Raw genomic sequence first — 283,270 nt, 5'->3', positions numbered from 1 at the left:
AGAAGAAAGGCCTGCTTCAGTGCTGTGGTTTGCCTTGAAACCCAGTCAAGCCCCAAATTCTCAGCACAAAGCAGCCGTTTGCCCAGAATCTGAGCCGGGATGCTTCGTATCGATGGCTCTTCCCACCTCCCCCCCCCCCGCCCCCTTCTCTTTCTTCTTCTCTCTTTTTTCATGCCTAAGTGCCAAAAAAGCTCGACGTGAATGAAAATGGGGGTGGGTGCGAATTCAAGCCCGAGTTATCTGCCACAGACGATCACGGATTCTGGGGCGGGCCTGCGGGCAAGCCATCCTGCCCCAGCGCCACTGTTTACAGAAGAAAGGAAAAAATAGAAATTGATCTATGGCATTGGTACAGGGCCTGGGTCAGGAGGGGCAGAGTATTCAGTTGCCACTCTTTCAGCCACTCGAAATGCCAGCTGATCGGTATCGGGCCCCGGTCCGGGTATCTCCGAGATGAATCTCCCGTTCCACGCTCAGACCCGGGTCTCTACTTTCCGATGCCCGGGCAGAGCGGTCCACCACCGAATCCACCCCGATCGTGTGACAGCTCGGGTACGGTGGCGAGGCGCGCATTCTGACACCCCGCCCTCCTCCCCTGGCTGGTCTTCTGGCCCTCTCCGGCGGAAGGTTCTGTCTCCAGGAAGCCGTGTCGCATTCCGGATGACAAAGTCGCTTGGAGTCTGGCCTCCAGTGACATGCCCAGTTCTCGAATTTGTTAAACATCCATAACAGAGGACAAGGGACAGACGTCAATCTGACACCTAGAGCCAGACAGACCCAGAGAGGGGTCCGTTTGTCGAGCGCCCCCACCTTGCCAGGGCACCGGCTACGGTGGTTGTTATACAGCGTCGTCATTCCGCGATAGGCACGCGAGTCCCCGTTTTACAGGCGAGAAGGCTGAGGGTTCGTCATTTTCCCAAGGTCATGCCGCCGAAGTGACCTGACCGAGTGAGGATTCTAACAAAAAGACAGCTGGTTCTACAGCTCCTCCCCACAGCGACCGCCTCCTGCCAAGATCTATGTCTTTGCTTCAACCCACAGTGTATTTCTAGACGCCTGCGCTTGAGTCTGGGCACCGCCTTGGGCCTCGGTTTCTCCATCGGTAACTCAGGCCGCTGCAGTAAGGCAAGGCGACTGTGGCCGTCTCCTTCCCGGCTCAGGCATTCTGAAACCCGGTCCATGGATACAGTCAGAGGCTTTCAGGCAATAAATCAAGGTGTTTGAAAATTACAAATAAGCGAGGGGAGCCAGGACTCGCAGTGGCTGGGGCCTTTACGCCGTGGTCTGTAAAAATAAAGACTGACTTGAGAGCTTGGCTGTTGGCAGGCGAGGTGCCCGGCTCAGCTCGCTAGCCTTTCACTGGCGTCCTTGGGGAGAGGGTCCCTCGCTCGGCCAGACGGATGGAGCCCACTCTACACTTCGGACCCCTGGTTCCACGTGTGCCCTCAGCCGGCCATGGGCCGGGGTGAAATGTGACTTCCTGAGGGGTGGTGGGAGGGGGTTTGGGGAGCCCCGTGGGGTGGTGTCGGACGGAGTGGCAGGCGGAGTTGGCAGGCCCCATGGTGTTTTCTTTGCACAGAGCGCTGTTGGGAACTCGTTTCCAACCCTCCTTGCTCCCGGCTCTGACCTTTACCTTCCCTCTCCTGCCCGCCCCCCTTCCCGCTCACAACGAGTGTGGCGGGAACCTAGCCAAGGACTGCGAGAAAATGAAGACATTTCTCAAATGGCATGTCCCGGTGGTGAGTGCTGGCAGGCAGAGCCCGGGGGCAGCGGGGCCAGATCCCTGTCTATCCCCTAAATATCCTAAGTATGTTCCCTCCTTGGCCGCAAAACCACAGCAATGTCCTCCTTCCCCCCCCCCCTCCGCCCTCGGACCCAGGGTCTGCACGGAGACCGGCCTGCCGCAAGGGCCTGGAGGCGCCAGCGCTGCCAAGGGAGGGGCCTTGGCCAGCTTGGCGCTCGCCCGGCGGGCCCCGGGCTGGCGCTGGCCGTCGGCGGCACGTCCCGCCCAGGCTCCCGACTGCGCGGGCCCAGCCCGCCATTCCCAGAGCCGCTTTGCCAGGCGCGTGTGTCCGCTCGCGGGGGAGGGCCGGCCAGCCCCCGCCTCTTCCCGCCGGGGCTCAGCCAGGACGCTGGGCGCCCTCACTCCCAGGCCCGCTTCCCGCGCTGACCCTCCGTGCGGCCTCCTGGAGAGTCACTTCCTCCCTAGGCCGCTGTCGCGCCATGAGAACTTGGAGGAAGCGGTTTGGGGACCTTCCGTTGGCAGCTGGGTGCAGGGGAGGGACGCCAACCGGAAGCGCCAGGCCCTGGACTCGGGCGGGCCGCGTCCGTGCGCATCTCGGCCGTCCCCGCGCTCAGCGCGCTACGCATGCGCTTAGCGACGCGCGTGGAGACCTCCGTGACGTCACGGGCGCCTGTGACGTGGCGCCCAACGTGCCCAGGGGCCGAATTTACACCGACAGACACGATCAACGGTCGGCTCTAACGAGAAGAGGGCTGGCGGGGGTCGCGCCGGAGACCCGAAGCGGACGGGTCCTGGGCTGGGGGACCCGAAGCGGAAGGGTCCTGGGCTGGGGGACTGCCCGCCCCTGCCCTTCCACGTAGCGCTTCCCTAGCGTCTGGGGGTCAGAAGGCCGTCTGAGGCCTTTCCTCTGGGCTGGTCACTCCGGCTGTCTTTCTCGTCGCCACCCTGCAAACACCGGAGCGCCCGGTGTTCGTTCGCTCCGGCTTCGGTGGGCCCAGCCACGCCCACGGCGCCCCTGAAATCCGCATTGTCGGCCCCGCCCGCTGCCCTCGGCCTAGACCTACAGTTGTACCCACCTCCGGGCACTTTTCCAACCCGCCTTCCTCATCCTTTTCACTCAACATGGCGCCAGAGTCAACCGGCCCACAGCGGCTCTCCTCACGGGTCCCCTCTTCGGTTCTTGGCACCGACTCGCGCCAGGGTTCTCGAGCCGCAGATCTTGGACAGCACTTGGGATGCGCCCCGTCTCTCCCCTGCGCTCCCGCCTGGCTCCTGTAGCGCTCCCCTCCCTTTCCTCCTCCCTAGTTCACGCGTGTCCGCCCCTCCCACCTGGCCACCGCGACTTCCCCTCGCTTCCCCGGGAGAAGCTCCGTTGCCGCTCAGTGGGACACTGGCCCCACTGCCCGGGTCGGGCACCGTTTTCGCTCGCTCGCTCCTGGGCTCTCGTTCACCGGCATCAGGGAACCCAGATGTGGCCAAAAGGAGTGAGAACGCTACTTCCCGTCCCACACGCGCTTCTGGGACCTTGTCAGTCCCCCATGGAGATGTGAAGGCTAACGCGCCCCCTCCCCCGTCACGTGGAGAAGGGGGGTGACTTTGTGACTGCCTCTGCTGAAACGGCACAGGAGAAGTGGCACCGCACGATGTCGGAGGCCGGATCACGCAGGGCAACGTCGTTGTGTGGGACACACGACTTCAGAGTCCCGGGCCACCATGCCGAAGCCACCACGAGGGAGCGAGGCACGCCTCGGGGGTCCGCACTGTCCCAACCTTCAGCCACCGTCTCGTGTGATGACTCTGGTCCCCCCACCGTCTGGCAGAAACTGCTTGAGACACGCAAGTGACGACCAACTAGGGGAACCCGGTTGACCCCGAATCGTGGGAGAATGACGAATGGCTGTGGTTATTTGAGCCGTTAACTTCAGAGCGGCTTGTTACACGCCGGTGGGTTACAGAAACACCCGCCTCTGGAGCTAGGACGCCCTTGTTTCCAAGCCTCGCCCCAAGATAAGCTGCCTTGGCCAGGTCATTCACCTTTTGGACCAGAGTTGCTTCACCTGTAAAACAGAAGCAATGATACTTGCTCAGCAGGCTCGCTACGAGGCTCACAGATGACATGGGAAACCGTCAGGCACAGCATCCTCACCAGCCGGCTCTTGATAAATGGCAGCCGGTATCATCACCCCCTCTAACTAGAACATGCCCTGCACCCCCAGCCTCAGCCTCAGTTTGGCCAAATTCTGCCCTGCTCGAACCCCACCCCTCCCCCGGTAGCTTTCCTGCCTTCCCCGCTGGAAGAAAAGCCTCTCGTCTCGGCACCTGGCACCAGCTGCCCGGCACGTCACACATTTCCTCCTCCTGTGGGCGTGTGGCATATCGGTATAAAAAGACTTAAACGGACTTTCCCAGCCAGGGAACCACTGTGGGGTCTGGGGCCGTCTGCGCTCCCCTGTCTGCATCCTCAGACTTGATGGGCCGAGATAAATATTCCTTGATCAGGATAAATGGACTTTAGAGCATTTTATTTTTTAGAAGTCCTGATTTACTGCTGTCATGAAATCCGGGTGCTGCTTCAGCTTGGTCCTCCCAAGGCGGTATCTGGGTCTCGAGGCCTCACCTGCCCATCCTCTCTGATTTACCTAATGTGGTGCACACGACCCACCCAGAATCAGCAGCACCCAGCCAGTCGGCGCCTGCCGCCGCCAGCACATGGAAGGTGAGTAAGGAGCGAGAAGCGGATGTTCCCCAAAGTGACCGACACGTGAGGCCGGGGAGCTGCAGAGTGAGCAGATCTGCCCAGAAAGCGGGAGGACCTTGCCAAGAAAGAGGGGCAGCTCCGAGGATGAGACCTGCCTGCGTCATTCTGCTACGTGCGTGCACCTGTAGGGGCGTACCCCGGTGTACCCCGTACGCACACACACACCTGTCTGTGTACACACTTGTGGTTGCCCCCAAAAGCGGCTGCAGGAAGCTGTGTGAGTGCACATGGGTGTGCCTCTGTGTGTGCATGCACATGTGTGCGTGTGGACGCACCTGGGTGTTCATGCGTGTGTATAGATACGCACATAGTGTGCATGCATGATTGCTCAAGAAAGCGGCCGCAGAATCACGTGTGTGAGCACGCCAGCGTGCCCCCCAGGTGCCTGCCCGTGCATGTGCAGGTGTACAAACACGTGTGCCACTGTCCCGCGAGCGGGCACACACAGGAAGGAGCCTGTGCGTAGACGCCCACCCTGGGTCTGCCTCTGCGTGTGTATGCACTCGTGTGGCTCGCAAAGGACCAGAGCCTCGCCTAGGTCGCGGGCCTGGATCTGGACTTCGTTCTAGAGCTTTCCACAGGTGGCTAAGCTAATGAAGACCTTGTTGTCCCCAGTTCATACCCACTGCCCAGCAGCCCCCTCCCTCACCCTTCCTGTTGGAAATGTCAGCTCACATCCCCCCTCCTCCAGGAAGCGTTCCCAGGCGGAACCACGTGGGTGTCCTAGGGCCCCCCCAAACCCTCGTCAGAGCTGCTGGTCGCATGAGCACTGACCGCTGTCCACCAGGCACCCTCGCTGTCCGTGCAGGTGTCTTGTCTCCCCCTTTCGCTCAAGGGCCCCCCAAAAAACAGCCTCCCCTCTTCTCCCACACAATGCCACGTATACAGTAGGTGCTCAGTCCACACCGGTTGGATTGAAAGAGCTGCAGTCCACTGTTCCTCTGGAGGCAGGGCCAAGGACACCGTCAGCCTCTCTCCTGGCCGAGATCACTCCTCCCCCAGGACCCCAAGTCCCACCGCCGCCCGCCCCTTCCCTTCCGTGGGTCCTGCTTCCCGCCCAGCAGCCAGATTCTGCGCGCACAGCCGGCTCCCGTGTGCCGTTAAAACAGCAGTGATCCCCCACGCGCGATGACCGTAATGAACACTCATCACCCAATCTCACCAACCCCAAGGTGGCTCCCCCCCGCCCCGCCCTTTTCACATTCTAAAATTGGGCCCCATCTCACCAATGACGATGGCCCAAACCATCGCCACCTGGCTGTGTGATGCAGTTGCCGTCGGCCGGCGAGAGTGGCCGTCGCCGCTCCCACGGCTGTCACTTGGGCGGAGCGCTCCGCATTGTCACGCTGCCCGTGCTAAGTGTAACTGCCATCTTATGCGTCTTCGGAAAGACCAGACTGTGATTCGGCAACGGGATGCAAAGTTGCCATGACACAGGAAAGACCCAGAGAAGAACAGCTGGGATTGGTGAGCGAAGGCGTGTCTCCGGGCTGGCCGCAACGCACGGCTTTCTTGCAAAGCCACGCAGCATGCATTATGGGCCGTCTGACGAGAAGACATCCCAAGGAGATCAAACTATGTTGCTTTCTATCCTGAGGCCCTTTGGAGTGAATTGTCTAGCACCTGCCAAAAAAATGAGCCCAAGGAGGAAGAAAGTGCCAAATCCCTGGGAATCCATTAAACAAAAGCAACGAGAGACAGACTGGTCTGACTAGGCGTCGCCTCAAGGGCACGGCATCCGCATTTACCGGGCATTTCTCGTTCTTTCTGGTCCCTCCACCTTTTAAATAAGCCGCCTCCCCGTAAACGCACCAGCCTGTTAGCGCAAAGGCGGCGTTTGCTTCCCAGGCGTCAGTCGTGTGCGGACTCCTTTTTCCTGTTCCTGCGCCCGCTGCTGTTGCTTCCTTAATCGCTCTCGTTTCCAAATCAGTCTTGTTTCCTGCACCTGCGTCAGTCAGGGTCGGCAGTAACACACAACTGCACAGATCTTCGCGGTTTATCCAGGCGTCCAGCCCGAGGTAAACAACCTGCCAGCGAAGAAAGAGGTTACGTGGAGGAGGTGTCCCGTGAGCAGAGGGGACACCCTGAAGCCAGCAGGCAAAGATGAAAACCTTCCAGGCAAGGGGAAGCCAGTCTCCCTTTTGAAACCACAATGGCCTCATCTGTCAGATGGGGATGATCAATTATTTCTCCCTTGCCTCCTTCAAAGGGGCTTTTGAAGAATCCGCTGAGATCGTGCGGTCACTGGAAAAGGTTGAGTTTTAACTCATGAGTAACGCCATCGGCGTCCTGCCCATACCCCGTGGGCCGTATCAGTTCTTCTTGCCCCGACCAGCTTCCAACTGCCCCCGTCTGGACTGCGTGGCTCGAGAGCTGTTCTCCGGAAGCCGGCAGGGCCACTCTGGCTGTGGGAGGGGCAGACATAAGCACCCCGCGGGAGCCCCCATCATCCGCGGCAGGTGAGAGCCGTTGAATTCCCCGCTCCCCCAGCCCTCGGTATGATAAGGCTGAGGCAGAGTTTTGCCTCGTTTTCTGGAGCGCCCAGGGGATTACTCTGCTGGCGCCCGCTGTGGCCACGAGCTACGTAACGCCCTCTGCATCTGCGGCCTCCCCCACCTCACGGTCGATCTCCGTGTCGGCATCTGGGCTCCACTCAGTGCCCGGAAGGACAGTCCCCGCTCTTCACACCTGGGCCTCGGCACTTACCGATCCCGCCCCACGCCCCTCCGTCCCCTGCCCCTGCCCCGCCTCGCCCGCCAACTCCTGCTCCTCCTCCACTCCTCGGCCCAGTGCCACTTCCTCCGAGAGGCCCCCCGCTTGGCCCTCTCAGCCCCTGCCATGGCTCTTTGACGGCTCTCGTCAGCCACGCAGCACGTGTCTGCCAGATCGCGGCTCCTTGCCAGTGGGCTGTGCCCTGTGCATTGCAGGCACCTGTCCCGCACTTGTGGAGTGAATGGGGGGTTGGTCGGGCCATGCAGTGCCACGGGGAGAGGGGACGGGGGTTGAGTGTATTGAGAGGGGCCGGGGAGAGAAAACAAGATCTTTTGATGGAGCCGGTGAAGTCACTGGTGAGAGAGTGAACCCGAGCAGTTATAAATAGCCTTGGAAATCATGCATATTACATTAGGGGTGTTGGTGACAGCTTAAGTATATTTCCATAAGGTTCCATTATATTTACGTATTAGTTAATGGACACCTAAAATATTATGTTACTGTAATGCTCATGTTTTATTAGCAAACTATCACATCAGATGGAGCTGCTAAGTGTGATGGAAAATTGGCCCTGCGGTTAGATTTCTGTATTTTCACACCGAATTTCTGATTTCCAATTTTCCGCCCACCCACCCACCTCTGGCAAAGAGCTGACTTTCTTTAGAACAGTTGTGATCTCTGCCCTCCACCTGACGGAGGGGCTTGCAGGTGAAGAGAGGGATCCTTAGCCCCTCACTGTGGGGCAAGAGTCTTGGCCTGGGGGGCTTTGTGAATGATCCCAGCTCCGTTGCGAATGTGCTTTGTGATATCCGGTAAATTCCTTGCCCTCTCTGAGGTTTGGGTGCCGTCTCTGTGAAATCAAGAGTTAAGCTTCAGTATTAGTATAGGTCAGGATTTTCCAGAGAAACAAAGCCAGTAGGATGGATGGATAGATGGATGATAGATAGATAGGTAGGTAGGTAGATAGATAGATAGATAGATAGATGGTAGGCAGATATATAGATATAGATACGTAGAGAGATTGATTTTTAAATCTGGCTCACGAGATTGTGGGAGCTGGCATGTTGACATCGCAGGGCTGGCTGGCAACCCAGAGGAGAGTCGGAGTTTGATGAACCACTTGGTTATCATGGCCTAGCCGAGTTGACACATGAAGTCAATCATCACAGTCTCTAAGTTTCGTAGGGTTCTGTGCGTTGAATTCTGGCTTTTCTCCAAGGGAGCTTCGAAGCCTGGTGTGCTCTGGTTAGGAAGGGGGCTGGAGGCGGCCATATGTCCTCAGGCATCTCCGGGCTTCCTGGGGACAGTGGTGGGACAGGACTGAGGGGTCTCCATTCTCTTCGCTCTTCCTGGAGTGGCAGAGCCCCAGAGGAGGAGGGTTTTGAGATTTGCTTCCCATGACCAAAAGGCAGCCCCCGATGACACCCGCTGAAGGACTGTGTTTTCTCAGCCCTGGTTCAAGCATGTGAAGGATGCAAACGGGAGGAGCGGGGAAAAGTGCTCCCGGTGGAGGAAGGTGCGGGCAGAGGTGGGCGGGGAGCCCTCTGGTGCGGGGGGCCAAGCGAGACCGGGTCCGGAGCACCGGCGTGGGAGGACACTAAGTCACACATCAGTGAGAGGAGCTCAGGGCTCTCCACCTCCTGGCCAGGTATCCCCAGGCCCCAGGTTCTCAGTCATGCCCACAAATTACGACCACAAGGATGTCAGGGGGGAAAGGCAATACATTATGATAATAGAATTCAGATTCTAACTTTGACACCTGCTGGGTACCTAACCTCCGGAACGAGCTACTCCTCTGAGCCAGTTTCTTCACCTCTACACTGAGTCGCCCTAAAGCGTTGTGGAAAAGAGTTGAGAAATGGATACACGGAAAACAGTAAAGAAATACAGCCTTAGTGGACTCGGGGCTGAAGAACACTTCCCAGCTGGATGACCTTGGACAATCCTATGCTTTTCTGATCCTCAGTCTCTTCATCTGAAAGCCGGGCCGGCTGTTAATAGCTCTTACTTCGCGGGCTGGCGCTTCTGTAGGTGCCAAGCACGGGAAGGACAAGCCGTGAACGCAGCGGGTGAAGTCCCTGTCCTCGTGGAGCCAACACTCCAGTGGCAGGTGTAGGTGGCGGCAGTGCTATCGGCAACATAGCGAAGCAAAAAAGTATCGACAAGTATATGGTCGGCGTTATGGAGAAAAACAAAGCAAGAAAGGGCTCGGGCGGTGCCCGGAGTTTCATTTTAAATGGTCGGCGAAGACCTCGCTGAGCCGGAGACATCTGAGCAAACGCCTGGGAAGAAGATTAACTGGGACAGTAGCAGAGAGAGAACAAAGTGAGGCAGGGGCCGGACTGGCCACGCCCGCTCCCTCGCTTGCTGATCAACCATCGCGATGGAGTGGGGGAGCAGCGACCTTGCTCCCCCCAAAGCCTGAAACGGTTCCCACCTGGCCGATTCCAGGAGAGGCTCGCCAGCCACCAGCCGCCGTATAGATTATCGGAACCCTACGTGGACTTAGTTGTTAATATTTTATTATTATTATTATTATTATTATTATTATTAGGTGACAGCTGAATGCTGCTGCTGCTGCACGTGCTAGGGGGTCAGACGTGGCCCCTCTCTCTGCACCAGGCCACGGATATATGTCCCAAATCCCGTATTTAGAAAGTATGGCATCTTGACCCACAGAGCAGGGGAGGAAGAAGGAATTCTGGCCTCAGACACCTATGAGCAAAGCCTGGCACTGGAAATGACAGATTGTGTTTGGAGAACGGTACGTGGCACGAGAAAACGGGCCTCCTGTTTCCACCTCCGAAAATAAGCCCCCCCTCCCGCCCCCCGCACGTGACCGGCAGCGGGGCCGGCCTGGGGACCACCAGCCGTCAGGGGGCTGCCGGTGGCTGGCGGCTGTGAGCCAGAGGTGGCCGAGCCACAGTAGTCGCCTGATTGAGTTATGACAGCTCCTCGCGCCCAACGGGAAGCCGGGCGAGGCGGTCCTAGCGGGGGCCCGCAGACAAATGATGATGAAGTGCTCACTTTAAGGAACCATCTCCACGATATTTCATGCCGGCGGCGGGGGAGGGGCGGGCCGGCTGCCCTGGCGACACCGCTAACTACTCCGTCGATAGATTTGATTCACGGCGACAGCGACTCCCAGTCATAATATTTCAAATAAATGGGGCCTTGGATAGAAATAATATCTGCATCAATATTAACCCTGAAAGGACTAATGGACGTAAGCTCTAATTTCCTGGACACCCTCGTAACGCATGGTGACCGCCGCTGGTGTGGGACGATTTTTCTTTCTTTTCTTTCCTCTGCCTCTGTCTCTCTCTCTCCTTCTCAACTGCTGTCAGCTCTGTTTCGTTTACCTCCGGCCTACGGTTTGGGGGCCTTGGGGGGGCCTCGTCCCCACCTCCCACCAACCATATCATTCTGCCTGACAGGGAGGAGAGGGGCCCAGGGCTACTTGGCACATTTATTCCGAGCTGCCTGTGAAATGCCCGTCGGGGGGTCGGGGAGTCGGGGGGTCGGGGAGTCTGGCAGAGAGCTCGCCTGGCAAAGCCGTTGGAGAGGAGGCCCGGCGGGCTCTCTTCTACCATCCATTCATCCGCCAGGTACTTGCTGTGCCCCTACTGTGTGCTGGGCACTAGTTACTCAGTGCTTGGGTTAAATCGGAAACAATAGAGAAAGACGGAAGCAAGGCCTGTCTCGCGGAGCTTCGCGGCGGCTGGGACGGGGGACGGCCGGCGACCTGAACACACACGTGACAAACGACGCACTGTGACAGCGAGGCCGAGGTCCCCGCAGTCCGGGAGCCGCCCCGCCCACGGACCAAGAGGGCTGGGCTTCGCGGAGGGCAGAGTGCGGCCGACCTTGGAAGCGGGAGCCTCACGGCCCGTTCTTTCTCACGTGGCCAAGCCCCAGCCGTCAGAGCTCACGCTCCTCTTGGGGGTGTCTCGTTCGGCCCGTGTTATATATTTTTTTTAACTTCGGATAAAATTTAAAAAGTGGGAGGTTTTGCTTGAAAATCTGATTTCCGCCTTCCCTTCAGACATGGAAAGATCCAGCATCACCCACGTTCTCGCAAGGTAACACCGGCCGGCGCCTGCCCCTGCCCCGCGAGACGAGGCCCGTGCTGGGCAGGGGGCCGCAGTCCCCACTGCTCCCCGCTGCTCCGAGCCCGGCCTGCCGCCCGGCACCGTGGCCAGGCCCTGCGGGCACCTGCGCTCGTGGCCTCTGGCTCTGACCTTGAACCTGATGTCTAAACTTCCCTGCCACGCCCAAGCCCCCTCCCCCGACCCTACTCCCGGCCGCACCGCCCGCGCTGTGGCCTCTTCCAGACCCCTCCTCCGTCCACTGCCTCGATTCCCACCACCTTGTGGCTCCAGAATCAGAACCACAACGCTCGGGGAATCACATCGCTTCGCGGAAACCGACATGCTTAGCGGTGAGCTTAGAGCCTCGAAATCTCGTTCCCTAACCTAAAACCTAAAGGGCCACCGATAGGGATACGTGAGTGAATAAAACGATGGGTAGGGATAGACGCCCACGTACATATTGATGACACACGTACGTATGTGCATACGGATTTACAGTGCGTTACGTGCATCGCTCCAGGCGCTATTCTTGGACGCGTTTTATACACACCATTGAAGCATGTCACAGTCTACAGAACTGAAGGACACAGAGTCGGTGAGCGTGTAAGAGTCGTCCCCGGAACCGTTGCTGGCCGGGGGACCTGGTGCCTTTGCTTCCTTGTCTGTCAAGAGAGCACGTCAGCAGGACCTGTGGCTTAGGCTTGTTTTGTGTGGGAATAAAACGTGGCAAAGTATTTACATCTCGAGCGTCCAGTAGGAACGGCGACCCCCGTTATTTTTCCTGTTATTCTTGCTCTTCCCATTGTATCACACACTACTCGGCTCCCCAGGGGGACAAGGTGGGATGCCCTGGGTGGGGGAGGTGGTGACAATCTCTGCAGGTGACCAGGAAGTCACACTCTTGCCAGCGCTAAGGCCCGGGTGGAGTTTCGAGGTGGTTTCCCAGCTGAGCTGCCCACACTTGAACGTCCAGCCCCCCTTCCGCTGGAGAGGGACTTCCGCTCCAGCCTGGGGCGGGGCGGGGGGTGGGTTTGGGGGCTCCCGCCAGGGCTGCTGCAGACACACGCTGGGCAAGTAACCACAGGATGCCATTCGCGGGGCCTGAGAATCTGCATCGCACATTCCCGGGCGATGCCGATGCCTCTGGGACCTGTGCAGGAGACACCTGGAGGCACCGATGAGGACCAGAACGTGACAGGGAGGTCATGCTGAGTGGCGGCGGGCAGAGGATGGACCCACAGGAGAGCAGGGACCAGCGAGGGTGCACGGAGGGGCGAAGGAGCACGTGACCCCGACTCCTCTCAGGACCCCAAGCTCTTAACGTTCCTCCAGCCAGTTCCCCCGAAGCAGAGGGGGGAGGGGGAGGGGGAGTCGGGGCTGCACGTGTTCCGAGGACGTGAGGCAAGGTGGGGGCGGGGCCGGAATGGTGACCCCAGGTGTGATCTTCTCCCCTGCACGGTGGGGGCTCGCAGTGGGCACCCGCCCCGCACACAGGGGAGCTCCCTGCGCCCCCACCCCCACGCCCGGCCCTGCAGGAAGAGGCTGGCAGACCACTCCCCCGCTCCCCTCTGGGTCCGGGTGCTCCCCAGCCCCTCCTCGGTTAGCAGGGAGAAGGCGCGAGTGTCAGACGCCGCCCGTGCACCGCCCCCGCCGCCCCGGCGCACTCAGGCTGCAGAGCCCACACAGGTGTAGCCCAGCAGGCCGCACCTGTCGTCTCCCTGCCGAAGCTCCTCCGACGCCGCCCCACGGATGCGCGGGGCCCACACGCACGCACGGCCTGGACTCGACCGCCTTCGTCCGCAGGGGACAGACGCTGACGAGCTATTGCTCCCCTTTCAACCCCTGAGAGGCAGTTCTGACAGGCACGTCCTAAGGCCAGCCCCCCCCCCCCCCCGCCGAAGGCCCCAGGGGATCGGCTCAGTCATCCCCCTCGGTGGCCGGCAGCATAGAGCATCCCAGCACTGACCGCCTGCCCTGCCCTGCTCCCCGCGCCCTGCCCCACAAGCCCCGTGCCCCGGCCTCTTTCCCTAATGAACTTCCTGAGCGTGAACCTTGTCTCAGGCTGTGCTTTGGGGTGAAACTCCAGTCAAAGCGCTTCCTAAATAGAGATGCGAGATTCCCGGCCTGACAGAGACCATTCGGCAGACGCTCTGACCCCGCGGCCGGCACGTGCTGGGTCCCAGCGATGCAGCAAGGAGCGAGGCGGTGAGCGGCTCGCAGGCCCCCAGGCACCCTGGGGAAGGGTCGCCAAGCCGCCGGGAGCCTGGAAGGGGGAACGAAAGCCGTCACCGTGAAAAAGAGTGGGCGCCCGAGCCGCTCTGTCCAGACGAGGTGACATCTGAGCTGAGACCCGTCGCTGGACCAGGACGGAAGCTTCCCAGAGTCCACCCTGGGGGCGGGCAGGGGCTGGATACGCACGATGAACGTAACGCCCTGTGCCGTGCTTTCCAGAATAAACTAGAACCTGCTGACCGGCCCTGGCAGTCCCGTGAGTCTCGCCAGGGCCCGGCTGCCCCCGTTTGCCCATTTTCTCCTGCTCTGCTCTTTGAGGAGACGAAGAGAAAGGTTCCCGTGCCCGAGAGAGCAAAATGCGATGAGTCTGAAGACCGCCCTTCGCGCCGGGAGGCGCCGCGCGGATGCTGAGCCTCCGGCCTCTCTCCGCCGCCTTCCCCGCGTCTCCGGCTTCCGCCTGGGTCCGTGCCCCTCGCGGGCCCAGACTTGGCAGATATTGGAGGGGGACCTGGTCCTGGGGGCATCGGGATGTGTCCCTTATGAACAGACGCCTCGGCCGCCACCACGGAGGTCACAGGCCCACTCATCTCCCTCGCCGGCCATCCTCCGCCCAAGACGAAACCACACACGACAGCTCGGGAGACGCCGCGGGGGGCTCGGGGCATGTTCTGCTGTCGGTAGGGATTCGCCCTCGTTCTCAAAGCACTTCTGGCTTAAATTTGCTTTCATTTCTGAATAGAGCCATGAGCATTAAAATGAGCCGAACCAACCTTCTCAGATGAAGGGGCAGGGGCAGCCCAACTCAAACGTCGCCTCTGCCAGCTGCGCAAAGGTTGGGGAGGGTCCAGCTCAGACTCACCTGACCTGGCCACGGGGTGACGTGGACGCTCCTCTAAGCGGCTCACCGCAGCCCCAGACCTGGTGACGTCTTCCTGTGCTCAGGCTTCTCCTGCAGTCCGTGGGCCATCGTGCCTCGGTCCCTGCCGGGGTGGGGCTGGGGGAGGGGGGGGGGTCCCTGCTTTACTGGCTGAACTCTCGTTCTTACTCATTCTGGGTAACGTGGGTGCCAGCCCTTGGAGGGAATGTGGGATTTGGCTCTCGGTTTCTGCTGACAGCCAGCATTTCCTGGGACTAAAACCGGGCCAAGTCCTTTGTGTGGCACAGCGAATCCTCCTTCCTGTCCAGCTCTCAGACCCCCCAGGTGGCGGGGTCAGCAAGGTCAGCTTCCTCCGTCCCCGACACCAGGGACGCATGGCTGATTGGCTGAGGCCAAACCAAGGTTCCGTGGCAGCCGGCCCAGCCAGAGTCAACCTGCTCCGCGGTGCGAACACCATGAAGAAGCCAATTAGCTGAGCAGAGGGGCGGGGGAAGCCTGAGCACCGGCCGGCAGGTCAGAGATCGGTGTTCTGGTCCCCGCTCTGCCACTACCTTGCTGCGTGACCTTGGGCAAGTCACTTCCTCTCTCTGGGTCTCGACAGCTCCATCCGTAAAATGAGCAAGCCGGGACAGCTCTTACATTCCGAGATATTAACTTTGATTCCAGGGGCTCACGAGAAAAGGCGTAACCTTCGAGGAAGGCTCCTTTGCAACCTGGCAGCCCACAGCATCCTTCTGAGCAAAGTAATGGATCTGGAATTCAAAGATCACGAAGGTTCTTTATTGCTGAAGGGGGAAAGGTTCGAATATTGCTTAGCAAATTACCATCTGCTAGGGGCGCCATTATGCCTTGACACAACCATTGGTCAGCAAATTGGTCACATTATTGGTTAGTAAATTTGAGGCTGCAGAATTATTTATTGGCAAATTAGAGATGGCAGAATTATTGGTTGGAGAGGCCAGAATTACAGCGATTGGTTAGCAAATTAGAGATGCCTGTTTTGGTCTGTGAATAAATCACGGCTGGGCAGGGTATCGGAGGCCAAATTAGAGGTGGCCGGGTTATTTATGGCCCAGCCAGGGAAGCAGAAAGCACGTTTTCCAGGCAGAGAGGGGGTCAGCCCTCAACGCGTGGGGCTTCTCCTCGAGAGGGCCTCCAGGTTGGCACTTCTTAAAGGAGCAATAATTATTTTGCAAGCGCGAATGACGACGTGGCCCGAGCCTGTTCTCGTCCGTACCTTCTGGTCCCCGTCTCCCACTCCTCGCTTCCCAAGGGAGCCGAGAAGATGCTGGCAGTGCCAGGGCTGGTCAGTGGAGCAGACACTGGAACTCCCGGTCCAGAAGACGTGTGAACAGAGTTCCGGCCTGGAGAGGAGCCGAAATGTGATCGAGGAGCGCGCTCTCCGCGGACGAGGCTTCTCCTGGGTCCTCGGGCCCAGCCCGGGGTGAGGAGCCACGGGGTGTGAGAAGTCCCTGAGCTCAGGACCAAGTCGAAACTTCTCTTTTCCAAGGCCCAGGACAGACCCCAGTTCCGTGGGGAAGCCGGCTCTTCCCTGTGGCCTCCAGGGGCCTCCCATCTGAACCTTTTCTGTCTGGGCCGCTTACTGCTTAGTTACATTTGTCCCACTTTTGAACAGCCTTGTACTCTCATTGAGATTTTCATAGCGTCTCTGCTAGATGAGAAGATTTTTGTGGGCAGGATTCCTCGCTCCACTCACAGAGCCTGGCACAGGATACATAGTATGTAGGTACATGTTGATGCCGACATGGACACGTGTAGGGATGGATGGATGGATGGAGGATGAATAGATGAATGAGAAATGGCTGGATGAGTGGTTAGATGGATAGATGAATGAGTAAATAGCATGGATGGATGGATGGATGGATGGATGGATGGACGGATGGAAAACCAATGGATGGACAGATGGATGGATGATGGATGGATGATGGATAGATGGATGAATGGATGGATGGATGGATGGATGGATGGATGGATGGAAGGAATTAGTTGGATGGATGGATGGATGGATGGATGGATGATGGATAGATGGATGGATGGATAATGGATGGATGGATGGATGGATGATGGATAGATGGATGGATGGATAATGGATGGATGGATGGATGGATGGAAGGAATTAGTTGGATGGATGGGTGGATGGATGGAAAACCAATGGATGGACAGATGGATGGATGATGGATAATGATGGATAGATGGATGGATGGATGGATGGATCGATGGATGATGGATGGACGGATGGAAAACCAATGGATGGACAGATGGATGGAAGATAGATGGATGGATAGATGAATGGATGAATGCGTGAACAAATGGATGATGGATGGATGGGGGATGGATGGATGATGAACAAACGAATGATAAATGGCCGCCTGAGTGTGTGGATGGGTAGATGGGTGAGTAGTGTTTGGACGGTTAGCTAGAAGAATGGGTAACGTTGCTTACACTGTATATAGAAGCCAGGGATCCCAAAGTGGGGACAGGTGGAGCTTCAGATTTCCAGAGTTAGAAGGGATTTGAAGCTGCTCAGTCTACCCCATCCCTTGCCTATCCCAAGTTTTACATTTAAAAAAAAAAAAAAGGTATACTATCTCTGCTGCTACATCTGGGACCATAAGGGAAGGTCAACCAGGGTCTTCTAGTTACCCCGAGGGCGGTGACCCCACCATCCTCACCTGCAGAAGAGAAAAGCTCCAGGGAACAGCCAGGAAGAACCGTGCAGCTGAGAGAGGACAGTGGGGTCGCAGGGAGCTTTGGGCTTCACGGTCGTCATGAAGTTCTGGATGAAACAGGGAGTCTCATCACCCGCGCAATGACAAGCTGCGTTCCAACTTTCCGAAGTGGCCGTAGGCTTTCCCGGTCACTCATCCCTGCCTCGTTTGCTCAAGGGGAAAACGTCTTTCCATTTTGCAGGCGAGTTCAAAGGGAACGGTGCTTTCCTCAGGGGCCCGCAGTGAGCTGGGACCGGAGTCCCGTCTCCTGGCAACGGCTGCTGCTCCGCCACCACATCCAGACAACGGACCGCCCCTCCTTCCCTCCACCTGCCGATGCCCACGCTGCACCCGCAAGCCTCGCCATCAGTGGCTGTCGCTAATGCCGAAATTTATTTTATTTGTTTCGTTCTCTCTCTCCCCAACTAGACCGTGAACGCCTGAGGGCAGAGGCTGCTGGAGGATCTGTCCCCAGTCAGCAGCCCAAGGCCAGCACCATGCTGGTGGACGTCGATCTCTCGGCATTAAGCCCTCGCCGTTTGCGGGCTCCACCTCACGAAGTCGTCCGGCTGCCTCGTTTGTTCCCGGGGAAGGCGGCTCTGGTATCACCCAGAGCTGGGTGTTCTGTGTGCTCCCCTCCGCTCGGGCCTCTGCCCCGGGAGGCCGACCCTGGTGAACTGCGTCGTCCGAACGCCCCTGCCCTCTGCTAGGAAGGCGCCGGCCGGACGTCAGGAGTGGGACTAGGGGAAATCTGGGTTTTCTCTTCCCCAGGCCCTCCGTCCTTCGTTGCCGCTTCTCTGCTGGGACTCATGTCCCTTCGTGACGGCCACTCCCGCCAGGTGGCCCTGCTTCGACTTCAGATCTCGCCGGGCTCCAGAAACACGGCTTCCTGGGGACCGTGGGGCAAGCCATGCAGCTGGAAGGATCAGGCAGGCCTCATGGAGGAGGCGTCTGAGCCAGGCGTTTGGCGATGGTTACAAGGTCAACGGCTGGAGAAGGGGCGCGGGTCCCCCGGAAGCCAGCGGCATGGATGCTATGAGGGCAAGGCCTTTCAGGGGGTGGGGTGCAGGGCCAGTGGACAGGCCGTGGCCAGCTGCGCGAGGCCGGGCGCCTCGCCGGGGCCCTGCGGCTCGGTAAGTCCTGACGCTGCGGAGGACATCGTGCTTTGAGTCAGACGACCTGAGTTCCAACCCCAAGGCTGCTCCTTCCTACTTGGGCCAGTCTCCCAGACCCTTTGCTTCCGTTTTCCATCCACACGATGATCGTAACACACGAACCACCTGAGCTAGTGTGCGGGGTTTGCCCCAACGCGGTCCCCCAGATGGGTGGTTTAAACAGAGATCGACTTTCTCAAGGTCCTGGAGGCTGGACGTCCAAGATCAAGGTCCTGACCAGGCTTCATTCCGAGGCCTCTTCCCCTGGCCCGTAGGCAGCTGCCACCTCACTGTGCACTTTGGCCTCTTCTTATAAAGCCACCAATCCTATTGGGCTAGGGCCCACCTTTATGACCCCATTGAACTTTAATTACCTCCTCATAGGCTGTTTGAATACAGTCACGTTGGGGTTAGGGCTTCAACGTGTGAATTTGGGGGAGAGAGGGAGATGACACGATTCAGTCCATAACAATAAATGATGATGAGGATTCGACTAGATCAATATGTGAAGCACCCGGAGCATGTTAGGGGAGGAGCGTTGGGGTAATAGGGAGTGGTGGGCAGTGTGGCAAAGTGGAGATCACGTGGCCGGTCTAAAGGCTGGCCTCCATCACCCCGGCCGCTGGTGCCAGGGAAGGATGCAGTCCCAGTGTGGCTAAGCCACGTTTTTAAGCAGACTGGAAAGTCTGACGTTCACATGAAATTCCTAAAATCGAAATAGTGACTCAAATACTTTTAAGCACTAAACGGTTCAGAAAAGCACGTGCCAGCTGTCCACGGCCTAGCGTTCCTCGCTGTCCATCATCACGCTCAGGAGGTGAGAGACGGCCCGTAAACACTCCCCGTTTCCCTAACGCGGGGAGGACCATGACATGTCACGTGCTCTCCTCTGCTTCGCTTTCTGCAACGAGGCTGCCCCTCTGTGAGGAAAGCAGAAAGCACGTTTGCCAGGCAGAGAGGGGGTCGGCCCTCAGCGCGTGGGGCTTCTCCTCGAGAGGGCCTCCAGGTTGGCACTTCTTAAAGGAGCAGTAATTATTTTGTAAGCGCTGGTCACTAAAAGAAAGGTCCTGCCAGCCAGCGGCCGGCCCCGTGAACGCTAACAGCCTTCCGAAGAGGCCCACTGATCTCTGGGGATCTCGTTACCCAAGCCTCCCCCCTCAAACTCTCCGCCTCCCTGGGTGCCCTCAGCCTTCGCCACCAAGTACCATGGCTTCCCCTTCCGGTTCTGATCAGCCCTTATCAGCCACGCGGGCACCAATCGATGGCAGATCACTGGACGATCGAGCCCCCTGATACCTCATGCGCCCTTGTCCCCAGCCGTCCCCAGTCACTGGCTGCGAGCAGAGCAGACCTGGCTTTGGGTGATATCATTCCATGTCCTCAACCAGAGACATAGAGATAATAACTTTCCAAATATTGTCTTACGAGATGCTTATCGCTGTAAAACAATATTTTGTCACCAGGCAGTGACCGGGGGGCAGTATCATCTTGCAGAAACACTCAGGTTGGTGAGGGGAGGGGAGGTCATCGCGCGGTGAGGGGAGTCACAGGGAGGAGCCCGTAGGGCGAGAAGGTGGGCTTCCGAGCGACGCCGAGGTCTCTGGGGCAAGGGAGGGGGCTTGGCCGCAGGAGCTGGTTTTAAACCATGAATGTGAAGTCAGAGGGGAACGCAGTCACTCTTAGGTGGGGTGCAGTGGGGGTACAGATACAAAAGCCCCCACCCTGCCCTGCAGGCAGTTTACAGGCTAAAAGGGTAGACACAGAGCAAGGCAGGTGAGGTGATGGCTAAGTTCAGCTTATCACATACCCTCTTCTCTCAGATCATTTATTTAAGTGTCTCCTCAAAAAATAAGATAAATAACAATAAGATAAGTAGCAAAAAAAGAGAGAGAGAGAGGAATTGTTGGACAGTGGTTGATTTTCATTGGCCCAGGAAACCACATGAGTCAGAAATTTGTTATGTCAGACGGTTCTGGAAATGCCTCCAGACCTACAGACCTGCCCCTTCTTCTTTCTGGCCTGTCCTGGAGGCATCTTGCAGTACTACAGAGTATTCCAAATCTGGGTCCCTGGGGATGACCACATACACACCGGTCATGAGGAGCATTGTCCCTTGGGCTCTGAGTTCCTGTGGGCGATGAGCCTCGGCTCCATCCTTCCAGGATTCCAAGTCTGAAGATGGGGGGAAAGGTGGGGGACGGAAATGGAGCTGCGGGGTCGAGCCTCACTTCCTGGGTCGAGCCTCACTTCCTTCACAGCGCGGCCACAAAGCCACCCCAGGGCGGAAGCGGTCACAGGGAGCCGGGGCAGCAAGCACAGACCCCTCGGGCAGGAAGCCGCCGGCAAGCAGCGGCCAGTCCCCGTGCAGTCTCAGGAGCCACCGGTCTCTTAGGGGCCTGGGGCTGCTCTAGCCAAGTGCCACCAACGGCCCGGCTTGAAACGACGGAACCCCGCTCTCTCTCAGCTCTGCAGACGGAAGTCAGGCGTCAGCTGGACCCCGCTCCCGCCCACCATCCACATCGAGCATGTCTGTCATGTGCCTGGCCGACCACAGTGCCCCCCCCACCATCTCCCTGCCCCAGGTCTTGCTCCCTCCTGACCTGCTGCCCACCCTGCAGCCGGGCGGGGGGGGGGGAGGGCGGGGGTTGGTCGCCCGAGATTAAAGGGGGACATTTAGGGTACATCCCTTCAGCCGATGGTGTCCCAACGGCTCACTCAGGGGCGATCAGGCGGTATTTCAGCATCTTACAAACTCAGGAGGAGGCTTCAGTGACCACATCTGTAGTACGAAAGCTCTAGACCTTGAAACACAAGGTCCCAAGTTCGAGCCCTGACTCCCAGCCTTCCTGGCCGAGGACTGTGGTTGGCCGACCATCGAATAGACTGTCCCGGTTGGTCAAAGGGACGCTACTGGCGATGGTCACAGGACAACAGGCGTCCACTGCACTGTCGCGGGCTGACCACAAAGCGCGGTTACCCAGGCGTTGGGGAAGTTACTGAATCTCTCTGAACCTCAGTGTCCTCGAAGGCAGCAGAAGACAGCTATGCCGAGCAGCAGCGATGCCCGAGGATGAAGTGGGCTCCAGGCGCCCGCGAGGCGTCCGACGGAACGGGAAGCCTCCGGCGCGCCTCGCCGAAGAGCCCCTCGGAAGCTGGTTGTCACGCCCAGCCCTGCCGCCCGCTCGCGGCACGTCTCTCGAGCGGAAGAAGAGCGATTCTGAGAAACTACAGTCGTTTGAAGTCCTCTTTCATTATTAATTTTATAGAGAGTTATTTTGTGGGTCTGGCTTTTTTTTTTTTTTTTGCTTTTTTTTTTGGTAATTAGATGCTGTAAAAAATTTTTAGTGATTTTCTCTTCTTTGTAATTAGAAATAGCGATTAGAGTATCTTTTATATTACATGGCATTTTTCCTTTAAACAATTGTATACATTTTGTATTCTTTGCTTTTCTCCGTACAGACTTTAATGAGAATGGATTCATTGTGTACCATAATTTGCTATTATTATAGCGTGTCATGAAAATGAGTTATTTCCGTCACAGAAATATAATGCCCAGTGTAATGTATTTTTTGCTGGTGGGTTTTTATCTTTTCCCTCTAGGGACAGGGGAAATGTGCTTGCCAAGTTTAGAACCCACTTGAACCTGAAAGGCTGAGGGACGTCAAAGTGAACTCGGGCTTTCGAATCTCTGCGTAGTCACCATGCAGAATTAGTGTGAGGCTGTGGAGGGGGGGTTTGCTATGTTTAAAAAGCGCCCGGGACTCGAAACAGGTGCTTCCCGGCCAATGACATCTGTTCCAACTAGGCATGGGGAAACCAGGAGCTCGAACGAGCTGTGTAATCGCTGAGGTTTGTCAGGGAACCAAAAATACCTCTGGAAATTTGCCCGTGTTTCTCTCTGCTGCCGAATGCAAACCAGCCGCACGGGGGACACCCCGCGCTCCATGGCAGCCTGGACGCCACACGAAGCGTGCCCGCGAGCGTGGGGACTGTGGGCTGTCTGCCCCAGCCTCCCAGCTGCACGTGGGAGCCGCGGCGGGAAGTCGGGGGAGGACGGTGTGCGTGCAGCTCACCCCGACGGGGGCCACCTCCACACTCCTGCCCACCAAGCAGAGCTGCTCACCTGGAGGCGGCTCCCAGGGGCAAAGATGTCGCTTGGACATCAGGGCCAGATAGGAAGGGGGGTAGACAGGAAGAGACCAGCCCTGGCCCTGGGCCGGGCCCTCTCACAGCCCTGGTTCGAGTTTTTGAGCAGGAGGGACATGTCACAGGTGAGAACGGGGGCGGGGGGGGGCAGTCCTGGGAGGAAACTGATGGCACACCCCGAAAGGGTGACGGAGGGTGTGGCAGCGGCAGTGTGGGGGGCACCCTACCTCCAGGGTGCTGGGGAAGTCCTGGGCCCACGGTGGCCGGAAGCGGGGAGGCCGGGAGCTCGCCTGCCCCTGGAGCGGAAGCGGGGTGCCAGCACGCTGACGGCAGCCCTCCCTCCGCCCCCCAGTTTCTGGCTGGCAAAGCCTCACTGTCATCTCACACCCTTCAACCCTCCCAGCAGCCCTAGAGGCAGTTTGGAGAAAATGATTCTCATTTTACAGACAGGAAGCTTCCAAGACTGGCCAGAAGCCACACCCGCCCACCTGGGGAGAGTCTCGGGGCTGCCTGGGGCAGAGAGTATGCTGAGGGAGGCAGGGCAGGGGCGCGTGCGGTCAGGGGCTGCAGCAGGCCCAGGGGGACCCTCGAAGCTGCCTCCTTAACAGCCGGCCCTGACCCAGTGCATCCTGGTGAAGAGACCAGTACATTTCCAGAGTTGAAATCCCGGCTCTACGGCTAACTAGGCATGACTTTGGGTGACTTAACCTAACTGTGTGGTGCCTCGGTTCCCCCATCTGGAAATCGGGGTTAGTGACAGCACCAGCCTCATGGGACTTTAACGAGGACGAAGTGGGCTCATCAGGGAGAGCCCCACAGACCAGTGCGGACAGATGAGGTGCACAGCTGCCCCGTGTGTGTAGTTCACAAGGTGCTCATTGGGGGGTGAGGGGGAAAGACACCCCTAACGCTTGGCTGGCCAAGCCTTGCAGCTGTGAGCGCGCGTCTGCCTGGAGAGGGTACCTTTCCTCGTCCGTCCATCCATGCAGTCGGGCGCCTTTTTCTAATCCCCAGCGAGACTTGCGCTAGCGAGCGGTGGCCTGGCTCTAGGCCAACTCACCCAACGCGGCCAGGTCACGGTCAGCATGGCGTGCAGTCCCTCAGAAACCCCTCTTCCTCCTGCTCCCACTGTCCCAAGCCCCACGACTGAACCCAGAGGGAGAGGACCTCAGACGGCCTCCACGGGCATGTCCCCCTGGAGACCCCGGGGTAGCCCAGGGCTTGGACCTGGGGTCCCCGACCCTCGGCAGCCTCAGCCACATCAAGGAGCGTGGCGAGTCCCCAGGCCCAGGCCCAGCCCCTGCCGGTCCCTGCAGGACCTGAGAGCCGGTGAGCAGGGCACAGCTCTCGGCTGAGGACGAGTCCCTTAGATCTTAGAACAATTCCCTCTCGCTTTCTGCGTTCAACGCTCTTCCCAGCCGAGGACTCAGGTTTAAGCGGGCGGAGTGACATTCTGTCGTTAACACCTAACCGGTTGTGCCTCGCACCCCCGCTACGCCCCCTCCCCGGTACGTGTTTTCTGTCCCCTAAATTCAGATGTAATTCAGGTCGGAGAAACCAGGCGGATTACATCTGCAGCCAGGCAATTATTAGTATGACTTTTTGGTGGTGTGACAGTGATGTTTCGACAATCTATACATATTGATTTAGGTCGATGATAAACAATTTGATTAGCCTCCCCATCCGTGGGCTGTCATTTCAATCACTGACAGGGGCCCGGCCGAGTGGAAGGGAGGTTGCACACACAAGGGGCGAGAATTCTCAGAATAAGAAGCTCCTTCTGGAATTAGAGGCCCGGCTTCAGTGAATTGGACAAGACAGCTCAGCTGCCCCGTTATTAACTCCCTGGGAAAATACTCGGCCGGTCCCCGGGGCCAGCCGCATATTCTGATGTGGATCGATAAGCAATCTCCGGTGTATATGGAATTCAGACTCGAATCATTTGTCTCCGGCTTCTCCCTCCAAAGGGAGCCCCGTGAGGGCACCGGGCCTGCCGGCCAAGCCCCCGCCCCCACCCCGCGCGCACGCCCCTCTTAACTAATGACCCGCCGTGGCGGAGGCCAGAGAGCCGACACGTCTTCCATCATCACGAGAGGCTCTCTCAGGTGGGCCTAATGATGGTGATGGCCTCCTTTCCATTTTTTTTTTTAAAAACAATGCCCACCCTGACATCTTGGGGGTGAATTTGTGTAAGTGACGGGCACGCCCCTCAAAGACAGATAGCCAGATATCCCGGCTATGAACGCCTCCCCCCAACACACACACACACACACACACACACACACACACACACACACAGTGTCCACACCTGATGGGGATGCTTTAACAGAGCAGGGAAGTCTCTGTCGGTGAGACAGAGCGGGCGGGCGTCGCCCTCGGGTGCTGGCGGCCTGGCCTGGGGCTGGCTCAGGAGGGGAGAGGCGACATCAGGCAGGCTCCAGGCTTCCCCGTAAGCTGGCCTCTTTGGTCTCTGGTCACCAGTGGATGGAGGTCCCTGGGCTGCAGCAGCAACTCTTAGTGGCTACCAGATGCCACACCCTTGGGTTACAGTCGGAGACTCGGAAGGGCACATGGCAAGCCAGCCGCAGGCAGGGACCCCGGCTCTCCTCGCCGCCCCCAGGCAGGAAGGTGGCGTGGTTTAGCAGTGGTTAGGACAGGCGCTGGGCCAGGCAAGTCTGGGGGTGGCCTCTGGTGAGCGGCCTCGTCTCTTTGAGCTTCCGTTTCTCCATGTGTGAAACGAGGTTGCGAACACGTACCTTGCTTACCTGCGGTGAGAATTCAATCAAACGATGCCGGGAGAGAGCCTAGTGCAGTGCTGGTGGCCTAACAGATGCTTGATAAATAGTTATTATTTTTAGCATCGACAGATAAGAAAGTTTACACATTTTTTTTACACATTATTATTTTTACCACGAGACCCATCTTTTAAAAAAACGAAATCTTAGAAGTCCAGTACGTGACAGAGACAAAGGCAGATGCTGCGACTTCGGTGAGGCTTTGCCCACCAGGACGCGCCCACCTGGCCACACCCATGACCACGCCCGCTGGCCAAGCCTCATGGCCACGCCCACCAGGCCACGCCCCCTCCAACCCCACCCCACCTTCTCCGCAGAGCTCTCAGGGCTCTGCCGAACCAGTCCAGAAACTACTAGTGCAGTGGAAAGACGTTCATGCTCCAGCCCCTTCGCCCCCAAAACGAGCGCCTCGCGAAGCATGAGAACAGGCTCCTGGCCCCAGCAGTAAGAGTCTGTGCGTCCTTGGAGGACAAAATCTCTATAATCTGCAAAGTCCCATGACTATCCCATGACCGGATCGTCATGACAGCAACGCACAAGCAGGGATCCCCGCACCGTGCTCCAAGTGAGGACCTCACGGTGGGGAGGACTTCAGAGCATGTTACTAAAGGGCAGGTGCCAATCTGAAAAGGCCGCAGGCCATGAGTCCAGCTGCATGACATTCTGAAAAGGGGAGAACTACAGAGTCGGTAAAAAGATGAGTGGTTGCCAGGGAGTCGGGGAGGGAGGCGTGGATCATTGGAACACAGAGGGTTTTCGGGGCAGTGACGATATTCTGTATGATACTCTCTAATGGTGGATCGATCGGTCCTTACAAATTCGCCCAAACCTATAGCATGTACAATAGCAAGACTGAGCCCTGATGCAAATCACGGACGTGGCGATGACGGCGTGCCAGTGCGGGGTCATCGGCGGTAACGGATGTGCCATTCGGGTGAGGGATGTGGATAACGGGAGTGTGTACGCATACGCCAGGGCAGAGGGCGAATGAGGCTTTGTTTATCATGTTCCTCTCAATTTTGCTGTGAACCTTTAAAGATGTGTTAAGCATTTCAGGGGACAAAATGAGAATGGCCCATGGCTCTCCTGAGGTTTGCGGGCCACTGGTAAGAGTCTAACAATGTTTTGGGTGAGAAAAGATGCCGCGATGCTCCGAGCTGTCTAACAGTCCAGGGGGACAGGGCGGGAGGAGCCTGCCGAGGTTTCTACCGGTTCGCAGATCCATGAGTTGTCCTATCGCTTTGCTCAGATTTTTAATTGCCAAGTAGCTGCTTCTCTTAACGACCACGCAGGGCAGCTCTTGGTTTGTGAGGTGGCCACTGGTATCTAATTTTCCTGCGTAGGAAGCCGTGTCCTTGGGCCTGAAAACCCCATGTTCAGCTTTGTTGGGGGGCGGCTCTCACGAACGCGGACGCTTCGCCAATTCTCTGAGGACTTCCAAGAACTTTCCTGGGGAATGCATCAGATGCCAATGCCAAGGCAGATGGGGGTCCCCCGGAATGGCCTCTAGGTATGGACAGAGCTTTACTTCGGTGGAATGAAGCACTTTGTGTTAATTTTTAAAGCCTTCCAGGGACACCAAGCGGAGGTTCTCAATTAAGGAATGGGCAAGTTCAAGTCTTCCTCAACTTCCATCCTCAGAATCTCTCTGAAGTTTCTCCGGAAGTCCAGGGCTGGGGCTCAGGTGCTGACCCACGCAAAGAGCAGGTGGCACACAGGACTTCGGGTCACTTAGGGCTGACGAGCACATGGCGGGGGAAACCCAGTAGCCGAAAAGAGTTGGGGGTTCCGCCATGTCGCATAGCAACACAAATAAATACCTGCAGAGGTTTTATCTATTCTGCGCTTGCTGGGGAAGCTGAAATATTTCCCCAGACACACCTCCACTGGGCCCAAGCATCTCCAGACAGTCCAAAAACAACACGATACGATATTTCCAACACTTCAGACCCTAAGTTAAAATGTATTCTCTCTGCCTCCTTTGTGGCCCATAATAACTCGTGGCTCACAGGATGACAATAGCACTTACCTCATCCTGCTTTGTCTTCTGGTGAATTGTACACAGGACGGGCTCCCAACTAGACATGAGCTGGTCCAGGGTCTCGGATAGGGTCCCCTCTGCCTTCTCCAGGGTGCCCTGCATTTAGCCCCTGGCTGTGCTGTGCCCCCCAAATACCCAGCCGTCCTACTTATCAGAGGCCGCGTGATCTGGAAGCAGCTACAAAATCCACCTGAGCCTCAGGCCCTCGTCTGTACAGTGGTGCCGACGCCCTCCGGGGATCTGTGTCCCTCCCAAACGGTACAACGGATCAGTGTGTCATCGTGCGCCATGACTGGCCCGCAGCAAATGTCCAGAGAGCATTGGATGAAAATAAAAACAGACATACGTGAGCGTCAGAGGGATGAATTCACGGGTGCCCGGATGTCGCTCTCCGGGAGAGTGCAGGCGGTTAACAAGAAAAGGCTGGCGTTATGTTAATTCCAATTAATATTCTCAGAAAGTGTGGGGAAGGAAGATGGACCGGCGAGCCTTGAAACGCCATCACACCCCATCTTTATCTCCTGGGCTACAGCTTTATTGTCGTGAAATATGTCCGTTCTGGCAAGGGGCAATCGCCCTAAACAGACGACGCGGGAGGCGTGAGATGCCAGCGGGAATTTCCAGAGCGTCCGCCCCGGCGGCCCCGCTCCAGGCCGTTATGGTTTTATGTATGAAAACGGCCCGCGGATGCGATCGCGCAGAGACCGCTGATGGATATTTGCTGCGGTTAGGCCGCATTAGACTCAATTTATCCCCCAGCACTCATTGTTGCTATTGATTGATTTTTAAATTAGATGAAGGCAATCAGTAAATACCACCCAATCAAGTTCTAAAAACATACAGGAGATTACACAATTTAGGGTAATCAATGGGAATATTCTTTGATTTGCTACCACTCAATTCTGACCATAAATTACAACTATAACTTGCAAGTTAGTAAGCTATAAAGCAAGTGGATGTGACAAGAAAAACTATAAGAAATGAATTAAGGGGCTGAAGAAGAGCCACTGATGTTGTCCTATAATGAGGTGAAATCACTCTTCCTTCATGGCTTGCATTTCTTACTGAGCCTCGCCATCTCTATTAGGCCAAGACGTACAGGAGATGTTAAGATTTGACTGGCTTTAAAAAAAATTGGGGAGGGGCGTGAGGGGAAAATGTGTGTGTGGGGGGGGGTGGATGAAACCTAAAGGTCGTTCTTCTCTCTAACAGATGAGTTTGAACAATAACTGATCAACCTAATTTTGTAGATGCAAATAAATGTCATGTAATTTTAGGTTCAAAACCCCACGGTTTGTTAAAACCCTCACCTACCTCACAGACACTTTCAAATGCTAATTTGAAAGTCACACTTCTATACTGTTATTTCCTACAAAGTCTAAAATGTAACAATAATTAAAATGTAATTTTAGACCAAAACTTCATAGTCTTAAAAAGCTATATTTGTCTGATTGTACAGTCTGCCCATCTTCCATATTTTTAAGAGAACATCCAGGTAATGGATTTTATTTTTGTCTTCATCCAACGGGCATATGATTTAGAGACAAGAAACTTGGTTTCGGAGCAAAGGCAAAGATCCCATAGCGGCCTGCATTCATTCATTCATCCATTCATTCATTCATCGCGTGGACATTGAAAGAGAGACGAGCTGTTTCAGGTTTTCTCAGCTCCTTTTCTTTCATTGATGCTCTCAGGAGCTTCGCAAAAATGGAAAACGAATAATCGAGCTGGAGGGGGTCTGACCGCACCAGCGGACACACAGGCCAGTTCTCCTGCCTCGGCCCAGGCGGTGGGCAGGGTGGGCCTGAGATGGGTCTCTTTTCTCTTCCTCCTTGGGGACCTGGGGTGGCTTATTGTGACAGGCTCCTGCCCTGGTGGGACCCAATGGCAGGCAAGGGAGGTGGGGCTTGGGGACCAGGTCAGGAATTCACAGGACCCTGCTGCTCAGTGATCCCAGAGAGGCTGGTACCCAGGGGCCTACCGCTGGAACAGCCTCGAGAACTCAGGACAAGAGGACACTTCTGAGGACAGGGGCTTCTCCGGAAAGCAGCTGGCCGGGTGGGGACGACAAGTTCAAACCTAAATTTTTTTTTTTCTGGAAGACTAGGAGCTTTATTTATTTATTTTTAAAATTAATTATCCTACTCCGATTTTTAAATTAATACAGGCTGACTACGGAAAATTTAGAAAATTCAAAAAATTATAAGGTAGAAAATTAGAATCACCTATAATCCTAGAACCCAAATTACTACTGTCCTGATGCACTTCCCCTGACACACACCTCGTTTCTTTCCGGCCTTCGGTCACTTTATTCAAAAAGAAATGAGCCTGTCTGGCGCCTGGCTTTTCATTGACATTGCGTCATAGACACCGACTCGTACCATTCCATCTTCCAAACAACAGTCTCCACAGACGCAGAGTTCTGTGGCCGAGGACCGGTGGACGTCCTCGTGGCGCATCCTGGGGACGGCCGCGTGACGCAGGGACGTTCGTGGCCACCACCACTTGGCGGGTGCAGGGACCCCGGCTGGCGGAATTCCGAAGGAGCTGCGAAGGCAGGATTCGAACCTGGCCGGGGGTCAGGCTCTGGAGCCCTGGACTCCAACCAGCCACCACGGGAGTGACGTTCAGGGCCTCGAGATGGAGAGAGGGACGCTTTTCGCTTCCAGGAGGACTCTGAGTTCCGGTCCCCGCTCTTCCCTCACCGTTGGGAGTGCGTTTGTTGAGCCACTTGACCTTGATCTCTTCGTTTGCCAAACGCGCCCTTGGCCTAGGAGGATGGCTGCCACGTGGCCTGTCCCAGATGCCACTCACTGAGGTGACACCCAGTGACAGCCCTCCTCCCGCGGAGGTCTTGTCCCTCTCTGGGAACGTGTTGTACACACTGTGGAGTGCTGTGCACACGCAGAGGGTCCAGTCCACCCGCTAACGCAGGTGCACACTAACCCTCTAAGGTGGGGATGTTGACTGCCTGGCCATGGTCCTGAGCGGGCCAGCAGGTGGGCTCCGTTGGACTTGCGTGGTGCTGAAACTTTTTTGAATGCGTGGCTCATGTTTAAAAATCAGGAAATGTCAATGAAAAGAAAACTGCAGATTTCCCCAGTCCCTAGGAAAATCAGAAGATATGACCACGGGGCCATACGCCCCCGCAGCAGCAATGGTTGGAGCCCACGGGAGCGGTCCCCACCGCACCCGGCCTCCTTCCCTCACTGATGACCCGACTCGCCTGCCTCTCGGGCGACTCTGAATTCACCGCCCTCACCCAGGATCTGCCGGGGAGATAGAAGTCTGCTCCTGTCTTCCCTCGGTAAACCCTGTAAGAACAGCTGTCTGAGATGTCAGCTCCACGAGGGCCAGAGCCCGTTCGGTCGTCTTCAGGCTGCGTCCCAGCTGCCCGAGCAGGAGGAGGCCCCCAGGAGGCGTCTGTTGAATGGATGGATGAAGAAGAAGGACGCTACAGAGGTCTGCGAGATGCAGGTGTTTTCCTGGGTGACATAAGTAGGAAGTCTGGTGAGCCAGCGAACCCCGAGTCGCAGCAAGTGAAGGTCCCTGCACGTGGGTGCCGGCCAGGCACACTGGGAAGGCCCCGGGGGAGGCGGAGTGGGCCAGATGCTTGCTGCTCCCCGTGGCCTCCGCCGCCCAGGAGCGGATTTCCCTCAGCCCTTCTGCAGCAGAGGGGAGGGTGGCCCGACTGCGGACTCCCCTGAGGCCTGCCGCGGTGGGCGGTGGGCGGGGTGATTAATCCTACCTTGAATCTGTTCTTTGCTTCGCAGCCTCCAAAGCATCCTCTTGCTCTGTCTTTTTATGTCTCACCTCATCACCTTGAGGGATGAGGAATCGTGAGAGGGGCAAGAGGGCCGCTGGCCCCCGTGTCTCAGAGTGAGTAAGTAAACAAAGGGCTGGGCCGAGCCTCCCTCCGGAGTCTCCCATCTCGGCTCCTCTGGCCTGGCCCTCTCTGTGACCGACGGCGACACAGCCGCCTCTGAGGTGGGGGTCTGCGATGGTGGGGAGCCGGCGTCCTAAGACCTCTGAAGATCGACAGCAGCATCCAGCAAGGACACGGCCGCGTGCAGGCCCAGAGCGCTTCCCGCCTCAGGCTCTGGAGTTCCTGTCATTTCTAAACCATACCAGCACAGCCACTTCCTCCCCAGAAGATGGAGGCGGAGGGGAATGGGGGTGCAGGGTTCGGGGATCCCACTGGTTACAGGTCAGAGGCCAGCCTGTCTCTGTCTAACCCTGGCCCTGCCCTTTCATAGGAGCTTCAGCAATTTGCTTATTACTCTGTGCCTCAGCTTCTCCTACCTGTGACATGGGGCCACTGATAGTGCCGGCCCCTCGGGGCTGCAGGGCGATCCCTGCACGGCCAGCACACCAAGAGCTAACGCTCGCTGAGCACGTACTATGGGGCAGGGGCTGCCCTAAGCCCTGGACGAGCGTCACAGGCCCCAGGGCTTAGCAAACACCACATGAGCCCTCGCTAAGCAAATCGCCGACCTGTGTCTCTGTGACTGCGCGAATGAGACAGGATCCCTCTTATCCCCAACTCGTAAATGAGGAAACCGAGGTATGAAGAGGTTACCTAACTTGGCCAAGGTTGTGCAGCTATCAAGCAGAGGGGCTGAGATCCACACCAGACGGCACTCACCCCCAGCTCCACCAGCCCCTTGCTCCCAAAGGCATCCGACCGTCGTATCAGGCCGAACTCCGTGAAATTACAATCTCCGACAAAACTCAGATCTTTGGATATTAGCAGTGTCCTGCAGATCGACGCCCCAAGGGCTCAGTACCCTCTCCAGATGAAGGTGCCCAGGATGATGGGGGGGGCGGGGCTGGGGTCCCAGGAGGATGGCGTGAGCCTGTCCCAGGCTGCAGGTGTGGCCCTGGCCCCAGGCCAACCCCCTCCCCGGGGGAGGCGGGGGGGCTCCTCAGAGACAGGGAGTTTTAGAGGAATTGCCTGGGAGGTGACCAGGAGAAGTGCGCTTTACTTCATCATGGTACGGAACTAAAAGGGCAGACCGATCAATCACGGGAGTTTCTAAAAGTGCTTTTATTTTGCCGTTTAGCCCGCCGGCGAGATCACTCCCACTAATGTATACCCCTGATATTAACACGCCTTAATCCATCACGCACCGCGTTATGAAATTGCTGGGTTTTACGCCGGGTCCCGACGACGATCATTAACCCGACTCTTCCGGGCGCCATACATTATCGGGCGGATTACCTCATGGGTCCGGCGACCCCTCTCCCCGGCCTGCACGGCGGGGCTGCCCGCTCATTTGTTCTCGCCCGGCCTGACAGACGGAGCTGTTTGCATTAGTGAGCAGATGGCTCCTGGGCGAGAGGCAGACGTCACCTCCCACTCGCCACCTCTCCTTCCAGTGACCCAGGTTCCGAGGGACACAGAGCCACGTGGTGCTCACGGGTGAGGCCTCTCCCCATTTCGCCCGGCGTCCTAGCCAGGGGCGGAGTTCTCATGCCCATGAGCTCGCTCAGTGGGGACCTTCGCCGTCGGATCTCACCATCCTCCTGGAGGTTCTGCTCAGGAGTCTGGGGGAGGCAGGGGGCGGCCAGAAGCATCCGGCTTTAACCAGCTCAAGGGCTCCCCCTACCCCACTCCCCAACAGGCCCCAACACCTTCCCCCGCCCACTGCTCCATGGCCCACAATCCTCCCCATTCTTGAAGCCGAAAAATCAGAGACATTTCTCGATTTGTTCTTACTCCGATTCATTCCAGCCTCTCCATCAGCAACTCTCTTCGGCTCTTCCAACAAAAAGCATCACACGTCTACCCGGTTCCTCCGTTTCCACGGGATCTACTGTCATCTGAGCCTGGATGCCCACGCTAGCCTCGAAGTGGCCTCCTTGTTTTAAGTCTTGTCCTCCCCTACCCTCCAGGCATCACCACGGAGCAGCCAGAGGGATCCCTTTAGGCTCACGTCACCTTCCTGGGCTGCTCACACCGTCCCGTGTTTTAACCTGAGTGCGATGCACGTATGAAAATTCACCGAGACGTTCGCTGGGATGTGTACGTCGGAATACACCCCGAAAGCATTTTCTATCTCACTTGTTAAGAATGAAGAAAATAAAAGGAAGATAAAGAAAATCCGATCACATCGTTTTTCCCCCACCGAAACTCCTCCCGTGACACCTGTCCTTACATGAGAGCTCCGCCTCTCGGCCCCCAGGTGACCCTTTGCTCCCACTCACGTGTGCACGAGGCTGAGCGCACGGGGCTGGGCCCGTGTCTTCAGTTCTTGCCCTTCGCCAGGAGAGGGCAGGAGACATGCCGGGCACCCGGGCATCTGCAGATGTGGGCCACCCCGGGGCACTCCGCTGGGTCACTCATGCTGGGGGGTGCGCCGTAGAGCCTCACCCCACCGCGGCTCGCACACCGCAGTGCGCGCCCCGGGACGTGCCGGCGTGCACCCTAGCCAGTTCCCTCGATGCCCGAGACAGAGAGCAAAGAGGCAGATACAGTGGGGTGCGATGCTGCCAACCGACCCAGCGCTACGTGCAACTGGAGGCCACCCAGGTGGGCCCAGGGGAGACAGGATGCGGCAGGGGGGATGCGCCACAGACTCACGTGGTCACGGACGCAGGGCGGCCGTGTCGTACCTCACACTACGGCGCGACAGCTACGGACTCAGCCCCGTGTGTCCCGCAGGTGGCTCTATGTCACCAGGCCATGGGCTGCCAGACAGCAGCAAGGCTGAGCGCCCCCCACATACCCACGCCAGGCCTCGTCGCCCCCTTCGAGGCCGAGGCTCAGGGCCCCGGCGTCGGGGGACCCATCCTTAAGTCATAGTCTTCCTTGGGATTTGCTTGCTACTTACCGTCCCTGCTGAAGGGGACGTCCTCCCACCTCACCCTCACAGAAGCCCCGAGCAGCAGATGCCACCAGTTTCCCGCGTCGTGGGCGAGGCGCCAGGAGGGACAGCGAGCCCTCGCCTGGTCCGCCGGGCCTGAGGTGCCCGCTCTGGGCAGCTGTGGGGGACGTCGTCCCGCCCCGCGGCCTTACGGCCCACGGCGAGCGGCCAGGCCTGGGGCCCGAGGCCTTCGCCTCCCGACCCCGAGTTTAATCACGGCAGCACCTCAGCTCCCCGGGGGCCACGCTCACTACCTGCAGGACGCAGCGCCGGCGTCATGCCGCCCCTGTGCTTTCTGGAACGGGAGCCCCGGCTCAGAGGGAGGCGGGGAGGACCTCGGGCCTGCGGCCATGTGCCCTGGGCGGCCGCTCCGACAGCGGGCGACAGCCAGGCGACAGCCTGCCAGGCCGCGAGGCAGGACCTCGGAGGCCCCCGGCCTGGACCTCGCTGGGCATGTCGGAGGCGCACGAGGCGTGGCCTTCGCCCTGCTCCCAGGGCCGAACGTGACGGAGACAGATGGGGTCGTCCGCCTGGCTCCCCCCTCTGTGTCTTTGCCCCACGGGCTTCATTCTGAGGAGCAACGGGGTCTAGGAAACGCTGCGAGAAGTGACAATGAGGAGCCGACATCCCCACGCAGGCCAGGAAAGTGACACAGTGATGGGTGGCCTCCTCGTTAGCCCCTCGCCCAGCCAGGAGGTTCGTCCCAAATCAGCGACGAAACGCTTGGTTACAGATTGAAGGTCAAGGCCTGAGTTGTTCTGGACAAATTTGGTGGAAAGGCAGAAACCTCATGGTCGTCAGCAGGCCACCGGCCTTATCAATAACCCCAGATCGCACCGTCCTTGAGAGAGAGGACATGAATGTGGGCGACTGGACTTCGCGACGCTAACACCAACACGGGCCGGTCAGTCAGGGCTGGAGAAACCAAGCAAAGGGCAGCGCCGTCGGGGACGGCGGGCGGCGTGGGCGGGCCACCCGGGAGTCCCGGGAAGGGCACTGAGCCGTGGCAGGGGCAGTGAAGCGAGTGGTCCCAGCAGCATGGCCGAGAGGCCGAGCATCGGTCGGACCCCTGCCCGAGCCCTCCACGCTTCCCCGCCTCTCCCGGCGTCTGCCTCCGCCACATGAGCAGGGAACTGTGCAGCAAGCGTCACCGGCAGGGCGGGGCCGGGCAGAGAGGCCTTCATTCCCCTCAGGTGACATTCCCGACAGTGACCCTTTTACCCCCAAGTGGTGCCCCAACTCCTCCTTTCCTGGCCAAAGTCATGGAACTCTTACGGCGTCGCATCTCGGAGCCATGGAGGCCACGCCGTATCTCCTGGCGGTGGCCTCCTCGGCAGCAGAGACCAAAGCCAGATAACGCAGTGGGTCACTGCCTGGCCTGGGACCCGGAACTTACATTCACCCCTTTGCATTCCTCAGATGCAAAAGGAAGGCAAAACCTCGCAGAGCGTCTCTGCCTCCACGGGGTCCCCGCAAACAGATGATGGATGAACGCAATCATGGGCGCTGTCCCCACAGCAGGGCCTCGGGGCGTGTGCCCCCCCCGCCTGAAACACTCTGCTCCAGGGTCCTCCCACGACTCCCCTTCCTCGCCCTCCCCTCAAACGTTATCCCCGCAGGGAGGCTGCCTCGGACCACTCTCCATAACTAGAGCGTCTCCATTGCTCTCTCAGCATCCTGTCTGTTTCTGTCGCGAAGCCCTTTACCAGAGTCACCTGGGTGGCTGCGCGTCTCTCCCGCAGTCTCCAAGCTCTCAACAGCGGGAAATTTTTATATGTTCTCCCACCGCTATGTAAGTAGCTGATGCCAATCACGGGATGGATGGATGGATGGATGGATGGATGGATGGATGGATGGATGGATGGATGGATGATGGATAGATGGATGAGAAAAAGTAGACACGAATAAGCCACAAAGAAAAAGCCTTGTTAAGGAGACCCGAAACGAGAAGGTCACGCCGCACGTGACCAGCTGCGCCGATCTGGGGGTAAGACGGTTTAGAGAGCAGGTGGATCAGCACACATAGACTCCATGAATAAGGACGGAGCCTCCGCAGTTGAGACGAAGCCCTACTGGGTGAGGGGGGACCCCAAATCCAATACGACTGGTACCCTTATAAGAAGACACACAGACAGGCACACAGGGAAGAGGCCATGTGCCCGCGGGGGCCGAGATTGGACCCAGGCACACTGAGGACTGCCGGCGGCCACCTCAAGATGGAGGAGATGGGGGAGGGCTCTTCCCGAGACCCTCGGGGAGGCCTGGCCCTGCCGGCACCTTCGTTTCAGGCTTCCGGCCTCAGAACCGGCAGAGAATAAACGTCCACTGTTTGAAGCCGCTGCGTTCCAGCAGCCCTAGGAATCTAATACAGGGTCCGAACACACTGGTGCCGGCCTGGTTCTGGGAATGACGTGCCAGGTGGTGCTGGGGAGTCTCTTCCCTCGGGGGACCATCCCAGCTCCCGACCCCATAGCCTCGCCTTCAAGATCGAATGAGAGAACTCCTGGGAAGCATTCAGAAAACTGGAATATGTCATATCAGATCAGCAAATTATTATTCAAGTCCTCGGGGCCTCAGTCACCCACTAGTGACCTCGCAGCGACCTTTCCAAATGCCCTAGTTTCCAGCGGGACCGATCGCTTTGCCCCTCCAGGAAAACATGGGGCCCAGGGCCACCTCCACGCATTTGTTCAGGCCATTCCCGATGCCAGGAACTTGTCCCTCAAATGCCACATCCTTGGTCTGCCAAGAAGATGGAGTTTGTCTCTTCTCTGAAACCTCACGACCTGTAGAATGCCTCTCCCTGGGTCATATAGACTTTCCCTTTGTTGATAATAACTGTGTCCATTATGCGATTTTAATCCTTCAAGGCTGGAAGTGAACGGTGCAGTATCTTTCACGTGCCAGGAACATGGTAGGTGCTTAATAAATAAGCACAAGTTCCCACTTAGAGGGGACGCTGTGGGGGTCTTCAAGGGTAAGAGCATCTTGGCCAAAGGACCTTCAGGGCCCCTCCTACCCTGGCGCTGGGCCTCTGGGACTGGTGGATGAATGGATGAGTGGTTAGTCCTAAGCCCCTCCTACAGCATGTGGGACACAGAGGCTCTGAGGCTCCCACTGGACCAAACAGCTCCTCGGCCCTGGAGCCGGATGGAAGGGCCACGCTCTGGTCCCGCTTCCAGAGGCTTGTTCCAACCCCGCTGCACGGCCGCATGAGGGCCCTGGCATCCCTGCATGCTGGGGCTGCCAGTTTGAGGGCCCATTAGAACGGTAAGGGCGACTGCACACCGTTCATTCTGAACCTGGATTTCTTCCATGTCCCCTGGCTGTGCAAGCTTTCAGAGCAGGCTGCAGGGAGCTGAGCAAAGCGTCTGGGAGCTGCCGAGCACCTCTGGGTTTCGGAGGGTCAGAGACCACATGCAGGAGGATCCGAGAACTACAGAGGTGCTCAGAAGGTCGGGGGTTGCATTAGTCGGGGTCCTCCAGGACTGATAGGATGTGCATAAATACGATCAATAGCATTTAGATAGATAGAAAGAGAGAGAGAGAGAAGGTGGGAGGAGGGAGGGAGGGGGGAGGATGGGAGGGAGAGAGGGAAGAGGGAGGAAGAAAGGAAGGGAGGGAGGGAGGAAGGCAGGCAGGCAGGCAGGCGGGCAGGCGCGGTAAGTCCCATTTGAAGGCAGAAGACTGACGACTCGGCTCCAAGCCGTCAGGCAGAGAGGGCGAATTCCCTCTTCCTCCCCCTTTCTGTTCTTTTCAGGTGCTCGAGGGCCTGGACGATGCCCACCCACATGGAGAGGGCTTTGTTCAGCCCACTGATCTAACGCTGATGCTGATCAGCACTAATCTCATCTGCGAACACCCTCAGGGACACGCCCAGAGGTACAGTGTAATCTGGGCACCTCGCGTCCCTCAGGTTGATACATACAGTTAACCGTCACAGAGCCATTCCCAGGAGTCCAGGTCTCCACTCCAGCAGGGAAGGCCCTGCCAGGTCCACACCCCTCCCTCCCCTGTCCTAGATCTGCCAAATGTCAGGGCAGGGAGGACGCAGAGAGACGGCTGTTTGGGGATCACACACTCACGACCAGACAGGTAACCACTGGACCAGGTACGTGTCTCTAGGGAGTGCTCGGCCTATAGACCCACCTGGAGAGAGGACACTTTGCCCAAAAATATCTGGTCCGCATCACCTTTATTTGCTGCACCGAATACGAAGCATCTGGTGGGCTGGACTCAGCCTTAGGCCCACCGAACCCAGATCTCTGGTCGTCCTCATGGGAACTCTGACCCTGAGAGAGAGGCCGGGCCCATTGGGGCCCAGCGGTGAGCCACGTGGGGGGCCTCAGGACGAGAACCAGCTCTGCCTACACTAGGACCACCGTCCTTCGTTCATTCACTGATCTGACCGGGGAACTCGCCACGAGCCAGGCAGAAATGAGACACAGTCTCTGTTTCCAAGATCCCCGGACACCGGGACGCGGCGGAGCTGGGGGTCGGCCGAGAGCACCGAGAGCACCCGAGGTCCGCAGGCGGGAGGGCACCTGACAGGCGCACTCAGCAAAAGGGGGTGTCAGGCAGAACGAGGGCTCCCGCTGACGCGGGGCTCACTGGCGCATGCGCGTCAGGCGACAGGGCTCAGTCCCCTCCAGCGTCCGCGAGGGCCGAGCACAGCAGCATAGAGCAGGCGCAGATACTGTCAGAGCGAGAGGGCCCACTCGGGGACCTCGAAGGCTGCCATCCGCTTACCCCTGAAGACTTCTGACCTAAGAACGTTCCGGTTTTTCCCCCTCCCCTGAGCGTTTCCTCCGGGTGCCAAGTTCGCCACGCCCTCTTCAAATTCATAACATGTGCGGGGGGGGGGGGGGGGGGGGGGGGGGGGGGACCAGAAAGCGGCTCAAGGTGAGTCATTGATTAATCAAAAACAAAACAGGCCCCAATCAAGGTCACATCGGCACAACCGTAAACAGGGAAAGGGGGGGAAAGGGTTGCCCAATCTTTTTTATTTAATATTAACTATGTTATGTTTTTTTTTTTTTTCATTTGAGTTCTGAGAAAGAGCGCTCCCTGATTTTGTATGAACTCAATCCAAAGTCAATTTTCCTTGGATATGTGGGTGCCCGCCGCACGGGTGCCGACTGAGGTGAGGGACTTTGGAGCCACGGCCACTTGCCCTGGATGGATGCCCGGACCGCAGGACCACCTGCACGGGGCACAAAAGGGCCCTGTCCCGGGTCACATTTCCAGCACCGCCTGATGTATACGCAGGGAACGCGGGTGATCAACAGGAGGCCCGGGCCTCAGGAGGCGCACACTCCGCTGGGGTAGCAATGGCAAGTGCCCGAGCAACCTTGCAAAGAGCCATCTGCGGACACCGCTGGGCCGCGGGCCGTGGGGGAGCACAGCCTCGCTTGGGGGGCCGCGGTGAGGGAGCGTGAGGCTCGAGCCGTTGTGGGCCGCTCGGGTACGGTTTCCTTGTTTTCTCCCGTGCTCCTCACCAGTGTGCCATGATGGAGACAGGACAAGGGGTGCAATCAGCTTTATAAATGGGCCAACTGAGGCCCAGAGCTCAGACGGGCGCCCAGCGCTGGGCTCTCTCCATTCCCCATACCACCTGCAAAGCAGGGGACCCCGTGCTCCTGAAGGGTGACCGGCATTTTATGGCTGGGCTTCTGCCCCTCCCGGGAGACTCTGGGCCTGGCAAGCACTGGTCTCTCGGCTGGCTGGACCCCCGAGCATGCTCCCCATCCCCGGACACTCAGCTACACAGTCCACCGCGCCTTCCTCCCGCTCCATCCAGCTGGGGAAATAGCCGAGCTCCACCTGATGTGAGCAGCAGCCCCTGCGAAGGTGGGCAAAGGTAGCAGGCTCCACGGGTGGGGGCTCGCCCCGCCCCATGTAATTTGCACAGCATGGGGGCACTGCGATCCAAAGGTAAAGTCCAGGAGTTTGCCCCAGAAGCAGCCCAGGGGTGGAGGGGGCAGGGTAAGGGGTTGAGAATGAGATTTGACACATTTTCCTGGAGCAGAACGAGGCGGCGGGGGCTGCCGGGGCAAGTCAGGCCGGTGCCATCTCCGTGCAACAGAGAGGTCGGCCTGGCGGGTGCAGGCGGGGGAGAGGCGGGGGCGGGGAGCTGACGGCACGTGGTGTCGGCCTTGCTTAGCAACCCCAAGACGTCAGAACCGAACGGGTCCCGAAGGGTTTCCTTGCCTGGGACTTCCAAAGGTCAGCCGCTAGCGGCCTTCCGTACACGATGCAGACGACAGGCCCCCACCCACGGAGACTGGAATCGGAAAACGTGGGGCGCGGCCCGGGGGGCCATATCGTGGCTCAGGGCCAGGTCTGGTCCTGACGCAAAGCTTGCTGGGAAATCGTGTTCCTTGACAGACCCCTCGTCTGACAGAGGGCGTAACTCAGCCCAGAGAGGAAAGGGGTCTTGGCCAAGGTCGCACAGAGAGAAGCAGGTCTTTCAACGACCTGTTGAAACGCCCCCCCCCTCGCTTCCTTCCCTCCATCATTCATGCATTCATTCAACAAACATTTGTTGAGTGCCTGCTATGTGCCAGGCGCTGTGTTGGGTACAGAAACAGCCACCCCCACTGCTGGAGCAAAACCCCTCGTGGGAAAGATCAGCATTAATCAAATAATCACACGCGGGAATGTAAGATTACAACCAGAACGAGAAGGGGCGCACGAGAGGCTGCATCGGGGGGCTCGGCGTGGCACGCTGTCCTCGTTTGTGAAGTGGGGTCTCCTAGCTTGCCCGCCTCCCTCCCCACCTGGACGGCACGCAGGGTCTTAGCGGGCAGCCGATTTCGCGAACATAAAAGGGATTCTCCACATGCCGGGCTTATCCTGACTCTGATAGGCACTCAATAAATATTTGTAGAATCGAATTGTTGGATTGAATTATTCTACGAAAATAAAGCAAGGATTAGCAGGAACCCGTAGCACCAACCCAAGTGTTCATTCAGTTTTCCCGTTAGTGCTGACAAGACACAGGCCGGGTTTGTCTTGTCAGAGACCAGCAGACAGTCTGCCTTCTGTCGACCCCGGGCCTGTCAGAGCTGAGGGACTCGGATGTCATCCAGGCCATACCTGTACCTCGACATCACAAAATGGGGCACCGAGCCTCAGGGAGGAGAGAAATCACTCGAGGCCATACACAGGAAGAGCGCGAGGACCCAGGCCTCCCAGGCTCCAGGATAGTTGGATAGATGACGGATCGACAGGAAAATGGACATGTCTTGGGTCCCCAGATGCTAGGGGCTGTGACTCCATGTGGAAACACCCTAACGTTAGAAACATCCTCCATTAAGGCACTACCGTGGGACCGACCATCCCACATTCCCAGGACCCTTTCCCTCCACGGGCCACAGCTGGGAGTAAATACCTACACGTGCCCGACAGACGTCGACCGCGTTCACTGTTCCCTGTTCTGGTAGAGGCACCCACTTTCTCTTTGGGGAGCCACCTTCTCCCTTGCCACTCTCGGTCTATGAGGCTCGCGTAGGGCTGAGCCCATCTGTTTCCAGGGGAGGCCGGTACATGTCTCAGGCTCGGCAGGTCGCTTATTCCATCTCCCTGGCCATAGTGACTGGTTCAGGAAAGGACGATGAGAGTCAGCCCCGGGATTTGGCTGGAACCCCTGGGAAGGAGACCATGTCCTTCCACTGTCGTCGTGAAGCTGGTAAGACGTTACCCCGGAGCTCTTGGCCGCCATTCTGCATCAGAGCTGGGGAGACGTTTTGGGAAGGGGTAAACACACTGGGAGGAGAAGCCAAGAGGCGAGGAAAACCTGAGTCCCCGTGATAGGTAATTCCCAAGGAGCCTTACGAGTGCCACGCAACCGAGTTCTGGGTGACGAAATCGGAGGCAGGAGTGAAGTACGCCACTGCCGAACACCTTCCGCGCATCTTTCACACTCTCTTGGGGGAGCCGTACGTTGAACATGGCATCAGGTACGGTCCCTGAATGACGTCCAGAGGAGGGTGCTGCCTCCCCCACTGCCAACTGGACCGAGGTGAATGACAAGTAATCGTGCTGAGCCGCCAGACTTCCTGAGCTTCTTTGCGGTAACAGCCACCGTTATCCTAATTCACTCACCTAGCATCTCAACAAGCGTTCTCAGCCGCAAACGGAAATCAACTCTGGCAAACTTAAACTGAGAAGGATCGGAGTAAAAGCGTGGTAAGCCGCTCACAGACGCTCCGTGAGAGCGCAGGAACCAGTGTGGGGCCACGCCGCCCAAAACGATGCCCATGTTCATGCCACAGACCTGGAGCCAAGGGACACCTCGGGGTGCCAGTCTCTCACCTTGCCTGTTGACACTCCCGGTGTGGACCCCGATGCTGCCCCCAGAACGACCGGCCACTCCTGCTGCCTCTGAGAAGTGGGCACAGCTGCTGCCACAGCCACCATCTTTTTTTCAGCACGGATTCTGAAAAATCCCTGCTTCTCCTTGTCCGAGGCAAAGCCTAGGGTGGGTATGTCTCATTGGTGGAACCTAGGTCACGTGACCGTACTCTGGCTGCAAAGGAGGCTGGGAAAGTGATCAGATGGTGTTGGTTCAGTATAAGAGTGGAAGGTGATCTCTGCTTCAGAAAGCTTAAAGTTCTCCAAACACAGGAAGGGCGTTCCGATATAGACAGCCTAAGGGATCAATAAACGTGTGCTATGCCAGCTAGAGATGGGTTTCCGCCACTGAAATAGCCTGCTGACCAATAGCATGTCCTCTTATTATGCTCCAAACTTTGTACAAAATAGAACATCGGGATGTTCCAGGGGTTGCGTTAAGCACTTGATGTATATTATCTTACATAACCCTCATAATGACCCATTGAGGGCAGAAAGTATTATCCTTATTTTGCGGATTTCCTGAAGAAGGACGCTACCTGCCCAAGGTCGCATAGCGAGGATGCGATGGACTCTTCTAATTCAAACACCAGTACCATGTGCCATTTCCCGAGGCAGCACGCCTCTCAGCAGGAAGCCACGATGGGATTCAGATGCACCTGGAAAACGGGTGGCGGGTCCATAGGCAGGTGCAAACGAAAGAGCTTCCTGAGAGCCCCTGTCCTGAGGAAGAAGGCCAGGTGTGGCCTTGGTTATAGGGTGTTAGAAAAGGAATGGGACCTCGAAGGCCTTTTCGATTTGAGTCGCGGCCTCAGAAAAGAGGCCAGGGCTCCAGGATGGGGTCTGAACTCCCACCTGCTCACAGATGCTTATCCGCCCGTTGCGTCAGCTGAGCGCAGGTGAGGGTTAGACCTGAGGCGGAAATGACCTGAGAGAAGGGGAGCGCTTCATCCTGACTCGCGGACCTCTCTCCCACGGTGCCGGCACCCCAAGCTGCATGGTCATCCTCGCTTGGCGCCGCTGTGTGGCTGCTTCCTGTGGACAGTAAGTGACCTGAGGAAGGGACGCCTGTCCCTAACTTACCCATTTCAGCTCGACCTTGGCCACCGCCCGAAAGACCAGGCCGGAAAGGCTGTTAGAGGCTCAGCAGTGGAACACATTGCCTTCTTCATTCTTTGAAAGGATGAGCCTCATCCCCTGGGACACCTACGCCACCCTGGGTCCTTTGATGTGGCCTTCTCCTTCTCCACGTATCCCTACAGAGCAGCCTAGGAACCAGTGAGGCCTCAGGACACCACTCCATAAATTCTCTTTTCATTGGAGGCCTACCAGATAATAATTTAAAGAACTAGTCACCGCTTGCAATTAAGCACAGAGAAAATAGATCAGGCCCATAATTTATGTCTGTGCAAGGTTAGGCTGGATTCGTAATTAATGTTTGCTCCCTTTAATGAAATACTCCAAAGGTCTGCACTTCTGTCATTCATGAAGGTAATTTTTCAATTGATTAGTAAAATAATACTTGAAAAGTAAATGCACCTGCTTCTTCCCCGAAATGTCTCAGTCAACCGGACACTGGCTGAGACGCTAAAAAAATACCACTCCAGCCCAGTGGAGACCGGGCCCCGCACCACCGGCATGCAGAGTGCCCGAGAAGGCAGCAGGACGGAAAAGTAATTAGAGCAGCCACAGTGACCGGAATCCCTGGGTGGCCCAGGCTGCTGAGCGGCCGCGGCCGCCCTGCCCACTTCCGCCCGCTGTGGGGGGTCGGGCAGGATACGAGGCAGAGGGAGCTGGGGACTCAAGCCTTCCGGTTTTTAGAGCCCAAGGCCACATGGGGCAGCAAGCCCGCCGGGATGGCCTTGGGGAAGACCCGTTAGAGGCCATACAGGACGCGACACCCAGGTGGAGGGCATCGTGGCCAGTGGGGATGCAGGCTGGCCAGGGGACCTGGCAGAGGGCCGGGCACGGACTAAGGGATATTCCTAAATATTTTCGTTGGCCCAGGATAACTGGTTCCAATAACGGCCACTTAAAATGGGAACCAATGTATCTTAGTAGTCAGCAGATAACAGGTTTGACTGGGGCCTTATCTCGCAAACTAAAACCAAAAGTTGTAAACATGACTTTGCTTTATGTTTCATGAGGTAAAATATAGGCAACAAATGTTATAGAGTGTTAAATCTTAAAATAAAAAAAAATTTAAAAAAAGGACTCTGATTCGGGGGGTTAGTTTCTAGTCAAAATTGTTTAATAGGATGACATAACATCCTTCCTTTGTGATAGATATTCTCAGCACAGGTATAAAAAAAAGGTGATTTGGCCAAAACTATTCAAAGGCAGCATCAATTTTCCAAAGTCCGTTCTTCATCGTCGACATTGAAAGGACTTGACTATCAATTGTCGGACATCAGACATTGAAGCACTCAGCCCGTGGCCATCCCTGGCGGCTGCGTTCTCCTTCCGGCGGGTCACTGGCCGGCGTCATGGAGAGGGAGGCCAGCGGCCGTCCGATACCACTTCTGCAGATGTTTGTGAAATCCTGCATCTTTGGGAAGATCGGCTGTTTCCGTTTGCAACCAAGTGACATTTTAACATTGCATGTTTGCAGGGACAAATGGAGGCGTCACCAGTGCAGGGAGGAGGGGCCTGTTCCAGGGGGCGCTGATTTACCAAAGGGGCGAGCTCATCGCAGAATGTGCCCCCGTGTCCCGGCCACGCCGGCACCTCCACGCGGCCTCAGTGCAGCGGGCCCAGGGCGGGAAAGTCAAACAACAAGGCCCTCCCCCCGCCCCATGCACCCGTTTTCCAGACTTTCTAGACAGAGTCGCTTAGACTGCACCTTGAAGGAAAGAGTGTCACGTCAGACCTCAGGGGCAATCGACAGAAACAGCCTGGCTGATCTAAGCAGAGAGTGAAAGCAGAGAAGTCACTCCCTGGGAGAGCCCTGCAGGGCCCCCAGAAACCAGAGCTCGTCTGCTTTCTCTCAAAAATGAGAAAACCAGAGAGGGCCAAGAGGGTAGCAGGCAGCAAAAACAAAACAAAACAAACAAACAAAAAAACGCAAGACGGGCCTTTTGTTTACGGACCCAGCCACCTCCCTGAATTGCATGTCACCTGCCCAGACCCCAGAGGGGGCTGATCCTGACACTCTCTGCCTCAGGACTGTCTGGGATGGGACGCCTAGCCGGGCGGGGCCATCTGAATTGAAATTTGAATAAATGAAAAGTAAACACAACTAAAACACCAGTTCCTCGGTCACCCCAGCCTAACACTGCGAGGGCTCCGGAGCCACTGGCGGCGAGCGGCTACCGTCCGGCGGGCCCGGTGTCACAGGTCATGCCCGTCATCACGCAAACACGTCCCGCACGGCACTGCCCCCCAGGGTCCCTCTGGCTCCGCCACAGCGCCTGACGGCCCCTCTCTGGCGAGCGGCTGGCCCGCTGCAGGCGTCGGAGCTGCCGGGGCACAGTGACCCAGTGCCGGGCCCTCCTTCTCGGCTCCGCCGGGGCCTTCCGCCTCCTTTCACAGAGGGGACTAATCTATATTTCCTTTTCTTCATGAACAATGAGGCGCAGTCCTGGGAAAGCGCTGGATCACTTTCTCCAGCACCTCCTGTGCGACTCCCCTAATAGGTGGAAATGCCTGATTATTTCAAATGAATATAATTACAAAATCCTCTACTTAGAGTAATGTTCCTCCTTTGTGGGAGCAGACATCTCCTTTCTCTCGTTTTCTCCTCTTTGAGAGGCACTTTGCGGCTTTGAAAAGTGAAATTCAATGGTCCCAGCAGGACGGTTGCTCCCCGCCCCCCCCGGGGGAGGGGCAGAGCAGCCTTGGAAGGGCGCTGGCGGCCCAGATCACCGTCCCGGACTCTTCCTCTGCGTGGGTGTGATGCGGCAAGTAGACACACACTTGGACAATCAGCCAGAGGCACCATGGCGCCCCAGGGCATCCTCACGTTCCTCTGACCCCCAGGCTTGCGGCTCGCCCCGCCCTATCTGGGCACAGACGTGCCAGGCCTCTGCCCGCGCCAACCTCACCTGGCGCTCCCGATCCCCGCCCTCCGCACCTGCTACCGCGGGAGCCGCCCCTGATCACTCCCCGAGGGTCCCCGCCTGCCGGCCCCGAGGCCGTGCCCTCCGCGGCCTCGTGGCATCTAACGCCCTGCACTAGGTCAACATGGAGACGGCGCAGGCGGTGCGGTCGGGCCTGAGTTCAAACCCCAACTTTCCGGCTCGCTAGCTCTGTGCTCTTGGGGAAATGAATCGCCGCCTCGGAGCCTTCGCGGCTCCACCTCTAAGAAGGAGGTGCTGACCGCGTGTGCGGGGAAGCCTCCGCGGTCCTGCAGCGGGACGCCGCCTCGGTCCTACGTGACCGGTCCAGAAGCGGGCACGTGACCCCCTTCCCGCGCACGTTTGCACTTGGAACAAGAGAGCCGTGAGCGGCTGTGAGATGTCCCGGGGTCTGCATTGTGCTTTCCCAGGTAGAAGATGAGCGAGAAGCAAGTTGGGGCGTCTACACAGACCCTCGCAGGGAGCCCAGCTAGGGGTACCAGGGTGGGTACTAGGCGCCCAGCAAGTTCAGGATCTGTTGTTGGAATAATGGGAGACAGAGAGCCCGAGCCCCGGGCCCCACTGTCCTGAGGCTCAGACGTATTTCTGTTCTTCCATGTGCTTGACTGTCCGGCCTTTCTCAGACTCAGCCCTTCTGGAATTATACCTGCTTAACTGGCCAACCAAGGAGCTAATGAACTATCCCTCGTTGTTTCATTCATTCATTCATTCATTCATTCACTCACCGACTCACTCATCCACTCAGTCAACTCATAATTATTGAGCCTGGTGAAATGGAACTTGAGACGATTAAAAGAGAAAACCGTATCCAGAACCATTTTGTTCTTGGTATGAGGAGACAGAGGTGTGGAATCAGATGGTGTCCTTGCCCCTGAAAGAAGAAGGAAGCGGATGAGAAAGCAAACAAGGACACCAAACGGGAATTCCTACGGGGGTGTCTGGAAGATGGGCCGGGGTGGCCAGAGGAGGCCTCTCTGAGGTCGGGGCATTCGAGCCAAAATCGGAAATTTGAGAAGCAACCAGCCACCCAAGAGGGTGCCTGGGAGAGAATATTCTAGGCAGTAGGACCACCAAGAACGAAGGCTGAGAAGGGGACCGGAGCAGCAGAGGCCCAAGTGGCTGGAGCACAGTGGGTAGCGAGGGCAATATGGGGGTGGAGGCCGGCGGGGCAGGTCGCAGGTTACGGGCCTCTTGGGCCAGACCAAGAGTCTGTAGATTTTATCCTTTGCCTCTGCCCTGACAACCAGCTGTTATGAAAGTTACGTAAAAACAGGCTTCCACTAGAAAAGGAGTCAGCAGACAAATGGCCGCCTCCTGCTCCATGCGGCCCGCCCCTGAGAACGGCTTTTCCATTTCTAACAGAAGTGTCTACGTAACATCCTTGATCTTCCTCCTTGACCTGCAAGGCCCAAAATGTGTGCTCTTTACAGAAGAATGGTGCTGATCCCTGGCTTAGGATGACACCAGATAAGCAATTCTCTCTGGGAACAGGCAAACATGTTCGCTGTCACCAAGGGGAAAACATTCTTCTCTTTTAGGAGGAAAACAATAAAATAACCACACGATATTTGCTTTAAAAAAAAAGACACCCTCATCAACTTTTCAACATGTCTTATAGGTGTCGAGAAGACTCGAGGGCCCCTTCCCACGTCACCCCACGGGCCCCCACAACTCCTCCCTCCCGTCTCCCGGCTCCTAGACGTCCAATTTCCTCGTGATCGCTGTGCTTATTAAAAGCATGACTGTGCCGACTGTTTACTCCAAGATCTATTTTTGTCATAACTGCTTGTAATGCTTAAACCACAACAACTTAAACACTCCACACAAAATAATGTGTCTTCAATAAACTGAAATATTAACCAATCATATGTAATGGTTCATTTCTAACAAATGCCCAGCTCACGGTCCTCGGGGCATCATAGAAATTGAAAACCGTATTGATGGACTGGCCGGCCTTCAAATTACACTGCGCGGGATGAAAAAGCATAGGAAAAGTTCTCATTATGGCTCCCTGACATTAATTTGAGCATTTTTATATGTGTGTCCTATTAAGCACTTTAAGTGCTTTTTGATAATTGTGCTTTGTAGTTTTTACAGCACTTCAGCCTATTCCCAGTTCAATTTCCTCTTTTATCCGATGTTTGAAATATTGATTTCTGACAGATAAAAGCAAACCTTATAATCTCAGCAGTGAGTAATAAGTGAGTGGGCCGAGGCTTCAGAATGCATCGGGGAATGGTCATATTTGAAACAGTCTTTGTTTTATTACATTTCGTCAACAGAATTTACTTACTGCTTGCTGATATTTATGTAAAAAGCCCGGCCGCTGAGAGGGCCGTGATATTGCCAATTTCAGCTCTTACTTTTTGCATTTAGTAAGATAAAAGAAGCCTCTCCCTTGGAGCCTGATGATTGCAGCGGCTTAAACTGCTGTCAGCCGGCTGCAAGTAACTGTGATTTATCTTCTTCAGATTGCGCCATGTCGTGGCTGCAAACTTTCCTTTCAGTTTTGCATTAAAAAACTGACAGCCCGTCAGGATGCCTAGAGCCTCAGCTCTCGGGGTCTCCCGGCTGGATGGAGACCCTCGCACTGGGAGACGTGTGGTGTTCTTCCGTGAGCTGGAAGTGACCTTGGAGATCACACTGTCTGCTTCTCCCAAAACGCAGCTCGTGGGCATTAAGGGCATTGAGATGCATTCGGGGGTGACATGCATTTAGTGCCCCGTTTAAATGATTCTCTCACCAATTCGTTCAGCTCGGCTATTACTTATGGAGCCATGTGCTGGGCGTTGGGGGTGCAGAGATAAATAAGGAAGGTAATTGTCTCACTTGTATGACACAATTCTAGAATGATGGTTCTCCACCACTGAGGGCGGTTGCGGCCCCACCCCTTTCGGGGACATTCTGGTTGTCAGGAGTGGAGATGTGATCAGCGTCTTATGGGTAGAGGCCAAGGATGGTGCTAACAGCTTGCAGTGCACAAGACAGTCCCCGCGACAAAGAACGATCCGGCCCAAAATACCAATAGAGCTGATGCCGAGAAGCATCGTTCCAGCGGAAAAGACAATTAACCTATCAATGGACAAGAAAACAGCAGCTAGTAACCAAGGCAATGGGAAAATGGAGCAGGGCGATCAGAGAGGAGAGAGAGACCGGGTGGCATCGCAACCGAGGCCGAGGATCCGGCCGCGAGAATCTGGTCCCGGGTGGAGGGAACCGCTTGTGCCAAGGACGTACGGCAGGAGGGAGCTCGGCAGGAAGGAGGCCAGACAGGTATCGCCCAAGGCTCTGGCCTCGCCAGACGCGAAGAGCGGAGCTGTACCAGGATCACATTCGGGGGCCTTTCCGCTTCTCCCATGGCCAAGGGGGTAAGAGCATGGAATCTGGAGTCAGCTCCTGCTGCCCCCTAAGACTGCGGGTTGTCATGTGTAACCAAGGAAAGACGGGTCAAGGACCCAGCCAAGAGCCACCAGATACGACAATTGATTGCAGCCCCTCTTGGACTTCATGGCCACCTACCCTGGTACCTAAAACCCTCCTATGTGCCAATGCATTCATTCCTTGAACTAGTATTTACTGAGCACCTACTATGTGCCAGGTCCTGTGCTAATCACTGGAAACACAGTAGAGAACAAAATAAACCAAATAAAGGGCTGCCCTGACATCCTCTTCCCCTGTTTGGCAGCATCTCTGGGCTCCGGAGGGAGGGCCGTCAAGCCGGTAACCGTGAGGACTGGCGACAGTCAGGATCAGCCACACGATGCTGCAGCGACAAGCCTGCACGAGCTCTCGTTCGCTCCACTGCGGGGTAGCGGGGGGCTCTGCTCGGCACTGGCGTTCTCTGGGAGCGGGGCAGATGGAGAAGCCAGCATCGGGAACGGTCCTGGTCGCCGTGGCAGAGAATAGAACGAGCTGAAGCTTTTGCAGAATCTCCATGCTTTTTGCCCATTTGTTTCGTCCGCTCCCATTTTATCGGCCAAAGCAGGTCACGTGACCGCACCTGAGTTCACGGGAATGCAGAGGAGAAACCAAACCTCTGAGATCAGCCTAATGACCAGCAGCACAGTGCTGGAGGGCAGGAGGCACAATAATGGGGGATCCAGGGTTGAGGAGCAAAGAAAGACCCCTAACCCCTGAAAGAAACCCTGAGACCTCCAATGGGCAGACCTGCAAGCCAGGGCCTCACGCTGGACGCACACAGGCGGCATTCAGCCCATAGCCATGCAACATTTAAATTTTTAAAGGCCAGCGCGTTGGCATCCCCACGCAGTATGGCGGCAGACAGCTTTGACTGACAGCAGCCGGCCCTGCAGGCAGGAGGCGCCTCGTCAGGCCTCTCCCATGTCTCGTCACTTCACGTCACCTGCCCGGCTCTTAGGTGCTTGAGTTCGCAACCCCTGGCGTAATTCATTGTACGGACAGAGACGCTGAGGCCGGGAGAGGGAAAATGACCTGCCCAAAGTCAGACCGACGAATGGCAGACTCATAACCAGAGCCAACCCAACCTCTAGCTTCCCAGCCTTCTGGGAAGGAAAGGGGTTCTGACAAAAGTGGGCGAGGCACGGTGGGGAAGAAGGGGAGACGGGGAGAGGTGGGGTGGGCTGGACCACACAGACAGCTCCGGCATGCCGGCCGTGGGCACGTAGCCTCGTCCTCTGCCAGACACCGAGCAGAGCTCCCAAGGCCAGGGTTCGGCTGGCGTGGCCGGGCCACAGTCAGCCACGCAGGGCGGAGCACCCCCAGCCCTCATGCGACGGTGGCAGCCTCAACCCCAAACCTCTTCAGAGAATTGCCTGTAAACCAGAACCAGACATGCTTAGAATTTCAAAGGGGATTGTTAGCATTTTCCATACTGGCCCGGTTATTTACAATTCATTAAGAGTATTAACTTCGAGACTGGGTTCCTCTGATAATCCGCCCAAAATGAGACCACAGGGAAGGGGACAGAGAGCGGGGAGGGGCAAGAGGCGCCGGGCGGCCCAGCTCCCTCGGAAGTCCAGATATTCCTGCATCTGCACACCTGTCTTGTTGGGGTGGGGGGGGTGGGCTTCCCCCCATCTTCCGTGTGACAGAGAGGAAAACAGGTTGGGAGGCCCTGGAACGTCTCCAGGCTCATTCTGTAAAGTCGCATCATTTCGGTGATGACGTGGTAGATTCCTGTGGCTTCCGCCAGCCTATGGGCCATGTCGCCTTCCTCCGGTAAAGGCATCCGGTCTCCCTTTCAAAACCATCCCTCTCGTCCGCCAGCCACGCAGCGGGGTGGGGCTAAGCCCACTTCCACTCACCGCAGGGACAGAAATGCCCCGAGCACCCCACTCGCCCTGGCCGCAGGGCTCAGCTCACAGGGGAGCTCAGTTCTGAGACTCCCCTGTGAGGAAAGACATTCACGTTGTGAGTCCAAGTGTCCAAGGCCTCCAGAAGCCATATCATCACCTCGAGAGGAGAGCCTGCCTAACACTGAAGCTGGGAAAAAAAAAAAAAAAAAGAAAGAAAAATAGAGCAGAGGAAGAGAGAAAAAATACTAGTACCTGTGAGCACCTGTATCCAGCTATTCCTGAAGTCCGTCCTCCCCTGCAGTTACATGAACCAACAAGCTCCTTTTACTGCGTAAGTCGACTGGAGTTGCAAACCTGTCACGTGCACTCTGAGAATCCCGACTAGCCCAGAGGGGGCGGGAAATGAAAACGGAGCAGCGAGCCCTGTGTCCTCCCCCCTTCTTTTCTTGTTGTCTTAGTTTTGAGTTCTGGGCGGAGAGAGAGTCTCCTTGTAGACATCTGAAGGTGGCCCTCCGCTGCCTGCCGTCTTCGCCTGCCACTCAGGCCTCCTGAATGTGAGCGCTCGACACACAGTGAGCTGCGTGGGAGCGAGGGCGCGGGCAGGGAATGACCGCGCGGGGTCGGAGGGAAGGAACTCAGGAGGACGCCCAGCGGCAGGAGTCAGGGTCAGCCACGCCGCCCGCTCGGAGCGGCCAATCGATCGGAGGCAACTTCGAATGACGACTCGGTCCTCGGGACAGGGGTCACCGCCAGCAGCCCACATGCATAAAACTGCACCCGGTGGTTTTAGATTTTGAACTGGCGCGAGTCACATGAGAACCCAGAGTTTCACAGTCTCTTGGCACAGAGCTGGCCCCGCTGGGCCCGCATCCCACACGGTAACGGCTGAAGCAAGGCATGGCTGCCCCCCAAAGCAGGGTGTCCACTCTCCTGCCTCCCGGGTGCCACCCTGTTAGCTCCCGACACCCCGCCGTCGCTGCCCTCGGGCCTCAGGCTTACGCTGTAGTGTTCCTTACGGGAAAGAGTCCTCTCTGCCCCTTATTATCGAAACGGAGAAATAGAGATCCGGTGGCTGCGTGATTTTCCTTACGTGTGGCTTATTTCGCTTGCTTATGTTACCTCCTTGACCCCTGAGGCTATTGGGATCAATTTCTAACATTTTCAGAGTGGGTATATAGTCGGCACCCGCGGGCGTAGCTCCGTCAGAGAAAAAACTGAAATAATTCTGTCCTGCCTGGTCATTATCGCTGCCGTGCGCCCCTGACACCCAACCACTGTATCTGGCACTTCCCGGCAGCCTAGTGACGCAGGTCGGGGGTGACTTACACACAGACACATGCACACAGACACAGACATGCACACGCACAGACACGCACAGACACACAAAGACACGCACACGCATGCATGCACACAGACACAGACGCGCACACACAGACACACACACAGACACACGCACAGACACGCACGCACATGCATGCACACAGACACACGCACACACACATACGCAGACACACACGCACGCACACATACACAGACACACACGCGCGCACACAGACACACACACACGGACACACGCACAGACACGCACGCACACACAAGTCAGGTGCGGGCCGGCGCTGCCGTTGGCACCCCTTCTGCTTCTCGGGGTCCCAGCGACACCGGTCGTCAGCGCTTGGCATCTCGCCCCTGCAGACACACGCCTCCTCCTGTGGGGTCCCCCTGAAGCACACCCTCAGGCGGAGATCTGGGTACCGGGCGCTGCTCTTGGATGCGATCTCAGGAAGGGCCATAGGAAAGCGAGGAAGGCCATGCGCAGGACGTAAGGAGCAGGGGACCGCTGGGGGCAGTGGGGGCCGATGCGCCTGGGGGGGCCTCCGGGGGGCGGGAGGAGCCGCGAAGGTCCCCGTGACTCCCGCTCGCCCCCGGTGGAGGGTAACCCTGGCCCCTCTGGCGGGCCCCGCGCCCAGCCGGAAGCCGATGGCGTGCGCGGAGCGATTCGCTGCGGGGGGCGGGCGGGTCCCCCCAGAGGCAGCTGCCGCATGCAAATCAGCGCCCGGCACAGAATTTAGCAGGTGGTTGCGGACCCCCAAGCACAGAGGTGTACCCAAAGGAGACTGGCTGTGTTTCCTCCGGACGGTTTGTTTGGGTGAGATTCTATGACTTACACAATGATTTGCCTACTTACAGCATAATTTCAGCATTTTCCTACCCAAGAAGGGGAAAAAAAAAAAAGGAACGTGGGGAGTAACTTCAACGTCCGAAGGAAATCCGGCTCAGCAAAGACGACATCGACTCATTGCTGCTCCCCGGGACTCCAACCATTTTCCAATTCCCCTTCGCAATTACTGCAATCAAATTATTATCAATCGTGCTATCAATTGCTTACCCCGCTCTAGGATGCAGGTTAAACATCCGCGTGTCGCTTGGACGCCGCATCCCAGATCTTCACTGAAACCTGATGACTTTCATCTTCAAAGAAACCGTTTGGAGTCGCGCTCCGGTGCCGCCCCTCCCCGCGCAATTACGGCTCTTCGGCCCCTGCGCATTCGGAAACGCCCTGCTCGGCGCGCGTCTCGGAGAGATGCTTTCCAAGGGCCGGTGTCACCGCTGCGCCCACGCCAGCAAGGCGGTGGCTCGTCACCCCCGCCTTGGGGACTTGCGCCCGGCTTCTGCGGGGAGGCAGCCGGTCGCCTGTGCTGGCACAGGGCGTGTGGTCCACACGGCTGCAGACAGAGTCCCCGGGGACCAGCCCTGGCAATGACGCCGGGTCGTAAGTAGGCACGTCTGACAAGAGGAATATTGGCGTTTTTCAAAGCATTTTCATATGTTCGATACTTCCCCAATTTCTCCACCATTTGCTGAACACTCATTTAACAAGCATCTATAGAATATCTGTCATGTGCCAGGCCCTGGGGGCACAGCGGTCACCTCTACAGAAACCCTTCAGAGCGCCCCATCTGCACGGAGTTCCCCCAGTCCAGGGGGAGAGCAGACCTCGGACAAGCAAAATCCAAACATAAAGCGATCACGAATTTGGACCGGGGCCGCGAAAGGGCAAAAAGAGAAGCCAGGGGTGGAGAAATACAGAAGGGAACGTGTTCCCGGCAGGTCGGATGCCGGTTTAGGTCTTCCGAGAAGCCGATGTCTGGGCAGGAGCGGCCGCATGGGAGATTTCCTGGGCCCGTGAAAAATGGGGGGGGGGGGGGGGAGGGGAGGAAGGGAGACACTTCGGCCTGTGACGCAGGTCTGGCACCCGGGAAAGGCGAGCAGGAGGGACACGGAGCAAGGAGAGCCTCGGCCTGCGGCGAGGCTCTGAGACGGTCTCTGCCAGGTTCACGGGAAGGACCCGAGCAGAGCAGTGTGTGTGTGTCGGGCAACGCCGGTCCAGCGCAGGACGCCCAGTGCGCTCGGTCGCCGGCTCCGAGCAGCCCAGGGGACGTGCGGGCTCAGCCCGAAAGCGGCAGCGGACCCTCGAGGAGCGAGCTGAAGGAGGCGTCTCCATGGCCACCAGCATCCAACGGGCCACCCAGATCCATTTCTTTACGGACGTTGGGAGCCCGGCTGCTCCGCGGCCCCTGGCGGACACTTCAAAGGACGGGAATGGCGTGGACTTCAGGCCTCAGCACTGCGGTCGGTCCCCGGGCCACATTCTTACGCTGCGGGCTTGACGAATGCCTCGGATCTGTGGATGTATGGTTTGTGACCATGAGTTGGGGAATCTGAGAACTATTATCGCTATTATTTCTTTAAGATTTTCGTCCCTCTTCTCTGTCCTCCCATTTGAAGGCTCGTCACGTGCTCGGCGCACGAGGTCGGCTCGCAGGTCGCGGACGCGTTTTCCTTCCCGCCGTGGCCCCTTCTCTGCGTGTTTCCGCTCCGTTTCCTCCGCCGGGCGTCCAAGTTCGTCCGTCTTGTCTTCCCAACATCTGACCTGCCCTTAATCCTACCCGCTGTGTCCTTCATCTCATATACGGTAGGGCGAGATCTAGGAGTTCGAGTTGGGTCTTTTAAAATATTTTCCATGTCACCACTTAACATTTTAAATATGTGGGATGCTAACTAGTTTAACGTCCATCCACTAATTTTAACTTTTTTGTTAGTCGATTTCATTTGATTTACCTCCTCTTATGATGATTAGTTCATGCTTTTTTTTTTTTTTTTTTTTACATGCCTGGTAATTTTTGATGGGCTGTCAAACATTGTGAATTTTGCTTCATTCTACGCTGGATATTTTTGTATTTTTGAGCCTTATTCGGCTGCCTATTTCACCTCTAGGACACCATACTCTGCTATTCGTCTTCTCCTTGCCCACCAGGTGAGGTCGCCATGGCTGCCCTCCTCACCTCGCAAGTCATCATGACGAGTGCAGCCCTCCTGGCTCCTGAAACTTCAGGAAGCCCCCATCCCGTGGCTGTGAGCAAGCCCGGTTCTGCAGCCACCGCTCCTACCAGCATCCTTGGTCCGCAGAGAAGAGCCCCCACCAAGTTTCGCAGTGATGCCGGTACCCCTCTCTCTCGCCAGTGTGTTCCTGATGTCAGTGATGCATCCTCTAGACCCCGCAAGGGAATATAACTCTCTGGCGGTCTTCTGGCCTCCTGCGACACCGCACGCCCATTTCTCCTGGCCTCGCCCTTCCTCTGCCATCTGCCCGCACAACTCGGGCGTTTCTACTTCCCCTTGGCATGGGCCACTGCTTTCTCGAGGCTCCTAAAAGCCTCCTTCGCAGTGAATCTACCCCAGATCCTGGGGTTTTTGCCTGGGTATTAAATCCTGTGTCCTAAGAAAGTGCCTCCACGTCAACGAATTCTTGCTTTGTCTGTCTGATGTCCTAGCTTCCTTGATCAACCGCTCCGGAAGTCCTACCCCAGGGGTATTCTCCATTCTCCTGCCAGCCAAGGCTTGCTAATTCACGCAGCTCCTCCGGTGAAATCTCTTTCCTCTCTTATGAGGCTCAGCATGTCGCCAGCAGGTGTGTCCTGGGGTGGTGTTCATACATCGATACAGAAATTGAAACATATCAAACATAACAGAGGTGCACAAATCCTGAATGTACAGATGGCCTCGTCGTCATAAAGTGAACATGCCCAGCCGTTCCGCGCCCAGATCAAGAAGAACACCGCCACCAGTTCTCCAGAAGTGTCCGCCTCACGGCCCCCGAAGACCAGCACGAGTCTGACTTCTACCCCATCGATGAACTTGGCCTGATCCTGGACTTCACGTGAGCGGAATCGGGGAGCGGGTCTCCCCTCGTGTCCGCGTCTTCGGCTCAGCGCGATGTCTGTGAGCTGCACCCACGTTGTTAGGTGAGGCTGTGGTACACCCGCCCTCACCGCTGTGACTCATTCCCCCGCACGATTGTGTCCCAGTGTAACTTTCTCTTTTACTGTTAATGGACACGGGTCTCTTTCCTGTTTCGTACGATTCTGAAGAGTGCTGCTTGTGAACATTCCTGTACGTGTATCTCGATAGACATGTGAGCGCATTTCTGTGGGGCACAAACCCCGGAATAGGTTGCAGGGTCGTGCGGAAGGTCCGTGTGGTGGAAACCACGCTTCCGAAACAAGCCGGTCGATGGCCCTTTCCTCTCTGACGAGAGCCCCCGAGCTGGACTGTCACGCAATAGGTGACGAGCACCCCATATTCTACAGGAGAGCAGCTGGACCCACCCCTTGAGACTCTCGAAGGAGCGGCTTGATGGGTCCTGTGAGCATCCTCCGTCACCCACTCCAGTCTCTGTGAGAAGAGCAAATTGAGAGGAATTTGCTCTTTATTGAGAGGAATAAAGGGGAGAAAATGATCAGCACTGAGAGCTGTCAGCTAGAGCAGAGAGCGCTTTGGCTCACGAGGAGGGAAGGCGAGGGAAGGGACCGGGAAGGCCCACCAGCCACCGAGCCATGGGAGTTTGCACAGGAGATACAATGCAGGGACCAGCCTGCCACCCCTGGCTGAGCCCCCGTGCCGCCCCGGCACTGGGCGGGATGAGGAGAGACAGGAGCCAGCCTGGGAGTGTGGACTCGGGAGCTTAGGGACACTTGTCTCAGGCTGGGTTTCCCCCAGAAGCAGCCCCTGTGCTAAAGATCCGAGGGCAAACAGTTTGAGAAATGGCCGCAGGAAGCACTGGGGGAGGGGAGGAGAAGTGAGGGCCAGCAAGGGAGCCAACACGGATGCATCAGAGGCCGGGTCACTGCCGTGCGCGCCGGCTCAGCACTGCCAAGGGCGTACCGCACACGCGCCGCGTCCCGCCCGAGAGCGAGGACGCCGGGTTCCTTATCCACCAACTGCCGTCCATCTTTGGCTGAAGGCCGTTCAACCGAAATCCGTGTACAATCGGCACGTGAACAGATACAGCAACACGCAATACAGTAATAAGAGATAAGGGCGGGGAGCGGTACTCGACGTCCGAAACCCCGGCTGAAACCTCGCGGCGAGTTTTATAACAAAGGCTTGGGAAGCGCAGCGGGAAGGGAGGCCACGTTTCCTCTCAACACGCGGAGTCCTTTCCCGCCCACGAGACCATCGCCTCGCGGGGCGGATGTTCTCAGTCCCCGTTTCACAACGAGAGAAAAGACTGAGGCCGAGCCAGGGGTATGAGTCAGGAGGGTCTGGGCGCTATCCGGGGGGGGGGGGGGGGGAGAGGAATTGTCCCGATTCTGGGCCAAGAGGGCGGGTGGGCCAGAGTCCTGTCTCCGCACTTTGCATTCTCGAGACAAACACCGGAGGCAGCCGGGTCGGCCCTTTGAGACGGCGCTGGCCACATTCCCCCAGGTCTGAATTAAAACCTCTCTGCCTGTGAGCCTGCATGACGGGCCGCTGCCAAGCCGGGCCTCCTCTTCTCCAGCCATCCCCTGCCCCCCGCCCCGCCCGCCCCTGACACCCCCTTGGAGCGGCGACTCTTTCGAGGAAGCTAAAAATTGCTTTATTTTTCGCCACTAATTCGCCAACAAGCTCAGCCGTCAGTCCAGTTGGCCAGGATGAGATTCTATAATTATACAAAAGCCTGGGTCAGCGACCTCCTGATTGCAATATCTTGTCTCTTTTGTCCCTGCCTTCCACCACCTCGCCCATGGGACGAAATCGCTTCGGCTTCTCCGGCAGCCGCCCGAACGAGGCGGTATCGAGACTAGTGAGGCGTGGCCCTGTGGAGGTGTTCATAGCTTTGCAATAATTTACCCATTTTCATTTTGTTTGATTTCATTAACACCTGGGTCTCAAGGGAGAGCCCAGTTGGGAAGGGGGAAAAAAAACAAATGATTTCAGTGGAAATCGCGTGGCTCTCTCCGTCTGGTCTCGCAGTGCGGAAGGAGCGTGAAATGCCAAGGGCAGTCGCGTCCGAGCTCGGGGCCAGCGGAGGCCTTTCCTTTGAGGCGGGCCGTGCTGAGTCTCCCCTTCGCCATCCTCAGCCCCGCAGAGCCGACCCCCCCCCCCATCGGCAGGGAGCGTGCGCCCCACACTGCTGCTTTTTTATCAAGGAGCCAGTCTTACCTGCCCAGTGGACCAAGGTCACTGGGGCAGCTGCATCCAGGTCAGATTGCTCAGTGGTTAAGAACACGAACACCCAGACCTGAATTCTAATCCTGGCTCTACCTCTTCCTTGCCCGGTAGCCTTATAAATGGAGCTTCGAGTCTGTAAGCCTCGGTGTACTCGGTATCCACACACCTCATGTCGTTGCAGGAATGACTAGCTAGGAGAATGGCACACATGCAGGAGGGTATTAAAAAAGGAAGGAAAGAAAATTAAGGAAACGAGACCAACTGAATCAAAGAATTGAATGAAGCCGCCATGCCTGGGCATCGAGCTGGGCACGGACTCACCGGCGGACGAGACAAAGCAGGAAAGCCAGCTCCTGCTACCTCGCGAACGCCCCGAAGCCACTGGTGGCCCCTCGCAAGCGGTGGCAGGCTGAGCCAGGCGAGGCTGACCCGGCTGGTCTCCCTCCCGCACCTGGGGTCAGGTGGCCGTGGCTGGCGGCCCTGAGACAGGACAGCTCGGGGTCTCTCCTAGGCCAGGCCGGTCTTGCTCACACGGCAATGGCATCATTTCCATTCTTCAAATATACGGAGACGGGAACACGGCCCGGCGGACGGTCTGCGGCCTGAGAGGGTGGACGCTGCGAGGGCTCGGACGGCCTCTCCCTCTCGGCTCGGGCCTGGCAGGCCGCCGCTCCTGGCCGAAGCCCGTCACGAGGCCGGGCCACATTCAAGGGGCGAGAAATGGGCCCCGCCTCTTACCGGGAAGAGTAAAGGACTGTCGCCATTTTTGCCATTGACCACAATGACATATTGAATGACTAATTATCAGAGGAGAAGAAATACCGCAGTTTCTTAAAGCAAAGTGGGTCCCCTTGACCACCCCGGCGACCTCTTCCCAAGGGGCAGACAACACACTGGCTTCCTGTCCTCATGGCGGCCATCACCGAGTGACTAGCGATTACATTCCCGACTTGCAAAGTGCCCTATGTCTGTCTATCCGTCTGTCCGTCCGTTCGCCTGTCCATCCATCTGTCCACGCGCTGCGGAAGACGCAGGAGGACCCCCCCCCCTCCCGCGGCTCTGAGGCGTGAGGATTTCCTTCTCACGCAGAGAAACAGTTCCCGTGGGGCCGTCTTCATGTGGGCTCGTCGTTGTCCATTTGTGGTGAGTGACATCAGTTTTCCGCTCGTGCGAACGACGTAAAGAATTTCCTTCGGAAGTAGATTCAGGTGAGTCTTCCGAAAGTCAGTCCCTTGAAAGGATCGTTAAATAACGCTGTTCTATAACGTGATTTCTTAAACGATGAATAAGCACAGTGCAGGTAGCTCGTGGCCACAGTCCAACGCATGAGGAGGCAGACAACGGACTGAAGTTGGGGAGACACATCACAGGACCTCTTCCCCCCTGTGCTCTCACTGCTGCGATTTCCACTTTGCAGATGAGGAAACTGACGACAATGTGACCACAGAGGCTCATGACCCCAGATCCTGCTGGGGACAGCGCTCGGCCCGGGGAGACCCCAGGCGAAAGCTCCCGAGTGGCCCGTCACAGGCGGCTTGGCACAAAGCAGCATCTGTCACCAAGTGAGACCCCTGGGGCTCCCTGGGGGTCCCCCGCGCCCACTCCTGGCTTCTAAACGTAACGAGGACCACAGACCTGGGCCCTGGCAAGACGCGCTCTCAAATGGAATTCGAATCAGAAAGTTCCCCCCAAGACCCAAAGGAGCCATCGGGCCGGAGCCTCCAGGCGAGGTGACTAGAAGCATGGCGCATGCAAACTGAGTTCAGTAATGCTCTGGGGTGTAACATCACCCGCGCTTGAGAGCCGCCGCCTTCGAGGATGATGCTTGGAGCTGTTTTCTGGAACAAATCCCATCGGACAGCCAGGAAGCGCGTCTGAGCAAGGCCGGGCGAGGGTGTGAAAAAGGGGGAGGGCTTAGGTCTGGCCAGAGAGTGTCCCTGTTCTCCAGAGAGCTGCTGTGGGGTTCCGGGTAATTCGGTTAGCAGGACCGCATGAACCACGGCGAAGCCGGCTCTGTGGCCTCCGGCACCTGGGGCGGACCGAGCCTGTGCCTCCGGCACCCCGCCCCTTGTCAGAGCACCCGCCAGTCCCTGCGGATTTGTCTGAAGCGACTGACCTGTGACTAAGGCCAGCTGAGCTAGCCTTGTTGCCGCCGGGCAGGGACAATACCCCATTAACTGGGAGGCCAGGTCCCGAGCGCAGCACAGAGCGTGGACTGGAGAGGGGCGGGAAGGCTATGGGGCTGGCCAGGGCGGTCCTGGGACAGGGGCGCAGGACGCCTGGTACTAATTGTTGTCACCAGGACAACACAAATATCAGCATCTCCTTCCAGACGACAGGAGGTGAGGGCTGACTCGTGCTGTATTCGCATTCCTGATGAGATGTCTCCTCCACCAAGCTCCGGGGTATCATTGGCTATCCTCAAACCAACCAGACGAGGGGACCGAGGCTGAGAAATCAGACGCTGTGCCCAAGGTCCAGCTAATAGATGGAGAGGTAGAGGCAAGAACTCAGATGACCAGAATTACGAGTTTCCTTAAGCACGCATTCTGTGCCAAGTGCAGGGCAAAGTACAGATGGGGCGCCGGCAACCTCAGGGGAGTCCCAGGACCCTGAAGAATATGACAAAACCCCTGGCCACACCCCTCCCTCCAGCTTCCAACCATGAGGCTCCGCCCCCACCACCAGTGATTGGACGAGGAGAGGGTCTGACCCAAGATAAGCCCATCAGAACCTCCCTCCAAGGGACTGGAAACGAGGACAGACCCGTGCGCCAGTCAGCAGTGAACCCAGAAAGATAAAAGTCCTGAGGGAGCGGCATCCTCGCCTGACCGCGGTGTTCAAAGCCAAGCGCAGGCGTAAGGAAGAGAAGGACAAACTCCTGCGTGCGTCAGGGGCGCTTGGTCTATGAAGAGAGACTTTCATGCAGGGCGCAGCTGACCCGCCCCGCAGCCCTGGAGGTGGTCACTCTGAGCACCTTACTCCCCGCCTCCTCACTCCGAAGGAATCCCCGAATCAGAGTTAGAACGCAGTTTGCCAACCCCCGATCCAAATAAAGCTTGTCGTCCAGTGTCCCGCGTTTGTCTAAAGCACGACTTCTGTGTCTTGGGAGACGGCGTGGCCATCGGCCCAAAACTGCCTGGCCAAGAACCTGGCGTAGCTGGGCACTGGCCTCTGGACCTGAAGCTACTTTCTACCGAGGTCTCGGGACTTGAGGACGTCGCTGACAGACGGAGACCCGGCCCCCTCGTCCCTGGGGTCTGAGATGTACGCTCCACCCTGCCTCCCCCAGGTCCCCAACACGGATAAGCTAAAGGTGCCCACAGGGGCGACCTCTTGGTTCTGCTTCTTTCTTGGCAGCCTTTGCTTCCCCAGCTCACTTCTCAACCCCTGGGTGCCTCCTGGGAGCGCCTCTCAAATAAACCCCCTGCACTGGAACCCTGTCCTCAGGGTCTCCCGACCCGAACTCAGACACACGGGCGTCTTCGAGGACCCCTCCATTCTCCATTGCCCCGCGCCCAAAGTGGGTCAAGCCATGGTCGTCCCTGGGACCCTCACAGGCCTTTGTCCACACACATAGCAGCCAGACAAAACCAAACTTCACCCGAGCCCTGCCTCTGCTCAGAACTCTCCCAGGGCTCGCCAGCCCGTCTAGAATGAAGTGCCAAGTCCTCAGCCGGTCGACAAAGCCCGCAAGAGCTGGCCCCTGGCCACCTCTCGGACCCTTCCTGGTGACTCTGCCTCTTGCCCACTGCACCCGGTCACCCCGGCCCCTTCGCTACACGGAAGTCAGCACACGTCCCTGCCGCGGGGCCTTTGCACGTGCTCTTGCTCTGGCTTAGACCGCTGCTCCCCGAAACATCGACGCGGTTCCTTCTCTCACCATGCACAAGTCTCTACTCGCATTTGACGTGACGAGTGAGGTCCTGGCTTTCCTCCCTCAGACAGGTGCCTGCTCTTACCCGTCTCCCTGTCCATCTCCTTACCCTGCTCTCCTGCTAGATATCCTATCACGGACTATACATATATTTATTTGCTGATTGATTTCGTGTGGTCTCTCTCAAGGGGAATGTAATCCATTTGGGCCTGTGCCTGGTATACACTAGCTAGTCAATAAGTATTGATTAGAGAAGGGAAATGGTGTTTGGCGGCCCAGGTTCCAATCTTGGCTCTGCCGTGGATCAGCTGTGTGACCCACGTCTCAGTTTCTCATCTATGGAATAAGAATAAATTTAAAAAAACAATAATAACACCTACCCGGTGGGATGGTCGTGGGGCTCAGGGGAGACAATCCATGTACACTGCCTGGTAGACATTAAAGGGCTGAATCAACAGCTGTTTATCTGGGATGACCACGGGCCCCAATTTTCCCATCTATAAAATGGGGTCATAGTGAGATTAAATGAGATGATGACTGTAAATTGCTTGGCATATAACCCTCTGTAAAAATGTGTGATTATTTTATTATACACACACACACGCACGCACACGCACACGCACGCACACGCACGCACACGCACACGCCCAGTCCATGAGGCACCATCCATTCCTGCCTTCCCGAAGCAGAACCCGCAGGGCGTGGAATTAGCATGAGCATAAGACCTCACGGTCAAGGGCTGAAGACGGAAGGCTCCGGCTTAGCCGCCCCCACGCCCAGTGCCTCTCAGCTGATGCCAGCTCATTCTTTCTGGGAGTTCTCTCTTCCTGCACACCTTGCAGCCCCTGGTGCCCAGCAGACAGGCGGCCTGGCGGCCCTGTAACAGCCCCGGGCAGGCGTCCCTCCGGAGCCCGGACCACCAGGCTGGGCAGCCACTGCGCCTCTGTGTGATGCTGCTCCCTTATTAGGCATCATTAGGTACAGTAATTATAATAATTATGTGCACTGCTTAGGCGACCATCCTCAGTAACGAGCACTGAGCTATTCAGAAGTCATAATTGCTGCATCGAGACTTAAAATGAAGGCTAATTCAATGTCAGTTGCTCCCCCAAACTCGCAGACCCCAACACCATCTCTAGATCCAAGATGCCCCACGGCCACGGGCCATTCCTGATTAATCTGCAGAACCCAAAACCAAGAATTTGGTCCACGGGAGAGCATGACTGTGCCTATGGGGTTAGAAATCAACAAAAATATGTGACCATAATATCAACTAACTAAATAGAACTTTATAGACATATTACACCCAACAACTGCAGAATATGCATCCTTTTCAAGTGCACATGAAACGGTCACCAAAATAAACCATATGCTTTGTCAGAAAATAAAAAAATAAATTCCAAAAGATTAAGATTTCAGAGTAAAATATTTGATTACAATGAAATTAATTTATAAGTCAGTAACATGATTTTTTTAAATCTTAAAATATTTGAAGATGGTATGACATGCTTCTCCATAACTCATGAATCAAAGAAGAAATCACAAGGGAAATTAGAAAATATTTCAAAACAAACGATAATAAAAGCAAAAATATTCAAATTTGGAAAATGTAGCGAAAGCCGTGATTAGAGAGATATTTACAGCTCTAAGTGTTCATATTTTTGACAAACGAAAGGTTTAAAAATCAGTGCTGTAAGTTTCTACCTAAAAAAGCTAGAAAGAGAAAAGCAAATGAAACCCAAAATTAATAGAAGATAGGAAACAATAGGAATGAGAACGGAGGTCAGTAAAATAGGAAACAGATAACAGAGTAAAACCAGAAGGTGGTACTTTGAAAAGATTAATAATACAATTGATGAACGTTGGCAAGAATAATTAATAAAAAAAAAAAAGAGAGATAAAACAAATTACCAATATCAGCATTGGAAAGGGAAGAACTTACTGTGAATCCTTCAGACATTGGAATTATAATAAGGGAATAAACAAATTTGTTCCAGTAAATTCAACAACTTAGATAAAATTCAAAACAAAACATATCCAAATGGGCACAAAATAAAATAGAAAATGTTAACAGCCTTCTACCTATTAAATAAATTAAATCCATCACCATAAAACGTTTCCAGAAAGAAAACTGCAGGCCCTGGTGATGTCGATGGTAAATTGTATTAGACTCCGAAAGGAAAAATATTCCCAATTTTATACGAAGTCTTCTAAAATATATAGGTAGAAGAAATATTTCCCCGCATGTTTTATAACGCCAAGATTATCCTAATATCAAAACCGGGCATGGGGGAAGGGGGAGCTGACATCATCAAAAAATGGTAGGAAATTTCAAAATTCCATGCCTCCGCTAAAGCGACAATGAGACTTACAAAAACTGCCAAATCGACTGTATCAGGACTCTGGAATCTAATCGACAACTTTAAACAACCAGAGAGATGCATAAAGAAGAGGTAAGCTACTGGGTTTGGGTATGAGAGCTCGGCGGCACTCTGGCTTACCCCCTGCTGCTCCGCACTCCCCGACTCAGCAGTGGCCACACGGACACCAGCCCACGTTCGTAGCGTCACCTTCCGGTGACAAAAAGGGAAATGCAGACCTTGTGTTCAAAGAATGGTGGTTGCGTGTCTTGACCTCTCCTGCGACTTTCCGCAGAATCATTTCAGAGTCTTGCCTTTGTTTTGCCTTTCTCAAAACTGTCTCATCTGTCAAAAGGCGCCTGTCAAAAGCGTTGAAAGGAAAAAAAATGCCACCTACAGACACCTAGGGCAAGGGACAATAGGAAAAGTGGCAGACGAACCAAAAACCAGTGCAGGAAGAAGCTGGGGAAGGAGGTTCGTAGTGGGATAAGGGCTTGGAAAATTTCTTACATGTACTGAGGTGTCTAGAGGCTACACATATGCTGGGTACATACACACACGCGCACACACACACACACACACACACACACACAAACCTGTTAAGGCTCTAAGCTTTTACTTCTGCCTGACATTTAGGATCCATAAAAGCAGGAGGTAGAATCTATGGCTGCGTTATAAATTATATGACTAAGTATTGCAGAACCGTCCCCCAACACGGAGCCGATATGCAAATACAGGGAGAAATCTGGGTTTTGGGGAGTTGTTGTGTTTATGTTATTTTTTTCCTGTTCCTAGCATTTAAGGAGATCTCTGTCAAATTACTTCCTGACAATTAATCTAATAAAGCAGAGATTTCTATGACCACAAGAGGCAAAGAACTAAACCAACTATACAGCCCACGACTAGTAGCAACAAGCAGCTCAGGAGAGAGGCAGAATCTGATTTCTAGCATTATGTATTTTATACTGAAAATGTCCAACGTCAACCAAAAATGCCTGCAGAGAAATAAGTATGGCTGGCTGATTAACAGGAAAAGAAAGAAGTTTCTAGAAACTACACCCGAAGAAGCACAGACATAAACTTACTAGAAAAAAGCTTTAAATCAACTGTCTTAAATATGCTCAAAGAGCCAAAGCAAACCATGGACAAAAAAAATTGAAGGAAATCGGGAGAAGAATATTTCCACGCCTAGACAGTATGAATAAAGAGATTTAAATTATTTTAAAAGGAACTAAAAGGAAATTCTTGAGCTGAAAAGTACAACTAAAGGGAAAAAAAATCACTAGAGGAGCTCAATTACATTTTGAGCAGGCAGAAGAAAGATTCAATGAACTTGAAGATAGGTCAATCAGAGAAGCAGGAAAAGAATGAAAAAAAATGAACAAAAATGGAAAAACTATGGGAAACCACCACCCGTGCCAACATACATACCATGAAAGTTTCAGATCACAAACCAGTAACTTAACTTGACACATTAGGCAAGTAAAGAAGACCAAACTAAAACCAAAGGAGGAAATAACAAAGATTGAAGTCAGATAAAATAGGGAAAACAAAATAGAGAATAAAAAGAATAAAGAAGCAACCAAGAGTTTATTCTTTGAAAAGATCAACAAAATTGAAAAACTTATAGTCAAACTGACAGAAAAAAAGAGATGATAATTAAATAACCAAAATCAGGAATGAAAATAATATTGAGGTGTCCAGAAGGCTACACACATGCTGGATACACACACACACACACACACACACACACACACCTCTTAAGGCTCTAAACTTTTACTTCTGGCTGACATTTAGTATATTACCGCTGACCTTACAGAAATTTTTTAAAAAATGTAGAAGAGGCTACTATGGACAATGCACACCAACAAATTAGATAACCTAGATGAAATGGACAAATCCCTAGAAACATAATAATTATCTAAACTGACTTAAGAGGTAATAGAAATCTAAATGGACCTATAACAAATAAAGAAAATCAGTACTCAAAGCCTCTTGACAACGAAAAGTCCAGGATCAGATGGATTCACCGGTGAATTCCACCAAACATTTAAAGAATGGACACCAGTCCCTCTCGAACAATTCCAAAAATTTGAAGAAGTAACACTTCTTAACTCGCTTTACGTTTATGTGGTCAGCATTACCCTGATATCATAGTCGGGCAAAAACAACACAAGAGAAAAACTATAGACTAATATATATTATGACTATAGATGCAAAAACCCTCGACAAAAAAGCTAGCAAAACACATCCAGCAGTATATTTAAAGCACTGTACACCCCGCCACGTGGAACTTATCCCAGTAATGCAAGTGTGATTCGCCATTCAAAATCAATGGATGTAATATGCCACATCAATAGAATGAGAGCAGGAGAACACATAATCATCTCAATTGATGCAGAAAAAGTATTTAACATCATCCAAACAGGAAGACAAGAGAACTTCCTTGACATGATAACGGGCATTTATGAAAAACTCACAGCGCGCGCGCGAACATTGTAATCGATGGCGAGACTCAGAGCTTTCCTGCTGAGGAATGAGACAAGGATGCGCTTTCCCCACTTGTATTCTGGCTAGAAATGCTTCAGGCCAGAGCAATTAGGCAAGAAATTACATAATTCACAATTAAATAAAGTCTGTTAAAAACAACGAAATTATATAATTTATGATCAAATAAATTCTACGAAAACAAAGATGATACTCAAAAAACTCATCGCTTATTTTACTGATTATGCTGCTATTATCTATGTTCCTGAGGTTATTTACATCTATCATATCTTTATACCTTGGTGCTACTGTGCATCTCACAAGTCCAGGTTCAGCGACATCAGGGTCGGCGGCTTGAGACTGGCCATGGCGGGGGTGTTTAAGCGGTGGAGATCGGCAAATGCTACAAAGCGCAGGTCGGTTTATTGTTTGGCTGGCTGATCGTCTAGACTTAACGAACCGATGAAGAAAATGCTAATAATGCATATTAGACTTAAAAGGGTCATGTCTGTAGCCACCGTATTGCTAGTAGCACAAAACACAGAGGAAATAGTCTTCCGATATTCGAAAACTGTTGCTCAGTTCAGCGAGAAGTCACTCACATCACGGACAAATGAGTGAAGCTCTGACATCCATTTTAGTTGTTTTACTTTTTGTAACCACACCGGTTTGTCAATTGCAACTATAGATTGTGTGTGAATAGGAGAGTTTGGCAAGAATCCACCAAAACATTCTGGAAGAATTAATTGACTACATGGAACTCACAATAAAAAGTATCACAGACATTGTTGTTATTTGTAAATTGTGTGCTGCATTCCTTCGTGTAAGTAAATTTCATGCACGCACGTGCAACACACACACACGCGCGCGTACCATTTTTCCCATCAAGCTAGTTTTTAAGCATTTACTAGCATGTTAATGATCTCAGTTTGGCCCAGGGTTTTATCCGCTGCATGATAAGATCCACTCCACCGAGAAACCACAATTCTTAGAGCTACAGCGGCGCTGGTGAAGACCTCGGCTGCCACATTAGCCGACGTCTCTCCCACCCCATTTATAGCTGGGAAAACTGAGACTCGGAGAAGGCGGAGTCTTGCCCAGAGTGGACAGCCGATTGATGGTACAGCTGGGACTTGCTCCGCCCCGGTAACAGGCAGGAAGCGGTCAATGGCCACTTCCCCTGCCTGCCCACTCGCCCCCAAGCACCCACCAGGGGCCCTGGAACAAAGGGACACCCAAGAAATTTTTCCAATGAAGCCGGAATGAGTCTCACTGCACATACTCAGGTTAGCAAGGGACATCAAATTCTTTTCTCTAAATCTAATAAAACTCTTCCTCCAAGCCCCCATTTCACAGGGCTGGCCAGAAAACTGGTCTCAGCTCATCTGGGGTCCCCCAAGGGCCCAGGAGGAGGATTCCCCGGGGCCCAGAGAATGGGGAGGGGGTGTCCTGTTGTCTTCCCCTCGTCCTGGTTCCCCTGCATCTTCACTTGTGAGCCACTCACGGTGCGGCACCCTTCACTGAGCCCCTGGGTAACTCGAGCCAGACTCACACGCTCACACATGGACGTGTCACGTGCATCCTGACAGCCCGTTCGCAGCGACGCAGGCACCCTGCACGCTAGATCCCCGCCACACGTGACATCCTAGACCTACGCCTACGGACACACACTCACACACCTGGGCCCACACACAAACGTGCTGATGTGTGTGCACCACACACTCACACAAGGACAGGCACAGCTGGGCTCGTGCATGTATTCTCAGCCAGACATCGGAGACGCCCGCCGTCACCCTCCGCCGCAAGACCGGCTCGGCCTCGCGCTCTCCCGCACCTGCAGGCGGACCTGCAGAGACAGCATCTGGCGTCTGGACAGCACGGCACCCGCCCGCGGGCTGCGCCCAGCCTCCCGCACACACACAGATGTGTTTGCAGACCCGGACACAGGCAGGCATTGACGCACGTGGAGAAACGGCATGTGCTCTCACGCCCGTGCGCGCACAGACACACAGGCGGCCGCCCGGGTGCCCAGCGCACGCCGTTCCCTGGCCCATGCTGCCACACAGTGGAGACGCCGCGTCCTCCCCGAGCCCCTCCCGCCCTACCCCACCCGGCCCAGCCGGTCGCGTGGATGAAAAGACAAAAATATGGCTGGGGCGGGAGAGGTGGGCAGCGAGGAAGGGAAGGGGCCGAAGATGAAATAATAATACTGCCGGGCTTGTTCATTTCGGTGATAATTAGCGGTGTGTTCACGCCGCCTCCCCGGCCGCTCCCGGCTGATCCCGCGTGATGGATGCCTGGTGGTACTGAATGCAAATTAGCATAATTTCATTACCGAGGGACCCGTGAAAAGGTTCAATTATAGAGCAATCTCATTAATACCGGGGCTTGTTAAACTAATAGAAAAAGACGGGCCCGCAGCCCGAGAGGCTGACTTGTGCTCGGAATGCGGTTCACGCTGGAACCCCTGTACCTGGGCCACGCCTTGCTCCCCAGGACCTGCCCCAGGGCCCTGCAGGCTTGGGCTCCCAGAGGGACAGCGGCCCTGACTTTGGTGGCCCGGAGCCCGATGAACAGATGCCCGTGAGAGAAGCAGAGCTTTCGGGCTGGGTCAGCCTTCACTAATCATCCAGCCTGAGGTTACAGATGGGGAAACTGAGGCCCACAGAGGGGGAATGACTTATCTGAGGCCAATGGCACAAAAGAGGAAGCGTGGTGGCAGGGGGGACATTCGGGTGGGGGGAGGTGATGTTCGTCCTCATTTTAGGCACTGACCCCACAACTGCCTCTCAGGAGCCTCTGACGCTATGACTCAGTTTCTCCATTGTTGAGGAGCTCTGCGGGACCACTCGGCACTCCTTCGTTCCCCATAAACCTCATTCAAGCAAATGCACCAGCTTCAGCTCTGTCCACAGCGGGAGTGGCCACTTGGCCCCCAGCTCCTCGAGACAGGGCTCCGGAGGGGGCTCCCTGCAAGCTGAAGCCTCGGCCCGTCGTGGACATAGACCCTCTGCACCCTCCCCCACCCTCTTCCGTCCACCCGCTGCCCCACCCAGCACACTCGGTCTAACGAGCAGAGATCTGGAGGGGCACAGCCCCCTGCTCCCTGGGACCCCCAGGAACTGGATCGAGAGACCAGCACTGCCATACTCTACCCCCTTATCTCCTTCAGCCAAAAGGGGTCCAGCTCGGCCTTCGGCCGTGCCCGCCCTCCCCGAAGGACGCTTCGCGATGACTTCATCCCCCGGCTCCCCTCCCCGCCCCGGCATTCTACACACACTGAGTTGGGTCATATGAATTTGCTGTATTTTTTATCACCTCTGTAATATTTGATTTTTTTCTGCAATTATAAGTAAAACAGCTCACGTCCCAAAATACCCCCGAGCTGGAGAATGACTCACACAGTATATTACTGAACACATAAAAATACGCAGTGACTCAGAAAGGCCCCGCAGAAGTGACACCGCCCCTCCCACAAAAGGCCCCATTGTTCGTATTTGAAAGGTAAGGGGTGGGGGTGGCAATTGCAAACCCGGAGAGCTTGGGGATGGGCTGCTGACATTCGTCAAATGCCCGCCAGTCCCGGGTGGGTTTTGCTTCTCTTTTTCTGATAACGTAATAAAGTCATATAACATAAGAATAACAGAAAGCCCCCTGGGGTCCTTCGTTTCTGTTTCAAAGTGCTGATGGGGAAGACGGGGAGGCCACAGCAGAGCGCTGGGCCACGGGACCCCATAATCGAACGTCCTCATGAAGCCGCCAGACTTTTGGCCAGATAGACGCCTCCACCCCTTGCAGGGGACCGTGGCAGAGCACAAGGGGGAGGACAGAATGACAGAAAAAAGGAACCCAAGGCCAATGGTCTTATGACGGCCGTGACGGGCCGGTCCCCGTGGGCGTGAGCTAGGCCATCGCGAGCTGCAGGGAAGCCAGGGGCCTGGAGGGGCTCGTCTGGGAGCGGCTGGAGGGTCAGCCGGCCCCACGGGACCAGGAGGCAGAGGGCGCGATGGATTCCTCGGAGCTAGGCAATGATGAGTAAGGTGCCGAAAATTAATACCGGGAGGCTGTGGCGAGCGGAGTCGGCGTGCGTGGGCGGAAGCCTCGTCTAGCACAGCAGCAAGGTGGTAGGCCAGGTCCAAGGCGGGCGATTCGGGAAGCAGGGGCAGGAAATTGTTGCGCAGCAAAGCCACCGAACGACGCACTCAAGACGGGTCCAAATGTCAATTTTATGTTAGGCATATTCTATCAAAAAACATTTTTTTTAACCCTATGTGTGTATGCTTGTACCTGTGTTGGCAGAAAACTTAAAAGAACGCATTCCCATGGTCAAGGCTGGAACTAGAGGGTGGGGATGTGGAGTGGAGGTGGAAACTCACCTTTTACTCCATAGTCCTAGGTGTCGTTTGACCACCCTATGCAGGATGAGAATTCAGTTTGCCATAATAATGCAAACGAATGTGTATTTTTAAATGGTGACGGCAACTCTCGCCTCCAAGAGACAATGTGAGGATTCACAACCTCACTGTAAGAAAAGCACTGAGCCGGGCCTGGAACTGAGTTCTCGCTCAAGGAACGTAAAAGTCCCCCGCGCCCCACTTCCCTGTGCGGAGAATCGCGGGGCTCTGCAGGGAGGCCCAGCAGAGGAGCTGACACTGGAGACAAAAGACTTAGACCAGGTGCAGCTCCGGATCCATCTCACTGTCCACGGCAAGCAGCCGACGCTGAGCGGGGTCCACCCCGGAAGACCCACCCACGCCCAGTGATTCCGCCTGACCACGACCTTGGGAACCCCTCACCATCTCTGGAATTTGGCAAGACTTTTCAGTCTTAAGCATGGAGAAAAAAAAAAAAAAACATGATACTTACAAAGGACAACAATTGCTACCTTCTAGATCATTCTCGAATACCTAGAAAATACCTAGAAAGGGTCACTTAACCTATCCCCCTGCCCATGTCCTCAAGCAAACGGGACTCTTTCACCTTTCCCTTTGAATGGGTCCCAGCACTGTTCCCCTCCTGGAAGTCCTTCACAATGGCTAGTCCCAGTGACTCATGCTGCTGCCGGTGGAAAATCTTTGCCGCAATAAGTCAGTAGTTCCTGCCCAGCAGAGGACAGAGTTCACAGGTGCCCGTCCCCTCGCAGGTAGAGCCTGCACGCCATCTAAGAAGCAGCACCAGCAGCTCCAGTCCAGCAGTGCCTCAGTCAGGATTCTCCAGAGAAGAAGAACCATTGGCATCGGTCTATGTACAGGAAGAGATTTGTTGTAAGGAATTGGCTCGTGCAGTTATGGAGGCCACGAGGCCAGATCTGCAGGGCGGGCCAGCAGGCTGGAGACCCAGGAGAGCCAGTGACTCGGAAGACGTCCTTGGGCAGTTTACTGGAGAATTCGCCCTTACTCAGGAAAAGGTCCGTCTTTTTTGTTCTATTCAAGCCTTCGGCTGATTAGATGTGGCCCACCCACATTTTGGCGGGCAATCTGCTCTACTCTACCATTTAAAATGTTCATTTCATGTAAAACCCCCACAGAAACACCCAAAATAATATTTGACCAAAGATCTGGACAGCCTGTGGCCCAGTCAAGATGGCACATAAAATTAACCATCACGAGCAGGTAGCAAGCTATTGCTGTCTGGCGATGATATTGATCTATATGGAAATACGACCTTGGCCCCGATCAGAGTGCCGCCAACCACCGCCTCTGCCTCTGGGCCCTTAAGGCCAAAAGCTGTCCCATGTCACAGAGCAAGAGCCAGTCGGGGCTAGTGGAGCCTCCCACCACCCTAAGTACAACCCGCATCCCCAGCGAAGGCAGGCCTTTCTGACGAGTCCGCCCCGCAACCCTCTGGGTCCCTGTTCCCACCAATAGGCCCGCTTTCTGTCAAAATCTGTGTGTGGGCCTGTGCACACCTCGAGCTCGCTTTGTGGCTACGTGCCCAGCGTGATGGCGTGGGCTCCAGAGAGGGGGGTGAGGACTTGGAAGCAAGCTCTGTCACCTTCCTGCTTCATGACCTTGGGACACTTACTGAACATCTCCGAACCTCAGCCTCCTCATCTGCAAACCGGGAGTAATGATGGCGTCTGCCTCGCGACGTGTTTAGAAGGGTCAGTGAAAGGACGTGTGTATGAGTCCATGGAACCTGCTGAATAGTGAGACCTGAATGAATATTCGCTGAGTGGACTGTTCTTATCATCGCTTTTGAATTGGCCCTAACACACCAAAATGGATCGCTAACTATTGACGGTTTTATACAACAAACCCGGAAGTATATTTCTCCATCGGTCTTTTTAGTTACTCCTAAAATAAATGCAGGCAATTTATGTAAGTCCAAAAACCCCACGGCTATAAAAGAAAAATACATTTTTATCATCAGAACATTTTTTGATAATATCAAAATTAAAACTTATTTTTGGCATCAGATGACAAAATCAATTTAGACAAAAAATAGATTGGGGGAAATATTTATAATACAGAAAACAGAAGATTCATATGTACGCTATGTTAATGAGCTGTTAAAATAGAATAAATTATTTTTAAACTTTAAATGGGGGTAAGCACATGAATAAGCAAATCACAGAACTGTAAATCCAAAATATCATATCAATAAAGGTATGAAAAAGTGTTCAAACTCGGGGCTATGTAAGTTAAAATAATAAGATCATTTTTCAGCCATCAGAAAGGCAAATATTTAAGTGAGGTAACGTCTACTGCCAGGAAGATGTGGGGAAACGGGTGCTTTTGTTCAAATCTAGGAAATAGGACTATTTCGAGCTTTTTGAAGAACATTCCAGCAACAGCCTTTAGAACGTAAGAATACATATTTTCTTTGGCATAGCAATTTCACTCCTGGAAATGTCTCTTATAAAAATAAAAACACTGGTACCTACCTGAGAATATATATATCTATCTATATATATGTCACACAATTGTTCACTGTGACAGGAGACTAGATGCCCATCGAAAGGAAAATAAATGAATAATATTCACATTATGTAGTCATTAAAAAGAAGAAATTAGAACTACGCCAGAATTAAGAGATTTCCTTAAGATGTCGATGAGTAAGAGAGGCGAAAAGCAGAGAAGTACGTATAAAATAATCCCACATTTTGTATAATAAATAATAACTTAAAAACGCGAGTTGCCGTGGTAGAATTAAGAACCCCGCCATAGACCCACACACCTGCAGGAGTGCCACGACCATCCGATGGGACAGGACGGTCTTTGTAACACACAAAAGAAGGAAGCTGAACCTTTACCTCACACTGTATACAAAAATGTATTCAAAATGAATCAAAGGCCTCAATGGAAGAGCTAAAACTATAAAACTCTTGGAAGAAAACAAGGGGTAAATATTCGTGACCTTGGATTTGGTGATTCCTGACCTTTCTCGCCATCTCGCCATTATTCAATCATTTAGTGACTGAAGCAGTCGCTCAATGACTCCATTATATTTTTCTTGTAAGTGGTGGGGGCGGGGCAGCAGGCGGTACCAGGGTGTTGTCCTCAAATAGGGGACCTGCGTGTCTTGAGAGGCATCCTTCCTGAAGATGCAGGGGTTAAAAGGGACAGCTCTATGAACAAGGCATTCCTGGCAGTGTTGGTTGAAACAGCAAAGAATTGGGAAACATTTAAGTGACCGAAAAAAAATCAAAGTTCCTTGAAGCCACGGCCATCTACTCCATGAAACGTATGCAAGCTCTAGAATAAAGGTCTCGTAAATTCTGTGGAAACGTGTCCTCCTGATAGTATTCTAAATGGAAAAGAAAGCAGGACACAAAACATTCTCTGGCTGACAGTGAAAATGTAAAAACTGTACATTCACGGGGACAGACAAGAGCAGGCGCGGAACAAGCCCTTAAATTCAGAGGGATTGTAAATGGCGTTTTTTGGTTTTTTTGTGGGTTTTTTTTTTGTCTTTTATTTTTATGGTTGTTGCAACAACCTTGTGTGAGCAATTAAAAACTCAGAAATCAAAGCCAAGCCATTTAAAGCTACGTATAACTCAGACATCTCGAGTGCAAACAATCACACGCTGAACACCGAGCACCAAGTCTGTGATGGGCCTTGAGCTGGGATTTTTGGATCCCAGAGACAGAAAGAAATGGAGTCTGTGCTTGAGAAACTCAATCAGAGGTGGGAGGAGGGGACTAGGTCCCACACAGAGCATCGCGACATAGTAAAAGGGCTTTGAACGAGATGGGCTCGAGAAGCAATAGTGATAATAGGAAGAAACAATATAATAATGATGGTGATGCCGTCCCACACTCAGGTAGCACAGTGTTAGCCAGGATAAACCAGGTTGCGCTGCAGTAACAAACGAACCCACGATCTCAGTGGCCAAGGTTCACTGGTTGTTCACGCAACTGCTCCTTACAGGCTGGCATTGGGGGGGGGGGGGGGAAGGAGGAGGTGGCTCTGCTTATGATGGCTACAAAAAGACCCCAGCAAGTGAAGCAGCCACCATCTCAAAAGTTGCTGGTCACAGTGCCGGACAAGGAGTGCAGAGGAGTCTTACCTCTGCAGTTAAATGCTCTGGCTCGGGCAGTGACCGCCACAATTTCTGAAAACAGCCCTTGGGCCAGGGTTACCTCTAAGTCTTCAAGGGGCGGGGGTTGGGGGAGGGCAGAAAGAGCGGTTTTACCGTGTTTCTGCAAGAGAAGGAGCCAGAAACGTGGACTGCCTCGCATTAACAACTACCGTCAACACTACTTCGGGTCCACACGCACTGCAAGTATTAGCTTATTTAATTTGGATAGTAACCGTAAGAGCTGGCAGGGGTCATTACCCCCACGGCACGGCTGAGGAAGGCGAGGCTCCGAGAGGTTAAGTGATATTCTCAAGGTCACAGAGTAAGTGTTAGAACCGGCTCCAGAATCTGGCCTCGTAAACACATCACTCTACTGACGAAACTGAAAGAAGAAACCCTCTTGGGGACCTGGGGACAGGAAGGCGTTCCGGAAAGCCGATGTTTGAGCTGGTGGAGAAACAGCCTTGCGATGGCCGGGACACACTCCCCACTCCACACTCCACAGCCCGGAAGGGTGCTCTCACACACTCTCACGTATCCAGGGTTCTTGCCAAGAGCACGTGCCCTGAATCGAATCAGGAGGAAACGACCAGACAGGCCCAAATGGAAGGACACTCTACAGAGCCTAAATGACTCAACACCATCGCCTCATGGAAGCCAAAGCAGGGGGCAGGGCGGGAGCCGGGACGATGGACCCACGGCAGTGGACGCCACCCGATTCTCAGCTCGGTACCACGTTTGAGGAGACACGTGCTTTCAAGACCGCTCCTGGGACGATGCCGAACTCTGAATGCGGACGGTACATTAGATAACAGCGTTGCGTTAACTTTCCTCGATTTGATTACTGTACTTGGATGTGCAAGCGAAAGTGCTTGTTTCTAGACGCTCTCTGAAATGCGTAGGTGTGTGAAGGGCCATGATGTCTGGACTCTCTCCCAAGGGAGACGGCAATCATCAGAACGACACTATACACATACAGAAAAAGAGATGAAGCAAATGCTAGTAATTGGTGAAGACGGGCGAGTCAACAGGCATTCTTTGTACTCAGCTTGGCGCCTCATACAGGCTGCAAAAATGTTTCCCCCAAAAAAGTACTTTTAAATAAAAAGAGCTGCCTGCCTTCTGTCCTATTCCTGCTTTGTGTGTGTGTGTGTGTGTGTGTGTGTGTGTGTGTGTGTTGTGTCCCCCATCTGCTTGGTGACATAGGCCGTCCTCACCCACCAGCCACCGCCCCTCTGAAAACTGGCTCGTCCTGTCCAGATCAGCCTCAGTGGATGCTCAGGGCTGTGGCCACCTAGCTCTGACCTTGTCACCTGACACATCCTCTCCTCCCTCCGGGAAACTACCCTGGATTCTCCTACCTGCCCCCCTCCACCAGTTTTTTCAAATCTGACTTTCCCCTCCTTAAATTGACAAGAGAGAAATTTGCAGACCCTCCGCTGGGTGAACTAATTCTCAGCCCCTCAGGCAGGAGGCAGCCCCTCCCCCTCTGCCCAGGCAGCGCAGGAGTGAGAGCCAGTCTCCCTCCCCTCCACTGGCACCCACTCAGGGGGTCTGAGACGGTTTGGTACAGGTGTGCAAGCATGTGGCTATTGGCTCTGCAGAGGCCAGTGCCTAGTTAAGTTATGAGTACTGTATTAACTATCTATTGCCACAATAATGATTTATAACGAACCACCTTAAAATTCAGTGGCGCATCTAATGACCGTTTCTTACTGTTTGCACATCTGCAGGTCAAATGGGCAGCTCTTCTGATCCATGCCGGGCACAGCGGGACTCACTGATGTGCCTGTGGTCAGCCACAGCACCACTGGTGGCTTCGCTCGCCCCGCCTGGGCCCCCGCCCAAGACCTCGTTTAGAACAGCCGGGCTGACTCTTCTCTGCTCCATACGGTCTCTCACCCTCCAGCCGCTGGCCCAGGCTAGCGCTCACGCAGAGACCAAATCCAAGAAGGAAAGAGCCCGGAACTGCCACGAGTCACTGCCACCATGTGCTCTTGGCCAGAGCAACTTACGAGTTCGAAGGGTGGGGAAATCAACAGCCTCGCGTTGTAACAGGAGGAGCTGCGAAGTCCTATCGCCCCGGACCCGGGGACAGGCGGAGAAGTGGGGCCAGTGTGGCGGGTAATCTACCGAACAACGTCGGTGCCCCGAGCGTCCCGGCGGGGCTGCGCCCGAGATGCGCGCGACCGTCGCCTGCTTCAGAACGGACCGCCACGGGCCCCCTTCCCTTCTCCGCCACTGTGGGAATCTTCACCCAGACTGAAGGAGGCCGAGAACCCCGTGAGCACGGGAGGTGGCTGCGGGGTGCATCGCGGACGGGAAGAAGGGCTCAGATTCTGGCCACATCGGGAGGGATTTAAGACAAACGGGCTCAAGGCACCGGCCTTCGCCCTTACCTGGGGTGTCTTTGCCCCACCCCCAAAACAGGCGCCCAGGACTGAGGGGTTCAGCCTCCTGGGGACCAGAAGGCGGGCCCGTGGCCTGGACACAGTCCCTGGTGTCCAGCCGCCAGCCCGTGTCCAACGGGGGCGGAGGCTGAGGCGGAGGGTGTTAATGAGGGCCCGGGCTGGAGCGCACCCCGCTGAAAATGACAAACGAACAGCATTACAAACCATTCCCACAATTACTATCGGTTGGCTGTAATATAAATATGCAAATTCCCTGGGCTTGAACTTTAACACCCTCTGTAGAGACCATTCATCTCTTTAAAGTATTAATTTAAGTTGTAAAAGGGCCCATACATCACCGCGTGTCATTTTGAAAACAAATATTAATCAATTTTATCCTCGGAATTGCTGTGGGGGGGGGGCGGCCCCACTCCTGCCGGAGCGAGGTGGCGGAGGCGAGAGATTTACATATTCATCTGAGCTTAAGGAAGCCCGCGATAATGCCGGTACAACCCCCAAACTTGGGCCTCCAGACCTTATCTGCGGCCGGAGCACGCAGCTGGGGCACAGGCGCCCGCCGCCATGCAAATGAGGCCCGCGGCTATCTGGATAACCTTGAACGCAGGACAGCAGGCGAGGCCGCTGGCGACTCCTCTCCTCCCAGAAGTGACGCAGTAGTGGGGGAGCAGCGCTGGCTCGTGGGGACCCCAGCGGGACCCTCCGGCCACTGAGCTAACTCTTCTTTTCCTCTGGCCTTAAGAAGGAGGAAGCCGGAGGGGAGGCCAGCGCCGGAAAGAAGGCGCAGGGGCAGGGCGCCTGGGAGCGGGTGTCCTGGGGACAGAGGAGGCCTTTGGGGTTACGAAGCCCTGGGTTTAAAAACGGACTCGGGGTTTTAAAATGTCCTCGCTGTGTAGGTTTGCATGGATCGATGTAGCATCTCTGCACCTCGGTTACATCGTCTGAGAAATGGACCTAGATCCTGAAGAGACGGACTCCGAGAGTCACCGTCAGGATTAGGAATTACCTCTGCAAAGCACCTAGCACAGAAACGAGTATACAGTGAGCGCTCGGGTATTCTCCATCTGGATCATTCCTCCCTCTTCGACCTCCCCCCCCTCCCATTTCCCCATCCCTGCATTTGAAGTGGCTTTAGATGGACCGGGGCCCCCACCCCGCCTACCACCTGCCACAGCAGAGTCCAGCAGAATCTGCTGCCACCTACCTGAACGTCGGCCACTTCTGTGCAAGAGGACAGGGACTCCACGAAGTCCCCAGAATGAAACGGGCGTCTGGATGAAAGGTTAACGGTCCCCAGTCAACAAGGCTCTGGCCGTCCCTGGCTTCCCCCGCCAGGAGATAAGGCCGTTCTCGGGGTCGACTTCCGGAAGCAGGGCTTACAGGAATCCTGTGGACCTGCTCAGCAGCAGGCCACCTCTGTTCCCTGGTCACACCAGCAGAGGGCGTATTGCACCTGGACAGGTGCATGAGAGGGGACCCTTTTTCCTTCCCTAGGCGTCCCATAGTGGCACTTGTGTGCACAGACAGGTTCATGCACAAAAAACAGGCACTGTGTGGTCAACCTCCACATCGCACCCCAGAAAACCCTGTCCTCCCTCCTGCGCCCACCCGCAAGGCCGGGACAGGTCTCCCCTGACAGACTCGCCGGGTGGAGCGGATTTATCTAATTCTTTACACTGACCAGCGAACGTCACCCACCACCTTCGGGGACGCTGGGTGTCAGCCACCATCAGACACTCGGCGGGGCAGCACAGGTCCTGGCTCAGGTGAGGACAGGGACGCTGCCCACCCTGCTGCCCGTGCGAGGGCGTCAGAAGCTTATCTCCTCACTGCAGAGCCTGGCAGCATTCGGGAGCACTCAGGGTACAGTGGCACCCTGACCCCCAGGGGCCTCTGAACCCCTCCACGAAAGCACGCACTATGATGAACCTCATGTAAGTGTGTACACGTCTGCGTGCTGAACCGCGTGTGTGCGCACGACCCGCACGTGAGCACGTGTGCTCACTCACACACGTATGTGCGGGGCTGCATGCAGCGTGCACACTCGTGTTGAACCGCACGTAAGTGTGTGTGCATGTTCGTGTCGGTCCGCACGTAAGCACCACACACACTCAGGCGTGTTGAACCGCAGGTAAGTGTATGCACAGGTGTACGTTGGTCTGTGAGACTGTGTGCAAAGAATGACAACCGGAGATAATGCCAGGGATGAATCAAGCGCAATGGCGGAGGGAGGAAGAGGGAGGAAGGAGGTCCTTCCTTGTTCCGATACCCTGCATTCAAACTTTTAATTTTCTAACTTTTATCCCACAAATGCTTATTAAGAATCTAACGAGTTTCAGGTACACGTCCAGCCAGGGGGCCCAGGGCTGAGTGACCCGGAGAGGAACGGGCAGCTAGCCTTTCCACGCGTGCAGGCCACTGAGGCAGCGTGCCAGGCTGCGAACAGGAGCGTGTTTTCAGAAAGCCGGAAGGTCCCAAGCCAAGTCCCTCACCTCCTTCCTCCCAGATCAGCACGGCTGTTCCCCGGCACTTACGGAAACCCCGCGGTTTGTATCATAGAGGTGAAAAATTCCAGAAAACAGGTTTAAAAAAAAAAATGGCAGCATAGAGTTTTTTTCTTTTAATGGATCATTCAAATAAGTCAGCCTTTGCGAGGAAGTCTATCTTCGGACACGAGCCACATTACATTTCCCACACAGGCTGAGAGTCCCCTTGTCAGTAGATCTCCAAGCTCCCGAAGCAAGTTACCTGATCAGCTGAACAGCAAGGGCCGTGACCTTGAGCGAGTGACCTCCTGTGCCTCCGCATCCTCGCCTGTGAGCCTCGCAGCGCCGCTGTGAGGATACGACCTGACCAAAACCGTCCTCGGAACGCGACAGGCACCCGGCGACGTCAGCCGTCGTAGGTCACCAACATCATCATCACAATTCATCGAAGCCGGCAAACATGTTCCGTTATCAACGGAATGGGGTGTTTAAATGTTTTTTCACCCAGCGCCCACGGTAAAAATGAAAACGCTTGACATAAAAATTCAAAACTCGAGTTTCTCTTAAAAAAATCCAAACCTCTGCATTCACTCACGGGAGCATCCGGCTTCCGGCGCACGGTGGCCGCGCCCTCCAGCCTGCCACAGTCCCCACCCGGCCCACTCGCTCATCCCCGCTGCTGCCTGGCCCAGCGTGAGCGCGTGAGAACCTTGCTGTCCCACTCACTGCCCTCGGCCAGCGGACGGGGAGACCGGAGGCACGGCTGGGCCCCAGCAGCCGAGCGCCCCAAGCCCTGGCTCGGAACCCATCCGCATCCTCCTACCAAATTCTTTCAGGGCCCCGAGACCAGTGGGAGGCCGAAGTCTCTGCTCCAATTTTTTTCAAGCCGTCAGAGACCAATTCCTTCTCTGACTCCGTCTAATGGGATTTCCAAAGACAGGTGAGGACGGGGGTTCCGGGCGGGTCTGGGCTGTGGCAGGAGTATGGCTTGGGACATTCTTGTACACTTAACGTATTACCAATATTAAGGCCAAGTAGATCTATTAGGCGGTTCCGCTGGGGAGCGCGGCCGCCACCATAAAGTCGATGAAGTTATGACGGCGGAGCCCGGGAGGAATCAAAGCTGAGTACAACCTGTCGAGGCCGCTGACAAATGATGATAAAGTGACCGAGCGCGCCGGCCCGCCACGGGAAGCGACGAGGTGCGCCTCCCCACCTAATCAAGAGATGCAACCCTTGCTCCCACGGAAATGCACGGCGAGTTTAATTTCAATAAGCATCAAAGTAAATTTGCTCGCCCGGCTAGGAAGGGACGCAGGGACGTGGGCACGTGGGCGGGGGGCGTGGCCCTCACCGAGGACGCCCGGGGGCGCGCGGCGGGGCGGCCGCGAGCGCACCCCACATCCGGTAACCCCACTGCCTCTGCCGGAAACGCCTCCACTGCCCACCCGTCCTGCCCCTGCTGCAGACACGGAGGCTCAGACGGCACCCGTGTCGCAGAGACCCCAACCGCTCGGAGAGCGGTTGTCTCCGTGACTCCTTTTTAATGCACGGAGCTCCGGATTCTTATAAAGTAATGTCAGTTATAGAACAATACCCGCCTGCCAGACAAGACACATTAAAGGAACACGGCGGGTGGCGTGGGGGGGGGGGAACACCCCCCCACACACACCAACCCGCAGAATACAATGCACCAGCTGCACATTAATAAATATGTAATGTTTGATTAGAAATATGTATAGTATTTCTCCCTCCCCAGAAGCCGGCTCGCCCTCAGGCGGAAGACGGGATCTGGCCCGCACTGACGGGCTTCTTTCTTGCTTGCTTTGAAAATACAAACTCAAATGTTTTCCTGCCCCAGCTGTTTCCCATTGTCGCTGTTTATCAGCTTGAAGGATGCACACTGGGATGAAAAAACAAGCCTGCATTTCAAATGTGCCAGTCCGTCACTCCATTGTTCCCAGAAGAAAGCTTAATTGTCTGTGCTGGCAAACTTCTTTTTGGTGAATGTCCAGGTTTTAAGAAAAGCTATTCAGCTGTGCAATTTGTTTAATACATGCAGAGAAAAGCATATAAAATCACACGTTTTTCTAGAAAAAAAAAATTAAAAGGGGGGAAAAAGAGGAATTTGGGGGAAAGAAAGAGGCCCACACTGAAGTTCTCCAACTCGCCCGCACTGGGCGCTGGTTCTCTCTCCCCTCCACCGGGGTCTCCGCTTTCCACTGGGACACCCGGGGGGGTCCCCACCCGTGGTCGGTCTTGGGGCAGGAAGCGACGGCTGTGCCCCCATACCCCCGCCCCCGCCGCTGGCGCACCGCTGTCTGGGCGGCTCCTGCTCTCTCGAAGTGAGGTGCAGACCACGCCGGCAACACTCGGGGCTCACCTGGAAAGTTTACGCTGGAGCTCCCCTCCCCTTCCCCCTCAGATTTAAAACTACAGCGACAAAAAGTTTCTGTGGACGAGGTTAGTTACACCCAGAGCCAACGAGACCCCGAGCAGTGGGCAGCCAGGGGCAGGCGTGGGCACCCCACGCACCCTCCTAGCTGGGGCAGGTGGGATCTGCAGCTGCCTGGTCAGCCCGTGGGGAGGACCGCCCCGTCTCGGGCAGAAACGCCGCCTCCCAGGCAGCGTGGTCTTCCGCCTGGTTCGATGTGCTCAGTTTACATTCCAAAGGAGCCAAGGGGCTTCCACGTGGAAGCGGATGCCAGAGAGTGATCAGAGCACCCAGGAGGAAGGCCTCTGTGTCCCTTCCAGACCCAGGTGTCTAAGAAGCCGCCCCTAAGAGGCAGGCGACTGGTACCAGATCTTACCTACAAACGGAGGAAGGGAAAGAAATTGCACATTTTGTCCAAGAAACTGGGCAATTAGAGTCGAGAGGACACTAAGGAACCGGGGCAAAATAAAGGTCAGTGTCACGATTTAACCAGCGGGTGGCATCGGTACCCGTCTGTCTGTCTCTCTCTCTCTCTCTCCCCCCAGATTTGACCCCAGCAGCATTTTTCTGTAGTAGAAAGAAATGCTACGGCCCTAATTATCATTACAGTCCAGCTCATGACAATGTCCCCTGAATTTTTAAACGTGTCATGCCATACTCTGTGTTGTCCACAGCCACCTTGTGAAGTCGACGTCACCATTACCTTCAAACAGACGAGAACGAGAGGCTCAGACAGGTGAGAATCTTCCCAGAGTCCCAAACTTCCAAGTGGTAGCGTGAGGTCTCGAACCCAGACTTCTGAGCCCTGGTCCCCCTGAGTCTGCAAAGAGAATCACGGAAGGACAAAGTCAACAGAGCCTGCCCGAGTTCCCCAGCTTCCAACCCAGCACCCCCACCAGAGGGGCTGAGGACCGGCCGGAGGCGGCCCCAGAGGGCGAGACAGCCAACCTGAGGCTCAACCCAGGGAGCCTGCTTCCCCTGCCGCTCCCTCCCACGCTCTCCACAGGGAGGATTTCCAACTCTCGCCCTTCACAGCACGCCTCAACGCCTCTCCTCAGCCCTCCTCCTCCCCATGATAACCTCACGCCCCACGTCACAGGAAACACAGAAGGAACAAATGAGAACACACCACACCTGTGAACGCGCCTACTCCATGCCGGCCCTTGACCCGTGCTGCCGCAAACCAGCTCCCCCGCCGACCTGGGAGCCCGGCCCCCCACAGCCCCCCCATACTCGCCAAGGGACCACACTGCATCGGTCATCCCCCCCTTCCCTGTGTCTTCAACTTCCCCCGCTCTGCTGGCCCTTAAGCCACCTCGGGGACACAGCTAAGCTTCCCCCGACTTAAGAAAAACAAACGCACAAAACCCATCTGCCTGTCCTCCGGCCCCAATTCTCTGAGAAGAGAGGCCGTAATTAAAAGGGGAAGAGTGAATCCACAGCCACACTGGAGAAGGCAGAACTTGTCCACAGTTCTTGGAAGATCGGAAGGAGACGGGATGGCGTCAGGAGGAGCAGAGGAAAGCAAGGGAAGAGCTGCTGAGAAGGAAGAAGGACCCAATGCCGCCTGCGTCCGGAAGAAACAAACGCATCGCTGGGGGAGGGGCGGAGCGATCGGCAGAGAAATTGCTAAAATAACCGTGTTCCACATCGGCCTTCACTGGAGCGGCGGAGCCCGCCTTCCCCCAGACGGCAGACAAGAGGCCGCAGCACTGTCTCGGGTCGAACCCCAAGGACCCCACGCTAAGGATGGCGAACCCACTTCTGCGGTCACCTACCGATTCGCCAGGTGGAGGTCCAGCCACCCTCGCTCAAAGCTAGAAACCTTTCTCTCCTTCCACGCCTGATGCACCCCATCGTGATGAAAGTCCCAGAAACCATCCGGGCTCGTCCACAGTGAAAAGCAAAGCTATAAAATACCTGGGAATAAACCTACCAAGAAAAGTCCAGGACCCGTGAGAAGAAAACTATACAAATGTACCGTGGGACATAAACGAAGCCCGGAATGAACAGAAAGACGCGACCCAAGGCCTGGACGAAAACGCTCAGTGTCGGGAAGCTGTCAGATCTCCTTGGATTCAACTGCAAATTCACTTCGGTCCCAATTTCCATCCCTTACAGGGGTTTTTACGGAACTGGACGAGCTGGCGCTGGCGTTGCTTTGAAAGAGAAAATGCAAGAGAAGAGCCAGGAAAAATCCGAAAAAGGAAAATTATGGTTTGGGCCTTTGTTGTGGCAAATATTAAACCAGACCAGGAAGTGTTTCCAAAGAGCATGACGTGGAGGGAACGAGGATGCAGACTGGGACGCCCGGAAGCAGACACGGGTACAGAGAGAGAAACCTGGGGACCGGCGGAGCTTCCCGTGCGTGAGATCGCGACGTCCGTCTCTCTGGGAGGAAAAAACTCAGATCCCTACCTCACGTCACACAGAAAAACAAGTTCCTACGGGCTAACGCGGCTCACTCCAACGGACAGATCCGGAAAAGTATGAGGAGACGCCACGTGTCACATTGGACGTGAATCGGAACGGTGTGGTTTTGAAATTATGTCATGTAAAATCACGTCTCCGTGTAACATACACGATTTGAGGTCCGCCCCCTCCCCCACAACGTGAAACTATTCAAGAAATGTGTGATTTCAAAACGAATTGGCCAAGCGAGAGCCGGAACTGTACTGATGTTGGCAGCGCTTGGCGAGGCCTCCTGAGCCGCAGAAAAGAGGGGCCCGTGTCCGTCGTCCTCGCCGAGGACCCCACTGCCTCGTAGGCCTCGCTCCAGGCTTCGCAACCGTCTTCTCGCGAAGCGGGGTCTGGGCCGACCCCGCCGCACGTTGCGGAGCCCGGGGCGCTCTTCACCTGCGACTGTCACCTCGAGCCCGTCGTCTCCTCTTTCTAAGCCATCGACGCTGTTCCTCGACAGGCGCCCAGTTCCACAGACTTTCTAAGTCCTTTACCCCCCACACCTCCCAAACATCAGAGCTCTCGCACAAGGCGGGGACCCCTTCCCGCGTACCCCACGCCGCAGGTATCCACAGGCGGAAGTCTTAGCAACCACAGGTACCACGTGCGATTCTGCGCCCCCGCTGGTGACGCGGCGTCGTTCTTGCCCGCTGGTCACTTCAGAAGCCCATCCTTTGGGTCAGTTTCCGAGAATGGCTCCTGGTACCAACTACATCTGCTAAAAGCAGAGTCTGAGACAAGGATTCAGGAGCACGCGATTAACCGAGAGGGTTCTCATCGAAAAAAGCCTGTAATGGGGGGAACTAAGCAAGATAACAGAGGTGGAGGAGCAGGGCAAGGAGGTAACTAACCTCGGTCAAGTCCAGCCCTGCTGGGGCCACCGTCTTTCACAGCCCTGATCCGGCAGCCATCGGCTGTGGCTGCTCTGGCTGCACGCTGGGGTTTAACTAAAAGGGTGAAGTACCTCCCATCAGCTGAGGCCAATTCTCCAGAGGCAGCTGGAGGCTGTTACCGGCCTACCCCTGGCAGCCGGGGTTCAGAAAGGGGCTCTAGGAGGGGATAACAGCATCCTAAAGACCGCATCTAATTCAAAGCTTAGCACCATTCAAAGCTGGTTGTTGCATGAGGCGGCATGTAATGCATTCTTGGACTGCACAACTCTGTAATGACAGTGAATTTTTTCAGCGATGTTTCTGACATTTTATAGAGCACGCACTCCTCAGCGAACAGCACATTATGGTGCTGGCTTGGTCTTCTTCAAAATAACTTTATTCCTCCATTCTTTAGCCTGGCGTTATTGATGTTTAAGTGTGTGTGTGTGTGGTGTGTTTTAACACACACTCTAGCACTATTACACCTTTAATAAATGCTTAGATGATGTTACAAGATTAAAACCCACCAAACTTACTGTACTGGAGGTCCTAGCCAATGCAGTAGGGAAAGCAATAGAAATAAGAAACATATATATTGGAAAGGAAGGAATAAAGCTGTCTTTGTTCACAGTCACTATAATCATCTATTTTTTTTAAAAAACCCAGCACAGATTTTTTTTTTTACCAAGAAATATACCGAATGCTATTAGAACGAATATGTGAGTTTACTACAGTCATTGGATGCAAGATCACTACAGAAAAATCAACTCTATTTCCGTGTCCTGGAAAAGAGTAATTAGAAATTTATATTTTAAAAAATATGAAATAGTTATGGATAAATCTGGCAATATATCCACGCAGGAATTTATGTGCTGAAAATGATAAAACATTGCTGAAAGCAAAGAAAGTTTAAAGACCAAACTAAATGCAGAGACAAACCACATTCATGGATCGGAACGCTCAATATTGTTAAAATTTCAGTTCCCCCCAAGCATCTTTATAGAGTCAATTCGAGTCCAGTAAAAATTTCAGCAGGCTTTTTGTGGAAATTATCAAGTTGATTTTAAATAAGCTCAATTTATATGAAAAAAAAATGAAGGACTTAGAATAGCTAAAACAACTTTGCGAAGAAGAGCAAATTCTGGAGCAATCATATTAATTTCAAATTTAGAGTTCGGAAATAGACCCACACATAATGAATAACTTATTTTTGACAAGGTACTAGAGTAATTGAATGGGGAGTTAATATTTCGAACAAGGTGCTAAAAAAACTGGGCATTCCTTTCAAAAGAGGAAGAACCTCAAACCTCATTTTATACCATATACAAAAAGTAACTTGAAATGGATCATAAACTTCGATATAAGAGCTAAAAACATAAAACTTCTAGAAGAAAACATAGGTAAAATGTTTGAGATCTGGGTTTATACAAATGATTTTCAGATAGAAAACAAAAAACTCACACCACAAAATAAGATAATTGGATCTCATCAAAATGAGACACTGTTCTTCAGAAAAGATTGTTAAGAAAATGAAGAGACAAGCCACAGGCTGAGAGCAAATATTCGCAAAACACCTATGACTAAGGTATGCGCTCTCGGCGGAGGTGATGTCACCCTCCAGGGGGAAAGTATTGGTTCTTGTGGGACTAAAAAAAATCTTAAATATTGCATTCAGGTGTGGCCCTCCAAAAAGCATTAAGCTATAAACAGGTATATAGTATGTTCATGGTATTAAACTGTATGGGGGGTTGGGGTGCATTGGGAAAAAATGTCTACAAAGGTTCCTTGGCATTGGTGGGGGAATATAAAATATATATTGATAAACGCCGCCTCAAAAGTTTGTACCTAGAGGGAATGAAGAACTCTCTCACAACTTAATAACACAAAGAATCCAATATAGAAATGATGAGCAAAAAATCTGGACAGATACAACACCAAAAAAAAAAAAATATCTGGATAACAAAAAGATGCTCAACGCTACGGGTCATTAAAGGAAGGTGAATCCAAACCACAAGGCGATGATGACCACCACACACCTGCTAGAGTGGCCGGAATGAGAAGAGATTTGGGTGGTGGGGACGCGGAGCCACCGGAAACTCTTGGAAAACGTTTTGCCGTTTTACCTTTGATAAAGCCACAGATACGCTCACCTGGCGACCCAGAAATTCCACTCCCAGGAATTTACCCGAGAGAAATGAAAACGTATGTCCACACAAAGTCCTCTACTCAAAGGTTCGTGGCAGCATTATTTCTGTTGGCCTCAAGTACAAATAACCCGAAGATCTGCTGACCAGTGAACAGATGGGAGGGAATACTCTTCGCAGTCAAAAGGGCAAAGGAATGACCGGTGCAACAATTCGAATGACGACGGTAAGGGAGCCAGGCCCAGTTTTATTTCATTTAGACGGTGTTCAAGTAAAGGCAAACCTGTAAGAGCAGAAATCAGGTCAGTGGTTGCCTGAGACGGGACTCGGGGTGACAGGAAGTGTTCTCTATCCTGACGGTGCCTGTCACATGACTGCATATATTACCCAAACTCATGGAACTGTATCCTTTTTAAACCGGTTTTTACTGTCTGTCAATTATTCCTCAAGAAACCTAACAAAAATTTAAAAACGTAAGGAGCTCCAGGTGCATACCCAGCTCTGAGCCGACAGTGTTCTCATGGAGTTCACGGCCACTTGGCGTTTGCTCGGCCACGGGTCCAGCGGCAGAACTGGACTCAGTGGATGGGGAACAGAGCGACCGTCCAGACACGGCTCTTACCAGCTCCTTCCTCGAAGTGTGGCCTCCCCACCAGCGGGATCAGCGTCATCCGGGGACAGGGGGTTGGTTACAAATGCAGAATCTCGTACCCCAGCTCAGGCCCCGGGCTCAGAACCTGCATTTTAACCAGACCCCCAGACAACGCCCACACACATTAAAGTTGGAGAAGCTCTGGTCTAGTCAGAGCTCGCTGCTGGCTGCAGCCCCCAGTTCAAGCTGGATGATGACTGAGGGCCAATTATGCCAGTGTTCCCGTAATATGAGTTAAATATTGTTCAACGTGAGCGACACAACTGGAGAAAAAAGTTTTAAAGTAATTCAAATGTATCTAATTTGAACACTCCATAACGGTAATTTGCTTTAAGCAGGTACTGGCAAGGCAACTACAAGAAATGGAGAGAAGATGTCACAGAAATCTAGGTTGATGCATTCAGATTGCTTCACGGACACCTTTAAATGACTCGCCGTACGTCATGGATGGGATTTGCGAAAGGCAGAGATGCTGAGTCATAGCCGCTGTGGGGTTCGCCCTTCCCAGCTCTTCCAAGAGGAGTTACGAGTGAAATTTCAGCCTCTGTGCCTGACCCACGGGCACTGTTCGCAGCCAGGTGCCAAGGGCTCCAGCCCACTGGCCTTGGGGCATCCCAGCGGCCCCGTCCCAGATCCAGGTAAAGCAACGGGGTGGCTCCCACGGAGCTTGCACCTGCTGCCCAAGCCAGACGGCCATCGGATAGTCACCCAGATGTAAAATGACAGCTGGGACAGGTATCCGTGTTGCCCAGAAAGCCACACTCGGGGGACTTGATAGAGTCTCGGGGGCTCATGGGAAGCTTCCTGGAGGGGAACCAGAGGGGTGATGAGGAGTGGGTGGGGACCGGGCGTTGGGGGCGGGGTGCCACATCCCAGCTCCCAGAGGAAGCTGGAGTGCCCAGAGAGTGGGGGTGTGGGGCTGGAGTCGGGGTGCAGGGCCAGAGTGGCCCTGCGGGGTGGGGGAGCTCTGGGGAATGGAGAATAGGTGGATGGGGAGCCGGGGGGCATGGTGCTGAAGTTGGGGAAAGCCATGTCATCAGGAGGTGAGCAACCGCTTGTCCGGAACATTCCACCCGGTCCAACCCCAGCTGCCAGAGCGGTGTCCCCAGGCTCCCTATTCACTACCTGACATAACTAATTGCATGGTGACATTTCCCATATTATAGACAAATGTGAAGTATGGGCCCAGCTGTTCCCCTGCTCGTCACCAGGAATCGGTTGATAAATATGTTTATTTGAGGTCAGCCTGGCCTCATCCATTAGAAATATTGTTTTTCTAAACATTACATTGATTTAATTTAACTCTAATCAATTTAAAATGGTTCTGACAATTAACAAAAGCTTCAAATATGACCTTAAAGTAATAGGATTCATTAGCTATGTTTAGGATTAAACTTACCCTAATAGGGCAATTTTTCTTCCAGGGGAATTTGGTAAGCGACTAGTGGTCAGTCAAAATGAAATCAATTATTATAAATTATACAGTGAAAGTTGATTATGTATCCCCTGCTAATTTGTATAAATAAGGGTCTCTGACAATGGGAGTAATTTATTAATAACTATCTCTCCCCCAGCCCGGTATCACACTTCATGTAACAGCTGCCAGGGCATCTGTAACCCATGAAGTATTATTTTCCAGGGCTGTTCTCAATATATGCTAATTAAACCCATAATTAATTGGAACAGTTATAGTTAAAGACACAATGCTGACGCCCTTTGCCCTATTATTCATGACAGTCAACTCATTCGAAAGGCAATCTGATCAAAAATTCATATGCTCGCTCTGGCGCCCCGAACGGAAGGAGCTCTTACTACAAAGGGTGTCCTCGACGTGACAGCTGGCACCCAGCGGAGGGGCGCGTGCCATGCAGTCAGAAGTCCAGCCCGAGAGTTTCTGGGTTTCCCACGCTGCCGCCACCAGCCAGTGCCCGTCTGGAAGGACTGCAGGCTCTGGGAGGGGCTGGGCCCGGCCGCCCAGGTCACTGCTCACAAACTGGTGGCCCACACGGCGGTAAACAACAAACAAACAAACAAACAGTTCTGCTTTTGCCAGAACTTTACAAAGGGGAAGATCTCACTTCTCTTGGAAATGACCAACTTTGAAAAATGAGAACCCAAGGGCCCTGCTTCTCCACTTCTACTTCCTGTGCCTCCTCCCCCCTCCCCTCTGCTTTCCTGAGAGCCAGGCTCTGGGACAGTCCCTCACCTCACAGGTGGAGAAACAGAGGCCCAGAGAAGCACGGCATGACCAGGCTCCGGGCATCCCAGGTGTGGCTGGTTTCACAGACCACCTAGGCCGACTCAAAGGCCCCAGGGGGAGGTGGCCCTGCCCATCGGTGGGCACGCTCCCCGTGAGGCCTGGCAGAGGAGACGGTATGCAGTGAACAAGCAAGCGCTCAAGGCATCACGGGGCCCTGGAACGTTGAAGTGAAGGGGGCCCACACCCCTGTGGTTGGCGTCTGCAGCCGAAACAGTAGGCGGAGTCCTACTAACCCCGGATTCTTCACATTGGGCTGGAGAGGAGTGAAGACACCCTTCCCTACCCCCACGCGGGTCCTCTGAGCCACGCGGACGAAGGAACGGACCAAAGAGAAAAGTCCTGACAACCACAACAGCATGGGCACAAAAGAACATTCGGCTTGGAAACGCTCGTGAAAAATAACCCTTAGTGAATCATTCAGTCTCTCAATGAACACGGAATGTCCCCTGATGGGGCACCCTGTGACGGACACAGAGGAGAACAGGGATAGCATGGCTTTGGCCTTCTGGCGACCCCATTACTGGAGCCGACAGATACGTACAAAGCATTGTGGAAGTCCGAGGGGTCTCGGGGTATCTGGGGGTCCTCTTGGGGATAAGGGCAGGCTGTGGCAGCTGTGATGTGAGTCCAGGCCTTCTTCCGCACTCGGGTGGGTGAGAAGAGCATCTCCACAGGGAGAGTCTGGAGTCCTTTCCGATCGAGTTAACCTGCAGCAGCAGCAGTGGCAGGTTGGGGATGGGGGAGAGGTCAAGGCAGTGCAGGTGTGAGGTTCAGGGGCCCTGGTGGTGAAGGCGCCGGCCAGCCACAGATGGCGTGGGCAGCCCAGGAGCTAGAGACACTCTGGCTGCAAAGTGAGCATCCAAGGCCACCCATGTCAAGACCTGGAGTCCTTACAGCCCCAGAACCCCAAGGAAGGCCAGCACTTGGGCCACTCCACCTCCGGCGACTTAGGTCTGCAAGCATCCAGGAGCAGAGCTGCCTCCACCTGCGGGGCTCAGAGTCAACACTAGCCCAGCTCAGCTGTTTCCCACAGCTCAGCCCTACGCCAGCTCACCACACACCCTGGGGCACAGCCCTTCCTCAATAGGCTGCAGGCTCTCAGAACTTTAAAATGAAGGGTTGGACCCCATCTCAACCGCCCAGCGACCCAGGCTGTACTGCAGACAAGGTCTGCTTGCAAACGTGACCTCATTCTGCTCTGGGCCTGGGCTTTAAAAAGAAACAGAGAGAACACACACATTCTCTCTCTCTCTCTCTCTCTCTCTCTCTCTCTCTCTCTCTCTCTCTCTCTCTCACACACACACACACACACACACACACACACCTTAAGCTGGAAGTAACTAATCAAAGTTACTAAATTTCACTGCAAAAAGCAAGTCTGTCAAAATGCAGCCAAGTGTTTACTTAAAATATCGTATGTAAATTGCAGCTCAGTGAAGTTGACATTAAGGGATAAAATGAAGCACTCTAAAATTTTCCAGAGTTTGTTTGAGCAGAAGTCAGCTGGAATCCGGCAGCTCCAAACCAGAAGCGGTAGGAAGTGTTCCACCCACAAGCGCTGGAGGGGAGGCTTTTATAGAGAAGACACGGAAGCAAAGCAAGGAAACTGCGTGACTGGCTGTAGCTTAAGCAGCGGCCTCGTTTGGGAAAGGCTCATTGGCTGTGATCGCTTGTCCTTCAGTTTCATTTTCTGGGACCGGAGTGCCTGACTCTAGCTCAGGCTTTGGTGTGCCAACTTAGGCTACCAAGGTGTCAAAGCCACAAAGTTCAGTAATTAAGCAAATATGCCTCTTGATTGAATTACTTTAACTCTGGTTTAAAAAAATAAATAAACGGGGGGAGCGCACATTGGAAAACTGCTTTGGAGCTTGGTGCGGCGATGTCTACAAAAGTTAAACAGCCACCTCTCCGGGACCCAGCAGACCCCTCCTCGGTGGTCCCAGGAGAAGGGCCTACAGGGGTGCATCGAAAACGGTGCGTTATTCATGATGGCCTAAACTAGAAACAACCCAAATGTCCATCGACGGGAGAACCCGTGAACAAATCACGGTGTGTTTATACAACGGAGCGCCGCAGATCGGTGACGTAGAACTACGACCGGTATACACGAACGAATGAGAGTCACAGACACTCCATCAGGGGACGGGCGCCTTGCCCCCCATGACAGGAAGTCCAAAACCCGGTGGCATGAACCCATGGTGACAGAAGTCAAACCAGCAGTTGTCGCTGGGGGCAGGAGGGGGAACTGGAAGGAGAAAAGTCCCCGAGTTGGTGCGAAGGGCCACAGACATGGAAACTCTGGGGAGCCCGACACAGAAGGCAAGTGTCCTGAAATTAGGTTCATCTCAGTAACAGGAAGAAGGGCTGCGGGGCGGACCGCGCAGACACTCCGGGGCAGGCGGGGTGGGCGGCAGCGCGTCCCCGGGGTCTGGGACCAGCCAGCCCGGCTCCTGCCTGTGTCTCTGTGGTGGGCAGGGGGAACCTCTAAATACGGTCAACTCCAGCGACAGCTCATGCAGACACCCCGCCCTGTAGGGACGATGGCTGGCCCTCCGCGCCCGAGTCACAGGACGGCTGCGAACCCGGGGCCACGGCAAGAGAGTCACATGGGGCCCTGACCTGGAGGGCAGGAAAGTGAACCCCAAGCAGAGAACGGAGCCGAAGGGGCCTCAGCGTGATCTGGGCGGAGTCTGCTTTGCCCCAAACCACGCGGAACACGGCTCTTCTCCTTCCCCCCCCTGACGCCGGATGGCTGCTCCTGTTTGTCTGTCCTGCCCCTTTGAAACTCCGCTGCCGCATGACGGTCCCTCTGGTCTGGAAAGGGCTTCCATTCGGATCCAGGCACCGACTCCACACCCCGGACACGCCACGGATTTGATTTCCGGCGTGCAAACTCTCATGCCCCTTATCTCCTTCCGATAAGCGGGCCCTGCCCAGCCAGCCTCCCTGCGTCCCCTGTCAGTCAACGACGGGTACCGACGAGGACAAAAACGAAAACACGCAAATCAGTCACCGGATTCTATGCAGTGTGTTCGCTGCAAACATGCTTCTCTGTGCACGCGAATGAACTTTTTTATAAACAAAATTAGATTTATTAAGATACCTAAGTTTTTATAAGCCATTCTTTTTGCCTGATATGTGATTTTTTTTTTAATGCTCACGTCATTAAAAATGAGGTTCTAGAAGAATCTGCAATGGTTGCCGAGTACGTCGCAGTCCAGCTGTACCATAAATTGACGAAGGTCCTGCACATTCGAGTGTTTCCAGTTTATCCCCATTACAGACGACGCTGTCTGCGGTCTTACGGCTAAGTTCGCCCCCTCCCCCCACCCTGCGATCGTCGCTTCCTCAGGGAATGTCCCGGGAACAGAACCGCTGGGCACGTGAAACATTAAGGCTCCTGGGAAATACGCACTCACGTGACTCACGAGTCGTGATTGTTGCGGGGGGGGGGGGGGGGGAACCGCCGAGAGGAGTCAGCAGTCCAAGGGGGGGTCCGCGCCCTCGCCATTGGGGGTGCCACCTGGGGAGGGGCGTACACGCGCGAGGAAGCGCGACCGGGTCTTGCCCCTCGCCCAGCAGAGCGGGGGTGGGGCGGGCGGCAGGGGCGGGAGCTGGTCCGAGGAGGCCCAGGCTGCGGGTCAGTTACCGCGTACTGCACACCGCGAAGCCAGCGGAGGCGGGACCCGGGACTTCCCAGGGCCGTGCCGCCCTCGCCCGCACAAAACGCGGGTCCTCCTGGAAGAGCGCGGTCTGGTCCACGCGGCGGGGTCTGGGGCGGGGGTGCATCTAAGCGGGGCGGGGGAGGGGGGTCTCCACGCTGATCCCAGGGCCCCGCGGAGACCTTGATCCCGTCCATTGGCGTGCGGAGGGCGCTGAGCCTGCATGCGTAAGCCCTCCTCACGACTTAGACACAGGTGGGCTGCAGACCCCTCTTTAGGAAAAGCTGAGAGAGTGTGGTTGACTTCATACTGAGACGCGACTTCGGCCGCTGCGAGGTTAGTCCAGGGGATTCAGGCTCACACTGTCCTTTCCCACAGCCCCTCCCCCGCAGAAGAATATTTCTAATGAAGGGGCTGGCCATCAGGATCCTATTATTTGCCCGCTTTCTTCCCGGGAAGCTGCGGAAGTGTAATTCATTCCTCCCGGATCCGGCGGACTTCGCGCCCGTCCTGACGGCTTTCGCCCAGTAGGTGGCACTAACCCGTTTTAAATCCCATTTGTAAAAGCAGACTGAAAACTCCAGGGAGGTGAGAGACAGAAAAGGCCACACGGAGACAGTGAGCAAAGACACCCCTAGGCACTGACCGGCCGTCCCGCAATGGCACAGGGGAAGCTTAAACCCTCCTGGATGCGCTTCGTAATCTGCTGTGTAGCACAGAGTCATTGCCGCATTTGCTTTCAAAACTCACCTGCTTTTGCTTCCCAGACCTGGGATCTGGCCGCCGCTAGCAGCTGGGAGTGAAGATCACGGACATTGCCATAACCTGTTGTGACCACACGATGGCAGTGCTGCGCCGGAAGGGCGAGAGGCACAGGAAAACCTGAATCAGAAAAAGCGATCTGAAAAGACTTGAGAGTAGGACCTGAAAATTTGATCGTGGAGGGAGAAGAGAGGTGGAACGGGAAGTGCCGATTACACCTGCACTTCACAAGCATGGTTTCATTTCAAGTCCCTAAAGACTTAGGAGGCGAGCTCTATGTATAACGTATCCACTTGTGGGGGGGAAGGTGTGGACCCAGGAGCTGGGGCCTCTTCTAGTTTCTCTAAAGGAATGGGGATGGCGGCGTAATTCTGGCCACAGGAGCAGCAGTGCACGGGGTGGCTTCTACACATAAAAGGCTGGAAGTTCCTTCTCCCGCTCGGCAAATATTTGAGCATCTATTTTGTGGCAGGCATCGTTCAAGATGCTAAGGAAAGAGCGCAGAAGGGGCTAGAGCAAGTCCGTTTCTAGTGCAAAGAGGCGCCAACAAACCGTTCGGTCCCAGAGAGGTGCCCTGGGGACAGTGGAGCGTGGGGGCCCAGGGAGCCTGTGGGTGCGTCTCAGATGATGGCTGCAGGACCAGCGCTGGCTCCTGCCCACTCACCAGAGCCGACTGCTAAATCATCAGGCTCTTTGTGAGCCAGTCCTTAAACGTATCCATTATGAAAGTTAAATTATATAAACTTACAATTAAATAAGTCATATTTAAAAGCTATAATTAAATACAATTAAACATCATATTTAACACTCACCACTTCCTAATTATTTTACAATTACCTGTGCCAGGTGTTAAGCAAACTTTCTGGAAAGGACCAGAGAGTAAATATTTTAGGCTGTGCGGAGCATACAGTTTCTGTCATTTCTGCCATTGTGGCGTAAAAGCAGGAGCAGACATGGACTATGAGTGGGCACGACTGTGTTCCAAGGAAGTATCCGGAAAACCAGGCGGTGGGCTGGGTTCGGCCCACGGGCCGCCGCTGGCCGGCCCCGGGTCCCGCCCAGGCGTCTGGCTCTCGCGTCCGTGCGGTGGGACTGCCGTACACTTGCGTGCTGATCCAGGGACCCGGCTGTCTACTCGAGTGCTAATCCTATGTTTCCCCACTGCGCCTTCAGCAATGTCACACCGGTAGCTTGCGATCCGCCACGGCGAGGGTCTTGACATCACGAAACTGGCAAACGTTTTCTCCCTGGAGAGCCGGTTGCTAACCATGGACCAGCACAACACCGGCGCGTGGTCTGCGAAGATCTCCTTGAGGGCGTGACTTCCGAACACAAACCCGAAACCACACTCGGTTTTCCCATCCTGCCCCCAGCGAGTCACCTACAGGGCACAGTTTGGAAATATACCTGAGCAAAACAGCCGAACGTCTGCGGAGATGGCTAGAGAGTAAAATACTCAATTGCTTAAAACATATAGATTCCAGTATGACAGCCCAACCATGCCACGCTCCACGGAGCAGCCTTGCCCGTCTTTGGCCACTTGAAATGCACGGCAAGAAGCCACACATCGCAGCCCAAGGCCTGGCCTCATTTATTCTGCAGGCTGGTGAGACTCTGCCTGCCACCGAACAGAGCCCCCCACACAAGACCCCTGAGGTCACATTCGATGTCTCACAGAGTGGAAGAGACGGAGAAGAGGGACTCAGGAAGGCATCGCACCCCAACTGTTCAACCTCGCGTGCGGCCTCGTGCTCCGGAAAAGGCAATATTTCAAACAGACTTGGGTGTTATTTGTACGGTGGTGATTTGCATGAATTTAAGAGTTCTTATAAACTCCTTGAAAAGGGGTAGGGGCAAAGTGGTGGATGCAATTTGCGATTTCAGTTGTGCTCTTGTGATGAATTACTCCATTTTTACAATGTCCGGTTCACCCAATAACTTTAGTTCGACCCCAGAAACTGCTCACCCTCCAATAAAACTCAGCACTGCAAACAGTCCTCCAGAGCCGGCAGCCCCCACAGACCTGGGGGTCCACATTCAGAGTGGGGGCTGCCCCAACTCCGAGTCCCTCCCAAGAACCCTCTCTTATCTCATCAGGCTGGAGGTTTTCTCATTTCACGGCATCTCGCTGTATGCACACTTGAGAGCGTTTCCTGAATGGAGAAGGCAGCATCTTCAGCGTGCCCCTCTGACGGGGACATTACTCGGGCCACCTCCTGATACAGTGAAGCCCCTCTGCTTCCAACCCCTCCCCCCGCCCCCGGAGCACGTCGACGCGTGTGTCCCAGGCTCTTTCTCAGAGTCCGGGCCAGGAGCTTCATCGCAGATTCTCTGCCTCCCGGTCGGAGCTGGTTCAAGTCCAAGATCCTCTCTATCTTTTAGTGGAAAGTTCCCGCAGGGAATGACAAGCAGATTGTGTCCCCCCAAAAACCTCCGTTCCTCCTGACGGGTGGCTCCCGCTCCCGGATGCACGGAGGACCAATGTGCAGAGCCTCGAGGAACACCGGGTGTCTGGCCCCGGCTCGGGGTGTCCCAACGTGAGTGGCCACAAGGCCAGCACTGAGACCCCCTGACTGGGCGGGCCACGGCGAGTCGCGGCCCGGGGCAAGAGGCAGAGGGGTCCCCCCGCCAGCCGGTCAGCTCTCCTCCGACGAGGACCGCTGTCGCTCGATCGTCCACTCCACGGGCAGCGCAAGGCGAGCCCGCAGCGGGCAGACGGCACGGCACCTGCGGAGCGGCACGCGAGCCCTTGAGTCGGACCCAAGGAGAATCGGACGACGTCACAACGGCCTTGGGCCTGTCTGTATCTCCAGTGCGTTCGTTCCCCCATGGGGAGGGGGAACGTTCTGGAATGTACTGCTAACACCGATGCTGCCAGCTCGAGCCAGGCCCGCTTTTCTCCCCCGGCACAGTAAGTGACAGACTCCAGGTAACTCCCGCGGAAGGCTTGTGCGTCCGCGCGCCGAGAGGAGAGACAGGTTCCTGCCCACCTGGCGTCGCTATCGCCCTGGCTCCGGATCGCAGAGAGGGACGCGCTTAGCGGGCTCCCGGCAGCCGCGGGGACACGGACGCCCCGTTTCACCGAGCAGAGCTCCGTGCCCGAGTCTCGAGATGATGGAACGAGGCTGGGGGGGGGGGGGTACCCGGTGGGCGTGGCCGAGGCTGAGCCTCCATCCGGATTGGAGCTCGGAAACGCCCCTGTCACGTGGGATCGGGTCGCCAGGAAACCACCCAAGCCCACAGGCCCTCTGCGCACCTGCCGGGTGTTCTGGAATGATCGGGCTGGTGGGAGGGGCTCGACGGTGGTGTGCACTTCCAGGTCGCCGCGCTGTCCCCAAGGGTCCTCCTTCCCTGTACTCCACCCCAGCGTCCCTGTAACCCGGCGCCCTTCTCCAAAGAAATCCAGGAAAAGGAACCATAAAAATTCAATTTTAATGATTCAGAAATAGTATACAGTACATTTCTTTCCACAGCAGCACTTCGTTCATGTCTAAAAAAATTGAACAGAATTAAGGCTAAATCAGAGCAATCTGAGAGTAAAGGGATATTTTATGTAGCGTTTTTAAAGGTCTTCATAAATAGGGTGCTCCTCGGGAGGGGGGAAGAGGAGGGGGAATGCTCAACGAGAGACCGGAAATGGGGAACGCAATGGAAAATGTGCTCCTTTACACCAACTTACTCATAACCACCGCTCCCCTGGGACTTGTCAATTTTTTTAATTAATGTTAATGATGGGATCGGGATCCTAAGACTTTCTGGTGTTAAAATTCCCCAGTACTATAGGCCATCTTAGAAAAGAAAGCCAATGACAGTTGAGTCTCAATAAAATTTTTCTCTAGAAGAAATAAAAAGCCAACAGGGACAATGTTTACAAGTGCAAGAGAATTACATCTGAAGCTGTGGTGACAGCTGGCCCGGACCTGTTTGTTATTCAGTGTAAGACTTAAAAAATACGGTCAAACATGGCACCGCTACCAAGACAGAGCGTCGGGAGGTCAGGCGGGGTTCTTGCGTGATCTGCTCCAAATCCCGACATCTGCCACAGTCAGGAAGGAGGGCGGCTCCCCTCCCGCCTTCCCAGTCTCCTCGGCCATATTTGTTGGTTAGCTTTTTACCCTTGGGCTGCTCCGGGATTTAGAATACAATCCAAAGTTATTTTTGCTCTTTTCCCTCCAATAAAACTTCTGAAAGGAGAAGAGACACGTTCCCCTGCGACCCCCTGCAGGAAGCCTCGCCTCTGACAAGTGACACAGACTCCGAGGCACAGAGACCCAGCAGCCCTCCCCTCCCCGAGGCAGAGACCCAGCCCCCATCCACAATCCCCCGAGACACAGAGATCCAGCCTTCTGGAGCCCGCAGCCCCCTGAAGCACAGAGACCCAGTTCCCTCTCCCCCGCCCTGGAGCCCACAACCCCCTAGGCACAGAGACCCAGCCCCCAGGCCCACGCACTCTGTTCTAAGAGTTCGGCATCTCACCTCCAGCTTCTCATTTGCTCGACAGTTTCCACCTAACATCCTCTCCTCCTACACCCCACTTGCCTTGGGGAGCCCAAGCTTTACTTTTATTGCAGAATCATGAGTGAGCCACCAGTATCAATCCTAGACAAGGTGCCCTTCCTTATTTTTAATCATAAGCCTTGGACTCCAGCTACTTTAACAAGGACATTTGCTTTATGATGAGAGGACCCGTCACCCCAGAAAAGAATCTTCTCGTATAACGTTAAATGTTTCATCATACATAAAGTAGCAGATAGTAAGAAATAATTTAAGTTTTTCCTTTAACTTTGCACGGCATTTTGTTTTTCCATTTCTTTGGTTCCCAGAGCCTCGATTGCCCCCAAAGAAATAAACTGGAAGGCAAATGTCTGGGTAAACAACATCCAATGCCCCCCTAAGACTCACGTGTGCTCCAAAGGCCACTAAAACTTCCGGGAAACGGCGGTTGAGGTATGTATACTAAAATGCATTTCTTATGTAACTTCCTATGTAAACACAGATAAATAATATAATGAACATCCAATTACTCCTGTTTGTGTAATTAACACACTAACATATGATCACACAATCACATATATTTCAAGATCTAATTCAGTGGGTTTCAAATCTGGCTGGTTGGCAGGCTCACGTGATGGAGCTTTTTACCGTCAAATCTCCTAGGCCCCCTTCAAGAAGGGTCGGATCCAGCAGCTATGGCCTGGGTCGCAAAATTGTATTTTTTCCTATAAAATTCGCTCTTCCAAACCCCTTGTTATACAGAGGAAGACGCTAAAGACCATGGAAGCTAAGAAATCGGTCTAAGGCTAACAGAGTGATGGGGACAGGGCCCAGGCCAGGACGCTTGGCTCCTAGTCCACTTCCTTCTGTCACTGCGCTGCCTCCCAGAGCACCCCGCACCTGGGCAACCCTCGTAGATGCTGTTGTCGGAAGTGGGCGGTGAGCTGTTGAGGGCAGGGGCCGTGTCTCATGTTCCTCCCGACCCAATCCCAATGACGAAAATCCTGACCTGTTCTAAGGGGACAATCCTCGGCAGTCGTAACGACAATATCTTACTGAGTTTTGTTACTGTTTCTCTTGGTTTCCGATGTGTCTCAGAAAACACTCCTTTGTGGATGGAGTCAAACTCCTTTGCGAAGCTGAGTGTGAGTGACTGAACACACTTAGTCTCTCTCTCCCCACTATCTATCAATTTTACACACACACACTTGCACATGTGTATTTATTTAGAGGTGGGGGAACATGACTTGTTATATATCCTATTTGTAGCTCTGAATCATAGACATGTTATAATTCTGCGACACTGCCATGTTGTTTATAGCTACGATATGGCAAAAGGAATAACCAAAACATGCAAAAAGCCAACAGGAAAATATTTTTAAAAATTGAAGATTAAACATTAAATCCCCCAGTGCCGCTTAGCCCAGCCCTGCCGGGGCCCACGTGACACCCAGGCTCTGCCGGAGCAGGGACAAGGAAGGACTGGCCAGAGGGGGCACCAGGGCAGGGACCCCCCCCACCCCCACCGCCCCCGCCCCACCACTGGCCCGGGTCTCTACTCAGTGCACCTGCCCCCAGGAACACAGGAAGTACATTAAGCTCCACTCGAAGAAAATGTCCTTAGAAGTCATTTCTGGATGAGGCCCTTTCTGCTTGACACCCCACACCCGTGTGATAAGTCCTCCTCAAGTCTCCTGCCACAAGACGCCAGCAGAACAGACCTTCCTCAACTTGCATTTTGTTTGATTTTTTACAGAAAAGGAACTGTCTTCTCTTTTTGTCTTTTGACTGCTAAATCCAGTCTTACTTAGAATTGATGCCTAATTATTCCTCCAGCAAACTTTTAAAATCACACCAAGACGCTCATTCATCCATTTATTCATTCCGCACACATTTATTAAGGGGTGACTGGATCTGCAGCTGGTCAGGGCTGGAAGAGACCTCGGACATCGTGTGTCCCATGCCCTCGTCTAGCTGACCGGGCAGCCATCTCGTCAGCCCGCCCAGGCGCTGGGCAAAACCTCATGCAAAGTTACGTGCCTTTCCATTTCAAAAATGACACGTTACAAGATGAAGGGACCTCAGGACTTCATCATGACTTAGAAAGCTAATATTAGCAAAATGGAATGATAGAATCAAAGGTTACACATGCCTCAAAAAATAACTGCACGGCTGATAAAGATCCTTTCCATGTTGGGGGGATATTAAATGCTTTACGAAGTCAAATGCTATACATACATGACAACTTTCCCTGTCTTACCGCAAAACGACACTCGGAGAAGACACATGCCACGGACCGGCGATTATAATCTACATTCTCGTCCACAACATCCGCTTGTGGTCTAGACACACACACGGATATTAGCTAAGAAAACATCCATTTTCTACTTAATCGGGAGGAGGAGGAAGTTGCTGCGACCATTTACGTAAAATATCTGATTGGTAACTGTCATTATTTCAAATGAAACCAAACAGAATTCAGTGAGGGGCCGACTGACGAATGGATTGAGCTCACATTCCAGGCAGTCTTTTTAAAGTTGGATATCTAATACAATACATCTCTTCGGGGAAATTTTAATGAGTAAGTCTATAGGTCATTTATTTTCTTATGAACCATATATTTCTGTAGGATTATGTTTATCACTCCAATCCTTTAATAAAATTTACTGTGCCAAACTGCACAAAAGAGGGCAGCAGTCCCCAACCTTCGTGGCACCAGGGACCAGTGCTCCCATGAGAATCTAACGTCCAGGGGTCTGAGGCGGAGCTGAGGCGGTGATGCCAGAGCTGGGGAGCGGCTGCAGATGCAGAGCTCCTCTCGCTGGCCCACTGCTCACCTCCTGCTGTGCGGCCCAGGTCTTAACGGACCACAGACCTGCACCAGTCCATGGCGTGGAGGCTGGGGACCACTGAGTTAAAGAGCCTCAAAAAACAAAACAAAACAAAACAAATACGAAAAAAGCAATTAGCTGACAGTCACTATTGTGAACAAAGGGCTTCAAAAGCTGTATACTCTAATCCCCCAGGGAAATTATATCAAAAATGGATGTTTTACAACAAAATCACTCATGTATCTCAAGCCCAGAACAAATAGGAAACAACACCATGAAGGGACTTCCTACTTTTTGCCACTGCTGCAGAAACACAGAAACTCGGCAGGCCGCAGACATGCAGGAATCGGCGTGACGCGGGAAAGCAGCAGCACGTCAAACTCAGCACGACTTCAGTAACCGGATTAAAAGTAGACTCCTAATAAAACCAAAATACTTCTTCTGCAAGGCCACCGTTAGCTACGAAGGAAAAATGATGTCATATCCTTGGTCCATAAAGAAGACACATTTATTTATATTCTCAATGGACTAAAAGAGGGTTTAAACTGTCACAATTAAAATCTTATACTTCCAAAAATATCATATGATCAATGCACTTAACTTAAAGCTTCAGTTATTAATAACTTCATTTAGACTTCTTAAAAAACCAACACAAACATACTTTCTAGTGCAAAATGCTTCTTATTAAATACTTCGGTAACACAAAAGCGATTTGATTTTGAACAAGGGAATTCTCTTCTGAAGGGTCGTCACCGCAGACATCCATTGCCGGCAATGGACAGCGCACGCGCGCGCCCCCGCGGGGAGGGCCACGCCGCACCGGGCCGGGGCGCCGGGGCGGCCGCCGTCACTTGTACAGGCTCATGGTGGGGCTCTGGTACATGCACATGTACGCGTCGCAGAGCAGCCTCCGCGCGCAGCCCTGGATCTGCCGGGCGTCCAGGGAGTGCAGGTCCTCCGGGGACATCTTCAAGTACTCTCCCACCTCCGGGCACGGGGTCACCTGAGGGATGTTGAAGCCGTTCTGCCCGCCTGCGGACGAGAGGGTGAGAGCCGGGGTCAGCGGCGTCGCGGCCCCGTGGGCACGAAGGCTGGCTTTCGGGGTCTGGACGGCTTTGCTCTGCTTTCCAGAACTTACGGCCTCTTGTTAGCTCTCGACGCTCCCCCATTCCTTGGTTCCTGAAAGCATCCTGGGGCCGACAGGGAACCGAACGGGCAGAAGGCTGCGGCCTCCTCCCCGGGCTTCCGTCTGCACTGTCACTAACGATGCGCACGACGGTCCCCCCCGCCACGCCCCCGCCACGCCCCTGCGGGCACGGCCGCCCCGCACCTCCCGCCAGGGGCCTGTCCGGCTCCGAGCTGCCCTCGGAGAACAAGGACGCCGCGCTCGCTGCCTCCGCCTGAAAATGCGCGCGCGCACCTGTCACGAGGCCGTCCGCGCGCCAGCGGAGGGCGCGGGGCTGCCTCGGGGCGGCTTTGGGGTTCCCGGGGGGCCCCGCTGGGCGGGCCTCCGGCGGCTGTGCGCAGCACTCGGAACGCGCAGGCTGTTGCGTTCCGCCAAGGGCATCTTCACTGCGCCGGGGCCGCGCCTCCCCGACCCGCGCCACCCCCGCCACCGCCGCCCCGCGCGCGAGGCCGGCCCGCCACGCACCGTCCCGGTCCGCCATGCTGTCGAAGAAGAGCCAGGCAGAGCCGTCCTTCCCGTACTTGACGAAGGCCACGTAGTGGCTCGTTTCTATGCAGAGCACGGCGAACAGCTCCATCTTCTGGCAGGGGACGCAGCCGTGCCGCCAGTCGCGGTCCGGCAGATCTTTGGGCAGTGACACTGGGTTGTATTTGTGATTCAGTCTCTTGGGATGCAGGTGGACCTGCAACGGGACCGGACTGAGCCAGAGCCGCCCGGCGCGTGCACGGAACGCGCCCCTCACGGCGGCGGGGCTCGTCGCAAACACTTTAGCGAGGGAACGTCCGTCAGTGAGGCCAAACTTACTTGAGTGTTGCAGGTTTTGCAGAACTGCTTGATCTTGCCGGCTGCGATGTCGCCGTCATCGTAGCATTCTCGACACTCGTACATGGCCAGCCCGCCGCATATCCGGCACGGCCGAGGGGCTGGGGCGGTGGGAGGGAGGGGCGTGTAAAGGAAACTTTAGAGAGGGGCTTTCTTTCATTAAGAGTCGAAAGTTAAGCTTTAAAAAAGATAATGCTCATGGACTACATAACGCCCCCCGCCCCGCGGCTTGGAACTGGATTTCCTTGCATTCCACGTACCTTTAAAGACATTTTCTCTGACTAGATGGCAAATTTTTAAATTACTATATATATCCCAGTGTGTTTTCCCCCCAATTATAAAATGTCCACTGATGAAAATTCAAAGGAAGACGACAGCATAAAGAAGAAAAGCGAAAGGCGGCGTCTACAGGCTCAGTCGGCCACAGCAAACCGCGGCCAGCGCCGTGAGCGTCCCCCAGTTACGCCACGCCTGCGCTCACAGAGCTGTGCGCGCGTTTGTGGCTCCTGCTGTCGGAAGTGCCCTAACGTTACACGATGACCCTGTTTACACGTGTTGGTCTCAAAAACATGGACCTTCGTGGCAGGAACCACCTAGCTACTCCCCTCTTGTTAATACAGATGGTTTCCAATTTCTTAATCATGCAACAATAAACATTTGCATATAAAATATTTATCTGTGTGTCTGGTTATTTTCTGAGAATAAATTCCTACAACAGGAATTACTAGCTTAATGCTCCCAGGCTCCTCCCAGATGCTGAACTGCCTTTTAGGAGACTTGTGTCCTGTTAGACACTCATCCACAATTACGGAGCATGCCCTGACGGCCTACTCCTGAACAGAACGAATAAAAAATCTCATACTTACTGTCTTCAAGTAAATCTGTTATATTTAATTCCAGAGAAGGAAAAATTTTTTTAAATAGTTTAAAGTCTTTTCCAAACCGAGGCATCTGAATAATCAGACATGACGGTGCCTAAGAAGAAAAGATGTATATTTTCAGAATCCAAGTGCTGAACACAACTTGTCCCTGTGAACCTGAGACAGACACGGTTCTCACACCAGGCAGTGACTTCGCCGTGGTAACACAGGACCCAAGGGTGAACGTGCAAGGTGAAGGCTGCGCACCAGTGAGCCACGGCTCCAGGTGTCCAAGACCCCGGAGATGCGCAGAAGCCCAGAGGTGAGGCAGGTCAACGTCCTCGGGTCTCAGAATATGACTACTATCTAGAGTGACATTCTACTTTGGGTTTATATTTAATAAGTGTTTTGGGAAAATTGTTTTTGCAAGTATAATAAAAAAACTGCCATCGCTAAAGGACCCTATTCCTTATAGTCAACAAATAAATAACTGTCACTGTTAAGGTTTTACCAGAACATTCCTTAAATGAATACAATAAAGATAAACCATGAATATGTACTACCAAGATCATGAAGAATCTCAATAAAGTGAAGGAAAGATAATTTACATTACTTGTTCATTAACAATACCAATATAAGTGAATTTATTTGGTCTCTTACTGAAGAAGGAAAAGTAAACATTTTTTTAAATATTTGACTAATACGCTTGGGTAAAATTTGAATTGAGTGAAATGTTAAATTGGTAAAATAACTTTAAAAAAAAAAACAAATCTTTGCTTGAAACTACTTAAAAGTTTTCAAGTTACAAAGTAGCTTGATATTTCCTTTGGCACCAAAAATCTACTAAGTTTGATCTTAATTCTAAGGCATTTTCTGCAAGGACAAAGTTGAAACACTGCTTTTTAAAAAAATTTTCTGTTTTGTTAACAGCTTATTTTTCTAACTGCTCAGTGGGTTAAAGATAATAGTTATTGGATCTACCAGTAGTTTTAAGAATCCTAAGGACTTTCATGTAAAATATAATAAGTAATTATCACTAACCTCTGCAAATTTCAGATTACTGTTGATAAAAGACCATTCTAACAACTGCTGAATGGTAGGAACTCCAACTTTCTCATTTTTTTCCATAAAAATTTGATAGAAGTAACAATCTTGTACTTTTTGACCTGCTGATCTAAAAAACATGCAAAAAAAAAAAAAAACCATAATTTATTCCTGAAATACCTAGATCAAATGTGGACTTGTTCCAAAAGTATTTGAGACCAGAAAAAAAGCATGAAATTGAAGGTACAACTTTATACAGTCAGAGCAACAGGGGCACAGACAATGATTTAGGTTAAACAATGAAATGTCCTTGTGCACGAGACCTTAAAAACGATTTCTTGTTTCAGTTTTCAGGATCAATCGAGAAGCACTGTACAACAACCAGAAGCTCGAGGCACTTGTTCAACCTAACTGTTCAGACCTAGAAAGCAGCAAAGTGCGTCTAACGCCTGGACAGGAAAGTTCTTCTTTTTATGATCCTTAAACCAGTGATTGTCAGTATGAGGATGCTGCTGGAGGGGACGGGCGCTGGGAGCGCCCAAGGCCCTCTCGAGCCTATAAGGCCTTCGGACGCCCAGATGTGCGCCCACCTGTGTCTGGTCCCTCCTAACGCCCTCGGAGCATCACTGCACTGTTCATCCTGTGTCATCGCGGTGGGGCCCGAACGACATCCCCTGGGGTGTTGGGCTAGGCCAGAAGGAATGGCAACTGTTTTAACCATCTGGAATTTATCTCTTGAAGATGAAAAATAAAAGTGACTTTTCCTCCCAAATTGCCTGCTCGATTTCCTACATCATTTAGTAAACATATCTTTCCCTCCCATTTCCTTCTGAAAGCTGACTTACAAAAGAATGAAATAGTACATACAGTTAATTCTATTTCTGAGCTTTCCATTCAGGTCTATTGACCTGTATTTCTAATTTTATACCAGTATCACACTGTTTTAAAAGTCTAACACTTTGCCTCTATAGCTTCAAATAGAATTCTTTAAAAAAAATAATAAAACTTCAATTTTTTCACCTTGAAGAGAACACTAAAATCACAGAGTTAAGATCTTGCTTAGACACAAATTATTTTATTTTAAAAAATTAAGATCTTTAAGTTATTTAACCTTCCTACCTGGAACACAAACTTTCTCACTAATTAATCAAATCACCTTCCAGCTCAATGCAAGTCTTTTAAAAAACTTATCTCAATAGAATTGACTTCTTGGCAATTTATACTTTCATGAAATATGAAATTATCCCTTTTGCATATTTGCTAGAGGGTATACAGAAATACAGTTGATTTCTCCATGGTTGTTTCCTACATGGTCAAATTATAAATTCTTTTGGTAATACTAGCAGTTTCTAAACAATTCTCTATCATTTTCTAGGTATACACATAGCTATACCATCTTTGAATAGACAATAAATATGAACGCTTGATGTTTACGTATCCTGCCTTATTTCATAGTTAAAACAGCCAAAATAACATCAAAATATAACTGTGGGTACATCATCTCTTTAATCCACCATCAAAGACCATCACTGAAGACACAGAGGTAAGAGGGCTTGTCTGTGATAAGCTTTTAGGGAAGTAAATGGTACATTAGCAAGATTTCAAACAGAGACATCCAGACTAAAATGTACAAAGGTCAAGCATTCAAACCATCTGGAAAATTCATCCATTTAGAATAACTCAGTAAGAACTTCACTGCATTAGATTCAAGGCTTTCATTTCAGATGGGGGTGGAAAAGACCAAGTTATAAAGCTGGGAATACGAGAGCCAATTTAAGGCTAAATTAATTCTTTGAGTGATGGGTAGTCAAAATCAGTGTTCTCACTGTGTCTGAATAGGTTAGAATAAGCTCCTCTTAAAAGGGTTCATTAATTTAAATTACAAAAATATTTATAAACAGTTTTATAAGAAACTGATTTGCAATGATATTTATCACTCGGGTTAAAATTAAAAGCATAAATTTACTGGATTCCTCCTTCAAGTTAAGTATGATACTCTGGAGAAGACAGTGGTTAAAATTAATTTGCATGGTAGGAACCTAGCATATTAAGACCCCTACACAAAAACAGTCTTAAGTAATCACTGAGGAAATCATTTCTGAATGATGAAATGAGGACTGTTGCTTTTCCAATGTTTCTGTAACAATTTAAAAGTTACCTTATTTTTAATAATGGTTCTACCCTTAAAATATGGTGAAATAAAATATTCAAGAATTCTTCAGGATCTAGAAGAAAATAAAAAATCAAATAAGTGACAGACAAAACTTTCAAATCATTGTTTTTTTAATTTATAACAGTCATATTCTTATACTGAATTCGATTTCATAATCAATATTTCAATTAAAAGCATAGTTCTCCAGTTTTTCTAATGAAAAACATAAAGGATATGATAAAGCATTATGTTCTGATTTTGTTATAATTTTATTGCATTTGAAAAGGTTTACTAATTCACATAAAGTGAAATAATTTAAACTTGGGGGGTGAGGCTTAAGACAAGGGGAATAAAATCTGAAGTAGGACCCTGTCGCCTCTTGACATTCAAACATTTACCAAGACTCCAAACACTACAGCTGGTTACGACAGGCTGCTCACACGTTCAACGGCAGGAGCTGCATCTGAGTAAGCCCATTAGCTATGAACAGACTGAAACGCTGACTCTGACCTTAATCCTAGCGGCCACTTCGTCGCTCCCTCTGTAACAAGGAAAGCCACGTGGGGACAATGTGGATGACCCAATGGGGTCACCCTTCACCAGTGTCCGAATACCATTAATGGGCAGTAAGGAAATAACCTTTTTTTAATTGATTTAACACACTACAACCAGCCAGTTTCTCTAAGGAGTTCACTATTCCACAGCATCATTCACTTTTAAAAGAGAGAAAACATTTTTAAAAGGGGAGAAAATTAAAAATCAAACAAATTTCTATTTATAATAAAATACCCTAAACTACACAGACACACATTTAAGTCAGAAATTTAGAATATGCTTTCAAATTATGTTTGATGCATGTCCTATATGTTAAGACAGTCACCTTTTTCTTCAGAAGTAAATCCTGATGCAGCCTCAACTTTTTCAAGTATTTTCCTCAGTTTCATAATCTTTGTTGCACACACATATCCATATCTATGTTAGTAAAAAAATGTTAATACTGGCATATACATTAATATATTTTGACAATCACACATTCCTTATATAATTCTAGCATATCATAAATCAAGAGGTTAGACAATTTTTTGAAGAATACAATTATGGGCTTGTTCTTGAGGTTTGAAAAATTAAAAATCTAGAAGCAGAATGATCCCAACACTGTTATACCCTAAAAATAACTATCACACACTAATAGAAGAAAAAATGTTTTCAATTTATAATGACTGGTTTTTTAATACTATTTGCTTAAGAAATTAAAACTAACTGGAAAACGGAATATACAATTCGGAGGGGGAGTCTTTTTAATACTAAAAGATGAAACAGTCACTAAGGGGAAGAAAAATCTCAAATCTGCAATCAAACTAATCATCATAATTATGACATTTCCTCTCATCTTTGTCTGAATACAGGACACGTTCAACACGTTCAATGTCAATCCATGACAAAACTCTTTTATTCTAACAATGGCTTCGGAAGAGACGTGAGAGGCCGCCGTGGGCTTAATAGTGCGGTGAGAACCAGCTTGTTTCACAGCCACCGTTTAGGCTGACTGTTCACTCCCTCGTTAACTCTGCAGCCAACAAGTATTAAGTACCTACCACTTACATAGAAATCTAACCTTTTAGCTACTGGGAATACAAAAAAAAAAAAAAAAAAAAACCATGAATATAGTGAAAAAGCAGGTTCTACGACACAGATGGAACGCTGCAGACACACAGAATCCTGACCGCAGCAGGACGCCTGTGGGCAGGGTGACAGAGTGGCGCTAGCCGGGACTCCGAACTGGCTGGACACGGAATCCAGAGAATGTTTACTACTGTGCGACGGGGTTCGGAAGGAAAGAAGGGTGTGGTTTCGGACTGGCTCTGTCGCGTTCTAGTATCGATCACTTGAGGGGAAAAACGGTGTCGCTTAAACCTTTGCGTGTATACAAAAAATAATTGAGGTAAAAATCGAGACTCATAATTATCTTAAGGGATAAAAACTATAGACATTTTCATCATTACAGAATTTAGGGAAACAAAAGATATGAGTGGAAAATTTATTCACTTACAATTTACTTTCTTGGTCAAGTTAGACAGTAGGTCATCTGAATGCTCATTATATTTCAGTACTTTGCATTTTTTTTGGTCAAAAGTTTATATCAAACTACTTTCTCATTTTAATTGTTAAATAAGAAACATATGGCACAAAATTTAAATTTATTTTACTATGAACTTTAAATTATATAGTTTTCTCCCTGTATTCCTAAATAAACGAATTTGTTTTATGATCTATGGCCCTAACTCTTTATAATTTGAATTGTATAATGTGACATGGTCATACGTTCCTACTGCTGCTCTTTACTAGATGTCTCGTCACTTGTGCTTGTGCCCGTACAAACTGCTTCCTGTCCCCGAAGAAAGGCGTGTCTACAATCCTGAAGCTAGCAAATGTGCAAAAACATCGCTTTTTTAAAGGGAAGTGGAAGGAGGCCTACACATATTCCTTTAACCAAGATGTGTTAGTAAAACACACTTCATCTCTCCCTAATACAGAACTAATAAATACCAGCTACCCCGTGAATAAAACTTTTCCCTTGCTCCTTTTCTTTCAAGTAAAATTAAGCTTAATAAGCTGGGCCGTGCCAGTTGGACTAATGAGCCTGACTGCTGTTGGAATAAACTGCTTCAGAAGACAGGAACCCCAAATTCTTCTACGCTGCATCATTTTGTCTAAACCTACTGCACTTGCTAAATTATAGCATACTCTACCAAAATGGCTCACTCACTTCATAGCGTACGTTATGCGCTACGCCATGGCCGGATTTAAGAAATTAAATAAGTAAAGGCAGTACACAGACTAAAAGTTTAAAAAATTGTTAAAACGTCATCAAGAGAACTAATTTGTGCCCATTTCTTACTAAATGAAAGCAGGACATAAATTAATTACTCTACGAAAAAAAAAAAAAAACAGTATATAAGGCACCGTGTAAAAGTAAAAATAACTACATGTGTTCTACTTACATTCTCAGAGGATTCACAATTTCTGTCCTCAGTAGCTCTTGAGTTTCACTATAATATTCCACATCATTCTTTTCTTTGGGTCTAAGTAACACGGTGTCCAGAACAGAACTAAAAGCAAATAAGCTGCAAAATAATAAGAAATTTTCCTCATGCTATAAACGTGTTATTATTTGAGAAACTCATACTAAAAAGAACACAAAGAGAAAAACCACAACGTCCAGAGAACAAATAATGAACGAATTAGGATTTTCATTACCACAGGTTCCCAAGGGCCTTGTCACGGTTCCGCCACCCCAGCCCAGAGCTCCTCCAGGTTAAGGACAATACCAGCGCCAAGGCAAGCTACGGACTGGCAGGGCTAGAGGATCAAAGCATGCCTTCACCATGCTGAGAAAACGTCTTTGCAGAAGCTGGAAGAGGGCCTACCAATCTGCGTCAGACCCCAGGCAGACAGCAGGGAGGAGTGTGGGAGCTGCACCCCGAGGCGAACACACTCCCACGGCACCGCTCCCGACGCCACCCCGTTCTTTAAACGCCGGAACCACTCGTGACTGGCTGACAGCGGTAACTTGCTGGTTATGGGAAAAGCTTTGGCTGAGAGATTTTTATTAGGAAATCTAAAGAACATTACATCAATCTTTGCTTTATGTCAACAGATCTGAGTGGAAGCATCCTGCCAAAAATCCTCCCTACCGTTAAATTCTTAACATCTCACTAACTTCCTGATTCTTATGACAAGGCCGTCCAGAGCTGGACGGTGACACTCGATTGAACTGGCAGGGTACCTGGCTCGCTCTTCAGTGTCAAAATTCTTGCCATGCTAAGTTGTTCCACTTTGGAATAAACTATACACACAAGGGTAACTGGGCTTCGACTGAAAATGAAGGCCTTTTATGACTGCTTCCGCCTAGCAAAACACACACACAGCGGCCAACGGCTTCTCGCGAGCCACGACCTTTGACACGCGCACGAACACGCTGTGCTACTGTCTTTGGCCATGGGACCCGCGCGCTCTGGCAATGGCCGCTCCACCTGTAACGCCACCGTTCACCTCCTCGCCATCATTCACTGCCTTACGTTCTGTGGTAACCTTCTGGATGCAGGTGCACGAGACAACCTTCGGTAGCTTCCAAGGAGCATGTAATGGAATGCGAATCTCCCTTTCTATCCTGAGCCCCCTCCCGCCCCCACGTCCCGGCCATAGATAACTGTTTCCCCTTGCTCCTGAAGAAGCGAGGCCATGCCGATCGGACTAATAATAACAGGGTGACCGTCGGGGCAGGTGGCAGCATACTCCTCCCGCGCTGATCTCAATCTCACCAGAATAAGGTCGAGTCCAAGTAACAAGAGTTGTAATGGCCCTGGATCCCTTTCTTCTTTCCAATCATTATCTCTAAGCCCTCTTTTTCCATTTTTGGTGGAGTATTTTCTTCTACTACTTCACTTAAGTAGCCTCCAAAGGCTGAAAAAAAATAAATAAATAAGAACAGCAATTCTTTTAAAATAATCACAATATGTATTTCCACATATTTATTCACTTAAAAATTTATATTTTTCTGCATTTTGCTGCAAAATTTATTTCTCACCTTAAAGCTAAGTTAAAGGTGGGTTTTTGGTTAATTGTTAGTCAGCTGAGCTTGTAAAGAACGGCTTTGGCTACTGTTCATTTTCAACCTCACTTCCCTCCCAATTTAAAAATACTTTAGAGTAGTATGTTAAAAAAAAAAAAAAGGCATCTGCCAAGTAAAATATTTTATTGTTTGAAGATGTTTCATTTTCAAGTTGGAAAAGAAAACGAAAAATTCCAAAGTACTATTTCAACTGTACTGAAAAATGTTTTTCGTGAGGACGGTTTTCCTATTTACACCTGCTTGATCCTCGAGACGCTATCACCCAAACTGGCAGGGGACAGCGTCAGGGAACTGCCACCCACCACAGCTGATGAGGACAGCATCCTCCGTCAGGCAATCTAAAACCCCCTATTACAATAATGCCGACGTCTCGATGACATGTGCCGACCGATGTACTTGCACAGAACACTGACAGGCAGGACAGTGCCAACGAGAAGGCCGCGTTTCAATCTCTACCTCCCGTGCTGCTGAAAATTAAGTGTCTGTAATTAACAGGAAGAGAGAAAAACATCCCACCATTTTTCACTAGTTAAGTCTCAAGGACGTTTCCTGACACTTTTTTTAACGTTCCCTCTTAGGATAGATAACTCTGAACTTTCTTACACACCAAGTAACAACCTTTACTGATTTAACAGCCTGACGAAGACTGGCCAGAAACAGATCTAAAACACCGTCAGGGCCGCCGACTGCCAAATGGCGGGGGATCAGACCCGGAGCCACCGCGGAGCAGCGGGAAGGCGCGCGCTCGGATACCTAAGGAGTTGCAGCGCTCGATCTGGTTGGGGACGGGCTGCAGCGAGGCGAACCGCGAGTCGGGCCTGCAGCTCTTCAGTTTGACGAACAGCGCCTTCTTCAGGGCGCAGGTGAAGTAGCGGGTCCCCCGGAAGGTCCCGTCCGTGCAGCCCGCACACTCGTCCTCCTGGTGAAGAGATGCGCCCGCATGCGTCACTCTGCTGCTCGCGAGGACAGCACACCGAGGACGGAGCCTGGGTTCCAGTTCGCCCTGTCTCTGAATTCCCAGGTCACTAAGAGCTCCGTGGGGGGGAGGGGGGCGGCGGCTGACTAATCACTGTTTGGGGCCCAGCTGATGATTTGAGACATTAATGCCTTAATCCCGTTTGGAGCCCTCAGTGTACTTCCTTCAGAATACATGCTCGCTCCTTTCTTGGTTAACTGACTTTCCCGCACCATTTCCACAAGGATTAAAACTGGAAAACGGGTGGGGGGAGGGAGGAAAAGGAGCTATTTATTTTTACAACCCAAAAAAGAGAGAGCATTCGCTAGCATGCAAACAAATAAAAAAAAAAAAAACTCAAAAAATGTATTTAAATAAAAGCTACATGTACTCAAATTCTCTTCTCCTGATTATGAAACGTGAAACAATATGCCTTTCCTAATGTCCAAAGGGAAAATCTTTCCCTCTACCAAAGATACCTGAAGATTTCTAAAAATGGTGAAGCTTAAAGCCAGCGATGAACAGGGGAGGGACGCTGAGGACGAAAAGGAAAAGCTGGAAACGGATCTGCTGTCCTTACCGCACTCTGTTTAATATAACGAGTCTAAACGTATTAACCTAAGAATCTAGTTTCATTCCTTGGACAAGGATCAACTCCCACTTTGGAACAAGTGGATCAGCGACTCAATCGGTGGCAAAGGAAGTCAGGAAACATGGTGATCAAATTTTTCTCTAGTGATGGCTTTTATGACAAATAAAACATTTCACCAAGAGGCAGATAATAGGGGGTGGAAAAATCCGTGCAAAACCACATATAGAAAAGAGCTGCAATTTGTAGGTCGAATTAAATTACCAGTTCCAGTCCGGCGAGGACCTCGTTGAGTCCTGGCGGCTGACCGATCCACCGGATCACCCCGTAGAAAGGCGGGTTCTCCTTCACCTCGGCCAGCGAGCCCACTTCCAGACCGTGCGAGCTGCCGGGGGTCACGGCCAAGGGGGGGCTCTCCTGGACGGGGGCGCTGTTCAGCTCTCCCATCACAGACTGCACAGACAGCGAGAGCGGGCTGTGGCCGATACTCCCGTTGGTGTTGGGCACCTTCGTCAGGCTGAACGGCAGAGAGTGAAACCGGTTTTCGCTGGATAAGGAGTTCATGGAAGGGGGCTGCAGAGGTGGCGAGGCCTGTCCGAAGTCCGGAGACAGCTCCGTCAGCGATTTTGCGGGGTCTTCAGCAACTGTAAAAAAGTCATTCTTAATTAGAGAAGTGTGCTCGAGAGCATTACACGTGCCCTACGTCTAAAAAGTTAATATACACATCAAGGCCACCTGCCCGCCTGACCCCTGGTAGGATTCTCAACGCTTCGCAAACTTAGCGTCTCCAAACAGTGCTCCTGCTTCTCCCGCTACCTCAAACTACGCGTATTGGAGAAAAAGCCAGTTTTCTCTGATGAACTGAAAGGAGAAGATCACTACAAAAACACAACAATGAGAGATTACCTTCGTCGATGTACCATGCATTTTTTGATTTGGATTGTGGCTGTGAGTCAACAGAAGACCCGTTTAAGGTATAAAATAATTCAGATCTGTTTCTATTTCCAGGGTCTGAGGTAGATCCTATGGAAGAAGAAACATTCCTTTAAACAATAAAGTCAGTGTGGTGGAGCGTTTTTCTGCAAGAGAAAGCAGCATGCACATGGCGTTAACCACCGTCTATAGGACCAGCGGACACACACAAGCATGCTCTGTCTTCCTCGAGTCCCTAACTTTAAAAAATCTGGTGACCGCTTCGGCAAATGTCAGGAAGACTCTTCCGCTTAAGAGTCCATGCAGGGAGGGAACGGGAGTGAGTGCCAAGAAAAGCCTGCTCTATTTAAAAAAACAAACAAACAAACAAACAAACAAAAACCTGCTTTAAAAAATCATTTCATGTGCCATGGCTAATTTCCAAACATCAGAACCACCATCGCCCAATTTCATTCGATGAATCTGCTGGTTCACAATTTAACCTATTCTTTTAAAACCGTTGTTTTCAGAAGGAGATAATCTTCAAATGTTGTATGCAAATCGATAAACAAATTGTTTTAAAAAATTAAGATTTAAGCATTTGGGATTATTGATCGAATTCCTTGATGATGATCAACATCAAGGAATCTGATGTTCTTCATGTCTCTGAGAGAGTTGAGCAGTATTATTTCTCATATATTAGGTTTATTAAATGTAAGAAAGAATTAGTGTCGCTACGTCACAGACATTTTATGACACTACCCTATAGATGAGACCACCGGGGTCTCCAGAACCCATACAAAATCTGATTTTTCTTTCAGTTTAAAGCAGGTAGCTCTATATTTTATACCTATAACCAAGATCTACTACAATATAACAAACCTCTTAAGAAAATCTCTACGTTATTTGTATTTAAATGAAAGTAGAACATTTGAGCTAGCCTATCTAAATCCATAGGTTAACATAAACATTACAATTGGCTATATAATTTATTTAATTCTAAGTCTCCCAGGGTCCAATATCACATAAAATGTTTCTTAAAGTACAGTTCCCTTTTAAATGAGCCAAAATAGTTTTGTTAACTAGATAACTATAAAAAAATATATTCTCCTCCGAACCCATATCTGAGTTAACAAAAATTCTTACTTTTTAAATGAGCTGTTTAGCTTGTATAACTACCACCCTATAAATTTACGAAACATGCAGAAGCTAAAGAAAAAAGAGCTAAGAACTCCATATCTATTTTAGGGGAGATTTCTGGAAGAGAGACAAAAACTTTCACTTAGTGCTTTAGGATTTAATTTGTGCCACATCTAGTTAACTAAATCCACAATTAATCTCTAGTACACTTTATCCTATGCGATATTATCCACATATGATTATTTTATACAATTGCAACTCTGAACAATATATAAATGTTACGAGCAGGAAGTTCCAAAAACCAGCTGATATAGACCAGCAAAGACACAGGTCCTCACCAGAAACTTCATCAACTAGAAAAAGCTGAGAACTCTTGGCTTTAATCCACACCTCCTATAAAAAAATTTTAGCAAACTTCTAAAATGTCTATAGATACATTAAGTCGTAATGCCTTTTAACATTTTTTCAATGCTGTGGCAAATCAGCTATCACGTTATAAGTAAGAACTGTGTTTTAATGAATCCATACCTGTAACCTTTGGTTTATTGTGACCGGATGAACCTTTGTCCCCAACACCTCTTGACATAAAGGCAAGTTTGGGAGGCCTCCTTTCCTGTGTCACGCTATCTGAAACAGTAAACATGTTCTTTAAAGATAAAAGCAAATTCTTATAGAAGAAAAACATTTGAACAAATAATGATAATGTTAGTAACAACAATGAAAATCTCTTTCCAGCAAAAAAGCATTTTCACAATAATTTTACAAATTCTTAAAGGCCATCAGAAATATCGGAAACAACGCTATCTTTCAAAATGTGATTTCTACAAGATAAAACACCCCAAATACAATGCAGCTAAATGCATTAACTTCTTGAAAATTTAATCACTTTCAATTTTATTTGATGTGTTAAAACACTACCAAGAAAACCTTACTCAGTTTTTTTGCAGGATTTCCCAAACTGGTATTCCCAAAACACTCCTGCATGTTCTGAAGTGCCACACTCAAACATTTCTAGCAGATGCTAAGATAAACAAAGGTAAGTAGACTTGTTTGCAGCATGACACAGGGACCTGAGCTTGCTAATGTGCAGTGTGACTCGCCAAGTGAGAAGCGCTACGGGAACTTATCTGATGACATTTTTTGTACTGGTCTACTTAGCATCTCAGATTAATATCATTCATGGAGCACAGTTTAGATAAAGTCTGGTTAAGAATATGTATCGGCTTTTAAAAACATAGTAATGTTAACACAAATGTATATATGAATACTTACACACACAAACAGGAAAGACACCAAGAACTACACACTGATCAATGATGCAGAGAACCATAGACAAGTATCAGCAATATTTCTGAAGAAAACACTGGAAACTTCTTTTTGGAATACAAGTGTAATAAATTTGGCAAACTCGTTCACATGAAGACCACTCTAAACCTTAAAGGCTAGTGATTCTCATCAGCTAGTCACAAGTCTGATCGGGCAAACTGCAGAAAAGTCAGCCTGGCAAGTTTTCCCCTGGGAAGTTCAACGACACATCTGTGGAGTCCATCGTGACACTTAGGAGCCTGACAGAGTGCTCAGTACTCATTAGCTCATCCACACGAGGAAGGCCTGCCGTGACCTCTGGAAATGTAATTCTGAGTGTGACAAGGCTGTCCCCCCAATTTCTCTGTCGCTGTCCTATCCCGTACCAACCATGAGCCCACACCTGGACTACAGATGTTCTCTAGATGTCCAAGTACAAAGGCATCTCCCACAAACCAGCCCTTATTCAGGATACAGAAAACCACGCCACGGGAAAAATGGCTAAACGACTAAAATGACTCAAACCGTTTAGGCTGGAGACCAGAAGACACAGGTGTCAAAACCACTCGTCCCTGAATATCCCTGGGTTGCCGTAAAGGGGAGGGGCTGGGTTAGCCCCATCTCCACGCCCAGTTCGGAACTAGAATCAACGAGGGAAGGTGCAGGAAAGCAGATAAGCGCACACATCAGACAAGGAGTGACCTTCGCGGTTGGAGCTACCCCCAAAATGACACGCTCGCTTTCTGGTAGGAGAGCGTGACCCTTCTACTGGATGAACACACAGCTCCCTGAGAAGACGCGGATGAGGTACGAAGTTACCTTCCCGCCAGACTGGCACACCCGCAAAGGAAGACGCTCACGTGTCATTCAGTACGGCACTGTTCATAACAGCGAAAGAAAGAAGACGAGCTACGGGGACTGGTTACAAATGTACGGCACGGTCACAAAAGAGTGAGTACGCACGTTATGTACCAACGTGAAACGATCCCCGAGATCTATGGTTTTAAAAGAAAAAGGTGTGACTTTCACTTTTAGGAAGGTGTGTAGACATACTTTGCCCTATTCCTCCAGAAAAGTACAACTAAAAACGCTGGATGTCGCACATAACGCAAAAGTAAAAGACCCTGGAAGGTGGCCAGGAGTCAGCAGAACGCCTAGGCACCTCTGGGCCCGAGGAATGACTCGCTGCACATTTCTTTGGGTTTTCTCCTTGCCTCCTGTGTCCCAGGCTTAGAGCCGAAGAAGCCAGGGGCAACGCCGGTGGCCACAATCAGGAGAGAACCCCACGGGAGTCAGCTGTCCCTGTGTCAGGAATCCAGGTCAAAGGCCAAAGTTAGCAAGAATCGGGGCCAGAGACATACAGATATACAGATCACATAGAGAGACATATCTATGTTACTACATACCATAAAACGGAACACTTCTCAGCAACAGACACACACAAATGTGTCAAGAAATAAGGAAAAAAGTCAGACAAAAAACGAGTTCATCTTGAATGACTCCACGCATATAAAATTCCAGAAAATGGGAACAAATGTATAATGACACACAAAGATCAGCGGCTGCCTGGATCTGGGGGTACAGGCGGAAATGGGAGGGGGCAGCTGCAGAGGGGGTGCTCTGAGGTGACGGCTATGCTCGCAATCTCGATCGCGGGGACAGTCTCATGGGTGTGCGCACAAGGTAAAATATATCTCATTATATAGTAAATAGGTGCGGCTTATTGTATGTCAGTTATATGGTGCCGACGGCACTAAAATTGCTATAATTTTAAAAAGATGCAAAAAAGTATATAAAATGTGCAAACATTAAATAACAGGAAAAAAACAATCAAGAAAGATACAAAAGAAGTAGATGGTTGGGGGTGCTCGCATGCCCTTTTAAGAGTCTGTGCAAATGTGAATGCACTGCTCAATCTAAAAAATAAAACTAGCGTTACATGCCCAACCCCCAAAACTAAAAAAGACGATGCAGGCTGGACTAGAAAAGGCAGAAACGGTAGGACTAAATGATATGCTTTATCACAACAGCTTGAAGAACCTAAACATAATGTCAAATTAGATATTTTAGAGTTTTTAAATATTTGAAACAGAAATGAAGAGAAAAAATTTATAACAAGTTGAAAACTCCAGCATCTTTTAGTCAAAGGTATTCTTCGGAAACCCACTGTAACGGGCAATTGACTGGGATGAATTCTTTCCTAAACTCACCAGCTGTTCGACTGCTCCAAAAAATGTTTTAAATGCTGGAAATATTAATTTTGTCCTACAAATGAAGGTAATTGGGCAAGAAAAAGAAATTAAGGAACGAAAAGGACAGCATGACTCTTTTTTTCTCTCAAGAAAAGCGTGTTAATGATGAGATGAAATACAGATGAAGACCCATTCAAATAAACTAAATTAATTTCATTGAGACAACTTTACTTCTTAATATCTATTTGCAAACTTTATTTTGTTGCCAAAAAAAGTATAATTTGTATATTATGTTATAAAAGCTGGTATTATTCTTAATTATCTTCTATTCAAGGTTTATGAAAATCAAGCATTAAAAGAAAGAAAAGGCATTCTTTTCCTTTCTTGTCACTGCTGAGAGCCAGTAATAATGGCAATTTTAGCCACTGATCTAGAAGATCAAAGTGTGCCTGACAAGTGATAACCAAGAGGTTCCTATAACTAATTTTTATTATTTTAATTCTATATCGCTATTTAAATAAAATATCATTGTGTTTTTGAAGGTAAATACTACTAAAAAATATTCCTTCTCAGGTTATATATAATTCCATTACAGGAAAAACAGAAATGGTAGCTTTTTCTTCCTTTTCTTTTCTTTTTAAGGACCACTGTAGAACCCAAGATCATTTACATTTCAAACCAAATTGAGATGTGGAAAAAATATACAGAAAGAAATAAAGCTCTAGAGGTTAAAAAAAAAAAAGCATTTCAAATCTTTATTCTGCTGTAGACTGAGAAAAATACAATCAATTATACATAAGCCGACTTCATATTTCAGGTATCTTTTTCTTTCTTAAATTATAATACTAAACTAATGATTTCCCCAGTCACCCAACTTACTCAATATAATGAATTATATTCAGTTGTAATATGCAAAATTCAAAGACACTCAATTAAGGTAGGCAAAAAGGTGACACTAATAAGGTTTTGAGCTTCAAAATTATCTTTGAGGAATTTAAAAAAAAAAAAAGGAAATGAAAAAGGAAACTCGAAATGTGTTCATTTAATAAGTCAAGTAAATTACATTTATCCATGTGATTTTGGAGAAACAGTATCAGCACAGAATTGGTTACCCCTGTAAGAATACATAAATAATGAAAGACATTTTATTTTACAAAGGATTCCTCTTAGCCATCCAGCATGTTAACATTATAAAATTAACATAATTTACAGCATCTGCTTGAGGCACTTTCTCAGCCTCAGGGACACTGACATTCTGGACCAGACCCTTTTTGTTGGCGGGGAGGGGTCCGTCTGCACCGCGTGTTACAGGGTCTCTACCCACTTGATTCAAATAGTACCTCCACCCCAGATGTCACCATCAAACATGTCTCTAGATACTACCGAATGATCCCTGGAGACAAAACCACTCTAGGTTGAAAATTACTGGGTTAGAACTAAAATAACCTTCTCATAAAGGTTTTGTACTAATGCTATTTTAAAAAAAGAGAGAAGCACTCTAAATTTCAATAAAGTGTGGAACAACATATTTCAAACAATTGAACACTATAAAAATAAAATCTAATAAAAACTAATAAAAACCATACCTACCCAGAGAAATCCTTTTTTCCTTAAATGATCTCCACATTCCAAAATATATCTTTAAAAATATAACTGTTATTATGGAGTAAGCTCATACCAGACTATTTATCCCAAAATAATAGATTTAAACTTTGACAAAATACAAAAAAACAACTAGCCTCAGGCACTGGAGAATGAAAAAAAGCAGGAAGACTTGTAGAGACTCAAAATTTGAAAGAAGGAAACAAGAGGAGGACACAATCCAAACCTGCTCGACATCCCAATAAAAGGAAATTGTGACCCATTCTCAAAAGAAATAAACACAATGGATACTGATTCAAAGATGCTTCTGATGCTGGAGCTGGCAGAGGAGAATTTTAAAGAGGTCGTCCTAACCATGCTTAATGAGGTGAAAGAAAGTACACTCACGGTGAGGAAGAAGATAGCAAGGTCTCGCCAGAGAAATAAAACTATTTAAAAAAAAAAAAAAGAAAGAACTAAGTAGAAAGTCTTAAAAATACTTTTAAAATCTTAAAAAGACAATATCTGAAAAAAAAATAATAATTCATTAGATGGGCTAAACAACACAGTGGAGATAAAAGAGGGGGAAATCAGTAAAACTGAAGATGAGAATTATGTAAAATAGAGATAGAAAAGACTGAAAAAATTAACAGAGCCTCGAGGACTTAAGGAACATTATTAAAAAACTCTGACATATATCTAAGTGAGTCACAAAGAGGGGTGGCTAAACGGGACATGAAAAAACACGTGAAGAAATAATGTTTCAAATGTTTCCTACTTTGTTGGAAGATAAAATTTACAAATCCAAAAAGTTTAGCAAACTCCAAAAAGGAAAAATAGAAAGACACCATCCTGGGAATATCGCAATCCAAAAATCATATTGGTGGAGGGCAGAAAAAAATAGGACAACCAGAAAACACATGAGATGGTAGAAATGAATCCAATGATCAGTAAATACTAATAAATTAAAATCTCAGACAAAAAACTGTCAAACTAGATTAAGAAAGATTACCAACTACATGCTGTTATAAGAAACATACTTAAAACACAAATGATGAAAAAGAGAAATATCTGGAAAATAGTAACCAAAAGAAAACCTATTTATATCATACAAAACAGAATTTACGCCAAAAAGAATTACTAGTGACAGAGATGGTTACTCCATAATAATAAATGGTTTGAATCATCTGGAAGATATAACAATTTGAAACTCTAGGTATCTAACAATTCTTATATGTAGCAAATAATTGTTTCGAAATTAAACATTATAGAATTAAAAAGAAAGTCACAAATCCATTATCACATTCGGAAGTTTTAACATACCTTGTTCAGTAACTGATAGATCCAGTGATTAAAAACTCAGTAATGATACATTAAATTTCAATAGCATAACAAATTAGCTTGACCTGAGGGATATATAAAATATGCATGCAACTACGATCGGAGAAAACACATTCTTTTCAAGGACACACAGAACATTTCTGAAAATTGATCGCGTACTAGGCCATAAAGCTAGCCTCAACAAAGGTCAAAGAACTGTTATCATGTTCTCTGAACATAAAGCAACTGAACTGAAAAATAATAATAATAAAAACAAAACACAAGACACCCGAAAATTTTAAAAGTAAATTCTAAAATAGCTTGTGGGTTACATAAAAAAATCATGAAGGAAATGATAAAATGCTTCAAATTTCATGACAGGATAACCACATAACAAATGTCTGTGGAATGCAGGCAGGTGGTTGTAAAGACCCTATGGCCCTAGATGCTTAACACGAGAAAAAACTAAAAATTAATAAGCTAAGCATTCAAACCGAAGGCTTTAGAAAAGAAACAATAAATTCACAAAAGTCAAAGCAGAAATAAAAAACAGAAATTACTGAAACAGAAAATATACTTAAAAACAGATTAAGAAAGCCAAAAGATTGTTTTTTGGATAAATGAAAGTGAGAAACTTCTGGTAAGACTGTTGAAGAAATGGAGGGGTGGGAGGGCACGAATAACTCTGTGGATGAAAACAGGGGCATACTGCAATACAGCTGAGATTTAGGAGAAAAGAAGAGGATTTTATGAACAATGAATGCTATGCCAAAAACTTTTATAACAAATATTAAATGGGAAAATTCAATAAAAAATAAAACTTCCATGAAAGACCCCAAACAATCACAGCAATCCTGAGAGAGAAAAAAGCCAGAGGCATCACACTTCCTGATTTCAAACTATACTACAAAGCTACAGTAATCAAAACAGTACGGTGCTGGCATAAAAGCAGATGCGTAGACCAATGCGACAGAAATGAGAGCCTAGAAATACACCCGTGCGTACGGTCCACCAATCTTTGACATGGGAGCCAAGGACACTCAGCGGGGGAAAGGGTGGTCTCCCCAACACACGGCGCTGGGAAAACTGAACGACCACAGGCAGAAGGATCCCGCGCCCCGACCTTCCACCACTCGCAAGAGTGAACGCGAAATAAACTAAAGACTTAAATTCAAGTACCAAAAAGCTAGAAATGATCCCAATATCCATCAACAGGAATCTGGTTAAATTATGGAACCACGATCTAATGGAAAAGTATACACTGTAAAAAACCAGAACAACCTCTCTATTAGATTCGCCTCCGAGAGATAACGTCAAGAGAATAAGGCAAGGCCCAGAACTGTGCGAATACTAAGCTACGTGTGTTAAAAGGGAAAGGAGAACAACACCATGCACTTATATAAAGAAACTCCAGAAAGACAAACGATAAACTAATAAAAATAGTTACTAGCAAGGGATGGAGCGAGGGGCCACTTGGAGTGGAGGGGTTAAGAATGGCAACAAGATGTTCTACTCTGTGGTTTTGGGGTTTTTTTGTATTAGGATTTTGTATTAGGATTTGTATTTCTTACTAAAAGTTATTTGAGTAACCTGATGGTTACAAAATCGAAGGTCCATGCATCAGTCAAGACTCAAATGATATAACACGCATTTCATTACGTGTATGTCTTTTATCTCAAAAGGGGGGAAATACCTTAAATATTCATCTCTAGTTAATTATATGCATGCTAACTATTTAGGAAGAAGTGTACTGATGTCTGTAACTTACTTTGAAATTCATAAAAAATATTAAGATGGATCAGTGCATGGATGAGGAACAGATAGATGGAAGATAAAGGGATTTCAGTGAAGTGTTAGCTGTGAAATCTGGGTCGCAGAAATAGGGAGGAGGTTCAGTATAAAATTCTTTCAACTTCTCAGTATGTTTGAAAATGTCATAATAAAATGTTGAAAAATATTTTATTTGAATTTTATTTAAAACGTTAAAAGAGAATTTACTAATCAAAAACAAACTAAATGGAAAATGATCAAAGACGTAAACAGGTGTTTATTAGAAGGCACGAATGTTCCATAAACACAGAAAAAGTGATTCGGCCCTGCTCGTGCTCAGCGAGCTAACAAAAATTAAAACCGCCTTAGGAGACCGTTTCTCAGGCATCAGGCTGGCAAAAATTGAATCAGTGCCAAGAGCTGAAGAGGGTGTGGAAATAGCCCAAACCCAAAGGTCCACGAGGGTTAGAACGTCCATGAAATCATGCCACAGTCACGCAGGGAAATGCACCGCAAGGCAGCGGGGCAGAACCACCTGCTAAGGCCCTCGGCCACAGGAAGGAGTCTCCTCAGACATCTCAAGGAGACGATGCCAAGTATTATGAGAACAGCCCGTGTGGTTCTGTTCACAGTACGTTCAAAAGCAGGCTACACTAAACGACACGTCACGTGCCACCCCAGTCCAAGCCACAGTGACCTCGCACGTGGGTAGTGGTCCCCTTCCTGGCCTCCGTTTCTGCCCTCCAGCATGCGCCAGAGTGATCATTTCCAAACGCGAGCTGGGCCACGCTGTCCTTCGCCCTGAATGCTCCTCTCGGCCCCCATGTCCCTCGGAGTCCTGCCTGCTCCAGTTCCCACCACCTCTCCTGCCCTCTCCTGGGCTCGACCCGCTCCAGCCACAGTGAACCTGTTCTTTCTCAAACTGGCCAAGCTGGCTGAAGTCTCGGGCCCTCCCCATGGCTCTCACTCTCAAATCTCCTTCATGTCAAGGACTCAGACGTCACCACGTTGGAGAGGCTCACGGGGACCACCCTGGATAAAGTAGAAAAACCCCTCCGGCCGCAAGCCAGCACTCCCTTCCCCGACCTTCTTTGCCGTTCTCCGCTCATCGGCACCTATGGGACCCTACGTTTTACTCATTAGCGTCCGTCTTCTCTCACTAGAATGGAAGCTCCATGGGGGAAGAGTCCTTGTTTTGCTTCCTACTGCAGCCTCAGCACCTAAAGGAAGTCTAAGAAAGGGCTTAATACGTAAACGAATGAATGAATGACCTTTTCCAAAACTGCTTTTTAAACAATAAGCCTTTATTATAACATTAAAAAGCATTCTGATTTATCGAATCATAAACTGTGTTATTTTCACAAACAGGCATGGAAAGGTAAATCAACTATTACTCTGTAAAATATGATGAACCTGTATGCTTTTCCCTGAATGTAACCCATTTCTTTCCAAAAGGAAGCAAAGAAGTAGCTAGGAATCCAACTTGCAAGAAATTAAAAACTGATTTTAAAAAGAAATCAGGAACAGCAAAGTATGTCAGACTTTTACGAAGCCAAACTGAATAAATTTGAATCCCACACCTCCAACTAAATTGATGTACTCTTGCTGTAAAGCTGAAAGCTAAAATAGAAAGCTTTTCCTAAATCGACCAAACAAGCGTTATCACTTGCCAAGCCAACAGGGGAAAAGGATGGACAAACAGGTGCGGGCGGCAAGGACTCTCAAGGATCATCTAGCGCTAGCGCCTTCATTTTTACAAAACAGAAACGGAGAACCTGAAATGACCTGTGGGGAACTCGAAAGTGCTCTAAGTCAAAATTAGCAATAATGGAAAAACACTGGAAGCCAAGAAACCATTTTGTTCAGTTGTGATCCTTGCTATAGTAAAATTTAGCTTGTATAGAATTAGAGACAAAATACATCTCCATGGAAACGATATTCTCAAGCACACATGTGAGGCCGAGCAGTATGTTTCTCTATGCAGGTTTTCAAATCCTAAGTACACGCACAGGATTTGGGGGGTGGGGGGGGGGAAGGGCAGAGCTTTGTAATCTGACAGGTCTGGACTTGAATCCTGGCTCTACCAGAGTCAAGTAGGATCTTACTTGATCCTCATCCGCAGTGGCCCAAGCTGGCCCTACCTATGCCCCGCTTTTTTAGGGGCAAAATGGTGGTAATTCAGACCTACCTTATAAGTTTGTTCAAAAACGTAAGAAAGTACACAGCATCTGATTCAGGGACCGCACGTTTGTGGCTACGAAACACAGGCTTTCTCGCATTTTATTCAGAGTTGCATAATGCTCAGCTCTGACTGCCTGTTAGTTTTATGATGATGGTACGTCTGCCATCGGTTGATAGCCTATAACTGGAATTCTACTAAGACCAGGGGGAAGGTGCTGCTAATAGGAATCTATCAATTAGTTGACAACGGCCATCAGGCATAACTTGAGGAAAAATCAAAGGTCGCTTCAGCTTTTGTTTGAAATGTGAGGTTGAGTAATCTGTTTCTGACTACAGTCACGAGGCCTGATCAATTACGCCATCTCAAAACCGAAAGGAACCTCGTAGGACATCCTGCAAGGACCCTCTCCACTATGTTACACGGTCACTCCTGCTTGCAAGCTTCCAGCTCAAACCAGGCTCTCACTCAAGCTGAGAGCAGGTTGCCATATTTTCAGAACCCCCCCAATTATCAGAGACGGCTTTCTTCCCCCCTGTTACAATGGGCAGGTGATGAAAAAGGGAACGATAGACAAGTGCCACCCCACACTCACATACTTCTGAATCGAAATCTGTAAGTGCTGTTTCCATCTAAGAAAGAATATTCTGTATAACAATAATTCCATAACATAAAAGTCAAGTTCTAAAAATGCATTGTAAGGCTTGTAATTATATCCTCATGACAAGATACATCTTTTTTCCTGCCCTCAAGTGGGAAAGAAAAAGAAAATACATCTTTCGAACTCTGCTTAATTAATATATAAAACAAAAAGAAAACATACCTGGGATGATATCATTGATATGCAAGAGAATTGTACTTTCGACACTTGCAAAACTACAAAGCTGTACTCCATCAAATTTTCCGTCCCAGTTGCCAATAGGATTATCCTAGAATTAAGTAACAGAATAAACCTTAAAGCCCTCTTCAATAAAACGTCAACATTAAAGTCTGCATTTTCTATAAAAGAATCCTCCAAAACATTTACATAACTGTTTTTCCAAAAGAAAAAAAAATCAGATCAGTAATAATTGCCACAGTAATAAGGCTTTTCGTGTTTTAGGGGATTTTTTGTTTGTTTTTTTATAAAAATGAGATCTAAGAATAATTGAGCTATAGTAAATTCAAAGATTAGCAAGGAATCAAAAATACCTGTCATGCTTTACTGGACAATAACTCCTGGGTATGTACTAACATCCGCCCGCACGGGGAGACCTATCGATGATGTACCGTTCACGCCCAGAAATCTGCCCCTCATCAGCCCACGCCTGCTCCAATCACGCCGTTACATGCCCTGAGCACCTAAATATTCAGTTTGAACTCCTGTATGCTTTTCTGTACACAGAAAGTCGATTGTTAATCGTTCTTTTGTCATTTTACGGTTTTGCAAGGATCCCCTCCAAACCGGAGAGCGTGCGTTTCCCCAGCCGCCGGTCCAGCGTCGCACCTGCCGGCGCAGCGCGCAGCGGGACCAGGTGAGCGGCCCTGCGCGCCCGTGTGCGCACGTGCCAACCGCCGCGGGCCCCGGAAGGAGACGCGGGCCACTGCGTTTCCCAGGACCTCCTCCCACGGCGTGCACGAGAGGGTCTGGGGTGCGTGGATGCTTGCACGAGCCAACCCGCGGGCGGACCGAGCGAGGGAGAAGCCGGTGGGCCAAACCCCGGGGCAGCCCACCCCGCCGAGTTGACAAGGTGGTCCCCAGGCTGCCCCCCAAGGAGAGGAGGTAGGCCCAGCTTTTGCTCAGTTGTAGGCCCACATGACCCTGAATGAGGGGAAACATCCTGATGACCAGTGGCCCTCTTTCTCCAACCTTCGCCGCCCCCCAGCCCACACTCTCTCCTCTGACTCAAGAACGAACCCCGGCAGAACCGTGGTTGGAAGGGGTGCCCGACCTGACGCACCCACAGGCTGGATTCTGGCTCTAACTTCTCACGAGGCAAATATTCAGCAAGCATTTGTCTAAACGACATCGTAATGTTTATCTTACTGCTGGGTAGCAAATAGAATTTTCCAGAATCTCCAAGCAACAGATAAATTTATGCTAGAACATTCATACCCTACCGAAAAGCATACCTAAATAAAAAGAATCACTCCGGAGTGCAAGAGTCTATTTCTCGCACCCTCCCCTAACTCATTCTAGTGTTTAATAATTCCGTATCTATTTTCTCCATCTCTGATAAATATGTTCTCAGCCTTTTTTTCTCCTCTTAACCCCACAGATCTCATTCCACTTGCCACACTGGCATGTACTCATTATTAACGAATACGTGATCACAAGGCAACATCGAAAATGAGTGAAACAAACGGAAGGACAAATATTACATGATTCCACTTACACGAGGTCCCCAGAACAGGCAAAGTCACAGAGACAGGAAGAAGAGTACTGGGTGGCAACAAAATACTGGCTGAGGGGAGTCCCCAGAGGGGAGCTGGTGTTTAACGGGCGCCGAGTTTCAGTGTGGGATGATGGGAAGTTCTGGCAGTGATGGTCGCACAACAGTGTAATGTACTTAATGCCACGGGACTGTGAACTTACGAGTGGTTCAAATGGTAACTTTTATACTACATATATTTTACTGCAGTAAACAAAATTTTTTTTGAGTAGTGACATCCTAAGAAAATACTCTACAGCGATGTGCTTTTCCATTCAGGTATTTTCCATAAATGATATTTACGCTACTCATTAAAATCAGATCAGCCAATAAAATATTGCAAAATATTACAAAAAGAGAAATACAGATGAGAAAAAGGGAAAACCCTTTTCAAAATAAAGAAAAATAAGACATTATGTAACATATTTGGGTATTTTGTTCTCTTGGCCAGTTATCATACAGCAGATCTAAAGATGGAAAACATTACTGCGGTTTAAACGAGAATAAGAGTAAATGTAATTCTCCACCTAGACTCCAATGTTCATTTACTGAAGACAAAGCAATTGTTTTTGTTTAGGTGTGCTTTTCGGTAGGGTATGGATGTTCTGGTATAGAACACAGTCTTTAAATTTCTCCAAATTAGTCCACTTTAAATATTCGGTGTTTAATTTGTACCTGATTGGTCACAAAATGGATCTATTCACGAAGATAATATAAGCCGAAAGTTACTCACCATGTCCACACCGACAAAATATCCTAGACTTTCTTTTCCCGGCAAAACATCACAGAATATGACTGTTCCGGATTCGACAGTTTCTCCAATCTTCAGAGAAATTCTGGAGTTTATTTCCAGAGGAGGAAGTTCCACCGGCACTGTGTCCCCTGGAACTGCAAAGTCGCTTTCCAAGCCATTGTCATCATCTTCTATGATCTCGAGCTTGTCCAACGCAACAAACACTCCACAGTCTTCATCGCACTGAAAGAGCTGTTTCCCTTGGTAGATCCCATCGGTGAACCCCTGGCCACGACCTTCCTCCTAGTTTTCAAAAGAGGGGGAGAAAAGACTGATTGATAAATAGGTAGATATGGAAAGATAGATAATCCACACGAAAAAAAAGACTCACTCTGAGGATTTCAGGGAAATCCCTGAAAAAATTCTAAATGACACAGAAGCATAATTAGTAGCAGTTGCTATTGGATTTACGGTGTTTTAAAAAATAACACTTACAAGAAAGAAGCTGCATTTGATGCCAAAATAAAAGTACTTGATAATTTCAAATCATAATTCCACTGTGAGAAAGCTGGACTGAACCCTACACTGTCATTTTAACAATTTTGTCGCAGAAAGAAAATTTTACTTTAAAATAACAGTAACGTTAGCTGTGTTTGTTGAGCATGTACTGTGCGCTAAACCCTGAATGGATGGAACAGAACCCTGCTGTGGTCAGCATCGCTACTGGACAGGTGAGGAACTCGATGTGAGAAGCGGCTTGGTGAAGCGGCCTGGTAACCCAGCGAGCATTTGCCACAGCTGGGACCCAAGTCCCTAGCGGTTTTACAATCGGTGCTTTAGAAAATTAAATCAGGATGCAAAGAAGACCTGAAACTCTATTTGCAAGAATATCAAAATGCAATTGATGTTTAAGTTCTCGACAATTAATATTAATCCTGAAAACCTATCACGAGTTCTTGGTTCTCTTTTCAGTAATTCCCAGATAGGTTTCACATATATTACTGGGGACAAGTATCGGCCAGTTTAAGTTGCTGCAACTTTTTAAGAAAAAAACTCATATCCAAATCCCATCACTTAACAGCAAACATTAAGAAAAACTAAGCAAGCTACAGACGATCACGTCAGAAGATAATTAACAGTTTTGTGAAGTGATTAGCTCGCCATCGGTAGAGTTCCTTTGTGAAAAAGATAATGTTAAAATTTCTCGGATACAAAGTCTTCGATAATCACATGACCTGTCTGTCTGTCCCACTGCAGGAGGTCCTTTTTAAAGCTGCCAATGCATCGTCTTTGTACCATTTCGATTTGCCACTCGCAAGTAAAGCCTAAGGATTATGAATTTTACAGAAGACATCTGGGAAAAAAATACACGCATCCATAGGAACAAATGCACACGAACGCAAACACACGCACGGCCTCCCAAAACGGCGTATCTCAAACTCACCAGTAATTCTACTCCAAAGAATATTCCGGACACCGTCCTCTCGGCCAACAGGGGTCCCCGGAAGCGCACGACCCCAGGAAACTTCTCCTCACCCGGCCTCAGCTGGACGCGCACGGGGCAGCCCACGTCCACCTGCAGGCCCTTGCTGAGCCTGCTCTTGTTTGTGAACAGGCTGAACCGCTCTTCACAGTTGGTGATCGCCAAGAGTAACTCTGTGAACTTCTCATTGATTTCCACCACATCCTTTTCATCAACAAAGAGCACTGCGTGCGGCTGCTCTAGAAGTTTTAGTCCGATCTGATTTTTCTTGCCTTTGGCGGAAGGTATCCTGGAGTGGCCCGCAGACCGGTCCTGGACGTACTGTCCTATGCTCCCCTTTGGTACCTTAAGGACCTTTTGGGTCTGTTTGTCTGTAACACTGCATTCCTGAAGAAGTAAATAGAAAATCCGCTCTTCCCAGTAGGGTGAAGTAACTTTTTCTTGGCTCCATAAGCCTGAACTCATTGTGATGTTAACTCCAAAGTATTAACTCATAAGAAAGGGAACTACGAAGTTTGTAGTGAAACCGCAAAAGATAAATTCACTGGCAGTCCCAAAGCATGTTTTTAGCAACTTGGTGCCCATGCTGTAAAAAGACAGTAAGTCGAAATGCCTGGGGGACAAGCAAAAAGAAACTTTACTCTTTATTCTACATAACTAGAATTAAGGTTAAAGACTTTTTAAAATCTCATTCGACTAGTAAACACACACACAAATGAAATACTTCCAAAAATATCTCAAAAGGTTAAAAGATTTATATTACTTGTATCTACCGTAATTTTACATATTTAATTACAGAGATCCAATTATAAAGTATCTTGAAGACAATATGATTGTTTGCAAGACAATGAAGTTTGTAAAATCAAATTCTAGTAAAAGATAACCATATATGTGTATATACATTGACATTTTTTAACTTTAAAAAGTAGCATTTTTAATAGATCCTGCCTAACTTAAATGGATAAGCTATTATCTTCAGACAAAAACCACATAAAAAGGCTATTATTTTTAAAAGTACACGTAGTTTAAATAAAAGGTTACCCATCAAACTATTATGCTAAATATCTTTTAATGATAAAATATCATAAAATCACATTCTGAAACTTGAACCAAGATTCATTTATTTGTGTTCCATATTTTAATAATGGAACATTTTATCTCTGACTCGGTTCCATTTCCTTAATCTTGTATATTTCATCCTTAGGCAAATGGTAATCATATTAACCATCACTATCATTGAATTTCTCACAATCGTAAATATCAGATATGGTAGATCTGATTAAAGACATCTGAAAAGATCAATTCTGCAGCCGTCAAAACTTGGACTACGTGTAACAAGGAAATATAACTGCAACAAGTTATCAAATATAAAATGTCTTTATATCACAATTTTAACTGTGTATACTAGAAAGGAACACATAAAAGGTGATTTCCAGTTTCAAATTTTCATTTAAAACTTTCCAAAAACACTAATTTTCCACAATTAAAATAACCTTCTTAGCCCTACCTTAATTGATTAAAAACTGTACAATTTCATTAATTCAGATTAAGACTTTCATTCATTATTTTAATTATCTTACTGAAAACAATAGTTCCTATCCTTTGTTACATGAAGTAGCATTTTGGTTTCTAAACACAGAGTTTATTCCATCCTTCTCTGAGAGGTATCCATTTTCAGTATTCTGGGTAGCAGCAACAGTTGATAGATAGCACTATCATATTTATCTATTTTGTTCTAGGAATTAGAAACTAAATACTCCTAAAACTAAAGAACTAAATGTTAAGTTTAATCTTTCATGTGATGATTAAATAATCTGGCAGATCCAAACGCAGGATAACATTTCTTTTACGATGTCCTTAACATAATGAGGTTATTTCTATAATGGCAGGTTTTCAAAAGTCAAGTCACCTGTATGAGTTATGGAGATTACCCAAGACAGGGCAAAGGGCTGGGCACCCCGGCAAAACCAACATTATCGAAATATCTGTGCAATACTGAGTGAGGACAGGGCAGGGCTAGCATAAAGCGCTTCTCTCTCTCTTTAAATTTTGCTTTTTTGATAATGTGTTTGTCTAATTCCACTTGAGGGCACTGTGTACTTCAGCAGGAAGAGGATCGGTTTATATCTGCCACTTACATAAGACACCTGTGGAAGCCCATCTCTGGCACCACGAGGGTGACCTAAACAACAGCCCAAGCCCTTAATTTGTCTCTATTCCTTTAAAGTACAAAAATGAAAAATTCTTTGTAAATTTTCCAACAAGGAAATAGCCATGTATTTTTTTCTTGATCACTGATTTCCCAATGTGAACCTACAAGATCATGTGTCGACGGTGTTTGTTACTTTTGTTCAAAGGCTTTAGACTGTGCTTCCTGGGTCCCCACGTCTGCTTTCTCTGACAGACTACTCGCTTCCCTTGCGATCAGCCATTTTCTGTGGTTTCCTGCAGTACGCATTTGCCTCCTTTTAGGGCCTTATTGCTTTCCAACTTACTGCTTCTAATCAGTTCTGAAAAGTCAGGTGATAAAATACGTGGGTGTGTTAAAAAAAAAAAAGGAAGAAAAACAATAACAAAACAGACACTATGGACAGGTCTTTTAAGGAGGAATGTGATGTGTATGGGCCTTAATGCAGAAATATGCAATAATACTGCAATGATGTTTGCTTGGTCCCAGAAGGTTGAGATGGTAAAAAAGCAACTTCTAAAAAAGTGAGGAGTTGTTTTGCTCTCTTTAAAATGCACTGGAATATTTCTGGCCAAAAGATGTTTTTAAGGATGGCAATTCTATTTTGGAAAAAAAAAATTATTTTTATAATTCCTAAAAATTATGCCTTCATATTTTAAAATTAAGAACTTCCTTTAATCTTGATGATTATTATAAGCCAACAACGCCTACTCGGTTGGTTCTCCAAGCTTAACAATTCATGTCACGATTTAAAATAAAACCGTTGGAGCTAATGAAATGTTACCAAGACAAAACTAAATTACTATATGAATGCATCAGGACACTGTGTTTTTAAATGAATTTGATTACAAATGTGTTTTCTGAAAAGCATTTACGAGACAGTCCACAATAAAATTTGATACAACTACTTTCACGTATAAAAAGGTTAATGGCAATTTAACAATGGTTATCAGGAACCATACTTTACAGCAAACTACACAAGAAGCAATAATTTTCCTCTAACTTGCATTAGCACAAGTGGGAGTAAGCTTAGACTCAATAATTGTCATGGAAGACAATTAGAACAGCCAAAGCAAAAGTTATAAAATATTTAAAAGGCATTATCCAAAAATACAAAGGACGCAGTCTTTCCTCTTTTAGAAAGGATACATCAAGAAAGAATAGGTTTGGAACTACTATATTAAAAACCGATTCTCTTCATTCCAACTGGTAGAGAAACTTTTATAAAGGGGAACTTTCTGGCTCTACTCTAGAAGCATATGAGAGGATGAATTTAATGATCATTAAGATAGCTCAATATAGCATGACAGCAGAAATGTTAATAAAGAGACTTTCTGTCCCTTTAGAAAGAATATAATGCCAATATTCTTCGTTCACTGTGATGTGCACAACAGTTAAATTAAGAACCCTGAGCTGTAAAAACTGACCCAGGACTATGTGGGAAAGGTTCGAATCACATTGTCAGTGAGTTCTTTATTATTCAAAGAAAGTGTCGGTTTGTTCAATATTTGTATGCACTCAGCACAGTGTCAGACACGGAAAAATACAGAAGGGGGGAATGTATGCCACGGTCCTCTGACCACCTTTTGGGTCTAATTGCTAAAAAATCGCCTCTCATAGTACAGTTCACTTTGAGTGTTAATATATCACAAAGGATTCATCTAAATACCATCGTACTTATTTCAAACAGGACATACGAGTGATTATGATGTCCTGATAATTACTATAAGTATCGAATGAAGATTACCAAAGCACGGGAATACACACTAATACGGTTAGCCCTAAAACCACATGGAACAAGAGTCCTTTCTCTGACAACATTCGAGATGAGGAACGGTTCAGGGTCACAAAGATTTGAAAATGTATCTGGTTATCTGAGCTTGTTGACCATCTGGATTCTGAGTAAAGGAGAATTTAATTGTAAAATAGTCATTAAACTAAGATGAAGGTTAGAAGAAACAAATATTAGTTTTCTCTCTATGCAATAAAAAGATGATGATCGAGGAGTTTGATTCAAGGTCAAGATTATCGCATTCTAAAAGATCATGTATAGTACAAAAGAACAGAATTAGCTACATAAAATTGACAATGGTTAACTTATCTAGAAGATACAATGTCATTTTGATTCTCAAGTTATCCAGTTATATTGTTCAAAGAACTTCACCAAAGAAAACAAAGACATCTAATTCAAGAACGGTTTACATCTCCAGAGATATTCCTTCCCACTTGTTCTAAAAACCACAGGAGCCTATCTAAATGAGAATAAAAATTACAATACTAAAATGCTGTCCCTAATTGTAAATGGTAAAAAGGTAGGAAGGTCAGCGTGAATACCAAAGAAAGAAAATGCACCTCTGGATAGTTGAAAAATTACCATTTTAAGAAAGGCCATCACTCCCTAAAAGACCAAGTTGTTACGTTCCTAAACAGCAAAGGAATAGAAATACAGAGATTCTGCAACTAGCAAAGAGACAGTTGGCTTGAACTGTCCTTGTGGATTAACTGGTGACCCAAGCACACAAGTATTCAGTCCCTCAAACAAGTGGGATTTATAAGGTGAAGAAAAGAGTCCGGCTCCCACACCTGCATATTCATGGCAGAAGAACAGAGACATCTGCGAAGTCTGGCCACTACAGTTCCTGACCATGAAGTCCCCAAGTCCCTCATCTTTACAGTCCTGGTGCCCAAACCCGTGCCCGCCAATTCGGTAGGCATTGAGGACATGAGAAATGGATGACACGGTTAACTCAGGTGATAACGGTGAAAACTAAAATTCCATTTCCACATCCTGATTAGTGATTAGCTTTCTCCAAGTCAAAAGTAAAAGGCATTTAATGATTTTTACCTAATTCTCTAGAAAATAACAACTCCAAAGTCATGGGAAATTTTTACGCCACCTCATTGTTACACGTGTAAGAACAGGAGAATTCCACAACTGCGAAAACAACTTGTTTGAAGTTCATTTGAAACTGGCTCCTAGATTCTCACACCATGCCTGGTGCCTATAAATTCTGTACAACCAATAAAAGGACAGCGACAAATCTAAGATCATAGCGTGACAATCGGAAAAAAATATTAATTGCTTGTTGAACAGGATAATTACTCCTTTTTCTCCTCTCCCGTTAAAGACATCCTCGAATCAAACGAAATCACAGTTGAGGCATGCCAGACCACAAGCAATCATCGCTTCTGAATGCTTCTTTCATATGACAAGTGCCCTGCCTTATCAGCACTTCACAAAAGTTGCCGCCCAAAGGAAGGCTTCTTCGCAAGAATGCCACAAAATTTTGCAGCTGAACGTTAGAGAATGTTCTGGGTGTTATCTACATTCACACGACATGAACCTCCACGAGAATTTCCAGCGAATCATTTTCTCCCAATACTGCCCTACATCTTCCCAGTGGCGAACCGGCAGCTAGATTCTGAAGACCATTCAGTCTACATGGGACACGAGGGGGTGGGCGGAAAACCAAAACTTGAATGAACACCCTCTCCCAAGGTCTGGATCTTGCCCCACCCCCTGCCCCACCCCCCAGGCAAGGCCCGCAAAGAGAACAATCTTATTAAGACACCGATGAGCCAGAATTCAAAGGCAAGGTAGGGAATGCTCCTTAGATGAGCCAAAGATACAGCCTTCCAGGGAGGCTGGGGAGAGGAAGGAAGTGGGGGTGATGGGGACTGGGAGACGACCGAAGGGCTTGGTCGCTGGAAGATGACAACCACTCTAAAACATGCAAACGCCACGGGATGGAACAGAAAAGACGCCAAGGACAGGAACGACCCGGCAGCTGACCCTGCTGAGAACCAAACTCGGGAACGCCGTCTTCCTTCAAGACTTGAGGATTGCCCCACGGATCGTTACTAAAATAAAGAAAACCGAAAAGAAGGAAAAGGAAAGAATACCTTGTTTCAACAGAGCGCACCTTTCAACTAAGGCACTCGGGGTGGCGTAAAAACCATGCTCACCCTGGAAAGGGGAAAACTGAAAGAAAAAAAGGCAGAACACGCCATTAGCGAGGCCTGAACCTCGACTGCTCTTCCTGGACAGGAGCCACACACACCCCAAAACCGATCCATCCAGACGCCCCAGCGCACAGATAAGCAATGATCGAGCCCTGGGCTCCCAACGGAGCCGGCCAGCGGCCCGTGCCCAGGTTTCCCCATCTGCAAATGCCAAACAGGGAGCCGGTTTCCTGAGCTGCTCCCACGCCAGTCCCCTCTCCTCTGCGGGTCCCGGAGGCGGTCACCCCACTCCCACCACTCAGGAGCCCTCTCTGGGGCGGGGGGGGGGGGGGGCGGGGGATGGGGAAGCCCCGGGCGTGGGGAAGCCCGGGCTGACGTCAGCGGGCTCAGCACCCCACTGGCCTGACCCGCTCGGGGCCGCGACAACTAACGGGTGGGCGGCGAGGGCCCGACGGCCACAGCGGCGGCTCGAGGCGCCCGGAGGCCGGGGAGGGGCGCTCGAGGGGACCCAGCAGCCCACCGCTCGCCAATGCGGCCACCCCATCACTCACTCACCTCGGGCGGCCGGGCGTCGCCCCGTCCCCTGCCTCGCTAGCCCCGGTCGCGGGCCGGCCCCGTCGCCCCACACCCACCGCCCTCGTATTTACCTTCGACGCGCGCCCCCGCGCAGCCGAACCTGCTACCTAGGCCCGCCCCCACCTGCCCCGCCTCCGAGCGGCCCGCGGGGGAGGGCGGGGATGGGCGGGGCCAACCGCCGCGCTACCCAATCACGGCCCGAGCGGCGTCCCTGCGCACGCTCTGATTGGGCCGCGCTGGGACAGACCTTCTTCCAATGGCTGCCGGGCCGGAGCGCGCCGTAGGAACTTTCCGCTCCGTCAAGCTCGGTGGAGCCAAAGGGAGAGCGGAGGAGCTGGGAGGCGCAGCGGGGGGCGGGGGCGGGCGCCGTGGCTGATTGGGCGATAGACGGCCGGTGCCGCGTCGCGGTTGGCTGGCGGCGGGGCGGGGCGGGGCGCCGTGCATCTCCCCGCTCCGCCTCCCCGGCTCGGATCTCGGTTTCAGGCTCAGCTGTCAGAACTCCGTAGACCGGGAGTTTGGGGCTGCGGGGTGGGGGGGGAGGGCGGGAAGGGGAGCCGTCTAGGCTCGAGCTGGGAGTAGGATTTCAGGATTCCATGAAAAAGCAACGTTTTAGAATCAGACCTGGATTTGCATCCCCTGTGCTTTCAATAAAGAGCAGCGTGACATGAGGACCTCACAACCACGCTGAGCCTCAATTTCCTCATCTGTAAAATGGAGATAATCGTGTCTTCCGTCTTACAAGGATTGTTGTGAAATAACGTGTGCAAAGTTCCTGAGCACAGGGGGAGCTCGGTCAGCTTAAATGTCTTCCTCTCCCTCAGATTCGGCCTGGGACTCTTGGTGGTCCTGAACCTCTGTTGCCGCCCCAGGTTGGAGAGAGGTCTCCCTGGGCGGTGAAAAAGGGATTCCCACAGCCGCCTCGCTCAGCTCTGCGCCCCTGGCCACCAGCCAGGACTTGGGGTGTAGTTAAGGATCTTTCAATTAGAAGGGAGGTTTGTGATTCCCAAAAGTGCTCAAAATATTTAAGGAAGTGCTTTTTATAATCAGTCCCAGAGCCTTGCAGCATGCTTTGCTGCACTGGATACTCCTGTTAATTAATTCCTTCTCCTTTGACATTTTAAGTACCAATTACATGAGAAGGTGAGTAATATTGAGGAAGAGGTGTGTGTGTGTGTGTGTGTGTGTGTGTGTGTGTGTGTGTGTGTTTAATCATGAGAGGGAAAATTTTCCCTAGCGGAAAGTGACATTTCTGAAGATCTGGGGAATTTAAACCAGTAAGCACATAAAAGAAGTCATGTGAGTGATTACTAACAGTATTAGTACACCACCCGTCATCTCCCTAGCCATGAGCATCCAGGATGAAATGGGTATCTTTGAAAACCTAAGCCTCAGCCCACTCTCATCCCTCCTTATCCATCCTTCTTCTGCTCCTTACACTTCGCGACCTCACTGCACAGAAAGCAAGAACATGGGAACCAACAGGCCCAGCTCACGGTGTGGCCTTAGGCGACACCGTTCCCCTTCTAGATCTAGATTCTCCAATAAAGTTGTGGGACTCAGAGGTCGCACTCTGGGAGAAAAGTCCAGCCTGAAGACTGTTTCTGCTGAGCCCATACAGTGGGGGTGGGGGTAGGGGAGGAAGAGGAGCGGGAGAGGAAGGTCCTGAATCCCTTTACACAGGACGATCCTTTTACCCTTTCGTTCTCTCTCTTGCCACAGTCCTCACCATTCCCCGCTTTTCCTCCTGGCACCCGTCTCTCATTTCTGTCGCCTACGGGCCCCTGAGGCATCTGAGTTTGCCGCCCCTGGATGAGAACATCTTCATGTCCTCGGCGACGATGGCCTTTGGTGCTGCCGAGCCCTCCGCTTCAGTCGTGCTTTCCCCAGCTCGGTCCTGTCACATGTGCCCCGAAGCAGAGTGTCAAGCTTCATCCAAGAGATATTTTCCCAAGCCATGCCCGATAAACAGGGCTTATCTCAAGTACCGTCTCCTCTCAGTTGGTAAGGGCTCAGACAGTGCTGGAAACAACGCTGGAAGCTGTGTTCAAGTTCCCGGGAAAGAGATGTCCGCCAGGGGATGAGACGGGGAATGGCGTCATGGTGCTATTATTTGCAGTCTTCAATAAGCCGGCCTCGCGTTTTACGGATGGGAGATAAAGGTCCGGAGAGGAAAATAACTTGTCCCCAGTCACCCAAGAGGTGAACTGAGACCCTGCTTCTCCTGACTTCCGGCCAGTGCTCTTCCCACCTCTGGTTAGACAGATTCTCCAGCGGAAATGCCCACCCTCCCTGCCTTCCAAATCCTTCCTTTAAGGCCCAGCCAAAGTCCACTCTCTTCCAACAGTCTTTGTGGATGGCTCCAGGCCAGCTTGATCACCTCTATTCCCTCCCCCCCAGCCCCCACCCCTTTCCCGTTCCACTCAGCCCAGCCCTGGTTGTGGCCCCAGGTTACTGAGCTGGTCACCAAGAGAGAGGCCACTCATGCCCTCTGGCAAGGAAGGCAGACCCGAAATGACTAATGACAAGATCACTTAATTACCCAGGTTAGAGTGAGAACTCAGGAGAAGGGCTGTGAGCACTGAGCACACAGTTAAGGTGGTCGAGGCTCAGGGGAGGCCTGTTCGGGGAAGTCACCTCTGAGGTGAGGTAGGGCAGACGACCGGCCGTCAGGGGTGAGGGCGGAGCGCTGCAGGCAGACGCAACAGGAGTGCGCGTGCCTCGCTGCGGGAACCGAAAGACACAGAGCCCAGGAAGCGTGGGCGCAGGAGGCCGGGCCAGGAGAAGCGTGGGCAGGAGCTGGTGTCCTCCCCGGAGCGGCGGGAACCCTCTGACGCGAACGGGTCTTAAGCAGGGTCGCCGTTTCCTGCTAGACCCTGTCCGGTGCTTCCCAAGTGGTACCCCAGGGTCCTCCCACTTCCGGCCTCACCACGTTCGCTGTTCATATCCTACTGCCCGCCGGGCATCGCCACGCCACGCAGCCCAAAGCGGACTCCCGACAGGCCTCGCTCCCCTGCAATCCGCCGTCCGGGAATGGCAGTTTCCAGCTGCTCATCGACACACCCCCCCACCCCCGCACCCCCACCCCGCCATGGCTCCATCCATTTCCCACCACTGCTGCGAACAGGCACATTCAGAACGAACCATCAGTGCGAGAGCCGAGAGTCCGCCCTCTGGCCCATGTCCCTCCCTCCTAGCGAGCGGCCACTGCAGGGGCTTTCTGTCTGGGGGCTTTTACTCTGGTCACCAAAGTTCTTTTTGGTAAGATCAAAGGGATTACTTTAATCATCCTTAATCCAGCTGAACTATAAATCCACGCTGTCCTGTGGAAGCCGTTTGCTGTGATCAGCGCCAAATGATTTCTGTGGGATTTGAAACACACACACGTGGAGAAGAGGGGTCAGTGCTCTTCATCAAAGGGGACATTTGGGCGACAGATGGAATCCCATTTTGAGCAGTAGGTACTTCAGGAATGATTCTGTCCCAGGAAAACTTCCTCCTTGAGGAAGGGGACATTAACGGTGTCAGGAAAAGGGTTATTCGTTATTATAACCTGCTCCCCCCTTCTTTTGTCTGCCCGCTTTAAGAAGAGTGAATTCCCCATTCATTCAACAAACATGTGAGCACCTACTATGCGGTAGGCACTGTCTCGACCTTGGGGGCCCCGCAGTGAGCGTGGCCCCGGATCTCCCGGAGCTGACATTCTAGGGGAAGGAAGAAACACCTGTACATCAGGTAGCCCGTGCCGAGAAGACAATGGTAAGCAGAGCAGGGGAGGAGAGAGTGTTCGGGGACTGCTGTTTTCGGTAGAACATTCCAGAAAGAACCCCCTCAACGAGATGACATTTGAACAAAGATCTGAAGGAAATAAGAGAGCCGGCCCCGTCAAGGAAAGAGGCGGTCGCAAAGTTCTGGAAGTGGCAGGGTGCTCGGCACTGTCGCGGGACGGGGGGACACCCAGGTGGCTGGAGTGCGGAGAATGGGGGTGTGCGAGACAAAGGGGAGGTCGGGGAGCACACGGGGGTGGGCCAGGCCGGCATGAGACCTAGGCCGTCACCCTGTGCCGCGCGGGAAGTCCTGGAGAGTTCAGATCCCAGCAGGGGCTGGTCTGTGGGGATCAAGGTCAGAAGCAGGGCCGCTGGTCAAAAGGAGCCCCTTATTTCCTGGGGTTGGGGGGAGCAGGTGAGGAGGAGGAGGAGGCGAGACTGAGGGTGTCGAGAAAGAAGTCGTCCGAGTGAAAAAGGACGCAGCATTCCTGAAAGAAAGGGTTTTCAGGGTGCTCGATGGGGAACAGTAGTGCTTAGGGGGCTGGGTTTGTGGATTGTTCTGGAAGTGATGACAGGAGGGATTAAATTTAGAGCAAAAAGGGGGACCCTAAAGATTTCAGATGCCAGTCTGCACGGGCACAGTCCCTCCCCGAGGTAAGTCTCCAAGGGACACTGCCCGGCCGGTCCCCAGGTTTCATTCATGACCTTGCTGGTCGCCGGTCGCCTGCCACCCAGGGCCCGCGGCCATGCATCCATCAGATGTGGACATTGCCAAGTGTGTGGCCTCGCGGCCGCGGGCTTCGCCCACACGGCCTTCCCGGGCGGGGAAGGAGGCAGGAAGCCGTGTTGGCGCAATAATGAACCGATGCTGTGGTCTCAGCTCCGCCCACTTGGAACCTGGCTGCACCTCCCACACCTCCGTGGTGTGGATTCATTTCAGCATCTGGTTTTTGGCACTGTTGGGGGTAAAACACTCAGATCGACTTTCTTCCCTTCTAGGATGATGGCGCGTGTGATTAAAGTCTGCAGCTCTTTAAAAAATACTCCTACTCTGATCCCTTTTTTTTTTTTTTTTTTCTGTACGTAAGTATTATCAGCCACAAATGAGGGATCTGCCTGCTCCTGGATCAGCCGCTGGTCCTGAGCCCGCACCTTTCAGGTAACCTCCCTATTAGAGAACTCTAAGACTAAGAGCCCTCGTTCACGGGTTACCTGTACAGGCCTAGAATGCTATCAGCGGATCCGCCGGGCCTCTCAAAAGTTAGGAAGCATCTTCCGCTCTGAGCTGCGACAGTCGTCACCCACCCGGGTCCCAGCACCGCTCCCACGCAGGCGCTCCTGAATCCTCCTCGCTCCGCGATCTCTCCCTGACCTACATCGTCCAGGCCCAAGGACCCACCCCCCTTTTGACACCCAGGACACCATGCTATTCTGTATGGCAGTGACCTCTCCTGCAGGCTCCAGACTCACACCATAAACTGAATGTCTTCCCTCGACGTCTCCACGTAGACGTCCCCAACTTAACGATCTAAAACGGAAGTCCCTCCCCCTCGCAAACACGTTTCCGGCCTGTCTTCTCCAGGCTCCAGGGTGACTCGAGTCAGAAATCAAGGAGTCATCCGGGCTCTTCCCTGTACCTCATCCCTCTCATCGCGTCCTTGGGAAGCCACCTCCACAATGGCTCCAGAATCCATCTCCTCTCCACCTCCACCGGTGCCAGCTCAGGCCAGTCGCCTGCCCCTGAACTGCGGCAGCTCCCAGGTGGTCCTAGGAGGTCCCCCACTGCTCCTCCTCTCACCTCCGCCCCTCTGCATCCCTCCAGGAGCAAAAGAAATCTTCTTTAAAGGTAACTGGGTTGCATCCCCCTACTTAGCACTCTCCGACGGCTTGGTCAAGACCAAGTTCTTGACCATGACCAAGCTCCTGACCATGACCACCCAGGCCCTTCAGGACTGGCCCCGCCCACCTCTCCAAACCCTACTGGCAACACTTCCCCCCTTGGCTTGCCTCCAACATACCGTATTAGTTTCCTATGGCTGCTATAATAAATTGCCACAAACTCGGTGGCTTAACACGACACAGATTAGTTCTCGTACAGTCCTGGAGGCCAGAAGTCCAAAAGGGGCTGGAACCAAGGGGGCCGCATGTCTGCACTCCCCCGCAGAGGTCCCCGGGGGGGCGAATGTGTCCTCGCCCTTTCCAGCTTCCAGGGCTGCACTCCTTGGTCCATGGGCCCCTCTCGCCCACCTTCAAAGCCGGCAGTGCAGCATCTTACTCTAGCGGTCACATCGCCTTCTAGTCCGGTGTCAAACCTTCCTTGGCCTCTCTCATAAGGGTACCTGCGGTTGCACCGAGAGTCTATCCAGATCACCTAAGATAATCTCATCTCGAGATCACCTCCTTAAAGTCCCTTCTGCCATATAAGGCAACATTCACGTGTCCCAGGGATTAGGACCTGAGGATTTTGGGGGCCATTACTCATCCTACAGCACGTACCGGGCTCTTTCCCATGACAGGGTCTTTGTACAGCTTGTTCCCTGTGACTGGAATGGTCCCCTTGTCCCCATCATGGCCAGCCCCTTCTCATTCCTGGGCTCACAGCTCACCTGTCACCTCCTTGTAGAACCAACCCCCGATCTGCAGGCTCCGCGCTACCCAGGACCTTTGTGGATCTCCTTCCCAGCACTCACCAGTTTCCCTGCTCTCTGCCTGCCTCTCCCTCGTCCCTCGACGTAAGTGCCATGAGAACAGGAACTGCATCTGCTGTTCACCCGCCGGCTGTCCTAACGCATCTGGCTCGTGGGTGATCGCTGACTGGGCTTCCGGAAGGTGACTCTATGGTCCAAGGAGGTGCCAGCAAAGGGGCTGCTGTGGTCACGGCTCAGAGAAGCCAGGCCCGTCTCCACCCTCCTCCCGTCCTCTATCAGAAACAGTGGTCTGGACAGAACCTCACGCCACCAACAGAGAGAACCCACAGACAGGGCCACACACAGGAGCCCGGGGAAAAGCCGAAAGCATTTAACAAGCCAGGCACACGCAACAGCTTTCTAAGAAGTGCACTTGCCTTCGGTGAGCAGCTGCCTATGCCCTTGCTGGTCACACGTGGCTAGGAATTGCTTCAGTGGGGCCCGCCCAGGAGGCTGCTGGCTGAGGAAAGCCGTACCCCAATCCTCATCCTTCTCCTGTGAAAGACTCCGGGAGCCACTTGGAGAGAACGGAGGAGGCCCAGGGGGCCCCACATCTTCAGCCAGAGGCTCCCACAGCTTAGATGTCACAAAAGCCAAATCCGTTTCAATAGCGAGGCTATTTCTAAAAATTGCTTTTGCCTCAAGAGATACATCATTCCTACCCTGCCCCCCACCCCCCACCCCCACCTCTGCCTTCGAGTAGAAAATTGTGCTTTAATATTTGACGGGGGGCAGGAACATTTAAAAATGTTTGGTCACAAGGAGGGTAGCTTTGGCGATTCATTAGTTTTCTCTGTGATTATTTACAGCATAAAATTCACGGTTGTTTTTTTTTTTTTAATAAAAATACAAACTTGGGAGAATAACAGACAGTGGCTTATAAATATTAATCAGTTTTCACAAATAATAAGGTTTAAAATAATAACACTTGCACAGCAGTGACAATTTACAAAAGCTACGACATGCATCCTCTCGAAAAATCCAAAAACACATCCGCTTAAAAGGAAGGGCCTTTGATTTTGCCCCTGTAAACCTTTGATCCATAACTTTATATCCAAAAGCATTCTGGCACAGAGGAAACGGAACTGACTCTGACGGGTACATTTTGGAAGTCTGCTCTCTCAGAATTCAGTTCATGAGCATCAACCAGAAACCAGAAACCTAGTGAGGCCATTCAAAATTCTGACGCAGATGAATTTTTAAAAGCTGCCTTTGCATGGCGAGTTGTTTCTAAAGGCTTAACTGAAGAGTAACCGACTTCACTGGAAATAAAAGTCTACGTGGGTTAGCAGCTGTCGATGGTCATATTTTTTCTTGCAAATCTAGAATATCTTGGGGGATAAATGGCTGTCATGTGTCCCCTCCCAATAATGTCTTAAGTACAAGAAAGGAGAATGGAGTGTACTGCAGCCCCGCGCCCCCCAGGCTGGGAGGTGGGCAGGGGCAGCTATACGGGGAGCAGCAAAGCGGAGAACCGTGATCTTCGCAATCCTCCAGCAGAGAGGAAGTGCCCCGTGCGGTCCGGGAGGAGCAGAGGAACCAGATGCGGGGAGCGGCCTGGATGCCGACCCAGGAGCTGCGACATGGCAGAGAGCCCCTTCCTGAACACCCCCCCCTCACGATGAGTGGGGAGGGACGGGGCCTCTCCCGTGGATCCAGGCCTTGAGGCCCACAGCACAGGCACTCGGCAACGCACCCCGCAGGCCGGCCCTGCGTGCTAAGGGGCTGCTCCGTTGCTACCACCGTGGATCTGGATCGAATCACGGGAAGAACTTGATGGCAAACGCCTGCTCCGACGGGCGCCGATGCTCCCCCCTCTGCCGGGACGAAGGAGACGGACAGCACTCGGCCTGGGCGTGGGGACGGCGTGGGGACAGGGCTCTGCCTGAACGGGCTGCTGCCAGGTGCAATCCGGCTCCTGGGCTCCAGGGCCACGGCCTGCTGCACGCGGACGGGGAGGACCTTGGCCTGTACACATCACAGCAAGAGCCTGGCGTCCCTGTGGCTGAGCCGCTCCATTTCCTCGGGAGAGAAACTGTTTCCTCGAAGCCTTAAAGGGATCAAGAGAAGAGAGGTTGGAGTGAGGACAGACCCCAGGAGTGCTTTCCAAAGGAAGCTGCCACTTTCCGAAGCCATGCCCGGATGGCCGGCCCCTCCGGCCCAGCTGCAGGTCCCCTGGGAGAGACACCGGTGCTGGCTTTGCTCCACTGCAGCCGGGGTGGCTCATGAGTCACCGTGCGCGATGAAGTGAGGCTCGGTGACTCTGCACAGAAAGTCCACACCGGCCAGCCGGCCTGACTCTCCACGGCTGGAGATTCTTTTTAAGGCAACAGCAAAATCTGTCAAGAATGCAATGAGCAAGTCCTGATGCCACCCCCGCTCCAAGCGCCAACAAGAGGCAACAACTAACATCAGAACCCTTAAAATACCAGCCCCATGCCAGCTTGCCCCGCCCCCAACACCACACCCCCAAGGCAGCATTTCCTAGGACGGTGCAATGGTTTGGGCAGGGCGGGGTGTAGGAGGGGGACCCACACTGTGGCCAGGACTGAGGACCCCACAGGGAACAGGGGTCACACGACCACAGAAGACAATCTCTCTGTCGCAGGACAGATGCTTAGAAGTCCTTATTTTTGACTTTATCCTTCGATATCTATGGTGGCTGCTGCCTTGACATGCCTTCTGAGGGAGGGGCAAGTCTGCATATTTAAAGGAGGGTGGCGAGCTCCCCCGGAGGAGGCAGGTGGCACACAGCAGTGCCCTGGACCTGCTCCAGGACGGCGGGCTGGGCGGGCAAGCCGTCCGCTGGGGCCCGTTTGCCTGGCACACTGGGGTCGGTCTCTCCCCTCCTCTGCTTTGTTCCTGGCACTTTCAACGGGGGTCCGGACTTGCCAGCTTTTTTGAGAAAAGCCTAAAAGATAGATTCTTTGTGAGGAAATCTCCCAGTTTTAAAATAGAGATGGACTGCCAACTTAGAACGGTTCAACACAATTTTTCAGCTTTACGATGAAGCAAAAAGCGATGTGTGTTTAGTAGAAACCGTAATTTGAGTTCTGATCTTTGCCCGGCCTAGCGGTACTCAGTACGAAAGGCTCTCGTGATGCCGGCCGGTGGCAGAGAGATGGCTTTGCCCAGCGGCAGGCCGGTGTACGTGTCCTGAGCGCGTCGAAGGTGGGCTGCGCTGATGGAAGGTGGCCGAGGCGTAGTAACTCATTTTTGACGTACGATAATTTCAACTTACGATGGGTTTACCAGGACGTAACCCCATCATGAGTCGGGGGATAGCTGTATCGGCTTCCCAGCTCAGTGCCTGAAACCTATGTAGTGACATTGACTCATAACACGTTAAACCAAGGGAAAACATTCCACTTATTCTCCGAGTGATAAATACATCCCTAGAAAGAAGGAGAATAAATTTTTGATGCTGTGACTCAATGCCTTTTTAAAATACATGAGAAGATGGGGCTTTTAAATACAAAGACTTAGATACATTGTGCAACAGTTCCCTCATTCTGTAACCCCCACCGAGAGCCGCAGCCTTGACCTGTGGCTGTAGATGTGACGCCCCGGAGGGCAGGAGCTGAGTTCTTTCCTATTTTATGCTTAGACCAAAACCCCGTGCCTACACGATCTCCTAGAACAGGGATATTTCTGAATAAGCCCTCGTGACTTAGAAATGAAAGAATTAGTTCCTGCTCAGAGATGTGAGGACGCCTTTGCCAGACAAAGAACTAGATACATCCCACACAGAATGCCACCGGATGTCAGAGCAAAAGGGATCTTAGAAATTCTCACGTTGCTCTCTCTCCTTGCCCTGTTGTCCAGATCGGAAAATCGAGGCCCACAGAGGGCACAAGGCCTGCCCGGGGCGGGGGCCTTACCAGACTTCCAGGATAGTGTCGTTCCTTTCCAGGGCCTTCAGGAGGGCTTCTGCCCCAAGGCAGGTGACGCGATTGTTGGAGAGCCTGGAGAGGAAGATGGAATGGTGAGCTTCGGGGATGCCCGTGTCTCCTCTTGGGCCTGTCCAATTAAAGGAAGCTCCGGGGGCTGGCCGGCTGAGCGAAGCCACCCGCCCCAGCCACGTCCCTCTCCTCAGAGGGCCCCTGCCCACTGAGTCCGCCCCCGGGGGTCCCCTGATCACTCGCCCTCCAGCCCCTGGACCCACGGGACCTCCTCGAGCGCCTCTTTCCACTGCTATCAGCCTGATCCAAGTCGCCCTCATCTCTGGTCAGGAGCCTCCTGACTGGGGCTCCCCTCCCTTTCCCCTCCCCCCACCTCCCCCCATTTCCATCTCACCCCCTCCCATCTCTTCTGAAGGAAGCAGCAAGCATGATCTTTTTACGAGGTAAATCAGATCACATTCCTGTGCTCTTTAAAAGCCTCCGAAATCTTCTCGGTGCCCTCAGAGTAAAACCCCAAGTCCTCCCCATGGCTCCGAGGCCCCTGTGGCCCACTCCCCGACCTCTGCCCCCCTCCGCGCCCCGCTGCAGCCCGCCTGCATCCTCAAAGCCATCGAGCTGGTCCCTGCCGCACGACCCTCGCGCCTGCCGTTCTGCCGACCACGCGCATGGCGGGAACCTTCTTGTCACTCCGGGTCCCGCGCAAGCGCCACCTTGTCACCGAGGCCTCGCCCGAGCGGCAGCGACCCCGCCGTCTCCACGCGGGTCCCATCCCCCTCTCAGACTCTCAGAGCGCTAACGACTCACACAAATGGTCTCGAGCATTTGTTTACTTGCTCGTTATCCGTCTCTCCCATGTAGAACGTAAGAGCTCTGTAGGCAGGTGCCTGCTCTGTCCTTTTCATCTCTCTGTCCTTGGTGCCTCAGACCATGCCTGGCAGAGTGGGTGTGCCGGAAACGTTTCGAATCTCAATATGTACATGGGCGGATGGATGCATGGGCACATGCATGCGTGCATGCACACATGGATGCATGGGTGGATGGACAGGTGCATGCCTGCATGCGCGGGTGGGTGCATGCATGGGTGGGTGCATGTGTGGATGGACAGGTGCGTGCCTGCATGCGCGGGTGGGTGCATGCACTCATGGATGCATGAGTGGATGGACAGGTGCATGCCTGCATGCATGGGTGGGTGCATGGATGCGTAGACGGAGGAATGGACGGACGCACACACAAATAAAGCGAGCATGCTTGCCGGCGTTACACAAGAGAGATCACTGGAGAGAACCACCAGTTCCCTTGCCTGAGCCAGAGATGACCCCCGGAGAGGGCGAAGGGCACTTCCTGTGCGCCCCACAGAAGATGCTGCTGGCAACGCAGACACAGTCCCTCAGCTTCCACCTCTGGCTCTGAGAGCTGCTTGCTGGGAAGACCTCGGCTCTCTGCTGAGGCCTTGCTACGGACCCCAGGGAGCACTCTTAGCCATGTTCACGGCAAAGCTGGCAGTGCCGGAAAATTAATACCCCCACAAGCACGCTTCAACATCTGAAGGACAGGGAGCTGGCGGATAAATGCCCCCGCTTCCTCGTGGCAGCAGAGCTGAACCCCAGTTGTCCTCGTCCTCAGTGATCACTGGCTGAGTGACATAGCCTTTGCCGGTTACCTTCCCTTCCCCACCTCCCTTCGCGACTCCCTCCCCGGCGTTGGCTGCGGCCGCCTCCCAAGCGAACAACTTGCACGGACTCCCTGTCTGAGTTTGGGGTTCTGCACCCAGCGGACTCCCTGTCTGAGTTTGGGGGACCCAACCACGCCAGCCGCTTTCTGCCGGGCTGGGAAGCTGCCCAGGCCTCCGATTCAGAAACGCCCCTCCCACCCTGGTCACTAGCGTCCCAGCTCCTGCTTCCCGGGTCCTTACTTCAGGACTTTCAAACTTGAATTGCTCTTAAGTCCTTCGGCGAGAAAACACACACCTTCATCTTGGAGATGATTCTCTTCCAGGCTGGGAAGAATAAGAGAGAAGACCCAGTTGAAACCATAACATTTACCGAGGAAGACAATGTCCAGAAAGATAAACCATGTGCCCCCCCATTTAGAAAACCCGACATCTGAAAATCCGCATTTACAAATAAAGTAAGAGCAAACAAGGCAAGGGTATGAGGGTCTCTATTCCAGGGACATTTTGGGGAGATAAGTCACCCCCAAAACTCTACTATATAAGAAGTTCCCTTATGTTCTACCCACTCTCTATCCATTTTCCCTTTCTTTCTCATTTCATTTGGGGCCGCTATGTGCTTGATGAAAAAAATGACATTTCCCACTCTCCGCTGCAGCCAAGGTTGGCCAAGAGACACCCACGTGGCCACGAACACACGAAGGGAAGTCGACAAATGGGGCTCCTGGGAATACTCTCCAAAGGGGAGAGACACAGCTGGCCTGTGCCTTTGCCCTTCCTGGGTATCCAGACTGAATCCTGGATTACAGGGGTGATGCTCGGGACGCCGCAGCCATCTTGCGCTCATGAGGCGACCGACCATAAGGATGAAGCCACGGCCCGAGGATGGGATGAATCAGAGTCCAGACCCCCGCTGGCCTCACGGAGCCACCGTGCCGGCCTACGCTGCCTACCGCCAGCGTGAAAAAATACGTCCCTTACTGCTTTAAGCCACTGTGGACAGAGGCCTTCCCCCGCTTGCAGCCTCATGTTGTCATGACTGACACACTCAGAGCGAGGCACTGGCGAGAAACTGCGCGAAGTCAAACCCAATCAGGATCTAACCAACGGTGCCCCGGCTGAGCTCGTGAACCCCGCCGACAGCCAAGGCCCCTGCACGACGTCCGTTTTGTGACGATGCCTCTGCTTCCTGGAAAAATCGGCGTTTTTATCCCCCTGACATACTGTGGAACCGCCCAGAACATGTCATAAGAAGACCAGACGGGTGGCGTCTGAAGAATGGAAAACTGGAATCGGTTTCACGTCAACACCGTGTGCTTCCCGGTTCGTCTTTCGGCTTGCCCCACACTCCACTCCGCCTTCCAGGGCGGCCCTGACGCCCACAGCCGCTGTTCTCAGGGCCTCGCATTCGCTTTGAAAGGACAAACGGTGGTGGCGGTGGTGACAGTCCGTTAACCGGCGGCAGCAGCAGCAGCAGGAGCAATGACCGTCACTATGACAATCCAACACTTACGAAGCAAAGACGCCTAACAAGCTCTTCGTGGAAATCACCTCGTTTAATTCCTACGGAAGCGTCTCACAGTGAGAAGGTTCGCACCCTCACTGCGCACGGAAGGAACCTGAGGTTCGGAGACCGTTGTCGACCTTGCCCGCCTGCAAGCTCCACCCACTTGAGTCTAGAGTCTGCGCTCTCACCCACGAGGCCACACGGAGGCGGTAAACCAGCCAACCGACACACCGCTGCGCACGTTTACAAGAAGACAGTGAGCAGCTGTGCCCCGGGCTCTCGCAGCCCCGCGCCACCCAGGACGCTGTGAGACGAACGCCACCCTCTTGGCACGCTCGCTCACCGCGCACCCCCGCCGCGTCCAGGGAGGAGGCCAGGGCAGGAGGAAAGGCTGTCCCCTGCCTCCCCGGAGCACGGACGCGCCCGCACTCACCAGAGCTCTTCCAGGGCCACGTTCTTTTCCAGCATCGACGCCAGGGCCCGAGCCGCTGCGCTGCCAATGTCGTTCCCCACCAGGCTGGATGGAGCCAGGACAGAGGCGAGTCGGCGCGGGCAGGGACCGTGGAGGCCAGCTCGCCCGCCAAGGGCGGACCGCGCGGCGCGCACGGCCGCGGAGCCCGCCGCGCCCCGTCAAACATCACTGACCGATGCCCTGCCCTCTCCCACTGAGCCCCGGAAGCAGCCGTGGAACCCCCCAGCCCACCCCCCGACGTGGCACCCTGGGCAGCCACTATCAGCAGTAAGGGCCGGTCCTGGAGGGAAAATGTGCTGGATCCAGCCCAACATCTTCGATTTACAGGCCGGGAATCGAGACCCTGGAGGGGAGAAGGGACAGCTCCCAAGTCGCCCGGAAAGACTCAAGGGTCCTGACTCCGAAGTCACAGGTCTTTCTTTCTCATCTCATTGCCTAACTGGAGGTTAAAAGTGAAGTTCAAAGACCTTCCGAGCTGGCCCAGGCTCCACCCCGCTCGTGCCGGCTCCCCCGTGACAACTGCGGGACCCACAGCGAAGCTTACCTGAGCCACTTCAAGCTCTGGTGACCGCCTACGGCTTCGGCCAAGGCCTGGGCCCCCTCGTCACCCACCTTGTTGCCCCAGAACCTGAAAAGGCCACCAGGAAGTGCCAGTGAGTCCCTGCGGTGGGTTCTAGACAATGTCCCCGGCCCGAGAGGCGCGACCCAGAGAGGTCTCCGCGGGGCCCCCGGGTCCCTGCACAGGGGAGCTGCCTCCATGATTTTGGAGGGATGGCCGAACTTCCCTCGGGGTTTTCAGCGGCTTTAAATCAGACCTACAAGAACAGTAGAGGCCCCCACGGTGCGAAGCAGTGTGACAGGGGCAGTTCGCGTGGTGGTGACATTTTCCCCCGTGGGACGTTAGCCTGGACACGCCTGTGTGCGAGAGCACAGACGGCTGAGCCAGGGCCTTCGCTGCATTTCCCTTCACGTGTAAAGATTCGCTGAGCTCTGGCCGGGACCAGCCCTGCCCTGTACCCGGGGACGGGTTACGGCAACGGCAAAAGCCCTGGCACCAATAGGAGCCCGCGAAGGAGATCACGGCGGCATCTCTCTAACCAGCGGAAGACAAAGAGGCTATTGTTTAATGAGGTCGCACAATGTCGAAAGATGCCTATGAGGCAGTGTAGAGGACAAAGTTTAAGGTACAGAACAGCTTGTGCGTACAACAGAGTCTGGGGGTTTTAGCGCAGTGTCTGGCCCAGACAGGAGCCTTAATAACTACATGCTGAAAGATAAACCACCCCCAACGTGCCAGAGGTGACCTCGAACAGGAGAGGGCTCCGCGGGGCGGTGGCCGCCCCCGTTCCAGACTCCGTGCTGCTTGGACGCAGCCGAGAAGAGGGGCTGGTGTCCCCAGCCCTGCTGCCCCACCCCCGGCTCAAACGGGGCCTCTGGGCCACACACCCGCCTGCGAAATGGGTCGGAACACTGGGGCCCTAAGGTTATTCTCTCCTCTTACGGTCCTGGGTTCTAAGACCCCCAGTTCTTGTGGCCGTGACCCCAGGTTACGCCAAGGCAAGACGGGACAGGAGAGGGGCTGCAGGGGACTGCACGGTACAACCCTAGGGCACTGTCACTCTGCCCAGCAAACAGGGAGCTCCACGCTGGGGGCCTGGGGCCTGTGGAGGTGCATTCCCGGCCGTGCCCGACGCCCCTCCCCTCCCTGTCAGGCTGACATGGCCCCCTGCAAGAGAGAGCTCGCAGGACCTGGGGAATCCCCTCGCATCCTGGGCCCGAGCCTTCCCCACTTCCTCCTTGTTCCTGGGTCCTCACCAGGCTGCGCGTCCTCTGGGCAGCCTTCCGAAACTGCTTACTCCTGGGCCCTGCATCTAGCTAGTTCATCTAATTAGTCCGGGGTGGGGCTCAGGCAAGGGCATTCTTCAGAAGCTCCCAAGTGGTTGCAACGTGCAGACAGAGGGGAGAAGCAGAGCCTTGGCACCCACGAGGGCCAGCGGGCTTCCTGCCACCTAATCGCAGCCACCTCCCTCCCCCGGCCCTGGCCTCCCGAGCTTCCTGTTTATCTAATGAAAAGCAGGTGCTGAGGCGGCGAGGGCCGCCCACTCCCTCCCTGCCTCATGCTCCCCACTGGAGCCCCACTGGGCCTTCTGGCCAATGAGCTGCACCTGCCCCCAAGTTCCCACAAGCCCCACGCCCCTCCATGCGGCCCCAGGTCCCAGGATCCAACCTACCCCAGGAACTGGAGGGAGGCGTTGGCCCTGAGCCCCTGGGCCAGCACCTGGGCTCCCGCGGCGGTGATGCGGTTGTTGCCCAGCCTGGAACGGAAGACAGAGGGGCTGAGAAAGCGCACAGGACACCAGGCCAGCTAGTGCCCTGCAGGCCTGGTCTGGACAGAGGGGCCGGGACCGGCGCCGGGGGGCCCTCTGCGCGGCACGCGGGGCCAGCGCCCCAGCTCCGGCCGCCCTCGGAGCTCAGGGAGCCGATCCCATGGCTCCCGCGACTTCGTTCTCTACCAGCCACGGGAAAGGAGCGGGGGAGGCGGGGACAGCTTTACAAAGCGGTGTGACAGGTATGGGCAGCGGCCACAGCAGGCAGCAGTCCTGGTGGTTTCCCAGGGGAGCAGGTGACTCACTGTCACGCTTTTTCCAGTCTTAGCCGTCTGCTCCCGTAGGCCAGGCCCAGGGCCCCTGCAGCCTCCTGGACCCCGGTCTGCTCCCAAAGAGCGGGGGGCAGGCCCAGGGCCGAGGGGCAGCAAGGGAGCCTGCTACGAGTCCCGGCAGAGGCCGGGGCGGGGGCTTCGGCACTTCAGAGAGTTTTGGAGAGGCCCCCAGAACTGACGCACGACCCCGGGCTTCCTGGGACAGTGACACACTTTCATCTCCAAAGAACCTTCGTACCCTTCAGCCCCTCTGACTCACAGTGACACCCCACGGGGCAGGTCTTATTACCCCCTTCGAGAAGGGGTGAGGCGCCTCCCATGGCCTGCTCCCAGCCGGCGGCGGGGAGACGGGAGCCGCCTCTGCTGGGCGCCCTCGCCAGGAGGACCCCAGTGGGCTTCCTCTCGCTCACAGAGCTGCACCGAGTCTGAGATGCATCCCCCTACCCTCTCGGGCCAGAACTGGGGGGCATCTGTCAGCTCTCCAGCCTCCCCCTGCTCCGCCTCGGCCCCTCTCGGAGGCATCTTCCCACGGAACCGGTCGCTCGTCTCGTCCCCCCGTGAGAGACTGGACTGACACAGACAGACACACTGAGAACGTAGGTGGCTGTCCCACGATCCGTCACTCCCTATACAAAGCTCGTTAACTCTGTCCTCACGGCACCTGGGAGGAAGCGATTATTACTACGTCCATTTAACAGAAGGGGAAACAGAGGCACGCCGAGGGGGGCTGACCCCAGGTCACACAGCGAATGAGGACCAAATCTCAGGGATCCTGGGTCCAAACCTGGGCGGTCCAGCCCCAGAGCCCCAGGCTCTCGACCACGACGCTCCATTAGCCAGGACCCCGGCCTCCAGCTCCGGCAGCTCCCGGTGGGGCCGCCCGGGTCTCAGGACTGTGCGTGGGGGTCGGGGAGGTGGTGGCGGCAGACGACGTCTTCGGTGCTGAAGAAGGCGGCTCTGGCGTGGGCCCGGCGGGCCTGGCCGAGACCGCGCTACATCGTCAGCATGTGAAACAGCGGCTCCCACCCCCAAACCCAGCCCAGCGGGCAGGAAGAACGGATGGAGGCAATTCTGCACTGTGAGTTCTTTTTCCGCCTTGTCAGTCTGGGAGGCACTAAGATCCCAGAGAGGAACAGCAGCCAGGTCCAGCCAGAGACCAGGGGCTGGAAGGACGATTTCGAGGTATCAATATGAGAGAGAGTCCGGCTGAAGGCAGGAGGGTTGGGAGCAGAAATGCAGACTTCCCGGACCGGAGTGCGAACCCCGTACCCGCTGAGCCGCCGAGAAGACCTCCTGAGAGCGTTTGGTAACTGGTGGCCACAGCTGTGGTGGCAAGTGACCGCTGCATGCCGCCCCCCACAGCACACACTCAGCGTATAGCCGGGAACTCGGTAACCCAGAGACCTTGTGACCCTCAGGCACAGGGAAAGAAAAGGGCCTGCGAACGCTCTCCAGCCCTGGGGGTTAAAGGTCAAAGGGCAGGAAGCCCTCAGCAGAGCCATTCCAGAGTTTGCTGAGGAGGTCACAGCATTAGCAAAACCCTGCTGCTCAAAAGGGGTTCGGCCGGGAGATCACAGGCCCAGGAACGGGCTGAGCGGGGCAGGGACCAGACGATGCCGGCCGAGCTGAGGGGAACAAAACGGTTCGCAGGGGACAGGAAGCCGAGGCTCACCTCAAAGCCAGGAAGTTCCGCCTGCACCCGAGCAGCCTGGCCATGGAGTGTGCGCAGCCGTCGGTCAGCTTGTTGTTGAACAGACTAGAACGTTCCGGGAGAGAAGAGACATGGAGACGAGGCACAGTGCACCGTGACCACCCAAACGCTCAGGACAGCGCCTGCCCTGCGGCCTGCGGCCACGCCAGTACCCCGCCCAGCCCGTCACTCGCCCACAGCTGCCTCCAGGGGTCGCGCCCAGAGTGAGGCTGGGGACGCCGGGCCCAGGGCCACTCACGCCAACTTCTGCAGCTTCTCACAGTGAAGGGCGTGTTCGATGAGCTTGCAGATGCCCCGGTCCGAGATGTTGTTATCTCGCAGGCTAAAAAAGACATAAAAAAAAAAATACATTTGAAAACAGAGCTGATGAGAGAGAAAAAAATGAACAAAACCCTGAAAGAGACCCTCGCTCATCTCCAAAGAGCCATCATCTCTGCTTTTGAGAAATGCTGCAAGGCCTAGGCACCCCAGAAGACTCCCCCCATCCCTGGCCAGGGCGCTGACGTCACGCAGTATGTAGGGGACGACGGGTCAGAAGTGGGGACCCAGCGCGCCCGCTACAGCTCCCTGGGATCCTCAGGAAGTCACGAACCTAACCAGAGAACGGGAGGTGGCGATCAGCAGCCTCTGAGGCGGGAGGGGGCTGCCGCCTGGGAAAGGCGCCGTGGGGAGCAGACGGACTACGCCCGGGGGCAGGAGTGGATGCCACCGGCCGGGGCGCAGGCGGCAGGCCAGGCGGACCAGAGAGGCCGACGCGGCGGGGACCGGCATCCAGGCTGCGGTTAGTGGGGCCCTGCCGTCCAGCCCTGCAGCCCAGTGACATCACTCCTGCATGCCCGGTCCTGCCTGGCAGGCCACCTCCGACAGGCGTTTGGGCCCGTGTTTCCAAAACTCACCTGATCGCAAGGTCTTCCGAAAGGATAACCTAAAATACAGACTCCCCGGACCCTCCCGGGGCAGGCCATCCTGTCGTGCAGGGTGCGGCCTAGGGGTCTGTGTATTTTAACAGCTGTGTGCAGGATCCTTTGCCTTCAGACAAACTTGGGAGGCCCTGACTTAAAGCTCGGGCTCTGGAATCCGGCACCAGGCACCGGCTGCCACCAGGTAAGCCCTGGTGAGGCTTTAAAGAGACAGTGCACATGAAGTTCTGTGAGGGTCAGGCACACAGGAAAAGCCACCCACATGCCCGCTCCCCTGTCTGGACACGCCAAGGCTGTCCCAAACACCTCATTGTAACGGCACGTAACCCTCACACGCCCGTGTAGTGGCTGGAGATAAGGAAACTGAGGCGCGGACAGGCGGAGTGACTTGGTCACAGTCGCACGGCGTCTGGAGGATCTGGGCCACGCGGCCTGTCTCCAGACCTGCTCTTCACCACGGCTTCGCCCGGCCCCTCTCAGTGATTTTCAGACTACGGCTCAGGAAATCCGCTTCGAAGGCCGCAGGCAGCATTTTTTAAATGGACAAAGCCAAGGCCTTTCATCGCTAACGGAGCTGGTTCCCACTGACCAGCAGTGTCCGCGGCGTGGCCTCGGGACCACTTGCGTCAGAGCCGCTAGGAGTGTCTAAACCACAGATTCCCGGCCCCTACCCAGCCCCGGGGGGTGGGAGCCACCGGGGACGGCCGGAGGATCTGCGTTGCCACAGCCCCTTTGCCCCTGAGGTCAGTGCTGCGGGAGCTGGAACGGGACCAGCCTCACCCTCCTCTGAAACGAGGCTCGGGCCGGCCTCCGTCGCCATCCCCAGCGAGAGAGGGTCTGTTCATTTTAGGGCTGCGTCTGTGAGGATGGGTCTAAGAGGTTCACCCAGGCCAGCGGCTCCTGACCCCGAGGGGTGCAAGGCCCCCTTTGAGAGCTACGGGTCCGTAATGCAGAGAAACCCACGTTCATGTTCCCACTGGGCAAACCACCCCCACAGACCAGCCTAGAAATCCCTGAGTGAAAACATCGCGACTTCTCCTTCCCGGGGAAATACGAGTGTGGCCAGCTCCGCTGACCCCTTCTCTGCCTGGCTGTCGGGCCTGGGGAGCTCATTCCCAGGGACCCCGTCAGCAGGCACCCTGCTCTGGGCCCCTGTTGGTCAAGGCGAGAGTGGGGAGAGGGCCCGGTGGATTCCCCCGACCCCACCTTGCCAGGCTGCTGCAACTTCAGGTGCTCTCAGGCAGCCCAGCCCGCCCCCACCTTCCTCCCAGCCAATACCTGTTCCTTCCCCTGCCCCGCGCCCCCTGCAGGCCCAGGGAGGATAACCACCCATCCCCGCCCTGTCCCCACCCATTTCTGCGCGTCCTAACTCCTGACCCCGAGCCTTAGACCACTGTCCCTTTATTAAACTCTCCATGGCATCTGCTTCCTCCTGAGACTCATATTTATAATATATATTAACTATATATAATATACAAGTTAACTCCAGGCGGTATGTTGTATTACATCCTATTTACAAACATAGGACCACGGCACACTTTCTAGTACGTAGCTCTGCGTTGGCTCCATGCAGATAAAATCCTCACTGCTCTGGCCTAGAGAAGGTATGCCAACCTAATAGTTTCTGGAAGAGATCGGTCCCTTGCTTAGGGTCAAATGAAGTTGCCTGGGAGGCTGAGTAGATTCGCACTTTAAGATCTTCTGCTTTCTCAGAGGTTATAAATAGAGAGCAGGACATCCCCTTTTAAGGCTGGAGGGGAAGTCGGGGAGCCTGCAGTGTGCTGGCCACCAGACCCTGGTACGCCCTCTGCCCTCGCCCGGCCCCGGACATGGAGGGCGGCTCACAGGGGCCGGGGCACTGACCTCCGGAGGGAGAAGCCTCACACCTTCTGCCCGGGGGCCGAAAGCCGTGTGGGCGACACCGGAACCTCATCTGGACACAGCACTCCATGAGGAATGAAAGTGCAGGCAAAACTCTACAGCCACTCTCTCCCTCTGGGGTCCTGAAACTCTCATCTCGGTGGGGTTTTAAAGTTTCTGACGGGGCGCAAGTTGCCTGATGTGGGATGTTCCTTGGTATGTGTCTTCATGGTTGTCATGGAGCCTCTGAAGCCCGCCCAGAGACGGGCCGCTTGTGAGGAGCGGGGACTCGTAAGCAGAAAGACGTGACGTGTGAACCTCAGCTCTGCCATTTCCTACGTGACCCCAGACAAGTTACTTCACATCTCTGAGCTTCAGATCTGGGACGGTGGGGATAAGAAGGTCTCTGCTACCACCCGGGGTGGCCGTGGAGGTGAAAAGAGGTCACTCCAGGAAGAGCGTGTCCCAGGGCCTGTCACGTAGGACGTCCTATGAATTATGGCTATCATTCCCACATGTTTAAACTGAGGCCTGATCTCCCAGATCCCAGCACGGTGCTCCCGCACCTGCGCGGCCCCGCCGTGCGCCCCGGCGATACTCACTACAGAGCCTTGCACACGCCGAGGCAGGGCAGCAGCTGCTCGACGCCAACGTCGCCCACGGAGTTGTGGTCCAGCTGCAAGGCCACGGGCTGCCGGAGGTGGCGCAGCACGAAGGCCAGGGCGGCGCACTCGGCGGGGCCCACGCCGCAGAAGGTCAGCTTGAGGTGCCCGACGTTCAGCCCGCGCACGGCCTCCCGCGCCAGCTGCTCCTCCCGCATCTCGTAGAGGCTGCGGATGAGCCACACGAAGCCCGGCATGGCGTGCATGCTCTTGGCCTCGCCCGGGACGGCGGGCGGAATGGCCTGGAAGTGCTCGCGGAGGCTGCGGGCCAGGCACCTCCGGGCGCAGGCCTGGCGCCGGAGCAGGGCCTTCTCGGACGCCTGACACTCGGCCAGCAGGACCCGGTGCTCCCGGGACACCAGCCCTGCCAGGAAGGCGGCCGTGATCTGCAGGTTGTGCGGCTCCGCCTCCCGCAGCAACGTGGCCACGCTGCCCTCCTCGCGCCGCGAGCCGGGCACGCACAGCGCGGCCCGCAGCCTGGCCAGCAGCGGGCCCCCCGGCCCGCGGCGGCGGAAGACGTGTCTGAGCAAGGACGGCGGCAGCTCCGCACTGAGCGCGAGGTAGAAGGCGGCAAAGAAGCACTGGAACGTGATGTGCAGGAATTCCAGGGGGGCCGTGCTCCCGGGCGCGCCCCGTTTGGCGTGCACCAGGAAGCCGAGAGAAACGTCCTCGCTGTCCACATGTGCCGCCTGCAGCTGCGGGGTGGAGAACACGTAGCAGCTCGTGCCCAGGCCCCAGAGCGCCAGGCGGCCGAGGTGCAGGAGCGTGGGGAGCCTGGCGCGAAGCAGGCCGGGTCCCAGACCCCGGCGGGCTGAGTCCGGGGGCGCGCCGTGCAGCAGGAAGTGCTGCAGGATCAGCAGGTACATGTCCGTGGTGGTCTTGGGGGACCCCCCGCCCTGCAGCAACAGCTCCTGGTGGCACTTGGACACCATCCACGAGAAGACGGGAAGGTGGCACAGGCCGTGCAGGGCCGAGGTCGCTCTGAGCAGGCCGACGAGGCGGTCGGCCACCCCCGGCTCGCGGTGGCACTTCCGCAGGTACAGTTCAATGCCGTCCTCCGAGAAGCCCTTGAGGGTGAGCTCCGTGCGCACGTACTTCCGGAGGAACGCTGACACGGCGTCCGGGCGGCTGGTCAACACCTTGCGGGCGTTCTTCAGCAGGTTGCCCTGCAGGAGGTTGAAGAGCAGAGTCTGGACCGACGTGGGGTCGGTCGGGGAGCAGTGACGCTCACGGTCCGTGAACCTGAACCTGAACTCGTCGAAGCCGTCGAAGGTCAAGAGCACGCGGTCGGGGTGGTCCAGGAGGAACTGGAAGACCTCCTGCTGGCCGACGTCAGGCCAACAGCAGTGCTCAAAGAGCAGCGTCCGCACGGACAAAGGCTTCGCTATGCACTGCAGCTGCCGGCAGCTGAACGGGAAGACGAACAAAAACTCCTGGAAGTCCCGCCCCGTGGCCCACTGCAGGTGCAGCTGCTGCAGGAGCGTGCTCTTGCCGCTGCCCGCCTCGCCCACCACCAGCACGGTGTCCGCGTCCTCGTTGAGGTGGCCGCGGGTGCTGAAGAGGTCCTCCAGGCCCAGGGCGGCCGGGCTCTTCTGTGGGGGCTCCGCCGCGCCCACCTCCGTCCGGATCTCCAGAACATTCTCTGTGTATATTTCCTCCAGGCAAAGATTCTCCGCCCCATCGTAGGTGCTCAGGAAGCGAGACTGAGCGGAGACCGTGGCCCTCAGCTTGGACATGTACTTGGTGCACGCAGCATCTGGAAGACAGAGGAGGGGGCGGGCGACGTGGGGCCGTGCGGGAGGCGGGACCTGACAGAGGGCTGCGAGGGGTACCGCGACCTCGCGGATGGGAGAGGACAGACGGCGGGCTCTGCGAGCACAAGCTGTGGACGCTGAGGGCAGTCGCGTAACGTCCCTGAGCCTGCTGCCTCCCCTGCGGAGTGGGAGAGGTGGAGGTCCCTCCCTCGCAGGGTTTTGAGATGAATCAATTAAGATAATGCACGTCAAGTGATTCATTCAGCGTCCGACACGAAGGAAGTGCTCGAGAGACATTAGCTAGTGCGATTATTGAGCCCTGATGCCAGGAGGGGCTGCGGACTGGAAGGGGTGCGGGGCTGGGGTCAGGGGACTCGCATCCGATACCCGCCCCCCCATACCGACTGGGGGCCCGCGGTAAGCCCAGTCACCACTCGGCCTCACGTGCATCTTCCCAAAGGGGAACAAGGTGAGACGGCTTAGGAGCCCAGTTTCTGAAGTCAGACACACCTGAGCTTAAAACCCAGGTCCACGTTAGCTTGAGCAAAAGCCACTTAGCTCTTCCGGCCTCAGTAAAAATGGGGCAATCTACATTTTGAGGGACTGTTTCAAGAGGGAACAAGACAGAGGCTAGACGAACCCCTGACATGGGGTAAACTTTCAAAAATGGTGTTTATCATAATTATTAGTGGGTGCGGTGGGTGCAGCAATGGTCTCCCAAAGATGTCTCTCGTCTAATCCTCAGATTCTGTGACTATGTTACTATTCTTGCAAAAGGGACCGGATAGATGTGATTACATTAAAGACATGGGGAGCTTACCCTGGGTCATCCGGGTGGGCCGAGCGCTGGATGGCCTCGGGTCACCAGGGTGCCTGGGTCAGCCCTTGGACCAGACCTCCTGACCAAGAGCCACTTCCCCTGCTCTGCGCGCCACCCTCTGCGGGACGCGTCCCCGCGTGTAGGGCATGTCCCCAGCGCTGCGGCCTCTCCTTTACCATCCCCACGTCAATCTCAGAAAATGGGGAAGTGGTGGACCAGGGCCCTGGGCGGTGGGACCTCAGAGCCCGGTTCCCCGCGTCATGGCCTCACTGTCCCCAACCAAGCTCTGGCCCCTTTGTCCTCAACCCAAAGGCTAACGGGTAATTTTCACAGCGCGCTCTTGGCACGTCGGGGCCGTGGGCAATCCTACAACGGTGATGGCCCCTGTGTGTTTCCTCTCGTTTCCAGACCCGTTGCTCTCAACGCCCCCTGGACATCCCAGGGGCTCTGGACGGGAACCGGGGAACATACACGTCCCTCTCTAACACCGTGATTTCCAGTGCGGGTTACCAGCCGCCACCAATGGTATCAAAATTCTCCAGGAAAAAAAAAAAAAAGATCTCTCCTTTTTAGAAACAAACACACGTCGACCATCACCGTCAGGACGGTCGCCTTGGGGAGCGTGGCACCACGGCACGGCGGCACGACGCGTGAACGGCCAGCTCGCTTGCGGACGTCACAGCAGGCGTCCACCAAGGGCTGCGCTGGGCACTGGCCCTGCCGCGCTCTGGTGTCACCGCTCCATTCGTGGGTGCGAGGGTGCACGCCCAGGCGCGGGCCACGCCGCCCACCGGCTCGCTCGCTGCCCGGAGGGCAGGGCCCGGCGTGACAGGTCCATCTGCCGGCACCACGCACCGGTCAGGGGCCCGCCAGGCCGAGGAGCTGTCCCTGTGGTGACCAGGGAACGAGGCTCGAAGAGCACCAGGCTGGCTTCTTTCTCTCTTTTCAACTGAAAGTCTCCTGCCCCCGACCAAAGGGAGAGCCTGGGAGGAGACGGTCATCCTCCCCGACCTCCTCGCTCACCTTCCGGCCCCAGTTCTCACACCTGTAAAGCAGAGAAAACCACACCTGCCTCTCGGGGGACGGAGATCGTTAAATAAAGCACCTGGCAGGACACCTGGGACATTCAGGCCTCTCCCGCGCCTGCACTGGGCTGGTGACCGTGTGCAGTGACAGATACCACATTCCCCGGACCCGTTCGGTGCTTGCGTTTCTGAGAGCAGCTAAACTGCAGAGATCGCGAGATACCAGCCTTTCGTGACATATACAAAATGTCTAATCACTGTGCTGTGCACCTGAAACTCGTATAATATTGTCGGTGGACTGAGAAATAGATTTAAGAAGAAGAGGGGTACCAGCCCCCCTCACATCTCTTTGGTACAGATGTGGCGCACAGGGAACTCCTGTGGGCAGCCCTCGGCTCGCGGCGGCCCCGGGAACCATTCTGCGGAGCCGGAAGTCACCAGGGCCGACCCTGCCATACGCGTTTCATCCCGTCCTCCATCCTCCCAACAGCCCGCGGACGCAGTGGCGGGGTCGCCCCTCAGATGAGAAAGCCGGGTCTCAGGCTTGCCCAGCCAGGAAGCGGGGTTCCAGCAACGGCGTCTCCCCCTGGGGGTTCTGTGCTTAGCCGTGAGTCTCCCCCGCCTTTCCTCCCTCTCCTGACGAACTACGAGCATATCTGTACCTTTGAAAGGCAGGGTCCTCGAGACCGGTAATTCCTGAACATGCTGTAGGAGGAAGGCAGCCAGTCCATTCACCTTCACGGTGGCAAGGTCGAGGAGCCTTCTCGCCTACGGGGAAAGAAAAGTCATTACTTTCTCCAGAAAGGCTGATGGAGAGGCGAGCGCGCGAAGGTGTCTCATTAGGCAACTCTCTTCCAGCACGACAAAAGGCCAGAAAGCCACGCGAAAACGTGTTCCGAGACGTCGGTACAGAATCGGGTGGTGAAATGAATGGCTGAACAGACACGTCCCTCTTGAGGCCCACTAAAAGAGTGAATACCTTAAAAAAAATTAAAAAAAAAAAAGACATAAAAATGGAACCTACGAGGACAGGAAAAACAATTCCGGAAATCGTTTGGAGAGAGCTGACATGAGTGTCCGCCGCTGACTCAGGCAGCAGGCTTCGAGGGCCTGAGCGATAGTAGCCTGTGGTGTAGATAGGCGGATGTAGATAAGGATTCTAGCATGGGCATCGCGGAGATAACGGCCCTCAGTATGTCTAAGTCTTGAGTCACACCGCGGTAATCCGTCTGGACTGGCGGCAATCTGCTTGTAGCCCAGGACCATCATCCTATTCCAGGGGGCTGGAAGAGCCGTGGTCAAGTTTACGACTGAACATGCAGAACGGCCCACTTTCTCTGACCAAAGTCCTGCTGGACATCCAGCCCCTGACTCACACCTGCCCTACCAGATCCTCCAGCTGTGGTGACTCCTGTATTTCCCGGGACTCACTCATGACCTTGCCCGCTGACTTCCCAGAAGGGGAAGGTAAAGCCAGACCGTGTGCCTGAGACCCTATTCGGCTTCCCTGCTCCTGGGAGCCGTCATCCAAGAAGGAAAGGCAAAACTGCCCTTTCCTGACACAGCTATGACTGGGCTTGCTACTCTGTTTTTTAAAACAAAACAATATATCATTTGAGGACTCACTTTTATAAGGCATTAAAACTATAAAGAAAAGCAAAGAAATGATTAATGCAAAAGTCAGGCTAGTGAGTACCACTAGCAGTTGCAATTAAGGGAAAAGGTACAGGTACCAGTAACATTCTGCTTCTTCACCTGGGTGATAGGAATGCACGTGTTTATACCATAACACAGGAAATCGTATACTTTCCCAAGTTAAAAAACGTTTACGCTAATACTGTGAAGGGAACGAGCACTCGGTCTGACGTCCTGGCCCTACCAGCTTCAGCAGCTGCGTGTGTCAGACGGACAGCTGGCGTTACAGACGGTGTAGCCTTGGGTTTGCTGACAACCGTTAGGCCCAGCTGAGCGACTTTACTACGTGAAGCCCCCACGTTTCATGACACAGAGAGCAGAGCACAAGCTTTGGAGACAAATGGGCCTGGATTCCAATCCCACTTCCCAGATGGTGGAGTTCGGCAGTTTCCTCACTGAGAGGCAGCAGTGTGGCCACACTACCCCGTTGGAAGGTAGCCCTGTGGCCGAAATGAGATCATAAATGAAAAGGGTGCCTGCAACACAAGAACCACTCGCTCGGCAAATAGCAGCGATGGCTGTTGCAGGGTATTTGGTCTCACTCCGTAGTATTTTCCAGGCCCCAACCTGTGGTCCATGATAACCACCTCGCTAGGAAATAAATAAAGTCCGTTTATGGGAATATACAAGACAGTCCTGGATTGGAGGAGGGATATTAGTTGGACATACCACAAGTGCCGCCCACACGGCATCGGAAAGTCCACCACTGAGGGAAGGCTACTGAGTTAGAAACTCAGTTATAGAAAGCCAGAGCTCACAGGAAACTCAGACGAAGCTGGATTGTAAAAACCTAACCGTCAGACAGCCCAGACCCTGAGCAAACGGCTACAACCCTCGGCTCGCTCGGCCCGTCCTTGCCATGTGCTCGGCTCACTCCCGGCCCTCGACATGTTTGCTGCCTCTCTACCCCTTTCCCAAGGCAGACTCGTAGCTCATTCAAATACAGCCTTTCTTCTTTCCTAAAAGAAGCATTTAAGGTTATAAACGCCCCTCTACGCTCTGCTTTAGCCATCTCCTGTAAATTTCTGTCAGTCATATTCTCATCATCGTTTGGTTCTAAATATTTTCTGATTTCCGCCTGTGATGTCTTCTTTGACTCGTGAGTTATCCTCTTTTCTTCAATCAATCCAAAGACGTCCTCTGTTCATGCCCTGTCTCCTCCAGGCCCTCGGCTTCTAAGCTGCCTTCTCTAAACCCCTCAGAGCATCCAGAGCGACCACACCGTTGCATATTTGATAAAAAATGGTGAGACACAAACCCTGTCATGTCCTGGGTGAGCTATTTCAACCCGCCCCCTGCCCCAACAGCAAATTACAAAGAACAACCAAGGTAGGTACACTAACTAACCTGTGCACTATGATCCCCACAGAGCCAGGCTCGAGAAGTTGGCACTCGGGGTGCAACTGTAGGTTTCGCGTGTACTAATGAGAGGGGACCACATCATGTCTGCCTTGTGAGTACTTGGTCACCCTGAGTCAGCTTTGAAACACCATTGAAGACAGGCTGCTTTATTCTATCAGTCTCAGCTCAGGCTTACCTAAACTCACTTGGGCACATATATATATATATATATATATATATATATTCAAAATAGGCAAACATAAAAACTTACAAGTCTCGCAATCCAGCCCCATCCTAACACTGCAATGTAATTCCAATTCATTGATTCAATAATGCATGTCCTTCCTCAACAACCACTTACTGAGTAGCTGTTATGTACAAGGCACTCTGAGCACAGTGAGTTTTAAGGCACAGCGTGGTATACGGTAGGCATCTAAATAGATTCTGGCTGAATAAATGAATGAATAAATGATTGATGAATGATTGAGTCTGGGTGCCAGGTCCAGCACTGGCCCTCTCGTTAACTACCGCGAGCTTACGCAAACCACTTCTCTGGGCCCCAGTTTCCCAAGGTATGTAGAGGGATGTTAATGACGAGAGGTCCGAGGGTCACCGTTCGGGGATAAATAATCCAGAGGGTTTCAAAAATGCCCAACAGACACTTCTGTGTTCTTGCAGAATGGAATCTGCCGAGGGAGTTTTATTCCTACTTCGAGTATCTGTGGCCTAATGCGATTTCGCATCAGAAATCCTATGTGGGCATTTAAATTATATTAGTACACAGTGTGCTACATTAATTATTAAATACAGATTTAAGTTAATGAATTTTTATGATCCGTCAGCTGAAAACGGAAGGCAGGTCACGCGCGCCGTGTGGAATGCCACGATCACAGGCTTGGCGGCACCAGGGGTAACGTTCGTGAGCGCCTACTACGTGCTCGACACGGTCCGACGTGTTACACAGAGCGGCTCACTGAATTCTCCCGGGAACCTCACGGAGGAGGAAACTGAGGCAGGAGAGATTAGGGACAGAGAGTTTCCTGGGAGGGAGGGCTGCTGTCACACAGGGCTGGCCCGGGCCTGTGTCATTCCTGGGGAAGCGGCCCTCGGCCACCGGGCGACACTTCCTGTCATGGGAAGTGGTGTGATACCAAACCTCAGAGCAACTTGTCCCCGCCTGGCTGCCTTCGTAGGGGGTATCCCATGGCCCGTGCTTCCCCCACAGCACTGAGGTCACAAAGACAAATCAGCCCCGGCAACGAAGCGGCACCCCCTTTCCCGAGGATTCTGATGACTCAGGACGGAAGGGCCTCACCCGCTGGGATGGCGTGAAGACGGGCAGCCTGATTTCATCACATTCGTACGGGCTGACGAAACCCCGCTCCTGTGCCCGGTCCAGCACGCCCTCCACGTGGCTGCAGAGTCTCCTGACGATGGCTGGCCGGTGGCTCTGCAGGTCGCGGGCTGGGTGGGAGGAGTGGGGGTCCCAGTGGCCACGCAGCTCGGGCGACGGGCCGTCCGCCCGGGCCTCCTGCACAGCTGCGAGGAGCTGTTCACAGGCCCAGGCGCCCTTGTTCCACACCGTGTCCAGGAGGCGCCTGGCCAGGTGGGAGAGGGGCAGGCCCAGGACGCTGAGGCCCTCATAGTCCTCCCAGGAGAGGACGTCCCAGGAGAGCAGCCAGTCCAGGACACTCTCGAAGCCCTCCAGGGACCCCGAGACCAGCAGCCCCACCAGCTGGCTCCGCTGTGCCTGGAAAGCCTCTTGCGTGCACATTTCACAACCTGGGGATGAGAGCGAGGTCAGCGCATGACTTCTCCAGAAGCCGGCGGGGGCGGGGGCGGGGGCCGGTCAGTTCCACCCAAGCCCAAGCCAGCCGCCGCGGCACCCGCAGACACCACCCCACCCACGCTCCCGTCACACAAATGTACGAACTGAGGCCCAGAGAAGACAGGAAACTGGCTCCAGGTCCCGCAGAGAGTCTGAAGCAGCAAGACCCCTGGTTCCCATATCCATCCATGTTCCATCCCTGGCTTAAGAGGTGTAAAAGGTTTGGGCCGATAGCAAGAGCAATGTCTCCCAAGGGATCCGGGAATTAATGTCTCCCAAGGGACCCGCGAGGCGGGTGGGCGGGCTCTTCCACGCTGGCTGGACCCGGGCCCCCCGCAGCGCCCAAGCACGCCCCTGCGTGCACCCGCTTACCCCTCCCTCCTCTCCGAAGCAGACGCTATGATCGGCCCCCGTCTACAGACGGAAAACTGAGGTACAGAGAGGCTGAGCGACCTAAGTCATCTGGATGAGGCGGGGCTGGGATTTGAACCCAAGGACCGCAGCTCCAGAAGAAGCACGCCCTCAACAACCTTATATCTGGGTTCCCCACAGGCGCCCCGAGCCCCTGCCTGTGGAGGTAATCCTGTGCTACCCCAAGGGGTGGACCGTTGCTATGAAGAGCCCCACCCAGCGAAGCAAACTATGCAGCTGGAAAGCTCATGGGCGCAGGGACCCCGGTCATCAATCACTGCAGCCTTCCCCACCGCCCCAGACCCCCCGTTCGTCCCCCCTGCCCCCTCGCCGCCACACATTACAGGCTGTCGCCTCTGTCCATGCTTGACCTGGGCTCAGCCCTCGGCCTCTGGGTTCTGGCAAGTGAGGAGACACAACCTCTCCGAGCTTCAGGGCCCAGGAGGGTCCACAAGCAGCGGAGCGACTCTCTCAGCAGAGTCCGCGCTGCGACTGTCACAAGGTTCTGGTGCGGTGCCCAGAGCAAAATGAAAGCGAAAGGGTCCCGGCCTGGAAGACGGAGAGGCATGGCCGCCTCTGTGGATAACCCAGCGCCCAGGGGCCCGGGGACTTCGCGTCTTTCCTCGTGCTTGTCTGTGCGCCGCCCTCCCTCTTGGCCGGAGTCGAAGCCTCGCTCTTTCCCATCCTGGCACCTCTCAGCCTGGCACAGGGCGGGGCCCTGGAAAGCGCAGCGGGAATGCTCATGAATCGAAACCCCACGGGGGGAGGGGAAGGGCTGGGACATTCTGTGCCCGTCCTCGGACGCCGGCCAAGAGAAGGGAACGGAGACATCGCCAGCTCAGAGCGCTGCCGACGCTTAGGCTGGAAGCCTTGCGCGGCCGGACGAGGAAACTGAGGCAGCGAGGTCGCCCGTGTGTCTGGCAGCCGGGGGGGAGGGGGGGGGAGGACATCCCCAACGTGGAGGCCGCAGTGAACCAGGAACTCACACACTTCTCTCTGGCCAAGCTGGCTTCCTCCCCATGCCCAGTGCCAAGCTGAAGGATCGAGAGGGCAGGGGCGGGGAGGCGGGGAGGGGGGAAAGGCGGCAGGAAGAGCTCTGGGCTTTGGCCCTGGAGTGGTTCCCGGCTGTGGAAACACCGGCCCCCACCCCCACCGGCACCAGCACCCTGGCCCGGGTCCTAGGGAAAAGAACCCCCCGCCCCTCCCTCAGGGAACAGCCTGGAAATGGGGTCGGCACGCTTCTCGGGACCGACGCAGACAGCTAGGGGTTAACAAAGTTGAAAAGCTGAGATAAGACAACACCTGCTCCTCTCACCAGGGGATGCTCAAGAATGGGCCTGCTTCATCGGCTTCTTCCTCTGGCTGAGGGGCCTGGACCCTCCCTGACTTATCGGAGCTCATCAGGCTTGTCAGAGCTGGTGCAGCCCAGACATCTGGGGCAGGCCTGGAACAGGAAGGGCACGGCCGAGTGACACAGGACTGACAGGCCTACATCTGCCAGGGGAAACCCCAAAAGGATGGGCCGGAGGCCAGCGCCAGCCAGACGTCCAGAACTAGGCAATGCTTGGCGATGTTGGCGCGAAGCTCGTGCACCCACCGTGACCTGCACTCACGGGCACCTGAGACACAGCCACGGAGGAGCTCACCCACCGGGGGACGAGCTTCGAGAAAGCGGGCCGCTTCCCGAACACACCTAGTTTGGGGCAGCAGACGGCCGCTTAGGCCGCACACGCACCACTAGTGACATCGGGGGTCTGGGGACACCAGGACAGAGAGGCAGAGCCGAGCCTCGCGGGCTGCTGCTCCGTCTCCCGCCAGCTGCTGGAAAGTCCCGTCTCTGCCCGGGGCCTCTTCAGGACGCCTCGGAGCAAGGAGAATCCCCAAGGGTCAGTTCTGCCAGCCTCCTGTCTCTGCGCTGTGCCCCCTCTCCTTAAACACTCGAGAGGGAGGACCGCCCAAGAGGGAGGAGCTGGCTTTGTTGCTGTCCTCACGGACCAGGTTGGCAAGGTCCTCTTACGTCTAACCTAAGTTCCTCTGCTCCGGTTTAAATCGAGAGAGAAAGAAAACAGATGCCCGCCCATCACCCGCTTAACAACCACTGTCCCTAAATCCTGCCCTTATCACCCGCCCGCGCTTTCCCCTTCGGACGGGGCGCGTCAGTCTGTCACCACGGCCTTTTCTTCTCTGCTTCAGTAGCTACGACTTTGGAGTCATTTCAGTCTTTTTTTCAAGGAAGGCGAGGCCCATCCATGCAGAGGAAGGGGCTCTCCTTGCTGAAACAGAGGGTCAAGCAAAAGGGACAACCCAGGAGGCCTTTCTCTTGTCCCCGAACCCAGGCCCGGTCCCTGACACCCCCTTCCTTGCTGAAAGGACAACCAGCCTGGTTTCTTGGGCCCTGAGGCAGCTACATGCTGGACGCGCAGGCCGCTGGGACCCCTGCAGACAGGGGAGGGAGGGTCGACCTGGGAGGCCCGACTTCGGGACGGTCCAGCTCTCGGCTGGGGCCAAGCCTCCCCTGGGACACTGGATCTGTCCCTTTGCCGCTGGCGGCCATCCTCCATCTGGCCCCTTCCCCAAGCTTCTCTCTAAGACAGCACTTCCCAAGAGCCCACAAACAGACCCTAAGTTGCCTGAAAGTAAAGCCCCAGCTCCGCACCCCCTTCCCTCCGGGGTTCCAGTCTCGTTCCTCTGCCCTTCACAGCAGGACGCCTTGTCCTTCCTCCAACTGCTGTCCCCAAGTCCTCCCCTCCCAGCCCTTCGAATCGGGCCTCCCCCAACTGCTTTCGTCATGGTCACCAGTGACCTTTGCACTGCTTGATTCCCACGATTCCCATCCCTCCCCCTCCCCCAACTCCTTGCAGCGCCTCCCGCCTGACACGTCCAGGACAGTCGACTCCCCAGCGGGTTCCGAGCTCCCCACTCGCACCCCTTTTCTCTGTATCACTCTCTCCCTAAGCGAACTCGCCTGCCTTTACAGCTTCAAACGCCAACTACATGGCGATGCCGTCCAAAATTCCATTTCCAGCTCTCACCTCTCTCTACCAAACTTCTCCCAGCTGCCTCCTGGACATCCTCACTGCCTCATGTGCGTCTCAGACTCAACGAGCACCAAGCCAAGCCCCAGCCCCTCCCCTTAAGCAGCTCCCATCCCAGCCGGGGGCAGCTCCAAACTTCCGGGTGCTCAGGCCGAAACACCCCGCGTGGTCCTTCACGCTCCCCTTCTCTTGCACCCCAAGTCCTACCCGCCCTACTTTCAAAAGATGGCCCCGATCTGATATTTTACACCTCTGTGCCATGGATGGGGGGGGGTGAAGTATAAGCCCGCATGGCCCCTCCCCAGAATGACAACGGCGACCCCCTCCCTGGTCCCCCCTTCTGCTCCCAATGGCCCTACAGCCCATTCTCCCGCCTGCAGCCAGCTACACCTGCGAAGCCCTAAGTCAGACAGAGCAGGTGGCTCCTCTGCTCAAAGCCCTCTGTGGCTCCCTCTGCACTCAGGAGGAAAACCCTCGGAGTGGCCTCCGGGCCCCGGGCACTCTCCCACTGGCTCCTCACCCACCCGCCTCCAGCCTCGCCGGCCCCCTCCTGTTCCCAGAACAAGCCAGACCTGCTCCTGCCTGTCACGCTCCTCCTGCCTGAGGGCCTTTGCATATGCTCTTCCCTATGTGGGTGCATGTTCTTTCCCCCAGATAGTCACCCTTCACCTCCTTCGAGGCTTCGCTCAGTTGTCAGCATCTCGGAGGGGCCGCCGCAGACTATGCTATGTAAAACGGCAGTACCCAGTCCCGACGCCTCCCCGCCCCCGCCTGCCTTGTTTCTCCCCACAGCACTTCTCCCCACCTGACACACCGTGTGTCGACTTACCCGACGGCCACCCGACTCCTTTCTAGGACAAGAAGCCCACGCGGGCAGGGATTTGTGAGGGATTTTTTTTTTTTTCTGTTTGCGATATCTCTAGGGTCTCAGCCAGTGCATCGACAGAGATGGTTTGAATGAATAAAAGAATGGATTTACTCTGCACGGTTCCAGGTGGCAGAGGCGGAACCCAGGGGCAGCGTCGACAGACCGCAGAGCGCAGCTCAGCAAGCCACAGGGCACGGAACGGCAGGCGCCCGTGGGTGCCACGCTCGCCAGCAGCGGGCGGGACCGGGGTGGGCTGCATGGGGTCCCTTCCAGGCGAAGGGGGCTCACGGGTGGAGGGACTGGGACAGCAGAGCAGAGGCAGTGGGACCGTCACTCTGGTCTTCTCCATCGAGAGTCAGGGGGCAGGCGACGTGGTAGGCTTGTTGCCCTTTTCAGAGCAAGAACCCTGTGGCCAGGGAACAGCCCACGGGGAGACCAGGGCCAGGACCGGGAGAAGCCCAGGCACTCAGGAAGAGGGAGAGAAACCAGCACCAACTCAGAGCCGGGGGTCCAGCTGTGGGACCCCCAAGGGGACTTGGGGGCTTTTCAGTTTTCTGGAAAGCGAGTAGGACCAAATGGTTGCTTCCCGACTTGAGGAGCAAAGGAGAGGGCCCCCCGGCACAGAGTTTGTGATGCTGGGCAGGCCCAGGTGTGGGCCTATCTGGCAGGGATGGGGGAGAGCAGGGGGGTCTCTGCAGCCCCCAAGGGAGAGGAGGAGGCAGGAGACCTCCGTGAGAGATAGCAGGCAGCAGGAGGCGCTAGAGACCGTCCAGGCACTCTCACCTGCACCCACCCTCTCACAGGCATGGTAAAGATGGATGGGGAAACTGAGGCCGGGAGCGAGGAGGTCCCGCAGAGACCTGGAGCCTGGCCTCCTCATTCCCAGGCCCCGTGACCCGTGACCCCGCTGCTTCTCCCTCTACAGCCCTCCAGGGGGCTTCCCAACCTCCAGACGCTCCCAGTGAGCCTACCTTCCATCTAGACCCAGGAGCCCCCAAGAGGAAACCAAGGCAGCCTCCCCCTAAGCCAACTGGCCAAGAGGGTTCCGAAGCCAGGTGTTTGAGTCTCAAGGGCAGCCCCCCGCACCCGGCACCCGCCCTACCTGCTGGGCACGGGAGCACTCACCGCACGGCGGCCGGCGCCCCAATTCCTCCGCGCGGTCGGGGCCGCGACTCCCGGCGGGTCCCGGGCCCGGTGGACTGGAGCGCTCGGCCCCGCCCCCGCCCCCGCCGTGTCCCCGCCCCGCGCTCGGCCCCGCCCCCGCCCCCGCCGTGTCCCCGCCCCCCCCCCCCGCGCTCGGCCCCGCCCACCTGCCCGCCGGCGGCGTCCCTCCCGCCCCGCGCGCGGTCCCCGCAGCACTCGCCTCCAGGCCTGAGACTGGCGGGCAGAGCGGCCCTGGAGAGGCTGGCGGCCCGCAGGGCTGGCCCGCCCTGGCTGTGCGACCCGGGCCAAGCGTTTCACCCTTCTGGGCCACCTTTCACCTGGAAGGAACCAGAGAGTCTCTCAGGACAAGTCCCCCTCCCAACTCTCTCCCTCTGCCGCAAAAGCTAGCAAAACTCTTCCAAGCAAGTGACACCGGTTTTCCATTGAAGGTATTCATAAAAACGTTCTTTTAAAAACACCTATATTTGGTCATTCTGTAATGTGAAACCAATTTGAAGGAAAAGAAACAACTCTTACAACCTGCTTGCTCTGGGCCAGGCTTTTACATCCATTAACTCAGTTAATCCCATCTCCAGGGTAGTGACTGTCACGATGTCCAATTTATAAATGAAGAAACCGAGGCACAGAAAAGTTATAATATCCAAAATGTATGAAAAACTCATACAATTCAACACCAAAAACGAAACAAACAAACAAACAAAACACACACACGCAAACAATCCCACTAAAAAATGGGCAGAGGACCTGACGAAACATTTCTCCAAGAGGACATACAGGTGGCCAATAGACACACAGAAAGATGCGCGACGTCACTAATGGTCAGGGACGTGCAAGCTAAAACCACGGTGACCTTCCCCCCCCCCGCCGCGCGGTGAGTAGGCGCTGCCCCGCGCGCCTGCGGAGCCTCCCGCTCCTCCACGGCCATCCGACGCCTGTCTTCATCTTCCGCTCTGATATTTCTGTTTCGCTGCAGCCGCTGAAGAGCCTGGCGTCACCCCGGGCCGCCGCCCGCACCTGATGATGCTAAAATCCGAATCTTTGACCTGGAGCGGAAGGAGGCAAAAGTGGTTGAGTTCCCACCTGTGGCCGCATGGCGTCGGGCGAACATCAGCCGCTCTCTGCCCAAGCCCTGGAGGCTGCCCGCCTTTGCGACAAGTACACGGTGGAAGGCTGTGGCGAAGATGGCGTTCATGTCATCCGTGTCAACACAATGATGTCCTGGGCTGGGGCTGACGGACTCCAGACGGCTCTGCAGGTGCCTTCGGAAAGCGCCAGGCACGGTGGCCAGGGTCCACTTCGGCCAGGTAATCTCGTCGGTCTGCACTGAGCTGCAGAGCAAGGAGCCTATGACTGAGGCTCGATGCAGGGCCGAGTTCAAGTTCCCTGGCCGCCAAAAGATCCACACCTCCAAGGAGTGGGGATCTACTGAGTTTCATGCAGATGAGTTTGAAGACATGGCGGCTGAACCGCGGCTCATCCCAGACGGTGTCAAGTCCATCCCTATCGTGGCCCCTGGACAAATAGCTGGTCCTGTCACACTCACGAAAGTGTTGGTGCTGCCCCCCCCCCAACACTTTCGCCAATAAATCCCCACTCTGTCCAAAAAAATAAAAACCATACACACAATGAGATGCCACCTCACACCTGTCAGAATGACTGTCTTCGATAAATCAAAAAACAAGTGTTGACGAGGATGTGAAAAAAAGGAACCTTCGCGCACCGTTGGTGGGATGGCAAATTGGTACAGCCATTACGAAAAACAGCTTGCAGTTTCCGCAGAAGATTAAAAATAGAACTACGTTATGACCCAGCAATTGCACTTCTGGGCATTTATTTCAAGAAATCCAAAACACTAATTTGAAAAGATATACACACTCCCGTGTTCACTGCAGCACTGTTTACAATAGCCAAGATATGGAAGCAGCTTAACTACCCATCAATAGACTGGATAAAAAAGATATGGTCCATATATACAATGGAATGTTACTCAGCCATAAAAATTAAAAAAAAAAAATGAAATCTTCCTATTTGGGACAACACGAATGGACTTAGAGGGTATTATGCTAAGCGAAATAAGTCAGACAGAGAAAGACAAATACCACACGATCTCACTTATATGTGGAATCTAAGAAATCAAATTCAAAAGACAAAACAGAAACGGACTTGTAAGCACAGAGAACAAACTGATGGCTGCCAGATGGGAAGGGAGTTGAGGAGCTGGATGAAAAAGGCGAAGGGGTGACGAAGTGCACGTTGGCAGTTACAAAAAAGTCCCGGGGATGTGAAGCACAGCACAGGGAATAGAGTCAATAACACTGTAATGACTCCGTGTGGTGCCAGGTGGGGACCAGACTTATCAGGGGGACCGCTTCGTGAGTTATAGAAATGTCTAACCACGACGCTGTACACCTAAAACTAATATAAAATAATACCGAATGTCAACTCTACTGAAAAAATAAGAATTAAAAAAAAAGGTTAATTAACCTACCCCGGGATGGACAACAGAGCCGGGATTTGCCCCCTGGCGCCTGAAGCTGCCCCACACTGCCTCCACGTACCCACCTGCACAGGTAGCACGCAGGGAGCTGGGCTTGGGAAATACTGCGTCGGAAGGACTAACGCTGCCCACAGACATCATTCCACCTGGCGCGCAGGTCTATCCACAGGCGCGCTCACCGCCATCTTCTAACGGTGAAAAGCCGGACGCCTCCTAAATGCCCAATCCCAGGCGAGAAAACTAACGGGGCAGCTGGAAGACTCTGCTGACTCATCATCCCTCACACGCCACATCCGACCTGGGAGCAAACTTTCCAGCTTAACCTTCAAAACCCATCCGGAGTGTAGCCACTTGTCACTAGCTCCACGATTACCACCAACGACCGTTGTCCCTCACCTGAGTTATGACCAGAGCCCCTAGCCGTTCTCCAGGATTCCAGCAGCGGTCACAGTCTGTTTTTAAGTCAAATTATGTGTCGCTCCTCTGCGGAAACCCGTCCAGTGACTGCCATCGCAGAGCAAGAGCCAACGGAAGTCTCACTGGCTCTTCCCGTTGCTCTCTGCGCCCAGAGCCCTCTCCCTGCCCGCTCCTCACACGCTTCCCCTCACTCTGCTCCTGCCCCGCCGGCCTCCCGGCTGCTCCTGGGTACGCCGGGCCTGCCGCCACTGCTGGGTCTTGGCGTCTGCCGTGCCCTGTGCCGGAATGCCCTTCCCCTAGACACCTACGCGGCTCCCTCCTCCACGTCCGTCCGTCAGGCCCTTGCTTAAATGTCGCTTTCTCGGGGAGGCCCCATAGCACTTACCTAACACCATATACCATATGTTTACTTATTTATTGTGTCTTGCGTCGGTCTCTCATCTGAAAGAACAGGAACGATATCGTTTCGAGTTCATTTTTTTCGCTTTCTTTGGATAAATACCTAGAAGCGGAATGTCTGGATCATATGGGAGAAGAAGCTTGGAGATTTTTGAAAGGCTGGCGTGTGTACGCCCAGCTGTGGAAAAACAAGATTAACACGGCTGGATTTTGTGTCACCTACGGACACCTCGCTGATTTGGGTTTTCTTTGCCAGACTGTGGAGGTACACCTGTGAGTCATCAATTCTCATCGAATTTATCAAAAAAAAAAATAAATAAATAAAAGCGTCTCGGTGTTGGGGTCCCAAGCCTGTCGAATCAGTTATTTGGCCAGCGGTGCTAGGAAGATCCTTGATTTGATCTCACGTTGCAATTAGGGAAACAGATTCGAAGAGGGGCGGTGGCCTGCCCAGGTGGCCTGCCCAGGTGGCCTGCCGCGGTGAGTCAGGCCTGAGCCGCAGCCCCGAGCCCGCGCTCTCCATCGCCCACTCATTCATTCATTCGTTCATTCATTCACACAGCAGTTATTTGACTACATCATTATATACATATATATATAACAATAAAAATGAAACAACTCCAATTATACACAAGTCAGAGATTCTTATTCACAGCAATGTCAAAAGAAACAAGACCCCAAAGCATAAAAAAATAGTTCAGTATGATTCAATTGATAGAAAATTCAAAAACGAGTGAAGAGAAACACTGTTATTCTGGGGTCTGTTCGGAGGTGGTCACGGGGACATGACCCTCGTCAGAATACGGGCTGTGACTGCCTCCAATGGGGGTGGGGACGGGCATCACAGCTGGAAAAGACGTATGGTGGCCTTCTGGGGGGGGTGGCTGGAGGGGCGCTGCTGTTCGTCCTGGCCCAGCCTCCTGCCCCCAAGGCCACAATGCCGGTGGCCATGAATCACATCAGCGCCCAGAGGTCTGGTTTCCCTGGTACTCTCTGTCAGAGAGACACCAAACGGGGCCTTCCACATCCCCCTCTGGCTCTGGTCCACCAGCTCTGAGGAGGGCTGGTCATGCCTAGCTCACACGTTAGGATAATGAATGCTGAAGAGCTTTGGGAGCTAACGGCCAAAGGCCAGAGACTGTCAAGGACTCTGAGGGACAGCCAGGCCACTGCAAGGCTGTGGGACCTGAGGTCCACCTCGTTCCCTCGGGGCTAGAGCTGTCCAGCTTGGCCCCAAACCCACCTGGCCCTGCCCGGCAGCCCCAAGCTGCCTCTCAGTTGGGTTCAGTGTGTTATCTTTCACCAGCCAATGGGCTGAGGCGACCAGGAACAGATCACACAGCCTATTTCCTGTTTTCAGACGGAGGAACTTAGAGAACCGGCAGCCACTCCCCGGGGAGCTGAAGGGGGCAATGTGACATGCCCCCCACCTCAAGTCAGAGGTCAGTGCTGTCTCCCAAGCTTAGGGGGCCTCTGCCTGCCTGTGGCCAGAGCCCCACCCTGGTGTGACCCAGCCTCAGACCCTGTGGGGGGAAGGGTGGAATGGAGAAGGGCTGGCGGCCGCCCCTGTCCGTGGGGCTCCCTTAGGGCAGGAAGCCGCTCCTCAGCTCCCTAGGGCCGTGATCCCTTTCGAAGGACCACAGCTTCTGCAGCCCTGAACCTGGGAACCAAGTCATCACACCTGCATCTCTCAAAGCATCGTGCCAGGGAACCCCACGTCGGTACAGTCCTGGGGCACTTGTGCAAAACGCAGAGCCCGGGCCCCACCCCGAGCCCTGCTGGGTTGGACTCCGTTATGTTGGGAGCCAGAAAACTCTGCTTTTCCGAGCCCCAAGCCCCACCGTCCCTGAGGAGTTTCCGCGACACCCTCGCATCTGGGAGCGTGCCCCTCCAGAGTCCAGGGATCCCTGTCTCCCAGGTCGAGCCAGGGTGCTTTATTCCACTGCCCTGGGGTCGCACCCTCAGTGGACAGTACTCCGCAGCCACCTCGGAAAGCTAGCGTGGGCTCCGAAGGTGGCCTTGTGTGCCCTTCGGAGGGCTGGACGCAGCGGCAGCCCTTGGAGGCTCAGCGAGAGGGAGGGAAGGGGCAGAATGACTGCACAGGAGCTGGATGGCAGCAGGGCCGGGAGGACGCTGTCCCTCGGGCCAAGTACAGGCATCTGAGCCAATCACACCAACGCCTATAGGATTGTTGTAAAGTCTAGAAATCTCTGCTATACGGGGTGTGCAGAGGGGAGGCAAGGGCCCACAAAACCCCATGTGTAGCTAGCCCCGAAAGAGATTTTTAGTGACAGGATTGCTTTCCCCATTTCACAGATGGACAAAATGAGGCCTAGCGAGGAACAGGACGCTGCCTAAGACGCCGTGGGTGCCCCAATGCACGACTTTCTCCTTCCCACTCCTCCTTAATGGGGGACCGCCAGCCGGGCCCCTAGGAGGCAGGTAAGGGCATCAGCTCTGGCTGCGGAACGTCATTTTCGTCTGAAGCCCTGGGTGCATGCGCGGCTTTCCCAGGCCTTTGCTAGAATGTCCAGCCCAGGCCAGTGTCCCCGGCGTCTCCTCACAGGGCATCTGGGTAAACACCACCCTGTCACCCGCTGCCTGACCAGGACGGCAGAGCTGGAGGGGCTGAGACCCCTGAGGCCAGTGCCACTCACCATCCCCCATTTTACAGGTGAACCGAGTCGGGTGCCTGGAAGTGCCCGCAGGAGGGCCTGGGCCCTGAGAACCGCAGCCCTCAGAGTCCATTAGGTAAGGGAGTGTGTAGACCACTCGCTATTCTGCCTGAGCACCTCCTGGGATAGAGCCGGCCAGCTTCTTGTCGGCAAGACAGACGTCTCAGATGGAGAAACCAGGGTCTGGGGACATTAAGTAATGGACCCACGGTGGCCGGACAGAGGCCTGGCTCCTTGAGGAGGGATGGGACAGGAATGAGCGATGCAAGCTCCAGCACGCTCAAGCATGTGCAGCCCTGGGCCAGCTACGCCCCCGCTCTGTGCCTCAGTTTCCCACCTATCAAAGGGGACGCTGGACGGAGGGTCCCTGAGAGCCGCCCCCAGGGCTCCGTTCACGTGCCACGGCAACGGCCGCCCCCTGGAAGCATGGGCCCCTGGTCCCGGGTGACCTCACCTCCCCCCAGGCCAGGCTGGCTCCAGGAGGCCCTCTCCACTGCAATGGGGACGGGCTCGGGCCACACCCGGGACATAGCTGGGACTGTCTGAGCTGCAGGCAGCATAGGGGTTCAGACAGACCCGAGTTCCAGTCCAGCTCCACCCCATGTTTCACGTGTAGGGTCCAGCAGACACGACAGGGGGACCCCGCAGGCCCTGCCAGGAAGGGGGCGGGTCCCTTGCACCCTCCTTATTCTGAGTTTCTGTGCCCAAGCAGTGCCCCAGCTACTCAGTCCATCTGAGCTGCTGTTGTAATTGTTCCTCTTTCTAATTCGTCTCGGACATTTAAAACTCCATTCCAACGTACACCTCGATTTAGAGTCCCTTATTTCTCAACTATTTCTCACAGCACCTGTCATGTGAGAGGAAATAAGAGGGACTGTGATGTGGCATCTGGTGCGTGCGGGGCCCTGAGCTGCTGCTTCGCCCGGACGCCAGGGCGGGTTCTGTTCTCGCGCCCCTTTACAGGAAACTGAGGCACAGAGAAGTTAGGTAACCGGCCAGGCGCCAGGTCATCCCTTTCGCTTCTCTGGGTCACGAAGTTACGGCAGAAACTGAACCCCGGGGCCCTGGCGCCTGCCCTCCCGAGCACGGGGAGGATTTCGAAGGCAGGCCAGCCTGCGCGTCCCTACGCTGCTCGCCCGTGAATGCGCGAACGCTCCAAGTCTCAGTTCCTTTATCATAAAATGCAGATGCAAAACTCGAATAGCACACAGATTCAGGGTAAGCGAGACGGTGGGTACTGCGTGTGGAGTGTCTGGCACGTCACAAGCGTGTGACGTTCAGCAGCCATGTGACCTTGGGCTAAACCTCGGTTTCCTCATTAGTTCCTGGGAGTCATGATACACTTCTGTGGGTGTTAAATAAGACAAGTGGGTGGGAAGGACCTGGGCGCGTATGAAGTGGGCGTAAGGAGTTGTCGTTGGCTTAGTGACAGAGACAGACGAGGAGGACGCATACTGCTATTCCTGCTCTGGACACTGAGTGCCCTTTTACATAGAAAATGGAGTCTGAGGACTTTTTCTGGACAGCCCAGCGTCCTTCTCCCAAGTAATCACTAAAGCCATTGCCTTTGCTTGAAGTCACCTCATTTAAAATTCAGAGCGACTCGATGATCAAAGGACCCTGACAATAACGGAAAGACCTCCTCAGCCTAATCGATCCAGCCAAGGGCCAGACCCTGGCTTAGCCTCTGGCAGCTGGGCGGACAGCTAGGTGGGCAGTGGAGGGCTCAGCAGAGGGGGCTATGACCCAGGACCCCCCCCCCGGAACCCTAACTCGAGTGGGTGCTCACTGTTCTCTCTCGTCCCCCGGCAGCCTTGGAGCATGGCAAGTGCCGGGCACCCTGGGAGCCCCAGATGGATGGGGCTCAGAGCCCAGTGCACAGCAGGGACCGAGCAGGAAGCATCAGCCACCGGACCAGACCTCCCACGTCCAGGACCTGAAGAGGACTTTGGTGGGCTGGAGGCCTGGGGCTTGGCGGGGCGGGGTGGGGGGACAGAGATTGGAGGTCATTGGGAACTTCAGCAGATGCCACAGAGGGCAGCTCTCTTGGCTTGGGTTATCCCCAAGTAGATGCTGAAAGGGGGATCTGGGGCAAGTGGTTTATCTCTTGCAAGATGATCCCAGGAGAAATGGCAGGGCAGGGGGAAAGCGAGGAGAGCAAGGGCAGGAAGCCACACGGGGTGTGGGTAAAGGGGGTGTACCCTGTCCCAACGGGGGTCCCCTGGGGGCCTGTACAAAACATCTCACACAGTCATCCCAACCGAGAAGCAAGGAGGCTGGGCTATGGTCTGCCAGTCCCATCCTTCATCAGCTGAGGGCCCAGGAAAGACCTCAGGGCCAGGGTCCCAGGAAGCCAGTGGGAGGGTCCACGGCGTCCACTACAGTGCCATCTCCTGGAGCAAATCGCCACTCAGTCATTGACTCACTGATGCAATCCTTTGGAGATATGCCCACTAAACACCTGCTCTGTCCCCAGCCCCATGCAGGGTGCTAGGGAAACAGGAACAAATCAAACCCCATGCTGGCCCTCGAGTTTAGCAGGAGAACAGAGCTATGAACAAAATAATTTGAGATGTCACAGAAAGGGCTATGGGGACGAGGTGTGCAGCTCTTACTGTAATGCCACGGGACAGTTGAAGTGACATGAGGGTTGGGTCTCAAAAGACACGTTGCACAAGGGCTCCTGAGACCCATATCCCTTGAAGTAAAATGCACTATGGCTTGTGGGCAATGAGGTGAGGGGGCCGGGAGGGGCCCCCAGTGCTGAGCCCGGAGCCCGGCATCCTCAAAGCTCCCTCTACCGCCGGCTGACATGTGCCCAGGGACATGGGGTTTCACAGCGGTCAATCCACAGACCGAAAGTGGACAACGCAACACAAACACGCTGCATTTTACCATCGAAACCACTTGGGGACGGCGGGCTATTCCGGGACGGCAGGACGGATTCGGCCAGGCTGGGCACAGGGATGGAGCTGATGCCCAGCGGGGCCCATAAATGGCGGGAGCGGGGAGGCGGGTGTTATTCACGGGGCTACCGGCTCCCGATGTCCCAGCCAGACCCAGCCATGTCCCCGGGCCCTCGCCCCGCAAGCGCCCCGACCCGGTGCCTGTCCTCAAGGCTGCCGCCCTTGCAGACGCCGACGGCGGCCCGAGCCCCAACTCCGGCATGACCACGCGGGAGCTGCAGGACTACTGGAGGAACGAGAAGCGCTGCTGGAAGCCGGTCAAGCTGCTCTTCGAGATCGCTTCGGCCAGCATCGAGGAGAGGAAGGTCTCCAAGTTCGTGGTAGGCGGGGCCAGCGCATGACGTCACGCCAGGCACCGCCCCCTTCCGGGTCTGGGCGGGGCTCGGCTGTCCCAGCGGAGGAGGGGGTCCCCGCGCTCTCACTCTGCAGAGCTGTCCCGGGAAGACGGGCAAAGTGCGAGATGTCGTGCTCGGCACTGTGCTAGGGACTGTGGGCACTGCAGATGCGTGACTCGCGGTCCCTGGCGCTGAGCAGGAACCAGCCCCGCTCAATCCCATGTCATCTGTGTCCCTAAACCATTCCCGCCATATCCCTGTATCATTTACATTATTATTTACCTAGGTTTTTTTTTTCCTTTAAATCGGCCCACTTAAAAAAAAAAACGAGACACTAAATTTCAAAGAAAAAGACCTTAGATGGAAAAGCCGTATCACACGGCATAGAGAAAAGGTGATCAGAACCAGTAAATGCCAGGACAGCTAAGCGCCGCCGTTAAGCTCCAGCTGGAGACGCGCGGAGAGCTCTGTGCCCGGGGGCCCGTTCTATTTCCGGAAGTGGAATTTGAGCCTGTATTGGGGGAGATCTTATCGGCTACAGAAGGGCCACACTCCATCTTTTGGGGGACTGGGGCTAATTAACGCGGACACCGCGTGCTGCCCGCGTCATGCGTTTACCGCAGGATCTCACTGCATCCTCGCCCCGCCAGGGAGGCGCCATTACCATCCTCGTTTTATGGATGAGAAAAGCAAGGCTCAGAGAGGTCAATTTACCTACGTAAGACCACACAGCTAGAGCGCAGTGGGGCTGCAGTCATGACCCAGGCGGTCTGTACCCTCAATCAGAATTCTCTTGAAAGAGAGCTGAAAAGGAATAATTTTCTTACCCTATAACATCACTGGCAGCATAGCACCCAAAACTATCTGCCAAGCGTGGAGACCAAGATCTACCCCCAGCTCCTCTCTTCCAGGACCTGAGGCCCTGTTTTGATGGTATAAAGCCGGGAGCGCCCCGGGCCCCCTGCCGGGCCCCTGCCTGTGCCCCTTCTCCCCAGAAATGCCTCCCCGTCACTGTCCTTGTTATTCTTGGGTTCACTGTTATCATGATCCACTTTTACAGCTTAGCCAATGCTGATGGCAATTTAAAACAGAATTGCATATAACAACGACCCATTTTGGGGCGCGCTTTAAATTACGATCATCATTATTTTTCCTTCCGGGCTCTCTCTGTCAGTTCAAACCCTCTGTTAGGTTGTCGTCAAAGGCGCTCTCTCTCTCTCTCTCTCTCTCTCTCTCTCTCTCTCTCTCTGCACTGCAGATGTACGAAATCGTCGTCATCCAGACGGGGAGTTTTGACAGCAACAAAGCCATCCTGCACCGTCGCTATTCAGACTTCGAGAGGCTCCAGAAGAACCTCCTGAAGACGTTCGGGGAGGAGATCGAAGACGTTGCCTTCCCCAAGAAGCGCCTGGTGGGGAACTTCACCCAGGAGATGATCGCGGAGCGCAAGCTGGCCTTCAAGGAGTACCTGAGCCTGCTCTACGCCATCCGCTGCGTGCGCCGCTCCCGCGAGTTCATCGACTTCCTGACGTGGCCCGAGCTCAGGGAGGCCTTCGGCTGCCTGCGGGCCGGGCAGTACACCAAGGCCCTGGACATCCTGGTGCACGTGATCCCCCTGCAGGAGAAGCTGACGGGCCACTGCCCCGCGACGATGGTCCCTGCCCTCTGCGCCATGCTGGTGTGCCACCGGGAGCTCGAGCGGCCCGTGGAGGCCTTCGCCGCGGGCGAGAGGGCCCTGGAGCACCTGCGGGGCCTCGAGGGACATCGCTACTACGTGCCCCTGCTGGACGCCATGATCGGCCTGGCCTACGTGCTGGGCAAGGACTTCGTGTCGCTGCAGGAGAAGCTGGAGGAGAGCCAGCTCCGCAAGCCCACGCCGCGCGGCTTCACCCTGAAGGAACTGACGGTCCGCGAATACCTGTGCTAGCCGCCCCCGCAGGTGAGCTGCACATGCGCAGTCGCCATTGCTCTGTGAGCAGCTAGGGGTTCACTTGGGGTGCGCTTTGGTTCTAACTGGTTGACCACCTGGGACACGAGCCCCTCCCCTGGACCTCCGTTTCCCGGGGCTGGTTGAACAGAGGTGCTTGTGGCCCTTAGCTGCCAGGCCAACTTCGTCTCAAAACCACAAACGCAGCTGCCAAGACACCGGAGAGCGGGGTCGGTCTCACGCGTGTGTTTGCAGGTAGCTGGAGGCGAACGCAGCTTAGCGCGTGTCCTCGCGAAGGCCTCGCCCCAGCTCTCCCCGTTCGAAGTTGCGATCTGAGCAAATAGCAGATATTCCCACCCGTTAACCATAGTATCCTGGCTCTTCCCTCTTAGGGAAAGTTTGCCTCCTGCTCCTCAAAGCCAGCTTTGCCCCCAGAGTAGGGCACCTGTCATCTTTTGGAGGGTGGGAGGACACTGAGCCACAAGCCACCTTGCCCTGAGAGTCTGTGCCGCAGGCATTTTAAACCCGCGCAGTTCAGGGTGCTAGAACTCAAGGCCTCAAGGTGGGTTTTCATTTATAAAGCAACTGTCCCTCGAATGGCCTCCCTGTGTCATGCTGGTACAGGTTTGGGCCCAACACGTGTTTGAGGCTGGAAGTCCCTGAAGACCTAAACCTCTGGCTGAGCTTAGCAGGGAAAATTGAAGAGGCTGTGACTTGGGAACCTCGATGTGGGGTGCCGCGTTGGCCTGTGTGGGGAGCTGGCTCAGCCAAGGGGTGACCCACGGACAAGCATTCGCTGGACCACACCGGGGTGTGATCAGCAGTGACATTGCGTGGCCACCCCTGTGGTGGCCCGTCAGCTCTGTCCTGGAGGTTAGCAGCGGACTGACTGACTGACACCTTGGGACAAAGAAAGCCTTTAAGTCTCTCCGTTTGCTCCGGGGGAAGGACACTTGGAATGGGACCTTTGGGGCTTCATGAAAATTAAAAGCGTTAAATGGAAAAATAAAAGCGCTACAACCCTATGTGTAACAGGGACGATCGCACTGATCTTACAAGAGATTTCGTCAAATGTAAAATGCTGTCAACTAAAAGACACACCAGATATTCACTAAGAACAAACGGATGCCCGGCGTGGGGAGTTTAATAGGCGATTTGGGCAACAGACTGGGCGAGCAGAGTTAGCCCCTGATGCAACGGTCAGCGTGGGGTAAACCCACGGCATGGACACAGCAGCGCAGGACCAGAGCTGGGGCGGCCACATCAAAGCCACGCGATCCGGCAGGCGGGGCAGACCGAACGATCCCGGCTGGTCCAAGGGCCCGGCCAGACTCGGGGAGCAGAGCCATGACGGAGGCCCTGGCAGAGGCTGGCAGCCGGCCCAGCCTGGGAGCTCGGCTCAGGTTGGGCTCCAGCCCCCCCCCCCGCCCCCGCACCTGTGCACCCTTGGCTTGTAATGCCCCACAGCAGCGGCTTGGCCTGGGCTCCAAGCTGCAAAACCGGTCCAATTCCACCTGCTGGGGAGGGCGGGGCTCAGATGCGTCCCCAGCCAGCCTCTCCTGGGCTCCAGAGTGGCCTTCTGGAACCCTCCTCCCACCCAGGCGCGCTCCTCCCTCCGCCTTTTCCATCACCCACCTGCCATTTCCTTCCAGCAGTCTCCTTTTACTCACGGAAATTTATGTGCAAAAGAAACTTCCTGTTACGACCCTAAATGGAAAAATCAGAATCACTTCGCTATAATTAGAAGGTAGCTATAAAGACAAACACAATGAAACCTGTCCCGCGATTGCGCCTCACGGGGCCTTCATGGGAAACAGGCCTTGAGCCTGAGGCCGCCAGAGGTCCTTGTTAAAGAGGGACAGAAGCAAGTGATAGACGTTTGTTGTCACCAAGCTGAGACGTCTCCGTGATTTTCTCAGAAGGACTGCGAGGGGACCTTTCTGATCACGTGGCCCGCGTCATCTGATGTGGCCAGTGCAAGCCCCCTGACTGTCTGGTGCCTCCCTCCCTGCCCCTGGCCCTAGTCCCCCGTCCCCAAGCCCTGTATGCAGCTCTGCTCGCTCTCCAGACCCTCAGTCATGGGCCAGCTTGGGGGTTGGATTGATGTGCTTGGCTTTCGACACCCCAGTTGGCAGGTGGTACCCAGGCTGCAGCTTCTCCCTCCTGCCCGCTGTGACCCAGAGCGGTTATCCGACCTGATCCCAGGTGAGACTCCCAAATGGAGGGAGAGCTCTGGATCAGCCAAAGCCCGAACCTGCAGCACATCCCCTAGTTGCTGTCACTGTGTCCCCCGTTACAAGCAAGAAGACGCCCCTCCCCCCAGGCCCTGCACAGAGCCCCGCCCTTCCGGTCAGCACCGGCCTAGCCGTCCATCCGTGAGTGTTCTAGTCTTCTCAGTAAGCAACAATTACTGATGCTCCTACCCCATGGCAGACCTTGTGAAGAGCTGAGGACACAGCGGTGAGGACAGACTCAGTCCCTGTCCTTGTGGAGGTGAAGCATGAAAGGGAACTGCTCACAGAGTAAGGGGAAGCTGGGACAGAATGGTCCTGTCCAGCCATATGGTCAAGGAGGGCTCCCCAGGGGAGGAGGCGTTTAAGGGAGCCACAGGGCAGGCCAAGGAGGCGGCCACAGCGGCACGCGGAGAGGAGTTTAGGCAGAGGGAGAGCAGAAACACAACCCTGCGGCAGGACCCCCCTCCGTCCCTGGGGACCCAGGACCAGGCCCGGAAAGGAGGCAGCCCCTACGTTGGCTGTGCACAGAGAGCGAGGCCTGGGCGCTGGCCGACAGAAGCCTGGCAAGCCGTGCCCATGCCGTCGCCCGTCCCCAGCAACGGGCTCCCTGCCAAGCGAGGGCGCTGGGGGCCTGCGCTCCGGGCACGCGAAGCCTCTTGGACACAGACGACAGAAAGCCAGGCCGATCCGACGAGGGAGGACTTTATGATCGGACGAGCCCGGGAACAGACCAGCGTGAAGCCAGGTTGGATGCAAAGACGCCGAGCTTGCCGCTAGTCTCTCCGGCTCGCTTCCACTTTCGCTTTCTCAGCTGCCTGCTCACTCTCCTCCTGGCGGTGACAAGATGGCTGCAGCAGCTCCCAGCTCACACGCCCTCTTCTCAGCGACCGCAGAGGACCCCCTCCAGGGCGCCTGCGACATGCAGGAAACACCCGCATGTCCTCTCCTCAGGAACCCGGGCAGGACCACCCCCCCTCCCCACCCCAACCACAATTAGCTCACACAGCCTACAACGGAAACGGGTCTTGGCATCCTGCTTTCTAAAATGAATAGATTTTTTTTTAAGAGCAGTTTTAGGTTCGCAAAAAAATTTAAGAAGAAGGTACAGAGATGTCCCATACGTCCCCACCCCCACACGCGCACAACCACCCCAGTATCGACATCGCCCGCCACCGTGGTGCGTTTGGTACTGATGAACCTGCACTGACCCATCACTGTCGGTCACCCGAGGTCCCTAGCTTACATGAGGGTCCTCTTGGTGTCGTACATCCCACGGGTCTAGACAAATGCACCCACCACCGACGACGCATTCGCCATCAGAGCACCGGGCCGAGCACGAAGCAGGATTGGATGCCGGCCACGGGCGTGTGCCTGCGGCGTATGCTGCTCTTCCACGCTGCCCTTCCCGGTTCCATTGTGTCCTAGCGTATGCGCCCTGGGTGTTTTCACCTTTTGTAACGCTCCATGTGTCCCTTACGCAGCAAACAAAGCTGCGAACGAACGGCAAACGCCTTGACACGGCGTCCGTTTCATATCTGCTCATGCTTAAGGCAGTTCTTAACGGCGCTGCTTCTGAACCGTAATCTAGCGACTTCGACAACATTCACTTCTCTCTCTCCAGAGAGGCTGGGTATGAGACGCCCCACCAGCTGGGTATGAGACGCCCCTGTCCTTGACACTTCCGTGACACCGGATGTTAGCGTTTTAAAGCTACTGTCCAGTGTGTTGGATGGAAGTGTCGTCCGTGGTTTAAGGTGCATATTCTTGCTCCTGGGACGTGTGAACACTGTTCATGGGTTTCCTGGTCGTTCCCATTGTACTTAGGTTATAAAGTTGTTCCTTTCTCCGTTTTCGGCCCAGCACTTCAGGCGCGAGGCGGCTCCCAGGCTCTAGTCCTGCGATTCAGAAGGGGGCCAGCAGATGGCGCTGCGGCGCTGGCGTCGCGGGCCGCGCGGGACCGTAGGGAACCCAGCACGTCCCCGCAAAAGAAAACAAGACTGGAAAACTCTTCAAAGGCTTTGAAATAACGCTACAAAGACCACTGCCGGGAAAGCGCTGATGCTTCGCTGACTCCTGAACCGCCCCGCCCCCGCCAGTGCTGTTTCCCCACCCCCCCCCACCCCTGGAACCCCAGCTTGGGGTTCAGGATGGCTCCTCCTCGGTTTCCGCTCCCCCATCCTCTTCCCGCAGCCCAGAGGCCGCAGGAGGCGGACGGAGGTCTCTTCCCCGCGCCCGCTCCACCTCCGCGGGCGAGCGAAACCCGCGGCTGACAAAATGGGGCGCTTAAAAATAGTCAGGGCGCCGAGCCTCCTGGAGCAAAAATCGCCCCGGGGCTGCCCGCGTGGTGACCTGCAGGTTCTTGGAAAAAAAGAAGGGGCTTGATTAAGCCTCCCTCAATATGGGAAAGAGGCCTTTTCCCCAATGTGGGGGGCACGGGCGCCCCCAGAGCCCCTGCCACATCGCTTTCCAGGATCAAGTGCCTCGTTCCTCCCCAGACCCCACCCCCGACCTTTTGAGGACCCAGCTGGGGCCAGGGGCTTCCCATCCATCTGCCTAGGACGGAATTGGGCGAAGGGAAAGGGTGCCCAGGGCTGCAGCCCCAGACTTGGTGGCCCGTGGGTTGGAAGGAAGAGAGAGAGAGAAAGAGAGAGAGAGAGAACGGGAGGAGGCAGAAAGGCGAACTCCACACGCCTTGTTTGTCAGGCCGTGACTTGGTACAGCCGCCGCTTAGGAAAACCACGTGGCACCGTCTGCAGAGGCTGGACGTGAACTTCTGGGTGGGGACCCGATGCCCCACTCTTAGGAATCTACTCTGCAGATGGCAGGCGAACGTTCACCAAAAGGCGCGTGCCAGCATCTCGGCAAGGCCACTGCCCACACCACTGGCCAACTGGAGACAACCCGGTGCCCATCAAGGGGAAAACAGCCAGTTCACACGTGGGAGTATCACGCCGCCCAGAGCACAAACGTACAACGAGGTGGACGAATCTCACCAGCGGGACTGAAAGCAGCCAGAAGCAGAGGGGTACACAGCTTGTACGACTGCAATTTAAGAAAGTTCGAGAAGCAGAGAAACTGAACAGCAGTAGACGGCAGAGCTCCTGCAAGAAGGAAGAGCGGAGAAGGTCGCCATGAAGGCCCAGAGAGTGGCTTTTACTTCCGGGCGAGGGAGGGGCCTCCGCGGAATGCGCGGTGTTCTAGTCCCGCGCCGTGGTTACGGGGCACTTGCTTTGTCATAATTTAAGTTGGCACACTTCCATTTCCTGCAGTCCTCTTGTATGTTGGACTTCGCAATGAAACTATTTCACTAAAACAACGAATGGATGCAGGAACCGTGAACCCGATGATTATGCACTAAGGCCTGCGAGCACTCGGAATTTGAATCCGAGGCTTCTGGCCCCAGTCTGTGTTGCCTTGTGGTGGGAAACCATCGTGATTACGTGAACATCATGCCTCTCAGGCTGGCGAATGATGAAAACCAAAACCCTTCGCTCCCACCCCGCTGACTCGGAGCCCATCCTTCCCCTCCGCCACCGGGCTGAGTCATGACCCAGACCCTCGGCACTAACCACTGATGGGTCAGGGAGAGCCGGGCAGGTGACTCATCACAATAACAGCGTGGAACGGCCCCGCTCTTCATCTCTCCCACATGCCACTTGCCATGTGACACTTCAGTTCCTCTCACTACAGAGACAGGGTCAGTTTCCCCGCCCCTTGAGTCCGGGCTGTCCTGGACACTTGCTTTGGCCACATGATGTGGCAGAAGGGACAGTGTGCCAGTTCCGAGCCTGAGCCTCACGAGACGCGCGCCCTTCACTTGCTCTCTTGACTTTCTGCCATTGTGACAGGACCCCGCCCAGGTGTCCTACTGCAGGATGAGAGGCTTATGGAGCAGGGCCAAGGGCAGCCGAGACCAACCGACGGCCAGCCGACTCCCAGACTGCGGGCAGACGCAGTCGCGATCAGCCAACTCTCGACCATGCGATCTGTGAACTCAAATAAAAAATCATGGTTTTAAGCCACCGAATTTTGGGGCTGTTTGTTACGTGGAAATAGCTAACCAATACATTGTCCTGGTCCTTAAATACCTGGCTCCCGAAGGGGAAACGATATGAAAAGAAAGGGTAGCAGCCCCCGTTCCCTATTCAGCAGCCCCGTGGCGAGTGGCCATGCGCAGGTTCTTTATGTCAGCTTGTGAGAGTCATGGCAAGGGACAGGATCCTGTCCTCCAAATGCTGGGGGGTCTGTGCAGCGGGGGTGGGGGAAGCGGGAAGGAGACGAGCCCAAATCTGAGTCCGGCTGACCGTTCAGCTTTAACGGTCTGTGATTCACCATGACTCAAAGGCTGGGCACCCGATTTCTTCCCAGAAACCCCCTTCCGCCAAGTCCCTTGGGGGGGGGGGGGGGCTTGCCCAGCCTCAGGGCGCCTTGGCCCATTTAAAAACCCGGGCTGCGGGCGAATCCTCCTCAACGCTCCCCAGACAAGCGAGTCTGGAGACTGAAAAGCATGTTTCTGCTTTGAAAGCTGCCAGCGACTGCCTTTCCCACCTTCTGCTCGGCAAATCTTCACAGGCTGTGTTTTAAATACTCTTTCTCCTTTTGCTGTGATCAAAGGACTTGCTTGTTCCCCTGATAGGTGACAAAAGATGTCAGGGACTAATGAGAGAAGCTGTTGCTGCCCCCTTCCCTTCTCCCGAGGAAGGAGGGTGACAGGGAGCCCTGGCTCTGGGGGTGGGGTGCAGAGATAAGGGTGGGGCCTCCGGGCAGGGCTGGGGGAGGGGACTCCGGGCAGGCTGATAATTTGACGCCAGACGTCAGCATGGGTTGGGTGGGCCTCCCAGCATGCATTTCCCCTCTTTCTGGGCAGAGAGTCCCAACTTTGCTTTAGGGTCACCGCCCTTCCGCCCCCCTCTTCTGGTTCAGGAGGTGTTGACAGCAGCCGTAGCTACGGGCTGCGAGTGGCTCCGACTTGGCCAGTGGAACCTGGTATCCCTCTGGCCCCCGATACTGGATTCAGGGGAGGGGGCATGCAAGCCCACCGGAACCACGGAGGAGCGCTCCCGGGCCCTGGGCTGGGCTGACTGCCGGGAGGGAGGACGGCTCTTCCGGCTGGCCTTGGTAGGGTGGGGACACAGTCCTGGAGCAGCTGCCAGGCAGGGAGCTTGCCCAAGGAGGACTGAGGAAACGGAGCCAAAAAATGTGGGGAGAAAGGGCAGACGTGGAGTCCCGATGCTCTCACGCCGCGAGATCACACCGCACGTGAGGCGACATGCTCCCTTTTGTGCTTGGCACGCTGAGCGGAGGTTCCTCTCTCCTTGTGACAGAAGATGGGCCGTTTCGTAATCATCTCTTGATCATCTGAACTTGCATCTGCAGGCACCTCACTCCCGTGGGTGCTCCCGAGGACTTGGCAAAGACGATCTCCCCATTTAGTATATCTCCACCCGCAGTTCGGGCCCCTTCCAGGCTCATCACGCACTGTCATTGGGAGAGTCTCTGTGAGAAGGCGCGAGTCTGGGTGGGGAAACTGAGGCCCACCCGGGAGGTCCCGCGATGGGCCGCACCTCTGCCTGAGTGTCTTCCCACCAGAGAGACAGCCCAGAGGAGGAGATCCAGAGTCCCCTCAGCCCTGTGACTCCTGTAGCCTGTATCACTTCTCCTTGAACTTGACGGTCCCATGTTGCATGTTTAGGGACTGAGGCAGCGGGGACAAGGAGCATCTGACTCTCCTACTCTCAGCTCCTTATCTGGACACACTCAGCATTTAACCCCCACCTTGTAGCTGGGAGAGAGGGAGACAGAGTTGCTTGTGCTCCTGGATCTGGCTGTGCCTGAAGGCTTTAGGTTTATCTTAGATCTTTCAAGAGCTAATAAATTTTCTTTTAGGCGTAAGTTAGGTGGAGTGGAGATTCTGTCGCTTAATCAGTCAAGAGTCCTGTGCCTTCAAGTCTCTGAGGCACTGTGTACCATGAAGAAAGGGAACAGCTATATCCGGCCAGGCCCAGAGGTCGGAAGACCTGTCACAGGAAGCTCGGGCATTTCGAGGACCGCCCCATCATTCAGGTGGCTCAGAGCCCCCGGGAGCAGTGGGAGGGAAGGATCAGGATGCGTGGGGCGGGCACGAACAACAGGGCAAGGAGGCCCTGGGACAGGGGCTGGTCTTCCAAGCCCTGAGCCACAGGCGCCTTAGACCAGCGATTCTCAGGGCATGGCCCCCGGACCACCAGCATCGGCATCGCATGCGACCTCGTTGGAAATGCAAGTTCTCAGGCCCCACCTCAGGCCGCTTGGATCGGACTCTGCACGTGGGGCCAACGACCCATGTTTCAACGAGCTCTCCGGGTGCGTGTGATGCTGAGAAGCCTCAGCGCCGTGGTGGTGGACATCTCGATGAACCAGATGCTCAGTGAGGACAGCGGATGGTAGGTTCCCTGCTGGGAAGGGGTGTGGGGAGCCCAGAGCCCAGCTACTGAGATTCTCTGCTCACAAGCGTCTCGGGGACCCTCCACAGCTACAGAAGCTGCCACGGTGACCCCCAGGCCTCACCCACAGCTGTGCGTCGAGCAAGGTGGCAAGACAAAGGGTGGCCGCCATCTCTAAGTCCTCCACACCCACCGGCCTCGGCCTCCCCAGAGGACCCTCCTCCACCGAGGCGGCCCCTTTCGGCAGCCGGCCGGGCCCGGCATACAGAGAGCAGGGCGTGGCCTGGAGGGCGTGAGTGCTGGACAGGGTTGACCAGATGACCCACAGCCTGGCAGGCTAAGGTCCGACGCCAGGCAGCTCCCTGACCACCGCGCTCTCTCTGTCCCTAATTCTAGTTCGGTTGCTCCGCCTCGTGCTCACCTGGACAAGGCTGGGTCACGTCGCGATGAGAGACAAACCTGACACTTCAGTGGCTTTCTTGTTCTCACAAGTCCAGAGCGAGTCAGTGACTTTCCGGGATGTTTTTCTTCCGTGCGTCGTCTCGGCAAACCAGGCAGCTCTGCCATCTCGGTACGAGGCTATGGGGCCCAGAGGGACATGCACTGGCTCCAAAGCCTCCTCCCAGGTCACTTCCACGTGCAGCCCGTTGGCCGGGAGCAGCCCTGTGGCCCTGCGTAACTGCGAGGGGCCCGGGACACATGGGAGGCACGTGGAGAGCTGGTGACCAACGGCAAGCTCTGCTGTCCCCCTGCAGGACACCCCCCGCTGCGGTCCACAATCCGCCTCCCATGGGGTCACTCATTTCCTCTCCAAACGCAGAGCCAGGCGCCAGGCCCGGCCCAGCGCCCTGGTCAGGACACGGTCCCAGTCCTCAAGGAACCGCTGGCTGCGGGGGATCAAGCAGACCCTCCTCGAAGTTCTCCGGGCCCCCGCCTCCGCGCCCCACTTTGTGACAGCGTCACCGGCCTTTCAGATTCAACGAGGAAGCCAAGTCAGCTGTCGACCCTCGAACGAGCCTCAGTCTTCCCACCCGCACGGTGAGGACAGTAAGAGACGAGCAGAGGTCGCCCGACAGCAGGGAGGAAAGCGGGTCCCAGGCCGGCGAAGGCTCGCGGCCACGGGCAGTGCAGCCGGGAGGCAGACGCTCCGTCTGGTTCCCGTGTCCGAGTCTCTCCGGTGACCCTGCCGCTCCCTCCCGGTGAGCGACCCCGGCAGAGATCCCCCAACCCTGCCAGGTGTCTGTAAGAAGGGCGTCTGAGAGCCCAGCTCCCAGCCACGGCCGAGGTTAGCTGGGCCAGGCCTTGTGCCAACCTGGTCCTCTGAAGAACAAGCCCAGGCTGACCTGTGAGGCGTCCCCAGCACGGGCACCTGGCTCAGGCTGTTCCCGGTGGGCCACAGGGCTCTGCTGCCCCCCAGGACGCTCGCGCCCTCACCTTGCCTCCCACCCCCGCCCACCACACCCTTTCTCCAGACTCAGATGTGGCTGGAAAGCTTAGCACGGGACCAGCAAGGCCACCACCGCCACCATTAGAAACCTGATCTCGAGTCACTGATTAAAACCAGGAGGGGGTTTTAATCAGCCGGAGCCATATGCTGTTTAACTGAGGATAAAAGGACAAATGATCAGCATCATCTCGCAGAGGACGCCGTCGACGGAAGAGCTCGCCGGCAAGCCGCGCCTTTCATCGTGACACGGCCCCTCGCGAGGCTCCCGTCGGGGGCGCCGAGGGCCATCTGGGCCCCGTCTTCATCATGCGGGGGTGTCACTGTGTCTGACTGCGGCTCCGAGCCCACACCGCGGCTCGACTTCGAAATACACAATTAATGCCTATTAATTATAGTTTTCAAACCAGCCCAATGATCCTTCATTAACTTAATCGCCTCTTCTATTTTATCAGGAAATTGTACTCTCTCTTTTCACATTCCCTGCGTCCGAAGCCACCCGGGGACAACTGGCTGGGCTGGCTGTTTAGGGAAAGGCCTGCCGGTCATCTGACCCTCTCGACGCCGCCCCGCCCCTCTGTCCTGAGACAGGAAGCCACCTCGGGCCTCCGGAGTGCCCCACGGGGTTGCCTGAGCAGGTGTGGGGCTTCTGCATCCATGTGACCTGGTCAGCCGGGATCGGGTCAGAGGGAACTGGATCCACATCCGTGGGGGAACAGCTGTGTGGACGGGAAGCTGGGGCCGTCGCCTTCCGCGTCACTTTCAACGGTGTGCAGGCCCCTCACTGCCGCAGCCCTGGGGACCGCCCTCCCGGTGACACGAGCCAGCGACTTCCGGCATCATCAACCCCAGCACACCCCCCAGAATGGGGGCGGTTAAGATTCGCAGAGGGGAACGATGTCCTCAGGACTCAGAGCAAATCCGTGGCCAGGCCGGGACCCAGACGCAGCTCAGCCACCTCGCCGAGACCGGCCCCACCCTGGGCGGCAGGTGCCGGCCCTGTCGTCCAGACGACGGTCGCTCTCCGCACCCCTCTCCTGCCCCATCGCCTTGGGGCTTGGCCACGCGACCTGCTTCCCCCAACAGGGTGGGCGCGGATGTGATGCCCACCACCGCCCGTGCCTGGCTGGTCAGGAGGTGCGAGGGAGGGTCGGGGAGGAAGAGGGAGAGAGAGAATCTCCACAGGGCACAGGCTCGGCCACCTAACTGGGTCAGATGCCCAAGCTTGCTCCTCTGTAAAATGCGCGAAATGGAGAGCCTGCCTCGCAAGGGTGCCGTGAGGCTGGACTGGGCAGCGCTCCGCCCGGAGGACCGTGTTGCCTCTGGTGGGAAGCTGGCACCATGGCGTCCCCAAGGCGCCCTGAGTGTGAAGCGGCCGCCTTCTCGCCCCGGCTGCAGGGTTCCCGCACGCATTGAGACCCTGGGATGCTCCGTCACAGCTCTCTGTGGATGTAAAGCTCCTCCGCGGTTCCCTGGCCTCTGCTCCAACTTCGTTTCCACAGGCGTATTTCAAGCCCTGTCACCTCATCTCGTTTATGCCTTAAAAGGAGTTTCCTGCCAAGGCGGGGGGGACAGGCAGGCAGTTGTGATGTAGGGGACATGCAGGAGGCCCAGGAGGGGTGTCTGCCCCAGGCCAGGGGCCAGGAAGGGCCTCGTGGAGGAGTCGGGGCTTGAGGGAGGAGTGGGGAGGATGCACTGAGGGCCGCGGCCACCTGCCGTTGCAGCTGTGGCCGTGAGGGACAGTCCGGCAGGCACGGACAGACTCACCGCGTCCTGGCAGGGCCACAACGACCGCGGTCCCTATCGCCCCGCGAACCCCCAGGGCCCTCCCCAGTCCTGCAGGAGTCCGCAAGCACGCAGCCCGGACGCGAGGAGGCATCGGCACCTCCCGAGACGGGGGCTGCGACCCGCGGACACGCGCTCCAGCGGGCGAGCACCCGGGGGCACCCCGCGCACACCCCAAGAGGCCCGCCGCCTCCGGCAGCAAGCCTGGCAGCACACCTCATGCCAGCTCGCCACCTTGCATCTCGGCCTCCTCCTCGCTGCTCTTCCTGGTGTCACTCTGCCGAAACCTCTGCCCCGTGTCCTTGTCCCGGGCCCCGCCACGGGGGACCAGGCTAAGACCGGCCAGGGGCAGCGCTCGCCAGGACAGAAGGGGCGACAGAGGCCCCCGCGTTCAAGGACCATCGGGAGGGGCAGAGGGGGAGGTGGGGAGCGACGCGGGAGGTGAGGTGGGTGGCGGGTGGTGGGCAGGGGCAGCTCCCCGAGGACCTGGGCTGCCGGGCTGGGAGCTGGCCCCTGTCCTAAAGGCAGTGGCAAGGCGGTGGCCTGGTCAGGCTGGTGTTTGGGAAAGCACTTTCTGTAGCCTGGAGACCAGTGGAAGGGAACGAGGCTGGCAGAGGAGCTGACCAGGCCGGAGGGCAGCTGACAGGCTCTGCACCAGGGTCAAGGCAGCTGGGACAGAGCTGGACGCGCCTCAGGAGGTAGAACCCGAAGTTCTCGGTCACTGGATGAGAGGTGAGAGAGGAGGCCGCGGGCAGGCAGACGCCCGGGCTTCTGGCCTGGGCTACTTGGCGGCCTCTCGGGCCATTTACTATGTCACAACAAATTTCGGGGCTGGATGACAAGTTTTTTTTGGCGGGTGCATGTAGTTAGAACTCCTTGTCAGCAGCCACAAGAGGTCATCGTGGCCACGGTAGTGGCCGAGGTCCCAGGAAGTGAGCCATGGAGAAGACGAGAGGCCCTGGACCGAGAAGAAAGCCAACACCACCGTTTTTAAAGCTTCTTATTTTGAAATACTTACAGATCCATAGGAAGTTGCACAGAGAGGTCCCAGGGACCCAGCTCCAAATGCTGCAAGTTTTAAAGGAGGATTAGGCGAAGCTGCCTGCTAAAAGCGGCCCACGGAGGCCAGAGAAAATCTAACAGCCTGGATGTCAGGAGAGAAAGTCTGCTCAGGGTTTAGTCTGGCTGTGAGCGAGAGTGGTTTAAACGAAGGCGCAGCTGATTTTTCTCTCGTTTGACGGTCTCAGAGCGAGTGTCCAGGTCTGGGATAGAATTCTGTCCCTTTAAGTCCTCAGGGACATGGGCTTCTTGCAGCCACGACACCATTTCTAGGGTGTTGTCCTTGTCATTGTCCTCATGGTCCAGAATGGTGGCTAGAATTCCAGCCATCACATCCGCTTTCCCGGTGGCAGAGTGGAAGAAAGGATGGAGGGAACGAGGGACGGTGGGAATAAACGAGCTATCTTTTAAGAAAGGAGCTGCCATGAGACACGGCCTGCAGAATTTAGCCACAGGCGTCTGAGGACTGCAGGCTTTCTTCCTGAACCCGTAACCGGAGCCTCCATCACCGGGAAGGAAGGGAGAACGGACGCAGGGGAGCGACCCGCAGCCCGGGCACAGAATCCAAGGGCGGAGGGTGTGGTCGCCATGGTGAAATACGGCCAGAAGGCAAGAAAGGTAGCTGCTGAGACACCATCAGAATGAGAAAGTCAATGGCGACCTGGTAACAATGACAATTGTCCACCTGACCCCGGAGCCCTTGGTCCTACGCTCTCTGCTTTTTCCAGAGGTGGCGTCTGGCAGGTGAGTGGGGCAGGAAGCAGAGGTGACGGAGCTGAGGGTCTCGGGAGAGACTGGTGGCAGTACTGGCCTCGAGCTACCGCAGAGCAGGGGGGCGGGGAGGGGAGCCGAGAGGGGCTATGAGGACGGGAAGTCCGAGTGAGGACAGAGCCGGAGAGCGGCTCAGACAAGCCAAAGCGTTAACAGGGAAGGCCTCCTACTCCTCCGGATTTGCTGAAGGATAGAAAGAGGAGGGGGAGGGGAGAAGAAAAGGAGACAAAAGAAGAGAAAACCCTGCGTTTGTAACGCCGAAAGAACAACTTTAAAAGCTCAGAAATTCATATCTGGTTGTGTAGTATAATATTTAAAAAACCAAACTGTAGTAAGTAAAAGAAAAGAAAAACCAAGCCTGGCTGACTTAAACTGTCGCCCTCGGTGCAGGGCTGACGGCGGGATCAACCACGGGGCGCCGAGGGCCCCCCACGTTCCCTTCCGGTCTGAATCTTCCGCTGCAGACACGTGAAACAGTGAAAAGACGGGAACTGGTCAACCGCCCCACGCCGTTCACTCGTTCGTTCACTCATTCATTCGTTCACTCATTCCTTCCACAGGCGCGTACTGAGTGTTTGCTGTGTCCCCACCTCTAGGAGCACCGGCTGCCTGCTGGGGGCGAGGGCGAGGGCCGAGGGGAGCCTGGAGGGCTGAGTGCGGTGGGCTGGGCGGCGGGCACGGCCCAGGGTTCCATCCCCATCCAGCTGTTTCGCATGGGGAACTCCCCCCACCCCCCACCCCGCCTGCCAGGGCCACCCTGCCCCACAGGGCCACTGTCCTGCAGGCTGTCTCGCCAGGCCTCCAGGCCCCACCAAGCCCCACAGCCTCCGTGGACCTCGGACGGGCCAGGCAGGGCTGGCCCTGCTGCTGGCTCCGGAGTGTCCTTGTGCCCATGCAAGTTGTCTTCCCCGTTAAGAGCGAGGGCTCCTGGGGGGAAGGGGCCGTGGCCCCCGGGGCTGACCCGCAGCCTGGCCCCCAGTCCCAGCCCCCACCTGCCTCGTGACCCCTCCTCTCCCTGCCGCCCCCGTCGATTTCTTAGTTCATGAAAATCAATTTCTGCCCCGTTTTTGCCGTGTACATAAAAGACTGTGGCATCAATTAGCCTTCGTTCTCTCTCTCCCCTTCTCTTTTTCTTCCTCGTCTTTTTTGGAAACCTCTTTGTAGGGAAAATCTCATATTTCAGCAATTTGCATTATCCACACACTCAGCTTTGAAGTTCTAAGTTATGGTAAGAAAAGGACCCACTTATCTGCCCATAAAAAATGTTCAAAGCTTATAAATTCCCTGAAACAGATGTACATTATCATTGGATTTGCCTTTCTTTTTGCTAGAGCATGCCTAATAGAGTTTCGGCCGCCCCCTGGCCCCCGGCCCCCGCCCCCTTAGCATCTTGTCTCCACGGAAGCCCGCTCCCCACTGGGCCAGCCCGACTTCAAAGGTCCCAGGCTGTCTGTGAGAAGCGAAGCACAAAGTGGGAACATAGGGGCCTTTTAAATCCCCCACGTTTAAGTCAATATCATGCCTGCCTTCTTCCCCCTCTCCTGGCAGGGGGACGTAAGTCGGCCATTCCCTTTCCGCCTTCAGGAGCCCGGCTCGGCAGTCGCCAGGGAGGACATCGAGGCCTCTTTCTCTCCGGGCCGTCTGTCTGTCACTCTCCCTTCCTTCCCCACTCAAGCGGCCGCTGCTGGCCGTCGGACAGCAGGGGAGGTGTTGCTGGTGCCGGCTGCAGACTAGCAAGTGGATGCTTAGCACTTTTACGGTTAAGAATGTCATAAACGACTTCTACCCAACAGGCCGCCGTTGAGTCTAATGATGACAGCCCCCTCCTCAGGCCCTGTCTGCAATCCCTTCTCCACTAAGTGGCCACATGGTCACATCCTGTCCCCCTGCTCCTCCCCCCCAGGCTGACCCTCCAACTTCTTGATGTTTTTTTGGAATAATCAGCTCTCCACCACAGCCCCCCAGGCCCCGCCCGCCCTGGGGGCACCCCTGCTGCCGCCCGGCCTCACTGGCTTCCAGCAGTTCACCCACTGGCCACCTTCCCTCCCCCTTCGGGGCCTCGGTGCCAGCTGCTTCTGCGGCTTCTCACCCGTCCTTGGCATCTCCACCTAAACATAGCTTCCTGGAGCGGGGCCCTCCCCCGCCCGTGATCTCCATCACGTCCACTCTGTTAGTCCCTCACACGTCTCCCCAGAAGTCATCACAGTTGATAACGATGTGACGGCAACCAGCCCCCCACAGGGCTGAAGCCTCTGTGAAGACAGGTAGGGAGCGTGTCCGTTTAGTGTCGTGCTGAGCGTGGTTCCTGACACCTAGTAGGTGATCAGTAAATACTTGAAAGTATGGATGGATAGAGGGTGGGATGGGTGTAGTCCAGGCAAGGGCCAGCTGGGCCTGAGCAGGACCTCCCTGGGCAGCGGGTACCAGGTCCGGATCACCCTGTACTCTTCCCAAGCCTTGAATGAGCCCGATTTGGGCAGCTCCCTGTCACCAGGGAGCAGTCAGCCCCCAACGACTGACTTGCAGAGACAAAACGGCACAGCAAGAGTGAATGAGATACTCAAATCCCATCCCTACAATGAAGCAGGGAAGGAGAGAGGGAGGGAGGGAGGGGAAAAAAGGTCACAGAGACCACACTAGAATATTCTGGCCAGGAATCTCTGAGCCAAATCACAATCAGATGCTGATTTTTGCAGACAGAGTCAGAGGAAATGGAATCGGGTGACCTCAGTGAAGATGGCCAGGGGCCCCTCTCCATCTGGAGAGAATCTGGCCGGGGGACTTAAGCACTCAGAACCCCCTGGTACCCTAACTGCTGGGAGCCCACCGGCCAAGTCCAACAGCACTGCCTCCTTCTGCCAAGCCACACAGTACAGTCCCAGTACATCCCTGGTTTTCAGTCGGTCCAGACGTTGCCGCCCCTCCCTGGGGGCAGAATCGTGTTAATGAGCCTGACTGGGGACATTGGGAGAGGCGGGACCTTGGGAGAAGGGGACACTCCCTGTTTTAGGAGTCCCATCTGCAGAGCTATGTCGAGTGCTGAGAACAGGCCACACGCCGGGTCTGGCTTGGGGCCGGGTGGGAGGCCAGGAATGTGCTGTGGCCAGTCGCTCAGCAGACATTAACAAGCACCTATCTGTGCCGAGCCTTCGGGATTACAACATAATCTGTGGCGAACACGACAGACAGTGCTTTGGTGGGAACAGATGTCAGCCAATCGGAGGCCCGAGCAAGGACCTACAGTCGATCCTGATCATTCGCCCGCTCACTCAGGCTTGTTTGTAACTCACGACTCTTCCACGGTCACCTGCGGTCACGCGCAGAGCGGCTCGATGGGCACGTCCGCAGCTGCCGCCCGGCGAGGCCACGCTCCGCCACGCTCTGCCCGGTTTCCGCCCTCACGTGACGAACACGTGTGCTGGCCGCGGTCTCCTCAGGGCCACGCTTTTTGCGCTTTGGTGCATCGTGCTGGGGCTGCCCTCGCGTCCCCACGCGGGCAGCTGCGGCCCCAGCCTACGAAAGCGGCCTGCGAGCCGGCCTGGGCCCAGCTTGGGGAGGAAGTGCCGGTTCGTCCTACGTACGTACGTACGCACGCACGCACGCACTTACGCACGACGCCGGCAGCCCCATCTCCAGAAAGGGGAGGAGTCAGCCCGCCCTGTCGCTTTGGTTGTTCAGAACATTCCGCCAAACTCTCACCGGTTTCCAAGGCGGGGGAAAAGACACTGCTCTGTGAGGGTTTTTTTTTTTTTTCTTTTTTAAAGCTAAATTATGTCCTTGTCTGTTTTGGGTTTTCTTTACGCAGGAAGAGCCTGCAGTTTTCTTTCTTTCATCTTATTTAGCAAGGCCGTGTTGCTTTCTCAGACTTTTGTTTGAAATGTTACTGCTTTGTGAAAGTTCACAGTCAAGGCTTGGCAGGCAGGAGGGTGCCATCGGCCCTCCGGCCAAGTGAGGAACACAACCCCCAGCCCTCCCCCACCGCCCTCGTCTGTCTTTCATTCCTTCTCTTCCGTTTATTGACCACCTACTGTGTGCCATGTCCTAAGGAAACAGCCACACAGACGTCCCTGTCAGCGGGGGTCACAGACTAGGAGGAAGGGTGCTGCTGACCACCCCTGTGTCTGGGCACCAACGAATTTGGCTCCAGGAAGTGAGGCCTTGTTGGAAAAGAAAACATAGAAAAGATCAGCTTTGATGAACTTATCCAGAATTTTGTGATAAAAATATATATATATATATCGAGAAAGGAGTTATTTGCGTGGAGCAGCAGGAAGGCAAAGCTCAGGGTGAGGGTGGGGGTGGAGGCTGGCGATCCCTTTTTGCTCAGGGTCCCTTAAGGCCTTGCTGCCACTCTGCTAGTCATCCTGAGATCCGGTGGCCCAGGGGTCCAGAACTTCTCTTCCCCTCCAGCGCTCGTCCTGGGACTTGGCAGCTACTCCCGGGCTGCCTGTGCTTCATTCTTTCTTCTAAGCCTCCCATGCCCCTCCCCACACACCTCTTCCCTTTAGACATGGAGGTTTGCGAACGGACTTCTGCAGGCTCTGCCCGGATAGGGCTCCCAAAAGCAGAGCAGAGCCAGCATCAGCTGGGAACTGGTCCTGGGTGTAAAGCACAGCAAAGCAGAACAGCTGGTGTGTGCACCAAGCCACGTCACCAAGGCTGGCCTCGACCCTCAGGAAGCAAGGGCCCCAAAGCGAAGTGGGAAGAATGGGAAGAGGCCACTCGCATCTCCCTAGAGGGTCAAGGGAAGAAGGAGGCTGTGTGGTCTGCACCCCATGGGTCACGGGTCACTGTGAACCTGGCCTAGTTGGAGGACACTTCTGAGAGTCTCCCTAAGTTTGGCTCTCTTTGGGTGCCTGTCATTTAACCACAAGGGGAGGCGGGGCAGCTAGAAAAAGACCTCAGCCCCACAAGGAGGACCATTATGGGATTCTCCAGTCCCGTCCTCCAGTAGGGCCATGGCCACTGGCTGCGACATCATGAAGGGTTTTGCACGTTCCAGGCGGGGCAGGGGCCAGTGAGCTCTCTCTGAGGCCCGACACCTTCCTGCCCATACTCCTTACGCGCTGGGGTTCCACCTGCTTCATCCAGGCTCAGCCCACAGGGTTAGCAGCCTGGGGTCCACGGGCCCAAGTGCAACCCCACTTCTTGGGGCAGGGAGCTTGTAAGAAGCACTGGTTTCTGCTCCCATTCTGCTTCCACCACCAGACCCAAGTAATCTCATTTCTGGGGGTGGGCCTGGGTACCTGCATTTAACATGCCCCCTGGGAGAATCCTATGGCCCCTGAAGTTAAGAATGTCCCCAAAGGGCCCTCTGAGGTCATGAGGGAGGCCGAAAGGGGGACACGCAAGGCTCTGGGCTCTCAGCTTGGCTGTCCAGGAAGTCACCTGTGAGTCTAAGACATCTTGGTTCCTGGGCCGCCCCTCAGACCAGCGAACTGGCCTTATCAGAGGTGAGGCCAGGCACAGTCTCCCCTGGTGCTTCTGCAGCACCCAGAGGACAAGGATGCCAGGTTGTGGGCGTCCACCCAGCCCTCCCACGCCCAGGTCATCAGGCTGATCTCCGCCAAAGGCACATGTGGAGGGTCTCGGGTGCGGGTAGGGACCTTCTGGTCTCTGCCGGGCTCATAGGTCTAACACATGAGGATTCTTCCACTTTGAGGGGAGACCGTGGAGGGGAGAGGAGACTCACGGGCTGGCCTCCTGGACATGGGGTGTCGAGGTCAGCCCCTGCCATGACTTTCCCAAGGTCACCTACTACAAAATGGGTCTCACACTCATCCCCTTTCTCATGCTAAAGGGAGGTGCTGGCGTAGAAAGCCCTGTTCAGGGAAGTACATTAACCAGTAAAATCATTCTAGAGTCTCTGAGAACGTGGCTTGGGTTCAGAGCTCTGCTGGTTTGGGAGAGGTGACAAAACCGAAAGCCAGATCGGAGCCCCAAACGAGGGCACGACCGTAGGGTAGGGCAGTGACACGACTTTAATGACTGGGGAAGGGTGCCCTGGACACAGCATTCAGGACGCACTAAAGCGTGCGGCCGAACCCTCCTTATTGCCTGCCAAACACGGCCGCACTCACCGGCCTGGGGTCACCAAGACGGGCTGGACTGGGCCAGAGCGAGGCCGCCTGGCGAGTGTCGGGGCGGGCCCTCCTCAGGCAGCCCGGCCTCCCCTGACGCGCTGAGGGCGGTGAGGTGGGGCGGAGCGTCTCGGCCTGCCCGCCCCGGCGCATCTCGGGGGTGCCCTTTCACCCTGCCCCCGAGTGCTGACGGCTCTCACAGACGCCGGGTTATTAGTGCAGGCACCTGACAGAAATGGCACTTGAGGTGCAGGCAGCCGTCTCCCTCCTCCTGCCACCTCCAAGAAAGCAGCTCCCTCGGGGACCCAGTAATGATGTGACATCTAAACGCGGAGGAAAAGGTTGGGGGGAGGGCAAAAGAAACTGCTCCCGGCTATTTCCTTTGACAAAAAGTGTAATTGGCATGGCTGGGTGTGAAGCACACGACCCCCCACGACCCCCCAGACTCCCCAGGAGGTGAGAGCGGACCACGCGGGGCAGGCTGCAAGGCTCACCCCGCTGGCGGCCTCAACACACCAGATGTCCTCGGTGCCCGGTGACAGATCAGCAGAAACGGGACAACCTAGCACCAGCCAGGGCCAGCAGAGCAGCGTCCTGTCACCCCTGAAACTTCCCCAGGCCCCAGATGAGCTGCAGCCCCTCTGGAATGGGCGTCAGGAGCCTTGCAAACAGGACAAAACTCACCCACCCGGCAGCCTGCAGGAAAACGTGCCCCTGAGAGGAGCGGTTGACTCCTGGTTCCCCCACCACGGCCTCTGTCTCTCTTCCTCCTTCACCTCCTAATTATTTGCTACGCCTTCCCCTGGAGGTCATTTACAACAGCGCCCGATTCGAACTCACACGTGCTCTCGAACTCAGCAGTCCTGCGGTGAGCTCTGCTGCCATTGCTCCTGTCGAAGGGGACTGTGGCGAGCCGTGCACAGGCCCCCGTGGCCCAGGGTGAGAGATTACATGCCTGTCACGAGGGGGCAGGACAAGGCCGGGACGGCCTCGGAGCAGGAGTCCGAGCAGCTGTCAGAGAGAAGGGGACAGAGCCACGGGACCCGGGGGGCAGATCTCCAAATATATTAGGTCACGGAGGAAAAGAGAGGAAGTATGAAAACTATGCTGCCCCTTGGGTAAAAATAAAAGGGTGGGGCAGGGGCGGATGAAGCAGTAACTGCGATGTTTTCTTTTTCAAAAATAGATCCGAAATAAATACTGCAAAATGTCAGCGTTTGTAAAATCTGCGTGGCGAGTTTCCAGTTACTGTTGCACAACGTTCCGTTTCAAACTTAGTTTGAAATATTTTAAAAATGAACAAAGCAGGGGTGAGGGAAGAGATGAATAGGTAAAGCAGAGGGTTTTTAGGACAGGAAAAAAACTTTGTATAACACTCTAATGATGGTGTCATTATACACGCGTCCAAACCCACGGGACGTACAAAGCCAAGAATGAACCCTCACGTAAAGTACAGACTTTGGGTGGTGATGACGTGTCATGCAGGTTCATCCTTGGTGAAACATGGACCATTCTGACGAGTCGGATTGGTAACGGGGACGGTGATGTGTGGGGACGGGGAGTATTTTTTGTTGTAAACCTAAAACTGCTCTGAAAAAGTCTTTTAAAATTATTTTATTTTAAAAATTTAAATTTAAAAAATTTAAAAAAATCTTAAAAGTTTAAAGAGAATCTAAGGGTTTGTACAATGTGAAAAAAAAATAACATTTAAATGGGGAGACACCTCATATAGATGCGTTTATTCTTGGCAGCTAATGCTTTCACAATGTTCCCATGGGCTGGGCACAGTTTTAAGCCACTGATTCCTCACAGGGGACATTGAGGCTTGAGAGGTACAGCTTGCGGCCTGAAGCACTTAACACTAAGAGAGGAAGTTGGGATTTGGACCCAGGCAGACTGTCCCCAAACCCAAAACCTGTGTTCCCAACCGCCACGCCACACCGAGTGGCCCTAGAAGGTGGACTCAGGGACGCTGGAGGGAAGTGTACTTTTTACCGCACATTTTTTGCTACTTTCTGAACCTTTTACACGTGCACGTTACTATTTTTCAAAATGATTTTTAAAACAAATCCCAGTTTCCAAGAAGTAACAGCCTCCTGCCGGGCGTGGGGCTGGGGAGGGCAGCTCAGGCCCTCCTCAGAGGAGAGCAGGGGCTCTAAAGCCACCAGCCCACAGAGAGGCTCCCTGTGTGGACCCAGGTCCTGGGTCGTTGCCATGGTTGCAGCAATTCTGGGCCTGGGGCACCATCATTATCGCCTCTCTGCTCAGCACCCTTCCTCTCCTTTCTTCTGGCACAGACCCCCGCCCCTTGGCCATAGGTTGGCCATGTGACCCCAGGCGGGCCACGGTGATTGGCCCAGGGATAGCTACCGACTCTGAGCCCAGCCAATCAGAGCCCTTCTCTGGGCTTCCCCTAGTGGAAGGTCCTCCCAGCTGGTGGTCGGGTCCAGAGCGCCAGCGGCCCCAGCACGACAGAGCAGCCAGAGGTAGTGGTAGTCAGAGTAGAAGGAGTAGAAGTGTCGGGGGAGGAGAACCAGAGAGTCGCCGCTTCCTCCACACCCTGGATCCCGTTGTCTCAGAGCCAGCTTCGTCCCTGCCTTCCCGCCTGGGTTCCATCCCCACCGGGCTTAGATGCTGGATGACAGAAGCCCAAGCGAAGCCCAAGGGGCGGGGGGAGGGAAGCCTTGAATCCCAGTTCTAGCACCTTCTGTGTAACTTCAGCCAGGTGTTTAACCTCTCTGAGCCTGCCGTGCTCTCTGAGCTCCCCTGGGCCACCTTGTGGGGCTGTCACGAGGATTCTCCATATGAATCCAGTCCCGGGCACGCTGGTCTCTAACGCCATTAATGACATGGTGAACCAGGCAAGCCCACTGTCTTCAAAAATTATACCTTGCCAACAGCGCCGAAGCCAAGCCAGAGGCTCTGGAAAAGGGGGCAGTGGCCGCGAGACTCAGCAGCAGAAAAGCAGACAGCTGGAGTCACTCTTCCTCCGAGGCCCTCGAGACTCTGCACTCGCTGCCTCAGAAGATGCCCACCCGACCCTCACCAACAGCCCGTTGCCCCCAGCAGGCTGCACGGTGGGCAAGAGAGTGGGGCCAGGCTTTCGTTTCCCTGTAGGGTCCCCACAGGCTGGCTGCACCCCTCAGGTGACGGTCACTCACGGGTCCTTCCGGTGGCTCCCCTTCCTCTACCAGTCTGTCTGTTGAGAAGTGGCGCCCCCAGTGCTCGCCCGGGGACGGGGTATGTCCTTCAGGAGGCTTTGCCCACACTTCGTAAATATTCCCTTTATTAAAACTCTCCTCAAAAAACCCAATGTGAATGTGTGTGACATCTGTTTTTTGCTGGGTCCCCAACTAACTGGTTGATAGTGATGTCTTCCTGGTCTCCCCAGCCCCTCATCAGACAAAAGCTGCAAAGAGACACTACTCCAGGGGCCACCTCTGGCCATGGACCCCATTTCCCTCCAAGGTTCTGTACCCTGGCGGGCCTCTCCCAATCCGTCAGACCCCAAACTCGAGAAAGGACCCCAATGAGAGGCAAGTGACTAATCGCATCTGAGACAGCGGCCTCAACAGGACGCACACACAGGGTCCCATCTGGGCTGAGGTGTCTCAAGAAGCAAACCACCGACTTCAGCACGCCGGAAAAAGTACCTGAGAGTGTATATTTATAGAAAGATACATAGAAATGGGCAGATGGCGTCTAGCTACAGATACAGAAAGGGCTGCTGGAGAAGCACGCCGGCACGCGTGTGTGCACCGACCGGAGCACACGCCGTTTCCACGCCTCCCACCGCGACCGGCCGCGCGCCACTGCGCGGGTGTGGAAAACCACGCCCGAGCGTGCGGCTGGTTCCCTCTCTGGAGGTTTCCAAAACGAGAAGTCCAGTTTCAAGGGCAGGCTCTAAAGGTGTGTGTGTGCGTCTCTCTAAAGTGAGGAGGAGGAGGGGGAGGAAGGAGTGTATTTTTATGTGCCCGGAAGAGAGGGTGGGACCAGCGTGGGGCCAGGGCGCGCTCTCACTGGAGAGGTGGGAAAGAGGAGTCCAGAAAGGACAGCTCGGGTTTGGGACATAAAAACAGGACAGCCGGGAAGGGCACGCGTCCGCAGTCTGCTGGAATCCGCTGTAGCACACGACAATCAGTTAAGGGCAAAATAAAATCAGAATCATACTAAGAGGTAGCAGCTGTTTATCTTCTCGGAGATTTCGAGGGTCTCTGGAAGCCGGGCCAGGTGAGGGTGCTCTCCTGGAAGAGACGGGGAGGGGCAGAGTCCTGGCCGGGGGCTCCCCCCCGGGGGCTGGGAGGGGTGTGGGCCTGCGTGGGAACCTGCAGCGGGGAGCCCCCGGGAGCCTCTGCCATCTACAGGCCATTTCCAAACCCAGAGTCACTTCTTGGGAAAGTTATGCAGTCCCCGCAACATATAAATAAAAGTTTAGTTCTGTGTTTCCATATATCTTCTACATGGAGGCTAGCTGAATATTAGTGGAGTAACAATAATTATTAATAACAATAATCGTCATAATAACAATAATTAATAGAATAATGATGCCTGGGGAGGGGGAGGGGATCCTTCATATGGCGGGGGCGGGGCTCGGGGGGGCCTATGTCTGGTAGAAGTGGTGGTAATGGTGGTGGTGCTCGTGGTGGTGGTGATGCTCGTGTCTCTGGACCGCCTGGCCGGCCGGGCTCTCATACACCACCACGGCGGGCAGCTCCCTCAGGTGGTCCCGCCCCACGACGGTGCTGCCCATGGCCAGCGGCGCCTGCAGGCCCCGGCACCCCAGCTGGCTCTCCTTGGCTCGGTGCTTGTGCTTCTTGTGCCCCAGGGGGCCAAGAGTGGGGAGGAGGGCCGGGCTGGCGGCCAGGTGGGCAGGGGGGGACATTGCAGAGACGGTGGGTCCCAGAGGGGCTTTACTTCTTGCCCCTCTGGGCACGTGGCCCACACCCACACTCTTGCCCTGGGCCTTGGGGGACCTCACAAAGTGCTTGCCCCCGTCCTGGGAGACCCGGAGCCGCTGCTGGACCTCCGAGGCCTTGGCGAAGGGGGCGTCAAGGAACTGGAAGGAGCCTGGGTCCGCGCCTTGGGGCTTTCGATGTGGGACGTGGATGGCTTCGGGCTCGTGGGAGCGAGATCGAGTGGGGTTGGAGGTGCGGGGGGGGCAGTTCTGACTTCTGGGCCACTGACGGAGAGCCTAGGAACCAACGCGACAGGTATTTAATGAGCACCTGCTATGTGCCCCAGAAATGATCCCTGTCCCCAGGTCACCAAGACTGATTAAGGCCAGCTGTTCTTTGTCAGAGTGCCCCATCCCCACTGCTCCTCCCTGCCTCAGAGAAAACCATTCGGCGCCGGAACTTGCCATCCGCTAAGTGGGAAGAACTGGATCTTGGCTAGGTCCCTAAAAATAATTCTCTTCCCTAGAGAATTGCGGGAGGAAGGCAGACAGAGACAGATAACTATCTCAGGTCGTGGGGGCAAGAGGTAAGCTTACAGAGGTACCCCACTGGGGAATTAAACAGGAGGGGGAGGGAAGAGGGGAATTGGGGGAGAAATTCCATGAGCTACCGTGTCATTTATCTCAGCAAGAGCTAATAAACCGAGCGGCGTCTTGCTTGGTGAACTGGGGGTCCCCATCGGAAGAAAGAGCGGGCGACGGGGGGTGGGTTGGGCTGTGGCACCGAACTCCTGCTTTTCATTGTATAACAAGCCCTCGGATACCATTTGATTTGGTTCACTTTGAGCATGTGCATTTTAGTTTTTATAAATGTTTTTAATGTCCTCTCCTGCAATGACATCTTTAACCTGTCCAGTCGAAGCTTCGTCTTCCCCCAGACCGGGGGGGGGGAACGGTGACCACCCCCCGCCTGGCCCAGCTGGCCACGCCCTCCCCTCACCTCGCCTTACCAGGCCCAAACTGGGACGTGTAGTTTTCTATCCCGGCGAGATCTAAGTAGTGGTTTCTCCTCTCGATGTTCTCGTCCACGCAGTGGTGGTAGCAGCCAGGCTGCTCCGGGCGGCTGTCACCCTGGAACCTGTCGAAGGCAAGTGAGCGGGTGGGCGCTGGCCCCTGGGTGGGGTTACAAACACTCCACCAGGACAAACACGTCTGGACCCTTCATTCCTCTCCCGCTGGGTCTCGTGGGGGAAGGAGCGACCGCCTCGGCACCCCGGATCCCCACTTCCTCCCCTGCCAGTGGAGACAGAGACCCCTACCTGGCCTCGCTGGGCCTTCCGCCCCGGGACTACACAGGGACTTAGCTCTGCACAGGCGCAAAGCAAAGGAGAGGGGTCATCGGTCAAATCTCAAGGATGCCCAAAACCACGCTTCCAACCACGCGTGCCTGCCACAGGCAGACGGCCCAGCACTGGCCTCGGTGCCCAGGGAGTGAGGGCAGCAGATGCCCCCAAGACACAGACTCCGTAACCTGCCCCAGAGCCCAGAATGGGCCTCGCCTGCGTGTTCTGGGCTCCCTGCCCCTCCCCTTCGGGGGCCTCTGTGATCTGTCCGCACCCACTTCCCTGCCTCCCCCTACCCACAGCACAGCCCCCCAACATCTGCAGCCCGCCTGGGTGCCGCCGAGCGTGCCCCCCTCCCCCACGCTGGCGCTGACACGCCCCAGGTCTCGCGGCACCGCTGTCCGGCGGTTCCTTTATCCCACTGTTTGCCCAGCGCCTGTCTGGCCGCAGCCCTTCTCTGCCCACCCGCTCTTCCTTCCTTGCAGGCACAGAAATCACACCAGGCGGAAAGGAACTGCGACCTCACGATCCCTCACCCACAGTTCTCAAGTCCAAGGAGCCTGAAAACAAAGGTTTTTCACGGCCCACTCGGCAGCCGCGCCTGCCTTAGGCGGCTGGGAAAAGGACGAGTCTTCATCTCACTCACTGTGACTCTTCCTCCGTCCCCCTGCACAAACACCAACGTGCGCCCCGACCCCGAATGCAACTCACAAACACGCCGGGAGCGCCTTTCCAAACCCGACAAAGGCTGAACCCCGAAACCGACCTGGTCTAAACTGTTTCGGGTAAAGCAATGTACACCTACACTTACTTTTCTTTAAATTTAGTTCAGAGTGCTATTATTATTTTTTATTATTATTATTATTATTATTATTATTATTATTATTATCATTATCATCTTTAGTGGAGATTTGTGAGCCTGTCCTCTGAAATCACTGCCCTCCCGAAGAGAGCAGACGGGAGCCTCTACTCGAAACCCCGCAGGCGCAAGTACACAGCAGGTGCTCAACACGTGCTGCTCAGGTGCCCGGGGCGCCCGCCGATCATACCTGAGCGGGGCGCGCTGCTTCTTCTCCCAGCTTCGCAGCTCCTCGGCGGGCTTGGTCTCCGCCCTGGGCCTGGTGCCCTGCAGGTCTGAGTCCCCCCCAAGAAACAGCCAGGTGAGCTGTCTGCTCCTGTGCCCGCTGGCCTCCCGGCCCTTCCCCGGTGTCCCGAGCTGCTGGCCCCAGCAGCCTCCCGATGGCTCTGGGGTGAGGCTTCTCAGAGCCAGGACTAGACAGAAGGGTCTCGCAGCCCCCTGTCCTGCAGGCTTCCCGCCCAGGCTCCTGAGCTGGGTCTCTAGCCCCTACTCCACCCCAAGCTGCACCTCCAGCGCTCATGGAGGGCCTTCCTGCCTGAACCCCTCCTGTGGCTCCTTCGAGGACCCACTCCAGCCCCCGCCCCCACGCAGCTCCCAGGACCCGCTTCCGCGGCCCCCAGCCCTCACCGGGGTGACCGAGAAGGACGCCCTTGGTGCCCTGGCTCCCGTCGGGGGCCACGGTGAGCTTCACCCGCAGCGTCTTGCTGGACGTCGGGGAGTGGTTGACGGAGGAGTCCACCACCTCGTAGATGGTGTGCAGCAGGCTGGTGATGTCCTGGGCGGAGGGAGCACAAACCGCACGTGGCTTCAGCCGCGGTGTGTTCCGGGCGGGCGTCAGGGGCCGGGGGAAGCCCGCAACGCCGAAACCCTCGGGCTCCGCAAGCCGAGCCCAAGGCCGAAATGCAGACGTAAGGGGACCACTGGGAGGGGTCCTAGGACGCAGGCGTGAGGGGGCAGGGAGGGCCCGAGGGGCTGAGAACGAGGGCACCTGGGCTCAGCAGCTGCACTGGGCCCCCAGAGAGACTATGCGGAACCCGCGGGTTAAACTCGCACCCCTCCCGGGCTGGGCGGCCCTGGGGGGCTTCATGCCCCCGACTTCAGTCTGGGCAGCGAAGGCCGAGCCAGCTCCCAGGCACCAGAGGGAGCCCCCAAGGTAGGCGCTGCCTGTCACAGCGACAGGGGAACTGGGGGGTGGGACAGGCACCCGCGAACTGCTTCAGGTCTGATGAGCACCCCTGAATGCAACATGGAAAAGCAAACGTGTCCCTAAAGATAGACGAGCTATTCCGTGAGAACCCGACCAAATCTCATCTTCTCCCTGGGCCTCGGCTGCCCCTCATCCAGGGGACGGAGGGTGGGCCAGGCCCCCTCGCTGGCTCTCCCTCTGCCCAGTTTATACCAGGGGAGGCTTCCCGCTTCGCGTGAAGTTGGAAACTTCTGGAAACGGTGTTTGCTCTCTATAGGTCACAGGCACAGATGGTCAATTACCTGTCCGGAGACGCTTCCTGAACACGGACACACTCGGCCCTGCCTTTACCCACCACCCGCCAGCCCTCAGGCAGCGAGTCGCCAGCCACCGCCATGGCCGGGCAGCTACGTGCGTGGGGCCAACTGGGGCGCTCACTTGCCCCCTGACGACGCAGGCTAAGGGTCCCCTCAGAGTAGCCAGAAATCCAGTCTCCCGTTGACTCTTCAGAACCGTTAATATTGGCAATTAATTAATTTTTAACTCCCCCTCTCCTCCCCCAGCCCCCGGCACCCACCGGTCAGCTTCGTGTCTCTATGACGTTGATACTCTAGGGACCTCCTGTAAGGGGCATCACGCGGCGTCCACCTTTTCACGACTGGCTTACGTCATTTCGTATAACGTCCTCGGGGCTGGTCCACGCCGTAGCATGTGCCAGAATTTCCTCCGTTTAAGGCTAGCCGTCCCTCGTGTGGACGGGCCGTGTTTTGTTTACCCATCACCTGTCGGTGGACGCGTGGGTGGCTTCTTTTTGGCTGTTGTGAATGAGGCCGCACAGGCGTCTCTTCAAGAGCCTTTTGCCAAGTTCGGGGGGTTTACGCCAAGGAGCAGAATTGCTGAGCCATATAAAAATTCCGCATACATGGCGCTTTGAGGAGACGTCACGCCGTCTTCCACGGCGGCCGCGCCACCCTACGTTGCTGCTGACGGGGCACGAAGGCCCCGCTGCTCCACGTCCTCGGCCACGCCGGTCGCTTTCTGTTCGTTTTCACGCCAGCTCCGCGAAGGGGTGTCCGGTGGGAGCTCAGCGGGGCGCCGACATGCACGCCCCTCGCGATCGGCGACGGCGTGCATCTTCTCACGGGCTTAGAGGCCACCTGTCTATCTTCTTTGGAGAAACGTCTATCGAGGCACTTCGCCCCTTTTTGATCGGATTACTCCGTTTTGGGTTGCTGAGTTTTAGGAGCGCTCTACGCCCACCCTTCTGGATGTCGCTCTCATCAGATACGACGATTTCCAAATATTTCCTCCCACTCCACAGACGGCCTTTCACTTTGTTGGCTGTGTCCTTCGAGGCTCGGAAGTTTTTAATCCCGAGGTACTCCCGTTTTTTACTTCTGTTGCCTGTGCTAATGTTGCCTGGGCCAGCACATCTGGGGGATACTTTGGGATTGTGGGGGCAGCGGGTTGGAGACCCAGGGTCTAGCCACGTGCTGGCTCACGCGGGGACCCCAGCTCTTCTGGTGAGGCCCACAGAGGTCTCTTCTCCCTTCTCTGTCTCTGCAGCTGCTCCACACGGCCACGTTCGCCCCCCGCCCCCCACCCCGACACACGCCCCATCTGGGACGCCCACGAAGGCGGTGCCACTGTCTTCATTTCACAGACGAGGAAACTGAGGTCCACCAACATCATCCTGCAAGCACTGCACGCCAGGCCTGGAGCCCCGGTGCGTGACCCCGGAGGGTCACAGCTGATTCAGGGGCCAGGAGCAAGCATGCTTCAGCCTGCCTAGCTGCAAAATCCACGCTGTCAGCCGCACAGGGCCTGGCACAAAGGAGCAGGTGCCGCGAATGCTTATTGCACGAATTAAAACCTGAAGGATCAGGGGGGACTTTCTTCGGAGTTGGAGAGTTGGCCTAGATGCCAGCGCTGGGTGGTGGCAAGCAGGGCGCTGGGCGCCCACCTGTCCATGCACACAGAAGGGTGCGTGCTGAGGGCCAGAGCCAGAGCACGGGGAGGGGGGAGCGGTATTCACAGCCAGATCTGAGGAGTGGCTTTGGGGCTAAAAATAGACCAGGGGAAACACAGGGCTGGGTCCCGCCCCCCAGGACGGGAAGCCAACGTCCTCACTCCTGGGCAGGAGGCAGACAGACCCGGGGCGGGCTTTCTCCGAGGCCGGCCTGGGGCACTCCGCTTGCAAACCCCCACTTCCTTAACCTTCCCACTACCGAGGGGGGCAGGAGGGCGGGACGCAGAATCAGAAAGCGGCGCCTGCCCCCCGGTTTGGCAAGGCCTTTCACGGCCCTGCGGCTGCTGACCGGAGTGGGAAAGCTGAGGTGGCCGCCAGGGGCCGTGTCGTCCTGGCCGCTGCAGGTGTCAGGAGAGAGAGCGACGCCACCTCATCTCGAGAAGCCCAGCCAGGTGCCTGGGCGGCCTTAGCAAACAGCAGGGCCAGCCCGGGTCAGCTCGGCAACCCAGGTTCCGGCCCAGCCGCGTCGCCCTGTGACGATGATGACCCCACAGCGGCCTTGCCCAGATGGACCGGAGAGGAACGGCGACCCCTCGCCCAAAGCATCGCAGCTGGAAGGGACTTGGGGTGTCACCTAAGCCACCCCCTGCCTCCCCGGGGTCCCAAACCAGGGAGTGTCACCATTATTTCCCAGTGCCCAGGCTCCTCCGGAGGCTCTGCCCGCTCAGAACCCACCAGCTTTCCCTAATGACAGCACTTTAACTCCATTTCGTGAACAAAATCTACCCCCATCCCTATCAGTCAATGCGACTCAGGCATCGAGTAACTCCCCCAGCTCCGGAATGAACACGTGGACCCAGAATCGGCCCCTGAAAGCATCACGAACCCGTGGCCACAATGACCGGGTCAGGGCCAGGCATGCGACTCAGTGGGAGCCGGTGAAATTTGGATCTGGAACGGGCGGCTGACGTTCTGAACTGGGGGAGTGGCCGAGAGGACGGGACCGAGGGGACACTGTCCGTCCTCATCTTGCTGCTGACAAGGGCGGAGCCCACTCGACCAAAGAGGAAGACAGAGGAAACAGCTCGGAGAACGGCGAGTCCTGCCGACACCCAGCCTCTGGAGCCAGCCTCGCCGGAGGTCAGAGCCCGGGCCGAATTTCCCTTCCGTGGGCCAATAATGCTCCTCCTTTTGGCTGATGGCGGCTTGTGTGGGGATTCTGTAACTTACACCCCAAAGAGTGCTGAATGACCACGAGTCACTCATAGCTTCCTCCTCACCCCATTCGAACAACCCCTAAACCCCAGCCAGAGGAAGAGGTGGCCTTTGGTCACCCAGCTGTCCCCTCTGGCAGCTTCCCCTGCACCACCTGCAGCGAAGAAAAGACTCAGCCCTGAACCGGGACCAGGAGACAAGACACAAAGCTTCGGTGCCCTCTGGGGACGGCCCGCAGCCCTCGCTGCTGGAAGGAGGGCGGGCCGGGAGGCAGCCGCACTCATCCCAGGCCTCTCTGCAGGTCTGCAACAGGTCCCACACCTGGAAACAGGGCCTCCTGGGGAGGGAGAGGATGTCAGACAGGAAGACGGAGGACAGAGCCAGGGAGGCGGAAGAGAGGAGACCACGGCCCAGGGCAAGAGGGAGGCGGCGGCCATCGCCCTCCTCGCCTCGGCCTCGGCCTCGTCCTCGGCCTCGTCCTCGAGGCTGCCGTGGACACAGCCGTTCTTCTCCGTCACTGAGCACACCACGCCTTCCGATCATCTTGCAGCGGTCAGGGCTCGGCCCACTCATCAGACCGTCCCAGCCGCAAGTCTGGGAAGTGCCACCGCGGCTCCCCAGGGTGCTCTCGCACCTCATTGCAGATGCACACAGTAGGTGCTCAGTGTGCAGACACAGGCGGGGAGAAAGGGAGGAGAGGGATGCGGAAGGGGGGCTGAGGGGAGACGCCGGCCTGCGGGGGGGGAGGGTGATGAACGGGCGGAGACAAGGCCACGGGCAGGGCCCCCGCAGGGCCCTCGGGCGGGGGGAGCTCGTCCCTGTAGCGGTGGGCGGAGGCCGGTGTGTGCCCACCCGCCCAGCTCCTGGACGCACGGCTGAGGGGGGAAGTGGCCTGGCCGGCCCCTCGCCCACCACGGAGCTCGGGACCACGGAGGGCAGGAAGCAGGACAGGGCCCCGCGGGGGCCGAGGTCTGCCCTGCCTGCTGCCCTCCCCGGGGGAGCGGTGCCCAGCTGGGCGCAGGGGGGCCCGACTGCCCCTGAGCTCTGTCGCCTCTCCCCACTCGCCTGGCAGCTCTGGGACGCCCCTCGGTTCTCTGCGAAGCACCAGAACGCCTTGCTCCCACCCACCCCTCCTGGGGGGCAGCCGGGGCCTGAGCCCCAGAGCGCGGCCCGTGGCAGGAGGCCAGGCAGGTGCTCACCTCGCGGGTGACCTTGCCGTTGTCAAAGTCGTACAGGGTGAAGGTCCACTCCTGCCGGCTGTCCTCCTCCACGGACACGTCACACTGCAGCTCCTAGACAGACAGATGACACACGGGTGTGACGGGGACGTGTGGAGGCCAGGTCACGGGGCTGCCGCCTCCCCACTGCCCTCCCCAGACCCCGTGCAAAGGCAGGGCCATGACCGGGGTGGGGCCATGACCGGGGCGGGGCCATGACTGGGGCGGGGCCATGACCGAGGCGGGGCCATGACCGAGGCGGCGCGGGCCAGAAAGGCCAGGCCAGGCCAGGGACATTTGGCCCAGGGGAGGTGCCTGCAGCGGTGCTGGGCAGTTTCTGGGTCCCCAAAGCACAGGAGCGAGGTCTGAGAGGGGGCTCTGTGTCCAGACGCAAGGCATGGTGACGTCGGGGCCCCTGGGGTGGCCACCTGGAAGGCAGGAGAGGGTGACCACGAAGAACTAAAGTTGCGGTCGGCCTCGGGCGCCACCTCATGCGTGGTCAGCCCTCCACCACCCTGGACATGCCTTCTCTGCGCCTCAGTTTCCCCTCGTGTAAATTAAGGGAAACGACAGCACTGTCCTTACAGAATCATTGGGAGTGTTAAGCGGCCTGCCCCTTCCCTTGTCTGCTCGGCGTTCCCCTGCCTCTGTGGGCACGGCTCCCCACCGCCACCTCAAGCGCCCGCCTTTTGTGTCCGGGGGACAGAGAGCATGCCGGGGTGGGGGGCCCAAGCAGTGGTGAGCCTCTTTGCCCCTCCAGGGGACAAATCTGGGGGCACCATGTGCACCTCTGGGAGGAACCCCGCCTGCCCTGGCTGTGACCCACCCGTTAACCCTTTGCTGGCTTCCCTCCACCCCCGCTCCCGGGGATCGCCCCGGCCTCGTCTCGGGCTTTGCTTTGGGAGAACGAGAAATAGTGTGGCGACTGCCTGGCACAGAGAAAACGCCAGTTAATGGCGGTGGCTGCTGTCGCCTTTGCTTAGTGACTAACGCAGCGGGACGCGCGCAGAGGCTGGCTGAACCCCAGAGTGTTCTAGAAGGGATGGCCGTTTTGGGAAAGAGACGCTGCAGACGGCCTTTCAGATCCACAGAGTCTATGCAAACGAGCAGCGATGCTCCCGGACCACCCGGCTGCAGGCCCGGCCGCGGCCCGCGAGCCCCGCGACGCCCAGCCGGCATGGCGTGAGGACCGGCTCGGCCCCCCGAGAGGGGCGCTGCCTGGCCTCAGGATGCCGGCAGGAGAGTGACCGAGCACAGCGTCCCTGCCCTTGGCCTCTGCGGCGCAGGGCCAGTTCCCTCCAGTTCTCGGGCAGCCCACGGCGAGGTCCGAGTCAGCCTCTCCTCAGATGTGACGTGTGCGCCTGGCACCCGCCCAGCGCCCTCTGTGCTGAGACAGGGGTTCAGGGGGCCCGGCACTCGCCCCACACACGTGCCCACACGCACATACACACGTGTGGGCACGCACACACATGCCCACTCGGCGTTGACCTGATTCGCTCTCCCTGCCTCCGCCCCCTCCTTCTCCAAAGATAGCTGGGGTTCAGAGCTCAGAAACACCTGGCGAGTAACATCCCCGTCCTCGCCTCTGCCCCTGCCCCCCCCCCCCCACTTCTCAGGTGAGGGCTCCCCATGGACCTTGGATGAGTCCCAGGCAGTCGGCCGGCCCCTTCCCAGACACAGACCCTTTCAGGCTTTCAGAGAAGCAAGACGCTGGCCTGGCCGTCCCTCTGGTGGCCCCAGAGGGGGGACGGGCCTCCACGAGGGGCGCCTAGGCCTCTGCCCTGAAAAGCACCACGGAGAAGGGAACCGTCTCTCCGGCCCAGGATGCTCACCTCGAATTTCAGCGGCTTCCTAGAGCCTGGGCAGGACTCGGTCGGCTTCTCCATTCTCTTCTCATCTCCGCTGGCCAGCCCGTCGGTCTTCTCGGGGGGCAGGGCCACTGCAGGGGGAGGCAGGTGAAAGGCCGGGTGTGGGGGCCGCCTCGGTCTCCGTGGCTTTGTTCTGGGGGGCCCCCTCCCGCCTTGCCCATTTGCTGGAGTCAAAATCACTCTGTTCTCTGGCCTCTGGCTGTGTCCGGGGCTACCTCAGCGGAGAGCCCCTCCCGGGGTGCGTCTACGATGGCCACTCAGGTGACCCAGTGGGCGTCTCAGGCCACCATTCTCTGCCCAGACTTCGTAGTCCAGATAAGGTGCCTGCGGCCACTCACAGCAGTGTCTGGCCAAGGGGCCAGTGGGAGGGGGCGGAGGGGTGCTTTTGGAGCCCGGAGAGGAAGCTCCCAGATTGCGGCCACAGCCTCACTGCCTTTCATGCTGACATTCTGGCTTCCTCCAAGACGCTACCTGCCTGGGCCCAGCTTAAGACACGCTGATGGATGCTCCGGAGGAGCGACAGAAATGGAGCTCAGTGGGGCTGGTGAAGGGCACGCGCACGCATCGGGGCGCCTGCATGAGCGCACGCGCACGCATCGGGGCACCTGCGTGAATGCGCACGCATCGGGGCACCTGCATGAGCGCACGCATCGGGGCACCTGCGTGAATGCGCACGCATCGGGGCACCTGCGTGAATGCGCACGCATCGGCGCACCTGCGTGAATGCGCACGCATCGGCGCACCTGCATGAGCGCACGCGCACGCATTGGCGCACCTGCGTGAATGCGCACGCATCGGCGCACCTGCGTGAACACATGCACATGCCATGGTATTCAGAAACCAGCCAACCCTGGGCATTTCCTTCGGCCTCTGCTCGCCCAGGGAAGTCTTCGCCTGCCCAAAGGTCATGGTCCTTTGTCCAGCCTTCCGGGAGAGGTGGGGAGGTGAGCTTGTCTAGAACATGTTCATGGCTTTTCTGACTGTTCCCTTGGCTGCCCTGGGGCAGTGACTCCGGTATCCTGTTCCACAGGTGAGCACACCGTGCCTGGCTCCACTAGGGAGACTGCCCCTGACGCCCGACCTGACGATGGACCAGGAGGGTTGCACGACAGCAGAGATGCCCGGGCAGTGGCCCGAAAAGGAAGCCTGGAGAAATGAGGCGACCAGACCGGGAGACGAGATGAGGGCCTTTGCGCATCTTCCCTGCCCCTCCCCCCACTCACACAGCCCAGGCTCCTCCTCGGCTATTACAGGGATGAAGTGGTCTCTCCCTCACAGGGCTCCGGAGCGGGGGGCAATGTGAAAAGTACCTGCTGAGCACAGTGGCCTGTATGCAGTAAGTGCTCAATAAATGCCAGCTCCGCGAAAGATGTAGATGGGCCGTGGTCCCAGCTGACAGCCCAGATCCAGATGTTCCCCTCACCCCAAAACGGCCCCACCGCAGACACCCTGGTGCTATCACGACCCGCAACATCCTCTCTTCATCTCCGCCCCCCTACCCCCTCCCCACCACCCCGGAGGGCGGGGTTGGGGGAGCAGAGAAGAACCAGAAAAAGAAGAAAGAAAAACAAAGGCCAGCTCCATCTTCAAAGCTGCTGCCTCCCTCCGCAGAGGTCCTGGCTAGAGATGTAAGCCGACCAGGCTTATCGAAACCAAACTTCAAGTTCAAAGGGAAGTTATCAGAAAACCACCTTTAGGTTCAATGTTGCCTTTCAAGTTCCACTTGATAAAACCCAAAGAAAAGAAACCTCTGTCGGAGCTCCCTCCTCCCCCGGAGCAACCCCCTCACCCCGGCCCCTGCACACGGACAGCCGGTCCTCCCTCATGTCCCCCGCCCCCGCCGCCTTCGCTTTCTCCTCTCGCAGGGAGGAAGAACATGTGCCCCCAGCCCCCCGCTCCCTTCATGTGTCTTCCCCAAGACCAAGGTGGCCTGGATTGTCCTCCACCGGCAGGCCCCTCATCCCACACCGCTGGGGGCCCCTTCCAGCGTGGTAGGACTGGGAGGCAGCCTGCCCTGCGGCCACGGGGACCAGGAACAAGACAGCCAGCATCCCCCTTGTCCCAGCAAAGGTGGCCTTTCTCCCTCTCACTATTCCCAGGGGCCAGAAGAGGGGTCAGAACCGCTGAGAAAGCCTCACGGGCCTCGACTGCTACAGGCAGGAGCTGGGACTCAGGCCACTCTACACCACATATGAACCCCCCAGAATCAAATGACACCAGACTGGCACCCGCCCCCAGCTGTCCCTGTGTAGCACAAATTGCCATCCATGCACTGTCGGGCTCCCAGCGGTCGGGACCCCCACAGGCTGCTGGGGTCCGCCCTCAGCCAAGAGGATGATTCATTCAGCTGTCGAGATGGGCTTCGGTACCAGGTTCTGAGCCCTCTGTGACTTCTGTTCAGCCCAGCAATTTGTTTTTCCAGAGATGATCTTTTGGGGGGCATAATTTCAGGGGGCCTCTGATCGCTCTTCAGTTGCAAGTCACACCACGGGAAATACTGCTAATCGGAAAGAGGGCAGGCGAGCGGAGGGGAGAGGCAGGGGAAGAGGAGGAGGGGGCGGACGCGAAGCCTCTCACTGGCCCCCGCAGTACCTGTGGGTGACCGTGGCAGCGCTGGCGAGCCACGCCCCGTGAGCCTGTGTCTATGAATAAAGGTTTATTGGGACAGGGCCACGCTCACACGCGTTGGGTAGGGCCGCTCCTCTCCACGACGGCGGAGCTGACTCATCCCAGCCGAGACCGTGCGGCCCACGGAGCCGCAAACGTGGACTGCCCCGGCCTTTCCCTGCAAAGCGTGGGAACCGCGCGGCAGCCGCGCAGCGGTCACGGCCACCAGGGCACCCTGACGGGCACGGTGCGGGCTGGACCTCACCTGCTGCTCACCTGCTTGACAGGAAACCCTGCGCGGTCCACGACCTGCCCGCCCGGGCGCCGGAGCCGCAGGAGACAGGCAACACCAGCTCTGCTTTCTTGAAAGCAGTTCTCAGCCCGAACGCGGCTGGGGGCAGCGCGTGGAGCGCCCCCGTTTGGAAGCCGCTCCCTGCCCGCTCGCGCCGGCCGCGGGGAGCCCGCTGGCTGTGTTTACCAGAGGAGGGCTCTCCCCGCATCAGCTCGGCCTGGCGTCGCCCGCCCCCAGCAACTGCCAGATTAAATGCATTACTTGACCATCTTCACCCGGGTCCCTTTGATGTTCCCTTCTCATGCTTCAAAATACCTTTTGGAGGAAGATCAGACAGCATTAAACAGAATTACTAATTAATTAAGCAAAGTTAAATTTTAAACACTGTTTGTTGTGTTAGCCAAAAGCCTGAACAGAACAGACTTTTTTCCTCCACCGAGATCAAAGGCAGTCTCGTCCCTCTCCCCTCCCCCAATTTAAAAAACAGGAGGGGTGGGGGGGGGAGGGAGAGAAACAGGGTGCTGCGGAGCGCGGGGGAGGGCGAGGGCGCACCTGGCTGGCAGCAACTCCATCCCCCACCCCTACGCCACCCGTGGGCCCGAGGGGAGGCACCCCGGACTCATCTGGGGTGCCACGCTCGGGGAGCCACAGTCACTTTCTCCATACTGTTCCCCTGGCAAATAGCAGGACCCAGGGATCCGGACGGCACAGCCCACCCAGCACGAGCCGCTGGCGGCGGGCACCACCCAGGGCCGAGAGACGAGGCAGGTCCGCCCGCCCGCACGCCGCCTTCCAAAGCGGGATGAGTACCCCAGGGCTCCTTGCCCTGGGCTCGGGTCAGAGTCCTCCAGGGTTGCTGGGAGACTGGCCCCGCGAGGCAGGCTGCGCGCTGCCCGGTCCGGGAGATGCCGTCCCCGCCCTGGGCAGCACAGACTTGCAGACCGCTTCTGACGTTTCTGGACAGATGGCAGCAAGGTGTCCTGAGGAGGGGCCCCTTTTCCTAGTGTGCGCACGTGCATTGCTAGCTGAGTGCTGTGTGAACCATTCCGTCTAGCCCTGGACTCTACAGTCCTATCCGGGATCTTGCAATGGCCTCGCAGGCGCCGGCCACATCCACGCGGCCAGCACACGCATTTCTCGAGAGCTGGGGTCCTGCTGGCGACTGGCCCTGGGTGGCCCCCAGTGTACGGCACATACCATACACGCCCAGACGGTCCGCCGCGGTGTGTGAACTGCGGCCAGTCCCTCAGGCCAGCACGAGGGAGGCTGCATGACAAACACACCATAAGTCCTGGCTTGCTTGGCACTGGCATGGGAGAGGGGATGGCCTGTTCCTGAATCCTGCACTTGGGCTAAAATCCAAACCCCGAACGATGCCGGCAAATCCCTGCTTCTTTTAACGCAATCCAGAAAGGCCTGGTTGATATTAAACTCTGGACGCAGAGACAAATTTGAAACATGCTTATGACTAAATCAGCCCGACCGAAGAGCAGAAATGACTAAGGCTCAGGTGCGTGGCGCACACCTCTCTCAGCCCGGTTACCTGGCAAGCGCTCAGGTCGCACAACGCGAGATTCAACACAGCCGGGGCTCCCGTGCCGGCGCTTGGACACCCGCCCTCGGGTCCCCACTGTCCTTAATCGTCCACGTACAGATTATCTGCCGCAAATATCTGCGTCTCGGGGTGGCCTGCCCGGCGTTTCTGACGGCCCAACCCCCGACAGCAGCTGTTCGAGGGGACACAGATGAATTTTAATATTAGCCTGTGCCAAATATAATTAGGCGGGTGAATCCGCCACCAGTAAAAAGAGACAGATATCATGTGTTCGCTCCAGGCCACATGGTCTCCTGCGTTATCTGCAGGAGGCTCTCCGCAGGGAGGGAGAGTCCCAGAGACGCACGGCCGTTTGTCGGTGCACGCAGCGGTGGGCTGGCCTGGCAACGCTGGTGCCGCGGGTGGGTGCGCGCCTCATTTCAGTGCGTCCCCTCAATGACACCGTGCAGGTGTGTTACCGTTTTCGTTTGACAGAAAAGAAACTAAGCTTAACAAGCAAACTCGGTGGAGCCATTTCCCTCCTGAAAACGATCCGCCTGCCGCCGCCGCCGCCGCCTCTCGGCTCCCTCTCCCCACCGGAACTGCTTCTCATTTTTCTGACCCTGGCGCGCTCCCCTCACGCCGTGAGCCCTGCCAAGAACAATCGTTCCATCGCTCCAACTCCCGCTCGCCCTCCAGGTCTTCAGCATGAGCCTCCCCACCCCGGGGAAGCACGCGCTCTGGGCCGGGCGAGCTCTCCCTGCGCAGCGGGCCCATGTGACTCGTTATGCAGGTAACTGAACCCGCCTCCTGTGGGCCAATAGAGAGGACAGAGCCTGTCCCACGTCGTCACCATCAACGCTAAACGAGAGCAAGCAGCAGAGCTAGGATTGGGACCCGGAAGATGGAACAGCAGAGCTGAAACCCCGGGGTCCTGATTCTCTGTCACACCGCAGCGGAGGACACCTGTTCCTGCCCGTCCTGGACCATTCTCTTTCTGCTTCTGCTCGTAGCATCTGGGCTTCCTCTGGTGGGCCGCCCCTCACCCCCTCTCAGCTCACACGGTGTATGGGGGGGGGGCTGATGCCCTCCACTTCAGCACCAAGCCGACCCAGCTGACCTCATCCTGACGGCCGCCGTGGTGGCCCCTAAGTCAGCGCCTAAGGGGACTTCGTGGTGAAGAGCAGGAGCTAAGCTTCTGCACCCCTCACCGCACGGGCCCTCCCACGCTGGAATGGGCCCGGGCCATGTGTTCGCGTGGTCGTTCGCTTTTACGAGTTTTTAAAGTAGGTCTTGCATCCTCAATCCGATGAGACCGCTGTCTCTTTCCATCCTGATGACCCATACAGCCCCTTGGTGGTCACGTGGTGTTGCAGTAAACACAGGCATTTCTGGACTCCGGCTAAGGGGAGGTGGAGTTGAGGATGTATTTATTTAGGTCTCGTGGGACACACACACACACACACACACACACACACACACACGCATTGTAGCTCACAGTTAAAAGAATCATGCATTCTTTTTCTTAAAGAAGCCTCCCCACCCCCAACCAAACAGGATAAGCTTGGGTTCCCACGACACCTAGATCCACCTGGCCAGTTAAGTGAGACGCAAGTTTCTGCACAAAGTATTGAGACGTGGGCGCTCCGAGGACGTGCCTACGGCTGGGCCGTCGTCTCTCTGCCACCTTAGGGGGAGGAGCTAACAGAGGGCAGAGGGCGAGACGACCGAGAGGGACAGAGCGGCCGTGAGCGAGTGTGTGCGTGAGGATGATACGGCTCGAGCTGGAGGAAGCGGCCGGCCCTTCTCAGGCAAGACCTATCCCAGGAGTTTGCAATTTCATGAGCCAAAGCTCAAGCGAATTTGGGTAGAGTATCCAAAAGGACCAAAAGAATCCAGAATTGACTATCCATCGCTCTGAGCCCCTGCTTTTCGGGAAAAACCACCACATCTAAGATGGTGATCTATCCAACACAGGGTTCTCTAAGGCGGTTTCCGGCAGCCTCCGCCAGAGAGGGGCCACGTCTATCCGAGACCAGCAAGGTCACTCGGGCTGTCTGTCTGTCCGCCGCCCCACCTTCCCAGCTGCATTGCACTGTAAGCGGATTTTATCTAAGGGCCGATTGTGACCGAGGGGAAAGAGGAGAGGGAGAAACAGAGGGGCAGGAGAAAAAAACCTCCCCAACAAACAGCATTCTGGCCTTTTTTTCCTCATCAGAGCATCAGGCTGATGGCCACGCTACTTTGAGGTTCAAATAAGATTGAGACGAAACATCTGTTCAGGGCGGGAGGGGGAAATGCTGGGAGAGGAAGTGGGAAAGGGGGGGAAAAAGCCTTCTTTGGGCTAAAAATATCATGTCCCTTCCCCTCGCCCCCCGTCCCTGCCCAAGTTAAAACATGTGATGAAATTCAACTTTTAAAACCTAACCCCGAGCTACTTGAAACTATGAAAGCCTCCTCGGGATCTGACACAAGTCAGAATTTCCACTGTTCAAGCTGAGCTTTTATGAAGAACAGACTTAAGAGAAACTGCTGTCGCCGCTGAGCCCTGGGCTTCTGGGGGGACGGCAGTGGAGTGGAGTCAGCCAACTGACTCTCGCCAGCAGGACGGGCTCTGAACTGACTGAGAGAAGCCAGCGGGGTGGCCTGCCTGCCCCCTCCGACTGGGGGTCCCCGCTGCTCTGCAGTGCACTCCCCTCCTTCTCAGGCTTCGGGCAGACAACAGGCAGCCCCTGAGACTGACCAGCCTTTCCCAGGAGCCACCTGTGTCCCCTCTCTGTCCACACTGCACCAAACCGCGCTCCCCGAACCCCAGACTCGGCGGTCACCCGCCCCCTCGGCATCTCCACTCGGATACCCAACGGGGCATCTTGAACCCGACACGTCTGAACTCAAAGACCTCGACTGTCACCTGCCAAAACTTCCACTGCAGAAGGGACAGCACCTTTCCTTAGTTCCTTAAGCCCGAAGCCTGGGATGCATCCAGGGCCCCTTTCACACACACACTCGCACACTCGCTCACACACACGCGCCCAGTTCCATCCTCCTTCCCAGCCCCGCAGCGGTCACCCCAGGCTGGCATGACCGCGGTCACCTCCTGCCTTCATGGCGTCCCTCCTCCCTCTGCATGGCCAACCTTCCCAGGAGCCACCGTCGGCTTGTTCAAACGAAGGTCAGAACCTGGCGTTCACCCATCTAGGACTGTCCAAGGGCTTCTCTTGACCAGCAGCACGAGCCCCGAGCACAGGGCCTCGCCCTTGCCGGCCACCCCGCCCTCTCCCTCCCTACACCCCAGCTCCTTCCTTCACCTCGGGGTTCTGCTCGCTCCTCCCGGCTGCTCCCCTCCGCATCCGCCCGTGGCTGGCTCCTTCCCGGAATCTTCATCTCAGCTAAAACGCCGCCTCCTCACAGAGGCCCGGTCACCCTCCCCCCTCCACAGGGCTTCACCTGCCCAGAGCACCACTGCCAAAAACGTGCGTGCCCGCTGCCCGGCGCGTGTACCCACCGCCTACCTCCCGACACGGACAGTCCTACGGCAGGGCCACCTGCCTTGCTCACGGCTGGGGACCCCGGGCCCACGAGGGCCCCCACCTGCAGCAGGTGCTCAGCCAACACTCGCCGAATGAGGAGCTAGAGGCCTGAGTTCTGATCTAGGTCTGCTGTGTGGCCCTAGACAGGTCACATCCCCTCTCTGGGCCTCTGCTCTCCATCTACAAATGAAGGAGCGTCTCAGCTCTGTGAACCACTGACCTCTCAGGCCTGGGAGGGCTGGCTTGGGCCTTGAGCGGCATCCACAGGACTAGCCTGTGTGGCCTGAGGCTTGGTCACCGGATGTCAGTGACTGCACAGTGCCCACTTCATCCTTCTAGTGAGTATTTATTGAGCATTTATAGCCTGCCAGACCCTGTGCCACACACAGAGAGGGGAAGGGGCCATTCAGAGACTCTGATAGGATTAAAGAAGCTTTGAAAACAGGCCTTTGATCTGGACTAGCAAATGCTGATCAACAGGCCCGCCAACTCCGTCCAGGAAGACGGAGCCACGAAACAAGTACCGTGACGGGTCACGTACGCGGGGCGCTGAGCCCGCACCAGCGCTGTCCTCTGGGCCCACGTGAAGGACCCCAGTCTCCACGGGAGCCTGGGGAAGAAAGGCTGTGGCTGCCCCCAGCGAGCGGACTGAAGCACAGAGAAGTCAAGCGGCTCGCTCGAGGTCACACAGTGAGTCGTGGCACAGCCTGGCTGAAACCGGGGTCTGACCTGCAGAGTCCCAGGGGGGCAGAATAAAAGCAGGGGGAGAAGACGCCTCTTGTGGACTCTGGTGGCGGAGGCAGGATTCGGGGCCCGTGCACGTCGGGACAGGCCCTGGGTCTCGGTGCCGGCACTACTGCCTGGTTCCAGGCACGTCCACCCTGGGGCCGGGAAGCGGACGCCCTGCGGGTCCTGCCAGGTCAAGCGCAAGGGGGGCCAGGCAGGACAGCGCAGCTGGGCCCACGGGGAGGGCGCCCTTCTGGGCAGGGCGAGCGGGCTGGACGGGTTCTGAGAGCCGGCCTCCTGTGGAAGACGCCGGGCGGGTACCATCTGCCTGTGTCCACCCCCAGGCAAAGGGGACAAGGACTCAGCACCTGGGCATGGATGCCGAGGGTCAGTGGGCAGAGGCCAGAGGGCGAGGCAGGGGTCGGGACAGCACTGGGTTGGGGGGAGCGGGGAGCCCCAGAGAGAAGGGGCCATTCGCAGGCCTTTCCCTTCCGACAGGCGCGGAGCACCAGCTGCAGCCTGTGCCGGGTCGGGAGGACACCCCGAGGCCCAGCACTCCCTGGGGGCCGCTCAGGGGGACAGGGACCTGCCCTACAGGCCTGGCGCCAATTTTCACCTCAGGCCACAAAGCACCGTCTGCCACCACCTGTCTGCCACCACCTGTCGCCCCGCCCCAATGCGGAGGCTGAGAAGCTAGGTGGGTGCTGGAGGGAAGTGTGGGGTTGACGGCCCCCTGTCCTTGCAGGGTCAGCAGAGGGGGGGTTCCATTCCCCTTCTCCCTACTGAAGCCACAGGTCCCGCCCCTGCCACGCCCGGCCAGCTCTGAGCTTCGGACTTTGATGGTTACTTTGTTCTCTCCACAGTTCAAAAGGACCTCGGCAGCCCTCAGCCCTCCACGAGCCCAGCCTTAATCTCCCATCCCTGGTGCTCCCAGCTGGCCAGTTAAGGCGGTTAAGACTCTGGATTAGGGCCGGCTTTACATAACAACGCAGGAGTAAAGCCATCCTCTCCTGGGATGGCTAAAAGACTTCTTTTTATCTTCACTCCTCAGATGGCCTTTTTTTCCCTCCCTTAAACAGCCTTCCAGCCCGCCAAGAGGCAATGAACTTGGCCAACAGGAAGACAAAGGAGAGATTCAGGATTCGGCCCAGCCGCACAGAGGGCCACCTGCAGCTCCACTCCGGGCGACGTGGCTGCTTCTCCGTGGCCAGGGCTGGGCAGCACCTGCTCTCCCCAGCGCTGGCCGAGTGGCGGCCTGCCGCCCACCACCGTGCTCCCCGACCTGGCGTGAGCAGCCAGGGAGCCACGGACGGTCCCCGGGCCCAGCTCCCCGCTGGGCACGCGAGCCGGAGCAGCCCGCCCTAACTGCTGCGGTCACTTACGGTGTTCTCTTGCTAATTCTGCCTTTAGCCTCTCATTTCACGAGGAGCGTGTGGTTACAGGCTCGTGGAAGGCGGGGCATCCCGGCAACGCTGAGCCCTCCCGGCCTGCTCCCCGCCTTCGGCCCGCTCCCCACGTGTGGGAGCAGCTGCTGTTTTTGTCCGTCGAGGCCCCCAGCTCCACAGCAATACGCGTGGTATGGTACACACACGCACCTACGAGGGGACAGTGCCGTCCGGGCCTTGTCTCACGTAACGGATGACATAGCGCGGCGCGTCCTTCCGTGACCCGGTGTAACTGTTCCACGTTCCGCGCTTCGGCGCAAGCTTTTGTCTGAAGAAAAGGGGCTGGAATGCTTGAGCGCCAACGGCCTAGTCCAACCCCCAGTCGGGAAACTGAGGCGGGCGGGTGGCTCCCACCTCCCCCCTTCGTCGGCGGTGGCGCAGGTGTGCCTGGGCACCATCAGGGACAGGCAGGATGCCTGGACTCCCTCGAAGCCGGACACGCAGCCGGTGGGCCACAGGGCCAGGCCGAGCGCCACCGCCCTCACACCCTTTGCCCACGAGCTGGGACCGTCGGGCACCTCGTATGTACCCCCCCCCACTAACCAAAGTGTGTGCCACCCCCACAGTGGCTCACTCGCCTGCGAGGTGCCCACATCCTCTGAGCACCCGCCGAGTCCTGCTCCACGTCCCCACCCGTCATTACAGAGGGCGAGGGGGTCCGGAGAGGGAGGGACCTGGCCAAGGGCCACGGCAGGTCACCGCCGGAGCTGGGAGGGGAGCCAGGTGGGCTCCCAGGCCAGTGCTCTGTCTGCTTCGTGGCGACAGGGCTCAGGCTCTGAATGCGGACACTTGACGAGGTGGCTCCCCCTTTCAGAGGGAGGGAGACCCCGCGGGCAGGGTCGTGTCTGTTCACGTCTGTTTGTGGGGAAAGACGTCACTTCGGACCGAGCTTCAATGGGCAGAGAAGTGCGTTGTTTCGGGCAGTGACCCGGGATTCAATAAATGATGGACAGAGAGAAAGGCGGAGGGAGAGAGAGAAGGGCGATCGATCATTGGAGGACGGTTACATGGCTTAAAGGATGAGGGTCGGGCGAAAAGCAGGTGGGCGGAGGAGGGGTGGGTGACGGCTGGAGCGGCAGCCGGCCGGCTGGGCGGGTGCAGGTGGGTGGGGCGTGGCTCAGTGGATGGGCTGGTGACGGAATGCGATGCCTGAGTGACAGGTGGGTGAATGGAGGCCGAGAGGACAGCGAGGGGTTGGACGGACAGTGGGTGAACGTCCGATAAGGGACTACGTGGACGGGGGGGGGGGGGCGGTGAGCGAGAGCAGGAACCTGCTCACAAGTTACCGTGCGAATGAACAAATGGATGGAAGAACAGGACGAGCGCTGAACCCCCGGAAATCGATGCCTGAGGCCGCCTCGGTTCCCAGGGCCGACACCCTCCACGCCTTCGCCTGACTCCCCAGATCTCTCGGCACCGAGCCCTGACATTTTCCCACGGAGCCAAGGACGACAGCCGAGGCTCGGGGGAGTCCCTGTTGCACCCGCCAGACCTGCAGGCAAACGCTCGAGGGAGACAGACAGCCACAGTCCGTCCGTGAAAGTCCTCCCCTTCGAGCGAGGCCTGTTTGTAAGCGAGCAAGGTTTGACAGCTAGTCCCCGGCCTGCCTCCAAGCCCTGGGCAACTGAGTGGCTCTTAAAACGGTGTTTCTCAAAATGCAACGTGCAGACAGGTCACCTGGGGGCCTATGAAAACACAGCCTGGACTCGGCGGGCCTGGCGTGGACACTGAGCCTACACTTACAACAGCTTTCGAGGCCGATATAGCCACAGTCCTGGAGTGGGGCCCGGGCTCCCTGGAGAATCTCTTGGCACTGTCTGCTCTCCCCTCAAGGCCCCACGGGACCCCAAGGACTAGGTCCCTCCCAGAGACCCTTGGGCCCCCGGCTCTCCTGCCAGCAGCCCGACCCCGGCCCCCGGCAGAGAGGGCCTCACCGCCCTAAGTCTAGCAGTTCCCTCCGCGACCGGGAGCAGTGGACGCGCCACCCCTTAGCAAACACTTCCCTTGCACCGCCTCGGGGAGTCACGCAGGGAGAAGGCCCTCATTCCCGTTCTGCGAATGTGGACAGGAAGGCTCGGGAGGGGTCACGTGGCGTCCCCAAGGTCCAGTCAGCAGGCCAGTGGCGGCCGGCCTCCTCCCCCAGTGGCCTGACTCATTCTACAACATAGTGGTCCCCTTGAGAAAGAAAGCTACAGAGGAGAGAGAGGGGCCGGTGTGTGTGTGCATGTGTGTGTGTGCACACATGTGAGTGCATGTGTGCATGTGTGTGTGCACACACTTGTGCTCCAGGTGAGCGACGTGAACGGAGAGCTGGGGGCACGTACTGGCCCCTTCGGGCAGTGCCCCCCCTGCCTGACACTGAGGGGCCTGTGAGTGGCCGCTATGATCGCCTCCCAACAGAGAAGCTGAGGGGCCACAACCTGTCCGGGGCTCCACAGCTGACAGAGCGGGGCCGGCACGGGCACGCAGGCGGTCCGGCTCCAGCCAGGCCTGGAGCCCGCGAAGCCACACTGCCCAGGTGCTCCTCGCCCCGCCCCGGACCCTCACCAGGAGGCAGAGTCTGACCCCCCGCCTGGCGTGCGAATTTTCCACAGGGTACTCGGGACATGTGGTAGACCAGACGGCCCCGTCCCCGCCTTGCTGGTCCCTAGGAGAAGCGCAATGGATTCCAGTACCTTCCAGCTGAAAGTCTTCCTGTTCCTCCTCGCTGAGCGTTTCTCTGAAAACTTCACCCACGAGCTCCTAGAGGAAGACAAACGGGGTTGTTACAGAAGTCCCGGGCTCGGGGAGGGAGCTGGCACCCCGCAAACACGCGCCTGGCTGCTCGCAAGGGAGCAGGCCCCCGTCCTGATTCTCCCGATGGGAATTTGGGTCAACTGAGGTACGTCCTACCACAGTGGGACAGCTAAGCCCCACGCTGCTTTCCAGGAAGTAAATGTTCCCAGTCTACGGCCCACCGTGACACACCACACCGGACCACACTTCCACCCTCCACGCCCGACAAAGACAAACACAAGCTCAGAAAACAACTCTGCTCACGTGCCATGCTGAGCCACCTCGCTGGGCTCGGGACCGGCGAGCCTCCTCTGTCACCCCGACGAGAGATCTCCGTTTGGGTCCCTCCCCCAGCACAGGGCCCAGGCGGGCCGTGTCGGCGGGGTTACGAAGAGGGCCCGGCACGCTCCACGACCCCCGACCCCGAACTCGAACCCGAGCTCCTCCGCACAGGAGTCAGGAACGCACGCGCTCCGGCTTCAGTCACGCCTGCCAGGCCTCCCCGACACACATGCCGTCCGATCACTGATTCTGCACACCCCCCCCCCCCGTCCCCACACGTGACACGTAGATGTCTGGCCTCTCCTCCCATACGGCAGAGCTGCCCCCAGGTGGCCTGGTCCGCCTGCCACTCGGGAGCGGTCCAGCTGGCCAGGGGCATGTGGTTGGTCGGTCCATGGGCTGGGAAATTTCTGGGATGTTGACAAAGGTCCCATCATCTGACCCCACCCAGCAGGGTGGCTCCAGGGAAGAGGCTACACTGCCGCTTGCCGTACCGTGTGCCGTGTGTCCTGGTATTCTGCCGGGAAGTGTTCCGTGACCAAAACGGATGGTTTTTTTGTTTGTTTGTTTTTGTTTTTTATGCTTACATCAGACAAAATAAACTTTATTTTTTTTTTAATTGAAGAAATGATTAAACAACTTTTTTAGTGTCCCTTACTGCAGGGCTTGCTATGGCAACGGGCACCGCAGATACCCGAACGATGTAGCGGTTTACACTGCACGCCTCGGACCTAGTTAGACCAGAGCTCTCCCTTTCAGAAGCACGGCATGGGGTGCGTGTTCCGAGGAGCCCACTTTGGGAACTGCTCCTCCCTGGGGCGGGGGTGAGGTTTGAGGGCTGACACCGCCCTCTCTCTCCGGATGCCCACGGTTACTCTGAGGCAGCACGTCTCGAACCACGAAATGACAAGTGATTAAAAAAAAAAAAAGCCCGAACTCAGCAGCTGTCACCAGCTTCTCTTTCTTGAAAAAGAAAAGGAAAAGGAAAAGCACCTTGAAAAATTGTATTTAAAAAAAAAAAAACCCTGCACCTCAGATGCTTAAAAGAACAAACAGTGGTTATCTTGATTAGCAAAAAAAAGTAAACTTTACATTTAAAAAATAAATGCTTTGTATAGTGGACCTTGCCAACTGGGCGCAGTGGGGGGAGGTGTCCTGTTATGTTGTTCCGTTTTGTTTCTGTAAAAACGGGCAGCGTGTGGCGGGGTCCGGTTTGTCCTGGCCGTTCTCTTTCTTCTTCCGCTCCGTGCGGGGGCCTCGCACACTCCTTCTTACGGGGTGCTAAAAGGTGGCCACTCAGACACCTGGTGCCCCGTCGACTTCAAAACCGGGCTCCGCTCTCTCTCCAGCCAGGGCAGCTTCTCTCTCCTCCGCCGCCAATTACCGCGATCACGGGACATTTCCTGGGCTTGTAAACGGGCTGTTGGTGTTAACAGAGCCGGCGTTGACGGGAGAGCCGGGACGCAGAGACAGCCAAGGGATGCACCCAGGTGGCATCGCCAGACGGCTAGGACGCCCCGGCAGCCAATTAGAGCCAGCCTTTCATGCCAGCGGAGGCGGACGCCGCCTCCGCCGCCAGCCTGGCAGGCGGCCCTCCCTCACGGGCGCAGGTGACAGTCTTCAAGAGAGCCACAGACCTCCACGTCCCGAGGTCCTGGGGGCCTGGCGCTGACCTCGGCCGCCGCCCCGACCGCTGCCAGCAAGTCCGACCCGCTCCGCCACGCAAAGACTTCGGAGCTCCGGCGTCTGCTCGCCGGCACGCTGGGAGGAGTTCAGAGACTCCCGACGTCGCCACCAGCAGAGCGGCCCTCTGGGGCCCCGCAACGAAGCCGCGGCACGTGAAACACGCCCACAGCCATCACCGGGACGCCGGCTGCGACGCTCTCTGAGAAGAGCTGTCAGCCGGGAGGACCGGGCTCCCCGACACATCAAAGGCGAGGCGCCCGCACACTGAAGCGGGGTCCTGGCACGTTCTGGGGTCAGCCTCCTCCCGCTGCACCCTGCCCTGCTCTGCGCCCCACTTCGAGCCCTCAGCAGTACCACGGCCTGCTGACCCACTGCACGGGCCTCCGCAGTACCACGGCCTGCTGACCCACTGCACGGGCCTCCGCAGTACCACGGCCTGCTGACCCACTGTGCGGCCTCCGCAGTACCACGGCCTGCTGACCCACTGTGCGGGGCAGACGCCCGACTCCAGTGGAAACCCACGTCCTCCCCAAGGCCAGACGGGCCAGGGCCGGTGGTCCCCTTGCCCTCGGACCCAGGGCCGGCCACGGCATTCTCGGACCCTCGGTCTGCCTGTCTGTAAGATGGGCCCGCCGATAACCCCCCACGACGTGACGGCCGACGCTGTGCACATCTTGCGTGCCGGACCCCGCGCTGGGCACTTTCGGTCCCTTCCTCGTCGCGACGGCCCGGCTCTTTCCACCTCTCAAGGCACGGATGCTTGCGAGAATGATCTGCGGATTGCCAAGCGAGGCGTATAATGGATGTTAGGTTTTTTTCTTCAAAGGCGGGACCCCCAACCCTCAAGGACCACATGAGACAGGAAAATAATGCTAAGGACAGCCACTCACGCCGCCTACCACTTCCTCCATCTACTCAGCCACCTCTCTGTCCCCGGCCCCAGGCCCCCTCTCCTCTGGCCTCCGAGACAGGCCGCCTCAGCCTCTGCTCCAAGTTCAGTCAAAGGCTGCCCGGGTCCCCAGCCTCCTGCCCCACCCAGCCTGGTGTCAGGCTGCGCCCTGCCCTGGGCCTGAGCCACAGGGCCCGGACCTGCCCCTCCCGCGTCCCAGCACGGCCCTTCCTCGCCCCGCACCGGGCCCCAGGAAGCGAGGCCAGCTCCTCCGGGCGCCGAGTGTGCAGCCAGCAGCAGCCCCGAGCCCAGAATCGCAGGCACAATGCCTTATAAGGCCTCCGGGGACGGGAAACCACATCAAAGCGGGGCCTTGGGGAGCGGGCTGGAGTTCGGTTGGGGTTTCTCCTCTTTGTCTTTGCGACTTCATACTCCTGGGCTTCACGCCCCCCCCCCACCGCCCACCCCAGCCGTCCTCTGTCAATCTTTCTAAGAGCTAACAGATGTTGGTGCCACGGGTTTCCAAGGGAACTCCTGGTGCCCACGGCACACGGCCCACCTCACAGACCGCAGGGCCGCCCAGCGCTGGGGCAGGCCGGGGAGGGGACGGGCGGGAGGCAGGACCCGGCCACCCGGCACCCCTTCCGTCCAAGCGTCCAAGCCGCGTCTGCCCCGGAGCTGCCTCGGGAGACTCCTGGCCAGCTCTCTCCCCTGGTGCGCCATGCAGGCGGCCGGGCCGGCCGTGCTGAGAGCCAGCGCCCACGGTCCCGGGTGGGCACACTCCGGCCCGACCTGCCGGACCCGGGAGTCATGGCGCCCACCCGCCCGCTGGGCAGTGGGGGCCAGCAGACGCCTGCTGTCACCCCTCCAGCCCCCTTTCATTTTGCCCTTCTGTAAAATGGGGTTCAAGCGGAGTCAGCGAGCAGGAGTAGACGAAACACCTAGGTAGGTGTCCGAGGCACGGGATGGGGAGCACTGGGTCTGAGCTCTGTCCCCCTCCTGAGTGCTGCTCATGCACCCAGAATCCTCCCCCTCTCACACACACACACACACTCATCCTCGCGAAAGCCTGCTGCCCGGCGACTCCCGGCCTCCGCGTCCACCCTGGGACCCCACTCACGCGTGCGCACGGGGAGGCACGTCCAGGTTCAGTGCAGCTGACGGTCACTCAGAACCGTGCTGAGCGCCCATCGGAGGAAACTGCCAGGTCCGCGCAGGGGACGCCACTCAGGGGACGCCCCGTGGACGACGGAGCACGAATGATGCGCCGGGTACGGCGGAGAGCGCACCAGCCCACGCCCGCACCGCGAGGTCGCACGCGCACACGGGGCCCACGGCCATCCCCGGGGGGAGAAGGGAGGTGGATGGGGAACGGGGGTCGGAAACTTCAGCCACGTCGGAACCGTTTTTAAGACGAGGACATTCGTGTGACACTTGGGTCACGTGAGAAAGCCTAGTTTAACAAAAGCCCGCACGATGACCCACTTGACGAGGACGTGAGGAGGAAAAGCCCACGGCTGGGTTAGAACCTTCCGCCCGGGGCTCCTCGTCCCAGAACGGGCAGCAGGCCGAGAGGGGTCCACGGCCCCCTCACGCACAGACCGTCTGAGTGTCCCGCCCCGCACCCGGCAGCGGGCAGACCCCTTCTCTACGGCCACACCCGGGAGTCACGAGAGCGGGGGGGCGGGGTGGGGGAAAGCGGGGCCCCCCACTTTCCGGGCCTCGTGTCCCCATTTCCAGCTCTGACTTTCGGACCTTAGTTCCGTCCGCCCCCGGGCCTTCTCTGGCCTGCAGAGCCCGCTCTGCCCACCAGCACGGCGGCCAGCAGTGCCCAGAACACTGACGCGATTGCGACCTATGACGAGCGCGAGCCAGTGCCACACGAGTGACCATCGGGGAAGGGACGGAGCGTCCTGGTGACACGTTACCCCATGGGGACTGTGGGTTCTGCCTGCCCAGCACCTGTCCCTGGGCCGCAGCTACGCTGGTGGGGGTCGTGCCCAGGGGTCCTTCTCACGGGAGCTGGCAGGAAAGTCTTCTCTGGCGCCCAGCCTGTGTGACATCCAGCTGCTGGAGACGCCGGGAGGGAGCTCGCAGGGGGACAGAGACAGAGGCCAGCGCCCAGGGGAGGGCGTCGGTCCAAAGCCTCAGGCCCGGTCGTCTCTACGCAGAGGGCAGGGGCCTGAGTCTCTTACTCGGGAGCAGTGCCTGACGCACAAGTTAGCACTCAGTAAAAGTCTGTAGGATGAACCCCAGAGCCAGGTCCTCCCTCACCTGCCTTTCCTGGGGACCCCGGCCCCGCTTGCCTGCGGGACTTGAGGGGCTGCTTATCGGAAGGTAGACGGAGGGCAGGTGGGTCGACTCTGGAGCCACCGCCGTCCCCCCCTCTGAGCCTCAGGCCCTGGACCCTTCGGGGTACAAAGGACCCCCAGAGATGGGTTTGGCACAGCGGCCAGCGAAGTCTCCTTCCTGGGCTGGCACCCCAGCAGCTGGCACCCCAGCAGGCTGTCACCCCGGCGGGCTGTCAGCATCCGCACACACCCTGTCACCCCAGCCTGCCCCAGAACGGGTCTCCCCTGGGCTGCCACGAGCGCTTAACACTTGTTTACACTCACACTGTCTCTCTCCCTTTTTTTAAACCCAGCCTTACCACAAGCAAGAAGACCCCTGAAGTCACAGGTGTGACGTCTTAGTGGAGCCTTTACAAAATGTAACGCGTATCGAACTAACACAGAGCCATGAAAACACAAGACACCCATCAGGTACCGCGAGGCCCTTCCCCCAGGACGAGGTGGATCACGCGTGGGGAAGTCCGAGGTTTAGAGAGCTCAAAGCTGAGGTCCCCTCTGCCCACCCCCGCGCTGAGCCGTCAGGCCGGTTCCGACAGGTGGGATGGGGTATGGGGAGGAAGGGGAGACACCAGGCAGGGTGAGCACCCAGTGGGGATGAATGAGGTCACGGGCTCGGAGCCCGCCGGGCGCCCCTCCACCCCACACCGGACCCCGGGCCCTACTCAAAGGCTGGCGCTTCTGGAATGCTGATTTCCGGGCACAAAGGAAAATGGCCAACACCAACAGAAAACAGCAAGGTCGAGCATTACCCAGAATCCTCCCTAATCACCACCTTTGGGATTTCTGAGCTCTGATTAGCTGCGCTGACACCAGGCCGCCTGTCCGGGGCTGGGCGGGCCACGGGGCTTTGCGAGCTCGCCGTCGGTGTGACTAGAATGTTCCCACTGGTGTTCAAAGGAGCCCGTACACTGGACACCGGGAGGAGAGGCCACTCGGGCGGGGGGGGGGGAGGGTCACCAAGGTCGCGAATATGAAGGACCCGGCGGTAACAACGACCCGCACCCCGTGGGCGGGCGCCGACGTCACCCCACTTTAGCCACGAGGAAATCGAGGCTTGGAGAAGCTCAGCGACTCGCTTGGGGGTCTGAGTTTGAGCCCTGGCTCCCCCATGCTCCCGAGCACGGAGGGACGGCACCGCCCGGGGGGAACGAGGGCCTACCGCAGAGCGCCCTCACCCCGGCACTGCGGCCGGACGCGGGGCTGGCACCGCGCCTCTCTCTGGGGTGCAGCTCTCCTTCCCGGCCCCCCATCCTCCCCCCTTCCCCGGCGACACAGGGCGGCCAGGCCCGGCCCTGGCCGGGCCGTGGTGCCTCCACCACCGCGCACGGCCTCAGGCGGGGTCCCCAGCAGCTGCCTGCACTCGGCCCGGCTCAGGGCCTCTGCCCCCTGCCTGGCCACTGGTGCCCCAGGCCACCACCTGCCACGCCGCCGACCGGCCACGCCGCACAGCCGAGTGACCATAACAGGAGCGGCCGAAGGGCTGCGGCGTGCCTCTGACCACCCGGCAGCTGGGGCCGCCTCTGCCAGGCGCTCCTGGCCTGGGGACAGGCCCTGGGTCTGCTGCCAGGGTCCAGCGCGTGTGCCCTGCCGAGCGGGGTGGCCGTGAGCCAGGCTGCTTGTGACAGACAGCACCATCATCTGTCCACTGGGGAAGAGCAGCCCCACGGACCACGGCCGCCTCGCTGTGGGTGAAGGGTGTGCGTGCCCCTCCCCGGGGCAGAGGAGCCCCCGGGAAGCCTCCAGAGCGCGAGGCGGGGCTTCCCGCGTCTCCCAACTCAACAAACAGGTGGAACAAAAGCCTCCTGCTCCGTACATCCTGGGAGGCCTCGTTTTTCCTAGAGGACGTGAGAGCCACGGGCTGGGCCTGGCCCTGGGACCTTCCTGCTGCACGCACTCACACCCAGAGTCACACACTCACACACACACTCCCACCCAGAGTCACACATACACACACACCCAGTCACACAGACACACGTGCGCAGAGTCCACCCCATCTGTCCCTTAAGCTCTTGCAGAAATCACCTTCTTGCACCTCTGGTCCTAGTGCGCCTGGGCCCCCTGCTCCCAGGCCCCTGCTCCCACGCCCCCGTAATCCAGCTTGGGGGAGCCCAGAGCGTCCCCGGAGGTGGTGCCGGGGCGTGGGTCTAAGCGTGCGCCGGGAGCACACACGATTGCTTCCACAGTCAGAACGACCCCGAGCTTCCTGGAGAAAACCCATGACGGCAAACGGCGGCGGGCGCCCCGGCTGGTTCCAGAAGGTGTCGCGCGCGGAAGTCGGCGAGAAGGGCCTCGGCCCTGGCGGGTGGTGAGGTTGCAGCTCTCCGGGGAAGTGGGCGGTTTTCTGATTCCCGCTGGGACGGGGCGGTGGGCCGGCGGGCTTCTCCGCTCCCTCCCACGGCCACGCTGGGCACACGGAGCAGAGGGGGCCGCCGCCAGCACCCCCTGCCCCTCGCCGCCCGCGCCTGTGCGTGCGCGCGAAGCCGGGGGGCTGGCGAGCCCCTTTCTGCGGTCGCGTGAGGCAGACGAGGCTTTGATTCCAGAAGCGCCATGAGGCCAGCGGAGCATGTCAAACTAGGCTGTCACTGGGAGCAGGGGAGGATGGCGGCTCTGTCCTCGGCTCCCCAACCACTGCACGCCAAATTCGACTGTTTCCGCTCTTAGTTAAGCAAAGATCCAAAAACATAAAAAAATTAAAAATTAAAAAAAAAAAAGGCTGTGGCTGTTCCCAAGGCAGCTGCCTGCTCTTGCAGGTCTGGCCAGCGACCCACATCGGCACAGACTGGTCCCCTGGGGAGCCCACGGAGGACTGGGAGATGCTACGCGGCCAGCATCCAAGGTCCGAGGATGCCCTCAGGCCTGGGGCGGGAAGGCATTCGTGGTAGTGACTCATCCGTCACACCTGCACCTTGTCCCGCTGCAGGTCTGGGGTCATCTGACTCACCCAACCACCCTTAGAGGTCAGCGAGGGAGCCGTCGCCCCCCTTTACAGGTGAGGAGACAGGCCCCAGGAGGCGAGGCAAGAGCGAGGTGCAGTCGGGAGGGGCCGAGGCCTCCTGAGGGGAAGGCTGCGGCCCTCGGGATGCGGCGCCTGGGGCGCCCCAGGACGTGGGGGGAGGCAGCACGGGACTATGGAACAGTCTGGGCTTTGAAGCCGGACAGGATCCGTTCCCATCCCAGCTCCGTCCCCTCCTCGCTCCAGGGCCTGGTGCCACTAACCGAAGTTGCGGTGAGCCCCAGTTTCCTCACGTGCAAAACGAGGAGACTGATACTTGTACCTGGGGTGCCCATACGATTTTAACCCCAAAACTGGGACGCTTCTGAGAGTGAAAAGGGGACGCACTAAGGAGCAGGCCAGAACGCCAGGGGTGACCGGACGTGGCGCGGGGAAACGGGGGAGCGGGCGCCGCCTCCACCTGCCCCCCTCGCCGGTCCCCTCCACCCTGTCCACCCCCCCTCTCCCACCACGGCTGCCAGGCCGCTTCCCCTGCCCTCCCCTGACGGCTGCTTCCCAGTTCCTTCTCCCAGCCTCGGCTCCACCGTCCCCCCTTGGACAAGCCATACTGGGCCCCCCGACTCAATGTGGCCCCCATTCTGTGGCCTGTGATGCCCACATCGTAGTCCTCTGCGCTCTGCATCATGGCTTCTGACGTGTGGCCCGTCTCCCTGACTTGGTCAGATCAACTCGCCCAGGACAGGGACCGTGCGTTCCTGCCTGGTCGCTGAAGGCCCTTGCAAAGCTGGCGTGGTGTTCGTAACGCAAAACAGCAGCCAAAAAAGCGAACGGCTCACCCTCCTTGTCTTCCTCTCTGCTGGGCCTGTGCTTTCTCACGTGTCGATAAGAACATCCTGGGTGAGCTGAGAGTCAGGGACAACGCGTCGCGGAGTGCGGACAGTGTGGGGCAGCGGTAGGACCCGCCCCTGGCAGGCCAGGACATGCTGACAATGTCCTCAAAGCCAGCGACTCTGGGGACAGCGGTCCCAGGGGGCTCTGCCCAGCTCAGAGCTCCCGCTGGCCTTGGGACGGCTTTCACTGATCTGGGGCCAGCGGGGACTGGAGCCGGGCCGGTCGTCCATCCCGGCACCCAGCCCTGGCTCCTGCTCAAAACCCAGGCCCGGTGTCTCCCTGAAGCCTCGGCCAGCTCTGTCCCCAGTGGCAGCCAAGTCACTGTCCAGCACGCAGATGGGCAGGTGCAAAGGGCCTCTGCAGCCTGAGACCAAGGCCGTGACATGCCACACAGCCCAGGCTGCTGCACTCATGAGTGGACGGCGTCCCCTTGGGCTGCCGGTCCCTGCCCCGCATGGCCCCTGCCCTGCACGGCTCCCCGGGCCGCCCAGGGCCGCCTCGCGACCCGACTCCTCGGTTTAGCCAAGGCTCCCAACAACCTGAGGTCGGCTACCTGGAGAAGTCCTGCCACCCCGGCTCCTCGGCTCACGCCCCAGATGGCACACTACTCCTTTACGTGCGTAGGGCCCCCTGCCCGCCGCTCTGGAGCCCTCGGCGGCTCCCTATTTCCAACCCACTCGGAGCCCTCTGCAGTTGCACCCCACCTTCCTCCTCAGCCCTGCCCACTGGGAGACAGACGGATATGGTGGAGAAAATAAAGGTGCCAGCCCGGGAGCCTCGCACTCTGCCTCGGTTTCTCCATATGGAAAAGGGGGGCGCGGGGCAAGAAGATCTTTCCTGCCGTTGCAGTCCACGATGCCAGGCCCAACCTCCGTCCCTCCTCTGCTGGCCCCAGGCCGCCCCAAAGGGCCACCGCCCCCTCGCAGAGCCGCTGGTCCTTCCTGCAGGTCGGCCCGTCTCAGCAGCTCACGGCTGCGGGAGGAAGGGAGGTGATGTGTGGACCGGGATGTGTCCCCCGACCCGACTCTGGCTCAGCCCTGCACCTTACTGCAAGCCTAGCGTCCTGCCCCAGAACGCTGCTGGGGCCAGAGGCCGACACGCAGCCCACGGGCCGGGAACCAGCCAGCTCACATGCGCCTGGAAGGGACGGCTGACGGACACCTGCCCGGGAGGGTCCCCGGCGGCCGCCGCCTCAAAAAGTAGCCACGGTCAGGTTCGGGTTGCAACAGGCTGAGCCCCAGGGGCCTCGAACTCATCCTGGTGGCACACGCAGGGGTCCTGGTTTCTGAAGTGTCCGGAAATCCCCCAGAGGTCGCAGGCCTGGCCTGGGGGCAGCGCGGCCGACGGCCGGCGCCCGATCGCCGCCCCGCGTGGGCACTGACCGCTCTGCGCCTGGGGTTCGCGTCCGGCCCACGAGACAGAAACCGCAGCTGACGCACGTCGCATACTCGGCGACACCCGGACCCTGATCCGCACGCCCGGGAAGTGGACAAAGCCACCCTCGCCACGCAGAGGAAGAGAAGCCCACTGGGCACGTCTGTTAATCAGCCAAAGACTCGACGAGATGCCGGACGCGGGGCTCGGGGCGTCTGCGGCACGCCGCGACTCTGGGCGAGCGGTGGCTGGGCCCCCTGCTGCTATCACAGATTCTAACCGCAGAGGAGAGGAAGGACATCGACGTGGACTCGCCGAGGGGCAGGGGCGCGAGGCCGGCTGACGGGGGCGGCGCGGGGAGGAGGGGGCGGCCCTGCCTGAGTCAGAGCTTGGCGGCCGGACCTGGGAGGCAGCGAGGCCTCTGGAGAGCCAGCTCCGCGGGCCTCAGAAGTCCGGCCAGCTTTCAGTTCCCGGCATTCCGGCCCCACGTCCCCGGTCGGGCCCGCTGCCCAGGGCGCGCGGAGCCTTCCAGGGCCCGGGATGTGCTCCCAAGGCAGCGTCGGCTCAGGCTCAGGGCTCCTGGGCCGGCAGGGGCCGCGGCCCCACAGGGCCAACGGAGCCCAGCTGCTGGGCGCCTCCTCCCGCACTCCCGCCAGTGGCCCGGGCCCCGGCCCAGCTGCGTGTTTGGTTCAAAGGCCGGTGAAGGACCCTGGCCACCACCGCGGGGCCTGAATGGGGGCAGGCACCACGTGGTCCAAATCCGAACGTAATGGCATGTTTTTCCCCCGCCCTGGAACGAAATCCCATGGAAGGCCAAGTGTTGGGGGGCAAGGAACAAAAACAAACTCTCTGTTCCCCGAAGACGCGAGGCCAAGTCTGGCGGCGTCCGCGAGTCTTCGGGGGGCGGAGGGGGCAGGGGACACGCCACGGCCAGGCCCCACACTGTCCCCTCACCCAGGAGGCTCTGTGCAGCCGGCCCGCGGGCACCGAGGCCCACGTCCAGGACCCCTGGTCTAGGTGCCTGGGGCTTGTTCCCACCGACAGGTGACAGCCCCGAGCCCTCAGGGCTGTGTCTGCTGGGGCTGCGGCGTCACAAGCCCCGTGTCCACGGTCACGGGGAGACGGGCTCAGGGGAGCCGCCGCAGGTGGAACGGACCCCTTGTCTCTCCACGGAGGCCAAAGAGGGGGAAGCCGCCGGCCCCAGGAGCTGCCCGTCACCCTGCGCCTGTGACCCGGGGCCACCCGTAAGCCGGTCGGTCGCCGTCGTGACCGCTCCCGTTTCCCGAGCGCTGGCTCCGTGCCCCCTTTGTGCCACGCGCGCTATGTCCACCTCGCAACGTCCCCTCCAGTGTCCTGCCCCCTCCACAGATGAGCAACGGGGCCCGGGCTGACCGATGACGGAACTTCCGCCCTGGGAAAGGGGCGGTTCCAGGGCTCGGAAGCGACCCCTCAGCCCGGCCGGGGCGGGCCGACGGCATCGACGCCCGGCTCCGTTCACGCCCGTCGGTGCTGCCCTCCCCGCACCGACTCGGGGCTTAGCCACGTGACTTGTTCCGGCCAACGGCACTGGAGCAGACGCTTGGCAAGTCACGTGGGTTTTCTGCTCTTCCCTTGGACACCTGTCGCTGTGATGAGAAACGCCCACACTGGCCTGCCGGAACCTGCCGGAAGAGTGTGAAACAGACATGGGGGGTCGGCCTGTCCCGGCCACTGCTCTTCTAGACCAGGCAGCTGCCGGTCAGCCTGCCGACTGTCCTCAGAAGCATGAGCCGGCGGGGCCCAGATCGACAACACGGCCCAACCTCTGGAGACGTGTGACCAACAGCTCAGGGGTGTTTTAAGTCACTGAGTCTTAGGGCGGTTTGCCACACAGCAATGGCCAACCAGGTATAAAGTTATACATGTAATTTATATATATATATATATGTTATACACATGTGGACACACACACACACGCACACACACTCACTTATTATCCCTTCTCTTCAGACAAAGAACAAAACCTATTAACAGTGTGAATACTGACACTATTTTCCAGGGGAAACCCATCTAAATCAACGGGTTTGCTTTACACGAGGGACTGTCCGTGAGTTTTGGCATTTAAATCAGGTTTGAATCCTGGAACTCGTGGCAGCACTCAGGAAAGGATGGGGCCACGTCTGTATCCACGACCCTCACACCCGGTCACACCTGTGAACTGCGTCCCGTACGTGGGAACATTTGCTCTCTTCTGTACGTAGGAGGCAATGCTCTCCCATGTGCCGGGGGACACACTGCCTGTCCTCCGGGCCAGAGGACATTAACTACACCTCCGTTTTGCTTATCTATTCCTACGCAACAAACTGGCTCCCAAATTTAGTGGCTTAAAAGCTGCACTTTATCACCACTCATGACGCTGTGGGTTGACTGGCTCGGCCGGCAGCGCTTGCTGGATGCTCCTGAGTCTCCCTGTGGCTGCTGGCAGCTGGAGGCTGGGGCTGCGGTCATCGGGGCTCGGCTGGAGCACCCGAAGCGCCTGGCACCTGTCTGGCACCGCGGCGGGCCTGGCCGGAGGGCCCGGGCCAACTGGCCTCCGCTGCCTCCGTTCTGTCTCGAGCCTCACCCTCTCGCTGTGGCCTCACCGCGGGCTTTCTGCAGCCGGGTCGCTGGGCTTCTCGCAGGGCAGCCTGGGGCTCTGAAAAGCGCAGAAGCAGAAGCCACCACGCCTTCGTGGGGGTTCCTTCCAGAGTCTTCTATTGGGGAAAGCAATCATAGGTCCTGCCGCGATCCCAGGTGGGGAACAAGCCCCACCTCTCGACGGGAGAGCGACGAAGAATTTGCAGCCACTCTGCTCCACCTCTTGGCTCTCCCACGCAGCCCCCTCCGCCCGATGCCCAAGTCAGCGGCGGCACGGCCGAGGCGGGCCGGGGATGCATTTACACCTTAACCCGCACTTGGCAGCGGGCCCAGGAAGGGTCTGCAACGTGTACTTGGAGCAAATGTGTGTTTCCACCCAGAATAGTTCTGGGACAAATACCACGGCAAAGGCAGCAGGCTCTGGAGCCCGGGATTTCTGCTGGGTCACCAGAGGCCACGAAGGTCCCCTCCATAACGAATGTGTGAGGTGACGCGTGAACGGCACCGTCTCCTTCCCTGCCCACATACACGGGGGCACCCGGAAGGTGAGAGGCCACCATGCTCTTTGCAAAGATCTCAGTCCGGAAATGGCCATCAGCAAGGTCTAGGCTCCCTCGGGCCCGGGGATAGGGACAGGTCTTTCTCAGGACAGGAAAGAGTCTCATCTTGGCCAGAGCTCCAGGCAAAGGCCCAAGGGAGGCTGTAGGGAGGCCAGGCTTAAGGGCCCTCAATCGTTTAACTAAAATCACATTGGAGGCATAATTAGCAGACAGCTCCAAATTCACGATCTGAGGCCCATTGGCTCTAATGAGCTAATTAGCTGAGACACCCCTGGGCGGGCAATGCTCTCCGACCTTCTCGAAAACATCCCAGGGAGCCGGGCAGCCCAAAGTTGGCATCTGGTCCAGGGGCTGCCTTGCTACACTGAGCAAAGACAAATGCATTACTAGGCAAAATATGCACCTTGCAGCACCCACAGCTTGGGGACATCAACCAGGCGATCTCCACACGGTCCCAGCCTCCCCAGGTCCCACTCCGCGAACCCTGGAGGCTCACGGTGACTGGGGGGGGTGGCGCAAAATAGGCCACCATTATCCTGGAGCAGAAAAACGAGTCACCAGCCCTGTGGAAGCCCGCAAAGTACCCAGAGCCACAAGCCGACCACGAGGAGTAGGCGCTGGCTGGGCAGCCGGCTCTCTCAATCCAGTAGCTTCTGAGCACGTGGCAGGGGCCCCACACGGCAAGGAGGACTCGATGTCTCAGGGAGGAGCTGGCAGGGGGCAAGACTTCTCTGCAAGACCGTCGGTGCATCTGGCGCGAGGGCGGGCACACAAGTCCACGCCGGGAATGCGGCACGGGTGCCGAGCGGGTGCCAGGGACGCCACCCGAGGCAGTGGGGACGCTAGATCCTCCAGCTCCGTGGCCAGAGGAGTGTGAGGAACTGGTCACCACCCGGAAGCAGCCGAGCCACACCGAAACCCCATACGCGAGACTCCCAGCGCACCGTGGCCCGGTAAAGGCTCTGAGAAGTCCTGTGGCAAAGAAACTAGTTGCATAATTATTTCCTAAACTTATCTGAGCATAGAATCCTTGCCTCCCAGAATTCCTAGTGGGAGTCTATACTTGGGAAATACTGTCCTAAGAGAAGCAACACATCAGCGTAGGGCAGATGTCACCGGCTACCATCCTGTAGGAACTAGGTCACTTAAATAAGTGAGTGGCCGGTTTGAGATCCGCACAGGAAGCATACAGAAACTTCCGACTCCCTGTGCGCTCTCTCATCTTTCTTAAAACAAAGAACCATCTTGGCCCGTCTTTTCCCCCACCTTTGATGGAATGCGTTTTCCTTGGGAGACACAGAAGTACTTACTCAAAAGAAACACGTCTCTACAGGGAAACCTATGAGGTAGCGATGTCGCAAGGCCACAGAGCGAGTGACCGACCGCGGGGCGTTGGGGACAAGCGCCCCGTCTGAAGGCCACGCCAGGCTGAGGCATCGATGCCAGTGTTACCAGCTTTTCAGTTTTTTAAAAGAAGCCAGGCTCCTAAGTGAAGAGTCTCCAGTTTTTAATATTGGTTGAATTTTTTTTTTTTTAAATGAGTGTTGCAAATAAAATATTCCTGGGGGCTGGATTCGGGCCACCGATCTGCAATCTCCACCAAAAGGAAAAGCGTGAAAACGCTCATTAACCTGCTCCCCAAACCTGTCTGGCCAGAGAGCCCCTGGGACGCAGAGCTGAGGCTTGAATGCTCGCAGCCTCTCGGGTGCGGTCACCCGCATCCACAGGGTGCGTGGACTCCGTGCGTGCGTCTACCTGCTCTTATGCCAGAGGCCTCGAGGGCCTCCCCCTCGAGGTCCCACCCCAAGCACTGGGCCCCCTCCTCTATTTGGGCTCACCCTGGCACACGCGGGAAGGGGTGAGCTATGAGCCGGGCACAGTGAGAGCCCGGAGCGGCCAGGCCATCGAGGCCACCTGTCATGGTGTCATAACACTAAGGTCCCGCCCAGCGGTGAGCTCTGTTCTCATGTCAAAGGTAAAGACAAAAGCCCCGCTGGGAAGACCTACGCAAGCAGGCACAGCCCAGAGGACAGGGGGCTGGAAGCAGAGAACTCAGAAGCCCTGGGAGACGCGCGAGCCACAAGCTGGAAGGAACCCGGGCCACTCAGTCGCCACGTGGGTGCGAGCCACCTTCCAGCCAACATACCTGTTTCAGATCGGCACATGAGTGATAAATAAAATTCTAGTGCGTCAAGCCACTGTAATATCAGAGTTTATTTGCTACAAATAACTGGGGTTACCCAGCCTAAAACAGGAGAAGAAAGGAAAAAAAATGGGCCAAGAAAACAAGTCCTCACCAGGATGAGTGGCTCAAGGCAACAATGTAGGAAAACTTATCTCGCTAAGTCAGATCAGCCGCCACCTCCTACATGCGGCCTACCTGCAAGTCCTCAAATAGAGGTCACCTTCCAGACCCCCAGGTGCTTAATTATGCCTACTGCCTTGACCAAGAATAAGCTATGACAACTTGTTCTGGAAAAAAAATAGCTATTTACCGAGTGCATTCTGTGCACCCACCCAACAACGTGCTGGGGGGGGGGGGGGTGAGGGCGAATTAGCACACGGTCTCGACTTTGATCAAAAGCCAAGACGCCAGCAAGCAATCTCGGGAACTCAGAACCTTCCAGAAGCCAGGAGTGGGCTTGGAGGGCCCTGCTGCTGAGCAGAACCCACGTGCTCCCCAGAGCAGGGTTCCAGCCTTGGCACTACTGATGTGGGGGTGTCCTATGTGCTGTGGGAGTTTGAGCAGCACCTCTGGCCTCCGCCCACCAGACATCGGCCGCGGGCAGCTGTGATGAGCAAGAATGTCCAGCCCTCGCCACACATCCCCTGCTCCGGCTGAGAAACCCAGTTCTGAAGGGCACGACCAGGGGCGGCCCCGCCCAAGTCCGGGCCTGGTGTTTTCTGATCTTCCATCCTCTCATACCTGGATTTATGTAAAATGTTCGATTTTTAAATGCTGGCAACTAATTTAAAAGATACGTATATTTTTTTATGCTGACAGAGTCGACAACACAGGTCACCAGCCGAGCCTCTGCCAAAGCCGGGGCCAAACCAGAGGGGACATAACCTCCTTCCCAGCGCTGGCGACCCCCGAGCCCCAAAGGCCAAACGCGACCCACGGCCCTGGGAAGGAGCCCCCAGGCCGCAAAGGCGGAGACGATCCCAGTCGCTGCTGCGGAAGAGTGTCACAACATCGCTGCGAACACAGGCTGACTGATTCACCCCGAGGAGCCAGACCCCCTTCCCTCTGCAGGAAAGCTGAGAAGTCTTCCTCACCCGCAGCCCAACCCCCACTCAGCCAGCTCCCCCAAACTGCAATACCCTCCCGCTGATGCCCCAAAGCCCAGGCCCTGAGGTCCCGCTCTGAGAAGCAGACGCTGGTGACCCAAAGGCCTCCAGGCACCCCCACCCCCACCCCAGGACTGCTCCCCGCGTCTCCCAGCCCCGAGTTAAAGACCTTGTTCTGAGCGAGTTTCCTTTACTTCGAGCAAAAATCTGGGTTACTAGGGGGAGGGCAGTGGAGAATCTAATAAATCTTAGAATATACTTCTTGGCTAAAGGAAAAAAAAAAAAAACCCTACTTACTGGAGTCATGAAACAACTTTCCAGCCGTCTCTGAAGAGAACGGCTCAGAAGTTACTATTGTGTTCTAGCTGCATTAAATCAAGCTGTGAGCGGCACCAGGCTCATGCTTTTAAAGGATGCCCCGAGCCAATTCTGATGTTTAAAGGGAAAAGGGAAAGTTTCCAAGCCTTCCATAAATTCCGGGCGAGAGGAAGTCTCAGACTCGGCTGTTCACAGCCCGTGGCCCCCGCCTGGAAACAGCTTGGTTTCATGTATTTGGTTTTACTGTTCAAACTTGAGGGTCTTTTAACTTTTTATTTTTACAGGGCTCAGAAGAAAAGGGAGAGGGAGCCATTTGCTCACCGAGTGCCAAAGCAAACCCCAGCGCCTCCGTCAGGGGGCCCCTGTGGGGTGGGGACCCCCTGGCTCCCGGCCGCCTGCTGGAGGCCAGGCCTGCGGGCCGGCTGCTAATTACGTCCGCAGGATCAATCCAGGCCGGGGCGAGCGAGTGGACACCAGGCAGGACAGTCATCTGGCTGTGGCCGAGCCTCGGCCGCCGGCAGCAGGAGGAACAAAATGGAGACTTTCCAAAACCGGGACGAGGCCCAGCCAGGATCCGAGGAACCCTAAATTTAGTCCCCGGGGGAAGACGGCTGTGTCTGCTCAGCCAGAGCACCAGTGAGGCCCAGCAGCCCTCAGAAATGTCAACCAAAACAAACAGGCCCTCCCAGGACAGCTCGGCCCCGAGCCCTGACTTCAAGGAGCTGGCCCCCCGTCGGGAGGGGTGACTCACACGCCCGGCTCCAGCCCCCGGCTCCGCTTGGCAAGCGCTGTCCACCCGGGAGGTGGTCAAGGCAAGCGTGGCATGCCCGAAGGACGGGCAGAAAAGCCGAGTCCCAAGGGAGGCGGTGGCGAGGCAGAAGGGCCCAGGCCGCCCCGAGTGAGGGTCTAAAATCAAGTTCCATCACCCGATGCCCGTGTGGCCTGGAAGTAGGGACCTGGTCACGCGGAGCCTCAGTTCTACCACCTGTAAAAGGGAAGTGAGCATGTTCACTGCGGACGCTGTTGGTGAAGCACAAATAAAATCTAGGGACGTTCGTGTACGCACACACACACACGTGTCATACATGCACGTGTGTGCGCATACGCACATGCGTGTGTGTGTTAAACAGAGACTCCGGGCCATACCTCAGATACAGGCAGCCGACGGCGGTCGTCCGTGCAGCCAGGCGCCCCTCTCCCACCTGTGTTAAAGACGCCCCCATACTCTTTGGGTCACCGCCCCCCCCCCAGTCCCTGTGGCTGACCCATCTCCACAAGGGGTCTCATTTCAGACACCCCCTGAGTCAGAATCGCCAGGGCTTCGACCCAGAGGTTATTTATCCATTTAATTTTCCCAGGTTACTCCGATGCGCGAGATGCGGTCCTGGGAACAGCGGCCAGAAAAACATGGAGAAGCCTCCGAGGCCGAGCTCAGGGCAAGCGTTAATCTCCCAGGAAGCCGTGCCTCTAAGGGTCTCAGATTCCAAAGGGGACCCTCTCCCAGCCCTGAGCCAAACGACAGTCATAAGGGGAGGTCCCGTGGGGCGGAGACCAAGCCGAATTCTGATCTGACCCCCCAAAAAACACTTGGTGGCTCTGCAGGGCAGCTCAAGGGGTTGCGGAGGCGGTGGGGGGGGGTGCCCGGCTCTAACCTGAGCCTCCCCTCCCCCTTACCCCTTGACCACAGGCCCAGGTCTGAGGGGGGTAACCAGGCACAGCCACTCACCCAGAGGGCAATTTCAGCAGAAGGAGGTTTCCATAGCAACCTTCCACCTGGAGAAACGAATGAATTACTTGGTGACCATACAGGGTGCAAGGGGGACAAAGGAGGGACGGGGAGGCGGCGGTATTTAAGGGCAGGGGGTCTCCAGGGGCAGGAAGTAGCGGAGACCTTCTCGCTCCTTGTCCCTCGCAAGAAGCAACCTTGCAGGAAATAATGCTCGGTCGTGACAAGAGCGTGCTGAGCACGCGTCTGCACCGGGCCACGGGGGCTCCCATGCGAGTTCGTACTGAATTCATACACCAGTCCCAACAGGGAGGTTCAGCTGTGGCCCGTTTTACAGATGCGGAGACTGAGGCCTTGGAAGTTCAGGAACGTTGCATAAGTCACATATCCGGTGGGTAGCAGGCTGGGAACTTAAACTCATGCTGTTCGGGAATCCACTCTCCTCCCCTGCTCTACACAGGGGGGCCAGCACCCCTTCCTCGGCACCCTCTGGGCCCGGCTGAGACCGGGGGATCCAGCCCCGCCCACCGCAGGCACCCTCAAGCCCCAATGCCACATTGCATCTAAATTGGCCAAGAGGAACCGTAAGGCCGCTGAGCACCCACATTAAGGATGGGCTAGTTGGGGTGCAGAGGGCATGTCAGTTTCCCGGGATCCCATAGCAGACCCCCTGAGGCCCTGTCCAACTAAAGCCCGGTGACCTGGGGACACCCAGCCTTCCGGCCACCTCCAGTTAGCACATGGGGTCGAAGAAAAGCCGCCGGTTTAATTCCTCACAAATTCCAAGACGGAAGCAACTCGGAAGTGACCGAGTCCTACTAGCCGGCCCCCGTTCACAGACGAGAGAGTGGCGAGGACGTGTCCACAGCATACAGCAAAGCGATGTCATGCTGTGCGTACTCATGGACGCCCACGACGCGTCACACGCGGCTGGGCCGCGGAGCTCCGGGGTCAGGAGCAGGGGCTGCCCGACACCGCGGGGCGTCTGGCGTTTCTGTGGGAGGTGAGCCGGCACCCAACCGCCACACAAGGACGTCACTAAGGGCCACCGGAGGGGAGCACCCCGAGGGCGTGGGGGGAGCAGGACGAACAGCGAGGAAGGGCACTGGTTCCGAGGGGGGGGGGGCCGGGGAAGGCTGCTCGGGGGTGGTGGGGACGAGTCGGGGAGGACCAGGCGCACGGCGCCGGGGAGAGCACCGCGGGCGGCAGGGAGAGCACGTGCAAAGGCCCCGGGGTGGGAACGCGGTGGGTGTGTTTGGGGGAGGGCTGAGTGGCTGGGACAGCGGGGGGGGGGGGCTGAGAATCGTGCTCAGGCTCACAGGCTACGGGAAGGACTCGGCACATCCTCTCGAGGTCGCAGGAAGTCGCGGCAGGGCCGTACGCGCGTGCGCGAGTCTGTAACGTCCCATTTGCGCTGACAGAGCCGCGTGGCTCAGACAGAGACGGTAGCTCGGAGGCTGCCGGGCTCCTCCCAGTGTGACACGGCGGTGGCGGCGGCAAGCGACGGACAAACCCGAGATTCGTATCGTCGGAGGACTGTCCATCTGCCGGCTCTTCAGCTGAGGGAAGGGAGGGCTCAGCTCCGGGCTCTAACCCGAGGACCAGGGGACCAGAGGGCGGTCACCAGGCCTTCAGGGTCCCACGGGAAGATGAAGAGGGGCGATTCGGACTGGTGGCTTCGGTGCGTGAGTGACATTGAGGGGACCGAGAGGACCCAATGGTGGAGACCCCGGTCTCCAGGCCGCCTGAAACTCCCAAGCCCCACCCCAGCGCCAAAGCCACCACGTGCACGTCCCCCGGGTCCAGCAGGCTGTGAGGCCGCTGACCGGCCTCTCTCCACCACCTCCTTCCGCAGGAGGCAAGTCTCGGCATCTGTGTCTCTAAAACCGTGATCTCAGACGAGGGAACTTGGTCTCACTATTGGAAGGCTGAGGTCTGCGGTCCCCAGACCAGGGCCCAGGTGACTGACAATCTCCAAGGCCTCGAAAGCCACCTTTAATTCAATTGTCTGTGTCGGGGAGTCAGTGGGCCGTGTCCCCACTACCTCCCAGCTCTCCCTCTGAAGGAAGCCCCAGGAAGAGGAGGCCAGTGCAGCCCGGCCAGGCCCTCAGGCCCAGCCATGACCCCGGGGAGGCCACCACCACCAGCCCTCAGTGCAGAAACGCCCCCAGTCCTGGTGCGGCACACGCCCCTTACACATCCTCCAGCCACACCGACCCTCAGCACACAGCGCTGCGCCTGCCACAGCCCCGCCAGCAACACCCCTTCTCCAGGTGGAGAAACCGGGGCTAACAGACGGGGTTGCCCCGCACGTTCTGCTCGGCCTCCGGAGGCCGACTGCTCATTACGCTGCCGTCAACTGCCTATCAGCACCGATAACAACGCTCACTGCCCTATTTGCTGCCTGCTTGCGGTGCGCCGGGTGTGTCGGGTGCCGAGCGCAGGGTTCCACGGGCATCCTCGCTCGATCGACGCGACGGCTCCGCAGGGCGAGCCCCGTTTCCACTCCCGCCGATGGGTGAGGAAACAGAGCCGCGGATCGGCGGAGGAGCTCGCTCACGGTCACACGGCTCGTCAACGGCGGAGCCGGCATCTCCACCGGGTCTGCCTCTCTGGACCGGCGTCTCTCATTTTTATCAGAGGCTGGTTCGAGAGAGGGCTGATTTATTTCATTTAGAGAGTTCTCCGCATCCCACGCTGAAACTTTAATACCACACATACACTGTGTGTCTATCTACATAGACCTAGACGGACATCTGTGCTTTAGACCTAAAAAGAGAGATGCTTTTTGCCTCTTAGAACCGATTCTTGCCTCCTCGGGGGTGATGCCATCACCACCGAGAACAGCAAGGCTCCAGACCAGCACTGCCCAACAAGAAGAGAATGCAAGCCACACGTACAATTCTAATTTTTCTAGTAGCCATATTAAAGGAAAAAAAAAAAGTAAACTCAGTGTTAACACTATTACGTAAGCCAATATACCTAAAATATCGCCATTTGAAATACTATCATCATATGTAACCAATGTAAAAGTTATTAATGACAAATTTTGTCGTTAATGTTTTCATACTAAGCCTTTGAAATCCGCTCCACACTCCAGCCGGCCAGACTCCGAAGACGCTCGGCAGCCACGTGAGGCCAGTGGAGCTGCCACAGTGGACAGTGGCCCCCGTGGGCCAAACCAATCATGTTTATCTTCCCCGAAGGGTTGAAAATCAAGCCTGAAAGACCTTCTCCACTCAAGGTACTTGTCAGAAAGTCACCACCAGTCCTAACCAGCGGGGTCCACATAACGAGTTCTCAGGGCCTGCCTACCACAAGCAAGACGCCGTGCTCTCACGAAGACACAAAGACAAGTAAAAACTGGCCTCTGCCCTCAGACGGCTTATAATCCAAGGTGGGCTGGGGAGCGAAATGTTTCCCAAAGCCTAGGGCGCTTCAGGCTCTGAGGCTTCCTACCCACTCTCTTTCCCGCCAGAAGGAGGATTCTGTTATTTCCATCCCCTATTTGTTGATGAGGGAAATGGAGGCTTGAGAGAACATGGATCTTGCCCCGAGCTCCCCTGACTCAGCCGCCCCAGGGCAGGACACAGGAGGCGTCAGCAAAGGATGCGAAGGATTTTAGGGACCACAGGGGCAGGCGTGGGGGAAGGCCTGGGGGCGAGGATGTGACTGGACAATGGAGGCTGCAGGAGAAGGAAGGGAGCAAGGCTTCTGGAGGACAGAGACGGGCCAGGTGTCCCTGTGCAAAGCGTGAAGAAGCAGTGCAGGGAACCCCAGCAGAAGGCACAGCACGAGGGGGGCCCCCAGGAGGGAGGAACTGTGGGTGCTGAGATGCCTCAGCATCTAGCCCATGCGCAGGGCGTTGCGTGAGAAGGGACCAAGTCCAGTCACCTAGGCATGGAAAAGTACCCGCTGCCCAGGCCAGGGGCCATGCCAGCGGAATCCAACTTCCCAAAATATTTACCCGAAGGCTCTGGGCACCGGACTCCATTCTGTAAACTTGGATGCCATGCCAGAGCTGAAATGATAGATCTCCTGGAGAACAAGATAAACTCTCCCGCGCATTCTAAATAATGAGAGGGAGGTGAGGAAGAGAACGAAATAAATCAGCCCTCTCTCGAACCGCCCGACTTAAAAGGGATTACGGGCAGATGCAGGAAGGGAACGAGGATGCGGGCTCCTTATCAGGCACTCCGCCGCTCCAGACACAAACACATTTCTGGCAGGCATCCTTCCACATCGAGGGAGGGCCGAAGAAAACAAAACCTTAATCCACAAAGGTCAGACCCACCCTCCTGGAGTGCGACCAAGCCGATATTGTTTCCGGAGTCTGCAGTGGAGAAGCGTCCCCTCCGTGAACCGAGGTACTTACTGCAGCTTAAGGAATGAGGCCCGTGACCTCCCGCGAGCCCGGGTGGCCCGTGCTGCCCACCTCCCGCTGTACCGTCAGACCAAAGTCTCCACTTGGGACTCGGGAGACGCGCCCGCCGCAGCCGCAGGCGCCCGGGAAGGGAGCGGCGGGTCGAGTGGGCGCCGGCACGCGGAGGAGGGAAGGCGCGTGGCCTAGCCGCCAGCAGTCGCCGTGGACGTCACGGACGGACGGAGTAAACGAGCGAGCGCTTGACGTGGACGACCTCGTGCAATGCTGACCCACGTGGCGGGTACCTGTATCGTCTCCCGCTCACACGTGGAAAACAGGCCCAGAGGTGTGAGGACCCGGAGTCACAAGCCGGTAAATGGCAGAGCCGGCTCTGACCCCAGGCTTGCTGTCTCTCCAGCTGGGGGGCTCGCACACAGGGGGGCAGCACCCCCAGTTTGTTCCTCCCTCCGGCCCGCCTCCCTAGGCCGAACCCAGCTCTGACCACCTCCCTTCCCTGCTCTGCGACCTTAGGCTTCCTCGGCCTGCAAAAAACAAGCCCCAAATCCCCAGGGAGGGTTAAGGGAAGGTGGGTCCATGCTCGGGGTCCCCCCTCCCCAGATCCCTAAGCCACTGCATGTCACCCACTCCCAATTCCAGAAACGGGGCCTGGCCTTCCAAAAGGCCCGTCCAAGGAGCGAGCTTCCTAGCATAACATTTTCCTCCCACAGAGCGTGAGAATAAAGGGCTCTTTGCTCGTCTCCTGAAATAACTGGCTCTCGCCATAAAGCAATCTTCTGCCCAGTAAAAATATTTCTGTAAAGCTTGGTAACTCTATCTGTGGTTCCTTTTCTGAGAGTCGAAAATCTTGGAGAGTGAAACATGGCAGCGGCAGACTTTATGACAAGCTCATGAAGTCATGTCTACCCAGACACTGCCTCCTTAACGCTATGATTAATTTGCTGCCAACTGCGGGGACTTTGTGTCTTAAATACTCTCAGAGCGAAGCACCAGTTTGAATTTCTGCATAACAATACCCACCCCCTGGACCTGGGGTCCAGCTGGGTGGGCAGGGGAGCCACCGGCTGGGGCTCAGAGGCCGGAAAGGACTCGGCTGAGGCTGGAGATCTTTGTCGAGTGACCATCACACACAGGTGGGCTGTCACCTGTGGCCTGTCCTCGGCTAGGCAGGAGGCACAGCTTGTATCGTAGGCGGGGGGGGGGGGGGTGGTGTCCTACAATCAGAGTGAAGGGCACTCACGACAAACCCGCACTCACCCGAGACACCTGGGTAAGGCCCCCCAAAACCTCCCAGCACAGTTTCCCTAGCCGGAAGTGGAGAACCATCACAGGGCAGCTCCCCGGCGAACAAAGCTGCTCTCTCCATGCAGCCAGCAGCATCCAAACGCCTCCCAGGGCCTGACCCGGGCCCAGAGAGACGCGGGCTCCAGACTATCGGCAGCTCCAGAGGCCGCGGAGGCTGTCACTGAGGGCTCGCTGCAGGCCGAGCCTTCAGTCGCTCTGTGCATGGCTGCATTTAATCCTCGCAATGACTCCCAGAGGCGGGTGCACCTCTCCTCACCTCAGAGCTGGGGGATCTAAGGCCCGGCGTTAACGCGGTTCAGTATAAACCCAGATCTGAAGCCCAGGTTCAAAGCTCTCTGGCCCCTGGAATTAGGGGAAGACCCACAAAGGGAAAAAAGTTAAGAAAATAAAGTTTAAACATGGCTGTACAAATCAAGGCAGGGGTTCTCAACCTCAAGGCTACAGGTGAAATGGGAGTTAAAGGTGTAAGAGCATTTATGTGAAGAGTGGGGCATCATCATCAGATCCAGCGGGTTCCCCAGAGGGTCTTGTTACCTACCCCCGTAGATCTGTGAGCATCATGGAGAGACCAGGAGCTGGAAAGGAAGGCTGTAACCCATGAGGGCTACATGGAGGAGGCGGCAAACCGCCCAGGCTCTTGCAAGATCCAATCGCGAGAGTGGCTCTCCCGAGATGGTGAGCTAATTGCTGGGCTGCCCGGGCCCCACCCACGCTCGCCAGCTGCTGACCAGAGCTGTGGCCAGTGAGTCCTACTCCGGGGACCAGACCGCGCACAGATGTTAGTTCCGTCCACGGACTTCTCACAGGTGGTTCTTCTTTAGTGAACCCTCCGCCCCCCCTCCTGCCTCGGCCTTGGAGCTTCGGGGTGATGCGGCTGCTCCCCGCCCCACACCATGGTGGCCATGTCACCCAACCATCAGAGGCTCGGGGATTGGTTCTGGAATGGGCATATGACCCATCAAAACAGTGGGAGCCCAGCTCGGGCTCCGGCTGGAACTGTCTCTCCCAGCTGGAGACAGAAGTCTGCACCCCTAGGAGCCGAACTGCCACTCGCTGGGGGACGTCTGTCTGAGAACGAAGCCAGCCCCGAAAAACCAGAGCTGGAGACACAGGGACGGGAGCCGGGGCTCCACGATCCAGTGCTCCCTACAACCCGCCCTCCGAGACGCCCCGTCACGTGAGCCAGGAACGTGCCTGGGATCGGATGGTCGAGGTGGGCTTGAGACCCGAGGGCGCCGACGTCGCCCGCAGAGAAGGGCCGTCTTAACCACAGACCCCCGACGCCGCCTCACTCGCAGGTGCTGAAGACGCTGGCCGGGGGGAGAACTCTGGCTCTGCGAGAAAAGGAGCAGACTCGCCCCTGGGGGTGGCATCGGGTGGACGTGGGGGAAGGGGCCGAAGGGCAGCTGCAGAAACGCCCACCATTGCCCTGACGTGGACCACGGACACGTGCCCCCGGACAACCCAGACGCCCGCTGACGGGGGTCAGCGTAATAAATCGCGGTCCAGCCTTACAAGGGAAGGCCTGGGAGCCGTGAAGGGCGATTAGGCTGAATGCGAGGATGTGAAATGATTTCCGAGGGACGCCGTTCGGTTAAAAAGGCCAGGCGCGCCACCGGATTACAACACGCGGCTTAAGATGTTTAAGGCCTCCATCACTTTTTTATGGTTCCCTATCTTGATGGAATTTTTCAAATGACTTATAGACACCACCGCTTCCCTGTCTTGTGGGCCGAGGAGGCTGTGGGAGGACGAGGCGCACCGACCGACACGGGGCACGGCGAGAGGCGCCTCGAAGAACTGCTGTGCGAAGAGGGGCGCCTCTGGAGGCCCAGGAGCCGAACGCCTGTCCCCTCTGAGGCCCCGTGAGACCCACCTGCCTGGCAAACGCCACGTGCCACGCAGTGCAAAAGGCGCCGAGGACGTAGTGGGGGCCACACGCAAGCTGTCCCACGGACTTCGCAGTCTGGCCTCAGTCTCCCCCAGGTATGAATACCGACCTGGCCAGGTTTCTGCAAATATCGAATGCCCGACAGATCACTGGGAGGGCGGCTCTGCAAACCACTCTGGGCAGATACTGGCTCTTGGTACTGGAAGAAAAGCTGTCCCCACTCAGCGCTGCCAACCCCGGTCCCAGCAGGCCTTGCCTTGCGGCGCCCCGGACCGGAGCCGAGGGGACAAGGCCTCATCCAAGATCCCCAGAGCAGTTACGCAGCAGGATCTCCGAGGTTAAGAAGGCCCTGATTTATGATACCAGGAGAAGCGGCCGCAAGCTGCCCACCCAGAAGGCACCGCTGACCGCAGCCCTGGCCAGGGGGCTGCCCGTTCCAAGCCTGAGCGAAGCCGTGCCTCAGGGAGCTCTCAAATCAGACCGACGAGAGTTTGGAACTGGCTGGAGCAAGGCTCCGTGTCAAAGCCAGGTGACTCTGGGCGAGGAGTGGCCTTCTTCCGATGCCCAGCTCCCCATCTGTAAACGGGATCAGAGCGGCACCTGCCTCGCTCCGGTGCTGAGCGGCGGGGACCGTGCCTGGCCCATGGCAGACACTCAGCGCGGCACCACGGGTCAGCCCGGGCCCCACACTGGGTACCCGACAGCCACAGAACACCAAGGAAGGAGCCACGTGCCCAGGACTGACCAAGGCGGGGAGCCCTGTGGATTCCTAGGGGAGCGGGAGATGCCTGAAAAGATGGGTCTCTGCCTGACCCGCAGCAGTTTCCTTACATAACTTTGTGCCTTTGAAGTCCACCGAGATCATGGCAGGAAGAAGGGTCCAGCGACGGAGTCAAGGTCAACCTGCCCCCTAACAAGGCTCCCCCTGTCTGTCGCCAGGCATGGAGTGGCACCCCTAACCGGCACCCCCAGACCCCCTCAGTGGAGATGCTACAGGCCCAAGCTTCTGTGCACGGGGCCAGCCCACATGGCGTTCTGGAGTTAGAGAAACATCCTCGGAGGCGGTGGTCTTCCCCAGCCCTCACCTGCGGCCCGAGGGTGGACAGGCCCACCCTGCTAACAGGGGCCCTCTATGCTCTGCCCACGCTGTGCAGGGCCCCAGCTCCGGCCTCGAGGCCAGGGGACAGGACGGCCAGTAGAGTGCCGACATGCAGGCTGACACGACTTTGTGTGACAGAGAGGTTCTCCCCCGGCCTCCGCCCAGCCAGAAAGGGGACATGCTGGACGGAACCAGACACGGGTAAGAAAACGAAATCGCAAAGGAAGAGTCGCAGCAGGTGGATAGGGCCTCGCCGTGGGTTACGACACATAACAGCACCTAACGCCCCAGGCACGGTACCCCACCCCCCGCCCCCGCCCCCGCCCCCGCCCCCCCCCCGGACCACACCTCTCTGCCCTACCAGCTCCGAGACTGGCGCGTGGTCCTGTCAGACGCCGGAAGTGGGCTGAAGTGCCTCCGGGCCTCGGACGTCCCCAGGCCCCGGAGTGAGACGCTCTTCCCAGACCTCGCATCCCCTGGCTAGCTCCCCTTTGGGTCTCGCCAGCCGAAATGCCGCTCCCCAGTGCACGCGGAACCTCCTCCGTGTTCTCCCTCACGGCGCCCCGCCGCCGTCCTTACACACGTCTGGGCGATCGCGAGCGAGCGACACCAGAAAGTTCCAGGAGGCGGGACGACGCCCGCTCGGTTCCCCCTGATTGATTGGTCGAAACGGACCCCTCTCGCTCTCTGACTCCAGGGAGCAGGAGCTGTGACCGTGCCCAGTCCCCGGGCGTGACGCTGAGGACCGGAGATGAGCCGCCACGTGTCCCAAGGCCGCCCGGCTGGGCAGAGGTGCAGCGGGGACTTGCGCACAGGGAGTCCGATGATGGGAGCTCTGACTGCGCCTCTGACGCCTACCACGGGCACGCGCTGGGGCTCGGCACACAGGGGCCCGAACCCCGTCTTTGCTGTGCTTACCCCCCCTGCCCTCCCTCGCCCGGCCTCTGCCTGGGCTGCAGCCTGGGTCCGGTCTCCCTAACTCGCCGAGGCTGCCCCCTCACCTGTGTCCAGGAGGATAACACGCGAAGGCTGCGCGGACAGCATCAGGCAGCTTGGACACTCACCTGTGTGCTGTGATCCCTAACATGCTCACCCCCCACCCGAACCACCGCCAGCCGGGGTACCACGGGCCACATGGAGCTGTCTGGGGCCGCCTAAAGTGCTTGGAAAACGTTTTCTTTGGTTGACGATAGCTTGTTTGTTCATTTAGATTAGAAAGATTTCACATAAAGGTTCAGGCGGCTGGGCTCCCTTAGTGACCAGAAGCTGGGGCGGAGTGGGGCTGCCCCCTGGACACAGGCCATGAGCCCCCCAGGGTGTCCCGGCCCCCTCCGGGGCCTCCCGCCCAGCCCGCGCCATTCATTAACTTGACTCCTCGGGCCTCTGCAGGTCCCGTAGGTCCTGACCCCAGGTCCTAGTCTTAGCACCCTCCAGTGCCACCTCCTTCATAAAGTCCTCCCCACACCTCCGCAGCCCCGGCCGCGGCACGGTTTTGTAACTTTCACAGCCGCGTGTACCGAGCACCTCCACGTGCCAGGCGGTTACAGCCGCCCCACAATCTGCGCCCGCACACCGCCCGTAAAGCGGGTGCTCTTACCCTCCTTGCTCTACGGATAAGGAAACAGGGGCACAGAAGTGACCACGCGATTCCATGCCCACCCCCGGGCGACCCCCCCTTCTCTGTGCTGCCCTGTGCCCCAGCAAGCTGACCCCCGTGGAGATTTCCTGGCCTCTGGCTTCTTAAGTCAGCCAATGGGAGGCCCCGGGGCGGGCGCTGGGGTCACTTCCTCCCAGCCCCTCACTACTGCTGCACCCTGCTTCTGCCCCGGGGGTGGTGGCAGCTTGCCGCTGTTGGCAGGGACCAGCTGGCCAGTCCCTGGGTGCCTCGGCACCCCGTGGAATTTCCCTGACATCTGCCCACATCTCCAGAGGCAAGTTTCACTAAACTTTCCGGGGTGCATCTGCTTCGTGTCGGACCCCTGGCTGGCACAGAGCTTGGGCACGACACCCACAGCTACAAAACGGTGTGTCCAGGATTCAAACCCGCAACATCGGGCTCCAGGGTCCTCGCTCTAACCACCGCGCCACACTGCCTTGCGCCTTAGTCTCCTTCTCCTGGTCTTTCTTCTGCCTGTGGCCTGCTCAGGGGTCCCCTAGATGACCCCCCCCAGAACTAAGCACTGTGCCTGGACCAAGGCAAACCTTCCTGAACCTCTCGCCGAGCCCATAATAGAACACAGTCACTCGAGTCCTCCAAGATATTTTTACAACCGAGCCCGTCCCCACATTCCTTCCTACCCTGCACGAGAGCTCCCCCAGATCACAGGGCTCACCCCTGCCCTGCTGGCCCCTTGCACACTTGTCTCCCCTCTGGACAAAGACCGACCCCCATGACGTGGCTAAGAAAGGCCCCTGGGCCCAGCTCATGACCCCTCTGCAGCCAAATGAACTTAAATCAGTATCTTAAATAACCTGCCCACTCACTGCATGCTGCCGGCCCACCTAGCGAGCACCCAAACTGCTGTCGCATACCCCGGCCCTTGCCTTGCTCACCCGCACCCCTCCCCCATTCGCCTGTGGGCTTAACGTGCGGCTCCTCTGGGACCACCCCTGACCCTGCACCAGCTGGCGCTCGCTGCCCTGGGCTCGGAGCCCCCAGGGGGTCTTCTAACGTGCCCTTAGCCTCATCCTCACTGTCCGGTACCCGCCTTCCCAAACTGTGAGCCCATCCAACACGGATGCCGGCACACGAACCCCCAGTGAAACACCCGCGACTCGAACACCGCGACCTTTTAAAACTGCCATCGTCATGGCAAAGAAGGGTTTACTTTAGGAGTGCAAAAAAACACAAAACCTAGCAATGTGAATCACGCATACGGATCACACCAGCAAAGAAGGATCAGCTCCATCCACGCCCAAACAGCGTCCGATAAAATTCGGTAATTATTCCTGGCTTCAAAAATCTTAGCAAGCGAGGAGTTGGAGAAAGCTTTCGTAACGAGATAAACAGCAAGCATCGCACGTGACGGTTACTTAGCGAGCACGGGAGTCGCACCAACGCAGTAAGAGAAGAAAAACGAGGAAAAGCCGAGGCGGGAGCTGAGCTCCACAGAACGCGGGGTCCTGCGCGGCAGGACGTCCCCCCTCTTCCCCGCGGCTTCTACGACATCCCGGGCACACGTATGTGCGGAACAGACGGCCACCCAGATGAGGCCCGACCCCCACCACGTGCTCTCGAAGCGCCCACCCCTCCTCCCTTGAGGCACGTATCACAACCTAGTTGTAAAAAAAAAAATTTTTGTTCATGCTCCCTACTAGAGTGTAAGCTCCACGAAAAGAAGAACCACGCTCGGTGATGGAGCAAACGCACGCCTGGACTGAGGTCCTCGGCCTTCACGGCACAGATGCGTGGATGACTCGACCGGAGAGCATTCGTTACGCGGCTGCTCAATTATAATAAATGCTCTTATCCCGCCTCTTAGCTGGAAAACCCGGGGCCCGATGAAGGGAGGGACCCTTCGGCCAATGCCACACCACTGGGGTCCCTCTGGGAGGCGTGAGCCACGCCCAAGGCCACACACACAGGCCACAGCCCTCACGGCTGACCAGGTAAGGGGAGTGAGGCCGAGACCTATTGATTCCCCAGGGGCCTCTAAACAAACACACACCCAGGCCTCACCCTGTGGGCGCGGCCCCTGGCGGGGGCTCGGCTGAGGATGACTTCAGCGGAGGGACTTCGCGAAGGCCCGTGGCCAGTGCCCGCATGGGTAAACAGCCCCCTCTGCTTTCCTGGGAAGTTATCAAAGAATTACTTATGTCCCTGGAAACGCTTGTTTGGAAAAGGTTCTCCGCCCCACCTGGGCTTGGCAGGCACGGCCACGTCACCAGGCCTGCCCTCTGCGGAGTGAGCGGGCTTCTCCTCCAGCCCCTGAAGGAACCGGCCATTCTTCATGCGGAGAGTCTGAAGCCAGCCAGAAAGAAGCAGGCAGCTTCCCAGGACACACGGGCCGCGGTGACATCAAACACCGCCTTCCAGATTAAACAAGCGAGGCCCTCGGCTCTCTCTGGCGCTTCTTCCAGGATATTCTGGGCTCCTGCCTCAGTTCTCCCTCACATGGAATGGCAGATATTTTGTTTGTGAGAGTCTGAATTTTTTCCTTCCTCGGGGAGAGGGGGAGGGAGGGGGGAGGACAGGGGAAGCGAGGGAGAGAGGGAGAGCATGAGGAAGAGAAAGAATGTCTGAGAGAGACAAGAGCCACGAAAAGAACATGTGTGAGTGGAAAAAGAGAGAGAGAGAGAGAGGGAAGTCGGGGAGGCAGCCGGAAGCGCCTGCTTTGGAATCCGACGAGCGACCCGAAAATTCCAAAAGTTTCTAAACCAAAGCTCGCCGTGAGCCCACAGCCAGTGAGCGAGGCCACGAGCAGCCCCGAAGCCGGAGGATGGCGGGGAACCCGACGCCGGGGCCAGCAGATCGCGGTGACCGCTGCCCCTGATCCTCGACGAGACGGTCGCTTTGCACCCCCTTTCCCCAGACGCATCGGGTGAACCAAGGCAGGGGACCCTCTAAGCTCGAGCACAGGCTCACAGCCGTTCTGGGGCAGAGTGGCTCCCTGGCTTGTCCCTGCCTCTCGTCCCCTGGCCCTTGGGATGCCTCCTCGGGCCTCGAGCAGCCAATCCCACCCCTCAGACCCCCAGGTCCCACCACAGCTGGGCTTCTGGCCCTACGGCCCACCCTCCTCCCCCGCCTGGCAGCGGGGGCCACCGAGCCGCCCAAACAGCTGGGGAAAGAACGCCCCCAAGTACACGCCACTCCTCGCGAGTCAGTGCTGGTGGCTGGGACGGCATGCTGGCTGCCACGCAGCTCCGCCCCACGGCCGCCGAGAGGGACAGGACGGGCGGCTCCGCGTGCTGAGAGCCACAACCCTGCAGGGCTTCCCGGGCCCGCGAGGGGCCCGCAGCCCCTTCTCTGCCGCCCAGGCCACCCACCGCCCCCCCGCCACGGACAAGGGTGAGCGCGGGCCTCGGTCAGCTCGCCCCACGCCCTCCTCGCTGTCCGTCTCCGCGGAAATGCCGCCTCACGCAGCTCCCCACCGGGTCGCCGGCTGTCCTGGTGCCGGATGACGTGCTTGGTCTTTGCAGACTGGGAAGCGCAAGAGACAGGGCCCTCGTCCCTTTTACTTGCCACTGGATCCTCAGTGTCTGGCGCAGTTAGGGACTCGATCATGAATCACGATCACTCCTGATCACAGTTAGCATCGGAGCACCTCACAGAGAAGGCGGAATTCACGCTCCCATTTATTCCTGCTTCCGGTTCCATTTGGCTGGGGAGCAGGATCTGGGGAGGAGGCCGGGATGATGACCCGACCTTTTTCCTATTCCTTCATTCGTTCGTTCCTTCACTCATTCATTTAGCGACTACATCCCGAGTGCCCACTACGTGTCCTGGGCCCTCCACAGGGAAGATGCATTCCTGGGAAAGTGATTCTCTCATTGCTGACGGTCCAGACTTGCTGCTTGCAGCCCTCAGGGGGACAGTGTGGCCTCTGAGTGTGGGGCCAGAGCTTCCTGGTACGAGGAGGAGTGCTCTCTGTCCCCCGCCTACCTTCTCTCCCGCTGGGAGAGGGGATGACACCTCACCCGGGTTCTTGGACGTGGCACAGACATGCTGTGACCATTTCCTGGTCCGGCTTCTCCTAGGGTTTTGTACAGTTTGTGCAAATGGGAGGGGCCGCTCCCGAGTTCGAGAGGCTAAAACACGTGCACGGCCTGAGTCAAGGAACCAGCCTCCTTCCCAAAGAAGAAAAGTCCCACAGGCAGGACGTGACACTCCTCGAAGCCTCCGCCAGACACTGCGCAGGCCACAGAGGCACTGCGGCACTCAGAACATGACAGCCGCGCCCGTCCATCCCGAGGGACGCCCCCCAGCCGGAAACCGGGAGTCCCGGCTGGCACCTGGCCCAGCTCGAGCTCCCCGTCTCTTCCCTATTCCCCAGGGGGGGAAGAAAGCTCCCAGGTGGGGCTGTGACACCGGCCTGGGTGCCGTGGGCAGAGGGGACCCAAACGGCTCCACTAGCCTCAAAGCAAACCATCTTTTAATTCCGAAACACCAAATATTTAATTTGTGCTTTACTTCAAACGTCCAGTCCACCTCCCAACACATAGCTTTGAAACCACGTCAGGGGGCCTAACGCTTTCCATATGGTGAAGACATGGGGCCTTTTAATTGTGCCGATTGGTATCATTCGAAGGTAACTCCCCGGGAATCCGGCGTTCGGGCGGCGGCCAGGCCAGCCTCCGACCCCGTCCCCCAGCCCCGTGCGTGCCCGAGGGCTCCGACAGGGCCTGCGCCCTCCCCACCCTCCCCAAATATCCAACTGCACGAGGCGTCCCCTCATCAAATGACCCCGCCGCCTGGCAGCCACCTTCGATCCAGAGGCAGGCGCGCCTGCACCCGGCTCTCCCCAGGCAGCCCTGCTATAAAAGAACGAAAGGGCCCCGTCGGGGGGTGGGGGGTGGCTGGCTCGCACCCGGCTGTGCACACGCCGCGCGAGCGTGCACGCGGCGCCCAGGTCCCGCTTCTCCAAGCGCCGTCCGAGCGACACCCCTAGGTCCACCGTTCCGTCCACCCGGTGAGCTTCCCGGTCTCCCCCGTTATGGTTCCTAGACGCAGTGTTTCCGGCTGGTTCTCTCTGGAAACTGCCTGTTGCTGTCTCACGCTCCCAGGCCCACTGCCCTCCTTCGCCCCCCCGGGGTCATCATGCTTGTTTTAATTTCTAACTGTTGGGCGCGCGGTTGTCTGACACATCGATCGTTCGCTCCATTCTTCTTTTGTAGCAGTTGAACGCCTCCCATCCCTCGGTATTTTCTCCTCTGAGCTCACACTCCCTTGGAGTTCACCGTGAACCCACAAAAGAGGAGAAGCCCCGGCCTGAGCCTGTGTCCCTCCACGGGAGTCTATGGCGGACAGGGCAGGGGGAGCCTCTGGTTTCAGAATCTGGGACCCCATCCCCTCCGCCGCCAGCGTCTCCGCAAACCTCCCAGCAGCGTTCTCCCTGATTCTACTTGTTTTGAAGAGTTACCTGCCATAACCCTGTCAGGGAAGAGAATGGTATCACGCCCATTTCTCAGATGAGCTAATTAAGGTACACACAGGTAAAATGGCTTATACAAGGTGACGCGCTCTCGCGACAGAGCTGACCTCATTGATTTTTGCATTCGGGAGGACAGGCTTAGGTTGGTGCCAGCGAGGTCACCCTCTGACACCCCAGGACCTTGCATGTGACTTGAACCCAACCTGAACATTTATCTAGCTATTCATACCTCACTAAGGAAGACGAGGGTCCCCAAAACCTCCCTCACCCTAAAGCACTCTCAGCTGGTAGGCTGCCAGCTCTCTGGGTAGTAGTAAGTGTGGCACCCCCCGAGCCGGGCACACCGTCCGGCACAAAGCTTCGCCACACGTGGCTTCCGTGGCCCTAGGAAGTGCTCCAGAAAGGGAGGAAGACAGAGTCCCCACCAGCTGGCTGGCGACTTTGCAGGGTTACGAAGAGCATTAAGATAAGGGAAGCAAAGTGCTTGACACACGCAGGCCCTTAATGAATAATAGCTATCACTGCAATCATAACGATGCTGGTGGGAGGAGCCACTAGTGTGTCCCCAGCCCCTCTGGTGACAGGCCGTGAAGGAGGAGAGACAGAGGCCATGCACACGGCAGGCCTGGGGCTGGTGGGGGGACGGCTGCCAGCCCTTGGAATGCAGCAGGCTGTGGGGCCCACACCCTTGCACATCCTGATGATATAATGGGAGAGCCTGCGGCCACCCCTTCCGCACTGCTGGGGACCCTGGGAAGCAGACTAGAGACGGGTGCCCAGTGCGGTCCTGTTCAGGATCTCGGCATTTCCCAAGCATCGGGCATTCTGTTCCCACAGTCACCATTCTGATCTTAATTATTGACTTGCACTTAACTATTTTTCTCGGAATCAACTTTAGATGATCTCTTTCGACTTAGCTTTACCCTAAGCAGGAAAATCTATGAAATCGTGGGTTTGATGTCCCAGTTATTTTTCTTCCGGTGAAAGAAAAATTTAACTCTTACGATTAAAAAATACTCCTCCAGGTACCACCTGAAATCGCCCTACGGGCCCCCACCGTGGGCTCACCTGACCTCTCCCCGGGGGCACTTGCCACTCCCACCTCGGCAGACCAGAGACTCCCAGGCGTCCGGGTCCCAGTCACCCGACACAACTCTCGGGAAAGCGGGGTTCCCTCCCCTGAGCATCTCGGATGGCAGGGCCCACCCTCCACCACCCAGCGCGTCACGCTGATGGCTCTGTGTCTCACAGCTTCAAAAGTGCTTTGAACAAACATGAATGGCCCCTCGGCGTTGTCTCTGAGACAGGGGGCGAGGCAGGGAGGGGGCGAGCACCGGCCTGTGCTGTCCTCGGCTGGGGGAAGAATTCAGGCAACAGAATTCCGTGAGTGACTTCGCCAAAGCCACCGACTTAAGCCGGAGCCCCCTCTCCCCCCCACCCCCGATTTCCCCCCATGGCAACTTTTACTGGCTCACATTCCTCGTGCTGGGAACACTACTATTTAATTAAAAACGACAGACTTTTGTTTTTCTCTCCTTCCTTCCTCCTCCCTCCCATCCTCCAGGACTGGAGGCCAAGGAGACCCACCAAAAACATGCGGGTAACATTTGTTCCGGCTTTGAAGATAAAAGTCAGTTGAAGTAAGCCCTCGCTGTAGTCTGACTTTTCCCCGAAGCACGGAGCAAGCTGCCTGGCAGTTTTGAGAAGGAAAAAAAGGGCGGGCGGGGGGCGGAGGGGGGGGGCTGCAAAAAAAAAAAAAAAGGCATTCTGCAGAAATACTTTGTAAAAATAAACAGGCTGAAAGAACTCAAAACTTGATTAATGGAAATCCACGCACTTGGCCTCCGTCTTGAGCCACAGATGCATTTATTTGTTCATATGGCTAAATCGGGTCATTTTCACTAGGCTCTAAATAACTAAGGAGATCAAAAACTAGAAACGGTGAGGGAAGGGGACAGGGACGTTCGGAGGTTTCTCGAGGGCGCCGACTGCAGTGCCCCCTACCCACCAAGGCCTGACCTGTCCGGGGGGACAGCAGCTCTGGTTCCAACTCAGTCAACAGATGACGAGGAGTGCAGAAGAGAAAGCCCAGCGAGGCAGAGGCCATGGAGCCTCTCCCAGAGGCGGAGGTTACACACGCACAACAGTCGGCTTTATCCACAGGCTCACCTCCCAGCACTGGCCCCTGCCACGGAGCGGCACCCGGCCCGGGTCCTCGCGAGCGCGCACGCGCGCACACACACATGTACACACGCACAGATGCACACACAGGCGCACACACATCTACAAGATCCACTGGCCCCTCCCAGCTCATGGACAAGACCAAAGAACCAACCAGACCTGAGACTCGGTCTGTTCCCCTCTAAGTTAAAAAAAAAAAAAAAAATTAAATGTCACATCAAAAAGTTGATTCATCCTTTGATCCTTGGCTTGCTTGAGTTCCACGCAGACCATCTGAAAGCCCGTGCAGAGCTCCGGAGCTCAGAGGACGTCTGTGAACGCCAGTCCCAGGCCAGGAGCTGGGGCTGGACTCACTCACGCCTGTCACATCAACTGCTCCCCTAGGAACAACTCCAACCTCGGGGACCCGCTGGGTGAAGACTCAGGGGTGGGCCCGGCCGACAGCAGAATGAGGCACTCTCTCCCCTTGTGGGCCAAGCTAGGGGGTCTACCAGGTCTCAGGACCCCCCGAAACTCTGCCACCCAGATCGCAACCTGCTCTACCGGGGTTCCCAGACAAACGGTACTGATGAATGCCACAGACGCCTGGAACACATTCAGAGGCCAGCACAGTCCTGCCCTCCACCCAGACACCCCTCGATGTCACCCCTCTCTCCCTAGCCCCAGCTCTAACCCCACCTTTGAACACTGGCCACCAAAACAAGGTGGTCAGGACAGGCCCCCACGCTCCTCGGCTCGGACCAGCGTCCCCATGGACTGGACCTGCCGCACCTCCTCGCCTGGGACCCTTAGCCCTAGCGGCCCTCTGCCCCCGCCCTGACAGGAGACTGCCACCTGTCCTCAGGGCGTGGGGGCAACAGGGTCACCGTGGTGAGGCAGGAGCAACTGAGAAGGGATTTTTGGACTTAGAAGCTGTGCCCAGAGGGCGCTAAAAGTTGGGGGTGGGGGGAATGGAGACCAGTCTCCGAGGTTGGTCGAGGGGCGTCTGGGGTCGTACCCGGGTTCCTCTGCCGACGTTGCCCGCCGCCCGCAGCTGTCGGGGTCCGGAGCCGCCGCCGGGGCAGCGCTGCCGCCCCATCCACTCGTCGATGCCTTTCCGAGCCCACGCAGCACTCACGGCGAAGCTGTCACCTGGCGCGGGGACAACACCAGCCCCTGAGTGTGGCTGCCAGGCCGAAAGTTACCGGAGAGAGGAGGGAAAGAGGGGGCGCGGCGGCCGAGAGGGGGTGGAGAGCCGGGGCACAATCCGAGAGCGACGCAGGCCGTGGGGAGAAGGGGACGAGGCGAAGCCCCAAGAGCAGGGACGCAGAGGGGAACGCGAAGGGGGAGCGGTACCCAAGGAGGAAGGGCCTGGGGATCGGAAGAGCGAGCCCCCGGGGCCAGGGCTGCCGAGCAAAGGGGCGAGGGTCTGAAGACGGGTGCAGGGAACTCGGGGTGGGCGCAGGAGGAGGACCGGGGGGTCAGGAGCAGGGACGCAGCGGGCGCGGGAGGCACGATATCGAGAGAGGAGGCTGAGGGCCAGGAAGAGAGGCGACGGAACCTTGAGGGAAGGGGCTGGGGAGTCTGAAGAGGGGGCGCGGAGGGCGGGGACCGCGAGAGGAGGGGTTGAGGCTGGCACGGGGAGGCGGAGGACCGCGGGGAGGGGTCGGTGGGACGGGGCTGGGGGTGCGAAGGCAGCTCCGGGAGCGGGTTTGTGGGACGGTGGCCGGGGCTGGGGGTGGGAGTGGCTAGGCCGTTCCATCCGTCCCCCCGGCCCGCGCCCCGCGCGCCCCTACCTTCCGGGCTCTCCCTGCGCTTGCACACGGCGGCTGCAGGCACGGCGCGCGCGGCGGCGGCGGCGGGAGCCGAAAAGAAAGGAGAGGCAGAGAGTTAGCGACCGCGGGGCCGAGGGCGGCGGAGCCCCCGGGGCCGGCGCGCGGGCGGGGGCACTGACCCGGCTTGGAGTGAAGTTTCCCCATGCTGGGGGCGCGGCGGGCGGGGCGTCCCTAAGCCATGCGCCCGGCCCGCGGGCCCTGCGGCTCGCCGAGCCTCGCCTGGCTCTCCTCCTCCCGGAGCAGCCCCCGAGCGGAGCGCAGCCCGAGGCGGCGCCGGGACGCGCTCCTGCCGCCGTCGCCGCGGCCCGACTGACGCCCAGGCGCGCCGAGCGCCCAGCCAGCCGCCGCGGCCCGCGCCGCCCCGCGCGCCCATTGGCGGGCGGCGGCGCATCAAAGGCGAGGCGGGCCGTCGAGGGGGCGGGCGGGGGCGGGGCCGGCGGGCGCGGGGCGGGGCGCGGCCGGCGCGGCGCTGCAGGGCGGGACACAGCGCCCCCCTGCAGGCTGCGGCTTCCGTCCGGCGACCAGGGCCAGGGGCCTGGGGACCCGGATTGGGGGCTCTCGCCAGCAGGCGTATTGGGACAGACACCCTCTTGGGCCCTGCGCTCTCGAGAACAGCACTGTGCCCTCCCTCCGCTTATAGTTTCCCTTGAACCGGGCTGGGCAGGACTCGGTGGCCCCAATTTACAGGTGATGAAACTGAGGTCGGGAGAGGACGCTGCTCGGGCGCTAGCGCCTGCTGCGCGCCTGCTCCGTTGCCCCTTCCCAGTCTTCGCACGACTTGCCTTTGCAGAAAGTGTCAGCTTATTCCTCGCCTCAGGTCCCACCCCTTCCGTCCTCTAGTTTTGATCCGGGGGTCCAGGAGAAGCCCCCACCGCGCCTCTAAGCCAGTCGTGGACCCAGCTCACTTTGGGCAGTGACAAGTGTCTGAAAGCCACGAGTTGCTAGTCGGTAGCTCGGATCCCTTCGCCAGGGGGCCTGCAAGTGCCCGCCTGGGGACGGGGCGCGCTGCCAGCTGCGCCGCCCGGAAGGGGGTAACCGCTGGGGCTTTGATCTTCCTCGGCTTCCGCTCCCCGCTGCAGTTCGCAGACCCAAAGGCTTGTTTGTTTTGTCTGGGGAGGTCTCTGCAGAAGGGAGGGCAACATCAAGGGGTTCCACCCCACCTTTGTGGTTCTGAGAGAGAACGCGGGCTCTGCTGGGGACACCGTGGGCCTGTTGTTAGGCTCATCCTGGTAACTGGCAGCCTTGATGTGGGAAGAAAACGAAACCAGCGCTGGGAGCGAGGGCGGCAGCTTTGCCCTGGGACCGAATTCCCTGTGAGAGCCTCGGTTTTAAGATCTGTGAAATGGAGCCTCAATTCTGCCCTTTCTGCCGACTCCTTAGATAATGTGAGCCACGGACGTAATTCTAAATTTTCTAGCAGCCACATGTTTTAAAAGTTTAAAAGATTAAATTAATTTCAATGACGTATTTTTATTTAATCCGATATATCAAAAATATTATAATTTCAACGTTTGATGAGATATCGTACATTTTTTTGTTTTTGCACTGTTTGAAATCTGGTGTCTATTTTATGCTTAGAGTACGTCTCAACCCAAACTAGCCACATTGCAAGTGACCAATAGCCACATGGGGCTATTTATGTGTCTGGATCATTTACACGTCTCAAAAGGGCACCGGGAGCCCCACGGCCCACCAGAGTCACAAATGTCTTCATCCGACAGTGTCTTACTTCCCGCCTCCAAACTTCGTCTTCCACATATCCTTTTTGGTAGAAACGAAGGCCGATCTTATAAGCAGGCACATCAATGCTGTTACCAGGGCGACCTCATCTAAGACGTGCTGGGACCCACCAGAATATCATCACTGTCCGCTTCGTATTGCAATCCCTTAGCTAGTACCTACTACATGCCAGCCACTGTCCAAGTCACGTGGAGCCCTCGCGACCAGCCTCTGATGCACGCTTGTGTTTGTTCTACAAAGGAGAGGCTCTGCCAGGCTCAGAGAGGGGAAGTCACTTGGCCAAGGTCGCACAGCAGCCAGTGACGTGGCGGGATCCGAACCCGGGCCTGTCGATACCATCGCATACGCTGTTTTCACTACGTCACGCCCCGACACAGCCGGAACTTCACCTCCCACTTGTTTCTAGAGCGTCCGCGATCTAGAAATACAAATTCAATGCCGGCTGTGTGGCAGGTACTACTTTAGGCACGTAAGATACACCAGTGAATAAACTAGGTGATTCCGCTCTCAGCTCCCACTCTGCTGGGAGAAACGGCATGTGATGCTGGTAAATTAGAAGGGGTCGCCATGGCTGGCGGCGGCTCCCCCACCCAGCCCCGGGGGCCTGCGGCCGCGTCTGAAGGCACCTGGCGAGAAGAGGCCAGGGTTACTGCTCAGCATCCTACAGGGCACAGGAGAGCCCCTCGAAACAAGGAACTGTCCAGCCCAAAATGTCAGTGGTGTGAACCCCTGAGCTATAGGAAAAGGAAAAAGCAAGGATGGGGGTCCAGTGCCTGCGGCAGAGTGGGGGGCCTTCCTGCAGGCCCCTCCAAAGGAAGCGGCGTCGGTTGGGATGCCGTTTGTCTCTCCCACCCCCGCCCCCCCCCCACCGGTGCCAGGGTCCACGTCAATCAAAGCAGAACTCCTGGCGTTCTTTCTCACAGTGCTCAGAAAGTTGGTTACTTCCTTAAACCGGTCGTGGCTTTCTTCTTTCATGAGAAAAAAGTATCCCTCCCCACCCCAACCCCTTGGGAATTTCTTTTTACAGTTCAAAAAAAAAAAAAAAAAAAAAAGATAAAAGCAACAACTGAAACTCTGCAGTTACCAGTTTGAGTCTTGGGGGAAGAAAATCCCAAACGTCCAGCCCAGACACAATGGCCCCCCCTCCGCCTTCAGCCTGGCCCTTCCCAGCCCACCAGGCGCCTGGGACTTGCTGCTGTTGGAAGCGGGACACCCTAACCCCCCCAAAAAAACAACCTGGCCCTGGGGCAAGAAACCAGAGAGGTGGGCCTTGTACTGAAACCTTAGCCTGTCCAGGGCCGTGACGAGGGGCTCCCCGGAGGCCACCGGCCCACCTTCCACCTGGGGTGGCTATTTGGTCTCTGTCAGCTTCCCGCGCCACGACTCACTGTCTTTTCATGTGTTTTAATAATTTATCTGGCCCATTTCTTGGGCTGTATACTTACAGTGACACATCTTTTTCTTTGAAGATTTCCCATCCTTTGGGGGAGGAGAATGGGAAAGGAAGGCAAGGAAGAGATAAGAGAGAGAGATTATAACAGAAATGGGTTTCATGGGGCTTGAGATTTAGCAAGGCTGGTTTAGGTGAAATCTGTCAGAAGCAGAGCTGGGAGGTTTAGGGGAAAAAAATAGCTCACCCTGGTCAGCCACCCCCATGCTTATCCCCTGCTTGAGACATCTGATCTGACCCCCCTTCAAATGCCGCCTCCTAGAGGAAGCCCTCCTTGACCTTCCAACCTGAAGATCTCTGACAGCTCTGAATAGCCGAGCTCCCCTCCCCTCTTTCTCCACTGGGCACCCCTTATTTTTTAATGCTGGAGCTAAATTCGCTCCTAGAGTCTGGGCTCCTTGGGGTGGTGGGCTTGCATCTGTAGATGCAGTTACCCAGCACTGCCCATAGGAGGTGCTCTGTGGGGAATGAGAGGAACCCGCCCCTCCCCACCTCTGCCCTGGGGTGTGTTGTGGTCAGCCAGAAAGTGAGAGGGCCACCAAGAACGCGGTCCCTAGCGTCCAGGTCTGCGGGTCCCTCCCAGGCCCCTGGAGCTGCTTTGCTCCCCTGGTGAATGTGGGCGTTGCTCAGTGGCCTGGAAACCCGGCCTGGGTGAGGAGGGGAGAGTTAAATTGTCGTGCATGAGAAAGTCATAGGGATTTTGGAGACGGCAATCCAGAAAGAGAAGGAAAGAGTCTCCAGGGAAACAGAGTAGAAGAGCAATAACTAAGGGCTGCAGAAGGGGCACATGCAGCGAAGGGGTGGGGGGGGCAGTGAATTTTCAGGGCGATGATTGCTAATGTGCGACTGGCAGTTGTCACCTGCTCTATGATGCCCTATGATGGAATCGCCCTCCCTTACTCCAAACCTCAGCAAAATCCTAACCGCATCTCTGGGTTAGTGGTACAGGACGGAATGAGAGAATCAGAAAGAGGGCCCAACACGGCCCATCAGCAGGGCGATAGGCCCCACGCGGTCTTGAATGCAGAGATTCGTCAGGGGAAAAAGACAGGAGCCGGAGGCCGCCGGGAGGAATACCAGGCCCCAGCATCAGGCCTTGGGGATGAGGTGCAGGAGGCTGAGCTTCCCCGGGAGCAAGGGGTGGAGTCCCGCTCTATTCAGGCATTAGAGGAAAGAGGCCCCAAAGACAGCTACTCAAGCCTGAATGTTGGCTGAACCGAACTGAACATTTGCGTAGCCACCTCCTCCCAGATCGAAGGTGTTCTGGCAGGTTCACAGGCTTCCCAGGGGACGCCGGACCGGGGAAAATGCTGCCCTGGCCCCCTCGTGCCCCGGCTCGTCTCCAGTCCCGGCCCCTCCGCCCTTCTCCCTTCCAGCCTCAGGCCCGGTCTGCCTGCTTCCAGATTCCTTTTACAAAAAGGGGACAGGAAGCCCCATCTTTCTAACCCTTCGTTTTCCAGTTACTATGCAGCCAACCCACCCCTAATTACCACACTCAGTCTCCCCATCTATAAAACAGAAGGAAGGGGCTGGCCGATCGGCAGTTCCCAAAACGGGTTCACTGAACGCCAGTGTTGTTGTGTAAAAGAAAGGACCCCCTAGGAAGCCTCGGGCAGCTGGCCGGAGGGAGACAAGGTCCTTTTCCTGCAGGACTTGTCAGAACCTTCAGCGGGCAGCTGGGCTTTGTGATTCTCCAAGAGGAGACTTTTCTTTAACTCCCCGGAGTAGGAAACCCCTTTGGGGAAGTTCAAGTGAAGACGGGTGTTCACGGAATACACTTTGGAAAATGCCGGACTAGTGGCTTCCTTCCCATGTGAGGTTCCAAGTAACCAAATCCAGGGACCTGGGCCAAGAGGATGACAAGAGGGACAGCTCGGTGGGGACAGAGGCAGCGTGGGAAGGCTCCCTGAAGGACTACACCCACACGAGTCTATAGTGGGCATTTAACGTGTCTCAGGACATGTTCATGCACCTCCAGGCCTCTGAGCAATGGGACACTTACTATGCACGAGGCTTCTTCAGGTGGGCCCATGGCTTCTTAACGCCCTAGCGAGAGGTGAGAGGTAAAGCGGCCCCTGCAGCAAAGCTGGCCTCAGTTTGCCTGCCTCACCTGCCTTCCCTTCTAGCTTAGCTTCCTCCTCCTCCTCCTCCCATCCCACCCCCAGTCCAGCCCTGTTGGTACCATATGACCCCTTCACTGTTTGGCCACAGCTGATTGGTTGCCTGACCCATGAGCCTGACCAATCAGCATCTCTCTGCAGAATTTGAATAAAAAGGTCCAGGGCCTGGGGTTCATTCACTCCCTGGTGTCTGGGAAGCTGAAGGGCTCCATAGCCCCAGGGGCTGGAGCAGCTGCTTGGGGGCCATGCGGGCTGATGAACTAGCAGAAGGAAGCAGGAATAATAGGAGTGGTCAGAGAGCAGCAGAGCCGCTAAAGCAGGTGGAGAGACACACACAGACAGACGGACCGTCTTGGTCCCTGATCCCTGACACTGCCTGTTCCCAGCTCTTAACCTCGTCAGTTCTGCCTGTATGTTTTGATCCTGGGTCTCTGAGAGACCTTTGGTGCCCTTTTCCTGGGCTGGGGTCAAATGGCCCAGATGAGGGCTGCTTGGAATTTAACGTGCATGTGACTCCCCTGGGAGCTTGCTGAAATGCAGTCTGGGTTGGGACCCGAGAATCGGCGTTGCTAGCAAGCTCCCAGGGGAGGTCGATTCTGCTGGTCTGTAGACAACACTTGGAGGCTCTCGGAAGCAGGCTTTTTAGCAGCTACTAGGGTTATATAACTCGCCTCTATATAGAGTAAGTAACAATACCGGGGAGGAGAAGGAGGGACAGAGCGAGGGAGGAGGGACCCAAAAACTAAAGGAGTCTCTCTTTTATTAATTAAGTCACTCGGCGAAGATTCGTCGAGGGCCTGATTTACACCAGACTCTTTGGTTATCTTTGTCTCTTGAAGTGATGGAAGGAAATCAGTGAGAAACCCGGTGTGTTTGTGGGGGGAAGATACCCAATAGAAAAGAGGGACAAGAAATATCGGGGGAGGGGTGGCGATTTCGGGTAGCGGGGTCAGGGAGAGTAGCCTTCGGGCAAAGACTTCAAGATGAAGAAGGGAGCCGTGAGGACGGCAGGGGAAAGAGGGTCCAGGCAGAGGGAACGGCACGTACGAAGGCCCTGAAGGGGGGACACGTGTGAATAGTTGGGGAACCAGGAGGCCGATGGCTCCGAAGCGGAGGGAGAGAGGGGGGCTTTCAAGGAGGAGGCGATGAGGTTGGAAGGGGACAAGCCCCGGTCACGCGCCTCGCTCGGCGAGGGCTTCAGCTCTACCGGAGGGGGACGGGGCCCCCAGAGGAGAATCGTGCCCCGGACTGACGGGGCTGCTATCTTGAGAACGGAGTGTGGATTAGGGGGCGGTGGCCGGAGACCAGGCAGAAGCAAGGTGATCGCAGCAGCTCAGACCAGGGTGACGGCAGGGGAGGCGGTGAGGCGTCCGTCCGTCCAGGGCTGAATGTGTTCAGAGGTCAGAGGCAACGAGATTAGCTAATATGCGGGTGGTGGGGGCGGGTTGCAGGAGTAGTTAAGGAAGATGTCAACATCTTTGGCCTAAGTCCCTGGCAGGAGGGGCTGGGGAAGCCTGCGGTGGGGCAGGCAGGGGCAGGACCTCCGTCTGCACGCTCTAGTTTGAGAGGCCTGTGGAATATGGGAGCAGCGAGATAAGGGGGCAGGTGGATCTGTGAGCCTGGAATTCAGAAGCAAGCAGCGGGCGGGAGAGGTGCACCTGGGTGTCCTGAGCAGGCAGGAGGAACGTAAAGCCGGGGGTTGGCTGAGATCCTGGGGGGGTGCAGGTGGGGGAGGGTAGACCCGGAACAGAAGGGGCCAGGCGCAGGGGCCTGGGCCCTGGGCAGCTCGTGCAGGCGAGTGCCTGCCCGTCCCTGAACCTCCGCGTCACCGCCACCTCTTGACCTCCGTTCTGTCCTCGTGGGCTCCTCTCCTAGAAAACCCCCTTCTCAGTAAACCCTCCTCCCACCTGCTCCCCACCCCCAGAGCGGGCAGGCTTCCTGGCTCAGCATCTGAACGGTCAAAGCGCTCCTTTGTTCGGGCTGGCCCTGAAGGCCAACGAGACGGCGTGTGCGGGAACACTTATGCGTCCAGTCCGGCCGCAGGACGTGGCCGATGCCACCGACGCTGACGGGGCGGTTACGGCAGAGCACCCCGCCCGCCCGGACCCCGCGCTCGTCACATCCATGGCCACCCCGCACCACACGGTGCCTGGCACGTAGTAGGGGCTTTAGAAATGTTCACTGCAGACAGAAATGGCCAAGCCGACGGGCCACCGGACTAAAGGTAAAACTGTCCCCCTTGGCGTCTCTGCCCTTCTTCAAGCTCCCCATCTGTGTTACGCTTGCTTCCTCCTGCCTCTGTGCCCAAGGGGAGGTCGCCGCCACCCCATCGTTCCAAGCGGCCTTTGCCCGCGCCGCGCCCACCCCCGGCAGGGGCCGGCGGACGGCCAGAGGCCATGCACCCAGCCGTTGATGTCTCCTCCCTCTGAAACCACGGGGACCAGTGTTTTCTTCTGCACACAACGAGACTTCTCCATTTGCATCTTCCGACAGCGAGCCGGGGTCCATCCTCCACCTGGCGCCTCTTTGAACATCAGCGTCTCAGGGTGACAAGTATCTTTGTCCTGAGCCCCCTCCTCTGGCCCCTCCCTCTCCGCCTGGGCTCTAGCTCCTTGCAGGCTTTCCTCTGCACAAAGGGACCATTGAGAGGCAGGCCGTGGGACGCCGCCTTTGATCTGGGGTTCTAATAACGTGTGTTTGCGTCCCAAAACAATGCCGCGGCCTCGCGGGCTTGCTGGAGGCAGGGGAGGAAGAGAAAGTCGAAGGGAGGGTGGCAGTGGAGGCCTGGCCGTGAGCGCTGGCGCGGTGGCCAGCACAGGGCCGGGCACGTCTGGAGAGCGCCTCTGTGGGTTGTCCGGCAAAGACACTCATCACAGAGACCGAGGCCCCGGCACGGCCCTCGTTTGCCCAACCGAGACTCGAAAAGGTCACCAGGACCGTCCGCAAGGTCCACAGAACCAGAGGTCACAGGTCACCAGGAGAGAAGCAAGAAACCAAGCGGAGGGGCTCGGGCCAGGGAGACCCAGACGCCCAGCCTCAGGGACGGTGCAGCTCGACACCGGCCACCGCTCGAGGGCCCGGAGTTGCTAGATCTCTCGACTTCTCAGGAGTAGCTGGAAATCCAGGCTTCTAGGCGAAATCTCCAAATTTTAAAGTGTTGGCAACTGAACAAAAGCTTTAAGTCACGGTGCGGGCCAAATGAAACACGCATCTCTGCCGGAACCCAGCCCGTGGCCACCGGGTTCGCCCTCTGCTTGGGCGAACTCATCCCAGAGAAGATGTGCATGGAGGCGGGAAGTGGGGAGGAGGCTGGTAACTCAGACCAGGCCCCAGACTCTCCCCAGATACCCTTGCCAGCTTCAGCGTTATTCCCCCAGGCCCTCGGCGAAGGGGTCCCGAGTTCCTCCAATATGCCAGGACTGGGCTGGGGACCGGGGAGTCAGACAGGGGCCATGCCCGCCCTCGAGTCCAGGCGGGAGGCAGAAGAGCGAGAAGCCAGGCTGTGCCGAGGGTCCCCTCCCGCCAGGCCCCGCGTGAACAGCTGTACACAGTTCGCTATCACACACGTGCCTTGCAACCTCTGGGGACCAGGGACGAGCATTCCATCCCCACTTGACCGATGAGGGAAGGGGCTCAAGGGGAACGATGGAGCTTCTCCACGCAGCAGCCGAGACGGGACTGCCCACCGCCCGCCAGCCGAGCCTTTGCATGGGGCTGCTGGCACACGCTGTCTCGTGGGCTGCAAGGCGGGTCCCTCAAGCTTAGGCTACACAACTCTTGGTGCTGTGCGGTGCGTAATCTGTGCAACTGTGCGTGACGCCTCCATGACAGAACAGCAGAATCACGATGAGTGGAGCGTTCGTGGAGGCCACATACAGCCCTGGGGGTCGGCCCAGGAAGGCCCAGGCTGGGGCCGCGCCTGGGAGCCATCTCCCAGAGCCGGTCTTGCTGCTGGTGGGAAAACGAGGTCCTCCTTTGCCCAGACCTTCCGCCTTCTGTGGGAACGAAGAGAAGCGGAGCCCCCTCCCACCCCCCCCCCCCCACCCCTGCGGCCTTCCCTGCTCTCCAGGTGGGAGGCGGCCTCTTTTTCCTCATCACCCAGCACACGCGCTCTGCCTGTCTTCTCCGATGCTGAGCAGGAACCAGGGTCGTCTGGGAACTCGCGAGGTGTGAGGTCTTCCCCTGAGCAGGGGCCAGGCTGGTGCTCAGGAAGTCCCGGGGGAATACCTGAGCAGGTGGGCCTTTTGCCAGCTGTGAAATCCCAGCCTCTTAACCTTCGGACTGCGAGCAGCAGCAGCAGCAACGCCACCTGAGTGTAGGCTCATATATGTGTATATATATTTATATGCATGAGCCTGAGCGCAGGTGAGCCTGGCTCAGGCGGGGCCTGCTGGCGAGATGCCACGGAGCAGAAGGCCGTTGGGTTCGGAGCCCCGCCCCGCACCCCGGGATTGCCAACAAACACTCCCAGCATTTGCCCTGAGCTCACGGATTCTCCTGTTCGGAAGTGCCTTGCCAACTGGCAGCCCCAGGAGGAGGGCTCTGGAGCCAGGGCGGGAGAGGCCCGACCCAGAGGGGGCCTCTCGAGCTTTGAGTCTCTTGTGCGACTATGTAAAAACCACTGGAGGTTGGGGGGGGCATAGTGTCCACCATATCCCCTGGGACCCCTCTGCCTGACCCTGGTGTGCTTTTACTCTCGATGGCCAGCACCTGCGTCTCATTGTTGGCAGGCTGACCTCAGGGGACCAGGGACCTCCACCAATGTCCACCGCGTGGGGGAATCACTGCCCCAGCCCCTCGCTCCCGGCCCACGCACCTCTGAGGCTGACTCGCAGGTCTCCATTCCCCATGGGAATGAGCCCACGTCACCCTCTCGCTCGATGTAACAGCCTTGCTCGGTAGCCCACCCCTGCCTGGGTCCCCGCGTCCCTGCGCCCTGACCGACGCCCTCCCTTCGTGCCTCCACTGCCCCGCCGCCGACCCA

The 283,270-nt window shown here is 55.8% G+C and overlaps 4 protein-coding genes and 1 long non-coding RNA gene across 30 annotated transcripts; 1 reads left to right on the top strand and 4 right to left on the bottom strand.

The window, feature by feature from the left end:
• Positions 1-103,097: 103,097 nt before the first annotated feature.
• Positions 103,098-140,201, bottom strand: CYLD (CYLD lysine 63 deubiquitinase). 5 transcript variants are annotated; one of them, XM_016147564.2, is made up of 18 exons: positions 140,124-140,161; positions 139,437-139,495; positions 133,287-133,938; positions 131,843-132,145; positions 129,522-129,627; positions 118,880-118,978; positions 117,206-117,322; positions 116,564-116,943; positions 115,509-115,674; positions 114,445-114,586; positions 113,125-113,247; positions 111,003-111,094; positions 110,129-110,195; positions 107,968-108,100; positions 106,933-107,041; positions 106,049-106,167; positions 105,710-105,926; positions 103,098-105,090 (listed from the first exon to the last, which is right to left on the bottom strand). In XM_016147564.2, the coding sequence occupies exons 3-18, from the start codon at positions 133,788-133,790 to the stop codon at positions 104,906-104,908; spliced, it is 2,862 nt and encodes a 953-aa protein (XP_016003050.1). In that variant the 5' UTR covers positions 133,791-133,938; positions 139,437-139,495; positions 140,124-140,161; the 3' UTR covers positions 103,098-104,905. The 5 variants fall into 5 exon arrangements, with proteins under 5 accessions (XP_016003050.1, XP_016003046.1, XP_016003051.1 ...); XM_016147560.2 differs by lacking the exon at positions 140,124-140,161 and adding an exon at positions 140,032-140,099 and having other exon boundaries at positions 139,417-139,495; XM_016147565.2 differs by lacking the exon at positions 139,437-139,495 and having other exon boundaries at positions 140,124-140,201.
• A 7,118-nt stretch (positions 140,202-147,319) lies between these two features.
• On the bottom strand, positions 147,320-177,511 carry NOD2 (nucleotide binding oligomerization domain containing 2). Of its 13 annotated transcripts, none has more exons than XM_016147570.2 (13): positions 176,887-176,996; positions 176,006-176,123; positions 169,816-170,282; positions 166,127-166,232; positions 161,806-163,621; positions 158,662-158,745; positions 158,385-158,468; positions 156,285-156,368; positions 154,598-154,681; positions 154,015-154,098; positions 152,318-152,401; positions 150,385-150,468; positions 147,320-148,553 (listed from the first exon to the last, which is right to left on the bottom strand). In XM_016147570.2, exons 3-13 carry the CDS (start codon positions 170,272-170,274, stop codon positions 148,481-148,483), a joined length of 3,042 nt encoding a protein of 1,013 aa, XP_016003056.2. In that variant the 5' UTR covers positions 170,275-170,282; positions 176,006-176,123; positions 176,887-176,996; the 3' UTR covers positions 147,320-148,480. The 13 variants fall into 13 exon arrangements, with proteins under 13 accessions (XP_016003056.2, XP_036087155.1, XP_016003052.2 ...); XM_036231262.1 differs by lacking the exons at positions 176,006-176,123; positions 176,887-176,996 and adding exons at positions 171,084-172,183; positions 175,768-175,837; XM_016147566.2 differs by lacking the exon at positions 176,006-176,123 and having other exon boundaries at positions 176,887-177,510.
• Positions 177,512-180,441: 2,930 nt separating this feature from the next.
• Positions 180,442-191,354, top strand: SNX20 (sorting nexin 20). 10 transcript variants are annotated; one of them, XM_016147586.2, is made up of 6 exons: positions 180,442-180,561; positions 181,436-181,561; positions 181,794-183,745; positions 184,929-185,080; positions 186,354-187,034; positions 191,117-191,354. In XM_016147586.2, the coding sequence occupies exons 3-5, from the start codon at positions 183,616-183,618 to the stop codon at positions 187,020-187,022; spliced, it is 951 nt and encodes a 316-aa protein (XP_016003072.1). In that variant the 5' UTR covers positions 180,442-180,561; positions 181,436-181,561; positions 181,794-183,615; the 3' UTR covers positions 187,023-187,034; positions 191,117-191,354. The 10 variants fall into 10 exon arrangements, with proteins under 10 accessions (XP_016003072.1, XP_016003074.1, XP_016003073.1 ...); XM_016147588.2 differs by lacking the exon at positions 191,117-191,354 and having other exon boundaries at positions 181,794-181,870; positions 183,607-183,745; positions 186,354-188,047; XM_016147587.2 differs by lacking the exon at positions 191,117-191,354 and having other exon boundaries at positions 181,794-181,870; positions 183,392-183,745; positions 186,354-188,047.
• Positions 188,143-190,189, bottom strand: LOC118611328. Its single transcript, XR_004954187.1, has 2 exons — positions 188,658-190,189; positions 188,143-188,539 (listed from the first exon to the last, which is right to left on the bottom strand). It is a non-coding gene; the product is annotated as an uncharacterized LOC118611328 (long non-coding RNA).
• A 19,108-nt stretch (positions 191,355-210,462) lies between the features above and the next one.
• NKD1 (NKD inhibitor of WNT signaling pathway 1) lies at positions 210,463-273,271 on the bottom strand. The gene is given in 11 exon segments (XM_016147590.2): positions 210,463-211,975; positions 211,977-212,008; positions 212,722-212,849; positions 214,104-214,188; positions 214,541-214,688; positions 219,483-219,575; positions 221,333-221,439; positions 234,178-234,244; positions 272,160-272,293; positions 272,938-272,970; positions 273,096-273,271. Coding segments are annotated over 11 exon segments (1,410 nt in total). The 5' UTR covers positions 273,121-273,271; the 3' UTR covers positions 210,463-211,417.
• Between the last annotated feature and the right edge of the window lie 9,999 nt (positions 273,272-283,270).

This window comes from Rousettus aegyptiacus, unplaced genomic scaffold (genome assembly GCF_014176215.1).
Source record: "Rousettus aegyptiacus isolate mRouAeg1 unplaced genomic scaffold, mRouAeg1.p scaffold_m13_p_14, whole genome shotgun sequence".
Taxonomy (NCBI): Eukaryota; Metazoa; Chordata; class Mammalia; order Chiroptera; family Pteropodidae; genus Rousettus; species Rousettus aegyptiacus.
The sequence above is the reverse complement of the archived record's forward strand: the minus strand, read 5'-3'. Positions and strand labels throughout refer to the sequence as shown.

Excerpts from the sequence above, each read along its gene's own strand:
- CYLD (XM_016147565.2), bottom strand. The coding sequence starts at position 133,790 with ATGAGTTCAGGCTTATGGAGCCAAGAAAAAGTTACTTCACCCTACTGG. Across the intron at positions 132,146-133,286 it reads TCTTTGGAGTAGAATTACTG|GAGGAAGGTCGTGGCCAGGG; the intron begins GTGAGTTTGAGA and ends TTTGAAAACTAG. Across the intron at positions 129,628-131,842 it reads ATTTTGTCGGTGTGGACATG|GATAATCCTATTGGCAACTG; the intron begins GTGAGTAACTTT and ends ACTTAATTCTAG.
- NOD2 (XM_016147566.2), bottom strand. The coding sequence starts at position 176,998 with ATGAACGCCATCTTCGCCACAGCCTTCCACCGTGTACTTGTCGCAAAG. Across the intron at positions 170,283-176,886 it reads CCGACGCCATGCGGCCACAG|GTTGTGAAATGTGCACGCAA; the intron begins GTGGGAACTCAA and ends TCTCATCCCCAG. Across the intron at positions 154,099-154,597 it reads CAGAGCTTGAAGTGGCTCAG|CCTGGTGGGGAACGACATTG; the intron begins GTAAGCTTCGCT and ends GGCTCCATCCAG.
- SNX20 (XM_016147586.2), top strand. The coding sequence starts at position 183,616 with ATGGCAAGTGCCGGGCACCCTGGGAGCCCCAGATGGATGGGGCTCAGA. Across the intron at positions 183,746-184,928 it reads AGGACCTGAAGAGGACTTTG|ACGCCGACGGCGGCCCGAGC; the intron begins GTGGGCTGGAGG and ends CCGCCCTTGCAG. Across the intron at positions 185,081-186,353 it reads GGAAGGTCTCCAAGTTCGTG|ATGTACGAAATCGTCGTCAT; the intron begins GTAGGCGGGGCC and ends TCTGCACTGCAG.